This window comes from Ceratotherium simum, chromosome 38 (genome assembly GCF_057802395.1).
Source record: "Ceratotherium simum simum isolate JZ-2026a chromosome 38, ASM5780239v1, whole genome shotgun sequence".
Classification (NCBI taxonomy): domain Eukaryota; kingdom Metazoa; phylum Chordata; class Mammalia; order Perissodactyla; family Rhinocerotidae; genus Ceratotherium; species Ceratotherium simum.
This window is the reverse complement of record NC_141937.1, coordinates 20,779,582-21,023,374: the sequence shown is the minus strand read 5'-3', so window position 1 is coordinate 21,023,374 and position 243,793 is coordinate 20,779,582. Positions and strand designations below refer to the sequence as shown.

At 40.6% G+C, this 243,793-nt stretch overlaps 1 protein-coding gene and 1 pseudogene across 2 annotated transcripts; one reads left to right on the top strand and one right to left on the bottom strand.

The window, feature by feature from the left end:
- Positions 1 to 738: 738 nt before the first annotated feature.
- Positions 739 to 203,454, bottom strand: AIG1 (androgen induced 1). 2 transcript variants are annotated; one of them, XM_087425168.1, is made up of 6 exons: positions 203,410 to 203,435; positions 182,362 to 182,517; positions 152,660 to 152,761; positions 45,658 to 45,773; positions 8,640 to 8,803; positions 739 to 1,345 (listed from the first exon to the last, which is right to left on the bottom strand). In XM_087425168.1, the coding sequence occupies exons 2-6, from the start codon at positions 182,392 to 182,394 to the stop codon at positions 1,308 to 1,310; spliced, it is 453 nt and encodes a 150-aa protein (XP_087281294.1). In that variant the 5' UTR covers positions 182,395 to 182,517; positions 203,410 to 203,435; the 3' UTR covers positions 739 to 1,307. The 2 variants fall into 2 exon arrangements, with proteins under 2 accessions (XP_087281294.1, XP_087281295.1); XM_087425169.1 differs by lacking the exon at positions 739 to 1,345 and adding an exon at positions 7,463 to 7,765 and having other exon boundaries at positions 203,410 to 203,454.
- On the top strand, positions 48,259 to 49,735 carry LOC106803622 (large ribosomal subunit protein uL11 pseudogene; annotated as a pseudogene).
- Positions 203,455 to 243,793: the final 40,339 nt, after the last annotated feature.

The window sequence follows — 243,793 nt, the reverse complement described above, 5'->3', positions numbered from 1 at the left end:
TAAAAATTTGTTTTGGGGCCAGCCTGGTGGTGTAGTAGTTAAGTTCACATGTTCCACTTCGGTGGCCCAGGGTTTGCAGGTTTGGATCCAGGGTGTGGACCTACTCACCGCTCATCAAGCCCACAGAGAAGAGCTACAACTCTACAACTATGATACACAGCTACTGGGGCTTTGAGGAGAAAAAAGAAAAAGAGGAAGATTGGCAACAGATGTTAGTGCAGGGCCAATCTTCCTCAAAAAAAAAAAAAGAAGAAACAAAAAAAATTTGTTTCACATCTGTACTTGTATTGTCAAGTATTTGTGTTTCTCGCTTTCTCTTTCTTTTCAGTTAACATATCAGTAGTTTGCATATTTTAATGCTATTTGTACAGATGAGATATTGAATTTATTAATCAATTTAATTATCAATTCCATTGTTATTTTCCTGCTGCCCTACTTAATCTCTGCCTTTATTTTTATTAGTCCATTCCTTATATTTCTCTAAGATTTATTTTTATGTGTTTTCGACTACATATTCTGCATTGTGTTATTTAGAAATAATTATGATCAAAGATTTTGTAAATTAGCTTTTTAAATAAAATTATTCTTTTTGGAGTTATCAAAAAGAGACACATTTTTAAAATCAGAAAATTATAAGATCCAGGTTCAGTACATCCATTTTCAACAGCAATAGAAACAAAATAAGAAAGAAGACCTCCGTGTTGTTAGAGTTCGGAGATGTACCATGCAGGCGTTAGATTAGGGATTGCTTGGTCTTTATTAAAGTTATAATTCGCATCTAGGACAAATTTCACATTATTAAATCACGAGATCCAAATATGCTTAGGGTTTTGACTAAACGGATGTCATTATTACTAATATTGCCCTTTTGAGACAACAGTGACATTATTGCAATAGGGAACATCAATCACGTTTTCTCCAGACTTACACTGTGGCCCTGGTTCATTATTCCAGCCACCTGTAGGACCAATGCCTTGCTTGACATCTGCCTCTTTGATTTCCACATATTTCTCAAGAAACACAATAGAATTTTATTCTTCCTTGGTTAAATGGAATTTCAATTGCAAAAATTAAAATCCAATGACCAATTCTAGTTTTTAAAACACAATGAGGGCAAGTTATTTTGGAAACAACCGTATTCTATTCTTATATATATTTCTCCATAAAAGGTGTCCTCCCTCTGGGGCAGGGAGGTGGAGGCAGATTCCACTGCTCTCTCTGATGTTTCCTCTTCGGCACTGCCAAAGCCCGGGGAGAACGCTTCTTCAATGGCGGCTCAATCCAGCCCTTCTGTTTAAACTTGGATCTCATTCCAGTTTAGGCTTCTCTTTCTCTTCTTCCATACCTAGAAATACAGGCAAAGTACTTTATTTGAACCTTAGTTTAAACTGTGAGCAGGTTTGCCAAAGCTGTTTTAAAAGAACTCTCATCTCTCCACATTTCTTTCCACCACCCACCCGCACCCATCCCTTTTCTCCTAGCTCAGGAGGAAAGTCATTTATGACTTTCTCCAGAAAGCTCCTCAGTGACCTCTCTCCCCACCCTCTCCCACCAAGCAGGACACAACATCTCTGGCACACACCTAGCTCTTGTGCCTTCTGAGAGGGAGGGACGCAAGCTAGTTCTTGAGTTTTTGACTCTGCACAGAAACCCCAACCAGGCTGCTCTGTAACCAGCTTCTAGCAACAGGGGTGGTGCAGCTGATGAGTTTCAAACAGACCTCATTTAGTTTTATTTTAGTCCTGTTCTTTCCCAAGGCAAGGACTCTGGATTTTTTTTAAAGCTCAGAGAGTTTATTAGCCACAAGAACTGTTTATTTCCATACGCATGTGTACTTAAACTCAAGTTCTCCTTCTAGTCAACCCAATCCTGATAAACCTGTTTTTCTTCCTGAGAGATTCGTATGTACCTGATCGTTAAGACCTCTACCTGTTGTCTGTAGTGAACAGTTAGTGATGTTTCATTTCCTGGCAATGAAAGCATACAAGTCATCTTATGAATTAAAGTTACATCTGGCAAATACTCCCAACTTCTTCTTCTTTTTTTTTTTGCTTCTAGCTAAACATTTTTCTTCTAACACCAAATTCTCAGAGACTTTGTGCTGGACAAAAGAAGTCCAAATATCGGTTTGCAGCTTTTGTTGGTATTCTTTTATAAGGTGCAAGCTCCCCGAGGGCAGAGCCCTTAACTGTTTTGTTCTGGATTAAATTCCTAGCACCTAACACAGTGTCTGTCTCATAGTAGGAACTCAACTAATCTTTATGGAATCAATTCATAAACAATGAACATAGAGAAAGCCTCAGAAGGCTGGACTAGTGGGACAGCAATGGAACAAAATATGGAACTTCACAATATTAAAAATTATAAACCTTAATCCCAGAGAGTCTGCATGACAGGGCTGCCATTAGGAAAGACGCCCCCGTCCCCCCAGCTCCTAGTATGCGTTCCAGGCGGGCAGGGTGGTGGTGGTGGAATGTGGTAGTATGCTCTGAACAGGTGTCCCTGGACAGTCTTTAGGTTTGGTTTTCATGACTAAGGAACTGGCAGAGATCTGTAACACTTTTTCCAAAGTACTTCTCAGAAATCATATGAGGGAAAACTTCAAATTGAGGCGTAAGGAGATCTGAAGGGAGGAGGAATAGGTCGGGGGGAGAAGGCCAGGAGATGCCTTAGTTGTTGGGTCACCAAGGCACAAAAACACAACACAGATTCCGTTGAAACAGCACACATGACTTGGGTCTCAACTTTGTCTCGTGTTCCCTCTCCTGTGGAGAAGCTATCAGGAGCTAGTAACCGCTTGCTTTTCTTTTAGAAGTCTGTTGCCTCCTAAGTGTTCTCCTGCAGATGGGTTGACTTGGCAGCAGGAGTGGAATCTTCAAATGCGGGGGTGGAGAACAGGGGGTGTTCACTGACCCAGACAGGGGAAATGGCTCCCCACCTACTTGAGTTTGGCAGCTTTGAGGTAGAGGGAAAAAATTAGACAGCTGTAAATAATATTTGGAAGAACTGGAGGTACAATTTCCACACAAAAAGGGGAAAGAAACCTGTCACAAAGCTGAGGCGGGATGCACTTTTGGAACGGAGGGGAAGAGCTGATTGACCCTGAGCGAGTCGGTCATGTGTGAAGCCCCAGGCTGGGAGAAAGGCTCAACCAGGGGGCAGCACTGGGACGTTGGAGGCCTGGGTGGGCCTGTGTGGGACGCAAGCTGGATGGGCAGCTAGGGGAGGAGGAAGGGTGGAGGTTTCTGTCACACCAGCCTGGCTCTAACCTCTTCCCCTTTCTCCTCTTTTGCCTGCTTTCTGCACCCTCACCCTAACCTTTTGCCTTGGACACTTCCATTTCTGGTCGAATCAAGTGTGACTTTCATAAGACTGGTCACCTCAGTCAGACACGTCGGAATTGGAATAGATTCTTAGCTTAAGTACAGAAATATTTCAGCTGTTATAGGTTGAATTGCGTGCCCCCCAAATTTGTATGTTGAAGTCCTAACCCTCAGGACCTCAGAATGTGAGCGACAGCCAAGGGTGTGTCTGGACTACTGTTTGCTAAAGAGATTAGGCATATGACCATGGATCCAATTAACCTTCTCAGCAGAAGCCAGGAAAGACCTGTGGGGGACCCTCTTGTCTGATGGTTTGGAACCCCATGAATTGCACAGGAAGCCAGTAAGGTTTTTGAGAATTTTGTACCAGCAGAAACACTGCCAGACTGAACTGAAAGGGACAGAGACAGGATGAAATGAAGAAAGAACGACATTGAAGGTGGTTCAGGGGCTGGCTAGCTCTCAGGCTTGGGTGGAGACTGTGACCTCTTTTTTTCCCTGCGATCTTTCCCTTTTGGAAAGGGAATGCGTATTCTATGCCTGTCTCACCATTGTTTTTTGGAAGCAGATAACTTGCTGCCAGGTTTCACAGGTTCACAACTGGAGAGCTGTTTTGGTTCAGAGTGAATCATATCCCGACTCTTACCCATAGCTGATTTAGTTGATATTTAAGATGAGATTTTGGACTTAAGAGTTGATGCTAGCAAGACTTTTGAGGCTATTGGGAATGTATTCTACATGCATGAAGGACATGAATTTTGGGAGGACAGAAGGCAGAGTGTTATGGGCTGAACTGTCTCTCCTCAAAAGTCAAATGTTGAAGTCCTAACCCCTAGGACCTCAGAATAGGACTGTATTTGGAGATAGGGTCTTTACCAAGTTAAAATGAAGTCATCAGGGTGGGCCCTAATCAAATATGACTGATGTCTTTATAAAATGGGAAAATTGGGAGATAGCCTCCCAAACAGAGAGAACAGCAGGTAAACATGGAGACGGCCGTCTACAAGCCCAGGAGAGAGGCCTGGAGGCAACCCTTCCCTCATAGCCCTCAGAGGGAACCAACCCTGCCAACACCTTGACTTTGACATTCTGGCTTCCAGAACTGTGAGACAATATACTTCTATTGTTTAAGCCACCCAGTTGTGGTACTTTGTTACGGTAGCCCTGGCAAACCAATACAACATCCACAAAGCTGCCTTGAGTTACTTTTGTTTAAAAAGAGCAAATGCTTAACTATTAACTTAGCATCTTATTTAAGGGCTTTCATTCACAGTTCATATCAGGTCGGTCTATTTTGTTATTTTATAAGCTAGGTCCCCGGTTCTGAGTGAAGTTTATGAGCTCTCATGTGTCTGGGTTTCCAACGGTGACATTCTGATTGTCACTAGAAATAACACTGGGTGGAGCGTCGGTCAGAAGATAATAAAGAAGATGGCCCTGCAACTCCCTATTTTGATGGGTCACAAGATTTCTGGGCCTCAGCTGCCTCTTAGTAAAAGGAAAGGGTCAGCTGAGATGATTTCTAAATTTTTTTTTTTTTTCATTGATTTTAGATTTCTAGGTTGAGAGGTTAAATTTTTTGTCTTGTTTTTGTTGCTGTTCTTTCAACACTTTAAAGATATTTATGCGTTATTTGTGGCTTACAGTATTTCTGATGGCAAGTCTGCAGTTTTTTATTTGTTTTATTTTCCTGTATATAATGTATCTTTTTTCCCCTTAGATGCTTTTTAGATTTTTCTTTATTATTGGTTTTCAGTAATTTGATTATGATGCCCTGTGGTATGGTTTCTTTGTGCTTACACTGCTTGAGTTTTGTTGTTTCTTATATCTGGAAATCTATAGTTTTTATCAAATTTGGAAAAACTTTGGAACTTATTTATTCAAATATGTTTTCTTTCCCTTCTCTCTTCTCCTTCTGAGATTCTAGTTACATAAATTAGACTACTTGATATTTTTTCACAATATCTGTTGTTTATTTCTCATTCTTTTTGCTTTCTATGCTTGAATTTGGATGCCTTCTATTGTTGTGTTTTCAAGTTCATTGATATTTTCTCCCGCAATGTATAATCTGAAGTTCCTCCCATTCAGTGAATTTTTTATTCTAGACACTGTATTATCTAGCTCTAGAAATTCCATTTGATTCATTTTTTTCATTTTTAATGTCCCTCCTCATTATGTTTTTATTTTTCTTTAAATCTTTGAACATATTTATAATAGCAGTTTGTCTGTCCTTTCTATCATTTCTAGAGCTGTTTCTATTGATTGATATCTTTCTTCATTATGGGTCACATTTTCCTGTCCTCCCTTTTTTGCATATCTGGTTATTTTTCACTAGATGCTTGGCATTGTAGATATCACATTTTTGAATACTGAATTTTGTTGCTCTAAATTTTTTTTTTCCCCCAAAGTCCCAGTAGATAGTTGTATGTCATAGCTGCACATCCTTCTAGTTGCTGTATGTGGGACGTGGCCCCAGCATGGCCGGAGAAGCGGTGCATTGGTGCACGCCCGGAATCCGAACCCGGGTCGCCAGCAGCAGAGCGCGTGCACTTAACCGCTAAGCCATGGAGCCGGCCCTGAGATGATTTCTAATCTCCTTTTAGAAGATTCTGTAATAACACGATTTTATCTTGAAGTTGAAGTCCACACAATACAACCAAGTGGAGGATGTTGAGCCATTAAAACTCATTACGGATACAAGGAAGGGGCTCAAATGTGGTGTTCCTGCTTCTTGGGGGATTTTGTTTGGGAGTGTAGTGAATGTACTCAGGATTGTAATACTGTACTTGATTGTACTCAATTCATTCACACACACACACACACACACACACCCGGCACACACTGCTTTTAATCAGCAGTTTCAAACTCAACTACCTACAGAACCAGACAGCTAATGTGACCGAGCAAAGTGGCTAGGTAAGAACCAGGGAAAATTAGATAGCCATCCAAACGGGCAATTGATCCTCAATTCTAATCCATTGTTGCCAGAAGAGAACAGTGGGCTCAATGTTGCCAGATCTCAAAATATCTGATAAGCTAAAAACTCTGGCCTTTATGTGAAATCTCCCAGTTTTTACGTGTGGGTCAAAAAATAAAAATCCCAATATGTACGCCTGTGAGATCTGAGGGAGGCCATCAATTTGTAGCCCCTCTCATAAAGGAAAAGAAGCCCACTTGACATAAGACATCTGCTTCGGTGGAATTAACTAGATGATCCCATGTAGATAAAATTAATCTCTATATTTGAAATGAGTTCCAAAATGTTAGTCAACCTTAGCTCACGTTCCTTAAGAGAATGGCACAAATTAAACTGAACAAATCATTCAAGAAAACCCTAGTTTCACTATTCATTTCAAACTTCTTATTCAAAGCCCCTAAAAAGCAGTATTCTATTAGTCTAGATTGGACTTTTATATCTCCTGGTTTTCAAGCCATTTTCTCATAGAAGTAGTAGAAAAATGGTCAAATGATTGTCAGAATCAAGACCATCAAGGAGAAACTGGCAGTCATAAATACTTCCTGACAACATACATTGGACATATTAGCTTAAATTTAAAGATGGCCTTTCTCTCAAGAAGCTGAGAAAAGTTTACATTTTGTCCTCGAAATATTTTTGTAAGTTCACTAAATACTTTTGTAAATTAACTCATAGTGAAAGATTACTATTCCCATTGAACAGAGAGGAAAATTATGAAAAGGTTAATTTCTGGCCCCCCAAGCTGTGGCCTGAACCGAATAAAAAATTTTGATGCTTTTTGGGGCCGGCCTGGTGGTGTAGTGGTTAAGTTCGTGCACTCTGCTTTGGCAGCCCAGAGTTCGCAGGTTCGAATCCTGGGCGCAGACGTATACACTGCTTATCAAGCCATGCTGTGGCAGCCTCCCATATACAAAATAGAGGAAGATGGGCACAGATGTTAGCTCAGGGCCAATCTTCCTCAGTGGAAAAAAAAAACAAAAAAGAATTTGACACTTTTTCTAATAGATCACTTTTTGAAATCAAGCCAGCTGCTGAGAAAAGAAGACTTCAAATTCCTCTGAGCCATTTAACATTGGCTAATACCTTGACGCACACACTCATATAGGAGATCCACATGCAAAAAACAGTCCAATTCAATAACCATGCAATACTATATTTTATTTGTATAATTAGATCAAGTTTCTGGCCGGGAGTGTGGTACCAAGTTGGGTGCTCAATGTTTGTGGAACGGAGATCATTTTCTGGTGATGTCTAGAATGTTGTGATTGTATCAGAGGAGACACCCAGAGCTCTCTAAAATCCCCAGACCATCGTTCTTTTGGATAGATTTTCCCGCAGGACTCAAATCACTACATATCTATGTTGTCACTTTTTCCATTTTCCCATTTGTATGTGATCTTACATACACTTTGGACAGGTTTTGCACAGCTTGGGTAAGACTATGTGCCTTGCCAAGATGGAGGCTCTGCCATAAATAGAAACAAAAGAGAATTCAAATCGTAGGTTAGGACAGCTTTGCAGCAATGAAGTATTACCCTTTAGTACCCGTACCTCTTTGCCACTTTCAACCCTTGACTATGACAGTTACTGGTGAATCACAGTGGCTGGAGGCAATGTGCTTAGAGTTCTAGCAGAATCATGGAGAGACCTCTCTGAGGCTGCTACACCCACACAAAGGATGACGGAAAAAGTGGAGATCTGGGGCTGGCCCGGTGGCATAGTGGTTAAGTGTTCATGTGCTCTGCTTCAGCGGACTGGGGTTCACGGGTTCAGATCCCAGGCACAGACCTACACACCACTTATCAAGCCATGCTGTGCTGGCGTCCCGTATAAAGTAGAGGAAGATGGGCACAGATGTTAGCCCAGGGCTGATCTTCCTCAGCAAAAAGAGGAGGATTGGCAACAGTTGTTAGCTCAGGGTTAATCTTCCTCACACATACACACAAAAAAAGTGGAGATCTAGGTGACTTTTGATGAGATTCTTTGGTTAGCTTGAATAATTTATCTATTTAATTGGGGGATCAGTTTAGCTAAGGCAGTATTTTGTTAATCAGAGTGAACTTCCTAAATTTTTTTTCTGCTAACACTATATTTCTCCCTATAAAATTTTATAGACATGCTTCTTTTCTCTTAGATTTGGATGTTTTACTAGCTAATAAGACAAAGTGAGTAATAAACCTTTCAGGTAACTGCCAGCAGCTCTTAAATTAATATTGTGGTTATAAAAATGAAGCTCTTCATAAGCGAGCCTGTGCTACAGTGGAATTTTCCTTCGGTCTCTGCACACACTCTTTTAGACAGCAGTTCTCTTGTTTTATGCTCCCCTAAACAATACTTACTTCTCTGTGTATCCCAGATATAGCTGTTCAGAACTTCTCCCAGCAGGTACAAAAAGTTCATTAAGATGGTTGTAGACCCAAAAAAGATGATTCTGGCTCCTGGGCCGATGTGTTCCAGGAAAGGGTACACCCACATCCCAGTTACATGATGCACCCAACACACCCTGGAATGGAATTGGAGAGGAGACAAAGACGAGAATTACTCTCACATCAGATTTCAAAGCTGCTGACATTACAAATATATATCAGCATTTGTACCCCCACTCCAACCATTCTTCAGCAATGCCGGTCACGAGTTTGCTTCTGGGACTCAGGAGCTACCAGAAACTTTGTTGTTATCGTTGTTTGGTTTTTTTTTTTTACTTTTTATCCTGAAATAATTTTTGACTCAGAAGAGTTGCAACTATGGTACAGAGGGTTCCAGCATGTCCTTCACTCAGTTTCTCTGCCTGTTAGTATCTCCTATAACCATGGTACAATTACTAAAATGAAGAAATTAACATTGGTACAAGACTATCATCTGAACTGCAGAGTTAATTAGGAATTACTCAGGTTTCCCATGAATGTCCTTTATCTGGCCCAGGATCCCACATTGTATTTAGCGGTCATGTCTCCTTGACCGCTAACAGGCCAAGGTCAATACCTTCAAACAGGTATTTGAAACTGTGTTTTTCTAAATAACTGTCATACAATCTTCTCAATCTCTTTTTTGCATAGTGAAACAACATAGCATTAAACAACCAAACTATGATAAAACTTAGGTGAATATGTGCCAGGAATCTTGCCCCACTGCCTGCCAACTAGATACCAATACGTACTCCATATGCTGACAGAACCATCCAGAACCTTGCTGATACTGGGCTCCCCACAACCTGATCTTTGGATCTCATATTTTTTTCTTTTTTTTTTTTATGTTTTACATAATAATTGCTTGTAATTATTCTATTTGTGTTCTGGAGATATTGTAGGCTCAGTGGGAGTACAACATCATTAATCTCCACTGTTTTCAAAAGTTTAGGTAGACTGTTTCCTCCATTGGTTTGGTCCTGACACAACTGCTAAGAGCTATTTTCCAAAACGTTCTTGGGTTCATTACTTTATCAACTGTTGTCAATTTTGAAGACTAAGTAAAACGCAAATAACTTCACTGCATGGGGAATAAAGATTACTTTTTATACTTATGTCTTTGGGGTAATTTTCCTTATCATCCATGGCTTCACTCCTCTCTAAGCAGTTCATCTACATACGTATCATATATATATACCTCATCTGAGGCAAGAAACCTTGGGATCTTGACCACAGAGCTTGCAGTCTCAATGAGGGCAATATCACCCCCCCTCAAGGAGGTGAAAATTGGTTCTGGGAGGGTGGTGAAGAAATCTTACTCTTCTTATGTATAAGGCACAGATACATATATACACAGAACATAAACAGATAAACAGTTTATCTGTGGTATTAAACTCTCATGCGCCCTGCAATTCCACTTCTAGGTATATGTCCAAAAGAATTGAGAGCAGGGACACAAACAGATATTTGTACACCAATGTTCATAGCAGCACTATTCACAATAACCAAAAGATGGAAACAACCCAAGCGTCCATCAACAGATGAATGGATGAGCAAAATGTTGTGTGTGTGTGTGTATATATATATATATATATATATACACATATATACACACAATGGAATATTATTCAGCCATAAACAGGAATAAAATTTTGATATATGCTACAACATAAATGGACCTTGAAAAGATTATGCTAAGTGAAATAGCCAGACACAGAAGGACAAATATTGTATGTTTCCACCGATATGAGATACTAGAATTGACAAATTCATAGAGACAGAAAGTATAAAAGAGGTTATCAGGGGCTGGTGGGAGTGGGGAATAGGGAATTATTGGATTAATGGGTACAGAGTTTATGTTGGAGATAATGAAAATATTTTGGGTATAGATAGTGGTGACGGTTACATAATGCTGTGAATGTATTTAATGACACTGAATTGTACACTTAGAAATGCTAAAAATGATAAACATTATGTTATGCACATTTTACCACAATGAAACATTTTCATGGGGTAGAGATTAGGAAAAAAGTAGCTAAAAAGGTTCCTTGGTTGGGGGGAGTCAATAATGAAAGAAAGGTTGAGACAGACTGTCTTAGAAGGAAAATGCAGTCATTAGGTCCATCCAGGTCAGCTTGAATAATTGTCCAGACTAAAAGATTTTTACCAAAAGAGGAAGCCAAGCTAGTCAAGATTTTTTTTTTTTAAAGGCTGAAACCTTTATGAGAATCAGCAGAAATTAAATTGTTAGAACTACCTTATGGGATTCTGATGCATCATATTCTGTTTGTCAGTAAATTAGACACAGTTTTATCTTTCTAATCTTGTCTTAACTAATGTAAGGGGGTGTGTGCCCATCAAATGGCTTATTAACTTCCATGGGGATAATATGCTACATCCGAAAAATGTAACACCATAAAGCAGGAATTGATTTTGCAAATCAACTTATAAAATTATAATCTGACTCACCGTAAAACTGTTTCCTCAATTAGGCAAATTAGGAGCAATTCAAATTATGAATGCTAGTTTTCCTTTTTATACCTCTTCCTGGCACTGTACTTGTTTGTGGTAGAAGGAACTTTCATTTGCAGCTTTTGGTAACGTCTCGGATGCCAGGCCTCTACTCCTCAGAAGTTGTTTGCAATGTATTTTTCTTTTATATGAAAACCTCTTATACTGCTTAGTAGATATAACAACAATAACCATATCCCATCTATCCGTAGAAGACTCCTAAATTTATATGTCTAGACTTGACCTGATTTCCAGAGTTCTACACCCAGTTGCCCACTGTACATCTCCCCTTGGAAGATGCATCTCCAACCTAACATTTCCATGATGTCATTATCATCACCCCTGCATCCTAATTCCTGCACATCTCTGCCCTCTCTCCATCATCCAATAGCAGAGAAATGTCTCCCACATCTTTCAATTCTCAAATCAATGACTACTACATACTCCAGTGCTAATCTGGGGCAGAAAACGTGGAGTCATCTTTGACTCTTCCTTTTCTCACAGTTCACATCCAATCCTTCCTTTGATCCTATTGGTTCTACTTTCCAAATACACCCAAAATACCAAAATATCTACTTCTCACCATCACCACCACTACCATCCGGGTCAAACCATCATCAGTCTCACTGGAACCACGGCAATAGCTCCCTGTCTCTGCTTTTACCCTTGCTACAGTCTATTCTATAGTCTGTTCTCAATGGAGCAGCCAGATTGATCTGGAATAAATGCAAGTCAGGTGGTGCCACCACTTGGCTCAAAACTCTTGCTTCCCCTCCCAGAGAAAAAGCCAGAGTCCTAGATGTTTCCTCAAGGCCCTACCTGGCTTCGTCTCCTACTATTCTCCCCCTTGCTCCCTCCGCTCCAGCCACGCCGACTCCTTGGTATTCTTGGAGCATGTTAAGTGCTGTTTATTTTTTCCCGTGCCTGGGACATTACTCCTTCCTCCCAGCACCCCACAGTAGCCCCAGGGCTGCCTTGTGTCCTTGGGGTTTTCACTCAAATGTCACCTTCTCAATTAGGTCTCCCCAGGCCACTGTATTAAAAAATTGCACCTGCATCCTGAAACTCTCTACTCTCCATCCCTTTATTTTTCTCCTCAGCCATTTAATATACTATATTTTTACTGATCTGTTCATCGTCTTTCCAATGAGCACAGGCATTTTTATTGTTATGTTCATTGCTGTCTGGCACACAGAAGGCACTCAATAATTATTTGTTGAACCGGAAAATACCAATGCATAAAGATACATGCATCCTTGTGTTCATTGCAGCATTATTCACAATAGCCAAGACTTGGAAGCAACCTAAGTGCCCATCAAGGGACGAATGGATAAAGAAGATGTGGTATATATCCACAATGGAATACTACTCAGCCATAAGAAACGATGAAATCCAGCCATTTGTGACAACATGGATGGACATTGAGGGTATTATGCTAAGAAAAATAAGTCAGAGGGAGAAGGTCAAATACTGTATGATCTCACTCAAAAGTAGAAAATAAAAACAACAACAAACAAACACCTAGAGACAGAGATTGGATTGGTGGTTACCAGAGGGGAAGGGGGGAGGGAGGAGGGTGAAAGGGATGATTAGGCATATGTGTGTGGTGATGGATTGTAATTAGTCTTTGGGTGGTGAACATGACATAATCTATGCAGAAATAGAATTATAATGATGTACACCTGAAATTTATGCAATGTTATAAACCAATCTTACCGCAATTAAATAAATAAATAAATAAAAACTAATTATTTGTTGAATTAATAACTGAATAAAGGAAGAACAACAACAGCTATTTATTGAGCCTTTACTATATGACAGGCGCTTTGCCAATAACTTAAAAAAATCATTTAAAAAAATTTCAAAAAAACTTCCCTAAATCTCTATGCCCTTTATCAGCAAACCATTCTGTAAATAACCAGATAGTAAATATTCACAGTTTTGTAGGTCATACGGTCTCTGTCACAACTCTCAACTCTGCCATCGTAGTGTAACAGCAGCTACACACAAACAAGTGGTTGTGGTTCTGTTCCAATAAAACTTTATTAGTGGACACAGAAACTTGAATTTCCTATAATTTTCACGTTATGAAACATTCATCTTCTTTTGAGTTTCTTCAATCATTTAAAAATGTAAAAACCACTTTTAGCTTGTGATACAGAGAAACAAAAAATAAAAAACAGGTGGTGGGCTGGATTGGGTCCACTGCCTGTAGGTGGCTGTCCCCTGGCTTAAGCAATTCTTCGTATTTCACAAAGCTCCTTCATGCACATTATGTCATCCAGCCTTCTCAACAAGCCTGGATAGAGCATGTCATTCTCATTTTACTGAAGTAAAAATCTGAGCTTATAGACTATAATGAGAATATGTCAGAAGCGGCAATGGAAATGTAAAATCCTCAGGTCAGGGAAGCGGATAGCTATTCTGAGCTTGATGTTTTAATATGATACGTAATCTCCTTCACCTTATTCAACCACCCTACAAGGAGTGATGGTCCCCATTTCACAGATAAAGAAACTGAGACTGGACTAAAGAACTTGTCTCAAAAAATGGCAAAGCCAAGAAAGGAATGCACATCTGATTTCTTTCCTGCTGCACGGACTTGCTTCCCTAAGTGAGGCATCATTTGATCTTGTCTTCGAAAATAAGTGAGGGTTTTTGTTTTAAGTTTTCTTGACTTGGTAGATCAACATGCCATCTCAGATGCAGAAGCCCTGTTATGCGGAGTTTCACCTGCATCGGTGTGAATGATGTACTCACTTGTCCTAACAGGCTATGCTTTCACCATTTGCTTCCTTGATATAATCAGGGCTCAATTTTCTCACAGAAATGACTCACGGCCTTGCTCATCTATTTGTGGAGAGTTCTCAGTTCTTGGTTGACTTTCAATTTCTAGCTCATTCTAAGGCCTTCTTGTCTCAGTGCCCAAATAGCTTATGCTTAAGGCAATGATATCAATTGTAATTTTAGCCAAAAAAATTGATAACCATGGTGTGTGTGTGTGTATGTGTGCGCATGTGCATATATATATATATATATATATATATATGCATATGGTACAGTATCATAAGACTTCTGGGATTGTTTATTTTATTAAATATATCTCCAATTTCATTCACTTTATTTATTGATTTTTTGTGAGGAAGATTGGCCCTGAGCTAACATCCAATGCCGATCCTCCTCTTTTTTGCTGAGGAAGACTGGCCCTGGGCTAACATCCGTGCCCATCTTCCTCTACTTTATATGGGACGCCACCACAGCATGGCATGACAAGTGGTGCGTTGGTGTGCGCCTGGGATCTGAACCTGCAAACCCCGGGCCGCGGAAGCGGAGTGCGCGAACTTAACCGCTACACCACCAGCCGGCCCCCAATTTCATTCACTTTAACGTGCAATTACAAAAATAACATTTATTAATGCCTCCTGTCTGAGTACTGTGTTACACTCTAGGGATACAGAAGTGAATGAGGTGTGATTCTGGTCCTCATGGAGTACAGGCTAAAGAGCAACACAGATATTAAAGGAGAAATTACAAGTGTGGTCAGAATTAAGACAAGGTATGTGTAGGGGTGCCATGGGTGCACAGGGATCATTCCTTGGTTTATTTTTCTTTTTGAGGAAGATCAGCCCCGAGCTAACATTTGTTGCCAATCCTCCTCTTTTTGCTGAGGAAGATTGGCCCTGGGCTAACATCCATGCCCATCTTCCTCTACTTTATATGGGACACCACCACAGCATGGCTTGACAAGTGGTGCGTAGGTCCACACCTGGGATCTGAACCTGTGAACCCCGGGCTGCCAGAGCAGAGCACGTGAACTTAACCACTGAGCCACCAGGCCTGCCCCCCTGCTTTTTTTGAAACTTACACTTATCATTAGTCTTTCTTTTTTTTGTGTATTCAACTTTCCTTCAAACCAATTTTTTCATAGCTGATAAATATGCTCAAATGTCTTTCATTAAAGCACAACAGGGCCAGCCCTGGTGACCTGGTGGTTAAGTTTGGCACACTCCACTTTGGTGGGTTTGGTTCCTGGGTGCAGACCTACACGACTTGTCTGTCAGTGGCCATGCTGTGGCAGCAGCTCACATACAAAAATAGAGGAAGATTGGCAGTGCATGTTAGCTCAGGGAGAATCTTCCTCACCAAAAAAAAAAAAAAAAAAGTTTCCATCAACTTCACAGATACTGCTCTGTATCTCTCCTTCTCTTCAAAGGCAAACTTCTCCAAAAAGTGGTGGTCCACCCTCACTGACTCCATGTCTACACTTTGCACTCATCCCTCTACCCCCAGCAGTCTGGCTTCTTTTCTTGATGCTCCACCAAAACATAGTGGCTCTTTGACATCGACTTCACCTGGTTTTCCTTCTACCTCTCTGGCTGTGTTTCTTGGTTCCCTTTGTAAGTTCACCCTTCACTACCCAACCATTAAATGTTGAGTTTCATTAAGGCTTGGTTTTTAAACTTTCTTCTCATATTATGCATTCTCAGTTGGTGAGTTCATTTGTGTCCGTTGCGTCATGTCCATGACCTACACAGAAATATGTCACCAATTTACATTCTAGCCCAGATAGCTATCCTGTTCCCGAATAGTTTATCAAACAATCCTCAAAACATCTCATTTTACACATCTTAAAAATACCTCAAACTCAATGTGTCTACAGCCAAAGTCAGGCTCTTTTCCCTCAAATCTGGTCCTCCTCTGGTATTCCTTATCTCTACAAACCTCACTACCATTTGTCCACTTTTGCAACTCAAACCTGGAAGTTATCTTGGCTACTTCTCTCTTTTTCATCACATATATTCAATCCATTACCTTGTCTATTCGTGGTTACCCCCAATATGTCAATTTTTTCCATCTCCGTCACCAGCATTTTAATTTGCATTACAATCACCTCTGTCTGAAGTACTGTAATAGCTTCTAATTTGTCTCCACATCTACTTTTGCCTACTTCTGATTCATCCTCACAACTGCCAGAGGAATCTTTTCAAACCAGAAACCTGAACACATATCCCTTCAAACATGTCAATGGCCTCCCACTGCTTTATTGTTAAAGGCTCAACTTTTTAGAGAAGTCTAAAGTGCTCTTCATAGAGTGGTTTCTACCTGTCTCATACCCCATCTCAAACCTTGCTCCTGTTACAATGGCTTTCATGTGGTTCCTTGATTTCACACGTTCCTTCCTGCCATGCGGATTTTCACAGGCTCCTCTTTCTGCCTACGCTGTTAGTCACCCACCCTGTAGACTCATTAAGTTATATTTCTCCCTTATATCTTAGCTCAGCTATTATAACTACCAGTCATCACTTAGGAAAGCTTTCCTTGATCTACTAGATTAGGTCAGATTTTATAAAGTCTTATAGAACCATGAATCTCTTATTTTTTAAGCTCTTCTTTTATTAGTACTTAAATTTGAATGATATCTTTATTTGAATAATGTTCTTCCCCCTCTAGAGTATCTAAGTTCTGTGAGGTGAGGGACTGTGTCTATTTACTTCTCATTGTATCCTCAGCACTTACCACAACGCCTGTCACATAGTAGGAGAATGAAGAAATGAATAAAGTAGCATTTAAGCTGTGATAGGAAGGATGAGTAAGAGTTAGTTGAACAAAGATGGGAGGCAAGAACTTTCTAGCCAAACGGAATAGTATGTCCGAAGACCTGAAAACAAGGGGGAGCTCCCAGGTGCTCAAGAAGAACACATTTTTGTTGAGATCAAGGGAGAGAGAGCATGAGGGGCAGGGAGGCGCCCAGCTGTGGGTGGCTTTTTAAGCCATGGTAAGAGTTGTGGACTCTGTCATAGCGTGGACAACAGGAAGTCTTTGAAGGGTATTAAATAAATGTGAAACAGATCAGACTGACCCGGAAACCAATCGCAACAGAAATGCTGGTGGCCAGGACTGGAATGGAAGCATTGGGAAAGAAAATTCGTGGATAGATTTAAGAGATATGATATCAGTGTCTTTCAAACTGTAGGTCATAAGCAGTGATGTGCTTGAGACAGTCAGGGGGGCTGGTTGTTAGCTCTTTAGGAAGTCTGCAAGCTGGTTGGTTGGTAGCTTCAATTCAGCCACGGTGGGAGTATTTACACCAAGGGCTGTCAAATGCTGCACATCAGTCTCCCCCTCCCTCGCCTCCAGAAGAGCTGGTTGTTAAACATTTGCCAGTAACCCACTGGTTACTAACATTCTAAAAAGCAACAGCAGAAGAAAACACAATAGAAAATATCAGAAGGCCTTGCATATAATAATGATAAAAATTGTTTTGTCAAACAAAACTTCTGTTTCAGTTTTGTGTGTGTGTGCACGCTCACACGCACATGCACCCTGGCTGGATCATGATGCAAAAGATGTTTCTTTTATTTATGGTAAACTAAATTTGCAAGGCATTGATTTAGGAAATAGAATTAAGAGGGGTTGGTGATTGATTGGATTTCGGCACTGAGGGAACTGAGATGAGTTAAGGATTAATCATAGATTCCTGGCTTGATTAGCTGGGTGGAGAGCACTGCCATTTCCTGAGACAGGGAATGCTGTCAGGGAGCCGGTCTGAGGGGATGACGAGTTCAGTTTGGACATGTTGAGTTGGAGGTTTTTGTAAGATATCCAAGGGGAGATATCCCGAAGGCAGTTACATGGGTTTGGACTGTAGAGAAAGGACTTGATGTTGCAATACCGATATTGGGTTCATTGGCAAAAAGATGATGATTGAAGCTGTCAGAACAGACTGAGATCACCCAGGTGGAGTATAAGGTATTAAGGAAGTGGTCCATGAGAGCCCTGAAAAAGATCAAGACTCAAGGGGTAGCTCGAGGAAGATGAGCCTAAAAAGGAGACCAGAAAAAGTAGGCTAGTGACACGGAAGGAAGACAGAAAACTGTAGCATCTTGAAGCCAACAGACAGGTGGTTCCACGGTAGAGTAGATAACCTCTGTTAGCACAGTATCTTTGAGAATTGAGAGTAATTAGAAAACTAACTTTCCACCTACAAAGTGAAAGCCAGAAAATTTTCAGATTCAGTGGTATGTGTATCATTCAAATCTCCTTTGGATGTTGACTGGGTATAAATGATAAATAGCAAGTAAAGAAAAATTGACCTTGTTAAGCCAGTAGCTCTTTACACCACTTGGCCAAATTTCACCCTGTCACATAAATCATGAGTTGTGGTGGTCACTGAAGCCCTTGAGGAGCTGTAGCAGGGGAGACGTCATCTCTCCCTTTTCTGGCTCTGTCACCCTTATTTATCTTGGAGAGACACCCGTACTATCTATCTTACCACCGATGACCTTTCAGTTCTTAAGATTATTTTTAAGAAGATTTAAAAATTGCTTTTAGTGTTCACATTTACATAAGGAGCTAAGCTATTTGACAGCTAGACTATTAGCTCATAAGACACGTAGGACACAGACACATATGCAGTAACAACTAATAGCTAATGACATCGCGTTCTTACTGATAGGCACTGTGCTAAATATTTTACATGAGCAACTCTTTGGGGAAGGTATTATATTAGCACCATTTTACAGATCAGGACACTGAGGCCCCGAGAGGTTCGATACGGAGAAGCAGGGATATGTCTCTCAGCAGTTGAGCTCTCAGCTCATATGCCAGGCTCCTCTAATGCTCTGAAGACTAGGATATAGTGGATGGGAACAGGGCTCTGGAAAGCTTTTAATGTGCTCAGAACCAAAAAACGATCTAAGTATGAAATCTCTGTGTAAGTTTTTTCTTTTTTTCCCACTGTCTATAAAAGTAGTTCAGGCTCATTATGGAGCATGTGTGAGATATAGAAATGTTGTTAGATGTACGATAAATCAGTTTTGGCGTAGTTCTCATACGAGACTGAGTTTCTTATAAAACTCAGGGATCAGGTTTTACAACTTCCCCCGAAGGGAGGAAAACCATTGCATGAAGTAATAAACACTTCCTTCAGACAAGGCATCGATTTACCTCTTAAATAGTCACATTGTATGTGCATTTAGCCTACTGGAATGTAATGCACTGCTTGGCAGGCAATGAGCCTGCCCCAGGGTGGCTGAGATAAGAGATGTGCATCTGCTTCTCGCCCAGTGGGTCTGTGTGTGTCTCACAAGGTACGCCCAACCTGACACTTCTGAGGGACTTTTCAAGAGAATATGGGATTCTGCTGGAGTTTTCTGGAATTTGTGTACTCATTGATTTATTCAACCAATGTTTCTTGAGTCCCTACTGTGTGCCAGGTGGGATGAACATTGGTGGGGATGCAAAGGAGTGCCCTTGAGGAGGTCATGGTGTGGAGGGTCTGCCACAGTTTCCACAGAATAGGCTGTAGATCCCAGGGAATATGACGAAGAACATCTGCCTAGAAGGAAACAGGGTTCCAAAAATTCTCCTTGGTGCTGTGTATGGCAGCGCTGGAGAATTAATGCATCAATTCACAGGCAAATACCAAATGAAGGGATCCCATCCAAAGCAGTGTTGAAATATCCTCTAGCTCAGTTACAGAGATAATTTTAGAACTTACAGATATAATTATATAATTCTTCATTTACTGTGGGTTTAATAGAGTGTTCTTCAAGACAATATTTTAAGAGATAATCATAATTTTAGATTCATCAAAGTCTTTCTAATTTTCTCACGGGAGCTAGCCCGAATTTACAGAACCTGGGAGGTAGCTATACATGGGGCCAGCTTAATGGGTGTGCATCCTGTGCAGTCACATGGGGCCCTGTGCTCAGAAGGGCCTCACATTTGGTTTAATGCTCTGCTGTCACCATCTTGAAATTCTTAATAATTTTTGAACAGCGGGCCCCACATTTTTATTTCGCACTGTGCCCCACAAATTATGTAGCCAGTCCTGTCTATGAAGCTGTGTCATCTATACTTTGGATCAACTTGCAGCTCATCCACACAGAAGTTAGGTCACCCTAGATATTATTTAACTTCTTGAGCCTCAGTTTCCCCTTTGGTAAAAGGGTATAAACAACACTCCCTACCTTAGAGATACAGTTATCAGATATGTAAAGTTATTAGCACAGTCAACTTAAATTAGATAAAAACAAGCAAACAAAATGAATAAAAGAACTTTCCACTGCTTCTCCTTATGCAGAAATATATATTTTTCTGTACTTCTCGCACACAAGGATATTTTCAAGGTTACAAGTCCCTCCACCCACCTCTGGGGAAAAAGGAGAACTGTGCGTGCCTCCCAGAATGAATTCCTGTAACGAGGTAATGAGGGAATGTGTTTTCTTCCTGATTCTAAATCACAAATATCAGAGTAATTTATCCACAAAGGCAGGCCAATAATCTACTTCAGAATATTTTCCCCCAACACATATCCTGGCACTTGTCTAAACAGGTTTCAAATGATTTAAGTCCCACTTTCTACAGCCTACCTGGTCTTACAGTGACGTTTCCCAGAAGAGAATTCCATTTGAATTTCCCTTAATAAGATTCATGCCCGGTTTTGCTGAACTTGAAGCATTTGGACCTTCTCAAAGCGTAGAAGTGCCAAGCATCAAGTTGACACATTGAACGTTGTAGGGAACATGTGCTCTTTCTGGAGGGAGGTGGGGAGTGTGGTCGTGTGGTCAGCAAGGGACTGTTATGGCCCAAGCAATCATCAGAGTTGGCTGCAGGAGTGAGAAACCCAGGCGTTCAGACTGTTAGCTCCGGAAGGGGAGGAGGAACAACATCCTAAATCCCACAACAGAAGATTCTAATTTTCCATATTTTGCAGAAATGTTGTCCCGTGTCTCTCTAGCACATTTTGTGCTTCTCCCTCTAGTAGATTCTTATTTTTAGGACTATAAACAACGTTCTGGTTATCCCTGCCATGATGACATCTTCCTTGATCCTGCGAGCTCCTTGGACTACCAATTTCTCTCTCTTTCTCTCTCTCTCGTTGCCAATCTCCTTTAATAAATAGCAAAATTTCCAGACATTTCTTGAGCTCTTGCTTTGTGCCCAGTGTCAAATGACAGTGAGGCCATCTTCATCGTATTTGTCACATCTGTCCTCTGTGTGCTGCTTTGACAACTGCTAAATGTTTCTTTAATTTTTTCATTCAACAAATATGTGTCAGTGTCTAGAATATGACAGACATGTGAATACAGCAGGATGTGAATTAGATGGATCCCTCCCCTTGTGACAGGGCTCCCGTCTAACAGTAATACAGACATTAGATGACACCATAGTGTCATGGATACCCTTACTAGTGCAAAGGAGGGGTGATAGAGTCAATTGTTATTTTTTTCAAGTTGAATTGTAGAGTTCATTTTTTTTTTTTTTTTGGTGGGGAAGATTAGCCCTGAGCTAACCTCTGTCGCCAATCCTCCTCCTTTTCCTGAGGACTATTGGCCCTGAGCCAACCTCTGTGCCCATCTTCCTCTATTTTATATATGGGACGCCGCCGCAGCATGGCTTGATAAGCGGTGTGTAGGTCTGCACCCCGGATCCAAAACTGCGAATCCCAGGCCGCCAAAGTGGAGCATGCAAACCTAACCACTACACCACCGGGCTGGCCCCTAGGGTTCATTTTTAAACTTTATTTTAACTTTTATCATAATTAAACCATCAAAAGTTCTAGAAAGCTTATACTGAAAAACCCCGCCCCATCCTACTGCAACTCACAGTCTCCTTCCCATGCCCTGTCCTGCTCCCCAGAGGAAGCCACGTTCAACAATTTCAGCTATTTCTTTTTGCTTTTCTATCCATATTTCTTGAAAATAGCCATATATTCCTGTTTCTTGATTTATCAACTTTAGATATTATCTTCCTACTTCCTAATATGTTCAGCCCTCTAACAACTCCTCCCTTCTTTTTTTCCTATATTTTCATCCACCAAATAAATACATTTATATCATATTTGGGGAGGTTAAATAGTTTTCAGCATTTATTTTATTATGACTACGTAAACTTTTTTCATGACTGAGTCAAGTAGATTACTATTATTATTATTTATTCCTCATTCTTTTGGTGTTGTATCTAAAAACTCTGCCAGACTCAAATTCCTTACGTTTTCTTCTGGAAGTTTTATAGTATGGGGTTTTACATTCAGTTCTGTGATGCATTTTAAGTTAATTTTTGTGGAAGGTGTAAGATCTGTGTCTAGATTCAGTTTTTTCCTGTGAACTTCCAATGATTTCAGCACCATTTACGGAAAAGATATCCTTTCTTCATTGAATCGCTCCTCTGTCAAACATCAGTTGATTATGTGTATGTGGGTCTATTCTGGGCTCTTTAGTCTATTCCACTGATCTCTGCGTCTATGCTTTTGCCAAGATCACACTGTCTGGATTACTGTAGCTTAATGGTAAGTCTTCAAGTCGGATAGTATCAGTTCTCCAGCTCTGTTCTTCTTCAATGTTGTGTTGGTTATTCTGGATCTTTTACCTCTCAATATAAACTTTATTTATTTCCATCTAAACTTTAGAATCATTTCATCGATATCCACGAAATAACTTGATGGGATTTGGACTGCGCTTGTGTTAAATCTATAGACCAAGCTGGTAAGAAATGACATCTTAACAATATTGAGTCTTCCAATCCATGAACATAGAATATCTCTTCACTTATTTATTTCTTTTATCAGAGTTTCATAGTTTTTGCATATTGATCTTGTACATATTTTGTTAAGATTTATATCTAAGTATTTCATTTTTGGTGCTATTGTAAATGGTACTGTTTTTAATTTTAAATTCCTGTTGTTCATTTCTAGTATATAGGAAAGCAATTGATTTTTGTATATTAACCTTGTATACTGTGACTGACTAGTTCCAGAAATTTTTTGGTTAATTCTTTGGAATTGTCTACATGGACTATCATGTCATCTCTGAACAGACAGTTTTATTCTTTCCTCTCAATCTGTATGAACCTTTTACTTCCTTCTCTTGTCTTATTGCACTAGCTAGGTATTCCTGTATGATGTTGAATAAGAATTGTGAGAGGCAGGGCCGGCCTGGTGGCTTAGCGGTTAAGTGCGTGCGCTCTGCTACTGGCAGCCCGGGTTCGGATCCTGGGCGCGCACCGATGCACCACTTCTCTGGCCATGCTGAGGCTGCGTCCCACATACAGCAACTAGAAGGATGTGCAACTATGACATACAACTATCTACTGGGGCTTTGGGGGTAAAAAAGGAGGAGGATTGGCAATAGATGTTAGCTCAGAGCTGGTCTTCCTCAGCAAAAAGAGGAGGATTAGCATGGATGTTAGCTCAGGGCTGATCTTCCTCACAAAAAAAAAAAAAAAAAGAGAATTGTGAGAGGCAACATCCTTGCCTAGTTCCTGATCTTAGGGAGAAAGCATCCAGTTTTTCACTGTCAAGTATGATGTTGGCTGTAGGTTTTTAAAGAGTTCTTTATCACCCTGAGGAAGTTCTTTTGTTTTCATACTTTGATGAGGTTTTTTTTCATCAGGAATGGGTGTTGGACTTTGTCAAATTCTTTTTCTGCATCTATTAGCATGATTCTGATTTTTCCTTTTTAGCCTGTTGATATGGTGCTTCACACTAACTGATTTTTGAATGTTGACCAGCCTTGCACATCTAGGGTAAATTCTACTTGGTCTTAGTGAATAATTCTTTTTATATATTGTTGGATTGGATTTGCTAATATTTTTGAGGATTTTTGCATCTATGTTCGTGAGAGATATGTGTCTTTCTCTAGTTTTCCTTTTTTGTAATGTCTTTCTCTAGCTTTGATACTAGGGTAAAGCTGAACTCATAGAATGAGTTAGGAGATATTCCCTCTGCTTCCGTTTTTTGAAAGAGATTACGAAGAATTGGTACCATTTCTTCCTTAAATGTTTGGTAGAAGTCAGCAGGGAAACCGTCTGGGTCTGGGGTTTTCTGTTTTGAAAGGTTACTAAAAATTGATTCAATTTCTCTAATAGATATAGGTCTATTCAAATTACCTGTTTCTCCTTGTGTGAGTTTTGGTAGATTGTTTCTTTCTGGGAATTGGTCTATTTCATGTAGATTATCAAATTTGTGGGCACAGAGCTATTCATAATAGTCCTTAACTATTCTTTTAATGTGCTTGCTTAGGATCAGTAGTGAGACTGCTCTTTGACTTCTCAAGTTAGTAATTTGTGTCTTCTCTGTTCTTTTCTTGGTTACCCTGGCTAGAGCTTAATCAATTTTACTGATTTTTTTAAAATAATTAGCTTTTGGTTTTGTTGATTTCCTGTTTTCAATTTCACTGATTTCTGCTCTAATTTTTATTATTTGTTTTTCTTCTGCTTGCTTTTGGCTGAAACTGCTCTTCTTTCTCTAGTCTTCGAAAGTGGAAATTTAGATGATTGGTTTTAGATCTTTTTTTTCCTAATATATGCATTTAATGTTCTAAATTAACCTCTAATTAACCTCACTGCTTCCTCTGAATCCTACAAAAATTTTTTTTTTCTTTTTTGTGAGGAAGATTAGCCCTGAGCTAACATCCGATGCCAATCCTCCTCTTTTTGCTGAGGAAGATTGGCCCCGGGCTAACATCCGTGCCCATCTTCCTCTACTTTATATGGGACGTTGCCACAGCATGGCTCTACAAGCAGTGCGTTGGTGTGCGCACGGGATCCGAACTGGTGAACCCCGGGCCGCCACAGTGGAGCGCGTGCACTTAACCGCTTGCGCCACCAGGCCGGCCCCTGAATCCTACAAAATTTGATAAGTTGTATTTTCATTTTCTCTCAGTTCAAAATAGTTTAAATTTGTCTTGACACTTCTTCTTTGACTGTGTATTATTTATTAGTGTGCTATTTAATCTCCAAATATTTTGGGAGTTTCTAGCTATCTTTCTATTATTGATTTACAGTTTAATTCCATTGTGGACTGTGAACATACTTTGCATGTTTTCTATTCTTTCAAATTTGTTAAGGCATGTTTTATGGCCCAGAGTATGATCTATCTTGACAAATGTTCCATGTGAGCTTAAGTAGAATGTGTACTCTATTCTAGTCAAATAAAGTATTCTGTATATACGATTTAGATCAAATTGATTGATGGTGCTGTTCAGGTCAACTATATCCTTACTAGATTTTTGGCTGTTTGATCTATTTTTGGCTGTTTGATTGAAAGAGAGCTGTTGAAGTCTCCAACTATAATAGTGGATTTGTGCATGTTTTCTTACAGTTCTATAAGTTTTTGCCTCACATATTTTGATGTTCTGTTGTTAGATGCATACACATTATGTCTTCTGGGAGAATTAACTCTTTTATCATATGTAATGCTTCTCTTTATCCTTGATAATTTTGTTTGTTCTGAAGTGTGCTTTGTCTGAAATAAATATAGTACACCAGCTTTATTTTGATTCATGTTAGCATGTTATATTTTTCTCTATCCCTTTTATCCTATCTGTGTCTTTATATTTAAAGTGGATTTCTTGTAGGCAACACATATTTGAGTACTGCTATTTTATCTACTGTGACAATCTTTGTCTTTAAATTGGTGTATTTAGACCATTCACATTTAAAGTGATTATTGATACAGTTGGATTAGTAACTACCCTGTTTGTAACTGTTTTCTATTCATTGTACTTGTTTTTTGTTTCTTTTTTTCTTTCCCCTCTTTTCTGCTTTCTCTGGTTTTAATTAAGTATTTTATATGCTTCTATTTTTCTTTTCTTTCTTAGAATATCAATTATATTTCTTTTTGTAAATTTTTTCCAGTATTTCCCTAGAGTTGCAGCACACATTTACAATTAATCTAAATCCACTTTAAAATATCAATTCATAGTGCAGATACCTAATAGCAGAGTATTCTCAATTCCTCTTTTCTATCTCTTATAACTTTGTTGTCATTCATTTCACTTATCCACATACTATAATCGCCCAGTACTTTGTTACTATTGTAACTTTGAACAACACTTCACTAATAGATGAATTAAGAATAGGAAAAGTAAAATATTTTATTTCACCTTTACTCATTCCTTTTTCTATGGTCTTTTCTTTACGTAGATCCAGGTTTCTGACTTATATGATTTTCTTTCTCTCTAAAGAACATCTTTTAACACTTCTTCTAGGGCAAATCTGTGGGCAATGAATTCCTTGTTTTTGTTTGTCTGAAAAATCTTTATTTCTCCTTCACTTTTGAAGGATAATTTTGCTGGATATAGAATTCTAGGCTGATGGTTTTTTTCTTTCAACACTTTAAATATTTTTATTTATTTAAAATAAATAAATTTATTTATAAACAGTAAATCTTGCTTGCAATGGTTTTTGATGAGAAGTATGCTATAAATCTTATTCTCATTCTCCCATAAGTAAAAGGTATCCCCACTCACCCATACCAGGCCCCGGCTTCTTCCAAGATTTTGTTTTTGGTCTTCTGCAGCTTTTTTGTTTTTTTTTTAATAAATTTTATTTATTTATTTATTTTCCCCCAAAGCCCCAGTAGATAGTTGCATGCCATAGCTGCACATCCTTCCAGTTGCTGTACATGGGACGCGGCCTCAGCATGGCTGGAGAAGCAGTGCATCAGTGCGCGCCCGGGACCCGAACCCGGGCCACCAGCAGCGGAGCGCGTGCACTTAACCGCTAAGCCATGGCGCCGGCCCAGGTCTTCTGCAGCTTGAATGTGATATGTGTAGATTTTTTTGATATTTGTCCTTCTTGGTGTTCTTTGAAGTTCTTGGATCTGGATCTGTGGTTTGGTGTCTGTCATCAATTTTGGAAAATTCTTGGCCATTATTACTTCAAGTATTTCTTCTGCTCTGTTCTCCTTTCTCCTTCTGGTATTCCAATTTTGTGTATGTTACACCTTTTGAAATTGCTCCACAGTTCTTGGATATTCTGTTCCATCTTTTTCATTCTTTTTTCTCTTGCATTTCAGTTTGAGAAGTTTCTGTTGACGTGTTGTCAAGCTCACTAATTCTATCCTCCACTGTGTCCAGTCTACTGATGAGCCCATCAAAGGATTCTTCATTTCTGTTACAGTGTTTTTGATTGACAGCATCTCTTTTGGATTCTTAGAGTTTCCAACTCTTTGCTCACAATACCCCTGTTATTACATGTTGTCTACTTTTGCGAGCCCTTAACATATTAATCATAGTCATTTTAAATTCCTTGTCTGATGATTCCAAAATATGTGCCATATCTGGTTCTGATGCCTGCTCTGTCTCTTTAGACTCTATTTTTTCTTTACTATTATCATGTGTCGTAATTTTTTTGTTGAAAGTCAGCCATGATGTTTCCAGTACTAGAAACTGAGGAAAATAGAACTGTAGTGTGTTAGTCTGGCTAGGACTTGGGCTGTGTTTAAGTTTGCTACAGCCATAGGGCCAGAGGCTTCAATCTCCTTTTTGTCCTTGTTTTTCTCTCCTGTTCATCTTTCAGTTTCCCTAAGAGCTCCTTCTTAAATAGAGTCTGTGTCTTGTAGCTCTCTCAGTTGTAATCCACTATTATCCTGGAGCCCTCTTGATGTGGTGGTAGATGTGAGGACGGGGATGTGTTCTATAATCACATGGTTGAATCTTAGTCTTTTAATGGACCTGTGTCCCTGGGCTGTGAGACAGGAAAGCTAGCGGGGGCTAGAGTTAAGCAACTGCCCTTCCTCCAGGTCTATAAGGCTCTGGTTAAGTCTTTTCCCATTCTAAGAAGGCCTTTGTTGTTGAGAATGCTCTGGGTGTATTTCTAAATGGTTACTTTTTCACTCCCCTTGTCAGAAACAGAAGCGATTTTCTTAGCTTTCCACCATGGGTCTCATTCATCTTTGAGTCTCTACCCACTGGCACAGCTAACACATAGGGAGTACTGTGTATATTTGTAATACAAATAAATCAGTGAATGAAGGTAAGTCCATAAAGAAGATGGTTTAGAAAAAGAAGTAGAGAGTATTTCCACCTCAACACTGATGCCTGCATTCAACATGGAGGGCGATTTTAAATTTCTATCCATTAAACAGAGCCAAGAACATTGACTTTTGATAAGTTACTAAATGGGAAAACAATGGTGATTTGCACACTCCAGACACAATCGAAGGCCTTCCTTCTTCCAAAAGACTGGTGTGGTTCACTGTTAGGTTCTGGAAGTTGTGCAGTATTCTATCAGGCTGGCTCTTCCTCTGGCCTGGCTCTGGAGGCTCTGCTTCCCACTCATAGTCTCCATTGTATCCCCTCTACTTGATCAGTAAGTCCCTCCAGTTTCTAGTCCTGCTAACCTTAAATGTTTCCCTGCCCTGATCTCTCATTCTTGTCTGTCCATTGGGAAAGCCCCCATTCCCCCTCTCCTCCACTCCACCTGAAAGGTGAATGCATGCTTCCCAATAACTTCCAGCTGGAAACCTTCAACCTTGATTCAGTTTAACTTTCTTACATCTCAGTCCTGGGTTCTTTCCATTTCTGCCTCATTGGCCCAATTCACCTCTAATTCCATATTAATTTGTTGTCCCTCTCACCGAAGTTTTCTTTTTAAAGTATGTAAAAATATATTTAGTACATGGCAGGAATTTCACATGCCTCCATGGATGTTACATCTATGTAGGCCCTTCATAATGAAGGCTAAAACTACAGGGGAAAGCCATACAATACCATATGGAAATTCATAAAGTAGCTAAAACTGAAGCACTAAAATCCTACCAGTTCATAAATGTTTTTAGATCTCCTAGCCTGTGGGAAGGAGAAAATTAAATTAAATTAAGGGTCACAATTTTTACTCTCTCCTAACTGGCAGAAACGATGTTTTGGCAGGACTGAATATAAGAACTATATTAAGCTTTAGTAATTTCTTCTCTTGATTGGAATGACTGAGTACCAGTTGACTTCTCTGTTGATCTCTGTTAGAAGAAGATGGGCTGCATAATAAAGCTCCCATGTGCTGCTATAGGCTCAAATAATCGACTCACAACCAACGGGAAGTGACACTTACCAGAATGCATTTATATGGACAACGAAGACAATGAGCAAATCCACGTGTTCAGTTACTAGGAAAAAGGAACACATGCACAAACACCACAAAAATCCAAAGCTATTTTTATTCCTTAATGTTATCCTTATATCTTAAGAAGTTGATTTTTTTTTTCTCCCATAGTTTTGTGTTGTACTCTTATTAGCATACAATCACAACCTTGTCTTTCATAAGATTCGGCATCGATGAAACTATTCTATTTATCATTTAATTCTATTTGTCCCTAGATCAATAATACGAGACCACTGAAGGTCATTAATAAGATCAAAGGGACACTAGTTCCACGTAGTGGACAACTGCTTAAAAGAAAACTGAGTAGACAGCATGCCCTCCCCTAGTGTCGCACCCGAAGACCAGCTTTCTGACTACACTGGCATTACCAGTATTCTATTTCTTTTCATTAAGCAGTGACACAGTGAGCATTTGGATACTGTCTACGTTACAAATGGGAATAACAAAGGAAGGACTGCTACCATGGAAACCTACCTGATGGCCTTTGTGGTGAGCTCTTTGCTACTTGAATACAAGCAAACTCCACACAATCCAGGGCCGATCAACGTTAGGCATAAAGCTTCTATGCAAGAGCACTGATTATTAATCTTAATGAATGCCTTGAACGTTGCAATCTGAGGCAGCGTTATTCTTGCCGAACCTCATTATTAGATAAGCGCAGGGGAACTTGTGTTAAGACATACTTCGGTTTGCAAAGCAAGAGTCAATTTAAGGCCATCTCCCACTACTTGTCTCCTGTGAAAACAAGCTCCATAGTCAGTTTAAAGATGCATGCACTTGGAAATAAACTATTAAAAGAAAGCTAAGAAGCTGGATCATTGCCTGCTCCACTTCAATAGACCAAGCTCACTTAATTTGTATGTGTCAGATATTTATTCCTCTACACAGTGCCTTCCTCAAAATAAAATTCACTCAAAGGCTTAGAACATACAATGTTTTAAATGTAGCAGTATTTTATGTGTGTGGATATTTTAAAGAAGGATTTATTTGGTCAAGTTCAGGGAATATCCCTATTAACTCAATATGCTATTAAAAAAAACCCTGATTTTCCATAATTTAATGATTTTGGGGAGTATACATGGCCAAAATTTGAATCCAATTAACAGAAAGGGATAAAAAATTGAGTTAACAAAATTGATGGTAATGGGGGGGAGGTGGTGCATATCACTAGCTGTTTTCTTTCTTTTAAGAGTCCTTTTACCCTCTCCAATGTCAAGAAGCTATCTCTAATGCTAGATTATATGTGAAATCCTGGCTAGTATTCTATTCTTCTCTACCTGTGTCCGCCTGGGTGAATAGCCTCTTGTTGCTTTCCAGTTTTGTTCTAGAAACCTTCATTCAAGAATGGAACACCAAATGCGGGCAAAGAAAGAAAATGGGAGAATCGATAAGCTAATATTTCTGCAAGATTTATTTTCAACTTTGATGGAAAACTTGTTCAGAAATACAAATAAATATGTTTTGACAGACATTAATCACTCCAATTCTCTCTTATTTTTAAAGGTGTGAAAATTCATCTCTGAGGACTCACCACCACCATTGTGTTGGAAAGACATCCACATTACTATCCTGCCCTAGTTCTTAGCATCTTTGACCCTCATGGATTCATGGTTTTGAAAGTACATACCATTCATTCATTCATTTATTCCTTCAAAATTTACTGAGCCCCAGTTATGCACCAACCACTGTCTCAGGTATTGAGGATAACATGGAGAATTTCACTGTAGTTCCTGCCCACAAGCTTACAGCCCAGTGGTGGTGCAGCAGTGAGATTTCATGGCAGTGCTGTAAGTGCTGTGATGGGGTCATTGGGTGACGCCACGGGAGCACTGCAAAAGGGCACTTAACACCAACCCAGAGTGTCAGGGATGGTTTTCTGGAGGAAGTAACATCTGATCTGAGACTCAGAGATAGACTGCGAGTGGGGGTGAGGCCTGGAAGAAAATGGTCTCAATGGAGAGAAGAACATTGCAAATACCAGAGGTGAGAGAGACCAAGGTATGTTCATGGAACTTTAAGAAGTTTAGTAGAACTGGTGTTTGGAGTTCTGGGGAAGAGGCAGAGCTCACTGCAAAGGGTTTTGTGTGCCATAAAGTTACAGGATCGTGTAGCATTATTTTGTGGTCTCAAATTCAACCAGGCCCTCCCTGTGGTCAGAAATCCTTCTGCTTCCCTGTTAGCTCTTTCTCTCTTTAACTACATGGATATTTTATGCCTTCACATTTCCATATTTAGCCAAAAAAGTGGAAAAAACCCAAAAATGTCCATCTATTGATGAATGGATAAACGAATTGTGGTATATCCATACAATGGAATATTATTTGGCTATAAAAAAGAATGAAGTACTAATACATGCTACAACATGGAAGAACTTTGAAAACATGATAAGTGAAAGAAGCCAGACACAAAAGCCCACATGTTGTAGGATTCCATTTACATGAAATGCCCAGAATAGGAAATCCAAATAGATAGAAAGTAGATTAGTCATTGCCAGTGGATGGAGGGAGGTGCAAATGCGGAGTGACTGCTTAAAGCATACAGGGATTATTTTGGGGGCAATAAAAATGTTCTGCAATTAGATAGTAGTGATGATTGCACAACTTTGTGAATATTCTAAAAACCAGTGGATTGTACATTTTAAAAGGATGGATTCTATGGTATGCAAATTATATGTCTATAAAAAACCGACAAGTTAGAGGTGTAGATGAAACAAGTTTGGGAATATATTGATAATTGTTGAAGCTAGGTGATGGGTGATAGGGGTTTATTATATCATTCCTTTTTAAAAAAACAAAGCAAACAAACAAAAAAAGCCCCTTCCATGTCACCCACCTTCCTCCTTGCATTTAGATCATTTCACGTCACGAAGGAAGTAGAAGCCAAGAGATAACCACTCACTCAGCTTGTGGCCACCAAACCTTAACATTTGCCTACAGCCTTTCCTCATTCATTCATTTCTGTGTTTGACAAATGCTTTGATCCCAGCGTTCTGCTAGGAGGTGGGGCTACAGCAATGAACACAAGAGGCCTAGCTCCCATCCTCAGGACTTCGCCATCTGGAAGGAAGGCCAGACGTTGAAGGGGTAATTACAAATAAGCAATTGGGAAGAAGCCGCACAGACCTAAACCGGACTGGGGAATTAGGGGAGGTTTCTTGGAAGAATTGATGTTTAAGGTAAAAATCCAAGGGAGGGTGGGAGTTTGGTAGTTTAAGGGGTTGGGCTGGGAATCGAGTGATAGGTAAGGGAAGAACATGTGTGAATGTCTTGAGGCAAGAGGAGTGTGGTTTGTCTGAAGGATGGAAAGAAGTCAAGTGCGGCTGAAAGGTAGAGGGTGAGTGGGCAAGGACAGCAGATGAGGACAGGCAGGCAGGGGCAAGGTCACACAGGGCCTTTGAGGCCACTTCAGGATTTCAGCAATGAGAAGCTCTCCAGATGCTGTCACTGCTTCACTCCCAGTTCTTCTCCATCTATGTGTATGAAGCAAACGATAGTATCAAGAAGAATCTAGGAATCACTGTTGTTTCCCTCAACAGTGGCTCAGGCACGAGCACAGGTGTCTCTGCTGAGGATGATAACCATTGTGCCTAGTTGCCTGCCGTTATTCATTGTCCAAGACAACTGGATGTCATGGTAGGTATGGGGCAGAAGGAGAACCACATGGTTGAGAGCCCAGAACAAGAGAGGTATCTGCCACCAAAGAATGCTATTGATCGTGGCCCTCTTCCCACTGGGTGAGATGGGGAATCTAACAGCACACCTTCTGCAGTGATTCCCGTTGCTCCTGAGAAACACCATGTTCTCCTTAGTGAAGCTCTCCTGAACCTCAAGGCCACTTGTCACAGACCCTGTTTGACACCTTCAGTAGCCCAGTTATGCATGCTGCTATTCTGGCTGTGCTGGCCCGGTATGCCTCTGCTGAGTGCACAGACTTGGGTGATGGTGTCACCCACACAATGCCCATCTATGAGAGTTACATCTGCTCCACGTCATCTTATTTCTGGACCCAGCTAGCTGAGACTTGGAAGAATATTTCTAAAGATTGCGAGGAAAAGATGTCACAGCTTCACTACCACAGCAGAGAAGAAAGTTGTACATGATGCCAAGGAGGAGTGGTACTGCCCTCTCCTGGATGTCAAACAGGAGCTCCCACTGCTTACGTGCTCCCTGGAGAAGAGAACTGAGCTCCTGATGTCAGTTGAGGCTCTCCAGCAATGAGAGGATCTTAGATCCAGAAATTCTTTCTAGCCATCCTTCCTAGGCATGGAATCATGACACTTCATGAGAACGCTTCCAACTCAACTATAAGATGTGATGCTTATATTGGAAAGGCCCTATTTGCCAACACGACATGTGCCATATGGTCTGGTGGCATTACCAAGTATTCTGGTGTTACTGACTTTAGAACACAAACAGATGTCACAGCCCTGGAACCAACCACAAGGAAAATTAAAAGGATCACTCCTTGGCGTGCAAATACGCTGTCTGGCTACTTTCTTGACCTTCCGGCAGATGTGGATTAGCAAGTGGGGCTCCGATGAGTCTGGCCTGTCTGTTGGCCATTGCAAATACTTTTAAATGGACTGCTGGCAGATACACTGCACTTTCTGTACGAGTTTGTCCACAAGCACAAGTTTGCCCTGGCCGAGGTATACATCTTACGTTAGACTCATCTACCTGGACTATGCCTTTTTAAAAAGACACCTGTCCTTGTCTGACAGGCAGGCAAATAGCATCATTTCACATTGTAATCAATTTAATGTTTTTTTTTTTTTTGGTGAGGAAGATTGGTCCTGAGCTAACATCTGTTGTCAGTCTTCCTCTTTTTGCTTGAGGAAGGTGGTCCCTGAGCTAACATCTGTGCCAGTCTTCCTCTACTTTGTATATGGGACACTGCCACAGCATGGCTCGATGAGTGGCATGTAGGTCCTTGCCCAAGATCCAAACTCATGAACCCCGGGCTGCCAAAGTGGAGCGCAGGAACTTAACAATTATGCCACGGGGCAGGCCCCAACTATTTTTTTTATAATACACTTTCTAAAGTTCTGCACATATCTTTGCTTTAAAGTTTACTACATCCATTTGGGCATTTTGTGTGACAAAAGGAGGCTAAGAGGAAGGTGTTTATGGAAGGCACTTGGCCTGATGTGACGGCTCTTTGGCTGACTGACAATATGTTGTGAGCTGTTCACTCCTCCAGGGCCTGATCAGATCTGAACAGAGCACTAATAACAATTCCTGGATTCCTCTAGAGGCTGGCAAGAATTTATGAATGAATTATCACTTCTTTCTTACAATCTTCCAGCAGAGCTAGAAAACATAGCGAATCCAAGCTTTTGGACTCCATTTTCTTTCTTATCCAAAGTTTTTCCATCAGAATATCATGGGGCTAAATTACTCACTAGAGTTGCAAAACAAATTGTATTTGTAGCTGTAAATTTATGCATTGTCTTAATTTACGTAAGATTTTTGTACCAGCTTTTAAGGATGACTTACACGTCTTGTTTTTCTACTGTGATGTGAGAATATCACAGCCCAAGGAAACGTCATGGTATAAGGAAACATAAAAGTGCCACCAAAAAAGAAAAAAAAAAAAACCCAAACTGGAAAAAACAAACTATTGAAGGGTTTTGAGGAGGAGGATTGCATGATCAGATTTGCATTTTAAAACAAACTCTGGCCAAGAAGTGGAAAGTGGATGGGAGGTAGTATAAGAAAGCTTGCTGAGAGGGCCTGAGGGATAGGGAGTGGAGAGATCAATGGGGCCTGCCAAGGAGGTTGAGAAGGAGCCACCAGACAGAGCCTGGCATCTTGGAACATGGGCAAAACACACAAAAAACCAGTTCAGAGAAGAGCATTGTGGAGAGGTAAAATGAAAGCAGTTTTGGTGGGGAGAGTAGAGGTAGGATTTAGATTGTGATAGGAGGGGGGCAAATTGTCAGTGGCTCCAGGTGCACTCTGACGGCCCGTGATTTGCTTTCTCTTGAGTCTAGGCCATCTCCTTTCTCTGGCTGGGACACTCTTAGCCTGGACCTTCAGATGGCTAACACTTATTCACCCTCAAGGGCCAGCTTCCATCTCACTTCCTCTGGGAAGCCCATCAGGAACCTCTAAGTCTGGGTTAGGGAATGTTCCTCTGGGCTCTCAGAGCCCCCCATATTTCTGCTATTATAAATAGTCCTTATCAACTATAAGGTAATTGCTTTTTTATTTCCCTGTCTCCTTCAGTAGACTGTCAGCTCCTTGAGGGCAGAGCCAAAGCTTTATACACTGTTTACCCCCTGCACCCAGCATACTGCCTGACACATGGTAGGGACTCAATAAACACTTGTTTGAGAGAGTTGATGAACTTCACCCTGTGTTAACAAGGACCCAGAGCTTTCAGAATATAGGAGAATTAAAATGTTATGAAATAAATAATGAAGCTAGTTCCTTCTCTTACTTTGAAAATTATTAGGGAGATGGGTCTACTTAAATGTACAAAGTCAGTTTTGCATGGTTATTTTGGACCAATTTTCTCTTGCCATTTCCATTATATCTCAAGCAAAAGGTCTTTTTGGCTGCGAATTTCTTTTGACTCTTGGGGTATAAGCTCAAATCGGGTGCACAGATCTCCTCATGTGAACTGTTTACTATTTTCAATAAATTTTTATTTTGTGCCTCCTGAGAGCCCAGCACTGCTGGGTGCTGTGGAGACAAACGCCTGGGAACTCATGTTCTCCACTATTGCAGGGTGTGGAAACCATCTGCTGAAGGGGAGCCCGGGCAGCACAGGGGTCACGGTAAAGACGTTCACATAATCCCCCCATGCAGCCACCAGAAAATACATTCTGAGCCTTCAAAATGCTCTCAAACTCTCAAAGACACAGAGCAGGCTCACCTCAGGGAAATGGAGAGGCTATAATTGGGCTAACAAATGGATCTTTTCTCTACTTGAAATGTTTTTTATTGCCTGAATTGGGTCATCTCCCATATAGGATGTCACTCTGGCTAGGAGTGCAGTCTGTGAGGTTTCTCCTACAAGTCTATCAGCTTCAGCTGGCAATTTAAACGAATCCGGCAGGTGGGAGAAGAGATGATAAAGCTGAAATTCAATGTTAGAGAAACGGATGGTAGGAGTATTGTAAACACTTTATATGGTTACTATTGAACGAAATGTTAAGGTAGGTGTGTGTACATATATATATTTTAAATTTTCCCTACTTTATCTACTTGCACTTAAAACACACATACTGTCACAATTTCTCTTATTAAACAATCTATCTTGAGAATATTTTCTCTGACATTTTGATGGATGTGATGTCTAGAGAAAATGTGTTTGCATTAACCCTTAGAAAATTAGATGAGGAAGTTCCTTTTATTTTCTTTAAGATCATTTCAACTGCTGATCTTTCTCTTGCTCTAGATAGTGAGAGGAGGGGTTTTGGGGGCAGACTTTGACAAAAAATTAACCAAATAACCTTACTACAACTGTTTTCTAAGGCCCCAGGCAGAAACAAGGGGCGAGAATAGTGTACCACAGAGAGGCCAAAGCAAGTGCTGGGAATCAGAGAAGGCTTCCCCGAGAAAGGGATATTGAAGCTGAGACCTGGAGGATGAGCGGGATCTGGAATTAACAATTGTGGGAGACACGAGTAGGGGAGAGGAGGAGTTGGATGGTGGTATGGGGATGATGAAAGTTTTGAAGGGGGGAGGAACGTATTGCTCTCGACAATCAGAGAGAACGCAGCGTGCCTGGAACTGGTAAGCAAAGGGGGAAGATGAAGAGGATGAGGCTGGAGAGGTCAGCAGGGTCAGGTCAGGCAGGGCCCCCTAAGCCAGGTAAAGAAATTTTGGACTTTATCCCTAGAAGCAACAGGAATTCATTGACACTCTGAGCAAGGGAGTGGCATGACCATATGTGCTTTTAAAAGACCAACCTGAGATCCTGCGGAGGGACAGGGGTGGCAGTGGGGGAATGCCAGTGCTATGCAGTGGTTCAGGAGAGAGAGAACTGAAGCTGACACCATGGTGTGGGCAATGGAGAGGGAGCAAAGTGTAAGGATTCTAAAAGTACCTTGGAGGTATGGAAGCCAGCGATTGGTGAATGACTCTCTGTAGCAGGCCCAAGAGAGACGGGTTGAGGATGTTTCATAGATTCCCGGCATGAATGACTGGGTTTGTGGCAATGCCACGGGGATACAGGTTGGGGGTGCAGTTAGGAAAGCAGGTACGGCACGAGTTTGGTCTGCAACTGCTAAGTGTGAGAGGCCTACGAGTAGCTATCAGGAGAGAGCCCTGAGCTGGAGATCCGGGACGGAGGTCATTGTGAACATGGAGAGGACGGGTTTACCTAAGGAGAGTAGTAGTAAAAGGAAAGGACCTAGGTTAAGAAGGTACATATGAAGTTGAGTATTCTTGCCACAATAAAATTAAAAAATTAATAAATAAAAGAAGACGATGTAGGACTGAGCTCCAAAAGCGGCTGCTGAGCCAGCAGAAGATGCTGAGAGGGATCATCGTGAGCACGGGGAGGAAAATAGGGAGACTGCTACATCATCTTCAGGAGAAGAGAGGGTTTCAGGAAGGGGAAATGTTTTAGTATCAAAATTGCTGAAATGTCTATTGAGAAGCGATGATGGATGGACGAAGAGCTGGAAGAGGGCAGAGCCAGAGCACAGAGGGAAGAGTTACCTGTCAGAAGGTGTAGAAATTCTCCCCCTGTTGTCACAGGAGGCAAGGAGAGGGTGTGTACAGAAAGGATGTTTGCAGAAAGAAATTGAAAGAGTTCCTGTTTAAAGTCTTTTATAGTCTCTGTGAAATAAAAGGTCAGGCCATCCGCTGAGAGAGGACTGGGGAGAGGGAGGAGGAGGGGAGTGGGCAGAGCCGGCTGGAGAAACCCAAAGTGAAATGGCCAAGCAGCATCAAGGACACAAGCAGTATCGAACCGATGATTCCAGAAGACTACAAGGGAAAGAAGCATCGGTCTTGGTATGGATGTAGGGTAGGGATGTTGAAGAACGTGGGAAGCGTTTTAACCTCATATAAAATGATTTGGGGGGGGTGGGCATGCTTAATAGCATATGGGGAATTCTAGTTCTTCATGTACACCCAGAATGTCTGTGAACCAGCTGTTGGGGGTAGGAGAAGATGAAACTCAGAATAATAAACACTGGGAATTGAGATGAGTTATACACACATGCCTTTCTGCCTAGATGCAGATCTAAGAAACCGATTCAACCAACACCCAAGTGGACACTCTAAGGGGCTAAGTGCAAGCCACATTCTCAGTTGGCAAGCCCTCAATTGTCTAGTTTGGCTTCTCCTTGTCAGAGGATGAGAAAACAATAATTCAATCTCAACAAACTGTTCGTAAAAATAAGCAGATTAGAATAACGGGAAACCAGTGACGTTCTCAAAATTCTCAGGGGAAAAGCACAGCTTGGGAGATGACAAAGTATGAACCACAAGAAAGTTTCAGAAAACTCTTTAGCGTTCTTAAGAGGTTGCAAGGAGACGAAAACTACAAGAAGCAGGAGAAAGATCCATAGGAGCAGAGGACAGAAAGAACATAAGGGTGGTGGGGAAGAGAGAGAGCAGGAAATGGGCTTTTCTCATGGAGACTCCTCTAGGAGTTTTGTGGCCTAAGAGGAAGGAAAGATACTAATATTTCCTGAGAGCCCCTGTGTGCTCATTAATCCTCACAGCATTTCTGGTTGGTAGGCATATCTCCCATTTTAAGGGTGGTAAAATTGAGGCTAAGAGATAAGTAATTTGCTCAAAAGCCCTAAAGAAGGGAACTGAACAAGGAGCATCTGACTTCAAGAATCCAGACCTCTACCTCCCAGAGCAGGCATAGCAGGTTAATGAGTGAATAAGCATGCAGAATGGGGCTGAGGATTCTTAGCATATACACAGAACAACAACAATGGTTACTGTACTGAGTGTGAATTATGTGGCAGGCGTTTTATACCTATTTTTCTGATTTTCACAGCAATCCTACCTAAGTATCATCACCTTCTTTTTTTCAGATGGGGAAACTGAGGCCCATAGAGACTAAGCGATTTGCCCAAGTGGGTAAGTTTTCTATTGCTGCTGTAACACATTACCGTAAACTTTGTGGCTTACAACAACACAAATTTATCTTACAATTCTGTAGGTTAGGAGTCCAACACTGGTCTCACGGGGCTAAAATCAAGACGCTGGCTGGGCTGCATTCCTTTCTGGAGGCACTAGAGGAGACTCAGTTTCTTTGACTTCTCCAGCTGCTTGAGGCAGCCCACATTCCTTGACTCATGGCCCCCTTCCTCCATCTTCAAAGCCAGCAATGGGTGTTTGAGTCCTTTTCACATCACATCTCTCTGACCATTCTCCCATAGTCACCTCTCTCTCTGACCACAGCTGGGGAGGACTCTCCTCTTTTCAGAACCAGATGGTCAGACTGGGCCCACCCAGATAATGTAGACCCCTCTCCTCATCTCAAAGTCTTTAATGGAATTACATCTGCAAAGTCCTTTTTGTCATGTGAGGTAATGTATTCAGGGGTTCCAAGGATTAGGACATGGACATCTTTGGGGACCACTACTCTGCCTACCACACCAAGTTAAAAAGGTATTAAAGGGGCTGAACTTGGGGTTTAATTTATATTTGATCTAAATTAAATAGGAAATCCTGTTGACTCAATCTTCAAAATATATCCAGAATCCCACTACTTCTCATGCCGCCATTTGTACTACCTCGGTCCAAGCCACATCATCCCCCATGAGGATTACTTTTAAAGCCTCTTCGCTGATCTCCTGCTCCATCCTTGCCCCCAATCCATTCTCGACATAGTAGCTAAAGTGATCTTTTAAAAACATCTCAGATCTTGTCAATTCTCTGTTCAAAACCTTCCAATGACTCTCAATTTCATTCTGAATTAAGGACTCAGTCCTTATGATGCCCTACAAGGCCCTACATGATCCTCTTTCCACTCCTAAGAGTCTCCGTTCACTCTCCCCCTTGCTGTGCTCCAACACATTGGCCTTCTGCTTCCCTTGAACACACCAGGAATATTGCTGGAGCGTTGAGTGGGAGGGGGCTCTGCATTTTCATTCTGCCCTCCACTCTCGCACTTTGAAATAGAAGGGGAGGGTATAGCCTGATTCTGGGATGTCTCTTCCCTGTCTGGGGGTCTAAGAGGGGAAATGGGAGAAGGATGAACATCTCCTGACTTCATTGTCTATGGTTGTGCCAACAGTTGCCCTTGTTTCTCTAGTTAATAGCAAATTCCCACTGATAAATGCTGTCAGGCTGGTGTTCAGATGCTTGCTTTTGCATGGGGGACATATATGGGAGGTTTGTAGGGATCTCTGAAGGGCTTCTCCATTGCAGAGGTTCTGTAAGTGGAAGATCCAACTGGCTCCAGCTCGCTCTCTTCCACACCCCCTGGCTCCTGCCCATGGTAGTACACTTGACAGTTTCTTGCTTCTGGGAAACCCTTACCCAGGGGCTGGCCTTCTTGGGTGGGCCACCATCAAGACAGCTCAAGCCCAGTGACCTTCCTCAATGTCAAACCAGATCCACAAGAAATTTACCCATTTTGGCCACATACAATGATGAGGCCATAGGCTGCCCTACAGCTGCCCCTCCCTCCACCTTAAGATATCCTTCCAAGGCTCTTTTCCTAGCTCAGGTAGGAGACATAAGGAAGGTTCACAAATCTGCTTCCTAAATTAGATCCCTGTCTCACCCCCGTTATCTACCAGGGATTCTCTTGGAACCTCTCACACTTGGCTTTGGTGAGTGTGGAGAGGCATTTTCTTCCTCAGTGACTCTTCTAGACCCCAAACTCAAGACTGCAAAGACTCTCTCCCTCTTTCCAGCCAGGCTCAGGAGGAAGAGCGAAGAAGATGGGCGCGGCAAAGGGTGTGGATGGTTTTGGTGATGGGTAAGGGAGCAGAGTCCTTTGGCTGTCTCTTACAAGCCCCACGAAAGGTGTCTCTCTTGAGAATGTGAGGTACTTATCACCTTATTCTTTCAGCTTGGACCAGTTCTCCAATGCCAGGAAATCAGGAAAACTTTCACGTCCTATTACAGATGTAAAAGTCAACAGGGCAGACAGTTATGGTGGAATGGAAGGTTCAAGTTGAACAGAGAGAAATGTCATTTGCTGGTGGAAGAACTACTACATATTGGCTAGATTTCTTTAACTGATGAAGCAGCTTCCAGCGAAATAGGAAGATTTTAATGTGGTCTAAAATTTAATTTTCTTAGTGACGAGGGTGCAAATTTCAAGCTAAAAATTCTCTCCGAGACTTTTTGAGTACACTTCTATTTTTATTTCTGAGAATTTTTTCTCTGTCTTGGAAAATAAGGTATATTTCCAGTAGAAATTTGAGGGACTACAGAAAAGTTTCAACAAGAAAAGAAAAAACAATCTGAAATTGCATGGCTGAGGCAAGTTTGGTGGGAGATAGAATTCTGATTTGGGGCAATTTAGGTTTACATCATAAAAGAAAGATCATACTTCGTCTCGATTTTACTTTTATTTTCTGGGTTGGAAAGTTGTACGATGGACGCAGTTGGGGTAATGAGATCTGAATATGGAATTTATCAAAAACCATTAGGGCCTTGAGACAACAGAAATCCCTATTTTGCTTTAAATAAGCTTACTGAAGTAAGAAGAAATATTTATCCATAAGAAGAAAGTCCCAGGACCCAATTTCTCCCCTCCTTCACTAATGCCTCCTTGCTCCTGACTGCACCTTGCACATAATAGTTAGCATGTATTATGCATGACCCCTGAGATTGAACGTGGGCCCTGACTGAATGAGAAACCACTGTGGAGGCAGGAATGGCCAGGGGCTAGAAGACTCCTCAGGACAGAGGAGACCAACTGTCAAACCCTTGAGGATGTAAATTTCCTAGGATCTGGAGTAGTTTCCTCTTTCTGTATCCTGCAGATCGAAAAGCAGAACAGTAGGCAGCAACAGTACTGCAGGGAGATAAGGATCTGAGGAGCTGGGGGGGCCACAGCCAAGGAACAGACTGGCCACCAGGAGCCCTTCACCAGGTGGAGTGAAAATGTATTCTCCTGCGTAATGACCAACTAGAGGGTTACAGCAGTCAGCAGCCCATGATCTGAAAGCTCCCTGTTTTACCCAGCCCCCCTTTAAGATTTCCTGATGGTCCTTTAAACTTAAAAAACAAACAAACGAATAAAAGTGCTATTTTCATATCCTTTAGGGTTGTTTTGGATTTTTCAAGTGAATAGTGTACACGTTAGGGAGAATGAGTAACAGGAAGGTAAAGAACTTAAGGGCATCGTAACTCAAATTCTCAAACTCTTGATGAGAAAGCATTATGTGTTCTTGCTACTATTTGTTGAAGAGCTTCTCAGAACTGATAATAGCAAATGTAGAAACTTGTGGCTGCGTGCCGGAATTGTTTTGTGGGCCCCACATACAGTCCTCAAGACTGCCCCATGAGGCACGTTCATGCTAGCCCTGTCCCTCTTCTATATTTGAACAAGCTAGAGCCCAGGAAGTTTCAGTGGAGGAGTCAGAACTCAGTCCTAGGAAGTGGGCTTAGCTACTAGACGCTACTGCTTCAGATGTATGGCTTCAAAACAAAACCAAAACCAAACACTTGATGTGAGTTACTCTTCACACGGTAGGAGGCAATGGAGAGTGTGGTTAATTGCTCAGACTCTACAGCCACACACCCGGGCTTGCACTATAGTTCTGGCAACAGCCCAGTGGCCTTTCCTTGGGCAAGTCATATAATCTCTCTAAGCTTTAATTTCCTTATCTGTGAAATGGGCAAGATAATGCCTATCTCAAAGGGTTGTTTAGGGAACTAGATAATATTTGAAAAGCACTTGGCATAGTGATCAAAAGCATGGTATTCATTATGATTTCTGATTCTTACTGTTGCATTAGAAACCAAGGGGACCTCTGTGTTGTATCCTGCATGAGATAATATGGGTCATCCCATTTATTAGGGGAAATCTCACAAATAGGGTGCAGAGATGTGTGGGGGAGTGATGATGGAAGGGAGGTGTGCAGGAAAAGAGTTGAGTCCACCACAAATGGACACGGAGATGTTTGTGTCCCAGACCCCTGGGTAAGTGGAAAGAGAAGTGTGGTGGGGAGGTAGAAGCGGGCATGAAAGGAGTCTAGGATGACTTCAGACGCTAAGCTTGGGGAGGACTGAGATAGGGGTTGGGAGGGGGAGCCACTGAGGGTAGAAGCTCAATGGACTTGAGTCTATGAGGGAAAGGTCCAGTATCCCTCACTTTCTCAACTCTCCCTATCCAAATCTAAGAAGAGAATAGATTCAGATAGGGTGGGCGACTTGTGAGAATAGAGACACTAGAGTCAGAGCAAAGCAGACAGACAGCCTGGCCAGCCTCGGAGGTATAGATTCAGCTCAATCATCCCGAGGACTGTAAGGGAGATCCTATTTATTTTACAATTAGCACATGATAAGAGGAATGCTTTCTTCCCTTTTGGCATGATGTTCTGGAATGTCCAGTTACAACCCTGGTATGCTATCAAAAGATTTCACATCCTGAACTTTCTGCTGTTGTGTCACTGGTACGTCTGGAAGGAAGCGAGAGCCAGTACCTTTTTGATAACAGTTAAAATCCTGGGATTTATATAACGTGACATGAAGTGCGGGGCACTGTTTAGCTCTTGGCATAGCTGTGAATGCCTAGGGCAGAACACCAAAGGAAAAAGTCTACTTTGAAAGCTTTCTCAGAACATATCCGAGAGAATTTGCTGGTTAATGCAAATACATGTCCAAACAAGTCCTGGGGTGCTTAGGGAGGACGCAGAGCTGGCAGGCCTCACTTGGCACGAAGAGCCTGAGTAATGCTTCATTTTAATGAGGAAGCTTGGGGGTCCATAATGAAGACGATGTGGTATTTCCCATGTGTCTTTTTGGAATGTGGACTGATTGTACCCACAGTGGAGAAAAGGCCATCAGAAAGTACAGAGTTCCTGAAACCTCTGGGGCTCTACCAGATTCAGATAATTTAATGGCATATAAATGAATTCACAGAAATACACCCAGAGTAAAAAACTTCCCTTCCCATAGGTAAGCAAATATAAGTGCAAAGTAATGAGACTGTATTTTTTGGGGGGAAGGGGGAAGAGGGTTTGATTTTTAAACTAATGCTATAGGCAGTCCCAGATATGTTGTAAACATTGTAACATTCCTGGAATAATTGTGTAGCTTCCCTACTTGACTCTTCTGAAAGATCAGAGTCATCTGAATATCAAGTTCATATGTATAAAGCACATAAATTCATTTTTAAGATATAACTTCACCTGTGAGCCTTGATGGTTTGTTTGACTCTTTTCTATTAGAGAAAGTCAATATTTAACGTTTTAGGTGGGAAAACAAAATCTCGAAAGTGACCAGGAAAACAAACATTCTCTAGTCCACATGAACGGTCTTTGACTAGTAGATGGAGAAACAGATGGAATGAACGTTATTGCCCGTCTGTCAGGGTCTGTAGCCTGGATGTCCCTTAGAACCAGCTATAGGGTGTGACTTCCTAGAAGCAAATTCCTTTCCTGCTCATGTCTGGGGCATTACGTGCTCCTTCACGCCAAGTATGTGAAATACTGGACTGACCTTTATTTTATATTTCTGGGCTGGCTGGAGCAAAACGCTCCACAGAGACTGGGCCTCCCAAAGCGCTCTGGGATTTTGGAGGGATTAAGTACAGTTCTGGGGTGTTTGGAAGAACGTTATTCAACCCTTCAGGCTTAAAGGAGGGGATGGTGACCCAGAACTCAGGACAAGAGAGTCCCAGGAGGCGGAAAGGCTGGTGGGAGGGACCTCTTCTGTGTGTGCTAATATATCAAAGAGAACTTGGAATTATAAAGAGAAAAAGAAATTCTCCATCTTAAGATAAATAATTTTGAGATGTTAAGAACTGAAATTAATATGAAGTAAACTCATCAGACAAAAACTCTTTTATCAGATAAGTTTGGCACCTCATACTTGGGATTTATTCCTGTCCAATAGACCAAGGGGAGATTTTTCGTGATTCATTTACCACGATTTTTAAAAACAAAACCGTTAAATATATGCTATCTGTGATAGCTAATTCTGGGATAGGTTGTAAACTGACTCAGGAAAATGTACATTTTCACCTGTTTCTTATGAAGTTTAAAGTCACTTCTCCAAGAGGTCATTTCTTCTGTCCTCATTTGCATTTGCTGCAATTCCCCCACTCCCCAACAAAAGCAACAACAACAAAAAATCCCAAGCAAAAAAGCCCTTAAGCAATAAAACTGGTGTCCAAGAAAAACATTTAGTTTAAAAAAGAGTTGAAAAATGTAGCCTTGGAAGAACCACTGCTTACATGGGATTGTTCAACAAATTCCTGTTGTGTGAGGTTTGGCATATACTTTCTAAAAATATAAGCATCTGGGGAAATGAGACAAAGCCCAGGTCTTGGACCAAACGAGGCACACAGTGTGAATCTGTTAGTGATTATATCCATAATGAAATATGTGCCCAAATTTAGCAGTGCAAAATCTAATACAATATGAACACCCAGCAGGCACCGTCCTTACCATAATATATAGCCAACAGAGAAGGTACATATGGCGGCGAGTCCACTGCTCCTGCTGGGATATGCATGGTGTGATGTTCTCATCTCGATTAATATAAAGGGCAAAACCGTTGTGTGCTGAAAAAGAACAGAGACCAGGTGACACAGATTCTCATCACTGCCCCTTGATAGTTGTTTTTTCTCCTGTAGGAGAACAGATAGTGTAAATTCTTAGCAAAAGCACCATTCCAGAAAGCAGTAGATGGCTAACCAGAGGTAGAATGGACATGAAGACATGCAGTGCATCAATTGCTCCATTGGTAATTTTTTCTCTATCTTAATTTTTGAAATTTTATTTTATTTATGCCTGTTACAGGAAATTTCGATAATATAGAAAAATATATAGGAAAGAAATCGGAATATGAGAAAGGAATAAAAATAATCCCTATTAACATTTTGGTACATGTCCTTCCCCTCCCCTTGTTCATATTATTTATATATAGTTAAGATCACACTGTGCATGCAATTTTGTTTTGTAGCGTGTGAATTTTTGATATGCCATTTTAAAAATCCTTCTAGAATATCAACCCTGATCATCGCTGCTTAAAAGTCCATTTTATGGATGTACCAAAATTTATTTAACCAATTCTTGTCCTCAGACCTTAAAGTAGTAGAAGATTTTCAATTTTTCATTTATTAAAAACATCATGATGAATATCTTTTGTAGAAGTCTTTGAATGTTACATTATTTTCTTATAGTCAAAGGTTATGAAGATTTTAAGGCTATTGATCATAATGCCAAATTATGTGTGTACCAGCAGCAGGTTAGGATATAATGCCAAATTAGCTTCCAGAAAGGCTTTGCCAGTTGTATTAGCAGTGCATAGATTTAGAAATGATGTTTGAAGGTGGACACCAAAGAAACTGGGTGGCACATTCTCATTTGCTTTTTGGACCCTGTGGCCACTCTAGGTACTCAGTTCAGTGGACCAGGATGGGGATGAAATTTATCCCATCCATATTGTAAGAAGAAAGAAAAGTCAAGTACTCTCAGTATTGAAATTTGGTGGACAGATATAAAGGACAAAGAGCTTCTTAAGCAGGTCAGGATTTAGATTTACCTTCCAACATTGGAGAGTTTTCCAAGAGTAAGAAGATGGCGGAACTGAAGCCTGAACTATCTGCAAGTTTGAATTCTGCTTAGTATCTCCTTAATGGCCATGAGAGAATCTTTGTTCTGTGCTTGCTGCATTGTTTGCATATTCAAGGAAAGGGCAGGAAATTGAATGCTATGAATTTTAAACTCTAATAAATATTATAGTAAAATGGAACCAGGTAGCAGGTAGGCTTTGGCAGGAAAAGACATGTTGGGTGAACATCTTTGGAGCAAATTATTGTTTATAGTCATAGAAAAAATAGAAAGACATGATTTGGTAAGAAATATTAAGACAACAGAAATTCTTTTCCTTAAATGTTCTCTTCTAGATAACTGTTCTTGACTGCCAATACATTAGTAATTAGAGTATGGTGTTCCCAGAATGTCAGGTGAGTGATTCCACAATTGGGTAGCTTTATATTTCCTTATCCTTTGCTTTTCTATTATTGTTTTAAAACAGTATAATTAGTCAAGGGAACCACGCAGAATGTACATGTGTGCTAATACAGAGGCAGTATGTACTTTAAAGATCTAGTCTATTGGTTTTTCACTACCATCTAGTCACCTCAGATGACACTTGCCTGGAATTTGATCAGTAAATTGAGATGTCAACAATAGTTTTACAATGGTGCATTTATATAAAATTCAAATACATAGCTAGCAATAAGGCTATGTCTTATCAAATCTTACATAGAACAATCCCTGCAAATCGAACATTGACCCTGGAGATAATGCTGGCTCTGATGGCCTGTGTGGGTTTTAGAATGACAATGATATTATTTTTGACTCAATACTAAAAAATGTCTAAAGTCTACCTCTTAATTCACTGCTCCAAACTAAGTAGAAAATCATTCATTTTTCTTTAAAGTTATATAAGGTCAAATAACTAACGTGAATATTCTTAGTTATCAAGTTATCGTTATTTTATCTAGCCTATGTGCTGATTATCAGATGTCATACCTGGAAAAATTACGACGTACTTTGATGATGCCAGGCAGAAAATCTCTTTGAAAAATGAGGATCTTTCTAGATCACTTCCTCATTGGCATCACCACCACTAAAGAGGAGCTACATGTTCCGTCAGTGACATCACCACTGATAAAAGATCTTTTTGTGGTTAGCCGTGCCTGTGCAAGTTCGGCTAGTGGCAAATCTCAGAAGAAGGTTTTTCTATATCAAGGTGACAGCTTAACGCTCAGAATTTTCAAGCATTAATGAATGTATATCTCTCTCTCTAAACACTTATAATGTAAACCATTTTGCCAATAAACAGTATATATTAAAAAAAGTACATATAGTGCAAAATATTTATTGCAAATATAAATGTAGCCTTACAGGTAACTACAGTTTTATGAACTAAAACATGGTAAAATCTATGAATGATCCTGCTGAAGCTCTCAGTGACTTTTAGCAGCTCAGTTGTAACTCAAAATCTGTAGCAGCAAGAGGGAAAATTATTTCAGAACCATGGGTACAAGAAATCCAGTTCTAATCCACTCCCAGGCAACACTCTGCTTCAATGACTTAAGGACCAGGAAGGAAATACTCAACTCCAAGTAAGACCACCAGCTGTATAAGAATGGTAACCTTACATTTTGTTCACTATATCTGTAGCGCTTAGAAAAGTATCTGGTACATAGGAGGTGTTCAATAAATATTTGTTAACTTAATCTTCAAAACAACATCTTTTTTTTTTTTTTTTTTTTTTGTGAGGAGATCAGCCCTGTGCTAACATCTGCCAATCCTCCTCTTTTTTTTTTGCTGAGGAAGACTGGCCCTGGGCTAACATCCATGCCCATCTTCCTCCACTTTATATGTGACGCCACCACAGCATGGCTTGCCAAGCAGTGCGTTGGTGAGCGCCCGGGATCCGAACTGGCAAACCCCGGGCCGCCGCAGTGGAGTGCATGCACTTAACTGCTTGTGCCACCAGGCCAGCCCCCAAAACAACATCTTAAGTGGGAATTATTAACTCCATTCTGCAGATTAACAAAGACTCAGAAAATTTAATTTTCTTGCCCAAGTCTGGAGGTAGGGTTCAAGACCAGTTCTGCCTGCCTCGAGATCTCATGCTTTGTTTTCTACATTAGAAATATATCTTCAAAAGATATCAGAGTTAAATCATCTTTGAACCAATAAACTTGTGGGAATGCATGATTGAAGATCACTTATGCTATCTCTCAACAGACCAGAACTATTTTTTGGTTGAGCCTCAAAATAAACAAAAAGCTCTTCATTGTGAAAAATATATTTTGCTAAATGAGTTCTTTCCTGTGGCATATAGCATTCTGAATAATAATAAACAATAAAATCAGCTGGCATAGTCAGAACCATTCAGCGGTGCAATGATAGATAAAGACGGCTGGAGGCAGCTCTTTCGGCTTGGAGGACGCCAAGGGGCAACTTTCTTGGTCGTCCCTCATCTGGGTTCATCTGGCACCAGCCACCTCGGCCATCTCACCTAAGTTCAACCCCAACGAGATCAGTCATGTACCTGAAATGCACCGGTGCAGAAGCCAGTGCCATGTCTGCCCTGGCCCCCAAGATTGGACCCCTGGGTCTGTCTCCAAAAAAGATTGGTGATGATATCCCAAGGCAACAGGTGACTGGAAGAGTCTGAGGATTACAGTGAACCTGACCATTCAGAACAGACAGGTCCAGACTGAGTGGTCTTCTGCCTGTGCCCTACCATGAAAGCCCTTAAGGAAGCCATTCAGAGACAGAGAGAAGAAAAAACCATGAAGCACAGTGGAAATAGCATGTTTGATGAGATTGTCAACATTGCCTGACAGATGCAGCACCAATCTTTGTAGCCAGAGAGCTCTCTGGAACTGTTAAAGAGAACCTGGGGACTGCCCGGTCTGTGGGTTGCGACGTTGATGGCCGGCACCCTCATGACATCATAGGTGACATCAACAGTGGTGCAGTAGAATGCCCTACTTAAAAAGTACAAAGGAAAATATTTCAACAAAAGATCATTTGACAATAAAAAAAAAAAGAAGAAAAGCAGACTCAGGAATGATCTGTTCTATTCCTCAAACACAAAGACCTTTTAACTTACACTTTTCTCAGACAAGTGTAGATACACTTTGAATAAACAAAGAAGGAGATAAAGTCTGCTGGCCAGAGGGGGCTCTTAAGAACTGTATTAGACTGTTTTCTGCAGTACATTGTCAATAGAACAGTTGCCCAGCAGCTGAGTTACTGAGGTTGGACTAGTTCTTTAAGTGATAAGTAAAATGAGAGTTTGACAATCCATGGAGGAAACCCTTGGTCCACCCTGTAAACTCTAGCCTAGGAAGTACTGATCTAAGATGTAAGTTGTTATCCTATCCTAAGCTTAGTCTTCCATTGCTGCTAATTTTAATGAGATTGTATTTGGAAGATTGTGTCCAAAAAGAGAAGCCCAAATCCATCTTGGGCTTTTGCATCCTTTGTGTTTTTCTTAATGGGGTTTGGGGGGGGTTCCTTCTGTGGAGCACTGATTACTGCCATGAACGGACCAGCATCTCACAGCAAAGGTCCACCTGTGGAGGGGAGCCACCAGGTGGTGTTGCCTCTGCACGGAGATGCTCACATGTGAGCAGAGGGCTGGGTTTGAGGAAGGACCCATGACTTAATTATGATGTGAAGGAGATGGGATAAGACAAAGGCTTTTGGAGAAGAGGCTCCAAGGAAGAAAGCAGTGTAGTTAAGTGGAAAGAAGAGGAAACTGGCATGGGGATCTCGTTCTGATTGTGTCCACCTCGCTATAAGACTTTAGGCAGGTCCTTGCACCCTGGTGAAGTCAGCATTATTCTCTGTACAATGAGGGGGTTGGGTTAAATCAGCGCATCTCAAACTTCAGTCATGAAGAACGAATGTTTTGAGTTCTGCTATATCACATACCAGCCAGCCCTGGTGGTCTAGTGGTTAAGATTCAGCACTCTCACTGCTGTGCCCCAGGTTCGTGGCCCAGTCAAGGAACTACACCACCCCTCTGTCAGTTGTCACACTGTGGTGGCTGCATGTGGCTGTGATGCTGAAAGCTATGCCACTAGTATTTTAAACACCAGCAGGGTCACCCATGGTGGACAGGTTTCAGCAGAGCTTCCAGAGTAAAACAAACTAAGAGGAAGGACCTGGCCACCCACTTCTGAACAAATTGGCCATGAAAACCCTATGAATAGCAGCAGAGCATTGTCTGAGAGTGCCGGAAGGTGAGAGGATGGCGCAGGACTGGGCAGGGTTCCGCTCTGCTGTGCACAGGGTCACTAGGAGTCGGTATCTGCTTCACGGCACTAACAACAATTATAACAGACCGGAGCCCAGGAAAATGTTTTAATTTCTTTTAAAATCAGAAGCAAAAAGTGAACTTTTAAAGTTGAAGATTATACTCATCTTTATACTATATAGTATTGTATATATACTGTTTCATGACTGCCCTTGGGCTATATATATACGGAGGAAGGGACTCACAGATGCAAAGTGCCTGGGCCTACAAAAGTCAAGTCATCATACAGCCCTGTCATATGTTACCCAATCTTTTTCTAAAAAAATGTTTTTTACTCTATTCACATTTTTTCTAAAATAAATGTATTTAAAAGGAAACTTTATATAAACTCTCGTAAATGGAACGTCACTTGTCGTAAATGGAAGATAACCACAAAAACAAATACAAGGAACACTAGTTGATCCTAATAAATGCTTGCCTGTGAAAGGCTCTGATTCTGGCCTGCTCTGTATGTGTTCAAGAGGGATGTTAGCCAGTACTAGAGGGCATCAAACACACTAGATGAAATAGCGACTGTCCTGAACAGAATCAGAGGGACTGGGAGACAATTGAGAGGGAATTACCTTTTCACTGTGTGATTCAACATTACGTAATGGCAGGTCCCTGTGCCACATAAGTTATCCTGCATACCACGAGAGCTACGCAGCCTATGCACTGGAACAGGTAATCTATAAGCGTAGCTGTGCCCTCTCACTGCTAAATTATTTGTTTTATGAACAGACGTTCTTTTGCCAGAAAAATGGAGAGACGGATGAGTGGGACGTTTAGGTATTGATGGAGGAATTTAATGGTATTTAACAGTACTGAAGAAATGGATTTCCATTACACAAGAAGGATCTGGACTTGCTATTGGGAACAAGATTTTGATTATCTCTAGAGGCAGTCAGGAGCCTATAACCCAAAGGGACGTTTTAGAACGACCTGTGCTATGGAGTAAACAGCAGGATAAAAACTGTGCTGTGTGATGGTATGAATTCAGGCAAGTGGAAAGGATGAGTTAGGGGACCACTGGATGAGTTAGATTATTTCAGAGATCTAGAAACTATAGCTGTAATCAGAGTGTACAATATAAAAAACAATAAACAAGAGTTGAAGACTATGTTCAACTGCCATTTCCCTGGTCTTTCTACTTCTCTCCAAAATATTTTTTTAATATAAGAATACTGCTACTAGACCATATGAACACCGGATAAAAATTGTTTCTTCCTTGGAAGCAAAACCAGCTTTTGAATGTGAGGTGTGCCAGACCAGCCCTGGCCTAGTTGGGTAATAATAGAGCTGGCAGCCCCACATCCACTTATTTGCATCTGTAGGACACACGCAGGCCTCTGGGAGCGTTCTCAAAGTAACGTGTGCATCAAATCCCCAGGCGAGCTCATTAAAAATGAGACTGCTGGGCCTCGCTCCCAGGGTGCCTGGTTTACTGGGTGCAGAGTAGTGCTCATGGTGGTACCCATGGCTCCCACGGTGGCTCCCACCCATGGTGGCTCCCACGTAGGGAGACCACAGCTCTTGCCTTCATATTGTCAGGACATCTAGGTTTTCTTATATCCCTATGACAACTTTTGATCATAAATAAAAAGGCGAAGGATGGCTATGTGTGTGCATGTGTGTCACCGAGCACCCGTATTCCTGTGGGCACCCAGGCTGCAGGCAGGGCTAGAGAGGTGACCAGACTTACCTGAAGGATGGGGTGAGAGAGAGTCTCTATGATGTCCCAATAAATTTACACGGATATCACAGATGAAAATAATACGGAAAACTGCTGGAGGATCCAGAAAGTTGGACACTCCAGAGTGCGACTTGAATATTTCATTTGTTTGCTTTTCCCCCATCCATCACCCCTAGAATAAAAGGGAAAATTTGGGGGCCAGCCTGGTGGCGTAGCGGTTAAGTTCGCATTCTCCACTTCGGCATCCTGGGCTTTGCAGGTTCAGATCCCGGGCGCGCACCGATGCACCACTTATCAAGCCATGCTGTGGCAGAGTCCCATATAAAATAGAGGAAGATGGGCACGGATGTTAGCCCAGGGCCAATCTTCCTCAGCAAAAAGAGGAGGATTGGCATCAGATGTTAGCTCAGGGCTAATCTTCCTCACCAAAAAAAAAGGAGCAAATTTTATTCTGTAATAAAGCAAGGAGGAATTTCCAAATTTGAGGATAAAGCTCATTGTATTAGGAAAACGTGATCTAAAATGATGGAAAGGGTGACATCAGAAAAATGGGCGAAAATCACAAAAGGCTGAGTGATCCTAACTTTCGCAAAGCTTCTGGGTTCTCCAAATAAGGCAAATGTTTGATGAATACAGGGAAAAGCAGCGTTGGGTGGGCACATGTGCAGAGTTGGGGTGGATCTTCCCTTGGGGCAACTGTAAATTCAGTCAGTGGACCCGGGGAGATGGCAGTGGCATCCCTGGCAGCATGCAAACAAAGCTGATGCAGGCTCTAAAAGACCTAAAATTTTAACTCTGAAAACCTGACCAAATGTTTTATCCTGCCACCAGAAACTGTCATTATTAATTTTACAAAGTGGTCAGCTCAAAATTTGCTGCCCTCCCTCATTCTCTTCATAGTAGAGATGTTTTAGTGCTTTGAATGACAGGGAACTGCCCGTTTTAACCACCATAGGTTCCATTTCTCCAGAAGTCACATGGAACTTTCCCTTGTCATGGGCCTCCTCTTCTAAGGGCTGAAGTGCTGATTTTCGTGTGGGAATGCCTGTACAACACGACACAGAATCTCTCCCGAAACTGCCAGAGCCCTTCTGCTTGTGCCTTTTAGGTGCAGTGTTGTATATCTGTTCCTGCTGGCAGTCAAATCAGTCTGCGATGCCCTTACCCAGGCGTCTCCGAATCAGGTTAGAAACATGCTTGACCTGGAGTCAGAAAGATTCAGATGGAACCAATGATGACAAGTGCCAGTATGTTCCAGGCATTTCCAAACTCTTTATGGGCTCAGTACTCAATTTGGGATTCCTCCAATTCTAACATTAGCCCAACAACTCTTAGGATATGGTTTTAATAATTAGGCCAAATAAATAAAATAGTACAATGCATTAAACCAAGACACACATATCTTTGCAATTAAGAGCAAACGATGCATCACAGAAACAATTACACTGGAACAAGGGCACCACTTTACTGGGCTCTTATTTTCGCATTTAAAAAGCATTTATTTGTTTATTTTTTTTGGTGAGGAAGATTAGCCCTGAGCTAACATCCATTGCCAATCCTCCCCTTTTTCCTGAGGAAGACTGGCCCTGGGCTAACCTCCGTGCCCATCTTCCTCTATTTTATTTGTGGGACACCACCACAGCATGGCTTGATGAGCGGTGCGTAGGTCCACACTGGGATCTGAACTTACGAACCCTGGGCCACCGAAGCAGAGTGTGCAAACTTAACCACTACACCACCAGATTGGCCCCTGAAAAGCATTTTTAATATGACCTGAGGACAGTCGATATCTCCTGCTGGATCTTCCTATCGAAGGTATTCACAAGGTGCCGAGGGTCTCCGGCATCATTAGGGGGCTCCAGTGGGCCATGTATTTTCTCTCTCCTTTCAGCCCAGCAGCCCGTGGGCCACCAAAAGGAATTCTTCTTCTTGTGAATGTGATGCCAGAGATGACCCATGTTGTCCCTTTAAACATAACAGCGACTTGGAAGTGACCTCATATTCACTTCTTCCACGAACATTTCACAATTGGTATTTGCAGTTCTCACAGAGCAGCCTCTCTAATTACTGCCCTCAGACCATCTAATGATTACAGTAAGATGAGATAGATGCAGACCTGCAGGCTTGTGATGGCACAATGGCTGAGCGATCCACTCTGCTGGGGTGTGTCAAGGGAAAACATCACCTAGCAGGAGACTTGTGAACTTGGTTTTTAAGTGTGACTTGGGCTTCACAAGCAGAAGAAGGGGTAGAGGGCGAGGTTCATTCACAAGACCAAGAGGAAGAAAAAGTGTGTACAGGCACAGCCCAGACCACCGAGGGGACTGTCACCGTGGCAGGATGTGAAGGAGCATGAAGAATTAAGTTTGGACAGGGGAGGTGGGCATAAGCCAACTCATGGAGGGCTTTTATATGGACTTTGTCCTGTAAAAAGCAGAGACACCTCTCTAGGCTTAAACTCCTCCCATGGAGTTTGAGGGACATGGAGGCAGGATATTAACAGTAGAAAGAGTAAGCTGGGGGCAGGGTGGACGGTGGATTGAGAAAGGAGAGATTGATCTACTACCGTGTTGCCTTCTCCTTCCTTCCTTTCTACTGCTCTTCTCTCAAGGAAGGGGCTTGATTCTCTCCATGACCTTCCCCTGTGCCTTTCTCAGCCTCTCTCCTCTCTCCCCTACCGCTCTGCAGCCCCCTCACCTGCAGTTTTCCCCTCTATTCTTCTTTTCTCTTTTACTTTAATAAGTACCATAATACTGAAAACAACATGGAGAAAAGAACACAAAAGAAAGTTAGGGACTGGCCTGGCGGTGTAGTGGTTAAGTTCGTGAGCTCCACTTTGGTGGCCCGGGGTTCACGGGTTCAGATCCTGAGCGCAGACCTATGCACCTCTCATCAAGCCATGCTGTGGCAGACGTCCCACATATAAAGTGGAGGAAGATGGGCACGGATGTTAGCCTGGGGCCAATCGTCCTCAGCAAAAAGAGGAGGATTGGCAACAGGTGTTAGCTCAGGGTTAATCTTCCTCACAAAATCAAAAAAGAAAGCAAGCTAGCTTCTAACTTAGGCAAATATGTATTTGACAGGGAAACATGTAAATGTGACTTCTTTCATTGCTCTGTGTGTATGATGCTTCCACTATAACTAATTTATGCACATAAATACTGAATATATAAGAATAAGAAGAGCTACCATTTACTGAGCTGCTAATATATGCTCAGTTTTATACTAGACATTTAATTCTCACAGCAACTCTAGAAGAAGTTTTTTTTTTAGGACTGTTTTTTATTTTTTATTTTTATTTATTCATTTATTTATTTTGAGGAAGACTGGCCCTGAGCAAACATCTGTTGCCGATCTTCCTTCTTTTTTCCTTTTTTCTCCCCAAAGCCCCAGTAGATAGTTGTATGTCATTGTTGTACATCCTTCTAGTTGCTCTATGTGGGACATCACATCAGCATGGCTTGATGAGCGGATATGAACCGATGAACCTCGGGCCACGGAAGCGGAGCATGCGAACTTAACCACTATGCCACCAGGCCGGCCCCTCTAATGAAGGAGTTATTTTCTCCTTCATTTTATAAATGAGGAAATGCGGGAAGGGAGGGACTGACTTGTCAGGGGTCCTGGAGAACCAGCAGATGGTAAGGGCAGCCAGCATTAGACCTCAGATCTACCCGACTCCAAAACCCGTACTTTTACTGAGTGAGACATGCTGCTTCCCCTGCTCCTTTGGTGGTTCCTTCAATAAACACTCCTGCCACGTGCTGGTCACGGTTCCAGTACTTAAAATATATCTCAGAACGGAGCAGACCAAGATCCTTGCCTCTAGTGGATTACTGTTCTTGGGAATGCATTTCAATGAGGCTAATGCAAATTTGGAGTCTCTCACCTCAGAAAAGGTCAAATTCGTTAGGGTTGAAGGATTTTATGAGATCCTATAGGAAAAGTGGCTCATACAGTCCAGGCAAAAAATAACTAAAGTTGTTTTGTGAGATCTCCCACTTAAGACAAATGGCCAAATAATATTGCCTAATATTTACTGCACTCTAGGAACTGTACTAAGTACTTTACATGGATTAAAACTCATTGACATCTCACAAGGATACTTTGGGGCATATATTATCATCAATTCTATCTTACAAAAACTGAAGCACAGAGAAGTTAAGAAAGTAGCTCAAGGTCACTCAATTGGAAGGTGGTGCGTTTGCGCTTAGATTGGGCAGTTTGATTTCTGAGCCCACCTTTTTAACCATCATGCTATATTGCCTCTGGAGCACTTGGGAAGACCGGAGGATGGGGACATAGCCAGTGGGAGAACTGGTATCTCCTGGTCTTATGGCTGTACCTGAGAGAAGGAACCTGGGACCTTCTCGCATCCACCCATTGACCTTGGGATGATACCAGGGGCTGAGGGATGAATGGCCTCTACATTCAAATTTAAGGGGAAGGCTACCAGATCAGACTTTATGCTCATGTTTGGGGGTATACCCCATGGGTTTTACCTAAGGCAGGCAGAGGGGCAGGGGTGAGAATAACCCCAATCCACTGACACAGAGAGGCACTCTCCTTCTGAGATGGTATTTGTGCTTCCTTGTCTTTTCTTTGGCCTACTCTCCTTAAAAGTATTTTGAAAGCATTTTAGGGAGTGGGTTGAAGAGTGATGGAAGGAAGAGATAAGTTACAGGTAGAAGGCAAGGGAAAAGGAAATTTAATCAAGTGTTCCTAAAATTCGTAAAGATCGTGACACACTGACAAGTCTAGGGAGCAAGGATAGAAAAGTGAAACTCATTGTTAGGAGCACCCTGAAATTAAAAAAGAAAATTAAAAAACAAGAAGCTAGGATTTTAATGTTATTCACAAGCTTCTCAAAAATCATTCTGAGCTCAATAGAATCCACTCATCCATATATATCGGCTTCCTCCACTGTCTGGGAATTCCTCTAAAAACACATTTCTGACCATTTGGTTCCCTTCTCTAAAATCTTCTCACTATCTTCACAACAAAGGCCCAGTGTCTTAGCACTGCCTTCAAAGGCTCATACTATCAAATTCAACCTACTTTTCTAGATTAATCTCACACCATTCTGTACTGGCAACCATCACTGTTCCACCAAATGGCCTCCCACGTTCATGCCTTTGCTCATGCTCCTCTCCAACTGAATCTCTGATATTCGGGACCGTCTCTTTAGTATATACAGTCATGCATCGCTTAACAACGGGATGCATTCTGAGAAATGCATCGATAGGCGACTTTGTTGTTGTGTGAACATCATAGAGTATACTTAATGCAAACCTAGATGGTATAGCCTACGACATACCTAGGCTACATGGTACTAATTTTACGAGACCGCCATCGTATATGTGGTTCGTTGTTGACCGAAATGTTGTTATGTAGCACTCCACTGTACTTAAGGCAGGGTCATTTTCTGCTCATCAAAGAATCATCCCTCACGGTTCTCTGCACCTTCACAGTTAGGCGGGGCCGTTGTGACTAGTTCTGGTTAACAGCCTTTTATTAACTGAAGTGATGTGGACACTTCTAGGCCAATGCATTTCAGAGCTGGTGTGAATATATAGTATATTAATATACCACATAACGCTGTAGTTAATATGAAGGAAGGTGACCCTGATGTGTTGGAACCACTTCTTTAGGGAGAAGGAACAAACCTTACTGACCACTGTATGCTCAGCTCCTGCACAGCACGGGGACCTTAATAGGGTCTCAGTAAATGTCTGTTCAAGGACCATGATAGTATGACTTTCCCTTAAGTGAACTCTATTTTTGTATTAGTTTTATTGTTAAAAAGAAATCCAGGCAATTTAAGAGGAATAAAAAATAAGTTTCTGGATGCCATATAGAAGTAAATAAAAAAACATTTTCATCTTGAAGAGACAAAAATTATAATTTTCTATAACAGAAAGAAGGGGGCTACTTTCCCCTAATCATATTCACATGGGACTAAGTCACTGAACTAAAGCCACACATTCACAAAATATATACAGGCATTAATTTTTTTTGTGTGGGGAAGATCAGCCCTGAGCTAACATCCGTGCTAATCCTCCTCTTTTTGCTGAGGAAGACCGGCTCTGAGCTAACATCTATTGCCAATCCTCCTCCTCCTTTTTTTTTTCCCCCAAAGCCCCAGTAGATAGTTGTATGTCATAGCTGCACATCCTTCTAGTTGCTGTATGTGGGACATGGCCTCAGCATGGCCGGAGAAGCAGTGCGTCGGTGGGCGCCCGGGATCCGAACCCGGGCTGCCAGTAGCAGAGCGCGAGCACTTAACCACTAAGCCACGGTGCCGGCCCACAGGCATTAATTTTTTGAAGTGAGAAAAGGGTAACATGTTTCCATCGACTTTTACAATTTCACCATACTCCTCTATCACAGTGAATAGTATATTTCAATGATCTTGAAGAAGCTTCTTCACTGAGTCTTCAAATACAATGATTTCAAGTGATTTTAATTTATCCTTGTTTATGATAAAATAAATGTTATTCTGATTGATTGGCAAACGTCTACTAGCAGCAAGAAGAGCAATTATGTTTGACTTGAAGACATTATAAAATCTATAACCCAAACCCTTAAAGCCCGATTTGAAATGTCAAATTTGACTTATGAGAGCCAGTTATAATCCTGCTTCATGCAAAAAGCATTAGGTTAATGAAAGTACTCTTGCCAAGCGTGCACTGGCATAATTAATCAGGGATATTTCAGAAACGAGTCGTCTCCAAGAGGTTATTGATTTACTGTCACGACACATTTTTCTTATGGCTGCGATGGTGCTCTGGAGCTGAGATGCGCTGGCATGCATTTTTCAGTGACTACGCCCTGATCTCTCCTCCTGGATTCCTGCCATCCTGCGCTGACATCTGCAAACACTCACATTTGACAGCCTCATGCCTGAGCGTGGTGGCTTCCAAGTTGATTAGGATTAGTGCAGAGGGATTTTGGACTAGTCAGAGTGTAATCAAAAGCAGAGAGCCAGGAGTCTCCAGAGAGTGACATGCACCCTGCAAATGGCATGACATTTATAGAGAATGTGCATATACACAAACATGTAAATGCACATATGCACACACTCATGCACACACACATGCAAACACATCCATGCATACACACACATGCATACACCCATACATACACACATGCGAGCACACACATGCACATCCCCATGCATACACACACACAAATGCACACACACACATACCAACATACTTAAGGAATTAGGAAGATTTCAGTTTTAATCTCGAAGATTATCTCTATTATCTATTAAACTACATTCAAGCTCTTACAGAAGCACTGTTTTAAACATATAAAGCAGCTCTAACTTAGCTCTTTTTCACAATGATTCCACGACATAAGGTAATATTGTCAGAAGGAGCCTTTATAGCACCAAGTATTCAAATGTTCTCCCAAAGATGAGAGGGGAAAGTCAAGGAAGAAAGACGCAATTTAGCTAACAGCTCAAAACTTTTTCTCTGTAGCCTCTTAATTAGGCTTTGCAAACAGAAAAGGACACACTTTCTACACAAAGCAATGTTGAGGGTTAGAGAAGTGTGGGTGGGCAGACAGTAGGTACTGGGCGGAGAGTGGCCTCTAGGAAATGGATAACATCTCTGTTACTCTGAGCAAAGTACATCAAATTCAATGCCTGTTCTATATCTTTGTTCACCGTTCTTTCTCTGCACATTCTATGTCTTGCTTAGACTGCACTGATGATTGTGGGGTCAACACTGAGTCCAGACGAATGGGGACTCTAGTGACTGCATAGGCTCTGTTTGCTGTGGGGAGGTGGAGGGAAGACAGAGCCAGGAAGCCATTCACCATTAGCTGGCTACGTAACTTCGAGCCAACTGGATCCCTTCTGGACCCCAGGCTCCTCATCTATAAGAGTCTGCAGCAGTCAACAGCAGAGATCCTGTTCAAGTCTTGGGAATTTGTGTCTACATCCTTGATGATACATTTTTGTATCCAGTGTTTATATCTGCCCTTCCTTCCTCCCTCTCTGTGTACATTTTCAGTGTAACTATATCATACATACAGAAAAGTGCATAAACGATAAGTGTCCAGACCCCGTACCCAGCACCAGATCAAGAAACTGAGCATTACAAGTCCCGAAGATTATCCTCCTCATACTCCTCCTTGTCACAATGAATCTCCCCCATGGTGACCACAGCTCTGCCTTTGAACACCAGAGAGTGGTTCTGTCTGATTTTGAAATTTACATAAATGGAATCATACAGTATATACTTTTTTGTGCCTGGCTGCCTTTGCTCAACATTACATTTGTGAGATTCATCCATGTTGAGGTAAGGAGTTGTAGGTTTCCATTCTCATTGCTGTATAGTACTCCATGGTGTGAATACAATACAATTTATTCATCCACTCTACTGCTGATGACACTGTGGTTCTTTCCAGTTTGGTCAATTTAGGAAAAATGCTGCTATGAACAATCTTGTGCATTCTTCTTTTGGTGAACACACGTTTGCATTTTTCTTGGGTGCAGACTGAGGAGAGGAATTGCAGGGTATGAGACTGGGTATTTAGCTTTAGTAGATAATGTCAAAGAGTTTTCCAAAGTGATTGTACCAATTCACACTCCCATCAGCAGTGTATAGAGTTCCACATCCTTGTCAACCCTTGATGTTGTCTTCTTCATTTTAGCCGTTCTCATGCCTATCCTTTAAATTACAGTGTTACATCCCTAACTTATATCACCTGTGGGCCCAAGCTACCCAGACTGCCCCAGTGTTGCAAGTCAGGTTCCCCGTGGAGCAGAGTCTGAGATGGAAATTAGCACATGGAAGGTTTCTTAGGGGGTTTCTGAGGATCAGCACCCGTCAGTGGAAAAGATGAAACTTTGATGCAGTGGAGGGAGAAGTGTGCTTGGGGTGCAGTCTCAACGAGGGCCTTAGCTGACCCCACGAGCAGCTCTGAAGCTGGGATGGCTCTTCGTTGGGGCAAGTGGCCCAGGTCTTTACGTCTAGTGTGGACCAGGTATGGGCTGCCACAGGGCAGGGGGCTGACCTTTAGCAAGACAGCTCTCTCCAGGTGACGGTGGTTCCTGGAGAGGACTTACAGGGAAGGCCTGAAGAGGGCAGCACTCCCCGCTGCTAGGGAAGTAAGTCCTTCAGTGCCCAAAGGGGACCTGCGTGGCACATCCCAGCATCCACCGAACACGGATGGTCTTTAGTCAAGTCGTGTCTCCCCGTAGATTCCATGTCTTGGCCACACAACCGTCAGTGAAGCCAGTTCGAACCTCTGTTTGTGAAATTCATCAAGGGGATATCTACAACGACATTTCACAATTGCACTGCAGGACTCTGAATGCGCTCACATTGGCATTTATAGGGACTTAGTGTTTTTAGGAGACAAGAAACTGGTCAGTTTACGGTAAAATTCCTCACGACCGCCTAATTTGGGGGCTATAAAATCAGCTACTGTAATTTTATATGTGGTCATGCATGACTAGTAAGCCTCCTCGCCATGTAACTGGCTTTCTTACTAACAAGGGCATAGTTGGCACTTCATGCTCTTTAAAACTTGTTGTCAATTTGCAGCTACTCAACAGCTTATGCAGTTGAATAAGGCACACGCTATACCATCTAGTTTCGGACTCTGTGGATCTGAGGCTCCAGGAGCAATGCCAGTCATCCAGACAACATAAAGGTCTTCTTCCCTTGTGAGACAGTGCACTGGGGAGGAAATGCTGGAGGGAGAAATATGCTCCATATCTAGATCATCTCAATGACATTTGGTTTTATTTTTCCTTACAGCCTTATGTTTTGTTATTTACACCCATAGACCAATATTTTAAATGACTTTATTTTCCAAACTCTATATATCACATCATAATCCTCCTCATTTTAAATATAATTAATCAAAGATATATATTTTGGCTAGCTTCGGATCAGTATGAGATCAAGAGTATTACTACATGTGCTCACACGGCTCAGCCAAATCAAAGAAGCCTGACAATTTCATTAGCCTCCTCAGCCTAATCAAGGGTAGAGATGCATTTTTGGAAGCTTAAACACAGCTTGTGGACTCTTCCCCACACCTAGTCTTCTTGGCCCCTAGAAGTCAGGTCCCCATTCTGCAAATATCTTAGGTAAACAGAAAAATCCCCAGTGTATACGGTGATGAGTGGAATTTGTGTCTCTTCACCAGGAGCCTCCCTCAGTAGTGGATATTGGGCCTTCTGGGGCTGTTCATCAGCTCTTGGCTTCGGGTTGACCCCTTGCTCCAGCCAACAGATCTCCCTGACCCAATGTTCCTTTCGCCTTGATAGTTGTGAATTCAAACTTTCTGGGAGTCATTAAAGAAGGAAGCAGGATGAGGTCAGAGCTCTCTTGGAGCCTTGAGAATCTTTTCAGTTTCAAAATCGGAGAGGATGAAGGGAGAAAGGATGGGGGAAGAATGAGGAACATTACGGGTTGCATGAACTAGATATTAACAGCCAGTTCCCGGAATTACTGGGGCTAGGAATAAAGGGACCTGAGGATTATAAAATAGCTGCATGCTGTGCTATACTAGGATAGGCAGCCTATGGGTTATGAAAGTGGAACAGAGTAAAAGCATAAATTGATTTAATAAACGTTTTGAAAATTTGTGAATACGATCAATGAATAAAGGATTACTAGGAAAAACTAGGGTGCATTATCAACGTCAGGTGTCTTTATAGCTAAAAGAGACAAATAGATCTTCCCCAAGGTGGCCTCAGAGGACCCTTTCTTTCCTCTGGCCTGAAATGACCTGGGGTCTGACCAGGGGAGGCAACGTGGCTTCCAGCATTTGGGCAAAGTTGGCGGACTCCTTCACATCCTTGACCAGAAGATGTTTTACAAAGGTAGATGAGGGACAGGAAAGGGAAGGAGAGGGAGGCAGAACACTGGCCAGGCCCAGGGTCGCTTTTCCGAGTCACGTGCATATTCTTTGAGGTGGAGTTCTTTGGCTCTGCTTCAGTTGGTCCTTGATCATACTATTATTTGATCAATTCTTGACAGATCATCTCAGGTGATTTCCATTTAATACCTGCAGTGAATGGGCATAGTCTTATCCTTATTTCCTTTTAATTCATCACCTACGGAGCATTACAGATAAGCAGGATACTAAATCAGAGTCACGAAGAGAAACGTCACTGAACGATATTTGGATGCCCCTGGTGTGCTAAGGGATAGCCGTTAAGCAAATGAAATGCACTTCGGAAGAATCACTGGCTTCACAGCCATGCAGGGACGGCTGAGAAGGAACACGCACACAGGGTTTCCAGATAGTAGGTGCTTAATACATTTTTGTGGAATAAGGAAATGGGTGGAGATTCTACAGAAACACTGTAGATGCTGAAGGCAGGACTGGGTTACCTTCTGTCATTGTAAGTTCACAGGGAGGATGAGGGGGTCTTTCTGTAAGGGTCTCTCTCACAAAGCTTTCTCCTCTGAGCGAGGTATATTGTGTTCAGCTCTTGCCAAACTTAAATTGCATCCATGTTAAGGAGGAAAGAAGGCTTTAGCACATTCCTTTGGGGAATGGAAACAATTTATTTTGTTTGTTTCTAATGCAGAGGGTTAGCTCCAGAATCTTGCTGTGAGGTCTGAGAATCTGGGCTGAGGATCGTCAGGCAGCCAGAGGGAGAGGGAGAGAGGGACGAGAGGAGAGAGGGAGAGAGAGTCATTGAGACCTCATCAGGTGATTGAAACAGCAGGAACAGCCAGTTATAAAGGCAATGCATAAAATAGAGTTCCTGGATTTAGGGCAGGAATATATATTTAGCTAAATAGTATATGAACCCATATGCTTTCACGACTCTTTATTTTTTCTTAAAAACGCTCATTTTGTTTTAAAATTAAAGCCTTCCTCTGCTGCTCAGCACAATCAACTACAATATCTTTTTTGGGGGGTAGGGAGTGGGGAGGGTGGTTTTTGTTTTCTTTTTCCTCCTTGATATTCAGAAAATGCAACTGGCAGGCTTACAGTCACCTTCCTTCGGAGGAGGAAAGTGGAAGGCATAAATGCAAATGACCTGGACGATACCAAGTAACGAGCTTTTGGAAAGACTCTCAGATTTCCCAACCTGAACTGGATGATGAGAAACATAAGCACAATTTCTCATCTGCTGGTGTTCCCTGAAAGCTTATTTTATAATATCATTTATTTCTAAAGAGTGGGCTTGTCTCCTAACAAGAGTGGAGCGTTGTCCCTGTAAAGCCGCACGTGTCAGTATCCAGCCTCAAGGTTAACATGGGCGGCATAAATAACAAGCAAGACGCATCCTTCTCAGAGCTCCCAAGCCTGTAATAAGACCACTGGCGTGTTCAGTGATGTACGGTCTCTTTTCATTTTTAGCAGACAGCAGTACGCTTTGGCGCTTCGAGATATTGTTTGATTGCTTTACAGAAACCAATCAATAACACACAGGTAAAGTTTTCTGCAAGGCACATAAATCCTAGAATGAGGAGACCAGCTGTTGTGAGATTCTGGATCGGTGCCAGTTTCCAACTGGGGAGTCTCAAGGAAACGATCCTGAATCTGGGGTTTTGTTTGGATTTCAATGGAACATAATCGGGCGACATCTGGTCCCCCACCTTGTGCTGGCTTGGCCACACTTCTTCCCCCACGGCTCTGGGCACCTCCTGCAGGGCATCCTGTGAGTGCCAAGCACCAGTGTCCTGCCCGTCACTAGCTGCCAATCAGTTTTTCACAGGGGGGGCAAAAAAAGAACTTGGGGCCTTGAAGACACCTGCTGAGAACAACTCATAGATCTGATCTTAAAATGCAATTTGGGTTCCACTGCCCCACAAGGTATTGGACACGAGACAAAAGGGAATTACAAAAATAACTTTGGGGGCAGGAAAAGCTAGCAGATGGGAATGAGGACAAGCATTGACATCAGCCGCGTGGGGCACAGGTGATGGAAAGGTCAAGAGGGGATAGAATAAAGGCTAGCAATAAACAAATTTGTGGAAATGCATGCTCTCGTACTAATAAGCAGTTGCAATCAAGTGAAAAACCGTTTTCATATATCAGATTAGCAAACCTTTCTTTTAAAATAAGAATACTTGGTGCAAGAATGAGGGAAAAGTGCAGACTCATGAACACTGGACAAAGAATACATTGCATTATATTGGAAGCAAATTGACCCCATTATCAAGGGCCCTAAACCCTTTCCCAAGGACTGTAACTCAACTTCTGATACCTATGCTAAAAAAACAAAAATCAGCCTAAGTAAAACAAACAAACACAAGATAAAAACACACTCTCCCTCAGTTTAGTAAACAAAGATATTTTCCCTGACACTATTTACAATAGCAAAATAATTACAAATTATCTTAATGATCTACAATGAGGGGATGGTTTTAAAACTACACATGCACTCAACAGAATATTATGTAGCCATTAAAAGATATTAAGAAAAATACTTATATTTAGACATCAAAGAACATCAAAGGCTACTTATATTATCATATTTAGTTTTAAAAATCTTATTTGTAAAAGAGTCTATAAGGAACACATTATAATGTTAACAGTGATGTCCTTTGTCTGAAGGACCATAGTGGTCATCTCTCTTGTTTCTACATTTCTGTATTTTTTCAAATCAAGTGTCCTTTAATTTGTATGTATTACTTTATTATTAAAGATAAATTCATTAAAGATTTAAAAAGAATACAGTAAAGAAAATGTGGCATGTGTATAGGAAAATATTAGAATATAGTATTTTTAGGAAAACACAGAACTATGAAGAAACAGGGCACAGCTTATAATATAAGCTGAGAAGACGGGCAGGAAAAAGGGCAAATGAGTGAGTTGCAGACATCGGAAATAAAATAGAGTGACGAGGAGGGAGAAGCTTAAGTGAGGGAGAAGAAAGGAAGAAAATCCAGAAAAATACCAGGACATGGAAAACGAAAAGGAAAAGCTATCAAATAAAAGTTGCAGAGCTGAATATTAGATCATTTTTGCTTCGCTAGGGGCCCATTTAAACTGCTTGGTCACCATAAGTAATACTGGGGTGAGGCCACATAACTTTACAAACTGAAGAGTCAAAGACAGTCGGGCTGAGAGAAGGCGATGTACCGATCTGATTTGCCCCATACACAGTCACGGCCAAGAGTCAGCGTGTTTTAGATTTCCAGTTTTCAAGTCGGTCCACTGGGACCTAAGTGCCCTGACAAATATTCCCTGTGGTTTCCCCTGCCAACTGGCTTAGCACCCTCCTGCTTATCTCTGGTGTTAATTTTATGTATAATATTTCAGGCTAGCTAAGCAGATTTGTTTGCGGAGGAATGAAAAGGGGAGAAAATTAGAAAGGATTGCCACAACAATGCATACTGAAAACTTCTGAAAAACTGACAACAATGTTTAGGCAGAAAGTGTCAACTGCCTGACTCCCATCTGTGGTCCCCCTAACGATTTTCTATCCCTGGATTGGCCCTCCGGGAAACTCTAGTGGAAAGTATAACTGTGATACATCTTTCTAAGATCTTCCACTTGCTAGACTGTAAACCTTTTTTAAAAAATGAGTCTTCAGTTTTTAGTTCTGTTTGATGTATATTGGCTTCCTCTATCTTTTCCTAATCTGGCTAAAATCCTTCCTTCATTCTAGAAATCCTTAGGAATATCTATTTCTTAAAACCCACATACGATCAAGTAGTAAGTTAATGTAATTCTTGGCAGAACTTTCCTTCATTTGAAGGCCATGGTGTCCCAGAATTTCCTTATTATCCCTAACTCTGCTCCCCATTTTGTTTTCCAGCTTGAAAAAATGATGAGATAAAATAGGGCATTTCTTGTTTTCCAGCAGCACCAGAAACGTAAAGCAGGGCTGTGAGTATGTTAGGGTTTCTCCCACAGTAAATACCTCTTCCTACCTCTTACTTGCGGATGGAGCCTTCAATTCCCTAGAGAAAAAAGTACCCTGGAAATGATGTCACCCTGTTTTAATAACATGAAGTATTTAATATTTCCTACGCTACCTGAATTATATAAATCCATTTACCTTCCCCTACAGTTTAAATTTGCAAGTAGATTTAATATAGAGATGTTTTTGCTAAGCCACGTTATGAAAATACTTCCTCTTGCAAGTTCCTAGATGCCTCTGTTATTTATTTCACTGAAACATCCATGGCCGAGTGGCAGCCATCTCTGAAAACCTCTTAGCAGCAGGGCCTTGAATGTGTCATCCAATTCTCTTTTTAAACAGCAGGATATGTTAGATACTCTCTCTCTCTCATAACTCACACGTTTTCTGAAAGATAATCATTGAGAGAAATTGACCATAAACTAACCCTTTGCTTTTCCCAGAGTCCAAAGATTACCAGCCAATTTAAATGTAATGCACACTACAGTCAAGGAGGGAAAAGAATTTCAAGAAGTTTCTTGAATCATTGTGAGGTTGGAGTTGTTTGCTTAGCTCATTGCTCTTTAGAAGTGTCCTTCACTAGATTTCTTTTCTTCTCACAAGGCAATGCTAACTCTAGGTTAATGAATTTCCTCTAACTTTCCATTATTGTGAACTCAATCCATTGTGGGGTTATTTGGATGGTGTGTTGACTCAAGCATTAAAAAATTTTTATATGGAGGAAAGGTAAAGACTATAATTTGTACATGTTTTTTAATAGCTTTATTTTTTCCACCTATAAATTCTGACATTTAACCAAAGCTACTTTTCAGGGGGAAACTTGCCTGCTTTAGGTCAAAGCCACCAGTATTCACAAGCCACCCCAAAATCCAGCCTTGCACGGGCTAAAGATGCCAACATCAAAGAGTAACCAATCTTTTCCTCCTTCTTTCCTTCCTTCTCCTTTCTTCTCCGAACGTCAGCCATGTGAGAATTACAATAAGAGTCTTAGGTCATCTCTAGGCTGTTTGCATATGTTTGAAACTCGGGGACTCTCATTTTTAATTTTTCTTCTCTTTCCCTTCAAGGAAAGAGCTGAAACAAAAGAGAAAGGCATTCTTTTTTTGTTTATCAATTTTAATGAGGAAAGGAAGAATGGGGCCAAGTGCACGCTTCTCTGTGCCAAATACACTGATCAAGGGGCCAGCCCGGTGGCTTAGTAGTGAGGTTCACACCCTCTGCTTCAGAGGCCCGGGGATCCTGGGCGTGGACCTACACACTGTTCATCAAGCCATGCTGTAGTAGCGTCCCACATACCAAAAGTTAGCTCAGGGACAATCTTCCTCACCTTAAAAAAAAAAAATACACTGATCAATGAACTGGAAGCTTTTGCGGTGTGGGATGAGAAGCACATGGTGAAGGGAAGGGCTCTGAATTAGACATGGGTGGAATTCTAGCTTTGCACTTACTAGCTTTGTACCTTGGGGCAGAGAGTTAACTTATTTAAGCCTCAATTCACATATCTATAAAATGGGATTAAAAAGTTTACTTTTTACTAATGGTGGTGTGCAGGAGTAAATCAGACAACATACACAAAGCGTTCCTCATAGGACCCGGCACGGAGTGAGTGCTCAATAAATGTTTGTGTTATCATTGTTCACTGCTCCAGCTATAGTCTTTCCTTGATTCTCCCCTGTGGTCACAGAACTCCAAAGGTTTCTGGGTGAACTTGGAATACAGTGGCCTTAACTGGCCTATACATGGAATCTAAGATCATGGATGAATGAACGAATGAATGAATGGATGAAGTTTATTGGTTCCCAAGGAAAACAGAGGATAGAAGTAAATTCCAACCATTTAATAAACACCGAGTACAGCTGTGTATATTGAACTGAAATAGTGGGGTAGGGAGGGGTGTCTTTAAGAAGTAGAAGACCCTCACTGTCTCCATTTACCCCCTTCTCCAATACAACTTTGGCCCGCATATTTTACGGAAATGGTTCAGTCAGCCCCCAGGTCACTATGTCTGAATGTTACTGTACTGAAACTTTTAGGCAGCTCAAATGCAGTAAGTCCAAAACTAAATTCATCACCAGCCATTTGCCCCATCATTGCTCTACCAGTGTTCCTCTCCATTACCCAAACAATTGCTCAAACAAGACATTGAGAGTCATTCTCGACTTCCCTTTGGGTTTGCAGCTGGTCAAACTGGATAGGGAACACCAGGAGTGGACCGCGCCTTTTTGGGCAGTACATTCCCAACTTTGGCTATGAGCATGTTAGACATGGGGAAAGTTTATGACGTTCAGGTTCATGTGGGTCTGCAGCTTGGGTAAGAATCCTTAGCCAGGTGGTAAATGAAGCCATGGGTGCAGATAAGCACGTGTAGGAGAAAGGTATATATACTGAGACCAGAAGAAACCCTAAGAACAAGCCTTGAAGAATTCCATCTTTAATGGCTGGATGGGAGAAGATGAGCCTGCAATGCATAGTAGAGGAAGCAGCCAGAGAGATAAAAGGAAAGCCAGAAAATGTAGCATCAAGGAAGCCAAAGGAAGAAAGACACAAGGAGGGAGCAGTCAAGAGCATTTAATGCTCCCGAGAAGGCAAAATAAGGACGGAAAAATATCTGTTGGTGTTCTAGCAAATGGAGGTCAACAGAGAGCTTGGCAAAACCGGTTTCAGTAGATGATGGGGACAGGAGACAAAAGTGCAGTAGATCCTGCTAGCTCATACTATCCAATCTAAACTCTTGGGTCCAGAATTTAAGACCATTCCTCAAGTAGTTTTCAACTTAAGCTTTCATTTATAATCTCTGAAGTGTCCTTTGCCTCAGCTACGCCAGTCCCCCTACTGTTTTCTTTCTGGATTACACTTACATGTCCCTCCTTGATTCTCTCTGCCAATTGAGTCCATGAAATACCTTCATTAGCGAGCAGAGGCTGCAGGGTAAGAAGCATTTGAGAGAAGAAAAATCTCTAAACAAAGGTTTAATGAGTTTTGCAAGAGAAAGGGTGTGGGTGAGAATGGGAGATACGGCTCTCTTTAATGTTAGCAATGGTTACGAAGAAATCTTTACACTGGGATGACATGTAATTTGGCATTGCTGAGTTACAGCAAACATTAATTCTATTGATGACTTGATTCATAATTTGCTGGCTGTTGTCCACAATTTGTGAAGAGGCTGAATCAACACGAGCGCGTTTGAATTCGTTCAGCCATGTTCAATACTCTCCCAATTAATGATCGATTCAACAAGGTGGGAGACCTTTGTCTTTATTTTATTGATGAAGTAAGTGAGGGCTTACCTTCTCTGGTGTTTGTACAGATATGGTTCAGTCTAGCGGGAAATACCTGGCCTTTGTCTTTGGAGAAACCTAGATGCAAATACTGCTGAAGTCATGGATCAAATTGGAGTTTTGGGGATCTACTTGGCTTTTCTGATTCTCAGTTTCTCCATCTGTTAAATGGGGATAATAATAATGTTCTCATGGGGTTGATTATATTATATAAACCCACAGCTGGGCAGAAACAGGTATTCAATAGTTATTATAGTTTCCCTTCCCTTCCCTCCTTCTTCTTTAACTTTCAAAATCCCAATAGATAAAGCACCACCAGCTGCACATGGCTATGCTTACCCTTGAAGGCGGCAGGAAATGAGGAACAGTAAGAGGAACTCAGCCTCTCACCGAAGTGCATACTTTCGGAACTAAGTCTCCGTCTTCCTCAGACATTAGTGGGCACAAGTAAGAATTAGAACTCCCAAAGAGGTTGTCCTGGTCTATCAGACAGACTGAGCTTGAGGAGTCAAGGCAGAGTGTGCATGTGTGAGGAGAGGGCCATAACTTATATTTCAATGTCCCCGCAGTCGCTAGTACAGTGTCCAAACCTACCGGATAACCCAAGAAACAATGGATGGTGTGTTGGCCGGCTAAAGCAGCAGATTAAAATCCCCTAGCCAAAACCATCTCAACTTGGCTTGGACACAAACTGCACACGACTTGGCGCAAATGACATAAAATACCCCAATTTTATTTCTTTGCTGAGCCATTTAGAGGCAAAATGAGTGAGAACCAAACCAAACCAAAAAAACCAAACCAAATGAAAAACCAAATAAAGCTTTGTAATGATATGAGTGCTTAACTATAACATTCAATAGATACACACATGCAGAAACTCAGTATACATTTCCATTGAAAACCCCAAAGACTCACGAGCGTTGCATATGAACTAATTTGAGAGGTTTAATTTGTATTTTAAGGGTTTCCTCAATTCTTTGCAGAGATCAGTGAATGAAGATTTTTTTTTTTTGAGGAAGATTGGCCCTGAGCTAACGTCTGTTGCCAATCTTCCTCTTCTTTTTACTTTTTTCTCCCCAAAGCCCCAGTACATAGTTGTATACCCTACTTGTAGGTCCTTCTAGTTCTTCCATGTGGGATGCCACCTCAGCATGGCTTGATGAGCGGTACGTAGGTCTGTGCCCAGGATCTGAACTCGCAAACCCTGGGCAGCTGAAGCAGAACGTGCAAACTGAACCGCTATGCTACTGGGCCAGCCCCTGAAGATTTTTTTTTTAAACAAAGTTATGCTACTTGGAAATATTCAAACTCTCTCTAAAAAGTAAACAACACATCTCAAACTTCATTTTATTGTAGTATTTCAGGTGCTCTTGATGCCAGGAAGGGAACGGATGAGACCCCAGCATCTTGGAATGCTCCCTGAAAGCCATGAGGCATGGACCCTGGTCGTGGGAGCTGGCAGCTGTCTTTGATACTGACACAGTAACTACAGCAAAAATGACAGGGAGTTTTGAAATGACTCTTTCCAAAATAGCCATTCACCAGAAAGTCATAGGGTGTCTTAAAAATTTAGTTCTGTGACTCCAGCTGCATGCTTTAGGGGTAAAGGAGACCAAAGGTTGAAAATGTTTCCAAAGCCAATTATATGATTTAAGATTTCCAGTGCCCTCCCGCCATCATAGTCCTAACATGAGGAAAGGGAAGTCAGCATTGTCTTAATTTTCTCATCCACTACTGACATTTTTACAAGAGGTCGCAGTCAGAGAAAATAAATCTGTCCCAGCTAATTTTGTTCTTTTTTAAAAAAACAAACTGGGAACATAATTTTCTTTTTTTCTTCTTATATTTCAATATACAGGGAGTGCTAAGCAAAGAAATCAATAGTCTACTATGAACTGCTGATGGACTGGGGACTTCTACAGAGAGTATACTTTGGATTAGGGAAATACCACATTGATAGTATATTTTTATTTCAGCAGGACCCCTTCCCCACTCTATATCAGCTATAAGTTCCATTTTTATATACTTGGCATCCATGGAAAATTTTGTATGGATTTCCTGGTTCCAAAACTAATGAAAAATTTGAAAATCACCAGGCAAGAGAAATATCTAAACCTATCAAAATGAAATTTATTGATAGCAAATGAAAAATCCAAAGTTCAGGTTTAAGAAGTCAGTAGCACAAATATGCAATAAAAACAGTAGCACCAGAGATGAGTATGTAATAGGACCCAGATAAAGGCGTAGACCTACAGACAGGGAGAGAAAAGAGTGGGAAGGGGGTAACTTTTCATGCATCATTTATCCTCTATTTTCCATTGAAAAAACTCTAATTTCTTTAGGTCTTTACCATAGGGCCCATTTCCTAGCCACTTGTTTTCAATATTTTCCACTAACATATTATATAGGCATAAACAACCCTGCCTATATTGGAAAGCTCAACTTAATCAATTAATCAATCAACTAATTAATTTTTGCAATACTATTACTATTTCTTAAATTCGTAATTCCTTTTTAACTGCTATTCTCTTCACCTACCTCAGATATTTATTTGATCTATAAAACTATATATTTTCTTAAGCACCTAAGCCACCATTTGCAGAGGAAGACACTCTAACACTGTACTATAACGAAAAATACAACATCATTTTAGTCATTTCAGCAGAATAAAAAAACATGTTCGCCAATATTCCCTAATCTTTGGAAAGATTCATGGTGAGTAGTCAAACAGAGTATCTCAAAATCCGGATGGAGCAACCGGGTTTATAGAATCACAGAATCTTTGTGAAGGATTGCATATATCACCACACCTAGAAAAATAATTCAGGACGTGTCCTGAATAATAATAATAATAATAATTCAGCAGTGTGTCCTATCTATTAGAATTCTTTGAAATGCCCGTAAAAGGTATAAACTCTTTCTCCAGAAAAATCCACATATGCACACACACACACACATTTTCCACAAACTATTTACGACCTCCAATCCACCCATGGGCATTGTGGGTAATCCCATGTTATGGACTGAATTGTGCCCCCTCCCCCCAAATTTACATGTTGAAGCCGTAACCCTCAATGCGACTGCACTTGAAGAGAGGGCCTTTAAACAGGTAACTGAAGTTAAATGAGGTCGTAAGGGTGGGGCCCTGATCCAATAGGACTAGTATCCTTATAAAAAGAGGAAGAGATACTGGGGGCATTCTCACACAGATCAAAGGCCGTGTGAAGACACAGTGAGAAGGCAGCCATGTGCAAGCCAAGAAGAGAGGCCTCAGGAGCAACCAAACCTGCCCACGCCTTGATCTTGGACTTCCAGCCTCCAGAACTGTGAGAAACAAATTTCTGCTGTTTAAGCCACCCAGCCTGTGGTATTTTGTTATGGCAGCTCTAGCAAACTAATACACCCCATGACTGAAAGAATCATTATCATCCATGAGGGAAAGTGTGGTTTGATTGATGTTGCTTAGTGCAGACCACGGCTGTTCCATACATGAACTATTCTGTGTCATGCAGCAATTTAGGGGTTATTCCATGTCACACTGGCTGATCCTCTTCCCTGAGAGTCTCCCTAAGATCACAGAATCAGAAACTTCTAGAGTGGGAAGGATCTACTCTTAATTGCCATCACAACTTTAGTAATATTTTCGTTAGAAAACAAAACAGGGGCTGGCCCAGTGGTGTAGTGGTTAAGTTTGTGTGCTCCGCTTTGGTGGCCGAGGGATCGCAGGTTCAGATCTTGGGTGTGGACCTACACACTGCTTATCAAGCCATGCTCTGGCAGGCGTCCCACAAATAAAGTAGAGGAAGATGGGCACGGATGTTAGCCCAGGACCAATCTTCCTCAGCAAAAAAAGAGAGGATTGGCAACAGATGTTAGCTGAGGGCTAACCTTCCTCAATGAAAAAAAAAAAAAAGAAAACAAACAAAAAATATTTCATTAGAGCTAAAATTGTATGTCTCTAAGTTAGAGGCTTAAACTGGAAAAAAAAAGGGGGGGGACAACAGAATCAACCCATAACTAGTCCATAGAAAAAAGAAGGAAGGGGAAAAAAAGAAAAATTCCAAAGAGTTTCCGCTCCAGGTTGTGTTCATGATGAAACAAAGCAGACACATCACCAGGATGTCTAGGACTTAGCCTCCTGTAACTGCTCAGGTGCCTGGGGGAGATTCCCATGTAAATAACTTAAGTTGTTTTAAATTTGGACTCTTCCATGTCTAATTGCTCTGGGACGTTCACCCGGGCCAAAATTTCCACCTAAGGATGGGCCACCTTAAGATGCCACTCCTTGCTTTAGACAAGTTATAGAAGCTGCAGCACAACTGAGAATAGGCTTATTAAGTACATATCCTCTCTTCCAAGTAATACTGCAGAGTGGCTTTCCTTCAATTTTCACATTTTCTCCAGATCTCCCTGTAATGACCAAGACCTGATACTACTGCTTATTATTATTTTTGTTTATTGCTGCTTACTGCCACAGACTCATGCAAGGCAGGCACCCACCACTTTCAAAAGGTATTTTCTCCCCGCACAGAAGGGAATAAGGCTTTGAAGAGGAAACAGGGCAAGTGGGAGCTGAGTTCAAAGCACTCCCCAATGGCTCCAGGAAGCAAGAGAAGACTTCAGAAAAGGGAGAGGGCTAGTCTTTGATGAATCTGAAAATTCAAAAGAATTTCTTCTGCAGCCTACTAGGGAGATTCTTCCACATTGAGCCAGAGGGAGAGGAGGTAGCATCGTTACTAATCCGTGAGACTTCGTGTCAACAAGCCAGGCCAGGAGCTTCAGCATAGGGGATTCAGTATTGTTGCAGTGGAAGTTTTTGTTTAGTCTTAAGAATTTAAAAATGATTTGAAATGGTTTCTTGAATTACACATTCTGAAAGACTTTGAAAATGATTTATTCTGCCTGTTGAAACATTTAGATTTTCAGCAAAAAAATGTGAAGACTTCACAGAATGATTACACAGTAAATGCATCATTGATAAACATCAGCTTATAGATAAATATTTTGCTTGGGAAGAGTCTGTTCATATACATAGTGTGAGGTGGTTAATGAGTTCCTGATGGCAGAGGTATAGAACTCTTACCTTCTCTCCATGGCTACGTTGAAGATCTGTTAACTGGAGAATTTGTCCCAATTTAAAATCTGGGAAGCATATTCTCATAGACTAATAACGGAATAAATAAATCTTGGTTACAGTAGTTTGGGTAACATGATACTTGGAATCTTGTGGGTAAAACAGCCCTTACCTGGGTGGTAAGCCCAGGAATATAACTCCATTATTTCTACAAGAAGATCATATTGAATTCTTAGTTCCAACTGAGCAAGAAATACATTTTTGGAAAATGACCCACTCAAAATACTTAGAGAGTGCCTACTGTACTTGTTGAATGTGGCAGACAAATTCTAAAATGTGTCTTCAATGATCCCAGCTTCCTGGCATTTGTGCCTTCTTCAAGTATAGGCCAGCCCAGTGACTTGCTACAGAATATGGTCAAGTTGAAGGAATGTCACTTCTACAATTAGGCTAGGTAAGACTGTGACTTCCATTTTGCTAGCAGGCTACCTCCCTTGCTGGCTTTGATGAAGCAAGTAGCTACATTAGGGAGGCCCAAATGGCAAGAACTGAGGGGCGTCCTCTGGCCAACAACCCTTGAAGAACAGAATCTTGCTAACAGCCAAGTGAGCTTAGAAGGAGATCCTTCCCCACTCAGTCCTTCAGATAAGACCCCAACCTGGCTGATACTTTGATTACACTTTGTGAGAAGCCATGAAACAAAAGACTCAGCTATGCCATATTTGAACTCCTGACCTACAGAAACTGTGAGATGATAAATGTGCATTGTTTTAAACTACTAAGTTTGTGGTAATCTGTTATGGAGCAATAGAAAAAACTAATTAACCAAGTGCAGATTCATCTAACCATTCTGACCTTACCCACACGAGTTCAGACTAGCCCACCACCATTTCAACTGTGCCATTAGTGTTGTTTTGAAATAATTTTATTTACCTTATTAACTTCCCAGCACATTAGGATTTTATCATAAAATTTCTCTACTCTTGTTGAACCTCCTCAATTCTCCCCATTTTCCATCTATTCAATTATCCAATATTTGTTGGGTTCTTGTACTATGCATTAACAGAAAGATGAACCAGATGGTAAGACCACTCAAAAATCTGGCAGAAGGGATGGTATTCACATATACATCTGGTTTCCAAGGGAGAAATAAGTGACATAGAGAAGGGATAAGGTAGCTCAAAAGTTGCAAAGAGGAGAAAGTTCTGTCTGGGGGGATGGATTACGCTTTGGAGACGGCGAAGTGGAGAGTAGAGATGGAAAGAAAAAATAATGGGGTTTATTTCAGAAACAACAGTTTGCTTAGTTTAAAGAGAACAGGAGGGAGGGCAGATTGCCTTTCCTATCCAGAGTGTGTATGTAGATGGTGGCAAGAAGAACAATGAAAAGAATTGGAAAAGGCGAGGGGCAAGGATGGGATGGAAAGAAAGACCAGAAAAGGTGCAGCTTGAAAATGCAGTGCCATCTGGGGGCAGAGGAGTCATCTGGATGCACTGAACCAGAGAAGACGATTAGGAGGAAAAGGCAGAGAATTCATTCATTCATTTAATAGATCTTAAGCACCTGTAACGTGCAGCACAGAGCCACACTCGTGGAGTGTGCAGTCCAGCGACCTCAGCAGACCTAGTCATGGCACTACCCTGGACCTACTCAGGCCAAAATCCACTCTAGTTTGCAAACAAATAGCATCAGAGAGGCTGGTTCTCAAGATAAGAACTCTGGAAACTTCCATGGAACATCTAAGAAGGTATAGGTATCAGTTTCCTAAGGCTTCTGCAAAGATGACCATAAATTGGGTGGTTTAAAACAACAAAAATTTATTCTCTCACGGTCCTGGAGGCTAGAAATCTGAAAGTAAAGTGTAGGCAGGGATGCAGTCCCTCCAAAGGCTCTAGGGGAGAAGCCTTCCTTGCCTCTTCCAGCATCTACAGACTGCCAGCATTCCTTGGCTTGTGGGCACATCACTCCAGTCTCTGTCTCTGTGATCACTGCCTCCTCCTCATCTGTGTGTCTGTCTAATCTCCCTCTGCCTTTCTCATATAAGGACACACTCCTGATCCAAGATAAGCTCTTCCTTTCCGGATCCTTAACTAATCACATCTTTTTGCCATATAAGTTAATCATCACTCTTTTGCCATAATAGGTAACATTCACAGATGCTGCAGATAACACGTGGACACATTTTTCTGTTAAAATTTTTTACATTTCAGTATGAACCACTCATGGGAACTCTTTTGCCATTTATCACTTCCCTCATATTTGGCATTCTAGTTAGCCCACGCTCAAACCACAGTAATTAGCCAGAAAACACTGAAAACAGAAAAGCCATGTAGTTCTTTCAGGGACAGAGGGAAGGGGTAGAAGAATATAAAGAGCTGCTCCCTACTCCAGAGCCAGCCTCGACAGGGAAAGAAGACACAGTGCTCACATTGATGGAGAAGAGCAATCGTACCCCAGGACCCGTGCACAGGGCACGCAAGGGTGCTGATGTGGCTTGCCTTCTTCTGGACAGGCCATGGCGCTTTCTGAGAAGCCCCATGGTGCCTGCCATGCTCAGTTTCCTTTTTCTAAGGGATTTCTTACGCATGGCTTGCCATGCTGTATATCCCATGACTCTACTCTCCTGGTTGAAGCCAGTTGGACAAAGAACCAGTGCTTGATCCAAAGACAGCCTTCTCTAGGCAGGCAGCGGCCCTTACGGTGATCTGCTTGTTGCAACATACACCCAATGGTGGTGCATAGGATGGGATCATGACTGGTGACCCCAGCCTTTCTTTTAAAGGCTTTGAATGGAAGACACACAAAGAGCATCAGCAAACAGTAGGGTGGGCCGAAGCCCAAGACACAAGAGGAAGGCAGGAAGCAGAAGCCATGAGACAGGAGATGCTCTGAGTAAAGAGAAGCTATGGAACGGAGGGGTCGTCTGTAACAGCAGCAGAAACCATGAGCTGGTAATGAATAGGATGTCCAGGCTGGTATAGAGGAACAGAGATGGAGGAGCTGAGTATTGAACTTAGGAGGCCATCAGAACTGCTGCCGGGTTTCCAGAACTACTGTCAGATGGAAGGAGCCACTGTCCAGGCCTGGCCTTACCAATGACCGATGTTCGCTTCTCTGCGAGGCCCGGCCGTGAGGCTGCCCAGCTGGCTTTACGACTTCCCTTACCTCCCCATGCGTCCTCCTACGACATCCACACGCACTTCAGTACCCACGCTTGTTTCTTTCTCTCAAACTGAAAGAACCTGAAACCCAGCCTGCTATCCCATTGGTGTCAGTAAATGCTTACTAACTGACTATTCCATCCATGTGATACTGACAGTGTCTGCAGGAAATAGCTTCAAACCAATCCTTTGTCCCCACAGAAGATATACCAGTCAAAGGACATCTCCATACCTGGAAGTGGCTCTAGGATTTCCTTCAGTCCTGGTCATTAACACTCAGTGTGAAAACACCTTAAAAACTGCAATGTATTTACAAATGACAAATTACTTTGTGGTAAACTTGCCCTGATTTTTAAAATATTCATACTATATAATTACATGTATAACTTTCAATGAACACTAACAACCTCTCTTACGAACCAAAATTAAATATAAGTGGGGGTTGGTCGTTTCATTTCCCTTTAAAGAATGAACCTGCCCAAGATGCTGAAAGTGAGGATGAGATGATAGGTTGTCTAGTTTCCCATATTTTGCAAATTTAAGTTTTTAAATGATGACAATTTCAGATCCGTTACGCTCTTGACATCTGCTGTGTCTCAGAATCTCCAGGGAACTTTAAAAAATATGTATAGTGGCTTATGCCCTACCCTGAATTAACGAGGAATTCAACTCACTGACGGGAGGTGGAGGATGTGGAGGAGGAAGCAGAGCTATTTTTTGCCTAGATTCAAGTGCAGTCAACTGAACTCACACAGCGTGACTCCTGGCTGGGTGACGAGCTGGCCTGGTACATGAGCATGGCCCATCTGTGGGTGGGAGACGCCTGCCCTGTGGTTTTCATCAATGAGCCCTCTCTGTTTGCAGCAGCTACTCAGCAAAGCTCTTCTCGGGGGTGATGGTGGGGTATGGATCTCCTCCCGCTGCTCCCCCAAAAACCATCCAGGCCTCACAAGCAACTGCAATAGGGTTTTTAAAGGAACTGGAGCTTGGTATCTATAATTACATCCTAAATTTCAGGGTACTGGAGACAGCCTCTTGAGACATAAAACTATGCCTTAAAAATGCATGTAGGGGGGCCGGCCCGTGGCGTAGCGGTTAAGTGCGTGCTCCACTGCCGGCGGTCCGGGTTCGGATCCTGGGCCCGCACTGACGCACCGCTTGTCAGGCCATGCCGTGGCAGCGTCCTACATAAAGTCGAGGAGGATCGGCACGGATGTTAGCTCAGGACTGATCTTTCTCACACACACACACACACACACACACACACAAATGCATGTGGAAGCATCGCTCCTGTGCCGTTGTGATGTACTGTATGCAAACAGGTGAACCTAACACTGTTTTCATAAAGATACTTAAAGCATATGACTATCAATAGCTTCCCTTGGCTTCAAACTTACATGCATACATAATAAGTACTGGTACCACTTCCTTTTTCCCTGTAGAAATCATACAGAATTATTAGCCTCATAAATAATATTATTTTCAAGGCTCATAACAACTCCATTGACTCTTACCAGTCATAAGACACTTCCAGGAGACCACGAAGGGGCACTCTACTTTTGAGACAGCCGCTATTGCTCAGCATGGCTCAATGGGCCAGAGGGAGAACCCAGCGAGTCATGAGCAACTTCACCTCTGAAGAAGCAAGAGCCTTTGGACAGTGGTCAGCAGGGCCCTCCTGTTTTTGCAAGGAAAACCCAGAGGGATATGGAAAGATGAAGAACTCTTGAATCAGATTCACCTGGGTTCAAATCTAGATCCTACCATTCACCAGCAGTCTGATCTCGGGAGAGTCGATGAACATATGTGCAGGCAGCAAGGATAATATTTAAAGATCCCAGAGAAAGACTGTCTGGATTTGAAGCCTGGCTCTCCCACTGACCAGCTAGGAGTGCTTAGGCAAGCTTCTTAACCTCTCTGTGGGTCAGTTTCTTCATCCATAAAATGGCACTATTAGTAGTGAAGAATTAACCTCACCCAAAGAGAGGTCTGGCCATCGTCTTCTCTCGGCCCTTGGAATGTCCTGGCTAACAGGAGTATCTTTGTTTGCCTGGGGGCTTTGGCCACCAGACAGTCTAACCAGTGACTTTATGAAGGGGTCTTTGGGCCACATGGTGTCAGTTCTGCCTCCAGAAAGGACTGGAGACAAAAGGTCAGCCATATAGGCAGTACGCGATTGAACCTCAATAAAATCTCTGGACATCAAAGGCTCAAGCAAGCCTCCTTGGTTGGCCATAGTCCATGTGCATTGCCACATATGGTCACCGAGAGGAATTAATGCCATCCATAGCTCCAGGGGGAGAGGCAACTGGAAGCTCCAGTTTGCCTGGGGCTTTGGACCCTTCCGGACCCTTCCTGGACTCTGCTCTCTGTCCCTATTCCCTTGGCTGACTTTAATCTGTATGCTTTCCTTGTAATAAACCAAAACCACAAATGTAACCATGTTCACTGAGCTCTGTGAGTCCTTCTAGCATATTTTTGAACCCAGGGGTGGTTTTCAGAATCCCTGAATGTGCGATCAGTGTCAGAAGTGAGGACGGTCTTGTGTGAACACTGCTCCCTCTCATTTTGTGGTTGGCTAACTCTCGCAGTTGGCTGAACCTCTGGCATTCCCTCCTATGGCTGCTGAGAGGATTACATGGGTTTTTCCATGTAAAACACATAGAACGGTGCATGGTTTCTAAGTTGCTCTGTAAATGTTGGCTATTATTTTATGAGCTTCACACACAAACATTTATTAACCATTTTTTAAATGAATACTTAATATATGCCCATTTCTATGTTAAATGGCTCGAAGAAACTGAAAAAACCTAGATGGGTTCAATAACTTACCTAAGTTGAGTTGGTTAGTAAGCAGAAACCAGGACTCAAACTCTGATCTTTGTGACCTGGACACAGACCCGTATTTCTTGAAAGCCTCTGCTTCTAGCAGATAAGCTAGACCGTTCCATAAGACACCTCTGTTGAGGGTATTCATCAACTACATTGTTACAAGGAAGACAGATGATGTTTCCAAGGCCCCCCACCAAAGTGATCAATAAATGGGAGCAACAGCCACCAAGTTTCCAGTGTTCATCCTGGCAGGATAGAAACACTTGAATAATTCTGTAGGAAAAATCTGGATGAAGAGCCCCACTTTTGAGATTGCTTCATTGGTTGATCACAAAGAATAGCACCCTCATCTCAAACTTGTTTATTTCTTTTCAAAGCAATTATCATTCTGTATGATTGTAGCTTTGGGAGGGGCAATATTTATTCTTTATTGGATTTCGAACTGAGATATGAAATGAATAGACATTTTAGTTTCCGAATTAGAGTGTATCAAATTCCATGATAGTATCAGTAAAATGAAAGAAGCAGTAAATTTAGTGCAGAGCCCTCAGGGGAAAAAATCACATCACCATGAAACTCTACACACACACTCAAAATCTTCTCTGGAAGCTGTGTTCTCTCCTTCTTTCTCTCTCTCTCTCTTTTTTTTTTTTTTTTTTTTTTTACTACTTTTGTATATATAGATGCCATTTCAGTACACTTTGGTGCTGCACATATCAAAATGTTGTCTAGAGAAAGAACTGACAACAAATCCACCATTTCTCTCCTTAAGTGAATTGTACTAATTACACGCCCACTGTTTCACCTCTTCTCGGCAGCTACCACCTCTCCTCTTTCTCCTTCCCAGTCTTGTTCATTTCAACCCCCTTCCCTTTTCTTCAGTTTCTTACAAATTTGACTCCATTTTTCATGCTTTCAGGGGTACATTTTGTACTTAGGAAAGTGTGCTATTAATAGCAATGTTTCAAATTGGGATAATTCCTCAAATTGCATGCTGCCTGGTTGCCATGGGACCCAATTTGTCACTAGGTTCACTTGGGTTCATCTTTGGGGTGCCTACTTACTTTGAAATGTATTAAAGGGCTTTCATAAACCCTGCATAACCCCACTAGGATTTAACTGGAATGGGATGGGAAGGGGCCGATACACTTAATTGTCCCCAAATTCTCATTGCAGATAATTATTCAGTCCTCTGTTTCATTCTGTTTATACAGGTATTTGTTAAAAAAAAAAATCCAGACCAAGGATAATGACAAAAAAATAGGCACTAAAGAGGTTTAATAATACCTTTCCATCTACCTTGAATGGTTATTGTGAGCATCAAATGATATAATATGTGTGAGAGAAAGTACTTTGCCAACTGTCCTATACAAACGTAAGGGATCATTATAATATTAACTTGGGTAATGAGGACTGGCTAATGTTCAATGTTTTGATGAATAAACCCAGAAGCCTTGTTCATTAACTGGGCTTTGAGAGGTGCGACTCCCAACTAAAAGTGGTAATGGTTACTGATTCTTAATGATGCTAATTTAGTGATAACAATGTTACAGATTGTTTCTTCTTCCAAGGTTGAACTATTAGTCAGATTAATGGCTGAGCATATTTCCTTCATAGAGTACTTATTTAAATATAATGACTTCTCCGAGAATGAACCTAAATTCAAGTATTCTAGGTTGTCAAGAAAAGGCTTTAGCGGTAACACACGCTACGAGCTTGTGAACCCAACTGAATTTATATATTTTTCAAAAAAAGGAGAATTAACTTGATTACATAAAATATCATAAAAGCACCTGAGTAGACATTCAGATGCCAGGGCTCTTCTAAACTCCCCACATTTTCCCAGCTGGCACAGGTAGCATATTTTCACAATTAAATCACTTCTCCAGCTGGTACCTTTATGCCCACAGTGTCTGGTTCGTGGGACTTCAGATTAAAGTGTTCTTTCCCTTCTATCTTCCACTGCTCCAAGCTCATTGTGCATTCTTAGTAGTGACAGGATAAGAGTACACACCCCTGTGACACATTTACCACATTTCAGAAGCTATTCAGTGTGCTGTGAATTCACGGAGCCCTTGTAATGATTTCATGGTCCAGGGGGCCACAGGCCTCAGAAAATCCTTAATCTACAAGAAAAATCCTTTTCTTCAAGGAAAATCTACCTGGCAATCAAGGAGGAACAGCTCGTGACCTGAGGCTTGCCCCCACCCGAGCCCTCCCCCACTCAGACCTAGGCTGAGAAAGCCCCTTCACAGGCCATGCTATTCAGAGCCCCCATGCCTATCCCACCTTGACTGAGAAGTGAACTCTCTCCTCCTAACCTCGTTCATGTTCGTTTCCTCCAGGAAACACTCCTGCAGGAACAGACAGTTACTCTTCCTTTCGTGTTCCCACACCATTGAATGTACAATCCCATCATTTCATCTCGCCATGTTGGAAGTCACTGTTGCTAGATCTGTTTCCCTCAAGAGTCTGTGAGCTGTTTGAGGTCAGGTGCTATGTTCTATTCAAGTTTACCAGTGCTTACCAGAGGAAGTAAACAGGTTTCAACTCATATGCCAACGGTCATGGCTTGAGAGGTCCTGCCTGGAGCCTTGGAGTGAGAAAGATTTTGATGCCAAATCCTGGCTGGGCAAGGAAGAGGGCTGTGATTGATTAGCTACGTCTGTGCTGAGAGCAGGAGGGGAGAGCTGAGATATGAGTGTCACATGTGCATCCTTCTCATGGAGGTATGAGCTTGATAATGCCCGTTGTGTGGATGGAGAATGCTCTCTGGTTCAACGTGAATAGACACGTAGTCACAGATGAGCCCGGCAAGCACAGATTACAAATGCTTGCTCTGTTTTTTCTTCCTTAAACTCAACTCTCTCCAGAAAATATCCACCTACTAAATCTTCCTTTTCTCCCACACCACAGGGGATTTATTTTCCTATTCCACCTTCAGCGATAGTAAGGCAGTAGTCCAGGGCAGGATTTCTGAACCATACAGAATTATTTCTTTCCTTAAGCAAGTTACAGGAAGTCTCCTTCCTCCACTGTCCTACATGAATACTTTAACAATACCTATGTTGCCACTGTCTGTTACCCAATAAAATGTACAGGTTGATCTGGGGTGACTTAACATCAGATATCTTGAAAGATGAGGCTTCACCTGGTCAAAAGATTCCTGACATTTTGGAATCTAGGATACTTTATCTGGTTATTTTTAACTGGGAGGTCATTCAAAGAGAGATAAGACCAGAGTTCCAAGCAAGTATATAATTACGGGGAAGTACCTTGCCTAGTCCAAGAATGCCTGGGCTTCTTTTTTTTTTTTTTTGGAAACTCCTATCAGTGCTATTTTCACAATTTCACTTGGCTTTCCAAGAATATCACTCCTGATGACCCATCCTGGAATTATTTGGCTTTTATTATCTTTTCTCTTGAATTGCTTTAGATAAACTGTGAATATCCCAGATAGAATTCCAATTCTGCCCCCAATAAGGCTTTAGCATCTACACGTGCAACTGCAAATGTTCCTACACGGTCAATTGATTGTTTATCAATGACTGAAAAGAAGCTGGACCAAAGATTATTGTAAAAGGAAGAGAATGAATTTATACAAGCCCAGCGGAGTAATAAAAACACCCTCTGGTCTGGTCTCAGCGACCAGCTCTATCTGCCAACAAACCTTACGTAGATCTAGGATGGAAATAACCCGGACAGAACCCAATAGCTCTAGTGGGTCACCCATCCAGGGCATCAGATGGGTGTCAGGCTCAGTAACATTTCACCTTCCACAGACCACACGCAACCTGGTGTAAGAGAGACAGACACCCCAGGAGTTTCAGTGGGGTTTTCAAGTGGGGACATATTCTCAGCCATCGTCACGTATTCCTCTTGCAAGGTGCATGAGACATTACCACTTGTATGATATGGAAGTGTTCTGTATCCAGTTAATGGGTGGCTAGGTTTATCTTTCTTGAGTTTTCCTAGTTGCAAAAAACAAACAAATAACTAGTTTAGTTTTATCTGTAGGTGCCATAGTTCTGAGACTTCTTGGGCACAGAGTGACTTGGCCCATAGATTAAGGATTCTCCTAACCCATCCCCACATGGCATGAGATCATTAACTCTGACAGTGTGGCTGAGTAAAAATGGCCTATGATTTGGAGTCAAGATAGAACTGGATAGAAATTCTGGCTCTGCCAATCAGCAGCTGTGAGACTCTGAGCAAGTTATTATACTTCTTTGTTAACTTTTTCCTTCATTAACTTTTTAACAGTCATTAAATTTTTCATCTGAAAAATGGAGATAATACTGTCTTTCTCATAGGGTTGTGAGGATTAAACAAGGTTACATATGTAAGCTGCCATATAGTAGAGATTCAAAATAGCATAGCTGTTTCATTATTATTGTTACAGAGGTATTAGCACGTCCTTTGATGTGAGTTTGGTTAGGACATAGATGTGAAAAGGAGATGAAATAGAAAGTGCAGCTTTTGGGAGAAGGTGTAATAGTGGGGCTGCATGGGAATAAACTCTCTTTGCCTGGCTCCCTTCTTTCTGTGTGTTTTTAATGCCTGATCCCAGAAGAGTGAAGATGGTGACAGCCAAATTTGAGTTTGGACCTGAGGGAAAAGTTGTCAAGAAAGTTCGATTTGACTCAGGGATGGAGGCCGAGGGGTAAAAGGGCTCCACATCACTATTCACAGGGGCTAGGGGTTTTGCTTAGGGATTTGGACTAGTTTGGGGCTAAAATAGTGTTTATGAAGCATGCCCAGGGCCGGGCTCTTTCAGGAGCTCTCCCGACACTTAGTTAAAAGTGACTCGAACATTTTCCTTGAGCCCAACACAGGCCCAACTGTAGAGGCTGTGTTTCTTGTTTTTATTTTTTTCAGATAATTTTTCTGATGCCCTCTGATGATTGATAGGGGTTCTCCAGGTGGCCTTGCAGCATCAGGTCAATGTTTGTAGAGGAACATCTATAGAAATGTGAGTAACTTCTCCATAAACCAAGCGCAAATGGGAATGTGTATCACTTCTGCCTGAGGAGTAACTGACTCTTCAAGGAAGTCCTTTCAATCAGACACTCAGAGTGTGGTCTGTAGACCAGTGACTGGAAGTTGGTACAGATCCATGGAAAGATAAGTACAGCAATTGAGAACAAGCATCTAGAAACTTCTTTAGCAATTTTCCCATTGAATCAAATAATACAAAATTTGGGGATTGAATGCTGTTTGTTTTCTCATTTGTCTTATTTTGTAACTCATTTTTTATTGTATTTTATAAAAATTTTGGTTAATACTAGATCAGAAATTTAAAAAAAACAAAAACAAAAATGCTTCTTCATCACAGATAGTTTTGAGTGTTAGGAAAATTCTTCCAGCCATTGGTCCAGAGAGGAGGAGTCATGAGTGCTAGATGTGCTCCAATCTGTGATTCCATCATTTCATGATCCTAGGCAGAAAGGGGTGTCTGTAGTCTATGTATTTTATGTAGAAATACCAGGTTTGTTAAAGAAAAAATCTTTATGAGAGTCTCAGTTACTATCCAGTCAAGTTAAGGTCAACAGATTGCCACTCAGCATAATCTGTGGTCATTCAAATTTCTTTCAGCAGGGGTTATAGTGTCAGATGTAAATTTCAATCCTAATTCTGTCACTTACTACCTACTTGCCCTAGGAGATCCAGGTCCTCATTTAATGTCTCTAAACTAAACTTCTGTCATCTGTAAAGTGTGAAAGTAATACTTATTTCCTAGGGTTGATTTGAGGCTCAAGGAGTTAACAATTGCATTGTATTCATGATTTGCCAGGCATATGGTCATATAGAACAACACAACATATATTCATTTCATCCTCACCACAAAGCCTCTGAGGTAGTTACTATTTTTATGCTTATTTTGTAGCTGAGGAAACTGAGGCATAGACGGGTTAAGTGATTTGCCCCAAGTCGTACAACCTGGAAATGAAGAAGCTGGGATTCAAATCCAGGTTCAGTTCTACCCAGACCCTCATATGTTACACCTATCCAATTATAGGGCAACCTTCTGCCTCTACTGCTCCACCGATGACCCACTTCACAAGTTCTAGTCAGGTAAAACATCGTTAGCCAGATATGGTTAATATAATAAAGCCAGGAGACCACTTGAAAAGTTCCAGTTGCCTATGTGGCCAACACACAGGTCACCCTTGGCCAACATCTCACTTCATTTATTCAACCATCTATTTGTTCAACATCCATGTTTTGAACATTGACAGTGCATCAGGTCTTGTGCTAGGGCACGGGAAAGACAAAGATGGAATGACACACACCTCACTGGTAAGGAGGCGAAGTTAACTGGGTAAGATGGACCCATAAATATGGATGCGGAAATGGGAAGAGGAGATGAAAACAAGATCACTTGGTAACAGAGGTGGGGAATTGAACACATGGTCCTTCCTACATTCATTAGGGGCTGCCTGCACACTGTTCCAGCCAAGGGCATCTCCTCATCAGCAAGCAGTCATACATAAGCATCCACCACCTCCTTATTCTTAAGCCACAGCCACGGTCCATCCCAACAAAGAAAAAGAGCACGGATTTTTTCAAGCAGCAGATGTAAGTGTTAGTTCTTTGGCTCCTAAAGGTCTTAACATTAATTAATCCGCTGAAAAAGATTCAGAGGACTTTCACTTCTGTTATGAGATTCCCTTGGACTAGATCGCCCTTCTATGTTTCAACTCTGAATACCTCTTTTCCTCCTCCAGAGCCCAGCTCAGACGTCATTTCCACTGTACATCCTCCCCACATCCTCACCTGCCCCATTCCAAGCAGAATTGGCCAGTCCCTCTTTAGTGCCCAACAGTATTCTGTACATAACTCCAGTAAATCATTCAAAATGCTGCAGTTACAGTTGGAAATGCATAGGAAGCTAAAATGCCTACCTGTGAGTGGACTGTATTTTAGTCATCTTTGTATCATGGTGCCCAGTTCAATAAAGACTTTTGGATGACTGAGGTTCTTCTAGGCTGCCCCAGTGAATGTCTATCTGTCTTGTTAATTCCTTCTACAGTGTCTGAATTTAAGATGAAAGAGGATTTGTAACTCCATTCCAAATACGAGCCAGTCACAGAGTCCACAGGAGTCCCTTAGTTGCAATCTTATCCCCTACCTTTCCCTTCTAGCGACAATTTCCTCTGGTAACACAAAATTTTTTTAGATAACAGAAGGTTTTCTCCAGGATCTGTCTTTCCTAGAATTAACCTGTTGAGTATTCTTGCTCATTACAGTTTCTTCAAATGTTCTAGGCTTTTCTAGGGCTAAATGACTATTGCTAGAGCATCTGCTTCTGCCCAACTCTCTGTGACAGACCCTTTTAATTGCCTACTCACTTTCTTCCTTGCAAATCAAACCCAGATAGCATAGCTGGTGGAGATCCCATGACTTCAAAGAAAGCAGAAGCCCCTCCCTCAGAGCCAAAGGATTAATTATGATTGGTTTAGGGCTTGACATGTGACCCAGTTCTGGCCAATGAGATAAAAGAGGAGAAGTTAGCTGGAGGAGGGCTCCTCTTCCAGAGTGAAAACAACAACAACAACAAAGTGCCACACTAGGGGGAAAGGCTTTTTCTCCTGTGACTTCCTTTCTGCTTTGGACATCATTATGAGAAAATAATTCTGGAAACAACAGGAGCCATCTTGTAACCATGAGGCAATAATTTTGAGCATGAAAGGCCCACACACCAAGGGTGGCAGATCAGACACCTAGAAAGAAACTAGGTCCTTGGTGGCATTGCTGAGCAACTGAAAAAACACCAGACACACTGACCCTTTGACTTCTTTTTATGTGAGAAGATGAGTTCCTAATTTTCTAAGTCATTGGTCATGTTTTCTGCTACTTGAAGCCAAAAGCTTTCTGATTGATATAGTTCTTGAAGTTTTTTTTCTGCCTGTCTCATGAACTTGGACTTACCTCTTTTCTCTTAACTCTCGCCTTCCTTCAAAGTTAAGTTCAGTCAGAGTAGAAATGACTTTTCCAGAGCTGGAGGTAACCTTCCATGGTATGTAGTCAATAGATGAAGAAATCAAGGGAGAGGGAAGTTCAACGATTGGGCCAGGACATACATAATACATATTGGTGCTGGCACTCAGCTCTTCTGACTCTCAATACTGGAATTGTGGTTCCTGAGAGTCTGGATATACTGGAAAGCATAATTGTGTGCATAACACAGTCAAGGGATGGTCAAGTTTTTGACCTTATAGCCTTAGTCCCTAGCACAGTGACTGTACACTATTGATTACAAAGGTTTGTTAAATAAATAAATGTAGCCCCAACTATATCATAAGCTCCATGAGACAAGACTTCTTCATAATCGGCTCCAACATGGTGCATGGCACAGAGCAGATGCTCAATAAATACTTGTTGGGTGGATGAATGGATGGGAATTGCTAATGGATGTGTGATGCTATATTTAAGGAGTGAGGGATTAATTAGTCGAAAGCATTGAAATTCAAAGCATTAGATAATTAATATCAAGAGGGGGGCAGTACACACAAAAAGGGAAACTCTTGCACTCAGTAGCCAGGCAGTGGGGGTTAGATTCAGGTTTCATCACTAACTAGCGACACGGTCATGGGTAAGTTACTCAACCTCGCTGAGCCCCAATCTCCTTACATGCAAATCAGGGATAGGAACAGTACCTCCTTCACTGGGTTTTTTTTAGGATAAAATGGAACCATGAGAACATAAAACATGCAGCACAGTGCCTGGCATGTAGAAAAAAACTAATATTTTCACTATTATTGTTGTCTATGTTTTTGGTGAAAATAAATTTTAAGGAGGAAGGAGAAAGGAATGTGGTTTAGAACAGACAAAGCAGTGTCATTTAAGTTGATTCGATGCCAAAGTGTTTTAATGCAGGGGGTACACTTTTGGTTTGGGTAGCTTATTTTGCTTTCAGTTTGAAGAGGGAAAAATCTAAGCAGATGGCATGGTGACATAAAGGACTGAAGCCTACCGTTGCTAGAGCTTGTAAAAATGGAACCCCATGGCTGCCAGCTTGGCTGAACTTCAAACAAGTCCCCTGGAGAGTGTAACTCTCTCAAGAGGGGGCAGGAAGTTGGTGTGAAGCTCTCTAAAGTGCAAAGAACGTTATCAATACAATCAGGGCAGCTTGACTCAGCGCAGGGGCCTGGCCTGAGACCGGATGGGAAGGTGGTGGCGGAAAACCACGGTCAGACAGTGTACCTCGTGGAGGGACTCCAAGATTGAAGCCTTTGAAAACCCCTGACTCCAGAATGACGACAAATCACCAACAGATGGCGTGAGTCACGGAAGGGGAGTGGGAGCGAAGCATCTGCAAACTCACGGCAGAGGCCCTGCCCTGCTGGGCTGAGCGGGCAGACTCAGGTCCCGGCCCAGATGGCCGCGAAGGTCACCAAGAGGGACACCAGCCGTTCTCACTTTACTCCTGGGAGCTGGCACAGCCTGTAAAGCCCAGAGAGGCTTCCCAGGATCAAATAAACCAAAATATCTGGTCAGGTAGAACTTCACACTTCCTTTTGGTCTTCTTGGTTACAAGAAAATAAAAATGTATCAGGGGAGAAGGGAGTAAGACGGGGAATTGAGCAGAAACGGGCCACCATTCTCCATTCCAGGAGCTTATGTGATGATATACATCCTTACTCACACACAGGTTTAGCTTCAAATCAGAAAAATCCTGTAGATAGGGGCGTTTCCCACATATTTTCCCTGCCATTGTTTTATAAAACATAGCCACATGCAAAACCAAGTGCAAAAGTATGCAAACAAATTGCAGATTTTTTTTTCTTCTTCCAACAATACAGAAACACCTAACATGTGCTCTGCCCAAGACCTGCAATGATGAAAGAAAATACTAAATTCTATTTTTAAAAAAGTCCTGTGTGGAATAAGGTCCTCACAGCATTCCATTTGAAGAGAAAGCCTGTCTTCTGGGGGTCCGCAGCACCTCGCACAACCCCCCCACTTTGCCTTGTATGTGACCTTTCCCTAACCCACTTCTGCCACTAGAATTTCAGCCCCTCTGAGGTCAGCATCGTATATCCTTCATTTTCAAATCCCTGACATCACCTACCTAACATTTGTGGCCCTCCATTAATGACTGATGAATGAATGAATAAATGCATGCCTTGAGGGCGATGGAGTAACAATTAGTTTTGCTTTGGTTTTTTTCTTCCAGGAAGGGAAGTGCATCTGAGCTCAGCGTGGAATAATCCCTTTCCACATTCTCAGCCAATCTGACTGAAGTTCATTTCACTCTCATCTCCCAACTGGTTTTCGCTCATGTTATGTATCATAGAATATTCACCACCAGTTGTGAAAGACCACTTTCTAAACTAAAGGTCCAAGTATCTCTGTTCTACTCCATTATTAATGGTATTGGTTTAGGGTCTCAAGTCTAATTTGGATCCGTTCTTCCCTGATAAATGGATCCTAATCAAGATCTGTCTGAGGAATCCTTACCCCATTCCAAAAAGAACACTTGAAAAATCTAGGTTAAGAGAAAAAAAGACCCAGGGACGTGACAGTGGCTGGATGGATTCTTTTTTTCCCCTTCCTCCTTTATTTCTCCAGCAATTTTTTTTTTCCATATGAAGACAAAACCTCCTAGTCAGCACTCAATCAATATATTTTTCTCTTTTGAGACAAAGCTCCTGAAAGGCGTCTGAGGCTCCCAACCAGGTGAGGAAACCTCAAGGATTTTCTCTTTTCTTTGGGAAACCCCCTTAAGGATATTCATCTTATTATCACTAATCACTCTAATCTACTTTTGAAAGAAGACAATTGACAAAAGCCACAGGAGTCGACCTCATGCAGTTGCCCAGAGCATAATTACTTTTTCTTCTTTTATGAATGAGCACAATGTGCGAAGAGATCATAAAAAGAAATTCTTTACCTTTGAAAAGGCTAATTGCCTAGTGTCTTATTTTAACAGTGCGAAAAACTGTCAAAGTCCAGGTCCTCCTCTCCTCCGTATCATTGTCCACACCCTCGCCACCCTCGCCACCCTCGCCCCACAGGCTGGGCAGAGGTGTGTTTTAGGGGGGCTTTGTAGTTTTCAGAGCATCATCGCTGCCACTCAAGTACCATGGACAGATGCCAGGCAGGCACTGGAGCTGGCTTCCCGGACACATCTAATGCAAAATGCAGGTACTTTTTTTTAAAAGAAAGAAAAAAGCCTTTTCTACTGATTTACTAACTCGGTAAACTATGGACACGACAGAGAAAGAATAGCAGTTATTCACATCTGGCCCAGCAAAGTCAAAGCGGCTCCCAACTATGTAAACAGGGTTCATTTCCTCCCTCCTCTTTATTATCTCATCAAACCACCAAACATTCCCGAATTTCCTGGGCTCTAATTTGAGCAAGATAAACTAATCAACCGAAGTCATGTAATCTGAGGACTTTATTAGAAATGTAAGAAATTGTCGATTTTAAAATTCGGGTTTAAAATATAAGACTTAAGAAATAGCTGCAGTGCCAGGCAAAGCCACCTCTAGGATCCATGCCCCGAGGTGACAGTCATCAGAATCACCTCACGCTTCAGCCACTTTCTCCTCCTGCTCTAGCCACGTTCTGGGCTTCGGAGACAAGTGGGTTGGATCGTGCCTGGAGTGCTGGCAGACATGAGACTGATGGACACCTCCTTCATCAGTAAGGGTAACACCTCGCTTTGCGCTTTGCTCGTGGCCTCCAATCTTGCTGGCTGCTCCATATACATTTTAGTTTTTATTCTTTGGCTCAGGGGGACTAGCATAGGCTGAGAGCTCCCAGAGCGTGAGAAAGAGGGAGCATGGTCAGCATACTACTTCGAAAAAACACCATTTTGTTTCTATGTTCATTTGCTCTACCCTTCACACACAAAATTTATGGATATGTTGCCTTTTGGATTAGAAACAATGGAGCCACGGAGCAAGATAGTGGAAGGGCAGATGGGAACAAGAAAGGACTCTGTAAAGTAGGCAATCCTGAAAAAAAATGAATCTAGGAAGCTTGTCTTCTGCCATAAAAAGCAAAGCAAAGCAAAGCAAAGCAAAGCAGGGAATTCAATTATAAGCAGGTTATGGTGATAAAATAAGTAACCTATTTAAGATATTTGCCTTTTTAGAGAGGATGCTTAGAAAAATCAATTTTTACCTCAAAGGAAAGCTATATTATCTAGAATTCATGGGTAGGAGCATCTGGGCAAAGAAAGTATTTGGGAGGATGGTGGGATATTTTCCTTCGATGTACACCTTGCCATTCAGGATAGCTGGCCTGCACATGGGTGTTTAGTAATGGCATGATACCTGTACCAAGTGGATTGATGGGAGGCCGGGTCTATTTGACTAAGAACTCCTCACCATGAGCTGCTTAGCCCAAGCCCAACAGTGTCCACACCCCAACCTTTTCTCTCTTACAACCCGATATTCTTAGTTCCTCTTCCACCTCACCCTTAAAATTCTCATAAAGGCCTGGAAAATGATAAAAACTCATAAAACACTGAAAATTGAGAACAGCTGTCTACTAATTGCAGGCATTTATATGAGAGTTTCATTAAACGCAGAAAAACACAGATTGAGAAACACCACCAACATTCTTTGCACCTCGCCTCCCCAATCAACCCTTCACACAGTTCCCAGCATAATCTTTCAAAACCTCAAATATGATCTACATAAAATCTCTCAAAGGCATAAAAGGCTCCTGGATGCCTTTGTGATTAAATTGAGACTCCCCTAACTTGACATCTAAGGTCTGACTACATCTCCCTTTGATCTCCCATCAGTCATTCACACACAGTTTGTGCTACAGGCATATCAAAGAACTCACAGTTTACTTAGTATTCCAGACTTTTCCTCTATCATCTATGGCTGTGCTGTTAAATACAGTAGCCACTAGACACAGGTGGCTATTGGAGTATGGTTTGTTTAAACTGACGTATGCTATAAGTGTAAAATACACACCAGATTTGGAAGACAGTGCAAAATAAAGAATGCAATGTATCTCATTAATATTTGTAAAATATTGGTTATCTGTTAAATGACAATGGTTAGGATTTGTTGAATTAAATAAAATATACTGTTATAATTGATTTCACCTGCTTCTTTGTACTTTTGTTTAACCTGGTTTGCATTTGAGGCTTACATTATGTTTCTATTGGGCAGCTAGTCTACAGCTGTGGCCATGTTCCCTCAGCGAGGGGGGCCTTTTCCACTTCATCCATCAAGGTAGCTATTCCTCATCCTGTAAGAGTCGGCTTTAGCCTAACCTCTTCTGGGCAGCTTGCCTAGTTGAGTCAGGCTTCCCATCATATCTCTCTTATAAAACTGTAACTTAATACCTTGTATTGTAATCACCTCTTTAGGTCTTAGTCTCCTCTGCTAGATTGACTTCTTGAAGGTAAGAACCCTTTCCCCAATATTTCTGCAGGAGGCATTGCCATTCCATGAATGCTCACTTAATTAAATAAATGCCATTTCAAACTTGAACATAGTGGTATTCATTCATTTATTCTCTCACACATGTTTAAAGAGCACTTGCTATGCATTGTGAGAGATATAAAGAGGAAATATTATAATCCTTTATATTCGTATAATTTATTGCAATTTAGAAAGTACTATTATATCCAGTAACTTTCTTCAAAAACCTCTGCTGAGCACAGGCCATTTATTTATGTCCCTTTTTCAGATGAGGAAACTAAGGCCCAAAGAGTTTAAGTGACCTTTCCAAGGTCACGAAACACTAGAACCCAAGAATGGGAGATGTGACAGTTAATTGCGTGTTTAAGGAGCAACAGGTAGTTCTGAGTGGCTGAAATAAAGGGTGGCAAGGATCAAAGCTGGAAAAGTGCTGAGGAGTCGAACTTTCTCCTGTTGGCCAACATTTCTCAAATTTCAGCCAGTCCCTACCAAATTTATGAGCTTTGCCACATCTAAGAACAACCTGGACTATCATTTTTTGTTGTTGTCGTTAGTGCCTTCCAGTTAATTCTGACTCCTAGTGACCCTGCGTACAGCAGAACTGAACCCTGCCCAGTCTTTTTACCTTCCACCTTCTGGTGCTATATCATGGCCAATTCTTTCAGAAGTTGGTGGCCAGGTCTTTCTTCCTAGTCTGTCTTGTTCTGGAAGCTCTGCTGAAACCTGTCCACCATGGGTGACCCTGCTGGTATTTGAAATACCAGAGGCATAGCTTTCAGCATCAGAGCAACATGCAGCCACCACAGGATGACAACTGACAGTCACCACCCACACTGCAGTGGTGAGAGCAACAAATCTTAACCACTAGACCACAAGGACTATCATTTAGGGTTTTTTTTTTTGGTGAGTAAGATTAGCTCTGAGCTAACATCTGTCGCCAATCCTCCTCTTTTTGCTGAGGAAGACTGGCCCTGGGCTAACACCCGTGCCCATCTTCCTCCACTTTATATGTGGGACGCCTGCCACAGCATGGCTTGATGAGCGGTGCCTAGGTCCGTGCCCGGGATCCAAACCTGCCAACCCTAGGCCGCTGAAGTGGAGCGCACGAATTTAACTGCTACGCCACTGGGCCAGCCCCTCATTTGGTATTTTTTAAATGGATTCTATATTGACTCACTTACTTTACTTTTCATCTTAAGCAGTAATATCAATAGTTTAATATATACATATTACTATTAAAATACAATAATATGATAGCGTACTATTCTTATTAACGTACAATATATTCATAGTATATAATAGTTGATTAATATGTAATATATTGTATATTACAGTTTTACTTTAATATATGTTAAACTAATTAAACAAGGAGCCCATTAGACTGAGGTGGTTTTAGCAGCCTACATAAGCAAACCAAAACCTAAGCCTGTAAATGCCTCAAGGATAAGAAATAGAAACCTAAGGACAACTCATCACAAACAGTGAGCTAGGCTTTCCCAAATAAAGCAAGTGCTTAAGCTACAGCCGATCCAATCACTTCTTTGCTTTGCTTCCATGTCTTCTCTAGGAGAGTCTTGCCCCTAGCTCCTGTCTGTGGAGTGCTCCGAGCCATTTCCGGTTTGGCACTGTCTGATTCACATTGATTTTTGCTCAAATAAACTCTTAAAATTTTTAATATGCCTCAGTTTATCTTTGAATATAGATACAGTCATGCACCGCATAACGATGTTTCAGTCAATGGCAGGCTGCGTATATGACGATGGTCCCATAGGATTAGTACCATATAGCCTAGGTGTGTATAGGCTATACCATCTAGGTTTCTGTAAGTACACTCTACGTTTGGACAACGACAAAATCGCCTGACGCATTTCTCAGAACGTATCCATGTTGTTAAGTGACACATGATGTATTTTTTTCCCAATTCCCAACAAGCTACAACTATCTGTTTGTGATAGAACCCCAAAGAAGAGGGAAGAGAATTGACAACGGGGTTGTGGGAATGCTTTGCTGGGATTCCAACTTGCGAAATATTAGCTGTGGGATGCTTCTTTCACAGAAAGACAAACTAAGAGGCAGAGCAGGTGGAACTCAACTACACAATCAGCTGGTGTCAGTGCCAGACTTATAACTTGAGTCTTTTCAGACTAATTCCTTTTTGGAGGCAAAGGTCTTCAAATGTGAGTAGTTAAGGACAAATAGTACTTGGTTCAGATTGAGGAAACAGAGGTGCTTTTTTCACCAAGTCCAAGGGCACTCCTGGAGACAGGCCTTCCCCCTCCTGGAGGGGCAGGGCCCACATACGGCCATATTCTGCTTCCTCTGGTTGGGAGCATCACAGTTCCTCCCATTGGCCCCCAATCTGAGTTTCTACCACGGTGCTGGTCTGATCCAACACCGCCAAAAAAATCTTGGCCAGGCATCCTTCAAAGCAATGTCTCATGTGGCCACAAAAGCGACTTCTGCCTTTTCCAGGGAATAAGAATTGAACTCTTAAATTGAGAGTGAGTTGGCGTTTTGCACTTGACATCTTGAAAATGGAAAGAACACATTTTTAAAAAGCTAGCTCCATGCCCACACAAAGAGGCAGATGAAGGTTACCTCTGTTTTCCCTGTTCCCCAGACCACACCCATCACTTTGGTGACAATCATTCCCTTATTGGTTTGGAGCTTCCAACAGTCCCCTGAGTCTAGACTCCACCGAGTCTCTCTGCTTCCTGTAAGAGGAGGTTCAGATCCCCAAAACGCTGCTCAGATTCTCTTTCCTGCTCCTCACTGTTCTCTCCTTCACATTGGCCCATGGCTGTTTTATGCTTCTGCCTTACCAAGCACTCTTCTGGTCTGGGTGCCAGCACACTTGCTCCAACCCCACCATGCACTAGACATGGCAGTCCTGGTGCCTGCCACACACACAGTCCATGCCGAGGGCCACCACCTTACCCAGCCCACACGGAAGGGACAGCCCTAGGTAGCCACATTTTGCACACCCCCACCTTGGCCACAACTGATTGGATCAAGGATGAACACTTCATTCAAGAATAGTCCAATCTGTAAATAGGCCTAGTACAAAAAGACAAGATAGAGCCCACTAGATTCTGTCCTGGGGCCTAAAGTGGTTATATCAGGTCATGGGGAAAAGCAAACCACGAGAAAGCCAATGGGAAGGGGCAGAGCAGAGGTTTTCCAAAGCACACTCCAAGGAGTCGCTGGGTTGTGTGGAGGGAACACAGGGCCGGTGCAAGGATGAGTGGGAGGAGCCAAGCCCACACCACTTGATTCAGAGCAGTTCCACTTTTATCAGCTTTAAATATAAGATGTTGCTTGAAGAAAGGATTTCACTGCTTAAAAGTGTTGGAAATCATAAAGAAGAGAAAAAATAGAACCAGAGAATAGATATCCAACAGATAAAAGAGAAGGTAGTGAGCCCTGGGTGAACAGCTGAGTCACAGTAACACAGACCACCGACTGAAGGGCCATGTGTTCTGTTCTGCAGCCCCAGCTCTGCCTGGCTTGTCCTGGGGCCCCGGGGCATGTGTATCCTAAACTGCCACACCCCACCCCCAGCTCCTACCTGATGCAGTCACTTAAGGCAGCTGAGCTAGTCCTTGGTTCCTGCGTCTAAAGAATCCTGTTGAAAGAACCCCAATATATCCACGAGGGTGCTCCATATGAAAAAGATTTCACCCCCCAAGAGATCACAGCTCTTTTGGCCTAACATTGGAGGACTTGACCTCTGCGTGGTTATGGGATATTTTAGGCCCTAGAAGTTAGCCTATTTTTTGCTTTCGTTTTTTTCCATTTTACAATTTCTTAGATCAAAGAGGTTAGAAATCTCTAGGTCCCAGACTGGAGGACACTTAAAGGATGTCTCTCAGTGTTGCTTTCTCCTTCCTTCTGATGCAAGAGTCAGATGGGGGTGAAGGAAGGGTACGGGGCAGAGGCACTGGCACAGCTGTAATGGCTCCTTTCCATTAGACAGCATGCTCCATGAGGCAGGGCCATGCCTGGTGTTTCACACTGTATCCCCACTCTTAGCCCCGTGTCTAGTATACAGCAGACGCTGAAAAGCATTTATTGACAGGGTGACTAACTAATTAACTACAAATAAGAGTCTTGCAAGCCAGCACTGATGGCCTGGAGGTTAAAGTTTGGCAGCCCGGGCCTGGTTCCCAGGTGTGGAACCACCCCACTCGTCTGTTAGTAGCCATGCCGTGGCAGTGGCTCATGTTGAAGAACTAGAAGGACCTACAACTAGAATATACCACTAGGTACTGGGGCTTTGGGGTGAAAAGAAAAAGAGAGGAAGATCAGCAACAGATGTTAGCTCAGAGCGAATCTTTCTCAGCAAAAAAAAAAAAAAAAAAAGTTTTACTTTCCAGGACAACTCTCCTACCTCTGAGAAGTCTATTGTCTTTGCTTAAGGGTCTTAACTCAATGACAGAAATTCAAACAGTTAATTATCTTTCTTTAGGGCATTAAGTTATCTATGGAAACAAGATGCTTGGTGGACTGCCTTGACATCTCAGAGTTTCCTGAGAGGGAATGTGAATTAACTACCCCTCGTAATTCCATTAATTTTTTAAATGGTCACTGAAGTTAAGTAGTTTCTACATAATTTTCATAAAATTATGCAAATACTGAGGCCTAAGCATTTCAAATTCAATGAAAGTCAACTGCCTGTATTTTCATTTCTGAAAACTCACACCGAGATAAAAGTCTTGGGTAAAAATATTCGCAGCAGTTGACAGAATTACTTGAGCAATTATTTAATGCAAAGAAAATGATCTCTTGAATGAAACAGTTACAGAGAATGGGATCTAGAATTGTCATTTTAAGGTAAGATTGTAGAGGTGAGACTTTTTTCTTTTTTTTTTTTTTAATGTTTTGTTTATTGCAGTAACATTGATTTATAACATTGTAAAAATTTCAGGTGTACATCATTATACTTCTATTTCTGCATAGATTACATCATGTTCATCACCAAAATACTAATTATAACCCATCACCACACACATGTACCGAATTATCCCTTTCGCCCTCCTCCCCCTTCCCCTCTGGTAACCACCAATCCAATCTCTGTCCCTATGTGTTTGTTTATTGTTGTTGTTATCTACTACTTAATGAAGGAAATCATACGGTATTTGACCTTCGAGGTGAGACTTTTTTCACTACACCAGAGCACTTTTGTTAAGTCAAACAAGTGGATGAACATTGAAACAGGAGAAATCACAAAATTATGACTGAATTCCCTGTTACCACCATTACAAATGATCTCTTGGCAAACAAGTAGCTTTCTCTTGAAGAGATTTTGAGCAAAAAATTAAACATTTTTTTTTGGTGAAACCTATTCCTTTAACCACAGGTGCTCTCTTAAAAAATCTGAATGTCTTATAGACTATAAAACAGTTACACAAACAGATACACCAAAAGAGATAGCAGAGCCACATTACCTTAGAATATATACAAATCTGTTTCTTGAATTGGGACAGAAGCAAGGAAAAGGCAAGACAAAATTGTCTCACACATTTTGGAGTTTGGGGAGAGGAAGTCAAGGAAACTGATGTTAAGTATTTTCCAATGCCCAAGTTGTAAGCAGATGCCTGACTTTCACTATATGCATGTGTAAAATCTGCTTCTTTGACAAGCAATTTTTTAAATTATCAGATAATCTCCTTTTGGGCAAATCAGGCTAATAGCATCAATGTGAAGATTCAGGAAATGTTAGGTGTAGTTTTAGAATCTTTGCTGTCACTGACTTGATGGTTTTAATTTCCTCATTCTAAAAAGAAGCAAAATAAATGAAAATCTTTGCTATATATTTTTAGGAACTTTTGGCTAATTGGGGAGGCAATGGTAGTATGTAATTATTGGCAGGGCAAAAGTGACTTTCATTCATTTATTTATTCAACAAGCATTTACTGGGTTCCTCTTACGTATGAATTCTCTGAGACAAGGCATGAGCCAGATGCATTTGCTGCCTCCCCTCCGGTCCCCCTACTTGTGGGACATCTAAAGCATAAACCGGATAACTGCAACATAAAAGAGAGAGCATCCGGTGCTCTAGGACACGAATGCGACATCGTTAGGAGAATTACAGGGAAAGGGAGAGCTTCTCACCGGGCAGACTGGGGAAGGCTTTTGGAAGAGGCCACACTTCAGCATGAAGGACAAAGTGGATTTCACCAGTGGAGACAGGAAGGAAGGACATAACAGCCAGGAAAGAGTGCACAGAAAAGGCACAGGGGAGGTCAGAACAGGTGGGGAAATGGTTGAGTTTGCCAAGAACTTGGTATAGAGAAATGACAGTGCTTGGCATGAAGTCTGAAAAAATGGATTGGACCCCAAACAGGAAGACTTTTAAATGCCATGCTGGGGAGTTTGAACCTTATTATGGGCAATGGGAAGTTGGTGAAAGGTCTTGAGGCAGAGAATGGTTTAAGAGATGTGGTTTCAGAAGATTAATCTGGTGACGGTACATGGAATCTATTTGAGGGGAGAAATGGAAGGCCAGAAGCTCAGTCGGGAGAACATTACTATCCTCCAAGTGACAGGGACTGAGGACAGCTTCAGGGGCAGGAGGAATGACAATGAAGGGCAGGTTCAGAAAACACGGAAGGCAAACATTGTAATGGCAGGAAGGAAGGGAAAGGAAACTAGCATTTATTGAGGACATACTACACGCTACCCATAACACTAAATACACATGATGAACACACATCCTGCTTTTCTTGGCACCGTCTGAGTTTACACCTTTTATCGTTTTTTTTTTTTTGACCATATGTTAATTATTAACAGTGGCCTCTTTCACGCTCATTGTGTTCTGGTTTGGACAATACATTACACAATCATGTTTTTTAATACTTTTCCTCTTCGACTCCTCGAAACAATCCTCCAATTTACACATGAAGAAGATCTCAGGAGCTGCCTAACGGCCCGGAGCCAGCAGGTGATAGAGCCTGGATCTGAATCCAGATCTATACAATCCCAAATCCATGCACTTCCTGCTCTACCTGGTTTCCTGCCCCCAACTCACGACAGGTTGTGGAGGGCACAGGGGTGGGGGGCTCATTAAAAGAAATAGGGATGTCAGCAAGAGTCAGGTTAGGGTGAAAGATGAAGAGTTCAGGTTTGGATGTGTGGTCTGTGAGGTCTTTAAGGTGCTGGAAGGATACTGAAGCCGTTGGAGATATTGGCTGGAACTTGGGAGTGAAATCACACTCTAGTTACAGATTTGTGAGCCTTCCAAATCAACAGATGCAGGACCCTGCGACTGAATGGTGTTGCCAAGCAGGAGACTGCAGGACAAAGGTCACAGCTCAGATGCCTGCAGTGGCATCTGAGACAGGTAACACACAGGAGTGAGGGGGCCAGGCATGATGTTAGGGAGTGGCAGGAGGAGGTGTTTGTGAGGATTATCTTAATTTCTCCCAGAAACTATTTGCAATTTTAGATAGAAACAATACGGCCATTAAAATGGTAGTCTATTTCTTAATTAAAGCTGGCAACTTAAGCAATTTCCAGTAATTGAATTGAAATACAATTTATTTATTAAAAAAATAGTTTTTTGTTAGCAATAAGACTAATTAATAGAACAGAAAATTATAAATTGTAGTCATCCAATTTTGTCTGCTTTTTTTTATCCCAGGAGGGACCTCAAATGAGAGTTTTTAAAAAGTGTAATTAGTTCTTATCAAAATCATTAGCTACATGCAAGTATGTTAAAACAAATCGCAGCGCATTTTTCCTGTCCTAAACAACAGCCAACCATAACTCAGACACTATCACCATGAGAATGTAGGTGTGGGAAAAGGGAGAGTGTAGAGGAAGAGAGAGGGAAAGAGAAGGGGCGGGGTAGGAGGGCAGTGGAAAGCATTTCAGAAAGCAATATGCCCAAGTTTCAACTTTACATACCAGGTTCATTTACATTAGGAAAAAAATTTAATTTATTAATGCAAACTTAAGTTACTAGTCTTGTCATTGTTTCATACTTTCAATTCAAAGGTAATAAGCACCCATAGCCGTCATGAGCCTATATCAGTGGTTCTAAAACTTTTGCCAGCATTAGATTTACCTGGACAGCTCATTACAACACAGATTGCTGGGTCATATCCCAGGACTTTCTGATTCAGTAGGTCTAGGATGGGTTGTGAGAGTTTGTTTAACCAGTTTAATCAGTTCCCAGGCAATACGAGTGCTGCCAGTCCGGAGACCACACTTTGAGAACCTCTGGTCTATACCCCAGTGGGTATGCTCGATGGGGGCTGGCTGGCTTCTGCCTTTTTGAGAGTCTCTGTGGAGCACAAACATCCACTAAGGCTCTGTTTCTCATGGCATCCTGGAAAATGATTCAACGACATGGCTTCAAACCGAGGTCCAACTTTTTGCCTCATTGTCTGTGTTCTGAATCCAACCTAGTTTAATATTTTGGAAAATGTTACCCTTTTCTGTACCGAGCAAAGTAAATATTTTGTCAGTTGTTAAGGATGAGCTGCAGAGTAAGACCTAAAGATGTCTCCAAATTCAGCAGGAAGGCTCGGAGCTGCTTTGGAACTTTTTCCAGGTTGTGATTTGTAATGTATTTCAGAAGCCAGCAGAAATACCAACCACTCCACCTATTAAGAAAAGGCTGAATGAACCTTTTCACAGCAGATTTTTTTTTTTTTTTCCACACCAACTCTCATGACGCTTGGCAAAGAAAAGAGAAAGGAGAGACAAGAGGCTTTCTTGTCCACAGGATTTCATCTGGGTATTGTTCTCATTTAAAGGACTTAGGAGCAGAGAGTTATAGAATTGGAAGACATTTTTAACAATTGCTTTTTGACACTTGAAATAACTTAAGGCCCAAGGGAGGTAAATGTCACTTGCCTGGGGACCAGACAGTGGCAGAGCTGGAGATGGAATAAAGCTCAAAGGCTCTTGACTCCTGGGCCAGCACTTTTCTTACCACAACATACCACCTCACATGCAGTAGAATCATAAGAAACACATTAAAACAAAACAAAACGAAACTCCAATACTACCAATAGTGCATTGTATGCTGCACTTCCCCTGAAAACTCCTAAACCAACTGTTTACTGATGGCTTCGCCTACAGTGAGAGCATTGGGGGAGCAGACAGAAGGGGTGCAGAGGGTGCTTTTCTCATCTTCCTTGTTAAGCATTTCCTGAAGCATCTTCCATTACAGTGATTTGGATCTCTTTAATGCTATGTGTGGGTTGAGATGGTATAAATATAAGCCTCATTGTGGTAAAATCCATATTTGACAAAGAAATATGTAGGGGAAGATTCACAGGGACAAGGGATCTTAGATTCATCCGGTTCACACATCTCACGTGTAGATGTGGAAAATCAAAGCTCTCAGGACTTGGGGAACTTGCCTGGGTGTTCAGTCTACCAAATGGCAGAGCCAATGCCTGACCCCAGATATCTTGCCCTGTCGTCGTCGTTAGGTCCCATCAAGTCGGCTCCGACTCCTGGAGACCCTATGAATGAGTAATGTCCACAGTGTCCTGTCCTCAACAGCCGTACTGTGCTCCTGTAGACTCATGCCTATGGCTTCCTTTACTGAGTCAATCCATCCCATATTTAGTGTTCCTCTTTTCCTGCTGCCTTCTACTTTTCCCAGCATTACTGTCTCTTGTCTGTAGCATATTGCTATTTCTACTTTATCATCCTGTCTACTGTAGTAGAGTGTGTTGATTTAAGCTATAAAAATGCATGCTTCAATACGAGTCTAGATCCCAAAATACTGAATCTATTCAGTATTAAAAAAGAAATATGGTAATAATAACATTTCTTGAGTGCTAACTCTATGCCGGGCACTGTTCTAAGCACTTTACATGGATTAATGTGTCTAATCAGTCATATCATTGAGGAGGAGAGAATACCATAATATGGGAAATGGAAATTAAGGATGAAATGGAATGAGGAATGTGAAGCACTCAGCACAGGGCCTATGATGTTTTCCCAGGGCATGTTATTCTCTATTAAATGCAATAATCCAAGTAAGGGATTTAGAACAGTTTTTGGCTCACAGAGCATGTTAAATACTAGCTGTTATTATCACATACTCCTCTATTTCTTTGAGTGGAACAGACCAAAGAAATTGGATTTAGATAAAAGTTAGGAGTCATACAAGATTCAAACATAGGTGATATCCTCGTGAACCAGTTGCCACCAGAGGAGACCAGAGACCACAGTGTAGCTTGCACTAAAATGCTCTCGAAGGCCAAAACCTGAAGCCAGAGACCACAAAAGAAGAGAATTAAGCAGGTTTGTATTGGGCCTGGGTTTTGAGGAGCTCAGAGGATTTTCTAGACATCTCCTCATCAACCTTTTCACATTGAAGTTGGATGGGGAAGTGAACACAATACGAAGACCTCTTTCATATGAAGACAGTTTGCAAAGATAGAACTGATCACTCAAAGCTAGTGGTGAGGACTCAATTTCCTTAATATGAATGTGCTGACCTACGGGCAAAGGAACAGAATATCACCATTGACTGAGATGAAACAACACTTCTACTCATTAAAGCACCCACGGCAGGTCAGCTGCCTTGTAAACTGCCCACCTGGGATGCATGATGGACCGGGTACTCATGCTGGCAAAAACTAAGGAAATCCAGACAGAGTCTGCCCTGCTATTACCCACTTCCTCTCCAACCTGGCAGCTCGTTCTGTTTGTTACAGAGAATATACAGAGGGATAAATACAGAGGGATAAACTAGGATTAGTGAGTGGAAGATACATGAAGATAGATTTTGGCTCAAGATGAGAGAGAACTTTTAAAAAGTGAGAGGTACCCAACAATGAACATGCTGCTGGCTGAGGTGGTGTGTGCTCTGCAGGTGATCAAGGAGAGGACCAGAGAACACTGGTAGGCTGTACAATCATTGGCATCATAATTTTCACCATCATTGTAATCATTATATTATCAGTATTCCATCAGGTGGATATGGGCATTGATTAGAGTGGAAAATGGCTCCACCAAGGGAGGCCAAATAACAGTTAAGTGTTGCTCTTAGGTCAAACTTGAGTTTGAATCCGGGTTCTATCAGCTACTAGTTATGTAACTTGGAATTGGTAATTAAACCTCTCCAAGCCTCAGTTTCTTCATCTGTACAATAGAGATTATAATAACTACCTCTCCTGATCATTTATTCACTCACCAGATACTTATAAACCATCTGTTGTGCACCAGGCACTTTTTTAGATGCTGAGATTTGCTGATGAACAAGACAGACAAGACCTCTATTCCCCATGGGGTTTACATTTCAGTGTGTGTGAGAGATTCAGAAAATATACAAGGAAACATAAATATAATGAACTAACAAATGACTAAATGCTTATGCAAATAGTAATACATGCTGTGAATTAAATAAGACAAGATGTCCAGGATATCTTTAGTTAGGATGATCAAAGAAGACTTCTCTTAGAAGGTGATATACACGGTGGAACCTAAAATAAGAGAAGGGGCCAGCTTTGAGAAGCTCTGGTAGAGAGCAGCAAAGGCCCTGTGGCCGCACTGAGCTGGACTTGTGCGTCTGCAGTGAGTTCAGGTGAGAAGTTCAAGATGAGTTTGGTGGTGAGGATGAAAGGAGGTAACAGAGGAGGATCTTGCCATACAGTTCATGGTGCATAATGCACTCGCATTATTCACATTCAAAAAATTGTCTAACACATGGATACCCTTGTGTGGTAAGGGCACACAGAGGTATTGCTTCTCTGTGCTCTGACACCCCAAAAAATGCCAAGGCCTTGCCATGGGGACATGCCACTCTGCTAATCCAACCTACCCAATCCAATCCTAGCATGATCCATACTTTAGCCACTGGAGAGTACAGAATTTCACAGCTGGAAAGAAACGTGATCTGTAAGGATATCAACAATCACACCATGATAAGAGGTAATCTGAGGGCTCCTTGGAGTAGACTCTGAAGCTCTGAGGAATGGAAGGATAGGGGATGTTAAAAGGATGGGACTCTGGGCCTCCTGCTCTTACTTCAACTACAAGAATTCTACAAGTGCCTGTTTTGTGTTTTATTTTTCACTTGAAAACTGAGTTGTTTTGCTAAAAACAATCACATTTAAAAATAACCAATTTAGTCCAGTTTTATAGGTAAGGAGACTGAGCCTCAAAGAGGTTAAATGACCAAATCAGGGACTAGGACCTATCTCCTGACTTCTGATTTAATAATTTCCCTATATGCTTCATCACATAAAACACTGATACTGATCTTTTAGCTATAGAATTTGTTTCTGTTCAACTTTATGTCAACCAGTATGTGTTTCCTTTAATACAAATGTTTATGTGAGTTCTGATGCTCTGGAAAGCACCACTTCTATTTAACTAATTTTGAACAACAAATACGAGACCTGGTTTCAGTGTCTTGCAGTTCACAGAGCTTCCTCAATGGCTAGGAGTGAAGTTTGAGGGAACAGGATTAAGGCAGCAATTTATGAAAAGGTTATAAAAAAGCTGAGTTACTCTTTCCTACCTGAGGGAAAACGAAACCTAAAATCTGGTGAAAGAGTAAACTCTAGAATCAGAGGTCAGAAAGTGGCAGAGGTTTAGGAAGACAATGCAAGACATGGTTTGCAAAATGTAGAGAATTAATAAGGGATAATTCAGGACACCTATTGTTTAGGAATCACTACTTTAGAGAGTGGGAACAGTTTATGTTCTGTTCAGACTCAAGTTCTGGGGGAAGGGAGACACACCTGGCTACTTTAAGACACGAGAAGCAGGTTTAGAGGAAGACAGAAATCTGTAAACATCTGTGAAGACATATGTCAAACACCTGCTTCAAGGATAGGAAGCTGGGCAGAAGAGTTGGGTCAAATAGAGGCAAATTTCCTAGCTGGAAACAGTAACAATGAGGAACATCTGTGATTTTATTCTATTTTTGACTATGGAAGCAACACTGGCATGTAGGATGAGCTAATTTAAAGTGTTTCCTGGATCAGTTGATAGTACTTATGGATAAGTCATCCTCTTTTGGTCAGTCAATGCTGGCAGCTAGAGCAAGGTGATAGGAGCATTTTCACAAGATTGAAAATTTTCAGAGCTCAAGGTACTCTCAGAAGAAGGTTAACAGGTTTCTCTTCAAAGGAGAGTAAAGGTGTTCCAAAAAATCTTACAATCAGTTGGAAAAGAAAACCCCAATGAGGACAATACTAACAGTAAATATAAATATAAGTGAATGTCTTCACTCTCTCTAGAGTTCATTCAAACTGCTAAAGAAAAGTACGTGAATTCACAAATGAGAGAATGCAATTAGTAAATATACAAACAAGGAAATATTCACTCTAAAATCCCAATGAGATGCTGGACTTCCTTCTATTACATGATTGCTGACAAAGGTGCAGCAAAACTGGTGGTGATCTCATGCTTTGCAGGGGGCATTGTAAATTGCTACAGCCCTTCTAGAAGGAGAGCAATTTGGCAATACATCTTGAGCCATAAACATGGTCATATCACATGACCAGTAATCCCACTTGTGGGAATCTATCTATCTTAAATAAAAATTTGTGAAATGCTATAGTCATAAAGATGTTTGCTGGAATCGTGTTTAAAATATTACAAACTTAGACTGGGCAAGGAATCTCAATTCAAGTCAACAAACAATAATTGAATACCTACCAGGAGCTTGGAATAATAAAGCAGAGTCCTTCCCTCAATAATTCATAACCACAACTTAATGCCTGTATGCGTTTCAATATTATGCAACCAGCGGAAAAGAGGCTACGGAGACACTAAGAGGTTAAAATGTGTGTGATATATTAAATTTAAAAAGCTGTACACAAGCATTATATTTACCACAATGTTTAGGGGGGGAAAAGCAAATGAAAATGCCCAGGAGGCAATAAATCAAAATGGTAACAATGATGGAATAAGGGGACATGTTTTCTTTTTCTTCATTTTCCTGTAATGTGGTTATATTACCTTTAAAATAAAGGACAATAATAAAAGCGAGAAGAGAAACAGAGAAAAATAAAGCGGTGATTGAATAAAGATGAAGATTAATGAGGAAAGTACCAAGTATACTTAAGAATTTTTATTTATTTAAAAATTGCTTTTAGTTGTATATCTTTAGTAATTGATGAATACTAATGATTTGTTAAGTCAATAAACTATTTTATTTGAGTAGAGAAATTATGAGGATTATGAAATTATGAGAGAAATTAGTAGAGAAATTCTAAACCAGAGACTTCTTGAGCCTCACTCATGGAGGCTTTCAGAATCTCGTATAAATAAAAGTTACTCTGAAGTACGAGCTTAAGAAATTCTGCTACCTAAAAATGACAGGCTAAAGTTCACTCCAAAGGTTTGGGCTTGAAGAACAGATAAGATTCTGGTGTCCTAAACAAGATGGGGAAAGTGGGTCCCCCCTGTCAAGGAACTCCCGCAGGTAATGGAGCAGCAGTGTCTTTAACAAGAAGAAGCCACGTCCAAGGGGAGCGAGGCCACGGGGGGCAGGGATTTCCACGTATTCTGAGTCCTTCAAATTAGCTGCTCCAACTCCTTGGGCCCTGCTCTTTCCAGGAGACCTGAAGACACTGTGAGTTCAACTAACACTACGATTCAAAAACCCACAGGATCAAATTTTGTGGGTCTTCTTTTAAATAGCTCTGTTTTGAGGCCACAATAAAAGAGTCTTTTTACATGGCCATGGAAAGTTCTTGGATTTCTCTTTTTCCTTGAACCAAGCACGTGTGGATTTGAGCTCCTCATCCTATTTCTCACCTCAGGGGCCTTGAATCCCTCATTTCCTCTCTGCTCTTCTATGGCAATGCTGATCCAAAACCTTGCCCTCTCTCCATGAGCAGGTGATGCCAGGTGAGCACAGGTGCATTTAATTAACTCATTCCCCACTGGGTGCCATGAGCAGATAGAATCGCCTTCTGGCTACTAAATAGGACTTCTCTGCATTCTACCTAATGTAGGTTAGATAATCAATTCCCAGTTCTTCATATTTCCCTGAGAGTCTGTTTCTTGAAACCTACTTCCAGTATCAATTTCCATATCAACCACAGTTCTTGATTGCAGGCAACAGAAACTGACTCTGATCATCCTTAACCCAACAACAAAATAAGCAACTTCTGGAAGGCTGTCAGGGGCTCATGGAACTAAATGGAGTCTGAAGGATCAGGCTCATAAATGCCAAGAACGAGAGTTCTAGAAGCATGGCTGTGAGAACCAAGCAAGATCTCACTAACAAGCTGGTTCAAGTTCAATGTTAGAAAGAAGTTATGAAAAATGAATGAAAAGTATAAAAAGATCTTAATTAAATATGTATAGTATTGTGTAATGAAAAAATCCGCTGTTGACTTCTATTTGTGGTTTTACCACCACCTAGTTGTGCACCTGCATGAGTTATTTCACATTTCTGAGCCTTAACATCACCCTTTGTAAAATGAAGAACCAGGTTAGAGACTGTTTACACTACAGTTCCCTTCTAGCTTTCATATTCCTTGAGTCTATACCAAGAGTGAGGACCTGGTTGAGACCTCTCCTCTCCGGCCTCCATGCACCTGGGGAAGACACTGGTAGGGAAGCATAGACCACTTCTGTTAAAACCCACATGCATCCACAGAATCCTTCTCAATACAGAGCTCCAGATATCTACTACCCATCTGTAGGAGTTCACATGTAAGGGGAAATCAATTTTCCATTCCTGGTCTGTACTATATTGTTCTGTTTTCACAGGATGAGCTAAACCAGAAAGCCAGGACATCCCAGGAGCATCAGGCGAAGTCTTTGCTGAAAAGAATCTTCAAGACCAGCTCTTGCCCTGCTGATAAACACCAGTTCAGCTTGTACAATCTCCCTGGTAACAGAACACAGTCGGATATCGTTCAGTCAGCCTGAAAGTTGTGTCGTATAGTTCAAACACATTTCAGGAGTTCTCAGCGTGATATTCTTCATTCAGTCCTTACTGGCCTTGCCTTTTGTCCTCCGTTCTCCCTGTCCACACACCTGATGACTGTCCCATTTATATTCTGCTGGAATCCTCCACACTGAGCATAATGGAACTGAAGGAAACCTAGAAAAGCCCTGGGTCCCATTGAGTTGGTCTTAATAATCAAAAGAGTCTGGAAACAGAAATGTCAGAACTTTGTATAATTCAATCAGGATAAGGTAAGGGAGAAAGAGTCTACTGAAAGGAAAAATTTTAAGCAATGAAACAAGAGTCTTAACAATTTCTCTCTTCCAAATCAAAAGATTCAGCTCATCAAATGATGTATAGGTTAGGGTTAGATTTGGCTACATCTATGAGAAAAACACAACATCTCAGTGCCTTAGAGCAGGGAACAGCAAACTCCAGGACAGGGACTCAACCCAGCCTACCACCTATTTTTGTAAATTAAAATTTTATTTGGACACAGTCTCTCATCTGTTTATGTGTTGTCTATGGCTGCCTTTGTCCTCTCAGCAGAGTCGAGGAATTGTGACAGAGATTACATGGCTGACAAATCCTAAAACATTTACATTTGCTAACCACTGCCTTAGAGTGTCAGTTTAGTTCTCCCTCATGATAAGAAGTCCAGAGGCCAGCAGCACAGGAGGATTGATAATTGAGAATGGACTCCTATCTTTCTGCTTTGACATCCTATGACATTGTTTTCATCTTCAAGGGCACCTCATGGTCCAAAATGGCTTCTGAGATTCTCAGTACCATTTCTAAAATTCAGGCCAGAAGAGAGAGGAGAAGCAGAAGGGTCAAGGGGCGCCCTCCTTGATGAGTCAGCTCTCATTAAGCGGCCTTCCGGAAAGTTCCACAAAACACTTCCACCTACATTTTATTTACCAGAACTTAGCTATATCTAGCTGCCAAGGGGACTACGAAATAAAGGTTTTTTCTTTTTAAATTTCTGGTGGCCATGTGACCAGCTAAAAAGAAGAGTCTATTTTTGGAGAAAAGAAAGAGTGGATGCTGAGTTAGGCAAGTAGTAGTCTCGGCTACAAATCACTATTTAGGGAAATCATGAGTAGCAGATTCACAGGTAACCCATACCTTTTTCCATTATGGGCTGGAAATTTTTAAAGAATGAAGAATTTGGATTCTAGCATCATAAATACTACTTCTTTTTTTGCTTTTTTTTTGTGAGGAAGATCAGCTCTGAGCTAACATCCGATGCCAATCCCCCATTTTTTTGCTGAGGAAGATTGGCCTTGGGCTAACATCTGTGCCCATTTTCCTCTACCTTATATGGGACCCCGTCACAGCATGGCTTGACAAGCGGTGCGTCGGTGCACGCCCGGGATCCGAACCTGCGAACCCCAGGACGCCACAGCTGGGCCGTGCACTTAACCGCTTGCGCCACCGGGCCGGCCCCAATACTACTTCTTTTGTCTTATGTTTAATCCTTTAGTATGGATATTAGCCAATTATGTCAGTGACTGTCTTAGTCCATTCAGGCTGCTATAACAAAAATAAAACTGCCATAGGCTGGGTGGCTTAAACAACAAACATTCAACAGTTCTGGAGCCTGGGAATTCCAAGATCAAGGTGCTGGCAGATTCAGTGTCTGTTGAGGACCCAGTTCCTGGTTCATAGCCAGCCTTCTTCTCGCTGGGTTCTCATGTGGTAGAAAGAGAATGAGAGAGCTTCTCTGGGGTGGGTCCCTTTTGTAAGGGCACTAATCCCATTCTTGAGGGCTTCACTCTCATGACCTAACCACCTTCCAAGGGCCCCACCTCTAATACCATCACCTTTGGGAGTTAGCATTTCAACATATGAATTTTGAGGGGATACAAACATTTAGTCCATCTCAGCCACTGATCAATCCATTCATTCAACAAGACTTACCAGGACCTATAATGGTCCAGGCACAGCGTGAGGCAAAGGCAAAGTGTGATGACCCCTAGTCCCCACCCTCAGGGAGCCGAGTCAACAAGGGAGACAAACAAGTGCTGGGAAAATGACCTTTCGGGGAGGGACGTTTCCTGGAGACGTAGATATTTGGCACACCATGAAAGCAAATAGGAAGGTCCTAAGGCTTAAGCCAAATGCTGAAGAACTAGTGGGAAGGAATTTGCAGAGTGAAGAAGTGGCAGGAAGGGCATTCCAATATGAGGGAGTAGCATGTGCAAAGGCATGGAGGAGAAAGAGAGTGAGCTGCAGAGCCTGGCTGAGCACAGGGTGTGCCAGGGGGCACAAGAGATCAGCCAGAGAGGTGGCACGGATCACCTACAGGACAGAAGGGACCTTGGTGCCAGTGCTGGGTTTCCTCTGGACATTGATGAGTAGGCGCTGAAGGATATCACTTAGGAAAGTGATATGATCAATCTGTGTCGCCTAAAGATCACTCTGGTCATAGTGAGGACAGCCTGGGGGGTGGGGTGGGGAGGGAGGAAGACAGCAGAAGGCTTCCACTTACCCCTGTCATATATTTTGCAATTATGCTTAAGTTAAAGTATGATCTTGTATTGTTGCACAGAAGATCTATTCACCCGATAGCTAATTAGTAAAGAGATATAATGGATATAAATAACCTATATTTCATTTAACCCACACAGCCATCCGGTGAAGCCTCATCTTACACATGAGGTAACTCAGGATCAGAACGGTTAGGTGGCTTGTCTAAAATCTCGCAGCTGGTAAGAGGCAGAGTAGGGCTCGCATTAAGGTTTTCTGATCCCAAGACCAGGCTCTTTTTACTGCATGTTGAGAGCAGCAAGCATTCCAGACTCAACCCGTCACCCCTAAATCCAGTCCAGGCAGTACTATTTGCATGTCTTGGCAGTAACCTATCTTGGTGGCATTAAACGTAAGAAAACACGGAGGTATTTCCCTTTAGTTACTTTATGAGGCAAGATATCAAGAGTATTTTATTAGGCTTTGGCAAATCCTCTTCATAGGAAAAATCAACCATATATTTTATTATTCTTTTGTTCAGTGCTGTGGCAATTATTCAAACACTCAGGAAAGATCTATGTTTCTCTGTGATTCCAACTTTCTACTTGATTATAGTCCATCTTTCATAATTTATGTGGGGAGCCATAAGAATTCTCAAAATAGACTTATTTAATGTCTCAAATCAACTAAATTAAATAATTTTTAAAAAATTGTTCTTGTGGATTTTTGTCTTCTCAGAAAAAACTTTCCAGAACTTTCTCTTCCCTTGACCTCCACGTTTGAATTAGAAGCAGCCCCCTCATTTATTATGCTATCCCACACTCTGTCAAGGCACTTAAAAACCTGCATTGTGATTGTTAATTTCCTCATCTTTCTCTCCACTAGACAGCAAGAACCTTGAAGTCAGCAACAGGGTATCTACCTTTCTCTCTCCAGGCACAGTAACCGGCATTTAATAGCCCACAATAACTGTTTGTAGATTAATTAATAAAATGGAGCAACCATGTAACTAAACACACATAATTATATTTAAAATGGTGCTGTAATAGAATATTTAACACATTAAAAAAAGTCTACCTTTGCTGTAATTTTTCTGCAAAAAAATCAAAAGCTCTAGGAAAAAACTTCAGGGGTGTGGAAATCAGAGGGGCTATTTAGGGGCGCATTCTGACACTTGTTAAGACTTAGGATCACAACGCTTCTCAAGGAGTTGATCCAGAGAGGGCTGCTTCGAGGTTCCAGTTTTTCCCTCCTTCGCATCTCCCACACGAAGCAGAGGCTGTACGGAAGTCCGCCTTTCTCGGTTTAAAAGCAGAAAGTCTTTCTGCTTTCTTGAGAGGCTGTCTTGGGAGACCAGATGTTTCAAATTCACTTTGATGTCTGCTCTTTGACTTTCTCCATGCTGGTACTTCACAGTAGGGAGCCTCAAGTTTGGGTCTGAATGAGAGCTAAACTCAGGGGACCCCTTGTCCCGGGCACACGCACTCAGAGCCCTTCCACACTCACACATCCAACCTGCTCTCCTCAAGAGCGCAGCACCGGAGGGTACGTTTTCATTTTATGACTCAGTTTTAAGGCCCGAATAGGGGTAACTATAAAGTAATGAGATATTTTCACCAACAGATCGGAATTTAGTCTCTGGTCGATCCCTTGCTTAAAGCATGTCTGGCAGCCGTCTTTCAGAATTGCCTTAGACCCTGTTTATATCCACGCGCTCAACCAGTCTATCATTCTAGAACGGTTCTTTCCAACCTGGCCTTTCTTCCTTTCTTTCCCTTTGCTCTATGAAGCTCAGTCTTCTTCTTTTCTTCTGCTCTTGAGCCCCTCAAAAACCCAAACACCTTCAGAGCTCTGGGACACAAGAGGGGAGAGTCTGTGGGGCAGAGGGCAAGGGAAAACCCAAATGAAGGCTTGTGCAGAGTGATGGGGAACGGAGGGCTGACTAACTTCCTTCTTGTATGAGCTCCTGCCCGTCCTGAGGCCGCCTGCTGTGGGGGGCGGTAGGGGGAGGTGACGCAGGCTGGATTCAGGAAATGTAACTGCCGAGCTTCAAAGCCTGTGCAGCGCTGCTGAGAAGAGCAGGTGGAGAGGAGAACGGGCCAGAGGCATTAGGCAAGATCATCGGTCTTCAAGGATGGGTGGAATGTGAATTATTGGTGGGTTACCATGCTTCTCACTCCAGGACGATTTTGCTCTCCAGCGACATTCAGCAATGTTTGGAGACATTTTTGGTTGTCGCACTTGGGGAGGAGGAGGGGTTGTTACTAGTGGGAGGAGGCCAGGGATATTGCTAAACATACTACAATGTACCCCCTCCCCAAAACAAAGGACTATCTGGCTCAAATATTCAATACTACTGAGGCTAAGAAACTCTGGGCTGGACAAAGGACACTCAGAGCAGGCGTCATACTCTAAGAGAGGAAAAATGTAGAAATTGACTTATTTTTGGAATTAAAAAATCGTTCAGATCACATCTCATCAACCTCCACTTCCTCTAATGTTCGCATAGGGGGCACTGATGGAGATATTTTCACGTACAAATATTCACTTGTGCTTGGTACAGTGTGTAAATAGGAGACCTGTAATACGGCTGGCCTCTAGTGCTGTGGGAACCCGGTTAGTCCACCCTGGTATCTACTCTCTCAGCTTCTGATGCTCTGTGTCTCCTTCATAGCACTGGTCACCATAAACATTTGTGCCATTCTTACTTGTGAGATGCTTTTCCTACTGGAGGGTAAGCCTCACGAGGCCAGGGACTGAGTCTAATGGGCTTCCTGTCGATCCCAGGACCCAGCTCAGGGTCTGGTGAGGGAGGGAGTAGGCAGTGGGGCCACTAAGAGACTGGATACTGGAGCCAAACTACCTGGGCTTAAATCCTCGCTCTACTACTAACCTACTCTGTGACCTTAGGCCAATCACTTAACTTTCACAAAGACTCAGTTTCCCCATCTACAAAAACAGAGATATATGGTACCTGCCTCATAGGCAGAACTAAATAAGTTAATATATGCAGGGTGCTTACTTAATATTTGTTGATGAGGGAAGCATCCAAAAGCAAATAAAGATAGGGTTAAAAACCTGCCTGCAAACCAGCAACGAAGAAAAACACATAAAATCTCTTGGCTCTTTGTGGGAGTTTCAAAATTTAAGATTTCTCTTTTTTGAGATGTAAGAGACGTGGAAAGCCGTTGGTTAACATTTATAGGCAAAAGCACCGACAGCCTTCGCAGGATATACGTTTTTGCCATATTGATTTCACTTCACAATAAATGTTTCACCTAGCTTCTCTGCTATGTCCAGTTTTCTCACTATATTTATGGCTATAGGTTAATCTTATTTTTTATTGTCTCCTGATAAAAACTGATTTATGGCACGATGGTAAGTCAACCTAGAAAAGGAATTCGACAGTTTTCTGTGATTGAACACCACTGGTCTTCTTCCTTTATAGAAGCTGCTTGCTTTTTCTACAGTCTTACATTCTTCTGTATCATAGGGTCCTGTTGGGCACACAGAGGGTTTAAATCTTAATTGTTTTGTAATCATTATTTTCTGAAACTTCACTGGTTACTTCCTATGTATATATCTTGCAGAAGGTCTGGAGAGAAGTGTGATTTCTAATCATTCGTTCATGTACACAATTATTCACTTGACAACCAGGAAGCACTTATTGAGCACCAGTGTATTCCAAGCTCTGCTCCCAGCTCCTGGGATACAGCAGGCAAAGTCTTGTCCTCCTGGAGGGCATTCTTGAATGTGAAAGGAGACCATAAGAAAATAAAGCAGCAAACAAACAAGGTCATTTCTGACATTACATAAAGGAAATCAACAATATGATTGTGTAAGTTTTCTACGGCTGTTATAACAAATGACCACAAGCTTGGTGGCTTAAAACAACACCAATTTATTATCATATAGTTCTGGAGGTCAGAAGTCTGACAGGGGTCTCACTGGGCTAAAATCAAGGTGTCGTCAGGGCTGGAGTCCTTCTGAAGGCTCTAGGGGAGAATCCATTTTCTTGCCTTTTCCAGCATCTAGAGGGGGCCCATGCTTCTTGGCTAGTCGCCCCTTCCTCCATCTTCAGAGCCGGCAATGGCCAGTCAAGTCTTTCTTATGTCACATCTCTCTATGACATTGACTATCCTGCCTCCTTCTTCCACATTTAAAGGACCCTGTGATCACACTGGGTCACCCTGGATAATCCAGGATAGTTTCCTTACCTTAAAGCCAGCTGATTATCGGCCTCATTCCATCTACAATCTTAACTTTCCTGTCTGCCACGTAACATAATATATTCACAGGTTTGGGGGTTATAGCATGAACTCCTTTGGAGGCCATTAGCCTGCCTGCCACAATGATAGAAGTGGGGACTATAATTTTAGTATCCTGTTCAATACCTACATAGAACAGAAGTTTAATAAATTCAGTACTTAGTAAATGGATCAGGACTATCTACATTTGCTTCTTGCTCAATGATCACAGCAAGAGCTGTGTTTTCTTTATTGCAGAATTGGCGAGGGACGGGGTGGTTGCAAGAAATCTTGCAAGTTAACACAAAGTTACCCCAATGCAGGCAGAGACTCAGAGACCCCGCCATGTCAGGCTCTGGAGGAGAAGACCCCTCCGCAGCATCTCTCTCACTTCTCCTTTGGGGCTGGTCCCTGCTGTCACCGGTGCAGGATCCTGGTGGCAATCTTCCCTCTCCCCGTCCCCACAGCCCCTCCTCCTGTGGCTTCCTGAGGCCACCCCTTGATTTCTGTCGGCAGCAGCAATTTTCCTGAATTATAAAATGGAGGTGTTTTTAAGGATTCTAGGAGAACATGTTCCAGATAAGGAAACTGAATCTTAGAATAGCTGGGGGAAATATCTAAAGTGGTTTAGAAAGGCTGTTGATTGGCGCATGTGAAATTAGACAGTTTTGTGGGGTTGCTTTTATGCAGGATAAATATGGTGAGTTTAATTTTTAATTTCTGCAGTGTTGCTCGGGTTGATGATGCCCCTATTTTGCCGGATGTGTTGGAAGCACATTATTCTCCCTCCTCACTAAATTATAGCCTTCCGTTCCTCACAACGTCTCATAAGAATTAAGCCTTGACAGTCTAACAAGACCTTGCATCCCTGACCCTTCCCAGCCCTGATTATATAACACAGTTGGCTGCTTATGTATCACTTTGCTTCTTGTATTTGTATCCATTTAACTCTGGATCCACGGCTGTGTGCTCCACGCAACTGTAAGCTCTCAGCAGGGGGAGGAAGCGGCCCATGGATCTTATTTTGCTTGTATTTCTGCACGATGGCTACAAAGTTCTGTGGCCAAAAGTCGTGAATTTGATTATTTTAATAAAGAGTGTTGCTTGAAAATGCTGCAGAAAAATATTAACTTTACTTCCTAGCTAGCTTTTACTTGCACAACTGACAACTGAACATGGGCTGTGTCCATCAGAAAGATTTCGGAATTAGTTTTTCACGGAAAAGTGGTAACGCCAAGACACATTCGAACATTTGAGAAGGCCAAGCCTAGTCATATGAAGATAAAAACCTGGCAGTGCATTCTTTAGCATACTTTCTCTAGATGTCATTTTCATCTCATTTTATAACGAGTTAGATCTAATTAGAAATGACCATTCATATTGCCATTTTTATTTCACTATAGAATGGCCACTGAAATCTCTGACCTAGAAGAGGGTAAAGTAAACCTGAAATATCCTAAATTAAAGACACCACTCTACCAACTGAAATTCTGAGAGAAGAAAACCTTCTAGGCAAAATGAATATGTACCACAATGTCAGGTTTATGCTTAGCAAAATGAGCTGTGAAAAACTGGGAATTTATTTTGTTTCCTCTCTATTTTTTCTTTAAATCCACCCTAAGGATTACATATCAGTACAAACTCATTTATTTTATATTCTACTCCCATTTGGAATTGAAAACAGGGAAGAATACACCTTCTATGGCTCAGAAGGTGAGTTGCTTGAGTTTTCGTTCTGATACAGAAGCCCAAAGAACTAGTCAAACCTCGGGTCCATGGACAGGCGCATCTAGTTGATTCCACTGTCTTTATAACACAAATTGGAAGGAGTGTGTGTGTGTGTAATGGTTACAGGAAATCTAAATTGAAACTTTGCTACGTGTAGCTATAACATTCGCTTAGATAATTGCTTCTTTGTAAACACAGTTTCTTACGAGGTCTTAGCTTGCTGCTATGGAAGCAATGACATTAACAAAAATAACAGTGGTGCCACAAATCTTCAGGGATTTTTTTTTTAATGGAAAGGAAAATTCTAGAACTAAAAATATACTTTTTATTTGCAACTATGGGAATACAAACACCAGAAAAACACAAGAGGACTGTATAATTGGGACATGGGAGGTATTCTATCTAGTGGTTTTAGGAAAAGGACAGTCATGGGATGGAATCTAAGTCTTAGGTCGTTACAACTTGGGCAAAAGAGAAAAGACTGCATTCTTCACAAAAGAGGTGACATCTGGGAGGCAGTGCCAGCTCCCCCCTTGTTCCTCTATACATCCCTTGCACCACAACACTCCTACAGAGTAGGGGGTACCCACCCCAATGCCTCCTGAACTTATATTACTCATGACATCATTAACCCTGGCCCTTGACATGCAGTTTTTAAACACAGACAACCACCCACCAAAGAGATACTGTCCCTGTACCCTAATTGTTGTCAATCTTAATTAACCCTTACTTTACAGAATCGATAGAAAAATATCCAGATCTAAAAATATCAAAATATAACAGAAATACCCTTTTCTTTATCTCAACTGTAAACCTCAACACCAGTTGGACTTGAAGGCATATGACTGAGATCAGTGGCCTAGCTCATTTAAATCGGCCTCTATTAGCACCATTAGCAGAGACCTTGAAATGGTTTTCTGCATGCTTGAACTTAATGATCTTATGATTATAAGTATAAATTATTTATATCAAAATGCTGACTCATAAAGCTAGGTTACAGAAAAATTTTCTTTCCATTAAGGAGCACCATACTTTTTTTGTTTTTTTTATTTTTTGCTTCCTTGTGGATCTTAAAAGTTTTAGGGGGTTAAGAGGAGAGGTGTTACTTTTCGTACTTCAAATCCACTGTAAAGCTAAAATAGATTTACACTAAAAAAGCAAAAACTTGCCTGCGTTTCTCTTATCAGATAGATGTTTGAAAATAACAATACCTTTGGAATGGGAAAAAGAGTAGAGTTGGATCCATGCCCTCTGTTAGCAGTCAGCAGTAGCATCTTCATTTATAAATTTAAATACATTGTATCAAGAACATTTTCATCCAGTTAAATTTTACATCAGTTGATTGATTTAGAAAAATATTATTCCAGACTTTTGTAACAGGGAAAATATAACGGTTAAAGATTGAAAATTACCTTGAGAAAGAAAAAAAAAAATGGGTCGTTACTTAAAATACGTCCAGAATGACCCAATGCCAGAGTTGCATCAGCACTGCATTGAAGAACGTTGCCTGCTAGCTATTTGCAATGGCCGGTGAAGAATTCAATTTTAATTTTTTGCAGCTTGAGCCATGCCACATAAGTGGCTATGTCGGCCTTCATTGAAGTTTTAGATCTGACACTAAGACTATACAAACAGTGGAGCAAGCGGAAACCAAAAAATAAAAGAGAAGTTGTGGAACAACATAGTCAGATATCTGGGTCATTTAAAAACACAGATTCAGTAAATGAATAGGTATAGACAATGTCTAATGATTTAGAGGAATGAAATTAGATAACAATTACGCTGTATTTCCATTGGCAAGTCCATCAAAAGTTGATTCCTTAAGCACTTTTGCTCTCCATAAATTCTCATGGTCGATGCTTTTTTTTTTTTGCCCTGCAATCTGTATTTTATTAAAAACTTTAGTTTGGGGAATTCTTTACTGCTGGCTGAAAGATCTCATGCATGCCCTGGGGTGTTGTAACAGCACATTAACGCAATATTACACTAACCAATGGCACCACAGACATACACTATTTTAAAAAGAAAATAACTACAAAATCCACATGTGTGTTGTCTGGGCAAGTGAGATTCCGACTTGGCAAGATGTCACATTCCAAATTCAGCTATCCTGAAACAAATCCAATTTGTGCTCTTTACATCAACAACAGAAAACACTGATTGAGCAAAGGTAATGTATTTACGCATCCATCATTTATCACCAGAATATATAATGTGAAAAGAATGAAATATGACGCAGAGAAATATTCCTTTAAAATTAATTAGCAAGCTTCTTAAGATACTTATCAAAAGGATACATACAGGCAGATCTGCATCGATCAACCCAATAGAATAGGTCATGCACACAACAGGAGCCAAGCCACGACCACTGCAGCTTTGAATACCTGCCAGACTGTTAACCTCCTGGGGCTCTGTTTTTCATCCAGAAGGGGCTTGGAAGAGATTATCTGGATAATTTGTAGAAAGCGGATTTCACATTTTGCTACTCAAGCCTCGGTTCATGGCTGGTCTGCTCAATCCCTTAAGCGTGTACTGGGAATGAGGCCACAGATGGGCTCATTTTCCAGGGAGACCAATTTCCCCTCCCCACAGCCCTGGACTACACCGGAGTTTGGTGTGCCGCACAAGGTATGTGAAGAGCCCTGAAAATATGAGCCAAAAATCTCGCAGACAGTGACCTCAGACAAAAGTCTGTGTGAGGCATGCCTGGTGAGGCCAGTGAAGATACATTATCAGAATGAGGAAACAACCCAGAGGTAAAATATACGGAGAGTGGGTGGGCGGCATACTTTCCATTACATGAAGCTCCCCGTCCACTAGATAGCCCTGGATTACTTGAACTCTCTGAAAATGATTCCTTCTACTTTCTCTTGTTTTCCTCTCAAAATTTCTATCTCCACTCCCTAAAACTCTTTTTCTTTGCTCTTATATCCAAGGCAGACATGTCCCTCCACCATTTGAAGGATAATACATCTTCCTATGCTCTCAACCTGGACTCCCCACATTGTTCAGAATCTTGTTCCCTCAATTTCCCATAGAGACAATGTTCCCATAGTCTCTATGGGAGATTAAAGATGCCTATAAATTTTTCACTAATCCTTTCATTGAGAGACAGCATTCCTTTCCCCTTGAAGCTGACCTGGCCTTAGGGCCTTGACTGACAAATAGGATGCAGTGGAAGTGATGTTTTGGGCTAGGTCTTAAGAAGCTTTGCAGTTTTGCCCGGATCTACAGGAACACTTCTGTGGGAGCTATGAGCCACCATGTAAAAAGTTGAACTAGGTGCCCCGGTCAACAGACCCAGTTGAACACAGCCTTCTAGCCATCCCTACCAAGGCACAAGTCCATGCCAACTGTAGACCACTGAGTGACCTCTGTTGATACCATGTGGGATAGAAAAATCAGCCAGCAGAGCACTGCGTCCATTCCAGATTTACAAAATCCTGAGATATAGTACAGTGGTTGTTATTTAAAGCCACCAAGTTTTGGGGTAGTATGTTATGCAGCAATAGACACTGGAAGAGAACTCTCTCTAACTTTTAATTTTTCCTTTTTTACCAATTCCTTACCTCCTACCTATGAATCTGCTCAGTTCTTCCTAGTATTAAAATCTTCCCTCAGTCCTACCATATCATACAATAAAGCTCTGCTTCCTTCGATGGTAACCATCTTCAAAGGTCTAGTCTGTACCCACTGTTTCCATGTCCTCATTTCCCACTCTTTAAACACACAGCAATCTGGCGGTCACAATCTCCATTCTAAAATGGCAGGATTTCAAAGTTGGAAGGGACCTTAAAGGTCACATCATCCAGCCATATGTTCTTTACTGAATTCCCCAGCTAAGGTCCCTTCTTAGTAGTAGGCGTCTTGACGATGCTCTAACATCTCAAGGGACGTGGCACTTGGTGTCAGTCAAGGATGCTCATTCTATCTTTGGATATCTGAGGTTATGAGGAAGCTCTCTAGGATTCCGCACAGAATTCCGTCTCTTTAGCTTCCATCCGTTGGTCCTAGTTCTCTTGCTCCTAATTATATAGTAAGAGCCTAATCTCTCCAATTTGGAGGCACCTGGCAATTGTCCAAGTAAGACAAGGATTAGGTGGCGGCAGTAGAGATGAAGAGAACAGAACATATTTTATATTTCTTCCAGGCTAAGACATTTTAGTATCACTGACATTTGTATGCATCTTAGAATTCGCTGTGTGAAGTCACAGGGTGAAGCTCACAATCACCCCTTAACTTTCTGCAACGTAATTTAACTTAGGTCTCGAGCCACCATTCCATTTGGTTGTGGGAAACATGGAGATGGTAGGGTATAGAAAGCTACAGCAAAGCTGGTGGTTTGGAGCACAGACTGTGCAGTCCTTCTGCCTGGGCTGGATCCTGGCTGCAGTACTCCAGCTCTGTGATCTCAAGCGACTCAGCTACTAAAACTACGGCCCCTTCCAGGGAAACTCAATCATGTTCAGTTATTTCACAGTCGAGTTCAGAACTTAAACACAGTCAAAGTAGGGTTCTGCCCTTTCTTCTTGTTCCTGGGGTGGTATCTAAATTCTAAGAAGGCCCGCACGTGTCACGGCATTAGGGAGAAGCCGTCTAGTCCATTAGCCCAACCTCACTCCTGCTGGGCCTTGTTGGGGACTTCGACCTATAGTGCCTTTGCTGCTGATGTTGCTTCTGTTTCCACAGCCTCCAGCACATGGAATCTACATCAAATCTGCTGATGGTGTCCCTTCCTCAGGTCACAAAGGCCCATCTGATCCCCTCCCAGGACAGCCTCTGGGGACACAGGGAATTTTAAGATGTTTTCCATGTTGCCTGGACACCTCAACCAGTCATTTCTGCTTTTCCACACCACCATCATGCTGCTGCAAGATTTCCCTATTAGGTATGGCCTCTCCCGGAGCACTGTTTGGACTCAAACCAGGATCCCCTGTACTCTGGGATGTCCCCAAACGTTTCTGGGATTTTCATTATCTCCCATCTCTAAGGATTGCAGGGCACGGAGTACCTTCTCAGGGTCCTTCAGCATCTCAACTGAACATTCTCCTCCTGCCAGCAGCTAAAATGTTATCTCCGATGGACAGGAGGCTTCTCAGATGTAATCCCTCATTCTCTCCAGCTCTACTAACCTGCCTGGCTTTGGCACTTGGTATGCAAAGAAAACTTGAAGACATTTTTTAAGTTTATCTTTTTAAAAACTCTGTCTTGTAATTAACAAAATAAAACAAAACAGAACAAAAAAAACCCAACCCTGGCTCCAGACTATTCTTTACCAATTGCATGACCCAATCTTAGAAGTCAGTGGCCAAGAATTTGTCTCTTTGTTTTCTGCAATTAGCTTGTCCCTGAAGCTAAAAGCCTCAGGGAAATGAGGTAAAAAGGAATCACCAAGAAGGAGAAAAAAATGGTTAGAATTTTAAAAGACAGTCCTACTATAAGGCCACTAGATTGGGTAGTGCTTACTTTATTGCTGAAGACTTATTGAATTAAATTGATGGTACATCTTACATCAATGGCACAACAGGAAGGAGGGGGAAAAGTAATTCAGAGGTACTTTCTATCCAACTTGGTATAACCAAGTGGTTAGGAGGGTACAAGCTGGAGTTGGGTAACCTGAATTTAAATTCGGGCTCTGCATTAGCTGGGTGTCTTTGAGCAAATTCTAACTCCCCACGTTTCAGCTTCCTCATCTGTTAAACAGTGATAATAATAACAACTAACTCATAGGTTGTTGTGAGGATTAGATGAGTTCACTCACGTACAAGACAGCGTCTAGCACAAAGCAAACACTCAAGAGCGTGAGTTATATTTATTATGTGTTCTGTGGAGGGAGGTACAGGAGGGAGCAGAGGGAAGGACACTCTACTAGTCAGATTTACAGCTGATTTGCTCATTCCTGAGGTGGAACCAGAAGCAGGTTCTCTTTCCTCCAAGTCACTGTGCCTTTCCACGGAGAACATAGACCCATAGGCAGGGATAAAACCAACATGACTTTAATTCCATCTTCTTGAGACCTAGCGGGATAGAAGGGAAAGTGTCCCTAGTTCCTCGCCAAAGAGGAGGGTTGGGGTTACCATTTCCCACCACTCTGGTCAGAGTAAGGAGTGGTGGAGAGGTCCACAACCTGTGGATTCTAAGCCGGTTGCGAGAAGAGCAGCATCAGCATCTCTTGGATGGTTTGTGGCGTCCCCTCTACTTATGGGGCCTCCTGGGGCTGGTCCCGACTGTAACCAAGCGTGATCAGGCTCAGAGAGTTTGGCTGCTCAATATAAGATGCCCACAAAATCCTTTAAAACATGTAGCTTAAAGTCAACCACAAATTTAAATGTAAAGCTAGCACTGGTGCCTAACTCAAACGGCCGTGTTACAATGAAGCTACATCAGAAAGCTTTATTTTTATGCCTTACACACTTCAGCTACCTTAGGGAACAGTCTGGGAGTCAAAGGACATTTCATAATGAAGAGGCATTTGCTTGGGCTTCCTAGTGGAATTGTCCTGTGGACCTTTTGCAAACAAAATACTTCACTTTATGGGCTTCAGCAGCAAGGTAGATGGTGGTGGGATTTACTGAGATGGAGAAAAGGTTTGGGTTCTAAATTTCCGTTTGGATCTGTTACATATGAAATGCCTGTGAGAAATCCAAGTGGAGGTATTAGGTAGGTCCAGAACTCAAATGAGATACAAACGCGTGAGCTTCGTTGGTTTTTGTTAGGTCAGACATGGCACAGGAAGAAACCCCTCCAAGAGAGATTGTAGGAAGAAAAGAGAGCCCAACCTTGGTCCCAAGGTGCCACAGTATGTAAATGTTCAGGAGAGGAGGAGTCCGCAAAGAAAACGAGAAGCAGCTGCCAGCATAAAACCAGAGGCCAAGCAGAGAGAGTTCCAAGGAATAGGGAGTGATCAGTAGGTCAAATACTACTCAGAGAATCAAGCAACCTGAGGAGTAAAAAGCGTCCACGGAATTGGTCAACATAGAGGTCCACGTGCACCCTCCATGTTGAACTGAACACAGTTTCAGTGGACTGTACACAGTTTTAGTGGAGTGGTGAAACAGGATTCTGGTTCAAAGTGGGTTAAAGAGTGAACGGAAGTCAAGCGGTGAAGACATTCTGTGTAGACAACTATTTGGGGATGCTTAGGCTAGAGGAGAGCACAGAGATAAAGCAGGGCTAAGTCAGCTCTGTGAGGCTAAGGAAGGGCTGAGAACTCAATAAAAGGAGGGACACAGATCTTGAGACACCAGGGATTCATATTGTCTTTAATGTCAACTGAAGTCATTATGTCGTTTCATAACGATGTTGTTATAATTCCCATCCTCTACTCTAATAAAACTGTCCTTAAAAAAATCTTTTCTCTTTCTCTTCACTTGTAAACTCATCATCTGTGTATAACCTCATCAACTATCAATTGTTGCCGTTGACTATCCACACTAACCTCTCTCTGTGCTCCAACACCACATGTGGAGATGGACATCTCCTCTTGAGTCTCAGCAGTGTCTCAAAAAATAACATGTCCCTATAAAGAGTATGAATTTTCTCAGTCAAGTCCTCTTGATTCCTTTGGTTTTTTTTTAATGGGACATCCAGATACTCGCACTCAAAGCCATGTCTCCCTTTCCTGTCACCAGGAAACCATCTCATATTCTCTGGCTTGGAGCCTTTCTCTTGGTGGTCCCCTGATCAAACCACTCTCTCCACCACTGCCATCTGTCAAAAGCCTACTCTTTCTGTAAAGCTTATGATATGTGAGCCAGGAAACTTTTCCTGATCCTTCCAATTTGATGTGATTTCCTAATATTTAAGTCTTCTTGTAGACTTCTCTTAAATCAGATTTATTTGAGAGACAGTCTTATCTGCCTGATTAGCTTTTAAACTTAGTGGTCTGGGGCCTTTTCTTACTCATGTTTGCAACCTTTGCCTCAGGAGATACAGCAGGCACTCTGCAAAGTTTTGTTTAATTGGCTCAAAAGCAAATTGTTAATGAATTCTTTAGATAAAATGAGTTTTTCCAGTTGTATGCACGCAGAATAAATAATAATACACTGGAAACTTAAGAATGCACTTAACTGGAGTACAGAAATGAGCTCATATGAACATCAGGGCAGTGCCAAAAATTGCTTTGCTTTCTTGGAGCAAGTATTTATTTAACTTTTTATTATGGTACGCATATTTCAAATATGCATAAAAGTAGAAAGAATAGCATAATGAACCCCCATGAACCTATCGGCCAGTTTCAATAACTCACATTTTCCCAATCTAATTTTATATACTAATCAATCCGTTTCCATTTTTCCTGGAATGTTTTAAAGCAAACTCCAGACACCATATCATTTCACTTATATATACCTCAGTAAATATCTCTACCAGATGAGGTTTTGTTTTATAACTTAACCACATGTCAGACCTAATGAAATTAACTCTAATTACTTAACATGATTAATATCTAGGCTTTGTTCATATGTCCTCAATTTGTTGCAATCATTTTATTCAGAGACTGCTTGATTTAGTAGTTATAGCCAATTTTAAAGCAATTGAGTGCAAGGCACTAACTCTTGATTCTTTTAGCATATGTGCTGGAAGAGGTTAAGGAGAAAGGAGATATTCAATTTCTGAATTACTTAGCTTCCTTGATTCATTTCCTTCTCTTTTCTGCTACTGCTGTTTTGGGTCTTTCTCATTAGCACGTTTATCAAAGAATGGGAAAGGAAAGAAGGTGTGACAAAGGCTGCTTTTTGTCCCCTAATATCTCCTGTCCCCTTCTATATGAAGAGAAGTGCTGGCACAAGGCTAAGTATGTAAAGATGACATTTCCTAGACTTTCTTGCAGTTAGATGCCACGAGACCACGCGATTTTTTGAGCAAAAGTGATGTGTGCCATTTCTGGGCCGTGCCTTTAACAGGAAAGACATGTGCCCACTTCTCTCTTAATGGTTTAAATGCAGATGTGGCGTGGTAAGCCATCTACCACCACAACCCTAGAGGATCCAGAAGCAACCGGATGAAAGAGCCTGGGGCCCTAGTTGACCTCATAAGAACAGCAACCTCCAGACTGTCAGTTTTAAACTACTGTTATTTTGGTATCTGTTACAACAGCTGTTCTGATAGCTTAATTAAGATAGAAGGTAACACTGAACAATATCAGTATTATAGTTTTCTAAATATCTAATGAGAGTTTCTGTTCCCACCATCACAGATAATCAAATGTTCTTTGCATATGTTTGCAATTATTACTAGCTATCATTCAGCCTTGAAGCATGATGATCAACTGATGTTAGTTAACTGAGTGCATACCATGAAAAGTAGCAAAGTAGAAACTTGGCTGGATTTGGTTCCAGGCAAACTTTTATTTGAATCCTCCCTTGCTACTCCCTAGCCATGAAAAAGTTATTAAAACTATGTGACACTTCAAAAATCTGTAAAATGAGAATAACAGAGCTCCTTAGAAAATTAATTATAGAGAATAAATAAGGCTATGTATAAGAGGAGTAAACACAGTACTTGGCACATAGAAGTATCCAGAAAAGGTTAATTCAATTTCCTTTGGTTCCCTGTGCACATAAGCCACAAGGGTCTGATGATATTTTCCAATTACCTACTATCGCTGCAGCCATTCAGGTCTCCAGCTCTTGTCCAAAACAGCAAAGTTATCATTGGACACTGATTAGGGGCCCTGGAATTTACATTGCCAGTTTCTTTCTAAAGGCTGTGAAAGAAGCTATAGGAAAAACTTGTGGATGAAAAACATGGACCTTCTCCCAAGGACGATATGGCCACATAGGAGAAAGGTTGATTAGCAGTGTATTAGTTAGGGTGACACAAGCTGATACAGCACACAACCCTCACATCTCAGACGATTGGTCTCCTTTCCATAGCAACAGATGTTCCTGGTCGGCAGTGAGCCTCCGCTCCATCCAGTTATTCAAGCGTCCAGACTGGCAGAGTCACCAACTAGCCTGATAACAAGGGATGGGAGGATTACGTGGGAGGTATTTACGGGCCAGATCTGGAAGGGATTTCATAACTCCACTCACATTTCACTGTCCCATGAGTCTTATGGTCAGACCTAAGTGCAAGCGATGCTGGGAAATGTAGTCTGGTGAGTGCCTGGGAAGAAGAGAAATGAATGTGGGATCAAGAGCAATTCGCCTGAAAGAGAGTTTACTGAACTATTTTATTTAGCTTCAACTTGAGTAGTGGGAGGATACACTTAGAAAAACTTGCTCAAAATCTCTGTAAATAGCATCTCACAAAAATCCTTCTATGACACAAAGAATAAATTTAGGAAAGATAATTTTTAAAACAATTGAGCAGAAAAAAGTTTCCTGAATGCCTCAAAGTGACTTCAATAAGTAATAATAATTACTTTAAAAAAAGTTTTAATGTCAGAAAACCTGAATTATTTTAGTTAGAAAAAGACTCAAGCCTTGGATCTTTTTCCTCTAGGAAAAAATAAGCACTTTTGTTTGGGGAAGCATTTGAACTTTTAAGAGATTCTCAAGAGTCATTAACTTCATGTTGTCTTTTCCTAAACAATGATGTCCTAGTTACTGGATCCACAGCACACAGGTGGCCCAGAGACACACACACATTCGTCACAGCCAATATCAGGGTCTCTGACATACACGGTGAAACTTACTAAGAAGCTGCAGACTATTACGTTTCACTATAATGATATTTCCAGAAATAAAGAGAATTACACATTAATAAAGCAATGAAACTATGCAGGTAACCATGACGACTGTTGCAAATGCAATAACATTTTATACTCCTGAAGAGTTTTTTCTTTTCTTTTTTTTATTGTCAGAAAGATTAGAGAAATTATGAGAAAGAAGCGAGCAGCACTGATGTCTGGTCTGTACTCTTGTACCTTCAGAGATGTCCTGGGCATTCTTAGCACATAGACCAACTTTGTAGCAACCTCTGAAAATGCCCCTGCTGGGTCCTGCATGCATATTTATCTTGAGGAACAGTCACAGCCTGGAGCCCACAGCCCAGTGTCTTTAAGTGACATGGTCAGAGAACTATTTCTCCAAGTCAGGTCCAATTTCATCTATTTTCTAAAATACATTTCTCTTTTTGAATCCTCACAAAAAATAATAGCTTATCTCTAATGCCATGTCCACAAAAGGTTCTGAAGGCTCTTAAATATCCAAATCAGATTTCAGAAACTTTTAAAGAAGGACACAGAATCTAAATCATGCAGCCTTCCAATGAATCAAATCGTGTTTTTGCTTTTGTTGCTTCTGATGTGCTGACAAATGAGAATCACAAATGGGAAGGATTATTTTAAAGTTTCTCTTCCTTCCTCCCTCAAGAAATGTGCAAAAGAAGTAACTTCTTTTTGCCATTTTTCTGCATATTTTCCTACGATTTATCCTTGTTATGTATAGATTAACATTCAGATCAATATAGAAAAAAATTATTCTGGATGACAGCCCATTAAGAGGTAGAAAGAACACCGAAGGCCATTACCATGTAGCTGGGGAAATTTCTGACCCCGCTAAGGGCATGTCAGAAATAGCACCTCTTTCACCAGGAGAAAATAGAAGGTGACAAGGAGGTGAGGCTGGTAAAAGAAAAATTATCTACCCCCCAAATGCTGTTCCTCGATCTGCCCTGGTTTCTGGCTCAAACGAAAGATGAAGTGATCCTTCCCTCACTTAAAAATAAAATGCCACACTGATGAGATTTGTCAGCCTTTCAGGCAGGCTCCTCTTTTCTCTACTGTTTGTCCCCTGTAGTTATTTTGCCGCTCCTCAGCAGCCCTGCCGGTCCCTGCCCTGTGTTATCAGACTTCCATGCGGCCCAGGATGTTACCGGCCCCGCCCTCTTCCATTGCTGACCCCGCCCCCTGCCGTGGGTGACTCCACCCCCTTCCTGACTGACCCCGCCCCCTTCCCCCGGGTGACTCCACCCCCTTCCTGGGATGACCCCGCCTCCTTCCTGGCTGACCCCGCCCCCTCCGCGGCTGGCCCCGCCCTCTCCCGGAAGTGCTCTCCTCTGGGCGTCCTCTGCCATCTTTCTCCCTGAGATCTTCTCCCAGCCCTGTGATGGCTCCTTCTCAGTTTTTTCTCCTGTAGTGTGGGCATTGGCCAAAGCTCCATTCTCAGCCTCTTTCTCTTCCTCTCTAAATCCAGGCTGTCCTGTCAATTCTTCTCCCTCAACTCGAAGGAGGAAGCCTTCTAAAATGCTTGTCTGACCCCACTTTCCCCCTGTTTAAAATCTTTCAGCAACTCCCCAAAGCTGCTGGGATCAAGTTCAGTCTCCTTGGCCAGGACACAGGCCCAGGGGGACCTGTCAGGGCCACAGCACTCCTTGCACCTCTTCTGCAGTGGATTGCTTTCCACACAGTCTGTAAATGTGTGGTGGTACTTCCTGCCTCTGCATATGCTGTACCTCTGCCTGGGTCACCCTTCCTTTCCATCTCTCCAATGTGTCAAGTGAATCATCTTCATCACACAAAACTTAGCCATATTTCTTGTTTCCTAGAAGATAAAACCGGAACTAGTTTTTGGTGTGTAGGGCTCTCCCAGATGTGAGCCCATCCTTCTTTGTCTAACCATACAGCTCCAGCTATGCCCCACCTTCGACTCCACTTCTGGATACATCCAATTATTTTGAGTTCCCTAAACTCAGCGTGAATGGAAATTCTCCCCAAATCATTGCGTGTCCTCTAAACTTCCAATTTCAGCTCCGGAGAACTGGTCACTGGAGCTTTTCCCTCCTCCACCCTTTCTGGCAGCTTTAATTTTTCTCCCTTGATTGGCTGTTCTTTCTCTAAAGGAACAAAATCAGTACGCAGGAGTGTCCCAGGCACAAGAGTGTTAAGTAAATATCTGTTGAGCAAATGCCCATGAATGGGTTGATCTCTTACTATGACTCTTCTCATTCCCTGGAGGAGGCCCACCTCCTGGGGGTGGCCCAATAGCACCGCTCAATGAAGCCTCTCCTTCTTTCCATTGTAAATAGACAGAGAGGACCCTGTTTCTTTGTCTTTCTGCTTTGGAGAGCCACAGATGTGCCCTCAGGGCCTGCGGTGCTGCTCCCAGAGGCAGTAATAACTCTGAGCTAGCTGGGGGTCACCTGTCAAGAGGTAGGGGGACCAGGCACATGTCTAGATTCTCCAGGGATCCTGGGGTTACTGTGGGCTGGAGGCCCACGGGACAACAAAGGCCAGCCCAGAGAATAAAGAAGACCTTTAGGTTTCTGTTCATAAACTGTGTAATTTGAAGTTTTCCAAATAAATATGTGGATTAAAGCAATTTCTAAGTACACCCCACACACACAGTTATGATCTCCTGATGAGAGAATGTCTCATATACAAAAATAGCAATTTGCTCATGACTCCTCCATCCTCCTGGTCAATAGAGCAGGGGATGGACAGGAAGAATAATTCCCTTATAAATCACTTGTGATTCTTTCAGACCTCTTCTTCATTTTACCCATCATACCTGAAGCAATTTATTTCTTTTATGTAATCCCTTTTCTTTCCCTACTCTTTTCTTCTATCTCTTGCTGAATTGCCAGGAGAAAGGTTATTTCCTTGCTGTCCCCCTTAACCACTTGAATTCTTTAACCCTCAGTTTCTCCTTCTGTGAAATGGGAATGATAACAGAGTTGTGAGGATTAAGTCGACAGTATCTATAAAGTGCTTAGCACAGCAAGAGGAAAGAGCATGGTGCACGCCAGCTGTGATCACTGTCCTTTATATTCCATTTATGAGAGATAAACAGAAGAAAATGCACGAGAGAAATCTCTACTAAGGAAAAGGAGCGCAGTAAGTCTTACGGCGAAGTTAACATACAAAGCCAGAGCCGCAGCTCCTTGGCCCTCTTTAAAATAACCAGAACTGCCCTTCAGAATTGCTCAGTTAACAATCAATCAACGCTTATTGCTCACTCCTAAGTGCAAGGCCCTTTTCGAGGTCATGTGGAGGATGCCAAAAGAGAGCTTCGAGGAATTCCAGAAGCCACGTCTATTTCTTTTCTATTTGTATAATGTATATGCTAACTATTTTTCAGGAGCACAAGGCAGCTTGCACTAAAACACTAAGGGTAATGGAAATCAACACAAAATAAAGAATCAGACAAAAATATATGGTGGGAAAGGAGAGAAAACTGTACTGGAAGCCACAGGTGAGCTGGCTATGGCACGAAGACACCAAGTGCGGCATCAGAGGAGAAATGGAAATAGCTCGCACTAACGAAAAGGAACACGCCAGCATCAGGAGAGACAACATGGTCTCCAGTATGAAATTCTAGGAGGAGATTATTGCATGGACACTTATATAAAAAATATTGAGTAAGATAATAGGAAATATCTCCAGAGTGGTTTTGCAGAACAGGCAGTTTAGATTGGCAGAAAGTGCCAGGAATCAGACAGCCTTGATTTGCACCCAGGCTCTGCTGCAGAGCGTCCTGCCATCTTTGACACATTCGTGACTTCTCTGAATCTGACCTCCTCATCTTAGAAGTGGGGATAATGGTCCCTACCCCTCAGGGTCACTCTGAGGATTAAATGAGATAGCATAAGTGGCTGGCCCATGGCGGGGATTTAGCAAAGATTTCTGTCCCCCAACCCCCACATGCATCTTATATGAGTCATCATAATTCCTTGTAAATATGTATGGACTTTAATATTCATACAGTAATTTTTTGTAAAAATGGATGAATCTTAGATCATCTATTTGCACAATTATTTGATTGTCTCCTCAACTAGATTATAAACTCTACAAGGAGAGGGGTTCTTCCTGTTTTTCCTTCCAGCATAAGTGGTAAGGAGCACGTCACACATAGTATGTGCTCCATCAATATTCACTGCAGGAAGGAAAGGAGGCATTTTTATTGAGGACTTACTAATATAGTCTAAGTGTGTTGTTTTTTGGTGACCAGCTTGAAGCACAGTGTAGCTGCAGAGACCCTCAAGAGAGAATGGTTGCCGCTCCTTTGACTGGCACTCTCAAATATCCACATTAGATGTTTTGAGCATCCTCGGGCTCCTCAAATTAAATCTGCTTTCCCTCCAGCACCAGCATTTAAGTGAAAAGTTTTAAGTGACTCAACAACTGATCTTATTGCTTTTATGTTCTTTAGATCTACAAGTTTTCAACGGTATGGTCGACTGTTTATCACTGTAAATGCACAATCATTCAGCTTCAAAGCAGAATGAGGAGAGATTATGAGCTAGCCTGGAAAATTAATTACCACTTATATAACAAAATTTTTGTGGGAAAATATGTTCCCAGTTCCAAATGACTAGCTCATGAATGATCTTTTAAAACCCAAACCCATTTGTACTGCAGAGTTGTCTACAACATAGTGATGAGATACAATGCAAGTTTTACCTTTATAATGCCATTAAGTTAAAAAAATGTAATCTAAAGTAAAATATTTTGTGGCCTTCCTTCCTTTCTCCCTCCCTCCCTCTCCCCCCCCATTCCCTCCTTCATTCCCTTCTTCCTCCGTCCTCCCTCCCTCCCCCTTCTTCCTTTCCTCCATCCCTCCCTTCCTTTCCCTTCCCTTCCCATGTTTCCCAAACACAATTTTTAAAAAATCCCCTATATTCCAAGCCACATTGGCGGGAGAAGCTCCAAAAAAGTGTTAAGACTGTGACTCATCTCATTGTAATTCTGCTTATAGGATTTATGGAAAAGTAATGAGATCCAAGAAAATAAAATAAAACTTTAAAAATCCCACCAACAAGTAAAAATCCTTTTCGTAGGAAATAGAGTTATATAAAAGATTTATATTTTGTTTCATATAACTCAGAGGAAACCCATATCTCCCGTTAACTGCCATCTCTAATTAGTTACAGACCATTTAACTCCATAAATATTTTCGAGGATTAATGATAATTGACACGTATTATGTTTTTAATCTTCTAAGAAATGTTAATATGGATTCATTTTTTCCTGGAATCTTAGGATGCTGCCAGTATTTTATCCCAGTAGAAACTGAGGCAGAGACACCACCTTGTAACTAACCCATAGTGGTTAAGTTGGCCTGGTTATGCACATTTACCCAGGTTTGTTTCTTTGCCATACCTCCATTCAGCTCAGCTCCAGGCATCACAAAGTGACTTCCCTCTGTGTTTTTCTATTAACCACTTTCACTGAACCTCAGGGAAGCCTAGGGACCAACAAATTCAAGGGTTCTCAAACTTGGCTGTGCCTTAGACCGTGTGAGGGCCCATTAAAAAAATACAGATGGTGCATGGGTCCCCCCCGCCAGACTGAATCAATGAGAACCTCTGAGCGTGAGATCCGGGCCAGCCAGGGTTGACCAACATTAGTGTAACTTTAACGGATTGGAAAGAGGAAAGCATTATTCAGACCTGTACCAATGGAGTTGGTTTTTAAAGGAAAAGAGGAATTTTCAATGGGGATCTGTGATGGTTAATTTTATGTGTCAACTTGACTGGACGACAGGGTGCCCAGGTATTTGGTCAAACATTATTCTGGGTATGTCTGTTTCTGAATGAGATTAACATGTGATCAGTAGACTGAATAAAGTAGATTGCCCTCCCCAATGTGGGGGGGCCTCATCCAATCCATCGAAGGCCTAAACAGAATAAAAGGCTGAGTGAGGGAGAATTTGCTCTCTCTGCCTGATTATCTTCAAGCTGGCACATCCGTCTTCTCCTGTCTTTGGACTCAGACTTGGACTAGAACCTACACCATCAGCTCTCCTGGTCCTTAGGCTTTTGGACTTGGATTGAAACTATACCATCAGCTCTCCTGGGTCTCCAGTTTGTCGACTACAGATCTTGGGACTTAGCCTCTATAATCATCTGAGCCAATTCCTTATTATATACACACATCCTATTGATTCTCTTTCTCTGGAGAACTCTGACTAACACAGGATCATATTTCTTTCAACTGTGTGTTCTGGTATAAATATATACGAAGGTACACAGAAAATGTTTAAGATTCAATAGGACATGAAAACAAGACAAAGTTCCATCACAGTGGAATAAAAGCTGAGCAAGTCCCCACCTGGGGCCTTGGAAAGAAGGCCCCTGTTCAACCAGGGGGGAGCTGTGTGGGAATGCGGGATGAAGTTTCTCAAAAGAAAATGCTTTACAGTTTATTCATATGCACACAAATAATCTCACATGAGTCTGAAAAAAATAGGATGGTGAGGTTGTCACTATAGCTTAAAGGGGAAACTGTTTTCTGCCTATACTGAATACTGATAAGCTCCTAACTTCCTCCTTTCTAAAATGTTTACTGAAAGGATAAATGAAAAATATCAGAAGGAACAAGGCAGGGCTGAGTGCTGAAAACAGCAGGAAGCAAAGACATCAGCATTCTCGGGGTGTCAAAAGGTCATTGGCCTGGGCCTTCTCTTTTTATTGTCTCTTGGTTCTTGTGATCTGTGATTTACGATATCAAGCACAGGCCTTGGGGCTCCTTATGGTTGATGTTCCCTGCTGCATTTTCCTCCTCTCTTCTTTGTTTTGTTTTTGTTTTTTTTGTTTTTTTTTATCCCTTCTTTATTTAAGAAGTTGAGAAGCATTTTAGGAAATACATTAAAAATCAGTCATATTAATAGGAGAGGGCTCTAAATTAGGGATGAGGGATATTTGGGAAAATGTGTTCTCCAATTAAAAACATTTAAAAGTGGGGAAAAGAAGGTGTGGTACTATAATTTAAAGCGAATCACCCTAAATCCAGACAGATAAAGAAAATAGGGTAAGATAATGGACTCTTTCTGAGTATCCTTTGCCAGAACCTGTCAAGCAAACTTACCAAATACAGGCAATTGGGGAAGAAAATGCACAAGCAAATAATTTAGCATATGACACTTGGCAAAATCTAATGAAAAATTACCAGGCTCGACTTCAATATAAATTGCTGCATGCAAAAACTGTTAGGCAAATACATTACTGTTTTTAACATAAGTTACTGTATAAAATGTGAACAGTTTTGCAACAACTGTATTCTATAATTTAGACTTTTAGCTTAGCTGCATGGCTTACTCACGTAACTCTACAAAATGATGAGTCTGGGAGACTTGAGCTTATAAGGAAAAAATGCCTTCATTTTAGTGATTTCAGTTTAAACTTACAGAAATATCAAATGACTTATTGAAAAATCCCCAATGAAGTAAGAAGGAATGTTCTGGGAAGTTGCTGTTGACAGTATGTTGCCCTGATCCTATAGATGTATGGTTCCCAGGATTACTCAGTGTGGATTGTCAGTATTTAAAGAACAAGGACAGCCAGAGGTCTTTTACAGTCTCCTCAGAGAGCTCTAGAGGGGTTGAATGGTCGTCTTCTTTTTTTAAAAAAGAGTAGAATCTGATTTTGTATAAAAATCTGAAAGCCGGCTTAAGAAAATTAATTAAGAATGAATTAAGAGAAAATGACTTGCTCCCCAGTGTCCTTCCAACATCCCACCTTGGCTGCCCTGACCTTGGCCTGTCTCAGCCTCCCCATGGTTATGGAAGCGAGGTCACAGGAAGGGACGCTGAGGGGGCCCTTCCAAAGTTATGCCAGTGCAGGAGCCAGATCACTCACTTCCAAATAAGGTTAAAGCACAGCTTCCTTACCCAGATCCTGAAATGTCAGCCAACTTCACCAGCATGAGAAATGCAATCAAAAGGAAACATTGTGTACCAACATAAACACACCACTCTGTAAAACGGAAATCCATATAGCTGCAACTGAGGTCAACATCGATGAACATTTTTAAACAACTACAATAGATTACTATCTGGATGTGCAGATGGAGATAAAGAAATGGTCCCCTCCTGGAGCCTAAATCTGGGGAGTTGGAATCATATCAACTGGGCAGTTTACAAGTACAGAGGGGTTCTTCCTCCTACCATCCTTTCTTTACCCTCTAACCACACCTTCACCCCACTGCAGCTTACTCTTCATTTTAAACTCTCGTCTCCCCATTTACAATTGGACCCTCTGAGCATCTTCCTTTCCTTCAGCAAAAGTTTGAAAAAAAACACCTAAGAGAAACAACAGCGGGATGCCAATTTTCACCATTACCTAATTTTTCCAACCTGTTACAAAGTGCAACTAATAAAATCAAGAGAGAGTGTCATCATTCCTCATGCATGTTAAACACTCATGGTAAACCAATACCAAGTTCAGTGGCCAAGTTTTGACAATGCTGCAAATACCCTTCTGGAAATTGCTTGTGAAATGGCACGGCCTGAAGGCCCATATTTCATCAACCTGGCAAAACTCAGTTTCAAGGTCACTTCCAAGTGCTCGTCTTGTGCAGAGCAGCGTGTGTGGAGCAGCACAAGCATGGCATCAGGTCAATCCATTAGTCATTGCTGGAGTGAGCTTTCTGTGGAGAGGCAGCCTGCTTCAAAGTCAGATGGGCTTTTGAAAAGCATGCCAAGAAAACTTTAAGATTTGAAGCGTTACGGAAAAGAAGGTCACAACATCTTTTAATTGCTTACTCTCCTCGCAGAAGGTTGCTTTTCCTATTTTTATGCAAATATGACATACCTACCCAGTGTGAAAAACAGGTTAAAAATGTGGTGAGTGAGTGTGTGCATATGTCTTCAATTGAGTACGGTGCCGAGTGCCAAACTTCAACCAAGCTGATCAGACTGCAGGTCTGCGTAAAAGCCTAAAGTGGTGGAATCTAGTTGCTATAGCTGCAAATTAAACAAATAAATGAGACACCACGGAATGCAGCAAAATATCTGCGGTCTGATTAGTTCATATTTGCCATATGTGTGAATATTAGCCGTCAAATTCTGAGTTTAAGCAAAGTTCTTTTCCATAGGTGCGACTGAGGGAAAATGCTTAAAAATAAATATGGAAGATTTGAATTCTAATTCCAAGGATAAATGTCTTATGTTTTGTATAAGCTTTTAAGGAATTTCATTAACTTTTTACGTTAGGAGTATACATGAATTGGGTGTTGCTAAAAAGGCAAGGTTTCCACCAGGGCATTTTTTCTTGAAGCTTTCAACAGAGTTTGACACTAAGTTGTTACTTATATAATAAGTTAAAATCATTGGCTATAGGGAAATTTTTATCATATCTTATCTTATCCTACCTTATTTTAGAGGACTTACATTTATTAGGCCTACTATGTGGCAGCCACTGTGTCATGTACTTCCATGGCCAACCTCATGAATTCCCACAAGAAGCTAGAAGTTCCCCACTAGTGGAACTTGGTAGAGAAATTTAAAAACACTTGAACAGAGAATTCTACTCTGATTACCCTCTGAAATCACTTATACTAAATTGTTTTCACAGAATACTAAAACCAGGGAAAAGTCAAGAGGTCATTTTGTTGAGTCCCCCTTTCTAGGTGGCTCAAATGTCAGCATCTATTAGAAATGTGACATATGGAAACGGAGTGGCACTTTTTGGTAATCTGTTGTGAGAAAACAGAGCAAAAAAGACATTCTCTTCTGTGTGTGGTGCTGACAGCAGGGTAGGGCACACAAATTAATGTATTTGATAAGGGTGAAAGCACTTGCATTAAGGGGAAATATTTCCACCCATCAGGGCTAATCCTTGCACTTTGGTTGAAACATATCTTAATTAGATCATTAAATGGAGGCTCATTCTTTGATATGGTAAAACTTATCTACCATACCATATGGATATGGTAAAACAATAGGAAAAAAATCATCCTTGCTTAGATGAAAAGGAAAATAATCTAAAAGGCCAGAAATGTTTATCAGTGTGATGACATATGTTTGTGAAATATAGTGCCAATTCATGTTTAAAGGCATCTCTTTAACTGGATGTTAACAAAGCTCCATAGAGAGAGGCCCTGGGCACTGTAAGTGCCGTGCGGTTGCTCAGCTCAGCATTCTGCTCCCAGTGAGGCCACTGACTAGCCATGTGAGCTTGGACAAGTTATTATGCTGGAGACCTGGAGGCCAGCAGATGTAGTTCTGCTTTCAGATGGGGAAGACTGATCCTCAAAATTGTAAACCAGTGAGCTTGACAAGAATGCTATAAGGTTCTACAATAGCTCACTGAAGGATGAGGGCATGAAATGTAGGAAATAACGTGGTGATCATAGGTACCAGCCTAAGCTCACTTAGAAAAAATAATCTTATTTCCTTTCCAGAAAGTGTTACCAGACTGAGAGAGTAAGGAAATATGATAGAAATTCATTCACTCAATCATTTATTCATTCATCCTTTCAAAGAACATTTTCCGAAACCTACTATGTGCCAGGAACTGAGCCAGATGACAAGAATATGCAGAGGAGGCTGAGACCATGTACCTGACCCCAAAGAACATCCAATTCCAGGGAAATGTAACAACATACTGCAAATACAGCACAATGGATGCTATGGTAGAGGTACATATTGGGTAAAGAGGCTCATAAAGAAGGGGTGGTCTGTTCACCCCTTGGTCATCAACCAAGAGTTGGTCATCAACTCTCAAGGGGAGAGTTGATGCATGAGTGGACTCGGAGGATAAGTAGAGCTTTGACAGGGAAATGAGTGCTGGGTGGACACTCAGTCCTGGAATGTCCTGGAGGGCAGTTTGGAAAGATCTTGGCAGGTTTGGCTGGAGTTCTGTGTCAGCCACAGGTTAGCAGGGGGAATACTGGAGACATCCTGGAGAAGCCTCACCTTGAGAAGAGGTATAAATGGGCTCAGGGAAGTTAACCAATATTCCTAAAGGACTAAGCGGGTTCAGGACAAATTCGGTAGCTTAGATTCAGAATCAAGCGGACAGAAAAAAAACTGGGTTGAACATTTTCTAGTGGGTTGCCACAGTCTTCTCCTGGCTTCTCTTTAGCTCGCCATTTTTCTACATGACTTAGATAAAGAAGCACGCAGATAAGGTGAAGATGGGGGAGATCATCAATCCATTCTTGCTATCTCTATGATCTGGAGCCAATGTAAGGATTTGGGACAATGACTCTGTAGTCTCAGAAAAGTTTCTTTTCCCACTTTATCCAAGCATGACCAACACAACGACCCCTCAGGAACTCTGGATATGTAGAATCCAGCCCACTTAGGAAAAATTAACACCTGTCCTTCAGAGGTGAATTTTGTTCCCGTGCCACCATCCACGTGTTGCCAATTCCTGCCACTAACCTTTTTCCTCACAAGATCCCTTGTCACGGAACTCTCTCTACACTATACATATTTCATTAAGTATTTTCCTGTATCTCTATCCCTGGACACGGAAATCATTTCAGTAGCAGTTACTGCTCTTACCTTCTGCCACCACATTTGCCATCTTTACCTGAATACCTATCTTGACCTTAGGAATCAACCACCTTCTCCAAGCATGGTTACCACGTGGTTAAAATTTACTGCTCCGAAAAATCAATTATTTTGTTACTGACTTTACCCAGAGTGTGGCCTCCCAGCAGCTGCAACTCAATGGCACAAACGTAGGCAGCTCAATTCAAAAGAAAGAGTACATCATTTTGCTAAACTCCAATATATCCATTTAAAGATCCTCAAATTCTTAGTACTGTGGCTTCCCCGGAGCCCATCCTACACTCATATCGAGTTGAACAAGATGGAATTTACTAGGAATACAACTAAGGGTCCTATGTTTTGCGTATAAAAAAAACAAAAATAACAACAACTTTAAATCTTTAGCTTAACCACACACTGGTCAGGTAAGAATGATGTGGAAATTTTAGGGTAGAGGAGAATGCAACTGCCAAAAAAGTTAATGGAAGCTTGGACAACACTAATCAGTCAAGACGATGGCTAAACCACTCTGCTGTGCACTTACCAACTCACATGAAACTGTAAACAGGGATGTGGACAGGCTGAGGCCTGGTCAGAGGAGACTGAGCATGATGGCGAAGGGCCTGTTTACCATTTCCTCCATAAACATTTACTGAGTATGCACTAAATGCTGGAGACTATCGCTAGGTTTTGGAGGAAAAGATGAAAAAAAAAAGTTGCTGCCCTTTATGTTCTCATAGCCCATTAGGGGAATAAACAAGTAAATAAATAGTAACCAAACAAGGTGTTAAGAGAAATCTTAGGTGTATAAACAAAGTGTTACCAGTACAGTGGGAAGGGACCTACTCAGATGCCTAGGAGCCTCTGGACCGCTTCACTCATAGGTTGTGTCTGAGAAAGGAATGTAGCAAGGCCATCAGAACTTTGGCTCTTCTAGAAAGGTAACTGAAGCAGCAATGTGGAGAAAGGTCTGGGGAGGCAGACAGGTGAGAGATGAGCCTGTTGCTTCAGTTCAGTTGAGAGATGATGAAGCCTAAAGCAGAGATGGTAGAGATGAGGAGGCTGGGCAGGCTCGGGAGCTACTTTGGAGGTACATCTGATAGGACTTGTCAGCTAACTGTGGAGGATGTGGTAGAAAGAGGAGCTTTTAGACGCATCCTTCTGATGGATGAAATGGCAACACAAGATGAGTAACACGATTTAGAGAAGGGTTAATGTAATGATTTTGTTTCAATATGTTCATCTCAAGGCCCTTGTGTCAAATGCAGAGTGTGATGCTTCAATGGGAAGTTGGACCGGGAAGTACAGACTTAGGAACGAGCCGGGCATGGCAGAGACTGAAGTCACGGGGCAGAGTGAGATCCTCTTGGTAGAGAACATGAGGAGAACAAAGAGAACTGGGGTTTGAATCCCGCGGAATGGATAAAGGGACCGGGCAGATTTGGACTAGAGAAAAGAGCAGAAGACTCACTTCCTTGCGAGAGTCTTTTCTAAGCTGAAGACCCTATGGTCTTGGGCCGCCGTTGAAGCTCCACCACTGAAGATGCTCAAGCAGAGAGTGAAAGGGAATTTGCCAGGATATCGTTCAGGTGATTTAGGTATCACATGGTGCATGGACCAGATGATCTTTAGAATCACTTCCCAAGTCTAAGATTCTGGAATTCTGGGCCTCTCTGATAGAAAATGCAGCCTTTTTCCACTTCACTTTCTTTGGCAGTTATCACTGATGCTTGCTGAGGTTGAAGCTTCAGTCGAAAAGGAACTGGAAAGGATATAGGGATGGACTTCTGTCAAGGAGTTGGGTCTGTGGCTAATGAATGATCTGTCTGTGGCAGTGAAGAAGGAAAGCAGTTCCTAGGACAATGCCTTCCAGCCTGACACCACCCCCTCCCATCCCCCCCATCCCCCCGCCAAATATGAAGGGCTGAGGGCAAATGAATGGGAAACATATGAACGAAGGTTACTCGGAAATATCTACCGATTTAAGGATTAGGGGTAAAAGAACTTGAGTAAACCACACTTTGGGTTTTGCTGACCCCAAAATATCTGAGTATAACTTATAGACCCTTTGATGAACCCACACTACTGCTGGACCTGCTCACCTACTAAATGTAGCAAGAAAAAGGGCAGGGTGTAAGCCAAATAATATTAGCCTTGAATTCTACTCTTGCATGGAAAATTAGTTCTACAAAGGAATTTGTGATGCCAGGAAAGTGCTTTAAAAAGCCATTGTCTGACTACTGCCCTAGAGAAAAAAAATAACTAATACCCAGATAAAATAATCAGTATGTCGAAGAGTTTTTCAATAAATTTGATCCAGGCTATTATTTACCTGGCCTGTAGCTCTTAGATGTTCCAAGGACCCACAGTGTGTTCTTTGGACATCAACTCAGGCCTTCTCAGGCAGTAGTAGCCATATGTGCAAATCAATAAGACCCTCCGGGGGTGGGGGGATAGCAGGCCACCTCTGCAGGATTTTGCTGCAGTGCAGCTGTGACGGAAGAGTGAAGAAAAATATAAGTTAGGAAAGAAGTGAATGGTTGGGGGTTGCATTCTCTGTCAACTGTTATGGAGGGGAAAAGAGAAAAGAATGGGAAAAAAGAGAACAAGAGAAAACATGGACACAAAACATTGATCAAGTTGATTCGTTCATGCAACAAATATTCAGTGACTTCCATTATGCAGAGGCATTTCTAGGTGCTTGGGATAAATCAGTAACTGAAACAAAGATCCCTGCCCTTATGGACATTATATTATAGCAGAGGGAGATGAACAGTAAGCCATAAATACAACATATAAGTAAAACTATGTAGTGTGTCAAGGACGATAAGTGCCATGAGGGGGATGAAGAGCAGGGTAAGGGACTCCGGGGGCATGGGTGAGGTGCAGTGCCTAAGAGGCTGCTTAGGGTAGGACTTACTGAGAAGGTGAAATTGAGCAAAGACTTGAAGGAGGTGAATGAGTGAGCCATGCAGATCTCTGGGGGAGAGCATTCCAAGACAAGCAGGGTGCTTGGTGTGTTCAAGGAACAGTAAGGAGGCAAGCTCAATCGAACATCTATTGATTCATCAAATGGTTACCAACTACCTATAATATGCCAAGCACTATGTCGGGCACTGCAGAGAAAAAATTAATCCCCAAACTGTAAAGAGCCATGGAGGAGATATGGTATTAAAAAAAAAACGTATGGTTTGACTTTGCCATGGTGCTTCTTTATCCTAGAACATTTTAACTCCCTCTCCCACAGTCTTCCTCTTTCCCATCTCCTATTCCAACTCCTTTTCTGCAGCCATCTCTCTTTTCACCCATGACATTGCCTTCTTTCCTTTTCTCTTCTCCCCATCTTCCCCCTTCCCCATTCTAGCCTCTCTATCTCTCCTTTCTCTCTGTGGCTCTCTCTCTTTTTATTTCTATCTCTTTATCTCCAGTTGTTTCTTTATCTTTGATTTTCCATAGTTTGCAAATGATACACCTTGGTGGTGTTGTTTTGGCATTTATCCTCCTGGGTATTCTTTGAGCTTCCTGGATCCGTGGTTTGGTGGCTGAAAGTAATTTGGGAGAAATTCTCAGTCATATTTCTTCTGTTCCTTTTTCTCTCTCTTCTCCTTCTGGTAATCCCATTTATGTGTGTTTTACACCTGTAGTAGTTATCCCACAGTGCTTGGATATTCTGTTCTGTTTTTTCAGTCTTTGTTCTCTTTGCTTCTCAGTTTTTGGGGATTTTATTGATATATCCTCCAGCTCAGAGATTCTTTCCTCAGCCATGTCCAGTCTACTAATTAGCCCATCAAAAGCATTCTTCATTTCTGTTACAGTTTTTGTCTCAAGCATTTCTTTTTGGTTCTTTCTTAGGCTTTCTATCTCTCTATTTACATTGCCCATCTATTCTCACATGCTGTCTGCTTTATCCATTAGGGCCCCTTAGCATAGTAATCATAATTGTTTTAAATTCCCAGTCTGATAATTCCAACATCCCTTCCATGTCCAGTTCTGATGCTTTCTCTGTCTCTTCAAATTGTGTTTGTTGCCTTTTGGTATTGCTAGCCAGACATGATGAACTGGGTAAAAGGAATTCCTGTAAAGGGCCTTTAGCAATGTGATGAGGTGTTGGAGGAGGGGGAGCATTCTCTAGTCCTATGATTAGGACTCAGTCTTTTAATGAGCCTATGCCTCTGGACTGTGACCTTCACAAGTGTTTCTCAGTGTTTTTTCCTTGGGTGGGATAGGAAGGCTGGAGCCAGCTGGAGCTGAGTATGTCCTCCCACCTGCCACCCCTCCCCCCTTTCCCAGTGAGTTAGGCCCTGGTGATACCCTCGCAGGTTAGGCTGTGGTTAACTAGTTTCCCCTGAGGGCAGGGTGCTCTGTTCAGGGTTCCCCTGAACAGAGTGCTCTGGTGTATTTCAAAATGGTTCCTGTTTTCCTCCCCCTGCTGGAAGCACGAGGAGATTTTTCTCCAATATTTACTGTGGGAAGCTGGTGGGACTCCTGCGGGTAAATCTCATAACATTGTGGGAATCCCCCTGTGACTGAGTCACCTTGGAGCTTTTCACTCTCAGACTTGTCTGCTCTGAGCTTCCAGCAATCCGTCAATTATAGTTCAGGTTTCCCTACGTTGGTACTGGTTCCTGCAGTGGTTTCCACTCATAAGTCTGTAAGTTGTTATTCTCTGTATTTGCTTGTCTGTCTCTTCAGTCTTGGGGGCAGCTGTTTGCCTGTCTCCTCCCCTCTCTTATGGATCCAAGAAGAGTTGTTGATTTTTCAGTCTGTTCAGCTTTTTACTTGTTAGGATGGAGTTGCGACTTCCAAGCTCCTTATACGTGGAAACAGAAAACCCTCTTGGTCTCTCTCTCTCACAAAATTGTTCAAAGCCTCTCAAACATCATTTGAAAAAATACATTTTCTCCAATTTACAACATTTCTGGTGGAAATAATACATAAAAGATAAAATTGGCAATAGCTAAAATGAAATGCCTTAATATTACTGATTTAAAGAGACAGAAGAATCAAATCTTCATATCAAAATTTAGATTGGCAAAATGTAAGAGGAGAATTGGACTTCACAGAACTGATGATCACACATGAAAATTCACAATGGAAGAGCTGTGATCAGTAAAACTGGATATGAAAAAAGCTTACACACAAGAACAGTATGCAGTAATTCTGCAAGTATCTGCCTCACTGTGGATGTAACTCTCCTTCTTGTTCCTCGGTCTTTGGGGTCTTATTTGTTTTCTTTGGAAGGTCCATTGGGAGTCTTACAAAAAGGTTCCCAAGAAATTTCTGACCTCTGTTTCAGTCTTACTTCTCTAGATATCTTCTAGCTACTTTAAAATACATTGAGAAAATTGAGAAAGGTCGGTTTTTTCATATGAAAAAGAAGATAGTCTTCTTTCAACCAACAGCTTATTTTATGAAATATCCAATATCAGGCACAAACTCCTCGGGTCATGAAGTGCATAATTTGTGTATCCCAGAACTGGAAACTTTCCATAAGTTGTGTTATTTACCAAAAGAATAATGTCAAATCTGAGTTCCTGCAAAGCCAGTGATCATCCAAGTGGTACTTAATGCCTTCTCTTCTGGGAAAGACAGATGTACAAAAACTTTGGTAATTACCAAATGTGAAAATAATATTGAACAGATTAAATAGTTGTCTAAATTAAGGTTCTCTTGAAGATTAGTTACATATAACAAGAGCAACTGATAAATCAAGCATGAAGAGAGGAGGGGTTTATATTTTCTTTCTCTCCTCATAAATTATATGGGGAATGAACAACTCCTGCCGTGATTATAAGAATATCTAGGTCATGTCTGCTTAAAGATCTGTGGTAATAATAATAATATCCTAACCTTCTGCAGGGCTTGGCATTCTCAAAGCACTTTATAAACATTAATTAGGTCTTCAATAACCAGAGACACTGTCTCATTGTTGGTTTTTCCTGTTATAGCATCACTGAGAGTCTGCAATCTTTCTAGAGTTGAAATATTTATTTATTTATTGCTTTTCATGTATATTTACTCCATTGACGATGCTTTAAAATGATAATAGGCAGAAGAGAAAGGTTCAGGGATCTATTTTTGCAAGCAAGAAACAGGCCAGAATAACAATAGTGCTTCTCATTGTTGGAGTGAACACAGCCTGCCAGGGACTCCTCTGTTGGCTTACGGAATTCCTACTTACCTTACCCCATGTCAAACATGCTATTTCCATCCTTTCAAATTGCATCTGTTTTTCTCACCCTGTAACCCCACAGTGCCCAGCAGGGTGCTTTACGTTATCACAGGTTTTCAATAGATGTTTGCTAGATTGAGTTAAATCAAAGCTCCACCCCCACCATGTTTCAGTCATGCAGAACCCTACCACCACTGGCCAGGACCCTTCTCATATTTTGGAAACTCTGATTTATTTGCTGATATCACTTGTTTTTCTTTTGTCTGATTATCAGTGGACTGAGGATAGAAAGGTGGTAGAAGGATATAAATGTAAATGTGACAGTCATCCAAGCTTCAAAAGCAAATGCACAAACATCCTGTTTATCATCAACACTTAGTGAATGCCTATGTTCTTCATGTGCTATTGGAGTTGTTGGAAATACAAAGATCAATAGGGCTGCAAGGATGGAACAGTTTTTGATTTTGGACATCGAATTGATTCCATTTAAATGTGCTATATTTTATATGTTTATATTTTCAATTGTAATGCATTAAAACAGTTTTTGGGGGTGCTAGTTCCATGGAGGCTGGAGATAACCTGGTGTTTACACAGCAATGCTGTATTACTGTTGTAACTCATCCATTAACCTGTTTCCTCTTCTCTTTTGCAAATAAATTCTAAGATTGCGAAATTCTTGCTGAGAGACATAGACAAAAGAAAGGAAGAGATAGGATACTTTTCCTTTAGTTAGAATCATGTCTAACTTCTGGCAACTTGAGTGTAAATCAAAATGACAGCCCTGTGAGTTTCAGATCCTGTGAGTTTTCTCTTATGCCTGTTTTCTGACTAATTCTGTGCTGGGCAGTTTGAAGGCTGCAAATTCGAGACTGAATTGATGACGCCTTCTGAAACAGAGCCATGATAGATTTAAAACCTGCATCTTGGGGCCAGCTCAGTGGCGTAGTGGTTAAGTTCTCACACTCCACTTCAACAGCCTGGGGTGTGCAGGTTCAGATCCCAGGCACGGACCTACGCACCGCTCATCAAGCCATGCTGTGGCAGGCGTCCCATATATAAAGTAGAGGAAGATAGGCACGGATGTTAGCCCAGGGCCCGTCATCCTCGGCAAAAAGAAGAGGATTGACAACAGATGTTAGCTCAGAGCTAATCCTTACACACACAAAAAAACCTAAAAAAAAACTGCATCTCAATTCTGTGGTTCAGGGCTCTGAATCCCTAGAAGTTATGTTGAGACTCTTTAAACAACAAATGTGATTCTACACATAAGAACTGGGTTCATTCTCTCTTGGAATTCTTGTAGTTATAAGAACTTAAACAGGCAACAGCAAACAGGCCTAGAGGATCCTAAACCAGTTGCAGGCATATTTAAAAGTTACAAATTAAACTAGTAAAGTGTTAAATAAAATATGTTCTATACTCCTACATTTTCAGGTATATTTTCGTAAAATAAAATATAAAATATGTGATTGGAGGAGTAATAAAATAAAGACATAACTATTTATGAATTACAAATATAAATATAAAATGTTTAAGATAATATGAATATAAATATTCCAAAATTTAATTTTCTTGCCTCCATTTCTGCAAAATCCCTAAATATGTTTTTATAATGGAAATTTTCACAAAATTTGAGCTCTACTGATAGTAATAATTAAAACATCAATTAAAAACAAAATATAATCCGAGTATACACAATTTGAATGTTATCATCAAAATATGAACATTAAAATAAAAGTGAAAAGTTTTTAATGGCATTATTTTCATATTTTTATTTTTTTATTTTATTTTATTTTTGTGAGGAGGATCAGCCCTGAGCTAACATCCATGCCAATCCTCCTCTTTTTCTGAGGAAGACTGGCCCTGAGCTAACATCCGTGCCCATCTTCCTCCACTTTATATGGGACGCCGCCACAGCATGGCCTGACAAGCGGTGTGTTGGCGCGTGCCTGGGATCCAAACCCAGGCCGCCAGCAGTGGAGCGTGCGCACTTAACCGCTATGCCACAGGGCCGGCCCCTATTTTCATATTTTTAAAATTAAATATTCAAAATTATCTATTAAAGTTAAAAGCAAATACAAATTATAATTATTATGAAACTTTTAAATAAAATTTAAACAAAGTTGAAAATGTTTATTTAATTTTTTGATATTTCATAATTCTTATTACATATTTTTATAAAAATTATGCATGATTCCCGCATTTAATAGTCATATTTTAATTGCCAATGCATTATGCATGTTGTATGTGAAGTTCTGTATACCCAAACTTAGAGTAATGTAAATTGTTTAATATTGAAAATATTCCTCAGTTACCATACGCAACCTCTTTGTTAGTAATTCTGGAATCACAAACTAGAACACAAAGAAAAGCAAAGAAATGGTCATTCGTCTCTACTAGGACACAAAATTCATTGATAAAATAAGATAAAGCTCATATTATCTGAGAGGACTTGACACGTTAATGAATTTATCTTTTCCTTTTCCTAAATATTTGTGTCTCTCGAATCCTCTTTGCATTTCTAAGTAGTGTTTGTCTCCAAGAGTGAGAATTTTAACCCACCAAAGTAAATCAAGGGAAAATGAGGAGAGTCAAGTCAAAGTTCTCATGGCTGCATACATGCTCAATAAACCGTTCGCTCAAAACATTAAATAGCTCTAGGTTCTGCAAAGATTGTGATTTATTCCCTGGCCCAAAGGTAATATTGCACAGTTTTGGGATATAGATAATAAGGCCAAATAGTCATGGATGGGACTTCTATAGCACATGATGCAATCATTTATTCTCAGCTAAGGCCTTTCTGGTGTCAGAAACCTTCTGAGCTGCAGTTTCTTTATCTGTAAAAGCGATAATAATTTCTCGTTCATAGTACCACTGTGCGAATTAAATATATAACCACTCTAGAATGCCTGACACACAGTAGGTTCTCAAAAAATAGTAGCTATTAGTATTGACTGGCAAAGAATTACGACAACTGGCGATACTGAATTCATTCATCAATCTAATAAATATGGATTGCTCCTACAATATGCCATGTGGCTGGGCAGACTGCTCAGGAGTCGAAGGCTGCTGTTTTGAGTGACAATTTTGTGGGGGCTGTAGACTTGTGCAATAGAGATATGAAAATGCTGTGGAAGCACAAATAACAGAAGAGCTAACTTGGCTTGTGGGGTGAGGAAAGGCTTCTTAGAGATGTTACATAAGCTAGGAGGATGAGCAGGTGTTTCCTAGTAAAGAACGGGAAGTGCTTTGGGGCAGAGGATTGCAGGGACATGGGGTCATGACAGGGTTTTCACATTTGAAAAAAGCAAAAAGTTGGAGAAGGGCAGAATAACCCCATCAGGCCCCTTAGATGTTTAAACTGAACTGACAAGACCCCGCTAATTTGTTTGGAAGCAGACCAGAGCTGCCATGTTAATCTTCCAACAGTGTGGCTATAATTGGCCTCAAAGAAAATTCCAGTTCTCTGCGATGTGCTTTTTCTTTCTTTTTTTTTTTTTTGCTGAGGAAGATTGGCCCTGAGATCTGTGCCCATCTTCCTCTATTTTGTATATGGGACACCGCCACAGCATGGCTCGATGAGTGGTGCGTAGGTCCGTGCCTGGGATCCAAACCTGCAAACCCGGGGCCGCTGAAGCGGAGTGTGCAAACTTAACCAGTACACCACCAGGCAGGCCCCTTGAGATGTACCACTTTTGACGAACTGGCTTAGGAAAGGATTGATGAAAGCCCTTCAGTACAGTAATGTTTGTTTGTTAGTACACACCACTTTTCTTAAAATATACCAAAATTGGGGGCAGAATGGAAACTGTTATTCTGGACCTAAGACTCATGATTTCTAGCTCTTCGTTCCCCTATAATTTCTGTGATCGGTTGCGCTTTTCACCAGGAGCACCCAGTGACTATTCTAAAAATTGCTGTAACCAAAAAATACAGGCTTCCTAGTTAATAACAAAACAGTGCTCAATTCCAGAAGAGGAAAGGGAAGACAACGCCATTTCTCTGCAGAAAATACATCCTCAAATCTTGTCAAGTGATGTGGAAAGCATCCAAAGTATTTGATTTGAAACTTGTGAGGGTAACACCATGGCTAAAGCATCAGAGAGAATTAGACTGAGCAAAAGGAAAAGAGCTAGCAGTGCAGGCAAATACCCTCGGATGGGCAGAACCTGACAAGGCAGACAGCCACCATTAAGGACACCTCCAATGCCCGCAGCAGATCTCCCAAAGAAAATAAGTACAATAGTTACTTTCAACACAATCTCACTGACGTGAGGTGGCATAGGTACGGGGTGTTGATAGCTGTGCAGGTGACAATCAATCTTTAGGCTCCAATAGAGGACAAGCTTGTAAATGGCACAGAAATTAAATTCATCCTGGAATAAGCTAGTTGCAGTATATCTGACACCACTGACACTTCTTATACACTGTGAATTCATCTACTACATAGTTTTAATAGTGATTCAACTTCATGGGAAAACATTTTTTATTTATATTCATTCAGTATTCTTCTTTAATTATAGTCTCTCATTATAAACTTCCAACATTTCACAGCTATTTAGGTAAATTCTGTAGAAAGCCTAAATTGGAAAATAGCTCTTTAATAGATTTTTAAAAATAAAATGACATCATTCATTTGAGTCCACTCACCATTCCGTGATTCAGCCACCCTGGGATAAAATTATCAAGCAACTTCGGGTAAATCATCTCTCTGTCATAGGCATAAATGATCCAGAACACCGCTACGACGAACTGGAAGGCAAAAGAAATTCTTTATTTCAAATTCACCAACCATTCACAACGTAAAATTTGTTGGTTATCTATTGTTCAAAGAACCCAACAGAACTGTAATCTAGAATGAAAGACAAATCAGTAAACCAGCTAATAACTGGAAAGATAGTTCTAACTTCATTCCATTAGTGGTAACTGTTGGCATCCCTCCTCTTTCCTTGATCTCCCAATTGTGGTCTCTCAGGCAAAGGGATTTGTTTATGAGAGAGAGAGAAATGGTCTGTCTGTCATCTGGAACAGCTCCCTTCCAGGGCTAATTGTGTTGGTTTGATTCCTCTCAAGAGGGTTTAAAAGTTCAATAGTGGTTTTTTGGATCCCGTTCCCCACTGTACAGAGTTAGCGCACATTCAAGAAACTGTACTGTATTCTCCTTGAACCCATCATGTGGTTTAAATTAATCCTCACATTCTCAAGTTTCTATTTCACCACTAACAGCATTGAAATCACTGCTATAAAATGCCCCGAAGTCACATTTCCAGCAAATGTATTAATTTACATGGGCTTTAGCTGTACTGAGAAGTGGAGTGTATGGAGGGTAAAAGAAGATTCTTAATTCTCTTGGAATAATTTATAAGTTCATCTGGGTTCCAGAGGTTTATTTTGACCCATCAGCAACATAATCATCAACGAGAGTGGGGTACTCAATTTATTATCTTATCTTTCCTCAAACTAATGATGAGAGAAGAAGCTCAGATAAAGAAAGAAATGAACTGCCCAAGGTCTTAACCTTCACTATAGATTTAAAAGAAAAAGCAAATACTTTTGTAAATAGTCAATAAGTACAGCATGGAAAAGGGAACCATCCAGAGGGAGGGATCAAGTCTCTTCAGACTTACAGCTCAAAATAATAAATACGACAAGGATAAAATGTACCATGAGTATCAAACAGAAACAATTTTTATCTCACATCTTATAAGTCATCCATGTCCCCACATTTTATTAATAACAAATACTTCAATGCCACTTTTTGTAAAATCCCCAGTGGTTATAGCTTAAGGCTAGTAGTCAGAAGGGTTCCAAAGTTCTTTTCCAAGTGTGTCAGCTATGACATGGGTAATCTTGGCCAGAAAAGAAATTCACCCTCAAAACCTAGGATGCGATGAATATTTATTAATATTTTATAAAACATACTGAATAATAATTACAATAGGCAACTGTAGATTACACACATCATTTTAATACCAGATTGGGGTCCCCAGTTATTTACCCTGCTTTTGGGTCAACTATTTTCACTCAGTTGATAAATGCACAAGATGAAAAAAGACAAAAAACTAATATTAGCTTAATGTTAACTATTATTAAGAACTTTCCAAGAACAATGAACAATTGTTGAGTTATCCACAATTTTGGTTTATTCATTCCACTGTGACTTCAAATGTACCGAATATCAGTGTGACCTGTCCTCAGACCTGGGCCGCACACTTCACAGCCTTGCTACTCAAAGTGTGGTCCCATGGATCAACAGCCCCCATGGCACGGGTGCTGAATGCCAGGTCCCATCCTGATACGTTCTGATCTTGCCTTTTAATAAGAGCCTGAGGTCATTCATTTGGACATGAAAGCTTGAGGTATCCTGCTGTGGAAGGTCCTACTCCAGCCACCTGGAGCCTCCTCCCTCCCATGGAGTAAGGCGATACCAGGGCCAAGTGGCTTGTCTTCCCAGAGCCCGCCCCTCTCCTCTTCTAGATCACACCCTGAGAAGTCATGACCCTGCCCAAATAGACACAAGTGTGCCTCAGGGCCTGTGTGGGCCTCCTTCCCGGATCTGACCCAGGAAGGTTGACTGCACAATAAATGTGTGTAACCCTGAGAGATGGTTAAGAGGCATCTGTTTCTGCAGGGTGAGGACCAAAGTTTTCCATTTGGTCTGGTGTCCACACACAGGCATGAAGTGTTTCAATCCTGGATGGAGCCATGGAAATCTCTTTACCTTTGCAGTATAATGCAGCCTAATTAGAGAGCGACATCCCCTCCCATGCACAGGTCCCTCCCACACTCAAGGGGAAGGGATTACACAGGCCTGTGTAGCAGGGGGTGGAACCTTGGGGCCGTCTGAGAATTCTGCTGACGATATGCTTCCACTCTACTTCTCATCCAAAATTGTTTTGGCTCTTTTTAAGTACTTTGCATTTCCATTTAAATTTTAGAATCTCAGCTTGTTAATTTCTATAAAAATACCCTCCTAGAATTCTGCTTATGACTGTACTGAATCAATATATTCAATTTGGGGAGAAATAGTATCTTCACAACACTGAGTCTTCTAACCCACGAACATAATTTATGTCCCCATTTATTTAGATCCTCTAGAATTTCTCCATACTTGTAGTTTTTGGTGTACAGATCTTGCACATGTTTTGTTAAACCTATCACTAAGTATTTCACGTTTTTGTGCTATTGTAGGTAGCATTAAGTTTTTTTACATTCTTTGTTGCTAATATATAAAAATACAATTGATTTTTGTATCTTGACACTGTATCCTGTATCTTTGTTAAATTCACTTAGTAGTTTGAGAGGTTATTTAAAAAATTATTGTAGGGGCCAGCCCAGTGGCATAGTGGTTAAGTTCTGACACTCTGCTTCGGCGGCCCGGGGTTCGCAGGTTCGGATCCCAGGCGCAGACCTACACACCGCTCATCAAGCCACACTGTGGCGGCATCCCATATAAAGTAGAGGAAGATTGGCATAGATGTTAGCTCAGGGACAATCTTCCTCACAAAAAAAAAAAATTATTGTAGATTTTTATACATACACGATCTGCAAATGAAGACAGTTTTTCTTCTACCTTTACAATTTGTATGCTTTTTACTTCTTTTTCTTTTCTATTGCACTACCTAGGGCCTTCAGCACAATATTCACTAGACATGATTAAGGGTGACCAGCCTTGCCTGCTTCTCTATCTTAGGGAAAGTGTTCAGTCTTTCAACATTTAAGTTTGAGATTAGCTGCAGGTTTTTCTTAGATGCCTTTTATCAAGCTGGGGAAAATCTCTCCTGCTCTTAATTTATGAATGTAATGAATGAGTGCTGAATTTTTTCAGATGACTTTGCTACATATCTTGAGGTGATCATACACTTTTTCTCCTCTATTCTGTTCATAGGATGAATTATATCAATTGATTTTGAATCTTAAACCAACCTAATTCCTGGTCATCCTGTATTATCATCTTTATATATCGCTGGATTCAACTTGCTGACATTTTATTAAGGATTTTTTTCCATCTTTATTCATAAAGTATATCGATACATAGTTTTCTTTTCTCAAAATGTCTTTTTCCAATTTTGGTAATAGGATAATTCTAGCCTCGAAAAGTAAGTTGGGGAGCCGGCCCTATGGCATAGTGGTTAAGTTCACATGCTCCGCTTCGGCGGCCCGGGATTCGCAGGGTCGGATCCCAGGCATGGACCTATGTACCACTTATCAAGCCACGCTGTGGCAGGCGACCCACATATAAAGTAGAGGAAGATGGGCACAGATGTTAGCCCAGGGCCAATCTTCCTCAGCAAAAAGAGGAGGATTGGCAACAGATGTCAGCTCAGGGCTAATCTTCCTCACCAAAATAATAATAATAATAATAATAATAATAATAATAATAATAATAAATTGGGAAGTATTCTCTCCTCTATTTTCTGAAGGACTTTGTCCAAGATTGGTATTATTTCTTCCTTACCTATTTGATATACTTCTCCAGTGGAGCCATCTGGACTTGTAAGCTTTCTTTTGACAAGGTTTAATTGTGGATTCAATTTCCTTAATAGATATAGAGTTTTCCGGCTTTCTATTTTTTCTTGAGTTAGTTTTAGTCATTTTTGCCATTTCATCTAAGTTTTTGAATTTATAAGTTACTCTTAATATTCCACTATGGAAATTGGCAAACACTACAAATCAGGTATTTCTTCCCTGGAGAGTCGGTTGTTCGTCATTTACCAGCACACCACTGTTGAGAGCTACTTTCTGTTTACTCTGAGTGATCATTCACTGTGTCCCTACCACATGGAAAGCACTGTGGGATCAATCCTTATTCGTGCCATTTGGTCAACCCTTTGACTCCTACCATATATTGCGGGATTACACGGGTTATGAAAAGTAAAGTGACTTTCAAGAAAGTATCAGTCACCTTTCTTAGCATAACACTAGAAGGTCAAGAGGCACAGCTGAGTAATTAGCCTCCTAAATAATTCTTGAGATATAAACACAGCACAGATGGTAGCTTTTTGGCTTCCTGTACTGATATCCTCTTGACAGTATGGTCATCAGCAAACCCAAAATAAGTTTGAACTCTACTACCAGGGCACGGACATGAAACAAAAATAGGTTCTCTTGTACAGGCGACGTGATATTGAAACGTTCCACTGTCGTGAAGAAGCTCCTTGTCTTGCCAGCACCAATGGCCAGCTATTCCTCAGTGCCCACCTGCCACTTCTCAGCTGCCAGCACCAGAATACTGTACTTGAACTGGGAATGGGAGGAACGCAGTCACTTTCCAGTCCTTCAAGCTTCCCAGACAGAAGACTCGTGTTACAGCTAGTCACTGAGGCCTCATTTGAACCCCCAGAACCAACAGAAATGAACGCAAAAGAAAACCGGATTCACACTTCGTCTCTTTTTGTAAGGAGTCTCTCACACGGAGTCCAGTAGGAGCTGAAGCTAATCCGCTTTAGTCCACATCTAAGAAAAAGCTTTACTGATCCATGAGAACTTCTTTGCAGTTCAGTAAAAATGGATTCGAATGCAAAGGACATCACAGAGAAATCTGCCATGAAGGAGGCTAAAGAGAAAAGTCACTTATCTACAGAGTGGTGTACAAGGGCCATTTAGCATGATCTCAAACACCCACTGTTGAAGGAGGGAAGGAAGGAGAAAGGGAGGGAAGGAGGAAATAAATGAACACATCTTTAGAGTCTTCAGCTCCAACATGACACCATCCTACGAAACGAATCTATTAGTACTCAGACTTTACCAAACACTGATTGGAAATCATTTAAACTCTGTTTTGGGCTCTATTCCTTTGCTTCCAGATTCCTTTTCATGATTTCCTTTCCCATCAGTTCTTTCCACCGCCATATTGTTGCTGAGAGGTAATGTTTAGACGTGTTTCCAGTGTAATTTCTGTTTCTACATACACGGAGCCTGAGAAGAAGCGGTGTGTTCTGCATGTGTTCTGGCTTCGTCAGATGGCCTCCAGATAGAGAGTGAATGTCTCATTTTGACACGGCCCTTGTCTTCCCACTTTCCAAATCTAGGAGCTCCTGAGTCCCAAGTCTAGCTCAAAACCAGAATTTCCACTTAGAGAGTTTCTGAAGCACATGTGGCTGCGATGATTTTTTTCGCTGCTTTCAACTCTCATCTTTTTTGGTAGAATTTATAAATTATCCATATTTATTTACATTTAGGTGCTTAATGATCTCTACTGACTGAGCAAATAATGTGAGAATAAAAACCCAGCTCTTCCAGGGGCCCATCGGATTTCGTGCCTGCCCTTCTATCCAACCTCGGCTTCTACCGTATTCTCTCTTGCTCCCTATGCTCCAACTGACAATTTAATTGCTCCTAAAACTCATGAAGCCCTTTCCTGCCTCAGGACCATAGCATTTTCTGCTTTCTAGGCCAGGAATGCTCCTCCCCATTCTCACGTGGCTGGATTCTCTGTTCCTTCAGGTCTAGCTTAAATAGCACCTCTTCATGGAAGCCTCGCCGACTCCACTGCTCCATTATTTTGTAGGACAGACTTTGATAGAAAATAGGCTCTTTTTGTTGTTGTTCAATTGTTCCTTGCCTGGTTCTTTAATGAGAAAGTGAAGTCTCAGAGAACAGGAGCTTGTCTGTCTTGTTCATTGCTGTCTCCCCACTGCCTGGCATATAACATGTTTATTTTGTTTTTTGTTTTTTGCTGAGGAAGATTCGCCCTGAGCTAACATCTGTGCCAATCTTCCTCTATTTTGTATATGGGTCGCTGCCACAGCATGGCTGCTGATGAACGGTGTAGGTCCACGCCCAGGAACTGAACATGGGCCACTGAAGTGGAGCACGCCAAACTTAACCAGTAGGCATTGGGGCTGGCCCCGCATATGGCATGTTTATGATAAAAAGGTGCTGAATAAATGAATAAAGGTGTATTGCTTCTCCTTGTGTGTGTCGGACCCCACATCTCCCAGAGGAGCAAGTACCCTTTTATGCTTTCAATTTTCTTCCTATTGCCCTAAAATTTCTCTTTTATATTCTCTGTAATTTTTTTGTCTTCCTGTCATGAGGAAGATGATCCTTCTTTCCAAGGTTATTCTTCTAGCCCATTCCTTCTCAGACCTTCTATCAGTTAGCTGCTCCTTCACCTGTTTAAGTTTTCTATCATCCTAAAATAATCCTGCTCTGGACTTGTAGATCAAGATGGAAGACTAAAGCTCTCTTTCCTGAAATCAATCAAGAATAAGGAGAGTGAAAAACAGAAACGAAACCAATGAAAGCAGGAAACACCCATAATCCAAACATCGCTCTTTTCAAAAGGCTGCCAAGTATTAGGACAACTGAACCAGGACAGGGGAAGACTCTGATGTAAGAAACAATATCCGAAGGCTCTCTGGTCGAGTGAGCAGAACAGAGAGATCACTATGGGGGACACTCTCGAAGGGACACTAAATGATTCTTGCTGGGAACAGGAGGTCTGAGATGCATGAGAGCACTGGGGAAACGTTCTGATCCCTGCTTGGCTTCAGGTATCAGAGGTGATGATGTTAAATGTGGAAATGAGCCAGCATATCATCTCCGCAAGAAGCAGGATGTGGGTATGCTAAGGTAAATAAGAAAGGATCAGGTGGTAACCAACCTGAATGCCAGCGCCTGCTCACCTGACGAAGACCAAGCTTCCCGTGACCACAGAAAAGGCTTGTGACCAAAACAAGTCAAGGAAAGAGAAATGAGTGTAGCCCAGAAAGAAGCCATTCTCCAGGGAAGGGTGGGGTGGAAAACAGATGGAAATTCGAGCTGCCCTAGCTCAGCTCCCTAGCCTGTGTCCAGTTCTATCCTTTCACAGATAGCTGGCTCAGGAAGAACAGAGCAATATAAGGATGAGAAATCCTGAGAAAAGAAATAGCATGGAATGTATTCATAGATACCACACACACACACAAAAGAGAGAGATAAAGCAGAATACGATACTCCCCCCCCAAAAGAAAAGAAGGCAATTGAACAATACAAACCAGGAAAATTATGCCAAGAAAAGTATAATTTATGATCAAATAATTCTCCATTAAAGAAAAGAGGCCAAAGAAGAAAAATTGAGACTTAAAGAAGAGAAGATAAAGCAAGAGAAGAGGGTAAAAGTGAACGGACAGAACTTAAAAAATAAATAAAATATAAAAAATAAAACCACAGAAAACTGAAAGTCACATTATAAGCAGTGAAAGGAAAAAGTGCCCTTGGTCAAGACAGTTGAGGTCTAGCTTTCTGCAGGACTGTGGGCTAGATATGCTGAAGAACCTTCTCACTGTGGAACACTAGGTGCTGAAAATGAGAAATATACTTTCAAATGGATTGCTGAGCACACAAGAAAGAAAGGAAAATCACTGGGAGCCAAAAAAAAAAAAAGAAAACACCCATGCAGACAAAAAAAGAACAGGGGAAAAACCAGCACAGTAGCAAACACGGAAACTGGGGCTGCCCCGGAGGCAAATGCCAGTCCCAGAATGAGAGCGCCCTGAGAATTGCGGCCCTGGGGAGGGATGACTTGTGTGATGGCTCACACAAGCTGGTGGAGTGGGTACTGAACCTGAGGGGCCTGCCCACAGAGGGGTGATACCTGCAGTGAAAGGGCAGGCTAGAGAGAGCATCCTTTCTCGGGTTAAATAAATTGCTTTCTATTCCTAAGTATCAATATATATAGATAAATAAATATATATATATATATATTTTGTTGAGGAAGATGAGAGCTAACATTCATGCCAATCTTCCTCCACTTTGTATGTGGGACACTGCCACAGCATGGCTTGATGAGCAGTGTGTAGGTCTGCACCTGAGATCCGAGCCCACAAATCCCGGGCCGCGGAAGCGGGGCACGAGAACTTAACCACTACGCCACTGGGCTGGCCCCTAAGATTTTTTTAATCAAAAAGGTTTCATCTCATTGAATTTGGTTCTGCATTGAGACCGTCATTTTTCCTCCTTTATCTTTGTATTCTATCTTGTATATGAAAGCTAAGGGTGGTAATTAAGCAAAGTTTGCAAGTCAGAAAAATTTTATACTTATATCCAATAACTGTAGTGGATATTGTGCTGCTTCTCCCAGGTCCCCTCTTCAGGGCCCAAGCATCCATCCCCCAGCTGTTGGGAACATCAGTCGCTGGCACTGTCAGCTGCATCCCTCATTGGGAATTGCACTCAGCTGCAGGGAACCGCCTTGCCCAAGGTCGTGCCCCCTCCCTAGGGGCAGTCCAAATCGTGACTGATGCAAGGATACAGAGACCCAGCCCCTTTGCCTCCATTAGGGCAACTCTGAAGGGTCATCCCAGCTCTGGAGCTGTGACAACTGCAGTGTGGGTCCTCTTCTCCCTCTACCCACTGCTGTCTTCCTCAATTCCTAACAGGTCTCTCTCCCAAGAGTCCCCTCCTACTGCATGCACTCTCCATCTCAGAGCCTGTTCACAGGGCGCCCGGCCTCAGACCACGCCATTCACGTATAAGTGCAACACGGATATTTTTAAACATGAAAAAACATTTCAATAAATAAATCACCAAAAAGAAATGTATAAAAAGGGAAAATTCTTTGCAATCTCACCCTACAGAGATAGTCATTGTCAAAGGAGGGGTATATCCTTCAAGATCTTTTTCCACGCATGTAAAATGCATTCCATACATCATTTGACAAAATCAGATCATACTATACCTAGTCTTCTGCAATTTTTGAATTTAAAAATATTTTAAGGAGCTATCCCATTTTTTCTTAAGCACTTCATAGTATCCCACTATATGATTATACACCATAATTTACTTAAGCACTCACTAACGGATATGGGCATTTGTTCCAATGATTACAATTTCCAATAATGTTGCAATGGACATGTTACATGTATGTTTTTATGCACCTATATGAGGATCTCAGAGGAATAAGTTACTAGAAGTGAAGCTTTTGGATCCAAGGTCGCCAGGGCCTGTAGAGCTGACTTTCACAAAGGCTCCTCTGTCATTTCCTGCTCCCAGTGCCCACTGCCTCTACCCCACCTCCAGGCCATACTGTTCCTGTCCTGGACTACTCCAGTAGCCTCTTGGCTGGGCCCATGGGCTTAAGCTTCCCTTTAACTTTATCTATGTTTTATCTTGGCCTCAGAATTATCCTACCAAAACATTTATGAACTTCCTGTTTCTAACTTCCAAAGGCTCCCCCTTGCTTGCAGAATAAAATCAAATTCCTTTTGTGATCTGGCCCCAAATTCTCTTTCCAGTTCCTTTCTAGCTGCTTCCAGGAACCTAATCACTACACTGTGTGTAGTTTCCCAAACTCACCACACACTTCCACGTGCCCACTCCTTTGTTTTTTATAACTGCAGCTTGAAATTCGCCACAATTTATTTTTCAAAATCCAAGCTCTATCACGTGTTACTTTCACTGTGCAGATGTCCAACCCCCCCAAGCCCCAGATTTCTTGTCGGAAGTAATGACTTCTTTCCCTGACTCACCGCAGGTCTCTGCTTTAACACTAGCCCGTTTAACTCTGACTCTTGTAAGCTCTTTCACTTGCTGGCCCCTCTAAACTGGGTGAGGGCTCCTTCTACCCTCCAGGCCCCCTCACATGCTGTTCCTTTTGCCTGAGTGCCTCCCACCACCCTTCCCAGCTCATCTTACCATAGAGATGGGATCAGAAATGTCATAACCTCCAGAAAGCTTCTCCCAGACTTGAGCCCCTTCTCGTTGCACGTGCTATCATAGCACATTACGCTTTTCCTTCATAATACTGAGTGTTACCATGATTAAATAATTGTCTGTGTAATTACTAGTTTCTCTGCCCAGTGGAATATAAACTCCATGAGGGCAAGGACCAGTATAGTCCCTCTCTGTTGCATCGTCCCATCTCTCTTGGTGCTTTCTATTTTAATTTCTTAACTCTTTATTTTGAAATAATCTAAGACTCACAAGAAGTTGAAAAATAATACAGAGAGTTCCGGTGTATCCAATGATAACATCTCATATAACCATGGAACATTTTCAAAGCCAGAAAGTTGACGTTGGTACAATACTATTAACTAAGGTACAGACCTATTCAGATTTCACTAGTTTTTACCTGCACTCATTTTTTAGGGGCTGTATTGTACTGTGAAATTTTAGCACATGTATGCATTTGTGTAACCTCTACCATGATCGATCAGGATTCAGGAGAATTCCATCACCACAAAGAACTCTCTAATGCTACCCCTTTAGAGTCACACCCTTCCCCAACTTTAACCCCTAGCAACCATGGATCTGCTCTCCATCACTACATTTTGTCATTTTGAGGATATTATATAAATGAAATCTTTCCCAGTGCTTTATGAAGGCTGGCTGACATCTATTTAGTCTCAACCATGCATGGGCCAGAGTCTTCAGAAACAAGATCTTATTTAAGAATCATAACGACCTTGAGGTAGCTATGATTATTTTTCTGGTTTTATAGATGAAGAAACTTAACTTTAGAGAATTTTAATAACTTTCCCAGAGTCAAAAAGTTAGTAAGTGGCCGAGCCAGAACGTGAGGCCAGAGAGTGGGACCCCAGAGCCATTGCTTTTTTCTTTTTTTTGGTGAGGAAGATCAGCCCTGAGCTAATATCCGTTGCCAATCCTCCTTTTTTGCTGAGGAAGATTGGCCCTGGGCTAACATCCACGCCCATCTTCCTCTACTTTATATGTGAGGTGCCGCCACAGCATGGATTGATAAGGGGCATGTAGGTCTGTGCCTGGGATCCAAACTTGTGAACCCTGCGCCGCTGAAGCAGAGCATGTGAACTTAACCACTCTGCCACTGGGCTGGCCCCCCAGAGCTGTTGCTTTTAACCTCTTTAAACACTTTTTGCACAAAATAGGTACTACATACTTTTGAAGGAATTATAATTGAACAAATGAATAATTAAATGCTGTAAACGGGAAACTCAATTTTCTCTTCCTGAGTAGAGAGAAAACCCAGTTCTTCCCTACATGTCTTTCTTCACAGAGAACACTTAGCTTCTGAGACTTCTAGTCACCAAATGTGTGGAGGATGTTCCCCCACCAACCAATTCTCTGACACCAGTTGGGTGTCCTACAATTTAACTCGGTTCTGACACTATCTACCTGGAGACAGTGTCAGATCCCGCAGGTTAAGGGCTCTGTCCTACAAGACTGCTCCCCATCTTCAGATGACAATCTCAAGTCCAGATTGTAACCTGTGCTTCTGACCAACTGGCTATAGATTGGCAGTTCCAATGACTCTCTCTTTGGGTTCAATCAATTTGCTAGAGCAGCTCACAGAATTCAGGGAAACATTTACCTACGTTTGTTATAAAAGGATGTGATTAAGGATACAGATGAACATCCAGATGGAAGAGATATGTAGGGCGAGGTATGTGGGAAGGGGTACAGAGCTTCCATGCCCTCTCAGGGCATGCTACTTTCCTAGCACCTCCACGTGTTCACCAACCCGGAAGCTCCCCAAACCCCATACTACTGGGATTTTATAGAGGCTTCATCATGTAGGCATGATCGATCATTAACTCCGTTTTCAGCCCTTCCCCCTTTTCAAGAGAATTGGGGGGCAGGACTGAAAATTCCAAGCTTCTAATCATGGCTTGGTCTTTCTTGTGACTAGCCCCCATCCAGGAGTCATCCAGAAGCCCACCCAGAGTCACCTCATTAGAACAAAAGATGTTCCTAGTGCTCTTATCACTTGGGAATTTACAAGGATTTTAGGAGCCCTGTGTCAGGGCAGGGTTAAAGACAAATATTAGAACAAGAGATGCTCCTAGTGTTCTTATCACTTAGGAAATTATAAGGGTTTTAGAAGCTCTCTGCCAGGAACTGGGGGCAGAGACCAATATGTGCATTTTCTATTATCTCACAAATGCCAAAGACTATTTCATTTCTGGGTTCTCTAGAAAGGCCTGAATAGAGCAGGAACTCAGTGAATATTTGGTGAATAAATATCTTTGGTTAATCATTCCAGAAAAACCAAAAGGAAAAGGAAAATGGTCATAGGTGGAGAAAAATCATGGATGGAACATGACATCAAAGCCATAGGACAGTAGCACAGAACGGAGAACAACTCAGGAGGGTCCTTCCTGCCTTCGCTGGTAATAAGTGCATCAGTGGAATTTCAAGTGTCTCAACAAGGATTATTTGACCAGGTACATTTTCCCTCTGGCTAGTTCATATCCACGGGATAGAGAAGAGTACCGATTTAGAATATTTGCTGGTCCTAACTGATATTTGGGTCTTATTGTGCACCTTGAAACCATGTCCCATCCTTACTCAAATTTTAGTTAATAGGCTCCTATCAATTCTTATGTCATCTTTGGGGGGCAAGTCTTCCCCAGAGTACCAGCTTGTGGTACCTATGGGTCCCTAGGACCTCGGGTGCCCAGACTCTTTGCCCAGGGTCATGCCTGTGTCACCTCTGTGCCTACAGGCTGAAACTGCACCAATCATGCCCTATTTCCCCGGTTCTGGCTCTTTTCAGAGCCTCAGGCATCTCTGCCAAGCCTATTTCACCACTGACTGAAACATGGACATGATGGCTTTTATGTTTGCTGTGTTTTTGCTTTTTTCCACCAACAGGACCCAAGTTGCCTGGGACTGGCTCCCAGTGGTGGCAGTCTTCTTTGTGAAGAGCGATGTTTGAAGGTTTATTACACTGCCTGAAGGGCATCCTGGAGGTGGTGGGCCAGGTTAGTAAGATGGTGTACGTTGGGAGAGGGTAGGGTGTGGGGAATACGAGGCCCTCAGGAAGGAAACTCTGTTTATTCCACTTTCTGGTCATCCATCAAGCAACAAAAATAGGGGCAAAGAAATACTAAGGTCTCACTGATGTGATGAGCATGAATCAGGAGCAGTTGTGACTCTGGTGGAAAACTACAAAGATTACAGCCAACTGCATAGACGGAATGAAAAGGGCAATCAGGTACTCCAGCAAAACGCACATACACGTAGCTGGATTCAACAAACACAATGGAAACAGTTAATGTTCTTTAACTCCATGATGGTATAGGTTAACCCTGACATGTCTGGCCCAACCATTTCCTGAAAAGGGACTTAAAGTTAAGATAACTTCTATTATTGAGATATTGATACAAAGGAGATTCAGTAGGAGCCAAGGATGAGCCCATTCTCCAGATAAGGCTTGTGGTAGAAAGAGAATCAGAACTCAAACACCATCTGTATAGTGGGACAAATGCCCCAAATTACTCTTCCAATGAAAACAACCAAAAAAAAAAAAGCCTAATAAAATATTAAATAGGTTACCATTTATTAGTTTCTTTTTTATCCTTTCAGTTTCTTTTCACAAATACAAGGAAAAAATGTACACATCCACACATACATCTGTATGTTCACATATATGTTTTATATATATGTCCCCTTCTTAAATACATACAATATCATACTACATAATCTTGATTTTGTGTTTCGCAACATATCCAGGAAATATAAAACATCTTTAAAAATAAACCACAATGTGACAAAAAGTAGTGAAACTATAGATGTCAAAATAGAGTGAGAATGAGGGGCTGGCCTGGTGGCACAGCAGTTAAGTTCACGTGCTCCACTTCCGCGGTCCGGAGTTCACAGGTTCAGATCCTGGGCATGGACCTATGCACCACTTATCAAGCCATGCTGTGGTGCCATCTCATATATAAAGTAGAGGAAAATGGGCACGGATGTTAGCCCAGGGCCAATCTTCCTCAGCAAAAAGAGAAGGATTGGCAACAGATGTTAACTCAGGGCTAATCTTCCTCACACACACACATACACACACACACACAAAATAAGAGTGAGAACGAGAATCCCTGGAGGGCAGCAAGCACAGAGGCCAGCTTTCCTCCAGGAGCATCTGCCAAACCTTCGTGACCATGAGCTTACCTTTTGATGCTCCGTGGGATTCAGAACATAAGAGCTAAAGATTGCCCAAGGCGGGGCCTTCACATAAAACTAGTACCCAGAGGGTTACCCCTTCAGTGCAAAGGTGAATAAGAAATGACCTTCAGCACAAAAGAGGACAGTAAGGAGACGTGCCTTCTGTAACCTTACCTCTGGACCGAGAGGAAAGAGAAAGAAAATTACCCTGAAAATTCATAACCATAAGAGAGCCATCAGAACCATAAGAAAGCCATCAAGTGGGTTTGTGGCCTGACATGGGCTTTCAGGAAGACGCAGTGATCTGAAACGTGTGTTCTTTTCAAGCACAAGTGGAATTATGAAAATTGACCACCATCTAGGCCAAAAAGCAAGCTTCAAAAAAACTTCAGATTATTGGTATCTTACTGATCGTAGTCTCTAATCAAAATGCAGTTAAGTTCGAAATAAATAATAGAAAGATAAAAATTCCTACATGTTTGGAAATGTAAAATATGCTTACTTAAAAAACTTATGGATTGAACCTAAAATCATAATGGACTCTAGAAAATATTTAGAAATAAACAAGAATAAAAATGGTAGATATTATTCTTGTGGGATGTAAAATGTTAATTGAGGGAGACTTACAGGCTTCTATACTCACACTAGAAAAGAAGAAAGTATGGGCCGGCCCCGTGGCATAGCGGTTGGGTGCGCGCGCTCGGCTGCTGGCGGTCCGGGTTCGGATCCTGGGCGCGCACCGACGCACCGATTCTCGGGCCATGCTGGGGCCGCGTCCCACGTGCAGCAGCTGGAGGGATGTGCAGCTAAGACATACAACTGTCTACTGGGGCTTTGGGGGGAAAAATAAATAAATAAAATCTTTAAAAAAAAAAAGAAAAGAAGAAAGTAAAAACTAATGAATGAGGTATACATCTTCAGGGACAGCAAAGAACAGCCAAATAATTAGTGAAATAGAAAACAAACATACAAGATAGGATCAATGAAGCCAAGATAAATTCTGGCAAGGCTGATAAAGCGAAAAAGAGAGAAAACATAAATAAGCAATATCAGGAATATCAAGAAATATCAAGAAAGAAAAGGGGACATCACTACAGATATCATGAGAATAAAATTATCAAAAACGTTTATGAACAAGATTGTCATTAATTTGAAAATCTGATGAAATAAAATTTTCAATTCAGAAAACCCTACTTATGAAAACTGACTCAAGAGGACATAGAAAATCCAAATTATATCATAATTGTGAAATCAAACCAGGTTAGAAGTCTTCCCACAAAGAGTAGGACAGACACAGATCACTAGTAGTTTCTGTCAAAGACTCAAAGAGACAACTCCAATTCTTCACACAACTCTATCCAGAAGATAAAAAGAAGAGAATAAGCCCCAACAAACTTTATAAGGCTATTATAACAATGATATCATGACAGAAAAGAACAGTTACAAGAAAGGAAAATCTCTGCAAATATCATTCATAAACACATGCAAAAATCCTAAGCAAAATCTTAAAATAAATTCATCAATGTTTATAAAACATACTACATCATGACCAAGTTGGTTTTATCCCAAGGATGCAGGTTGGTTTAATATTAGAAAATCATTATGTATTTCACCACATCGACAGAATAGAGGAGAAAAATAATATGATCATCTCCATAGGTGCAGAAAAAAAAAGCCTGACAGAATTGACAATCATTCACGAAAATAATTCTTAGCAAGTCAGGAACAACAGTCCCCTGTTAGGGAATATGGCACCGCAGACCGTACTCAGATTCTCACGGCTGAGGCGATCAACATGTGTCGGCATACCTGCATTTCACTGCAGCACACTGTTTAGGAGGCTTTTTCCTGGAGAATTTCTTGCATATGTGAGCAGGAGACATGTACAAGAATGTTTAGCGCAGTTTTGCCCAGAACAGCCAAAAAATTGGAAACAAGCCCAATATCCATCAAGAGTAACACAGATAAACAAATTTCCCTGGTGAAAATTCTGAAGACAGATAACATCTCCTGAGGAATCATAATTTTTTTCCTCTTTTGTGCAAACTGCGACCCTCAAGTTCAGTAACTCAATTACCGATTCTCACCAAAAGATGAGATGCATGTACACCATCTCCAAAGTTTCCAGGTGAACTAAGTTGGAAATTGTTGGTGCGGAGGTTGTAGCAGAGGAGACCCATTTCTAACTTATGATGTAAACTCCACCTAGCAGTTTATTATTTTCCCTTTTACCAATATTCGAATCTTTCCCCTTACCTTCTCCTGACTTCTTGAACCTTAAGAATTCCTTCTGGGACTTTGGATGGCATGACCATACAAACCCTTGGAGTTTCCAGAACTTGCATCCTCTGACCTTTTGAATGAGTGTTTGCAGTGGGGCAGCATCATACTTCACCAATAGATGTTGTCAACTAACACAATATTCTCTGTGATGTGAGGCCATTTTTAGGGCAAATTGAAGGAAACTGACATTCTTTGACTGCTTGTCATCTGTTCTGATACTGTTCTAGACACTCTGTCTCTCTCATTGTCCTTCAGAAGAACCCTAGTGAGTTAGGTTTTGTTGAGCCCACTCTTCACATTAGAAAACCAAGACCTCGAGAGCTTATGAAATTGGCATTAGGAAGCAGCAGATCCAGAATTAGACTGAAGTCTATCTCCAAGGCTCAGGTGCTTTTGACTACATCTGGTCACCTATGCCTCACACAGGTGAGATCACCCCATAAGGTGGGTCATTTTAGCATTCTAATAACTAACCCTCCTTTTATGAGTTCAAAGTTTTACAGTAATCCATTTTAAATTGAATTCTACTCCAAAATAAATGGAGCAAGTCTTCTTTTACTCTCTGTCAAGTGACAATAAGTAAAATAATTAAACACATTCACAAATCTCACCCAAGACCATTTTATTATGTTAGAGAACCACTGTCAATCAATTAGCATTGATAGAAGTTTCTATTCCAAAAAACTATTTAGACCTTTTGTCATCATAAAAATCACTGAATAATCAAACTCTTGCTATCTCTGTCTTTCTTTTTTTTTTAATAAAAGGGGACTGTAGTCTAGTTATTAGATATGATTACACTAAAATGAATATCCACAGGGCAGCTAAGTACATAGGAGAGACATCCAGCTAATCACAACTTGAATTTCAAGTTACCACCTGAGAATAAAATTAAGAAAAATCTAATTTAACGTAATCTAATAAAAGTTAATTAAGTAAGTAATTAGAGCACTCTTTTGTGGAAGCATCCCATATTAGGTGGCTATGTGTCAATAACTGCTTATATTCAGTGACTTGGGTGTAGTATCAGAATGGCCTGACCAGAATACTATTGTAACAGTGGAAGTCGAAGGCTGATCAAATGAATTAGAGCCTGCCCAAGAAGGATATGCTAACAGGAGAAAAGTGGTCGCCATATTGCGTAGGCTTATGGGTACTGAAGAGCAAGAATGTGTCCCCAGCTTTGTATAGAGGACAGGGTCCCACGGCCACCCAAGGTACATTTTAGTCTACCTAGCAAGTCAATCCCTATGGTGCAAAAGGATGGATAAACCCACAGTAATCTGACTGCCTGCCACTAATTTCATCCAATACCACTCCTTGCCTTGATTTTGAGTTCACCCAAAAATCTTCTGGCTACCTTTTATCCTCTTCAAAGTTGTTCTGCCTCTAGGGAGAGCTTATGCCATAGATTTCAGTTGGTGACAATTTTTTTATCATTATAAATTACTTAATTAACTTTCTGAGTTAAACTTCATCTATAATCATTTAGTTAGCATGAGTTCATTTGCTAAGGAAAGGATTACCTCAAAACAGACTGACAAAACTGAGTGTCTGGGTCTTTGGTCCTGGGCTACAGTGACATTTGAGGACTGTCCCAGCCCACTGGGACACCCACAGAATGCCACCTCACTGCCTTTGAATTGCTATGGAGATAGGAGAGGAAAGAGGCTAACGTTTTCTGTGTTTTGTTTATTTTAGATTATATGCATCAACAAACTAGGAAAATATGTAGCCAGTTCTGTCCATGTTTTGCAATGGGAACAGAACTTTTGGAGAGGGTGGTGCATTTGTTTTTTAGTATCATATCAACAACATATCAGTGTTCCCTCTTTTTTCCTCTATGAACAATTTACCCTTTAAATTTAAAGCATGAACATCTCTAAATGAGAATACATTTGCAAATGAGAACACATGTGCGGTTTTCTTATTATACAAGTAATAAATGCTCACTATAGAAACGTGTATGGACTTTCGCTTTTATCTTTTAAATTATTCTATGATGATCTACACTGTATAAATAAAGTGAAAGGAGTCAACAAGCAAATGGCTGTCTTTGGAACCAAAATGTCTCAAAGATGCATATATGCACCCCCATCATCAGCAATCTATCTGCCTGATGGCACTTCAGGAGTCTTTTTCTTGGCATTTGGTCTACCTGAATTCCTTGTCATCTGCTTAGGCCCCCTCGAGAACTGCTGACCAATTATGGATGTTTTTTTGGTTGAAGAATGCTTCTCTTCAATTAAGAGCCAGGAGGTTACACTAAACTAATTACTTTGAGGATCAGCAGTTCAGGAAGGTGCCAAGATTGGGGAGAAACATCTGTTCGATGCTGATCTGTGAAAAGAGCAAAGAGCTCCAAAGAAAATCTACTTGGTGTGGATGATTTTTTTCCTAGAGCTTTCTTTCTTTCTCCTCCCTTACTACCCTTTTTGTTTGAGACTCTTCTAGCACATTCATCAGACATCACTGACCAGGTCCAATACGGCAGGCATTGTTCTCTAGGTAGAAGTGAGCAAAGCAAGAACCAGCTGCCAGGGCCAGTGTGGGAACAACTTTCCCATCCTAGTGTACCTGTCCTCTTGTTCACATCATAGTCTGCAGAGACGAGTGAGCTTCCTATTGCCTACTGCCTCTTGTTTTTATAAGATCACCTTCTAGAGTAAATGAAATCCCGTGAGAGCATTTAACATAGTGACTAGCGCACAGCACTCAATTGTTAACTGAATTTGCCAGACGGTCTATCGAAGATTTCTCCCCCTTTTCCTGGCTTGCCTCACTTTTCAAGATCAAATGCCTAAGAAAGTTCCTCTATAGAAGACACTGATCCAAACAGGCAAGATCATTTACAGGCGGCCTTCGCTGAACCATGCTGCAGCCCAGGAGATGGGGCCTCTTTGATGAACTGGGCCCCTTTGATTTGACTCAGACCACCTCAAATCCCTGTCAGAAATAGGTGGAGGGATAAATTATAAATTTAAAAAGAAAAGCAGATTTGACTGAAAATCCTCTCTTGATAAAACAGAACAGAATGGCTTCCAGGAATTCTTGGTAAAATATTTCACTGGGTAGGCACAGTTCGTTTGTACCCATGTGGAATGTATTGGATCATTTCTTGCCAAAAATATTCCTCTGCAATTGTACAGCTATGAACTATGCCTTCTTGGAAGCCCAGAGATGATTTACAGATGATTCTGGATACATTTAGTAACCATTTTTTAAAATGTAGCTAATTCTCCTGCTAAAACCTTATTTTCACATACTAAAAACAAGCATATTGGGTTAATATGTGATAGCTTAAATCTGTATTCAATTGTTGAAACAAGAAGACAAGGCAAGAAGATATTCTTTTCTTGCCAAAATTTGTATTTTGCAAACTGGCCTGTAAAACTGTATAAAACCATTGGCTCTACAGTGTGAAATAATATCTCAAAGGGAAACAGTAACTAAGCACCAATGAACAGTCTTTTGTTAAATAGCCTCAAGGAAAAAGATAAACAGTGACTTTTGATCCAGATTCTGCATAACTCCCTTTCTTATGTTGACGCATCCTCCTAAATTAGAAATTGTGGTCAGCTCAGACTTTACGCCTGTAGCCGAAAATGTCTATCAGGTGAATGATGAAAAGCAAAGTTAGGTTTGGTTTGTCAAAAAGTGAAGAGTACTTGCTAAAAGCAAGCACTCCATTCGTCAGAGTGTTTGGGTTCAAGCGCTGGGTGCCCCATTCACTAGTGGTAGACTTTAGGCAAGCGACCTGTACAGTGGGAACCCACCTGTAAAACTGTAACATGGAAGCATCTTCTACAAAGTAGGAATGATGGAAATTCCTACCTTTGGGGCTATGAGGATTAAATAAATAATTAGAGTAAAGCCTTTAGGGCAGTGTCTGGCCCACAGGAGCATGTAGCAGAAGTCAGCTCTCATTATTAGATGTTCCAGCCTCTTGAGTTGTTTGCGGGCTTTGCTCTTATGGGGATGGATATGTTGAGAAGTCACAGAAAGTAAAAATAGAACTGCTCGTCCACAGGCTGGAACTAAAAAGGAGGCACGATCCATCTGCAACAACATGGATGGACCTTGAGGGTATAGTGCTAAGAGAAATAAGTGAGACAGAGAAAGACATACTGTATGATTTCACTCATATGTGGAAGATAAACAAACACAGATACAGAAAACAGATTAGTGGTTACCAGTGGAAAAGGGAGTAGGGGGAGGTGAAAGGGGTAAAGGGGTACATATGTATGGTGACAGATAAAAGCTAAACTTTTGGTAGTGAACACGATGCAGTCCACACAGAACCTGATATACAATAATGTACACCTGAAATTTACACAATGTTATAAACCAATGTAACCTCAATAAGATGATGATGATGATAATGATAATAATAATAATAATAATAATAATAATAATAATAGAAAGGCACCAGCAAATGACTCTGGGTATGTAGTGTCTTCTTTAGAACTTTCAGGTAATTTGTGAGGGAAGGGGGTCCAGGCAGCATTTCTGAATTTTCAGACAAAAATGTCACTATATCAGTGAATCTAGGGGCTGTTTTCCTTTGTTGACTCAAAGCTAATTTTGGCAGCAATCCCCATTATTTTCTGGGCATGGGAGCGCTGAGGCTTCTTTCTGTTTAGTTATTTGTGCTTGTATGAAGGCAGTCATTCTCATTTCGTAGGTGATTTTCAAGGTGAAAAAGAGGGAGGGGCCCTCTTAAGATTAAGGGGTGAGGTGATAAAGATGGGTGCAGGACATTCCTCTCTGCCTAGGAAGGGTCATGCCTTCCAGCCTGGGCACACCATTTGTTTATGTTTAGGATTCTTTCTTATTTCACATCCCTCCCCAATCTCCCCGCGGTGAGCAATAAACAAAGTGGTGGAGAACTCAGAGAAGCACAGAAGCAGAGTGGGGTGGAAGGGCTCCTTCTGGTTCTCTCTGTGCCACAGCTCCCTGCATTTTCCTCAAGTTACCAAACTCCACCAGTGCAGCTCGAACTCCTAGTTGATGTTTGTTCCTATGTGTAAGGGAAGCACAGACCTAACCTATAGGATAAAGGGACATTCTGAAGAGGGATACTTCTTGAAAAGTTGCTCTTTGGAGGAGCTTAGGAGCCAGGGAGCAGGGCCAGGAGGGCTACCTGTGAGCTGTGGCTGCATGCATCCTCTCCCCTCACCATCTCCCAGCTCCTCTTCTTCCCACCTTCCCACCTGTGTCTCTGGGACATCCCCCCAAGTCAGAATTATGCCCCAACTTTTGCTCCTAAGAGTCATAAAAAGGCATGATGAATGAAAGTCCTCTCCAGGACTGGTTATTTGTGGTAAAATAAGCAAATCATTAGCATGGTAACTGCTTGGGCACAACCAAAAGTTAACAAATGTTGTGTCAGTGGAAAGTCCACCAGCTCCTTCCTTGTGGGGAACTGGTCCTTTTGATATTGGCTGATGTAACACAGCACATTTTGATCCAGCTAAAACAGGTAAGAGCTACCTCAAAATGCCCACAGGGACCGTAGTAATTTCAGGAACAGCCACACAGCAAACCACTGTTTCTTTTTCTACAAAGGAGATAGTTGGGGTAGAAAGATGAGAGAGGAAAAGTAAGAGAGGGACAGAGATAGACAGAGAGAGATAGAGAAAGAGGGAGACATGGAGAGAAGGAAGAAGAAAAATGCATAGTGTTCCTTTTTTCTTGTCTTTTCTTTTTTAATCAACAACTAATATTGCATCTTGTTTCTGGTCCCCCAAACAAGGGCATACAACAGATCCTGGTTTTGGGGGTCATATTTTTGAGAACAGGAATCATATGTCTATTTCAAAATATGCATCACATTATTAATGTTACTGAAGATCAATTCTACCTTTTCTCGATCACATATTTCAAATACATATTTTACTTATAGATATAAATATGTGAAGAAGATATCTTCATTTTCTGAGATATTTTTGTGACTTTTTTGCCCAGAGAGAATAAGAACTCTGTGAGATGATACACAAGACATGGTAATTCTCTACAATTTCTAGGGAACTATTAAAGGAAGATTTTACTCATTGAACCCAGTGGTCTACTTATCTGAGTTGGTGGTCTAAAGCAGAGCCACCTCTGAAAAATTGTGTATGGAGTTTCAGAAATTGAACACAAACCATTTAGTCAATTGTGTAACATTATCTGACTTTCTTTGAGAAGAACTTCTTCAAATGTCAGATTTAGATAGTTGCTTATGATAATACTGATGAGAATGCACAAGAGATGGTATTGGCAGAGAATGAATGGAAAAAATAATAAGCCTTCCCTGGCTAAGATATAAAATGTCCATCATTAGTCTCATCAATTTTACTGTATCTATTTTTTATGTCAACATAGATAAACAAACAATATGTTATCTAAAATCCTATTAGTTTTTATTTATTTTGTATTTAATTGTTATTCTCAAAATTTGTGACTTATACTGTTTCTTGAAACTTCTGACTTGGTTTGGGCAGCAATGTGCATAACCCATAAGGATAAGTCATAATTACTTTAAGCCCTCATGGTAACCTCATCCGCTTCTGTTCTACTTGGTTTCCCAGCCTCCCATGCAGCTGGTTCTGGCCATGTGACAGTCCTAACCAAGGAGACCTACGAGGAAGTCTGCTGGAGCTTCTGGGAAGGATGCATTTCCCTGATGAAGAGACAGGCACTTGGGAGAGCAACGTAAAGACTGTCTTCCTCTTCCTGTCTTGAACGTGGTTGTGAAGGATGTGATGTTTGGTGTTTATCAACCTTCTTCAGACTGTAGGTGGCAAGTACAAGGGCCAAAAGCTAACACTCTGGAGATAGAAAAGCATAAAATAGAAAATGCCCAAGTCTCAAATGGTAATACTGAGCAATACCATCCTGAAACTACCTGCTTCTTATTTTGTGAGATATTAAATATCTTTATTTAAGCCACAGTTGGTTGAATATTTACTCAACAAATACTGTATTATTTAGACATTGCTCCTGGTGTTTGGGCTGCCGCAGTAAATCAAACACACAACCTCCGTGGCCTTATAGGTCATGTACCAAATCAGAGGAGACATATGCTCCAGAAATAAAAGAATAACATATAACATGCCGGGTAGTGGTAATCATTATGGAGAATATAAAGCAAGGTAGAGGAAGGCTAATTTATATAGGATATTCATAGAATAACCTGAAGGGTAATCATTGGAACAGAGATTTGCATGAAGTGAAAGAGTGAGCCAGGTGGATATCTGGGGGTATTCTGTTACTTTGAGCTGAACGCATCATTAACTTACACATCCAATAAGTTTTTAGTCATTCTTCAAAACAGAGATCAGATATCATCATTTCTGGGAAGACTTCCAGGACCTCCCACTCACTAAACTCAATCCCTTCCTCTTCTGGGCCACTTCTGTACCTTAGACACATGCATTGTTATACTGATCATACCCTCTTGGAATTTACTTGTTGATAGAATCTATAAAGTCACCCTCTCCAGACTGTGAGACCCTTGAGAGACATGATCAATTCTTGGTCACCACTATCTTGGCTCTAGCACTCAGTTCTTGCTACCTAGTAAGCTCCACGTACCCACAAATAATTATTGACTCGACTAGACTTCTGACCTTTGAATTTTCCGGATATAAATGTGTGGTTTACACTGTAATGTGATTAAAAGTGGGCACCTACAGTAAAATTTTGTGAAAGCGCGATTATTTTTTTGTATTGAAGAAATGTGTCTTGCGAGCATTGAGAAAGCTGACTACTTTGAGTTAGCAGGAATGTGTACAAATTAAATAGGTCAGCTAGGCAGAAAATCTTGGGTTTCCATTTAGCAGAGAAGAAAAATAAGATGATTGAGAAGCAACCAGATTCCCTATCAGGTACATCCATCTAATCACATTATGTCCTTGGTCTTTTGAAAAGGCTATCAAAAGAATGATTTTAAGACCGCTCACCTAGGTTGGGTAATTACAGTCTTCTGAGCATTTTTCCTGGTATGGGAGGAAAAGGCTCATTTTGCTTACTGATCTTTAATGGATCCTCATCTATGAACCTTCCCTCATAGGCAAATCAACTCACACTCATTTCAGTGCATGGGGAAAGCACATGATTGACTCAACCCAAAATGAACTGGGTTTTACCATAAAAGACGACCTGGCAGATATTATATTTTTAACTTCAACAGTGAAGAGAAAGAAAAGGGGCATCTGAAGAAACTTAAAACATCAATGAAGGCTTAAAGAAAATAGAAAAAGAGTTTGATTTTTGGTAACTGTGTGAAAATTTAATAAAGAGAGGATCAGTAGATATGAAGTGTATTTTTATATTAAATCCAGAGTTTGTAGAATAAAGTAAACAATGTGCTTTTTAAACATTTCCCCTTAATATCAAAACAGAAGGAAAGGCATTTGCTTTTACTTACAATCTCAAATACAATCAAATTCCCTTCCTTTATGTGTTACATTAACAGACATTAGTATTAGTAATTAATATCAATTAATATGTTTGCTTTCCACTTAAGCCAATCTCTTACATTCAAAAACCAGAAATGAAAATAAACTTTTTTAAATTCTAGGGGTATGAATCTAAACTTCTATGCATCACAAAATTTTTCTGAAGGATGGCTTAGAGTTAGCTAGTGTGTCAATAAATGAAGACTTTGAAGAATCACTTTTTGAAGATAATTGCTAGCTACTTTTTCTTTAAGCTTGCACTTGAGATTTCAAATTTTATTTTCCATCTATTTCCTAAGGAAGCAGGTACCCTACAGTTCCCATCACAAGCAAAAACAAGTTTTAAAGCACTCTAGACTAGGTTGGTACATATAAAATCTTCACCAAGTTTTTATAAGAACATGATTACAACACCAGAAATGGTTACTTAACAAACAGCTCTGAGATTAAACTCAGATAAGAAGGCCAAATTCCAGAAAAGCTCACCCTGGCACATATTGGTTTGCTCCAGAGACCCTGGATGCCCATCCCAGGTTAGAACAGATCCAAACTTCCAGGGCCTTCTCAGACCCACTCCCTCTCTATTAAGAGAGGAGCATCCTCATCTTCACCTGGGGGATGGATAAGGTTAGTTTGCGGCAGCCTAGTGTCTGGTCTAGAGCAACACAAGTGACACCAGGGACAAAGGCGTACTGGGGCAGTAGCGAGATTTGATCACGTGTTACGCAAACTGAGCAACCGCAAATGAACAGGATGCGTAGACTTGCATGAATGGAAAATGTATGATTCTTCATTGTCATTAAAGGGGCTGCTTTGGATAGCAGTGGGAGATACATTTAGAATTTTTGAGAGGGGCAGTCTCATACCCATCATACTCATTGTTTTTGCTGTTCCTCCTCTTTTTCTTCATCATCTTTTCTTATTGGTTGAGAGCCTTAGCCTCTTCTCTTAACTTGAAGAGTATCTGCCAGCACAAAAGTCAACAAACTCACAGGAGACAAAAGACATTCTTGGTTTGACTGCTCCTAATAAACTTCAGTGCTTCCAGACCACACAATGTCATAGAATTATTTGTAAGGCTTCTTTAAAAGGGTGACAGGGTTCAGAAATAAACTGCACATGGTAAGAAGAGCCTCCCATGGGTTATTCCTGCAAAATGAGCTGCAGGGCTTCGGGAGTGGTGGTGGTTTCCGGCCATTAGCGTTACTAATCAAGGCCAGCTCTGCATTTATGGGAATCTACACCAATCATGATGATAAACCCTATGTTCACTTAAGCAACTCTGCCTGATTTCTTCAAGGTTATGCTCAAACTAAACTTTACTCCAATTATCTTTGATTGTAATGCTTCATCATTTTTACATATCCTTGAGATAGAGTCCATGAAGAGGATGCATTAGGGCCAGAGGTCACAAAATCACATTTTGTGCTTCATGCCCCCACAAAGCAATTACTGTCAACTCTCAATTAACCTCGTTATCGGAGAAAGCATTAGTGTAGAAAACACAAATCCTAGATAACCGGCCCGTGTCTTTCTTGCTGCCATAGTTGCAGCTAAGGTGAGAGAGAGATAATGGGAGTGCCAGGAAAAGCTCGGGGCTAAGAGGTCTCTTCAGGAAAATTTGAGCAGAGGTGATATATTCAGTTGCCACTCTGCCCCCTTTTTATGCCCTGCACCAGGAAGCAAAAATAGCACTGCTTTCCCAGCAAACTTCTGGCTGACAAACAAAAGACATGGGGCAGAAGAAGCCAGGAGAAAGCAGTAGGGGAGGAACACCGTGAGGTTAGCAGTCACCTGGCAGTCAGAGCCAAGAGGCCTCTGGGGACCATGTCAACCAAGCAACAGGGTGAAAGGTGTTTAATCACAAATGTTATAATTAATCACTTGCACACATGCTTACACTACGGATTTCTACAGGTATAATGACATATCCATCAGGTCCTGGGCATTAATGCCATTCCCATCCTTCCGATGGAGGGTACCCTTTAGGCTGGACACCTCCCTCCTCTTCAAGTGATTCCTAGTGGCATTGCTCCAGGAAGGGTTCAAATTTTAATCAATCAGGAAGAAAATCTTTAGTGATAAACATAAAACTACAGTGGAATTCCAGAACCTACTGAGCAGTTGGGGGCTCTGGGGGGAGACACAGAAGGGGCAGGGAAAATTCTCTGAAGTCACAGCAAAGACAAGGGCACACTGGAAAGAAAAGCTGGGAAATAACTTGGGAGAAAGAAAGGTGAAAACTCATAAAATTATGTATTTTAATGAAAAAAATGTTTTGCATTAAAATGCTTAAAAAGAGCCAAATTCATATCCTCTGTAAATATGACTTTGCAATAAAATTAATGGGGTCTGGGAAGAAGCCATTTATCAGTTTTTTTTTTTTTGCCTCAGAATGAATTTCTGTGTATTAGAATGAGAAATTAGGTAGAAATTGGGTAAATAGACACAAAAAGTCAAACGACAGGGTAAGATAGAAACAATGGGAAATGTAAGGAGATTCCCAGAGAATATTGGCCAGGATTCTTCTTAATATTAAAGAGGCAGAAAGACAGAGAAAGAGAGAGAGAAGTGTAACAGAGGGACTTCAAAAAAGTTCAGGAAAAATAGAAGACTAGTGACTATAACAGGGAAAGTGATTCATAATAACAGGGAAGATTATGAAAAATGTAAATATTGACTATAAAATATCAATGAGCAAGAAAACAATGAGTTAAAAGAAATCAGTGAAGCTGTACCTCTCTGATTCATTATTTATTCTTTAAATTCTTCTGACAAGCTCATCATTCAGGGAAGGTGCATATATATGTAAGGGAGATGTGATATTATGACTTCTGGTTAAAAAAGGCAGGGGAGGTGATATTAAGGTATTATTACTACTCTTCTCTCTTTCAAAACACAGAGAAAACAACAAAAATATGAAACATGGAGGAAAATATCAGAAGTAATCAAACAAACAAACAAAAAGGCATTTATTCTTTTTACAAACCATGAAGCATTCATGGCCTAAATTCAAGAAGGATACTGAAAATATCTGAAGTCTCGAGCAGGTGCAAAAAGTTTCCAGCCAAAGTTATGTCAAAAACGTTTAAAGGGCATACGCAATGAGCCTTTGAAGAAAGGGGCAAGATGCACAATTGAAGCCCTAGAGACACAGGTTGTCCCCACATAACGGGAGAGGCAGAGCCAAGAGAAAACAGGTTACTATTGTAGTATTCCTGTTTACTTTTGTGTTGTGTTACTTTGTATTTGTCCAGGCAAGGAAGACTTCCAGAGGCAATGACATGCCTACAGAAATTCCAAGAGAGTAAGCGGGTTAAAAAAACAAAAATTATACAGACTTAGATTTTCTAGATAATTCTCTCATGCAGAAAATATAAGCCTTTACACTTTATACCAATGGAAATTTTCTCTTAGATGACTATTCTGATATAAAGTATTTGAATTTTATATGGCAAGTCCAAAGAAGAAAATATTAAAGAATACATAAAGCATTTAACTCTGTTATGTTAAGCAACGGAATTTGAGAGATTTGCTAGATGGCTTCAATCTGAGTCCCCATGTAAGTTTTCAGAGGGTAGGATGAGGGAAGCAGCAGTAGTATGACCAGATTATAACACTTCCCTTGTGTTGCTGAAAAGAGCCAAGGGCTATTTTGTCCAAGAAAATACAACTCAGTACATAGAAAAAGCAATTCAGCGATAGTCTAGGTGCCTACTAATTGGTCTTAGAACAAGCACATAGAGGCTTCTGCCACCTATAGATCTGGCAAATATGAACAGGAGCCATTGGAAGGATTTTAAAAACAACTCTCTGACTGCCTACAATGGACCTTGGACTTGGTACATATGCTAGCCCAGGTCACTTGGGCTTCTGTTTTTCTCAGAAATCAGCTGGCAAACAAAAGGTGTGAATTTGAATTAGGTAACACACTCTTACTTGTCCTCCCAGTTGAGATTTACCAGTCTCTCATTCTTCTCTTGGCTATACAAAGGTTAAAATCTATACAATCTCACAGGGCCCCGGCCCTTTAAAGAAACATGGTTTAGGTGCAGACATGAATGATTAACAGAATTGTGAAGCAAGTTAAGTTATGGAGGAAATCTAACTGAAAACAATGAAAATCAATGAAGCCAGTACAGACCCAAACATTAAATGGCATTTACTTAAGTGATATTAGCTAATGGCACAGTTGGGTAGTGAAGAAGCATGAGCTAATGCTGACTTCTCTCTCAAGTTCAAAAACACTTGAATGGTCATAGACCCAAGGACCATACATTTCAAGTCTGGGCTCCTTAAGAAACTGTTATGGGTTGAACTGTGTCCCCTCAAAATGCGTATGCTGAAGTCCTAACTCCTAGTACCTCAGCCTGTATTTGGATGTAGGTCCTTTAAAGGGGCAATTAAGGGTAAATGAGGTCACTGAGGGGCTCTTATCTAATATGACATGTATCCTTATAAGAAGAGGAGATTAAGACATGGACACACATAGAGGGAAGAGTATGTGAAGACATGGGGAGAAGAAGGCCACTCACAAACCCAGGAGAGAGGGCCTCAGAAGAAATTGACCCTGCGGTCACCTTCATCTCAGACTTCTAGCCTCTAGAACTGTGAGAAAATAAATTTCTGTTAAGCCACTCAATCTTTGGTGTTTTGTGATGGCAGTCCTACCAAACTAATACAGAAACTTCCTATAATGAGCCCTTTTTTCTCTTAGAAGTCTGACATAAGACCCAAATTTCTTTTGTGGTTAAATACATTGTACGTCATACTCACAACCCCAACAGGAAAGGCCAATACGGCTAACATCCAGTCCCGGAGAGAGATGAGCTTCTTGAGTTGTCTCTCTTGTTCTTGGTTCCCACTTCCTCTAGTCAGAAGACTGGAAAGATCGGTGAGCACACAGATGCCAAAAAAGACAGCCTGGATAACCTGGAGGGAGACAACAGCTGGTGTTGGTAAATGAGATTTAAAGAGATCTAAACTACAGGACAGCAAATAAGCTACACCTTTGCAATAGACGCATGATAAGATCAGAAGCACATTTAAAGAGCTGGCCCTACAAATAAAAGAGTAAGATGTTTACAACTTGCAATCATAGGTGAGAAAATTCAGCTTAAAAACACTACTACCATTTTTGCTCATCTCAGGACAAATGCAAAACCTGTATGCACTCACCTCTAAATAGGCCCAACGGAAAGCAATACCAATTATCAAAATGACACGTCCATTATTTTAACACACATCTGTGGTCTATTTTATATTGACTAGAGGGTTTAACAAACGTCTAAGAAGTGCAAAGAAAAGGATAAGCGTGGTCTGAATAATAAATGAGACAATTTAGTCTGAACGTGAAGAAACCTTCCCATGATTTAATCTCTTAGAAGTTTTTCCACCAAAGGAAGTGGTAGAAAGCTTCTAGCCCTTGAGTCATAGAGAAATCAACTGAATGCAACAATCAAGACTGATACAGAGAAATTTTCTGTTGTCAGACTTAAACTAAATTACCTCCTTCTCAGCTTTCCAGTTTCTACGAAATAAAATCTTTCCAAAGTAATGTCAACTTAGATACCCACACCATTTCCCCCCAAAAAGTGACCAGTTGTACACTCCCAAATCAATTACAAATCGAATTACTTACATCAGCTATGTTTTACTTGGACTATCACAGAAGGAGAACACTGAAACACTACAGCCCAATAATTTGTGAAATCTAAGTGAGGGTAAAAGTATTGATGACCCAGAGCTGTGACTGGAGACAGGCCACATACTGGAATACAGCTTGGCAAATGATCATTCAAATTATGGAAAGGGCAGAAAATATATTCCCTGGGCTTAAAGTCATACTCATTTAGCACCAAGAATAGACTCAAGGGAATTTTTCTGGCTTCTTCTTCAAGAAATAATTTACAGATGATATATTTGTATAAGATACAATTTTACTCATTACCTGTTTAGAAAACATAACAATTTTTTTTTGTAAATTTCCATGTTGGCAGTGGAAAGAATCTGTGAAAGCTCTGTGGATGGGTTCCTCACTGAGACACAGAACAAAGGGAAGAAGGACCCTCAAAATTACCTGGTTCCATTCCTTAGCATAGCACTGGCACACTCAGATTATTTGTCATTCTGTTCAAATGCTTATCTAAGCCATTTTGAAAATTCCCAATAATGGAGATTTCATCACTGGGCTCAGTCAAATAAACAAAAACTCTGCAGCGTTTTTACATATAATACACTGGGCTCTTTGGAGCTCACCAAATCCTGCTGTTTTTAGTCAATCGTAGCCAGAGTAATGTTCTACTCTTCCTCATAACATAGCCTATCTTCTAGCTCCGATGACTTAAGGTTTATTGTTGTTCTTTCTACAACCAGAAAAAACACAGTAGGAGAGGCTAAGACTGACACAACTGAGCCTGGCACAATTGAAGTGCTGGCAAGGATCATGTTGTGATGACCAGAAATAATTTAAATGACTCAGGGAATAATTTCATACTTCGGAAAATTTTCCATAGCATATCTTATGACTTTAGATGTTAGATCTTTATGTCAACCTCCATGGGGTTTGAGAAATTGGAGTGGCCATACTGGGGATAATAATTTCCATGCCAATCTGGCCAGTGGACATATTTAAAGGTACCCTACCTGATCAATAAGCAGGGAAATGCAGATTTAGATCACAACGAGATAGTATTTCTCATCCATATAATTATTTACAATTGAATTCTGACATAACCAAGGTTATAGGAATATACAATAACCAGAAACTGTATAATGGGAACACAAATCAGGACAACCACTTTGAAGATCAATTGGCAATATCTAGTAATTTAAGGATGCATATACTCTATTACCTAGTGGCTTCACTATGAAAAGATTTTCCTACGTAAACTCTCATACATGTGTACCCGTTACATCTACATGAAAGTTAATTTCAGCATTCATTGCTTCAAAAAACTTGAAACAATCTAAACATCTTGTAATAGTTGACTAGATAAATAAATTGTGCTATCTTCATGTAATGGAATTCTAAGTATGCATCAATTTTTCATTCTCACAATAAAACATTAAACAAAAAAAAGGAAATGAAAAAAATGCCACATTTTGACACCATTGAAATAAATTTCAAAAACTGTAAAGATAAATTTAAAGGTGCATGTATATGAAGTAAAATATGAAGAAATACACGGAATTAGTAACACTGAATTCAGCTACCTCTACAAAGAGGACATGATTGGGGGAAGGGCACAAGAGTCTCAATGTGTAAATAATATTTTATTTCTTAGGTTTATTACCGGGTATATTAGAAGTTTATTGTATTATTCCCTGAAATATTTCCAAATGATTTAAAAATAAAAGGTAAAAAAAGAGTGATTTTCATAATTTCAGGATACAGTTTGACTAGTCTCTTTCAATTCCTTTTCTTCCAACTCAGGATCCCCTAGTTTTAAAGATTGGCTAATAACAGCAGGATTTAGTGAGCTCCAAATTAAGTGAATTAAGTGAATTTTAAAATTCTATGATCAAATAACTAGTACCAGATTTGCCTTCTCACCATAAACAGATAGACACTTGGACTAAACATATAAATCAACTTTTTCATATATTGGACTTTTTCCTCTGCAATCAGCCAGAGAAATCTCTTTTTTTAAAGGGCTAACCCGATGAGACTTTGGATAATCCTTCTTTTGCCATATAAAGTAATGTAATCACAGGATTGACTGTATTCACAGAATCTTCCAAAACCCAGTGGGAGGGGAATATACAAGAATTAGTGTCACTGAGGGTCATTTTAGAATTCTACCTACCACAAGCTGTAGGTTAAACAATTCTCAGAGCTCACTCAGGATGGAGGTATTCAAGTTCTAACCAATCAAACAGAGAGGTCTTGTTGACTACGACAGGAATTCAGTAGAGACCTAAGAAGTCTCATACTTAAATTGTGATGTTAAAATAGCCTTGGAATAAAGGCTACTTTAGATCCACCCCAACAATACTTCAAAAGAAGCCTCAAAAAAAATCAAGTCGATCTACAAGAAACTTAAATCCCTGCAAATACAAAACTCTACGTTATTTAAAGAAAGATAACAAAATCCAGACATTCAACAATATCCAACATCCAATCAAAAACTAGACATTCCACGAAGTAGGAAATACTTATCCAGGAGAAAACTCATTCAATAAAAACAAATATAGAAATGACAGAAACATTGGAATCAGCAGACTAGAACATTAAACAACTAAATTACATAAATTCAAGAAGTTTAATGAAAATAATGAGAGAAACAAAAGACATTGAAAAGAACCAAAGTGAATATTTAAAAATTAAGAAGACATTACCTGAAATTAAAAAGTCACTGGGTGGAAATAATAGCAGATTAGATACTGCAGAAGAAAAGATTGTAAAATTGAATACATAGCAATAGAAACTATCCAAAATAAATCAGAGAAAGAAAAAAGATTTTAAAAATTAACAGAACTTCAGTGAAATGTGAGAATATATCAAGCAGTCTAATATATGTGTACTAGAGCCTCAAAGGAGGAGGAGGTTATGTAGAAAAAATATTTGAAGAAATAATGGATAAAGTTTTTCCAAATTTCATGAAAACTATAAACCCACTTTTAAGTATAAAGATACAGATTTGCTAAAATGGATACAAACACTAATCATAAGAAAGCTGGAATAGCTATATTAATGTCAAAAAGTAGATTTCAAGACAAGGAATATTACTAAAAATAAAGAAGAACATTTTGGGTCAATTCATTAAAAAGGCATAATGATCTTAAATGTATATGTACCTAATAGCTGAACTTCAAAGCAGAGAAAGCCAAAACTGATTCAGCCAGGGGCTAAATTACTCAATAAATGTTTGTTAAATAAATGATTCACTGATTCTTCGGAAATAGATGCTTTTATGAAGATCTGAAAGGCAAGAAAAGGGAGGAACCTCAAAATGCAAAAAAAAAGGAGGGAGAAACAGAATCTCATATTCTAGAATAGAAAAACAAAAGAATTTCTACAAATATAAATGTAATAGTCTAAGCAACATTTTGCCAAATTTATAAGATCAACGGTCCATGAAGTCTCATAGTTTTCTAGAGTTGATTCATCTTCTTCTTATCCAGTGGAGCCATCCAACACAGTAGTTTCCCCTCACTATTACCTGGTGACTTCTCTGTCACTGTGTACAGACCTCTCCACTGGCTCTCTCCTGCTTGGGACCACAGTATGGCCCCCACCTCACCTGAACTGCTGTGGAAGACTTCTCCAAAGTAAGTATGTGGAGGTCAGGGAAAGGAGATACCACAAAATGTTCTTCTCCTAACTTCCAAACATCAGGAGACAGACGGAATTGTTGGGTTTTGTTAGTTAGTTAGTTAGTTTTGTTTTTTTTAACACATACTGACTAATCTTCAAAAGATAATCTCTAAAAATTACAGAACAATCCACCATTCCCTGGGGAGAAGCATGGATTGACTTTTGGTTATTTGCTCATTTCAGAAGCAGTTAGCCAATATGGTTAAACCACTTTAGATTTCTGCTACTTTATTAGAATTTGATTTGAGCTGACAGCTAACAAATCACATCAGAGACATTTTACTCTATTGCCTATATTTATCATGTTGTCATTGCAACTTAAAATCCATTAAACTAACTTGAGAATGTAGAAGTCATATGGAGATGCACAGTGAATCTTCAGTGGGATTACCTTGAAGCATTATTTGGTTCCAGCCACTCTGCAGAGCTGGCATTTCCAAACCATCAACTCAGCATGATACACATACACACCATCTGGCTCTGAGTTCTTAGCAGGCTGGTTGCTCTTATTATTTTGTATCACGTGTAGAAATGAAGTGGTCAAATGTACCATATCTCTCCAAGAAATATAAATAGGGATTTATCAGAATGAAAAAAAAAAAAATCCCAGGATATTTTGGAGTCACTTTGGCATTTGTTCCTCCAGAATGTTCTCTAATTTAATTGCTTCTGCATCTTTTCTCCACCCCCTCAACTCTCCCTGTCAGGAAATCATAGCTTATTTACTGAGTCATTTTAGGTTCAGGCTTCCTTTCCACAAATATGGAAATGTACTCAAATTCCATTCATATCTTTATCTTCTTTACACATGAGTGGTTTTCATTAAATTAATATAATATTATTTTCCTTTTTTCTCTGGAATGCACTAAACTATTACAATTCTGTTTGTACAATAGGACAAATTCATTAGACTTCTGCCATTTATTCCCAAGCATATATAATACAGTTTATCCAGAATAGATTTTATTTCATTTGATTAGATAATCAATATCCTCAATTATATGTAGTTGCACTAAAGCTATAGTCTAGATATCAGGTTATGTCATTACTTTAGTTGCTAATTTTTACATTTCTGCCTAACTGGCCAAACTCAGGCAAGAACCAAGAATGCATCAAACTAGGAAAAGCAGCACATTAAGTAAGAAATGGAATCATTTTTTATATGAATTTTAAAAGCCCCGAGTACAGCTGTAAGTGTAAGACATCCAGTGACTTGTATCTATCATGTACTGTGTTTTGATTATATTATACTTTCATAAGATTAATGTAAAGAGTACTATAATGTTTGTCTTGAAGAGTTTGCTTCAAGTTCATTTTAGACACGGAAGACAGAAGATACAAGATGGAACTCTGAGGGGTAGCAATGAAACTGAAGTGATGTGGATCATGGGAAGAAGGAAAACTGTGGAGAGAACAGATGGGAAAAAGGCAGTGAGATTTATAGGTGTCATAAGGGAAGTCCTGGAGGAGTCCTCGACATGAGGATAAGAGCATTAATTAAAGGGAGGATGATAAAGAAGAAATGAAAAATCTACCTAAAGTCTTTTGTAATTAGAGAACAAAGTATTATCTAACCTTTAATAAATGTATATGTAATCCAGGAAAAAATAGTAGAATAGACAGATATGATAGATAGCTTTAGATAGACATCTATATATCCAGATAGACATATGACACATACATATAACCTACATAGTGTGTGTGTATGTGTGTGCGTGTGTGTGTAATTTCCCCTATGCAGAAGGGTAAATAACACCTTTGGAGAAATGGTGTGAGCTTGAGATCTTCCTGCATCTCGCCTATAATCACATATCATGTGGCACTGTAGAGCATAAAAAGTAATTTTGTTTTCAGTTCATACAACTTTCAATGCAATTCTCACCAGAAACCAATCCATGGCTGTATCTGTGTTCAGTGAAGAATGAATTTGGCTGAAGGAGTTAAATAACATGTGGAAAGGATACAAGAGCCTTAAAATAGCAGCACCATAAAACACAATCTTCAAGAGATTCCCCCTCCATTCCACGGATATTTTACTTTTTACTAGTGCATAATTCCTTCCCCTTATTATCAAGATCAAGAGAGAATGCCAGAAGTACTTCAGCACCATGAGACAGTGACTCAGTCTGAAACCAGATGAGTGACTTCTGCAAGGTTTTCCTTTGCATTTGTTTCTCCTTTGCATTTGTTTCTCGTGCCTTCCTTGCCTGGGACATCTGAACACTGTGTAGCAATTCCACAGCCATGGGAGTTCATTATCAACTGCAGTATGGAGTCCATCAGTTACAGGGAGGCTGTGATCAGTTACATGCTTGAATGCTACTCTGTAGAGAGATCAGCGCGTTTACGAGTTCCATGGGCTCTCTCTGCCTCCCTCATCCCCTGAGACTATGCCCATCCGATGGTGGGTGAATTTGCCTCTACTACTGTTGGAGAGGGTTAGTCTGAACAAGACGGCTTTCTCACTCTAATGACTGTAACTCTATTTTTTCTAAATCTGTCACTGAAGTGATGTGCTTTAAGCCCAAGCTTTTTCAACGAATCTTCACCACAAACATTTTTGAGGAGATGGACTCGCGGCATCATCGAGCCCGTGGTTTTCAGAATGTGATTTAGAATCCTTGCCCGTGTACACAGACATTTACCTCAGACTGCTCTGCCTCATTCCTGAAAATCGATGAAGTAAGCCATAAGTCACTGGTAAGCAATCCATTCAGACAGAAAGAAAGAAAAACAAGCTTTCCAGTCAGAAATCGTGCACTTAGATAAGTAGCTTTGGAAAGGAAAGCTTGTCAACAAAATTTGTTACAATATCCCATAATCGCTTTCACTATAGAAGTAGCAAGGAAAGCAGTCATCTACGGAAGGCATTTGGATACGCCTCACAAAGTAACGGGTGCAATCACGCCGTGTTCCATCAACAGCCCAGTAAGAGTACAGTGGGGACCTTTCCAGAGACTCCATCCTAATCTGCAAATAATGACAGAAAATTCCCCTTGGGCACTCTCCCTGCGCTTCACTGACCCTTTCAGCTACTCAAAACTTTTATGGGCTTAAAGGCTTTTTAAACTATTAACATTAGCATGAATCCTTTCTGAACACTGAATTAAACACACCATTGATTTATTTAACAAATATTTATTGATTAACTACTATGTACAAAGCGCTTAGTAAACTACTAATGTAGAAATGCAGACTATTAAATGATTGCACGCTGTGCTGCAAATGTGCATGTCTAACCTCTAACTTAGCAGAATCTGCATTCGCTAATACGTGGTACATAGATTTAAGCACAATAACAATGATGAACGATTACTGAATGAAAAATGTCATATCTTTCTTTAATAACACAAATCTGTTCTGTAGTGCATTAAATTTTCTAACATTGTAAAATGTATCTTTTCCCACTAAATTTTTACTCTTGGTTACAATTTACTTCAGCAGAAAATGATTTAAGTGTGAAACATGATCATTAAGGAGCTAGATAAATTTGAAAACTTAAATAAAAAAAGACCTTTACCTGAATTAAGATCAAATCAGAAGTTAAGTGATTAAATGATAAAGAATCAGATAATCATACATGACCCATGCACAGTCTGTTTATAATAAACTAAATTATATGTATTAAAAGTATATACACATGCCGGTGAAACTCTGTTAATAAAGCCAATTAGAAAGATGTGGTCCTTGTCCCTAGAAGCTTCTATTTTAAATATTTTTAAATCTATTGATTTTGGTCTATCTAACATCGGGACTACATAAAGGCTATGTCTGTCCTATTGTAGATAGATACTTGGCAGGAACTGAATGATTAAGATAGTTGAAGGCAGTTCTTGTTTCTAGATGCTGACTTCTGCCTTCAGAAACAGGATCTCCCAGATAAAAGCTTCTGGATGGGGTTTGAGGAGTCTCACTCCTCATCAGACAATATTTGCTATTTTTTTTTTTTGTGAGGAAGATGGGCCCTGAGCTAACATCTGCCAATCCTCCTCTTTTTTTTTGCTGAGGAAGACTGGCCCTGGGCTAACATCCACGCCCATCTTCCTCTACTTTATATGGGACACCGCCACAGCATGGCTTGCCAAGTGGTGCATCGGTGCATGCCCAGGATCTGAACCGGCAAACCCCGGGCTGCCGCAGCGGAGCGGGCGCACTTAGCCACTTGCACCACCAGGGCCGGCCCCAATATTTGCTATTTTTAACTCAAAATGGCCATTGGTCTACCATATTAATTTATTTACTACATCATTTTGGAGTTTACTGGTACAGAGCCTGAAAGGATATAAGATGAACCACTCTTTTCATTTCTATTTTCCACTAGTTCACCTATGACTCCACAATATTTTACCTCTAGATTAAGAGTATTTATAAAATCCTAGGGCCCTTATAGCTTGAGAAAGTATAAAGTTAGTGTTGGAAGAATCCTACCACCATCCAACTTAAGTGACGATGTAAATCTCAGACAAAATTAAAGGTCCTTAATTTTGTAATTTCATTTTGTAATTTCATCAATGACATGGAAAAGTCTGATAACACCAAGTGTGGAAGATAATGTGGAATGAGGCTAGTGGGCGTATATTTTGGTTCAATTGCTTTGGAAAACAACAGCATTATCTAGTAAAGCTGAGAATGCATATACAAACCTATGAACCGTCTTATGTAGGTTTCCTAGGACCTAAAGTATATTAACTTGGAATGAGATTGGAGTTGTAAGTATATGGTTCTGTCTTTTAGGCTAGTATGAAATTAAAAAAAGAAAAACAGAAAGAAGCAGTACTATTATTTATTACAGCAGGAAACCAAGAAATACTTCCAGTTCTCAATCACTTAGGTAACAAAGTAAATACAGCCATTACTTTTCCTAACAAAGTTATTACCTTAAGTTTCTTAACAAACAAGCTTTTCTTATGGATGAGAGTAATTTAATGGACATAATTTTGAGTCATAACTGAAGTGTAATGTATAATTTTCTTATACTTTAAAGACTTGGTGACATTTGGAACACTGGAATTGTAAGTTTATGTTCGGTTTTAGAATTGACTTCCTTGATTTCTTTTTAAATAGGGGAAGTTTAATATAAAGAATGATTAAGCTATCATAGAACAGTAATTATAAGATGTAATGAGAACTCTAAAGGGTACCCTGGGGCTCAGGGAAAGTACCGAGGGAAAGGCAAACTTGGAAGAGGCTCCCTCCCCAAAGATATAAAAGTCAGCAGAGTTGAGGAGAAAAAAACGTCTGTGAGGAATGCCTCTCATGTGCTAATTACGTTATCATAAATTCTGGGGCAAAAAACATTAAAAGAAATTGGAGTCAAAATACAAAGAAATATAGGTTCTGAAAAAATCAGAAACATTTTAGAAATCCATCAATTAAGGATATCAACATAAAATATACATTTGTAAATCACTGACTAGTAACTGAGTGCCTTGCATCAACAGAAATATGAACAATGGCATTTTTCCTCTCAGTTACATTAAAATAATGCATCTTTTGATCCTGCCACCTTTCTGTTCTCATAAACATACAAAGTATGTGCTTAAATGCTAATAAATAGGGAAGACCATCAATAGCCAAAAGTGTGCACAGACAGAACAATAAAAAAATTTTGATGGATGAATCTACCCCGTAAAGGGATAAAGCTAGTCTCATCACTGTTGTTGGGGATGGGATAAAGAAGGAAAATCCAAAATCCTCTGGAGAAGTTTTGACAGGTATTAATAAAAATATACGTTTCTTCTTCTAAAAGCAGTATTCATCTGGAAATTTCTCCTGAGAGAAACTAATTCAATATCCACACATCAAGAACTCAAAGTTTAAAAGTGTAAATTCTGAGCTCTAAGAAATCAGAACATAAAATATTTTGTTTATAAATTTCTAAGTGCTTCCAGTAAGAGTTTTCTTGAGAAGTGTGTTTTTAAAATCACAATCATTAACAATAACATTATTTGAAATAATTACCACAAGGTTTTACCAGTAGAACATCAAATGCTTACTTCTGGTTTACGGGAGTTAAGACTTCTACCATGAGGCTTCTACAGCTTGCCAGTGAGAAAACCCTGGCTGCTGACTACATTGGAATTATTCCTAACAAGTGGTTTTAATAGCATCTCTAGCTACTAATGGCATTTTTACGGCAATTCTGCCTGTAGGTAAAAAAGGAAGAAAGGAAGACAGAGGTGGAGGGAGGGAGAGAGGGAAATAAAGGGCAAGAAAGATAAGTTAAATGATCTTTGGGAGAAAAGCCTATGTAATGTTTTCTTAGTCCATTTGGGCTGCTATAACAGAAATACCATTGACTGGGGGGCTTATAAACTCCAGAAATTTGTTTCTCACAGTGCTGGAGGCTGAGAAGTCCAAGATCAAGGTACTGGTAGATTTGGTGTCTGGTGAGAGCCTTGATCCTAGATGGGCATCTTCTCACTGTATCCTCACAAGGCAAAAGTGTCAAGGGATCTCTCTGGAGCCTCTTTTAAAAGGGCACTAATCTCATTCATGAGGGCTCCACTCTCATGACCTAATCACCCCCAAAGCCCCACCTCCAAGTACCATCACCTTGGGGGTTAGAATTCAACATATGAATTTGAGGGGGGACAGAAACATTCAGTCTGTAGCAAATGTAAAGTTGTAATATGCTCAGACCCTCTGAAAAATATATAGTATATACTTCATTCTTAATATTACATGGGATGTTCAAGTTAGTGTCAATAACTCTCCTGATCAGAATGCAGCAGCTGAAGGTTGATGTTTCAAACTGGTAAATGCTGGAAGAAATCCTAGTTGAGAATATGGCGTGGAAATAAGAGCTAAGCTATCCATCTTTTCTATTGTAACTGACTTTGGATGCTAGAGCTGAATTGAAAATATTATCTAAAAGTGTTCATCAAATTATATCAAATTTACAGATTGTCCATGAGGAAGCTTATATATAGTATATATAACATCTCCCTCAGCCATTGAAAAAAAAAAAATCCAGGACAAAATGTGTAGGGGGATATACAAAGCCCATCCTTTCTTTTTTTTTGTGAGGAGATCAGCCCTGTGCTAACATCTGCCAATCCTCCTCTTTTTGTTGAGGAAGACTGGCCCTGGGCTAACATCTGTGCCCATCTTCCTCCACTTTATTTATTTATTTTTTCCCCCCAAAGCCCCAGTAGATAGATGTGTGTCATAGCTGCACATCCTTCTAGTTGCTGTATGTGGGACGCAGCCTCAGCATGGCCGGAGAAGCGGTGCGTCGGTGTGCGCCCGGGATCTGAACCCGGGCCGCCAGCAGCAGAGCGCGCGCACTTAACGGCTAAGCCACGGTGCCGGCCCCCCGTCCTTTCTTTTATGACTTCAAAATATCCCTAATGAAATCTCTCCAAATGTAAAATCAGAAAAATCTTTGTTTGTTTTTTTTGAGGAAGATTAGCCCTGAGCTAATACCTGTTGCCAATCCTCCTCTTTTTCTGCTGAGGAAGACTGGCCCTGGGCTAACATCCGTGCCCATCTTCCTCTACTTTATATGTGGACGCCACCAAAGCATGGCTTGATAAGTGTGCGCAGGTCCAGGCCTGGGATCCGAACCTGTGAACCCCAGGCTGCCGAAGCGAAGGGCATGAACTTAACTGCTACACCCCAGTCCGGCCCTCAAATCTTTATTTTTAGAGACATTCTTTTCCTTTGTTATGCTGGGATTGTGCTAAGCACACCAATCAGCGCGCTGCATGGGTTTACAGAAAGGACAGATGCCTCTGTCCAGGACTCTTCATCTTGGTAGAAGCCCCAAACACTGGAGGAGGAAGAGAAGCCACTTAGGGAACTAAGTCCCAAGTGTTCATGAGCTACTGCAAACACATCACTGTTCTTCTCTTTATCTGCAGTGAGGGCTCCACAGTTGTGTCAAGCCCACCTTGCCTTTTGGAGAACTGGGAGCATCGGAGCTTCAACTCCAGTGCCTCCTAGTCGCATCTATTACGATCAGCACAAGCTGCCTGTGCATTTCTGGACTAGTGTTTGTCATCCATGACTCAGGAGTCGGTGTTACTCCACTAACCCAAGTCTTACCCCATAGATGGATATCTCTTGAGAGGGCAGCATACTATGAAAATTATTACACAATTTTGAATTGCGTAGCCTTTAAAAATCTCTAATTTAAAGACATATGTTGCAAAGCTTGTGATGTGCTTGATACTTAAATTCAACACATGTGGGAAAACATCTAGGATCCTCTGCTAGCCAGAGTGCTCCTAGACATGATCTTAGAAATTTGTTAGTGATAAAGGGAAAGTACTATGAAATTATTTGGCGGGGACACTCTCCAGTATAGGAGTGGCTTTGGCAACAATTTTTATTTAGGGCCCTCAAGTCCCTCTTTATTATAAAATTCTAAATAGGATCTTATGATTCAGCTACTTATTAACACTATCATTCATAAGACAATATAAATGATAAGTCTTGGGGTTATACTACTAAATTAATTTCTTCTTTTATTCATCTTTATTTTATTGTAGTAAGAACACTTAACATGAGATCTACCCCCTTCAGAGATTTGTAAGGTACCACCATATTGTTAACTATAAGAACAATGTTGTAAAACAGATCTCAAGAATTCATTCATCTTGCATAACTGAAACTTTATACCCACTGACAAGCAACTCTTCATTTCTCCCTGTTCCCAGCCCCTAGCAACCACCGTTCTCCTCTCTGCTTCTATGAGTTTATTTTAGATCCCTCATATAAGTAGAATCATGCAAGTATTTGTCCTTCTCTGACTGGCTTATTTCACTTAGCATAATGTCCTCAAATGACTAAACTAATTTCAGTAGATTGAACAAATATAGTAGTCATGTGAAAACCTCTCTACACATACGTGATGACAAAAGCATGCTTACACAAACCGTTTTCTGGAAGGTGTCTTTAATGTAGAAAAACTGGCCCGTCTTAAGTCCAATCAACAGGTATGTCTTACCTTCCCGGTGACAGCATCTTGTAAATAATGTACACATCCATTTTAGTAATATTTTGTGGACCAAATCTTTGTGGATCAAATTTTGTGGACCAAAATTCCTTTTGTGTTTTTCTCAATCAGTGAGTTTTTAAATAGCCAATTTCAAGGCTGAGGTCACTATTTCCTCTTGAACGTTATTGTGAAACACTCTGCACAGGGCTGCATGTAACCAGCTCCAGTGGTGACCAAACCATCATTGTGCCCGAATCAACCCCGACAAGAAAGTTCTTTAAATCTTTCAGGTCATGAGGACATCATTTAGTAAAAAGATATGTTTTTGGCAGTGACCATAGTGGACAGGGTGAAGTACACCCCAATCAAATTATGCACTCAAAACCATGACATACTGCATTTTTCCAAAAGTGCATAATAGTTATATAATGATCATCTATGTGGCAGTTTATGACCTAAAATGTGATTTCCTGTAGTTTGTTTTGCAAGTTGGCCTTTTCCTCTTTCCCACTGCACACTCCTCCTCTGTCTCTTTGCTGGTTCCTTTTTAACTTCTCAATCTCTAAACCCTGGCAGACCCCAGAGCTCAGACATTGGCCCTCTTCTCTTTTCCAGCTGCAATCCTTGGAGATCTGATCCAGTCTCCAATCCAGTCTCCTGATTTTGAATCTCATCTCCACGATAATGACTCCCACTATCTATCTGACACCTGTATTTCAATGTCAAATAGCCATCTCCAACTTGACAGGTCCAAAATTGAACTCCTTGAACTCCCCAACAAATATGCTCCCCCCACAGTCATCCTCATCTCCATTAGTGGCAACTCTGACTTTATAGTAACACATCCCCCAAACCCAGCTAATGCAATTCATTAGCAAATCCCATTGTCTCTCTCTTTAAAAATCATCTCCAGAATCTGACACTTGGCACCACTTCTACCGCTATCTCCCTGGTCCGTGTCACTACCAACTCTCACATGGATTGTTGGAAGATCCTTCCATCTGAAGACCTGCTCTTCTCCACTCTATTCTATATAGCAGCCAGAAGGAGGCTGTTACGAGTCAGATCATGTGACTCTGCTCAAACTCCTTCAAAGGCTTCCGATCTCAGATACAGTAAAAGCCCAAGTCCTTCACACCATCTCCCACAGGTCCTTCCCTGTCTCCTGCCATTCCCCCCTCACTCACTCTGCTCTGGCCCACTGGTCTCCCAGGTAGGGCCTCTACACCAGCTGTTTCCTTGAATCGCCTCCTCTCTTCCTTCATTCAAACATTAGACTGTAGTCAGTTCGTCCTTGCAACTCGCTGTGAAAACGCAATCCCTCCTCCCTGACAGTGCTCCCTCTACTGCCATCTTCCAGGAGAGCAGCTGTCATACCCTCCTCTCCCCAACTAGTGTCTGAGCTCTGTGAGGGCAGGGATTTACTGTGTACCTTACTCACTGCTCAATCCCTGGCCCTCTATAAACACTTGCTGGATAAATGAATGAAGAGCTGAATTTCAACTCTGCACTTTCTTGCTTTGAACACAGAGGCCTGCCTTGCTCAAAGTCATTCAACAAGTATGCTTTGAAGCCTAAATGTGAACCCAAGTCTTTTGACTGAAAGCCCTTACTCTTTCTAGCAAGGCATGTGTCTTGACATGAGTACAGCCATGTTTGGCTGCTCCATTGACCTACAGCCACCAGCACAAAAAGAAATATGAAAGCTGCTTTCTGCGTGGTGGGAACTGGCCTTTTCCCGGGAACCGGCCTTTCTCCCACGGAGAGAGTTGCAAGTTGTAACATTTCAAGGCTCTTGGAGCGTCGTAGCCCGGAATGGACTGGCCATCTGTGCCGGGCTGAGACGATAACCAAAGAGAACAATACACGTACACAACTACCGGGTTGGGGCGTTAGCCAGGGGGCTCAGTGCACGTACGCCACTGATAACCATTTTGTGCATGGAAACACTAAATGCTTGCTCTGCAAACTCTGTAATTGCTTACTCTGAAAATTACTGATGGTATAAAAACTGCTGGAAACTGAGACCCGGTGAGAGTTCCACCTGTGGAAGGGACACCTTGCCCAGGACGTGTGATCCTTGCCCAGCCGCGTCGATTGACAGGACTCTCCCGGCAGTGGGGCGTGGATGTTGTGAGTAACTGATTTGATGTGAAGTAATTGATTTGATGTGTAGTAAGTGATTTGATGTGTTCTCTTTTCGGTCAACCTGGTGTTTCTCTTTCCGGTTGATTTGTGTCATTTCTCTTCAGCCGATGTGGGTGTTTTCCCTTTCCAGTCGGGCTGATGTTTTTTCCCTCTTAATATTTGACCTATTTGGATCAGTTTGCAGACTGTCGCCTTTACTATCCTCTATATAATAAAATATACCTTCAGTCCATTTGTTTGGAGTGGAAGGTGTCTTTTACGTCTCCGATCGAATCCCCGAACCTGACATAACAGCATGCCAATTAACTTGCCCTCCACATTCTTACCATCTTAGGGGCTGGGCCTGGTTTTATCATTACTCACTTTCAACACAAATACTAGTCTCAAGGGAAGAACAAGAAATGTTCACTAAATATAAAGAGAAGAAGAAATTCACCCAGAAAAGATGGTAACCACTTCCTGTCTAGATTATGAACCCATCAAGGACAAAGACTACATTTTATTCATTCCTGTATCACCAATTCTTGGTTCAGTGTGTGGAACCAAGCAGCAGCTAACTGTACGTTCCATCGAGGAATAGAATTACATCAAGTTAACCCTAACCAGGAAACCATCAAAAATGTTGACAGTGCAGCTGAAAAATGTCATGGAATTCTGCCCCCTGCTCATTCACGGAGCAGCCAGGACACCTGATGAGAACTCCAGTACTTTACGAATCTATGACACAATAAACTGAGGGAGGATGAAAGCCAAAGTTATACTCTTGGTCAGTAACACTGTGGTCAACTACAGATGATTACTATGTGCCAAGACCTCTGCTTAGTGCTTTTCATGTGGTCTTATTTAGCTGCCATCACAGTCCTTTAAGATAGGTATTGATTATATCACCATTTTGCAAATTGTGCGTCTATAACTATGAGAGGTAGAGCAACTTCCTCAAGCTTGCGTATACTCTATTCTTTTTATCAGTCGGTATAGAAATCAGGCCTCTTAATTTCAAAGCAATGCCTTTACTTCATGACACAAAAGCTTCTTTTAAATACGACAAATAACATACATCATGATATATTTGTCTTGCCTCCTATGGTATAAATAAATGCAAATATTCTGGCTCTGAAACTTACAACCTTCTATTACATTTCTCCACATTCTTTTACCTTTACTAATTCTCATTTAAGCACTGTAATAGAAATGGGTACTTCCAAATGGATACAACCTTTCAGGGGTGTCATTTGGACATACGAATCAAAATTCTTTAAAATTCTTTTAGAAATGCATCTAACTTGGTCACAAAAATTTATGGACAAGAATGTTTATTTCACTGGAGTTTATGTTGCTAACAATCTGGAAATTGTTAAACTGACCAAAATGATACATTTAAATCTTGAGGGAATTGTGGAATGTTATATATCCACGAAACATCATGTCTTTGAATAATAGTTAACAACTTGAGAAAATGCTTATAATATATAATCAAGTGTAAAAAAACAAATAACAAAAGTAACCATAGGTGATTATAGTTAATAATACTGTATTGTGTATTTGAAAGTCACTAAGAGAGTAGATCTCAAAAGTTCTCATCACACACACACAAAGTAACCATTAACCACAACAGCAACAGCTCATTTTATCCGAATGCTGAGAGCATGCCAGGCTCTGTGTGGGGCACTTTCCTAATGCATCTCATCTAATCCTCCCAACAACCCCGGAGCCAGGGACTCCAATAATCTTGATTTTACAGATGAAGAAACACAGGCATAGAAAAGCATATTACAGATAGTATGATCCCAAATTTATGCAAAACATTTATACAAAGAGATAATGATCTAAAAATAAACCTTTTAGCCAGGCTACTTTAAACAACTGATGATCGTGATAATATGATGGTATATAGTATGCCATGAACTATGTGTTAGTGATTAAGTGCCAGTAAGCTGACATCCACTGAAAATCTTATCGTAGTTTAACTGACTTTTTCAAGTGGAAAAATACTCTCTTACCACCTGAACATTTTATTTAAAGTATAACTCACTATGTCTAATTGTTCATAAAACAAAAACAGTGCTGTCCTCATATTTGCTCATATTCTCTTTTTCTCCCTGTCACCACGCCCACCTTTGTGCATTTTCTTTCCTGCATATTTTAAAGTGGAATCAGAGAAGTTTTTCCATTCATATTTCTCAGAGCTTGTTGAAAACTTGTAATGAAAACAGCCAGGCTAAAGCACAAACTAATTGTGTCAAATGTTCTTACAGTATTTCCCCTTAGGAATTATCCAGCATTGTTTTAAACTAGTCATGCTGTTTTTCAGGAGGAAAAAAGACCCAAGCATTAAATTTACTATCCCTATAAGATTTTTGAAAACAGATATGTGTTTTCACAGCTCAGCTTGAAGATACAATTTTCTACTCACTTTCCTGCTATTCAGGGCCATTCATGGCTGGAGCAGTTACCCACGTATTGGGTTAGCTGTTAGGTTTGGGATTTTGTTTGTCCTTAGATTAGGTTAAGAAAATGTTTCCACTGCTTCTCTATCCTAACAAAACTGACAGAATCAAAATGTCATTCTAGTATTTCTCACGGTGTAAGGAACACACCTACTAAAGCAGCTTTGGGGAAAAAAATCTAAAAAACTATTTTAAATTGTGGCTACCTGTAGCCTGGGCTAGTTTCTAGAAGCGAATTGTACATGTTAATATCCGTGGAAACATACAGGCAAAGCCGGTTCTCCGACATGTCTCTTTCTATGCTCTGATATTTATTTATGTGCTCACCATTCCAAACCACCAGCATTTTTTCACAAGCAGAAGACTAGTTCACGTGTCTTTGTTTTGCAAATGCTCTTGTTCAACCTGGCATGCGTTTCTAATTCTAGTCCACCTAGCCCACTATTATCATCCTTCCAGTCCCAGCTCTACTCGACCCTTGACAAAGCTCATCTGAAGCGTCCATAGATGACTTGGTGCCAAGATTTTGTATCACATCCTCTATCTTTGCATTTATGTCACTGTATTTAGGTGTTTGTGTCTGCCTGTCTGCCCTAAAAGACTATGAGCTTCTTGAGGAGGAGCATAACATTCTATTCTTCTTTATACTGTCAGGTACAGTTTACCTGCTTGAGTACTCAGTTGTCCTTAGGAAAGTGCTTTTTACACTCTGAACTTCAGTTTCCTCTTCTGTAAAATGATCATAAGAATAGTTACCACATAGATTTACTGTGAAGATTAAACGAGATCTTGCATGTGGAAGCACCGGGAACCCCGGCTCTGAGCTAATGCTAACTTGAATCTGAATCATTCCATTGTTCCCTGCAACACCCATCACAATAGTAAATCAGCACTGAGCAAAATGCCTCATACCTCGGTCCTCAATGAACGATTATCAAATGAATAAATATAAGGGATATAGACCAAAGTGTGTAGACCCGTGGTTCTTTGAGTTACACGCACTTTAAGGACATGATGAAAACTACAACCTTTCTCCCCCTGTACACACATATTCAACTTTGTGCAGAATTTTAGGGACTCTCCAAATCTCCTGAAGGTCAGTCACGGTCCCTCAAGTGTAGAGGCACCCGTGTGAGTTCCTACTGTAGACAATCCTGTATAAAGAATAGATACCTTGGTCCAGATGAATTTGGCTTCCTTCTCTGACTGCTACAAACTGCACAAGGCTCTGGTCATTACCCTCCAGGTCCGGTAGGATACCTATGGAATAGCTCCCAGCCACAGAGTGTCTTCTCCAGGGATGTGGAATGAGGGAAACCAAAATGTCAAGATCCCGCTTTGCTGGGTTGTTTTCTGGGATTTAACATTATATCCGAGAAAGAACTAGATTGAACCTTTCAAGGCTTCAGGTTCCTCTCATTCACCACAAAGGCAAACATTTCCAGACAAAGTCAGGGTGGACTTTTGTCTCAATCAGGGTTAGGATTTTTGCCAGAGAGCTCCCGGGCACACAAAATAAGATGCTCATTCTTTCAAGTCTCAACTAAGCTTAATGCATATATCTCTCCAACCAAAAAACAGCTTAATGCACATACCTCTCCAACCAAGCCAAGTAATGCTTATTCGCATGTTCAAGGATCATTTATAAATATTTTAGCTGCCATACAGTTCTCTGCCTCTGGAGATCTGAGGGAACAACCTCTGGAGAGCAACTGGTAAAGCTGGCTACAGGGTTGCCAGGAATTTTCCTGGAGATGATCTTTACTCGGAGGATTATATCTCCACACATCATTTCTCTAGAGATCCCTTGTGTACACTTAAACAGAATTCTTGCAGACCCAGAATGAGGTGTTCCTTCTTCCATGTTTTAAAAATACCTATAATGTGGTACTCATCAAATTGCCCAGTAATTATCTGTTGATGTTTGTTTCACCTTCTACTTTGGGAGCCCCATGGGCAGAGATGATGCCTTATTCATCTTTGCATCCCTAGAACTTAGAACAGTGCCAGTTATAAAAGCAATGACAGAGGGAGGATATGAAACACAATATGAAAGACATGTTCATACAAATACAAATATGAAAGACATGTTCCTTGTCTTCAAGAAGTTCAACTGGGGTGATCAGAATAAATAAACACTGACAATACAATACAGTCTAATCTAGACTGACGCGGAAGGATGAGGAAAGGTCTCCCCTAGAGTGTGTCATATCTGGGTTGAGTTCTGGAGAATGAGTAAGAGGCGGCCCTCAGAAGGAGGGTGATGGACAGAGAGGGCGGCCTGCCTGTTCTGGACAGAAGCAGCAGCACTTCTGAAGGGAAGGCAAAGTGATGGAAGAAACTAAAGTAATTCTGGAGAACAGGCATGTCAGGTGGAAAAGGGGTAATGTCAAGAGACGAGGCTGGAGAAGCAGAGAGGGGCATGAGTATGACTAGGCTTAGAAAAGCACGTTAAGGAGGCGGAGTCAAGATGGCGGCGTAGGCAGACTTGGAACTCACCTCCTCCCGTGGACACAGCCAATTTACAGCTACTCGTGGAAAAATTACCCCTGAGACAGAACTGAAAACTGGATGAGAGGAACTCCTGCAACAACGGACAATCCTCACTGAGGTGGAAGAGGCAGAGACTCCCTTCTGGAGAGGAAAAACGCCGCCTTCACAAGCCGCCAGCTTCACGGCCGCCGGGAGCAGCGCACAGGTACGCAGCCTCCCTGGAGGCGCGGGGCCCTGAGCCGGGGAGCGCCCCCGCGGTGGGCATTTTGTGGACCCAGCACAATCGAGACCAGCAGCATAATATCTGACTGTGCCTGCTACTAAAACATTGGGGAGCACCCCCAGAAAACCCGGTTCACAAAGAAACTAAAACTGGCTCTTAAAGGGCCCGCGCACAAACTCACCCGCTCCAGAAAGCACCCTAAAATCACCAGAAAGAAAGGTGCACAGTGCTTTGGTGACAAGAGACTCACCTAATAGGCCCTGAGTGCATCTCGGTGAGGGGTGAGACCTCTCCAGGGACTGGGACATTGGCGGCGGCCATTGTTGTGGCCTGGTGTGAGCGTGCTGACACAGACGCCATTGGAGTTCTCCCTGAGACCTGCTAGCCCAGGGTCTGCTCCACCCGCTAGAGCACCGATTTAATCCAGCTCAGCCAGGGCAGGCAGCCCACCCTAGAGACTGGCCCCACCCAACAACAAGCCCTCAGGCAACGTGTGGGCCTGCATAGATTGGTGACTGGATTCTCTGCAGCCTGGCAACTGAGCCGACTTGAGTGGGGCAGGGTGTGCACAAGGAGCGGGTGGAGAGTGTGGGGTGGTGGCGGAGTGTGTGGGGCTCCCGCCGTGGAGAGACTGGGTCCGCTTCGGGAGGTCGGGGCGCTCACACGGGGCAGGACTGTGTTGACTGTGTGTGTGGACCTGTGGGCGGCAGGGCTTGTCAGCTGCAGGGCTTGTCAGCTGCAGAAGACTTGTGCTTCTCAAAGACCCACATAGGAGGTTTGCCACACCTTCCAAAGCCTGAAACAATTGGGTGCTCCTGTGCCTGAGGCCAGCCCCACCCAGCTGCAATCCTCAGAGGGCTGACAAGAGACATAATAGGCTAGAGGCTTACTGCAATTGTAAGGCCCTGAGCCTAACAACCTGCCACGCTGGGGGCCTACTCAGTTAAAAGAAATACTGCAACACAAATGTGGTATTAGAACTTACAGACAACTGTGCTGGGGTGCCCCACACCTGATAAAGAGACTGAAGGGCCCACAACAACTACAAGCAGCTGAGCATTACAACAGCTGGCCAGGAGCATAACTCAGCCTCCCTGGGCACCTATAGGGAGAGCTAACAGGCCACAATAGAAGGACACACGTAGCCCACATAGGGGCCACCCAAGGAACATTGAGAACTGAGGGAAGCACACTGGACGCCTCCCAAGGCATCACTAACATAAGGTCACCTATCCAAGAGCAGGAGACGTAGCTGACCTACCTAATACATAGACACAAGCACAGGGAAAGAGGCAAAATGAGGAGGCAAAAGAATACATTCCAAGTAAGGGAACAGGACAAAACCCCAGAAAAGGAACTAAGTGAAACAGAAATGAGCAACCTACCTGACAGAGAGTTCAAACTAAGAGTGTTAAGGATGCTCACTGATCTGGGGAGAAGAATAGATGAACTCAGTGAGAATGTCAACAAAGAAATGGAAGATATAAAAAAGAACCAATCAGAAATGAAGAATACAATACTGGAAATGAAAAATTCATTAGAGGGACTCAAAAGCAGAGTAGAGGATACAGAAGAACGGATCTGTGAGCTGGAAGAAAGACTAGAAGAAATTACCCAAGGTGAACAGGTAAAAGAGAAAAGAATTAAAAAGAGTGAGGACAGTCTAAGGGACCGCTGGGACAACATCAAGCGCACTAACATCCGTGTTATAGGTGTCCCGGAAGGAGAAGAGCGAGACAAGGGGGCAGAGAATCTATTTCAAGAAATAATAGATGAAAACTTCCCTAACCTAAGGAAGGAAACAGACATCCAGGTACAGGAAGCACTGAGAGCCCCAAACAAGATAAACCCAAAGAGGCCCACACCAAGACACATCATAATCAAAATGTCCAGAATTAAAGATAAAGAGAGAATCCTAAAAGCTGCAAGAGAATGTCAAGTTACATACAAAGGAAACCCCATAAGGCTATCAGCTGACTTCTCAGCAGAAACCTTACAGGCTAGAAGAGAATGGCACGATATATTTAAAGTGCTAAAAGGAAAAAACTTACAGCCAAGAATACTCTACCCAGCAAGGTTATCATTCAAAATGGAAGGAGAGATCAAAATTTTCCCAGATAAGCAAAAATTAAAGGAGTTTGTCACCAAGAAACCAGTGCTACAAGAAATGTTAAAGGGACTGATTTAAGGGGAAAAGAGAAGACCACTAATAGGAAAAATTATCTATTTCCATGATTAGAACGTAATGGATACAAATGCACAAAAAAGAGGTTAGATATGATATTAAAAACATAAAAGGAGGGAGGAGGGGAGTTAAAGAGTACAGCTTTCAGACAGAGGTCAAACTAAAGTGACCATCAATTCTGTATAGAAGAAGTAAGGAACAGAGAAGGAATACTAAAACACTGAGAAAAAAAAAAAAGTTAAAAAATGGCAGTAAGTACATACTTATCAATAGCTACTTTAAACGTCAATGGACTAAATGCTCCCATTAAAAGGCATAGGGTGGCTGACTGGATAAAAAAACAAGACCCATATATATGCTGCATACAAGAGACACACTTCAGACCTAAGGACACTCACAAACTGAAAGTGAAGGGATGGAAAAAGATACTCCATGCAAATGGCAATGAAAAGAAAGCTGGGGTAGCAGTACTCATATCAGACAAAATAGACTTTAAAACAAAAACTGTAAAAAGAGACAAAGAAGGGCATTACATAATGATCAAGGGAACAATCCAACAAGAGGATGTAACACTTGTAAATATCTACGCACCCAATGTAGGTGCACCTAAATATATAAAGCAATTATTAACAGACATAAAAACGGAAATAGACAGTAACACAATAATAGTAGGGGACTTTAACACTCCACTTACACCAACGGATAGATCATCCAAACAGAAGATCAATAAGGAAACATTGGCCTTAAATAACACACTAGAACAGATGGACCTAGTAGATATATACAGAGAATTCCATCCAAAAACCGAAGAATACACGTTCTTTTCAAATGCACATGGAACATTCTCCAGGATTGATCACATATTAGGCCACAAAACAAGTCTCCATAAATTTAAGAAGATTGAAATAATACCAAGCATCTTTTCTGACCACAACGGTATGAAACTAGAAATCAACTATAGGAAGAAAATCAGAAAGGCCACAAATACGTGGAGATTAAACAAAATGCTACTGAACAACAACTGGGTTAACGAAGAAATCAAAGAAGAAATCAAAAAATACCTGGAGACAAATGAAAATGAAAATACGACATGCCAGAATTTATGGGATACAGCAAAAGCGGTTCTAAGAGGGAAGTTTATAGCGATACAGGCCTATCTCAACAAACAAGAAAAATCTCAAATAAACAATCTAACAATGCACCTAAAGGAACTGGAAAAAGAAGAACAAACAAAGCCCAAAATCAGTAGAAGAAGGTAAATAACAAAAATCAGAGCAGAAATAAATGAAATAGAGACCAAAAAAACAATAGAAAAAATTAATAAAACCAAAAGCTGGTTCTTTGAAAAGATCAACAAAATTGACAAACCTTTAGCTAGACTCACCAAGAAAAAAAGAGAGAAGGCACAAATAAGTAAAATCAGAAATGAAAGAGGAGAGGTTACAACAGACACCTCAGAAATACAAAAGATTATAAAAGAATACTATGAAAAGCTATATGCCAACCAATTTGACAATCTGGAAGAAATGGATAAATTCTTAGAATCATACAACCTTCCAAAACTGGATCAAGAAGAAGTAGAGAATTTGAATAGACCAATCACCAGTGAGGAGATTGAAACAGTAATCAAAAACCTCCCCAAAAATAAAAGTCCAGGACCAGACGGCTTCCCTGGTGAATTCTACCAAACATTCAAAGAAGACTTAATACCTATCCTTCTCAAACTCTTCCAAAAAATTGAGGAGGGGGGGAAGCTCCCTAACTCATTCTACGAAGCCAACATTACCCTGATACCAAAACCAGACAAGGACAACACAAAAAAAGAAAATTACAGGCCAATATCACTGATGAACATCGATGCGAAAATCCTCAACAAAATACTAGCAAATCGCATACAACAATACGTTAAAAAGATTATACACCATGATCAAGTGGGATTTATTCCAGGGATGCAGGGATGGTTTAACATTCGCAAATCAATTAACGTAATACACCACATTAATAAAATGAAGAACAAAAATCACATGATCATCTCAATAGATGCAGAGAGCATTTGACAAGATACAGCATCCATTTATGATAAAAACTCTGAATAAAATGGGTATAGAAGGAAAGTACCTCAACATAATAAAGACCATATATGAGAAACCAACAGCTAATATCATCCTCAATGGTGAAAAACTGAAAGCTATCCCTCTAAGAACAGGAACCAGACAAGGATGCCCACTGTCACCACTCCTATTTAACATAGTACTGGAAGTCCTAGCCAGAGCAATCAGGCAAGAGAAAGAAATAAAAGGGATCCAAATTGGAAAGGAAGAAGTGAAACTGTCACTATTTGCAGATGACATGATTTTATATATAGAAAACCCTAAAGAATCCACCAGAAAACTTTTAGAAGTAATAAACGAATATGGTAAAGTTGCAGGATACAAAATCAACATACAAAAATCAGTTGCATTTCTGTACACTAACAACGAACTAGCAGAAAGAGAAATTAAGAATACCATCCCATTTACAATTGCAACCAAAAGAATAAAATACCTAGGAATAAACTTAACCAAAGAGGTGAAAGATCTTACACCGAAAACTATAAAACATTTCTGAAAGAAATTGAAGAAGACACAAAGAAATGGAAAGATATTCCGTGCTCTTGGATTGGAAGAATTAACATAGTTAAGATGTCCATACTTCCTAAAGCCATCTATAGATTCAATGCAATCCCTATCAAAGTTCCAACAACATTTTTCACAGAAATAGAACAAAGAATCCTAAAATTTATATGGAACAACAAAAGACCCCGAATAGCTAAAGGAATCCTGAGAAAAAAGAACAAAGCTGGAGGTATCACACTCCCTGATTTCAAAATATACTACAAAGCTATAGTAACCAAAACAGCATGGTACTGGCACAAAAACAGACACACAGATCAATGGAATAGAATCGAAAGCCCAGAAATAAACCCACACGTCTATGGACAGCTAATCTTTGACAAAAGAGCCAAGAACATACAATGGGGAAAAGAAAGTCTCTTCAACAAATGGTGTTGGGAAAACTGGATAGCCACATGGAAAAATGAAAGTAGACCCTTACCTTACACCATACACAAAAATTAACTCCAAATGGATTAAAGACTTGAATGTAAGACCTGAAACTATGAAACTTCTAGAAGAAAACATAGGCAGTACGCTCTTCGACATCAGTCTTAGCAACATCTTTTCAAACACTACATCTGACCGGGCAAGAGAAACAATAGAAAAAATAAACAAATGGGACTACATCAAACTAAAAAGCTTCTGCACAGCAAAGGAAACCATCAACAAAACGAAAAGACAACCTAACAATTGGGAGAAGATATTTGCAAACCATACATCTGATAAGGGCTTAATCTCCAAAATATATAAAGAACTCATGCATCTCAACAACAACAAAACTAACAACCCAATTAAAAAATGGGCAAAAGACCTGAACAGACATTTCTCCAAAGAAGATATACAGATGGCCAACAGACACATGAAAAGATGTTCAAAATCACTAACTATCAGGGAAATGCAAATCAAAACTACAATGAGATATCACCTCACGCCCCTCAGAATGGCTATAATTAACAAGACAGGAAACAACATGTGTTGGAGAGGATGTGGAGAGAAGGGAACTCTCATACACTGCTGGTGGGAGTGCAAACTGGTCCAGCCACTATGGAAAACAGTATGGAGATTCCTCAAAAAATCAAGGATAGAACTACCATATGATCCAGCTATTCCACTGCTGGGTATTTATCCAAAGAACTTGAAAACACCAATTTGCAAAGGTACATGCACCCCTGTGTTCATTGCAGCGTTATTCACAATAGCCAAGACTTGGAAGCAACCTAAGTGCCCATCAAGGGATGAATGGATAAAGAAGCTGTGGTATATATACACAATGGAATACTACTCAGCCATAAGAAACGATGAAATCCAGCCATTTGTGACAACATGGATGGACATTGAGGGTATAATGCAAAGTGAAATAAGTCAGAGGGAGAAGGTCAAATACCGTATGATTTCCTTCATTAAGTAGTAGATAATAACAACAATAAACAAACACATAGGGACAGAGATTGGATTGGTGGTTAGCAGAGGGGAAGGGGGGAGGGAGGAGGGTGAAAGGGATAATTCGGCACATGTGTGTGGTGAAGGGTTGTAATTAGTATTTTGGTGGTGAACATGATGTAATCTATGCAGAAATAGAAGTACAATGATGTACACCTGAAATTTTTACAATGTTATAAACCAATGTTACTGCAATAAACAAAAAATTAAAAAAAAAAAAAATTTGATACAAAAAAAAAAAAAAAAAGAAAAGCACGTTAAGGAGTTTGGTCTTTATGCTAAAGGAAAAAATAGAACCATTGTAGAGTTTTAAACACAGGAGTTGCACATTTTGGAAAGATCATGCTGAAAGCAAATAATGGATTGGAGCGTGACAATATTGAAGGCAGAGGGGCCAGTGAGGAGGCTGTTTAAGAAGGCCAGGTGTGAGCATATGTGGGAACAGAACAAAGGCAGTGAATATAGAGAAGAGGACTGAGACTGGAGCGATATTAAAGAGGAAGACTAGCCAGGATGCTGTCACCAGATATGGGAGGAGAAAGGAGATAGAAGAGTCAATAATGACTTCCAGGTTTCAAGCCTACTGGAAAGGGTGCCATTCACCAAGATGCAGAGCATGTTAAAAAGTTTTCTTGGGCTGGCCCGGTGGCGTAGTGGTTAAGTTCACTCACTCTGCTTTGGCGGCCTGGGGTTCACGGGTTCTGATCTCAGGTGCAGACCTACACACTACTCAAGCTATGCTGTGGCGGCATCTCACATACAAAATAGAGGAAGATTGGCACAAATGTTAGCTCAGGGACAATCTTCCTTGCCAAAAAAAAAAAAAAGTTTTCTTTTTTGATATATTAAGTTTAAGGTGTCATTGGGGCATTTAAATGGAGAAGTCCAACAAGTAGTTAGACATATGTGTTTGTAAAGCAGGATATTTCAAAAGTAGCTTTCAAATACATCAGAAGACTGATTTATCATGAAGCCACAGGAGTGAACGAGTTCCACCACAATGAGAAAATAATGAGTCTGAGGCTGGCCATATGCAATATCAACATTTACGGAATGTTACGGAATGAGCAGAGCCTGAAAGACCACCTGAGAAAGAGTGTCAGAAGCAGGAGGAAGACCAGGAGAATAAATGTCAAGGAAGAATCGTTCCTTGGAGAAGCACTATTTCAATAACCTCAGATGTTGAAAAGCATTTGGAGAAGTGCAGATGTTTTCACTGGATCTGACAGTGAGGAGGTTTTTGTGTCTTGATGACAAGAGTGGTTTCAGTGGACGTTGGGAGTCAGGAGCCAGTGTGAGAGGAAATTGGAGCTGAGACACTGACGTCAGTGAGTAAGAACTATTCCTTCCCAGAGCATGACCAGGAAGGGAAAAAAAATCGAGTAGTAATTAGATGGAATACCAAGAGACTTCAACTCTGAAACAGTATGCTCTCACTGACTCACGTGCGATTTCTTAAATTTTGGAGATTTTTTTTTATTTAATGGAAAATATGCTGGATGATAAATCCAACAAATTTATCCCTTATTCAGTCACCTGGATAATATTTTGATCATTAATTTGAAAACTTTTAATCTCTACTGATTGGTGAAGGTAAGTCAAAGATTTAGGAAGGTAGGTCCAGGATATAATCTATTTGTTTAGAAAGGGCATTTGTTTCACATCAATGAATGTGCTTCAGATACTTACAATACGCATTGGTTTCTTCATTCAACTATGCAATTACCCAAGGCGGTAAGTCAGTCTGCTCCTCAATATACTCTGTCCTTCTTCCCACACACATCTGCTGCTTTTAAGGATATTCTAGAGATTCCATCTGGACAAGACATGCTGCATCTCACCTACCTCAAACCAACAACCAAAAAAACCCCACACTTCCCCCTCAAGGCGCAAGGACACTTCCTCTCTTCAGTTTCAAAATAGAGTTTCTCTGTCATATTTTGTTTAGGGGTGTGAGTCCAAAGGAAGGTTTTTGCTTCTATACAAACTAAAGCAGCTCTCTGCTAAAAAGAGGGCACATAACTAGCAATAAACCCACACATAAACGGTCACCTGATTTATAGAGGAGCTGCCCCTGCCATTCTTTGGGCAAAAGAACAGATGTCCATATAAGAAAACAATGATCCTCGACTCCTACCTCACACCACACACAAAAATCACTACCAGATGGATCATAAACGTGAATGGTAAAATGACAAAGGTTCCAGAATATAGCATAGGAGAACATCTTCACCATCTTGGATTATGTAAATATTTCTTAAAAGGACAAAAGAAAGCACATACAGTAATGGAACAGATTAATAAATTGGGCTTCATTGAAAGTAAGAACATAAATTGATCAAAAGATATCACAGAGCCAGCCCTGGTGGTCTGGTGGTTAAGATTTGGCACTCTCACCACCGCGGCCTGGGTTCGTTTCCCAGTCGTGGAACCACACCACGCGTCTGTCAGTTGTCATACTGTGGTGGCAGCTCACATAGAGAACTAAAACTAACAACTAGGATACACAACCATGAACTGAAGCTTTAGAAAAGGAAGAAAAGGGGCCAGCCTGGTGGTGTAGTGGTTAAGCTCACACACTCTGCTTCGGAGGCCTGGGGTTCACAGGTTTGGATCCCGGGCGTGGACCTACACACTGTTCATCAAGCCATGCTGTGCTGGCGTCCCACGTACAAAAAATAGAGGAAGATTGGTACAGGTTAGCTCATGGACAATCCTCCTCACCAAAAAAAAAAAAAAAAAAGACATCATAAAGAGTAAAGATAAGCTATCATAAAAGATATACTTGTAATATATATCTAACAAAGAATTCATGTTTTTTTAAAAAGCATCCTACAAATCAGAAAGTAAAAGAGAGACCACCCAATTTTGAAAAATGGCAAAAGACATTAACAGGCACTTCATAAAAGAGCCTACCCAAATGGCCAACAAGCAAATAAAAAATTTTAACATTATTAGTGACCAGAGAAATACAAATACAAACCACAATGGAGTATTACTACATATCCCCCAGAATAGCTAAATAAAAGTCATAAAATAAATCAGAAAAAACACTGACTCTATAAAGCACTGGTGAGGATACAGAATAACTGGAACTCTTAAACACTGTTGGTGGGAATGTAAATTTTTAAAACCACTCTGGAAAACTGTCTGGCAATATCTTCTAAGCTGAACAAATGTGTATCCTGTATGCAGCCATTCTACTCCTAAGCAGACATGCACATACATGTGCACCAAACACACACACAAGCACGTCTATAGATACATTCTGGTTTTTTTTTTTTTAATGAATATTGGCCCTGAGCTAACACCTGTTGCCAATCCTCCTCTTTTTGCTAAGGAAGGTTGGCCCTGGGCTAACATCTGTGCCCATCTTCCTCTACTTTATATGAGACGCCGCCTCAGCATGGCTTGATAAGCGGTGCGTAGGTTCGGGCCCGGGATCCGAACCTACGAACCCCAGGCTGCCAAAGCAGAGTGTGTGAACTTAACTGCTATACCACTGGGCCAGCCCCAGATGCATTATTCTTAATAGCTTAAAACTGTAAATAACCCCAAAATGCATCAGCCATAGGATGGAACGTAAATTTTAAAATACACAAAATGGAATTCTACAAAGCAATGGAATAGAACAAATCATTGCCACATGCAATCACATGGATGAACCTCCCAGATACAACACTGAGCAAAAGAAGCTAGAGAAAAAAGCAGTACGAGTTGCATGATTCCATTTCTATGGAAATCAAGAACCAGCAGCAGTAGTCTACAGTGACAGAGGTCTTAAGGGTTGTTATCTTTGAGGAGGTAAGTCCATGGAGGGGACTCAAGGTGGCTTCTGGGGTGCTGGTGGTTTTTTGTGTGTGTGAGGAAGATTAGCCCTGAGCTAACATCTGTTGCCAATCTTCCTCTTTTTGCTGAGGAAGATTAGCCCTGGGCTAACATCCGTGCTCACCTTCCTCTACTTTATATGTGGGACACCACCACAGCATGGCTTGATAAGTGGTGCGTAGGTCTGCACCTGGGATCCAAACCTGTGAACCCCGGGCCGCCGAAGTGGAGCATGTGAACTTAACCACTACGCCACCAGGCCGGCCCCAGGGTGCTGGTGTTTGATATCTTGATTTAGGTGGTGGTTTACAGATGTGTCCCCTTTGTAAAAGATTTTTGAGCTACTCATGTAAGATTTGTGTACTTCTCAGTAAGTCTGTTACGTTTAGGTAATAAATAAATTAAGTAATTAATGAGTGAGTGAATGAATACAGAAATTTATAAATAAATGGGGCATAGTAAAATGGAGTCAAATGTGTGGAATCATGGTATTCCACACTAACGCACCTTTAGTCCAGGGGTTTAAAAGGCATTTCTAACGGTAAATGTCTTAGAAAATTCAATATCTATGTGTATACCACATATATAAGTCTGTTTGAAACTGGCAAAAGCGAGTGTTAATATCCTCACATACAGTTAAAAGTTTAATTTTATATACCAGAGCCAGATTCTGGGCTCCGTCCAGCTGAAGTTGTTAAGGAGAATTCTCTGAGCTGCAAACTGCCCTTCTGTTTTTAATTCCTAGAAACCGAGGTTAGATTAGGGACAAGGAAAACCAAGGAGTTCTATTTCGCTTGCTACATCATCGAATAGACACCACAGACATTTGACTATCCCAGTCAGAAGATGCTTCCTTCCAAGTCTTTTCGTTAGGTTTTAGGTTTCACAAGATACTGTCTTCAACTGAGTGAATTTCTCTTAAATGCCATGTAGCAAGTGGGAAATCTTACAGAAAATTTTATCTCACCATTTTTAGTACAGTGAATCTGGAATGTTCTTAAAACAGATTTGAGTCTAGTGCCTCTAATTCACACTGTTACGGCAATCTTACACAGTACACACGGAGAGAAAAGCCAGCAGAGAGTCACCTCTGACCACATAGGATATGACCTTCCCTTTTCTCTGAAAATCCTTTTTACTGAACTGCAACTTGAGACATGTAATTCAGCATAAAAGCTTTTGTGCAGCCATTTTGACAAGTCTAAACGTTCAAGCAAAACATATAACTCCACTTAAAACAACCATAATTCAAGCAAATGAGTTTTCAGAGGGAAGTTTATGTAAAATCATGCTGTCCATCATATATTTAACTGAACCAGGAATTTAATGGAAGTGTTTATCTTTGTTTCCCTCTTTTAGAAGAAACATAACCAGACAAACACAAAGAACCCCAGGAACTGAAACACACAAAAGATACGAAGTTGAAAACGTTTCCAAGTTATCATGGTATAAGGATATTTCAGTTGATCTCCAAGCTTTCACAAGAGACTCCTAAGTCAGGGGTTCAGAGGACTCTTACAGAAAGATATCCCGTCCACCTCTGACCCAGAATTCTTCCCCTCTTCCCTGTGTCCCCCTATGTCATCTTGTCCCCTTTGGAGCCTCCAGTAAGGCTCCTTCCCCTCTGCTTCTCAACTACTTGGTACAAAGGCTAAAACTCAAGTAAATAGATGCCGAGATTTCCACATATGACCAGTTGGCATATTTTCATTGCGTGCATCTGGGGGAAAAGTTTTCCAGTTTACTTGTAAGGACCTACATTTTCACTTATAGTTCAAAAATATCTCAGTTCACTCAGACATCACTATAATCTTGTATAGCTAGTTTCCACAGTCTAGATGATAGAATCTGCATCTACGGTAATGTTTTGGATAAGCTATCACTTTGCTCTAAGTAAATTGTCCACTTAATGTTCTTTATTTACTCAAGACACATCTCTATAATGAGTAGGCATCTTTATATTAAAATCAATCCTTGATTTTATTTGTCCATCAGTAAAAAAAATTGCTTTTTTACCCTCAAGAAAATCCTAACCCAACGTTTGATACAACCTATACAAATTTTATCGTAAATGAAGGTTTTCCTAGAACAGTGGTATAAAAATTTCACTTATCTGTAGATACTATGAAAATTGTAATGTTTAACTTTTAAATACAGAAATATCTGAATGAAGGGCAGTGGTAGGATCTGGGGAGAAGAAGGGGTAATCAAGGGAGGCCACCCTGAACCTAATCCAGGGTCCAAATTACTAAATTGAACTAAGTTTGAGAATTGGGAGGATAGAATATACGCTTTGCTAATAGAGAGATATCCAAATGTTATTGGTAGAAACCAACATATTTACTTATTTATTCAATAAACATTTTGGGGGCTCTCTAAGTGTGCTGGACACTGTTCTATGTGACGAGGATTTGGAAATGACCAGGACATGGTCCCTGACCTCAATGAATGCAGAGTGAATTGGAGGAGACAGATAAGAAACACAAACAATACACATATTTGTTTTCTAGTACCACAAACTAAATGGCTTAAACAACAGAAATGTATAGTCAGTCTCACAGTTCTGGAGGCTAGAAGTCCAAGATCAAGGTGTCAGCAGATTGGTTCCTTCTGAGGGCTGTGAGGAAAATCTCTACCATGCCTCTCCCCCAGCTTCTGGTAGTTTCCTGGCAATCTCTGGCATTGCTTGGCTTGCAGAAGCATCACCCCAACCTCTGTCTTCATCTTCACCTGGTGTTCCGCCTGTGTGTGTCTGTGCCATACTTTCCATTTTTATAAGGACACCAGTCAGGTTGGATTAGGGCCCACCCTATGCCATTATGATCTCATCTTAACTAATTATATCTGCAATGACCCTATTTCTAAATCAGGTTACACTCTGAGGTACTGCGGGTTAGGATTTTGACATAAAAATTGGGGGGGGGGACACACAATTCAATTCAAAACCATACAGAAAGAAAGGCATTCAACCTCCCTCTAATCATCCACAGACTTTCCTTAATGGCCTCCATTCCTACCACCTATTTCCAAGTCAGTCCCCTGTCCCTACCATCTGCCCCAGTGGGAGGCTGGCTGCCTGCAGAGCTAAAATCTCAATGAATGGGAGCTACTGCAACTGAGTGTGCACAATAGCTGTGTGAGGGTCCTTGCCTTCTACTTAACTTCCAAAGCAAGGCCATATGTCAGAACCCAGAATACTGAAGTTCCAAAAAAATAAATCGGAGAACTCAGTAATACATTCCCTGACAGAAAATGATCCATTTCACTTGTGTTGCCAATTCAAGGATAGAATTGTGCTTGTGGACACATTTTTTCTGGAGCTGTGGGGAAAATATTGATATCGTTTGGTACTTTTTTCTCAGTAAAACCTACACTTCATAGTGTTTATAGTCAACTTGAGGAAGCATTCCAGCTATCACACTCCAAGGGAAATATTTTAGACTCAAGGATGTAAATAATAGGAAAATGACAATACACAACAGATCTCCGAGCTTCCAGAATTTTTGTCTCTGCAGGTCTATGCTCTGTTTGCTCACCCTCATGGCTCCATCAGCAGCCTCAATGTGAAGATCATTCACGCCTCCCTTCTGAGTGCCACTCAGGGCTCTGGCTCTTTCCCTAATATGCTGTTCAGTACCTCCCACTCTTAGCACTGTCTTGAGTTTTCTCTTCGGTCGGTCAAATGCCTTTGGTTTAGCTGGTTTCCTTGGTTGGCAGACTTCACTAACCACTTACCTTACCCTAGCTTGACCACACCCTCAGTATTCTGCTCTGTTCTCCTTGGTCTGTACCATGCTGCTCTTCTTTTAAACACATTTTTGTGAAAATGTAGAAATGTGGCAATGAGCTGAGAACACACTCAGAATTCTGTCTTAGCTGAGCTAAATTGCTAATAGGCCATTGTCCACCCCAGACAGACATCCCCAATTCCGGGCTTTAGTTCTAGGCCCACTAGCTATAGCTCTGGGATACACTCAGGATATTCTATGGCTTCCATGGTTTCTCTGATCCAGCACTGAAAAACAAAAACAAAAACAGAAGAGCTCACACCTGGGGAGGCTAAGAGGTCTTTAGTGAATCATACGTCATACACTCAAGGTCTTTAGAATTACAAAGTGCCCAGTTGAGACAAAGGACCGCTATCTTTTTCCACAGATGGCATCTTCAGGCTGGAAAGAGGTGCCCTCATGAGGAAAAGAATCCCTCCACTAAAATGAGGTCAGAAGGAAGCTCCACCCTCAATTAAAAGAGAGGCCAGAGTCCTTCATTTACTACTGTGAAGGGATTAGAGGAATATAAGGCAAAGGCCTTTATAGAATAGGGCTGGAAGCCCTGTAACTTGGCAATGGTTCTATTTTTTATTTTAGTACCTTGTCTGTTTCCATGGAAGAATTAGCTGTAAAACTTGAAATAAAAAAGTTCAAGGAAGGCACAAGAAAGGCAATGAGGAGGATTCTCAGAAACCAGCATGGATCAACTCTCACCTCCACATTTGTATATCAAATGGCTTCTGAGAAACACTGCTGTGGTTGACTAAAATAAAAACAGAAATCTCTTACCACCATCCCCACCACTACCACCACCATCAGCAGCAACAACCATCAGAAACACTGTCAGTTCCCTCCATTTTGTTCAGAAAATGAAGGCAAAATACTTTGATGAGGAAAACACTTTTCACTCAGTTACTCATAAGAATTCTGGCTAGTACCCAAACCTCTTCCTGGGCCCTGGTAATTCTCCTTTACTGAACAATTTTGGGTTAGAACTTCGCAGGAAGAAGGAAGTTTAGTAACTCATTTTGGAAAACTTTGATATTTATCACATCTACCTGTCAATGCTATAAATGAAACCGCATGAGCTAAAACAGTGTACTTCTGAACACAGCCATATCCTTCACCAGGCAAAGGCAGAACAGGTATATGCACTCTACCACGCAGTGTGGTTCCTTATGTGGATGGTCTTAATTCAGCTAATCAATGTTACCTTAGAATCCAGCAGTGACTGCTCGGAGCAGAGTTCTCAATCATTCATAAGATCCTGTACATGTCTATTTCACTACACTTTCACATTGCTTTATAAGTGTTTGGGTCTGATGCCCCCATTAGACTGCAACATTTCTGAAGGCAGGAGCTGTGTATTACTTGTCATTGTATTACCATAACCTAGCAGAGTGGCACATAGTAAGTATTTAGAAAGTGTTTGCTGAGTAAACAAGTCAACTAATAAAAAATGGCTCCTTTTTCATTTTCTTTGCGTTGATTTTAAATGTATAATTCGGTGACACTTTCTGAAAGAACAGATTCACTGGTAATGGCCTAAGACATATATGTATGCTAGATATTTGTGCTAATGTGTACACAAATCTTCAGGACTCTGGGATAACATAAAAATTAAATTAAGTGGCAATCCAATGTATGGAGTTTTATTTGTTTCTTTGTTTTAGTTTGCTTTTGACTTTGATGAAAAAATAAACGACTGTTTTGATATGTCTACATCTGTCTCTGCTCATAACTAACCTTTGTATTTTATTAAGTCAGATATCTGCTAACTAGAACAAAAAGTAAAGGTGCACGATGGTGATGAAAAATAATGTCAACCCCACTATTATTTTATCTAGGACACTTGTACATGCCAGATTCAGAATGTTAGCATTAATGCAATGATAAACAATTAGTATAATCTCTCATTGCGTATATTCTGTCTATGGTCTTTAAAATATATCCAGGGGCCGGTCAGGTGGCGTAGTGGTTAAGTTCGCGTGTTCCACTTTGGTGGCCCGGGGTTCGCCGGTTCGGATCCTGGGCGCGGACCTACTGAGGCAGTGTCCCATATAGAAGAACTACAACTCTACAACTATGATATACAACTATGTACTGGGGCTTTGGGGAGAAAAAAGAAAAAGAGGAAAATTGGCAACAGATGTTAGCACAGGGCCAATCTTCCTAGAAAAAAAAAAATCCAGAGTCCTGAAATAATATTTCCATTTAAAGTCTCCTGGACGTTTTAGGTCATTCTTCTGACTGAAAACGTTTGCTAAGACATTAATTCAGGATCGCAGTAGATGTTTCTATCGTGGTCATGTGTCTGACATGTCATTCTGGACTCTGTCTCCCCGATTTTCAGGGCCCCATCGCTACGGCTGTCCTCCAACAGTCTCCAGCCCCTGCAGACCTCTACCTGTTGCAAGCTTCTTTCTAGAAGGAATACATGCCCTTAAACACGGTCTTCCTCTCCCCAACCCTTCCAAATAGCTCCTCTTTCCTCTAACCAATAATTCCCCAGAAATTAGGCTAAGATAGTAGAAGGCAAACAATGCAATTACCTAATTAGAGTAATTTGCACAATGTTGTGAATAATTGATATGTACCACTCTTGCAGGCTACTTGCACTTTAATTGATGGAATGTTCTCTCCAGGATTTTTTTGATCATTGGGTTCAGTGGTTTCCCAGATGCCTCTATATGTGCCATCTCACTATCATATTTTCTCACCTTATTCCCTTAAAATAGGAACTTCAAGAATGAAAGCCAGCAATCCATCTCATTTTTGTGAACTTAGCTGTGCCTGCTACTTAAAGCAGTTTAACATCAGTATAAGTAAAAAGAATTATAAGAAAAATAAAAGGTTTTCAGATATGCATCCAAAGATGATACAAAATAAAATTCAAACTTTTTTTACAACAGTGAGCTTAAATTAATTATTTAAGGCAATAAACTTTAAGTATGACCATATTATTCTATTCTCCATTAACATCTTATAAAATCTTTATGGAGGGTATGTATACATCACTTGCCTTTTAAAACAAAGGGAATAAAGACAGATCAGAATTTTGAGGGAGCACTTTTAAAACTAGGAAGATTTAACTAGCACATTTTCATAATATTGATTCTTATTATTTCCTAAAGTAGATGAATACTTTTTTATTTGTAGATTAAAGAATGTCAGTTCCTTCTTCTTCTGCTTTCCTTATAAAAATAATTGATAGCCTTTTCTATCCATATCACATTGAGACAAAAGCCAAAAGAATATTTTTAACGAAAACAAAACTCCAACCATCTCTGAGACCAAAGTAAACAAGCTGGGTCAATGAGTAGAACACAGTTTTCTAAGAGCAAAGGGAAGCCCTCTTCATGCACATCTTATGGTTCAGAAGATCCACTTAGCAGTTGACATTGGAAGAAGAGAAAGTACTAGCACAAACAGTGGCAAAAACTAACCTAGCATAGTCAGTGGGTGACATCAGGGCCCATGGCGTATATCCCATGGGTGTTGAAAGTTTCAATAATGCTGATTGAAGCCATATAAAGGGCAAACACATTTTTAAATCAGTATGACACCACTGGCAAACAAAGAAAATCATACTTGAATGGAATTCAATGCTGGCTGAATTTTACTAAAAAGCTGGCCACAAGTCTGCCATTACACACATGTTTCAGTTCGGCACTGGGCCTCTCCAACAACAACGCAGGTGAAATTCCACAAAAATCCGCTCCTAATAAATCATCCTGTCAGTTAGACAGTAACATTTACATATCACCCTTCCAATTCCTAATTGGCTAATCAGTTGCAAGACCAAATTACACAATACTGATGGCAATAAAAAACACAGGCATGTAAACAATATTTTTTGTACTCATTGTACTGTCAAGTTTAACCTACTTAAACATGCTATATCTATTTGGATAAAGAAACCCTCCATAATGACACCATTTTTATGAAGCAAAACTAATCAATAATACTAACCAACACAATATATTGTTTAGGAGTACATACTATTTTTTTAAAAAGGGAATGGTACCACAAAATTCAAGATGGCAGCTACATCTAGGCAGGAGGCAGAAATATAGGATGGGAAAGGACCATGATATGGAAAACAACAGTAGTAATAAAATGAACTTTTAATTATGCTTAATAATTTATGCACGCATCTATTATATTATTTAATGTTTATCATTTTTTCCGTGATTGACTTTTAAGAGGTCTCTGTCTTGCTTAGAATATGGAGTATCCTATGTCATAGAGCATAGCAAGCTTGGATTACTTAGAGAGAGTATCTATATTTATTGTTAGAATTAGAAATCTCTTTGAAAGCTCTTTGATCTTTGCAATATTCTGGCTGAAAAGCTTATGAAGTTTTCTGCAGTAGCAGCAGCATATAAAAAAAGCTAATGATATGTTTTTAGTTCTTTGATATTTATCACTTTTTTAAAAATTAAGACTTTAGTGTTTTAAGAGCAGTTTTTGGTTCACAGAAAAATTAAAGGGATGGTACAGAGATTTCCCATATACTCCCTGCCCCTTCTCCACAGTCTCCCCCATTATCAACATCCTGCACCAAAGTAGTACATTTGTTACAACTGATGAACCTACATTGACAAGTCATAATCACCCAAAGTCCATAGTTTACCTTAGGGTTCACTCTTGGTGATGTATATTCGATGGGTTTGGATGAATGTATAACAACATGTATCCATCATTATGGTATCATACAGAGTATTTTCACTGCCCTAGAAATCCTCTATGCTTTGCCTATTCATCCCCCCGACGACCCCCCAACCCCTGGCAACCACTAATTTTTTTATTGTATCCTTAGTTTTGCCTTTTCCAGATTGTCCTATAGTTGGAATCACACATTATGTAGCCTTTTCAGATTGACTTCTTTCACTTAGTAACATGCATTTCAGGTTCCTCCGTGTGTTTTCATGACTCGATAGTTCATTTTGTTTTAGTGCTGAACAATATTCCACTGCCTGGGTGTACCACAGTTTATTTATTCATTCACCTACCGAAGGACATCTTGGTTGCTTCCAAGTTTTGGCAATTATGAATAAAGCTGCTATAAACATCTGTGTGCAGGTTCTTTTGTGGATATAAGTTTTCAACTACTTTGGGTAAATACCAAGAAACACAACTTCTAGATCATATAGTAAGGGTACATTTAGTTTTGTAAGAAACAGCCAAACTCTCTCTCAAATTAGCTGTACATTTTCCAGCAATGAATGAGAGTTCCTGTTGCTCCATATCCCTGCCAGGGTTTGGTGTTGTCATTGTTCCAGATTTTGGCCATTCTAATAGGTGTGTAATGGTATCTCATGGTTGTTTTGATTTTCATTTCCTTGATAACATATGAAGTGGAGCATCTTTTCACATGCTTATTTGCCATCTGTATATCTTCTTTGGTGAGGTATCTGTTAAGATCTCTGGCATATTTCTTAAATTGGGTTCTTTGTTTTCTTACAGTTGAGGTTTAAGAGTTCTTTGGATAGTGGTCCTTTATCAGACAAGTCTTTTGCAAATATTTTCTCCCAGTCTGTGGCTTGTCTTCTCCTTCTCTTGTCTTTTGCAGAGCAGAAGTTTTTAATTTTAATCAAGTCTAGCTTGTCACTTATTTCTTTCATGGATCATGCCTTTGGTGTTGTATCTAAAAAGTTATCACCATACCCAAAACCCATCTAGGTTTTCTCCTATGTTATCGTCTAGTACTTTTATAATATGGCATTTTACATTTAATTCTGTGATCCATTTTGTGTTATTGTTGTGAAGGGTGTAAGATCTGTGCCTAGGTTCATTTTCTGCATGTAGATGTCCAGTTGTTCCAGCAAAAATTATATTTTTTCCATTGTATTGCCTTTGATTCCTTGTCAAAGATCAGTTGTCTGTATTTATTTAGGTCTATTTCTGGGCTCTCTAATCTCAGAATAGAGATCTATTTATCTATTAATATATCCATTGATCTATTTATTTTTTCACCACTACCACACTGCCTTGATTACTATACCTTTATAGTAAGTCTTGAAGTCAGGTAGTGTCAGCCCTCTAACTTTGCCCTTCTCCTTCAATCTTGGATTGGTTATTCTGGGTCTTTTGCCTCTCCATATAAATTTTAGAATCAGTGTGTTGATGTCCACAAAATAACTTACTGGCATTTTGACTGGGGTTGCATTGAATCTCTATAAATTAAGTTGGAAAAAACTGACATGTTGACAATATTGAGTCTTCCTATCCATGAACATAGACTATCTCTCCATTTATTTAGTTCTTCTTTGGTTTTGTTCATCAGAGTTTTATAGTTTTCCTTATATTGATCCTGTACATAATACATTAGATTTATACATAAGTATTTCATTTCATTTCATTCCTAATGTAAATGGTATTGTGTTTTTAATTGCAAATTCCATTTGTTCATTGTTGGTATATAGGAAAGTGAGTGTATCCTGAAACCTTCCTACAATCACTTATTAGCTTTAGGAGATGTTTTTTTGGTCAATTCTTTCAGATTTTCTACATAATATTTACCACTTTTTAGTGAAAAACAAATGTGGCCATCTTTTGTGGAATCAAAAAATAAGGTATGGTTACTCCCCTAAATGCTAGGTAAAAACTGATTTTTTTAAAAATCAAAAACTCTTTGCTAAAATTTCCTCAAGACCTAAAATTGGTTAAAAGTTTTTTTTGTTTGTTTGTTTGTTTTTTGCATTACTTGCTCTGTCCGATATGAAGGTTATTCTCAGATTTTTGGTAATTTCTCAAAAGGATATTAGTTGATCATTTTCATCACGTAATTAATATAGTAGCTGCCCAGTTAGGTTGAAAATTTCACGAGCTAGGTACAATTGCCAAATTGTTTACATTTTTAAGTCCATTTTGAATAAATGAGATGCCCCTTGGGGAAAATACATAGAAGATGCAAATAAAAATTCAATTAACCCATAAGAACAATGCACCTCGGATTTGTACAAAACCACAGTCCTGGATGATGGTGGTATTTACTGAGATAGAGAACAATGAAGTAAAAGCAGATTTGGGAGGTGAAACCAAGAATTGTTTTTGAACAAAAATTTAAAATGCATATTAATCCTCTAAGCAGAGACCTAAAGCATGCAGTTGTATATAGGAAAATGGAGCTTAGGACAGATTGGGACTCAAGACATAGATCTGGAGGATTATCATCAGATAGAATGTATTTAAAGCCACAATAATAGGTGAGATCCCCAACGAAGGAATGTAGACTACACAGGGAAGAGGATCCAGGGCTGATTTCTGGGGCATTTGACGCTGAGAGGTTAAGAAGAGGAAGAGAAACCAGCAAGGCAGACTAAGAAGAAACAGCCAGAAAAGTAGGAGAATGTATTTTAGCAGAAGCCAAGTTTTAAGAAAGTGTTTTAGAAAAAAGAAAGTGACCGACTGGATCAAATGTTCCTGAGAGTTTATGTTAAATGAAGACTCAGAATTGGCATTATATTTGTCAATGTGCTGGCCACCGCTGACCTTGATTAGAGGTCTTCCAGCAGAGCGGAGTGGGTTTAAGAGAGAATGGGAGAAGAGGAAGTGGAAACGGGGAGTGCAGAGAGTTCTTTCAAGGAGCTTTGCTAAAAACAGAACAAGAGAAATAAGGTGGCACGAAAAGATTCAAGACCAAGATCAATTTTATTCTGTTCTATTTACGTTGAGAGATGACACAGATACCAATCTACATGTTTGTAGATTGATGGAAATAAAGCAGTCAAAATGGAAAACCGTACAATACAGGAGGGAGAGGAGATAATGTCAGTCTTGGAACGCTCAAGTAGACGAGAGGTTGTGGAGTCCAGCGTACACGTGGAAAAGTGTAGAGGTCCAAACAGTTCATCCACTGTAACAGCAGGGAACAGGGAGTACAGTTTCAGATGAAGGTAGATTGGCAGATCTGATGGTGGGAGAATGTAGAAGTTTCTTCTGATAGCTTTTGTTTTCTTATTGAAACAAACAGGAAGTTCATTACACTCTTTCGCCAATATGGAGATTGTTCTCTGAGCGACAGAGTGATCTGAGTGAGAGGATCAGGGGAGAGATGCCCAAGATTTGAGGATAGAGGAAAATAGGTGAAAGAGGCATTGTAAGAATAGGAGATTCACATGACTAGGGACATGTGGTACATTGTTGGACAGCAGTGAGGACCCACTTGATACCTGTGATCATGAATAACAAGCAGACCAAATAGCATGCTTCTGTGATTTTCTGTAATCATACTCAGCTGCTCAGATGCAGGCATGAGTAGGCAGGTAGTTGGGTTTAATTAGAATTACAGATTTTCTAGGTAAATAAGATTGAAGGCAAAAAGGGATATGGTAGTTGATGGTTTGCAACGATGTGCTTATAATGTTGGACCACAGAATCTGTGCTAAAAAAAAAAAGAAGGAAATGAGAGGGACGTAAGGACTGGGAAAGGTGCTACAGCAGAATATCTCTGAGAAATTCTCCCACTACAAAAAAACAGAGCAAGCCCCATTTCAGGAAAAAGCAAAGGAGGTTACATCTGACAGGCATTCTCCTAGAAAAAAATCTCATTTTTCCTTCATAATTTAGATCTTCTGACACAGTGCTGCTCCCTTTCTATTTGTGCCTAAAGTCACTAATGGCAATTTTTAAAATATCAAATTAGGTCACATCATAATGGCTTTTTGTGGCAAACAGAAATTGGCTCGAATATGTTTATTACAGTCAAGTTATGAGTTTAACTTGTGTTAACATATGGAAAAATTAAAAATATGAGAAGAAAAAATTCATTTTAAATTATAATGCCAGGTTGCCCTTCAGTAAAAATGTCAAGTAGGAATAAAGCAATTGCAATTGTATTCCTAACATATCTATATCATACTCTTATTAACTTCCAACTTAGATAGAGATCTCTAAACAGAGATAGAGATGTAGACAGAGATAGAGATCTCTAGATAGAGACAGACATAGAGATACAGATCTATAGATAGCGATCTATGGCTAGATTGAAAGATATTCTTTTCTTCTTTTTGAAATTATTTTTCCTTAGAGTAGTCATTAAGAAAACTGCATATCAATTATTATCATATAGTATTTATTGACCCTCCATACCAGCATAGCACTGTGGTAGTAAACACATAAGTGAAATTTTAGCCCAAGGGAATTCACATTGTGAAGTATCAAGATTAAGTCTTATTTACACTGACAATAACACAAGGTTCTTTTTTTTTTTTTAACTCTACGCTATTTGAAATCAGAATTTAAGATCAAAGATGGGAGCAGTCTGATTGGGTGGTCTTTAAAATATCTTAGTCATTCTCATTCTAGATAGGCCTAAATAATACTAGAATTTACCTTTGAAACTGACCAACAATAAAAGCACACTAATAGTTCAGAAAAGATAATTTAGCCAATTTAGGCATATCAATTTATATTCATTCATGTAAACCACAATGAAAGCAGCAAAAACCAACCCTATTCAAATGAGTACTTTCAAGTTCTAATTACAAATAATTCTTATGTACTCATTAAAGTCGTATCTCCGCTAGGAAATATTTGGCCAGATAGTTCTGTGTAACTTTAAGCAGGAAAACAGCATTAAAAATACATATAATGCAAACCTCACTAACTCAGCTAGATTTCCAACCAGTACTCTGCCTTACCGACATTTTAGTTTTTAATTGTACCACTATTCCTTGTAACCTGAAAAAAACCTAATAGATTCCTTAGACTTAACTCTATAATCCATCAGTTTCAGAGACAACACAAGTTTTATACTATCTCTATTTCATGCTTGAATTCTACATTTTAATTCCTCTCTGATTCTTCAGTAAAAAGGCAGTAATAAATAGAATAAAAAAAAACAAGAAGAGGTAAATAGTGGTGGGATTTTCTGAAACCTTACGTAACTGATATATATGTCAATTACCTGAACTCAAAAAGATAACTTGGCTGGGTATAAAATTTTAGATCACATCATTTTTCTCCTCAAAATTCTGTAGGTATTGCTCTGTTACTTTGGTTTGGAGTCTAAATGATAGATACTAAACTTAGATGACTCAGAGTACTGTCATTTTTGCTCCTTAGCAGGTAATTTGTTGGAGTGCTCTATTTATGTTTTGTTTCATTCTTCATGCATGGAGGCTTACATGATGGTTAATAATTATTTCAAATCACAAACTTTGCCAGGATGACTCCAGGTGTGTATCATTTCTTATTTATTTTGCCTAAGAGACAAGGAACCTTTTCAATCCATATACAATCATGTGTCACTTAACGACGGGGATACATTCTGAGAAATGCATCCTTAGGCAATTTTGTCATTATGTGAACATCATAGAGTGTACTTACACAAACCTAGCTGGTATGACCTACTACACTCCTAGGCTATATGGTGCTAATCTTATGGGACCACCATCATATATGTGGTCCGTTGACCAAAATGTCGTTATGCTGCGCATGACTGTACTCGGGCGCTTTTCTCCCTCCCAGCAGTGGGAATTTTTTTCAATTTTGTTTTGATTATTATTTCTGTTCTTACTACTGTGGTTTATGTTTCAGAAACAATCAATAATTGTTATCAAATCTCCATTCTCTTTACCTCAAGGCTTCACTTTCATTATTTTAATTTCTTTTTCCTTTCCTTTTGAATTCTGGGAGGATTTCTTTACCTTGTTCTCTGCCATACTGATCTGATTTTCCACAGTATCAGTTTTATTTTTTACTGGCCCCATTGTCGATTTTAATTTTGCGGCTGCATTTTTTAGAGTCTTACAATTACCCTTATCTCACCCACCCCCCTTTTCATCGCATCCTGTTACCCTTCTGTTTCTCTACTCTCCACTTAATGACTTTATACTCTATTTCTTGGATGCCAGGTTCTTTCTCATTCTGTTGAGGATTTTGAACAGTTTTCTAAAATTTTTTGGTTTCCAACTGTACATAATTTTCATTAGTGTGCTCTTCTGGCGGCTTTTCAGGATAATATTTCATTGCCTTTGTTATGCAATAATTTTCAAGGGTTGCATAAAGTTGTTTTTTTTATTTTTTTCTATTTCCTCAGCCTGGAACAAGAAAAGATTTGTCTAAGACTGGTATTTTTCAACAGAGAGGATATGTAGATTGATCTGGGGGTGACTCTTTTGCTTCAGTGCTCTTTTAGTCCCAGAGCTGTGGCTGAATAATAGTTTAAATGTATAGTTCTCGCACAATTTTAGTAGTATTCTGTAAATTTCCGTGTAATGAGCCTGTGCTCTACTGAGAAGGCATTTTCCCCCACCCACGGGTTAATTCTCTGTCACTCTGAAGTAATGGAGTACATGAAAACGAAACTGTAAATCCCAGAGTACACTCCTGCTGAAGTTCTCTTCTGATTAGCAGGAACCTACAGCACCTTCTTTGTGTACGTTACATCTCCCAGGATGCAATGCACTTGTGTTAGTCCTTTTCCTACTTCCTTCCTGCTCTGTGGTTTTCTGGGTTTTACAGACCCGAATCAGGCAACACTTTGGCTGCCTGCCAGGTGTATCCTCCTGAAATAAAAAAGAAGTCTTTCCAGATACCTTATCCCTGAATCAGAAACAGGAAAGGAGCGTCAGAGCCATCTTTTCAGATTTTAGACCATCGGATATGGGGGGGGCTATCAATTACATATTTGAAAACAATTTCACTAGCCCGGGCTTTCATGGATCTATCCTCTCAGATTCTGGAATGAGGTTGGCTATAAATTCCAAATTTTTGACATTATTGTGAATTTTCATCCTTTCCATTTATATATATATATAAATGGAAATATACATATATATATTTCTACCATCCCCAAGTTTCAGATAAAGAAACTAAGGCACAGAGCAGATACGAGGCTTGTCCAAGGAAAGAGTCAGACGCAGGACTAGGCTGAAAACCCAGGAGATTTTATGCCAGAGCCTGTACACTTAATCACTGAACTCTCTATCCTTTCTGAACATTATACTTAATTAAGCAATTAGTTTTATCGTAAAATGACCACAGTCTTTTCAAATCATGGTTCTTGTCCCTGGTCGCAGGTATATATGTAACAGTTAGAATAATAATAGATAACATTTATTAAGTACTTGATACATGCTAGGCATTGGGTTATGCGGTTAACATACATTATCTCATCTAATCCTCACAACTGTGTGAGATATGTACTATTTTTATTCCCATTTAAAAAATGAAAAACAACAACAACATTAGGCCTTAGAGAAGGTAATAAATTTGTCCGGAGTCAAATAATTGGTAGATGGAAAGGCTGAGATTCAAATTCAATCTGACTCCTGAACCCAAGTGCTCACCTCTTATGCTATAAAGCCTCTATTTAATAAGTATATAAATGTTGTATATAATTCTCCAATAAATTGACAGTATATTATGCTAAAAAGTCACGTTAAGAATTATCATTTTATATATTCAACTATAAATAAATACTTTGTGAAATAGAAATATTCCTTCATCATACGCAAGTGGTTTCAAATTAGCCAGAGACGTCTGAACGTATTTGTGGTAGGGGATTTAAATTCAATAATTTTTCCATCTTCACTTTGGTAGATCTTCGTGCACTGCGTGAAGAGGCTTTTTGACCCTCTGACTTCCTGTAGGGTTTAACCAGTAAGGAGCATTGGGAGGAAATCAGACAGAGGAAGGAAAGGAAACCTGGGGTGTTTGTTTTGCTCCCTCAGTCCCTGAAGGGTCCCTACGTGCTGGATGAGCACCAAGGTCGCTGCTCAGGTAGCAGTGGTAACCTGCTCCTGTTACTAGCCCAGCCCACAAGTTTTGTATTGTATTTTGAGAGTTCTTCACCCCCTGTCCACCCTTATAAATCATTCCTTCACCAAACTCACTCAAATCACCCAATTCAAGTGTGCCATCTCTCTTCTCTGCCAGGACCTGGGCTGACACAGAAATGATTTATTCTGAGATAGAACATATGCCTTGCTATTTTAGAAGACAATATTTTCCCATGCTATATGCATTCTTAATGTTCATATGTCTTTTTTAAAAATAGCAAAGATGTGCTAAGTGTAATTACAAAGAAAAAGACATGTAATGTTATAGCAAACACACTTTCCTCAGACTCCTAATGTTGACTTTTCAAATTGGATCTAATAAATGACTCAGCTAAAGTACAATTTTAATGCAAGATGAACGGAATGCACAAGTAAACCCATGATTACTGTGCATAGAAAAGTATTCTTGCTCACTTCAGCCATGTCAATTCTATCCTAATTAGGATGCTCTAGGCACTTAAAGATTTATGCTTGGCTCAAGGAGTTATGAGCCCAAACTAAGTGTGCCTAATATCACTGGGTTTTATAAGCACAGGATCAAAGACAGTTAGTCACTTACATTTATGAGATATGTGATGAAATATTTGCAGGGCATCTCCTGGACAGGAAATTTTGAAGTCGAAGAACCTTGAGTGATCATTGGAATTATTTTTCTATTCACAGTGTTAGCAGGGATACAGAGAAATAAGTACTCTAAATATTGGAGGAAGTGTAAATTGATTGATTTAAAGTTAAGATACTCTCTTAAAGACTTAGTACAGTAATTCCATCTCTAAGAATTTATCCTAAGAAAATAATCACAGATGTGTGTGGAGATTTACCTATTCATATGTTCACTAACACAATCAACATAAACACCCACATGAAGGAATATCTAGTCTTTAAAAATGACATTACGGAAGAATGTATAGTAGCATGGAAAAATGTTTACAAAATATTATAGATGGAAAGAAAACAGGTATTAAAATTACGTGTAAGCTACTCCCGGTGCCAGCCAAGTTGGAGAAAGCTGTCTACAGACCATCATTCCCACTGATTACAACAAAAACTCTGAACAGAATACAAAAGGCAACTACCCGGGGACCTGGAAAAGTACGCTTAGCAAGTGGATCGGGAACTAAAGTGAAAACTTGAATAAGGATCCATAAAGAGTGAGGTTCATGCATTTTAATTTTCCTTTTCTCCCTAGATTTGACCTGAGGATGAACTGAATCCTGGAATTGTGCAGCAATCACTGACAACAAAAACTCCAGGAGAAACACCTTCTTTCCAGACAGAGGACTGGGAAAAAGACAGCTACGTGCTGGAGATTGTGAGGCAGATCCTTTTTTCCTTTTTATTTCTCTCCCAGCCTTGCTCTGAGGCCAGCCCCAGTTACAGAGTTGCACTGGCAATAGCACAAGTATCTAAAACTCCAAGGAAAACCCATCTCTCTAGCCGGGAGGAACAGGGAAAAAGGAGGCCCTGTTGTATGAAGAGTGTGGAGGGAGTATGAGTTTTTTTCTTCTTGTTGCCTCATTGTGAAGGTAGCCCCAATTGTGTAGGACTGCACGACAGCATGGGAGGCTACAATTCTGAGAGGACTCCATCTTTCTAGCCAGAGGAACCAAGAAAAGGAGCATTTGAGAGTTGGAGAGCATGGGAGAAACCATGGAGACCTGGAAAAGGGCAACTCCTAATTCTGTGTATGAACTAACAGAAGTCCTGGACCTCCACAGAACAAACCCAGAGAAGCATAGCAGAGGTGGCAAGACCTGAGCTACCACATGAACCATTGCCCAGACTAACCACTGAGTGATGTAAGCTCCAGTAAGATCCAAAAGGCATGGCAAGATCTTGAACAATTAAGCTGACGTTAGAACTACCATGGGAGAAAATACAAGGTTTGAACCTAACCTGGTTGATTGCCTCCTAAGCAATCAAACAGACAAACAAGTCAACGTTCTCCAAAGGACTTTAACCAGACTCAGAAGGCACAATCCAAAATAACTTGACATACAAAGAGCCAGGAAAATTGGACCAATATTCAAAGAAACAGACAATCAACAAATGCCAACTCCAAGATGGACCAGATGTTGGAATGATCAGGCAAGGCCTTCAAGACAGCTCTTGAACATTCCTCCATAAGGTAAAGGTGAACGTTGTGTAAGTGAATGAAAGATAGAAGCTCTTAGTTGAGAAAGAGAAGCTGTAAAGGAAGCACATGGAAATTTTAGAACTGAAACAGACAAATTCTGAAATTTCAAAACTTACTGGATGTGCTCAATAGCAGAATGTAGAGGAAAGAGTCAGTCGATTTGGAGACAGATCACTACAAATTATAAAACCTAAAGAACGTAGAGAAAAAAAGATTGAAAAAAATAGCCAAGTCCTCATCAACCGATGGGACGATAATCAAAAGATCTGACATTCACACCAATGGCGTCCCAGAAGAAGCATTAACTGAGAAAGAGATGTGGAGAAAGAATATTTGAAGAAATAGTGGCTGAAAACTTCCCAAATTGAGTGACAGACATAAGATTGCAGATTCAAGAAGTTCAAGAAATCCCCACCAGGATAGACTCATAAAACCATGCCCAGACACATCATAATCAGACTGCTGAAAATTAAACATAAAGAAAAACATCTTAAAGACAGCCAGAGGAAAACAACACATCAAGGGAGCAATGGTTTGAATTACCGCAGATTTCTCATCAGAAATCATAGATGCCAGAGGACAATGGTGCAAGGTCTTTCAACCAATAAAAGAAAAGAACTGCATAGGCTATTTACTCTCATTGTTCTTAGTGCCACTGAGTTGATTCTGACTCCTAGCAAAACCCTGTGGATAGCAGAGCAGAAGCCTGCCCCGTCCTTTTGCACCATCCTCTCACCTTCCGGTGCTCTATCAGACAATGCTCTGCTGCTATTCACAGGGTTTTCATGGCCAATTCTTTTGAAGGGGGTGGCCAGGTCTTTCTTCCTCGTCTGTCTAGTCTGGAAGCTCCACTGAAACCTGTCCACCAGGGGTGACCCTGCTGGTGTTTGAAATCCCAGTGGCACAGCTTTCAGCGTCACACAGCTGCTGCAGTGTGACAACTGACAGACGGGTGGTGTGATTCCCTGACAGAGACACGGACCTGGACCTCTGCCATGAGAATGCCAAATCTTAACCACTAGACCACCAGGGCTGGCTATTTTACTAAGTTCTTTAAAATATTTGACTGCTGAAAGCAAAAATTATAACACTGTCTGTGGAGTTTTCAAGTAATGTAGAGGTAATAAATATGACAACTATCACATAAAGAGGGCAGACTTGTATGTTTTACTCGAAGTGATAAACTATTCACTCTAGACTGTGTAAAGTTAGGTGTGTATATGGTAATTCCTAGAGCAACTAGAATAATAATACAAAGAAATATATCCAAATAGCCAACAGTTAAATTAAAATTAAATACTAAAAAAAAATTCAAATAATCCAGAAGAAAGCAGGAGACAGGGAACAAGGAAACCAAAAAAAGTAACAAAAAGAAAACAAATAATAAATGGCAGACATAAATCCAACCACATCAATAATTAAGTTAAATGCACATGATATCTACTAAAGGATAGAGATTATCAAATTAAATTAAAAAAATAAGACTCAACTATATGTTGTCTATAAGAAACCCACTCTAAATATATCAATATAGGTAAGATAAAAGTAAAAAGATGGAAAAAGGTATACCATTTAAACACTAATCAAAAGAAAGCTGGGGGCTGGCCCAGTGGTGTAGTAGTTAAGTTCACACGCTCCACTTTGGCAGCCCGGAGTTCATGGGTTTTGATCCCAGGTGCAGACAAACGTACCACTTACCAAGCCACACTATGGCAGGCATCCCATATGTAAGGTAGAGGAAGATGGGCAGAAACGTGCAATTGTACTTAGAGACTTCAATGTTCCTCTCTCAGTTAATGAGACAGCAAGTAGACAGAAAATCAGCAAGGACATAGAAGATCTGACCAACACCATTCACCAACTTTATGTAATTGACATTTAAGGAACAATCCACCCAATGATAGAACAATACATTTTTTTCAAGTGCACATGGAATATTCAACATGATAGTCCATATTCTGGGCCATAAAATCAAACTTAACAACTTTAAAAGAATTGAAGTCATGTGAAGAATGATCTCTGATTATAATGGAATGAAACTAGAAGGAAATAACAGAAAGATATCTGAGATATATTCAAAAATGTGTAAATTACACAATACATGTCTAAATAACCCACTGTGAAATAGAAAGACTCTTGTGGGGGCAAGGGGTATATGGGAAATCTCTGTGCCTTTCCCTCAATTTTGCTGTGAACTTAAAATTGCTCTAAAAAAAAAGTCTTAATAAATTGTTTTAAAAGTAGGAAAATTCAAAGAGAATAAAAAAATACTTTGAAGTGAATGACAATGGAAATAAAATGTATTAAAACTTGTGAGATGCAACTAAAGCAGTACTTAACAATTAAATGCCTATATAGGGAAGAAGAAAGGGCTCAAATCAATAAATGAACAGCCTAAGCTTCCACATTAAGAAACTAGTAAAAGAAGAACAAACTACACCCAAAACAAACAGAAGGAGAAAAATAATAGAGGTTAAAAACAGAAATTAATGAAATTTAAAACAGAAAATAACAGGAAAAAACAATGAAACCAAAAGCTAATCTTTGGGCCGGCCCCGCGGCTTAGCGGTTAAGTGCGCTTGCTCCGCTGTTGGCGGCCTGGGTTCGGATCCCGGGCGCGCACTGACGCACCGCTTCTCTGGCCATGCTGAGGCTGCGTCCCACATACAGCAACTAGAAGGATGTGCAGCTATGACATACAACAATCTACTGGGGCTTTGGGGGGGAAAAAATAAATAAATAAATAAAATCTTAAAAAAAAAAAACAAAAGCTAATCTTTGAAAAAAATCAATAAAATTGAGAAATGATTAGCCAGACTGATGAAGAAAAAAGAGATAAGATACAAATTACCTATATCAGGAAAGAAATGTGGTTATCACTACAGGCCCTACAGACGGTAAAGAAAGGTAAGAAGAGAATGCTGAACTTAGATGAAATGGGCCAATTCCATGAAAGACATAAACTACCAAATCTCAGTGAAAAAGAAATAGATACCTTGAATAGTCTTGCATCTTGAAATCAAGCAAACTGAATTTGTGGTTGTCACTTTCCAACAAAGAAAATTCCAGGCCCAGTATTTTTTGCTGGTAAATTCTATCAAAAATTTCAGGAAGAAGTAATACCAATTCCACTCAAGCTCTTCCGGAACACTGAGGAGGACCAAGGCTAGCATCACACTAATATCAAAGTCAGACAAAGAAGAAGAAAAAAATCTACAGACAGGGGCCTGTCTCATGGCCTAGTGGTTAAGTTTGGTACGCTCTGCTTCGGCGGCCTGGGTTCTGCTCCTGGGCGTGGACCTACACCACTCATCAGCAGCCATGCTGTGATGGTGACCCACAAACAAAATAGAGGAAGACTGCCCTGTTAGCTCAGGGCAAATCTTCCTTAAGCAAAAAGAGAAAGATTGGCAACAGATGTTAGCTCAGGGTGAATCTTCCTCAGCCAAAAAAAAACAACTACAGACAAATACTCCTCATAAACAGAGAAGCAAAATCAACAAAATATTGGCAAATCAAATCCAGCAACATATAAAAAGGACAATATATCACAACCAAGTGCATTCACCGTGGGAATATAAGACACATTCAATATTCAAAAGTCAATGTAATTCACCATATTAACAGGAAAAAAAATAAAAGCCACATGAACAAATCAATAGATGCAATTAAACTATACGACAAAATTCAACATCCATTTATGATATTTTTTTAAAAGCATCTCAGCAAACTAGGAATAGAAGGAACTGTGCTCAAACTGATAAACAACATGAGCAAAAAAATCTATAGCTAACATCCTACTTAATTGCAAAGCCTATTTTCCTCCTAAAAAAGAAATAAGGTGAGGATATACACTTTCAGCATTTCTACTCAATATCGTACTAGAAGTCTTAGCCAATGCAATAAAACATGAAAAAGAAATAAAAGCCATGAAGACTGGAAAGGAAGAAAGCTATCTCTACTAACAGATGACGTGATTGTTTACATAGAAAAAAAGAGAATCCCATGGAATCTATAGCAAAGCTCTTAGAATGAATAAGTGAGTTTAGCAAACACAGGATATAAGGTCAATATGCAAAAATCAAATGAATCTCTATATACTAGCAATAAACAACCAGAAAGTAAAATTTAACAAAACCAGACCATATGTTTCTCTGCAAGGATATACAGACAGCAAGCAAGCACATGAAAAGATGTTCAACATTATTAGCCATTTGAGAAATGTAGATTACAACCACAATGAGGTATCACTACACACCAATCAAAATGGCTGAAATTAAAAATACTAACAATGTCAAATAACTGGCAAGAATGAGGAGAAACTGTATCACTCACACATTGCTGGTGGAAATGTAAAACGATTCAGCCACTCTGGAAAACACTTTGGCAGTTTCTTTTAAAACTAAAGTTGCAAATACCATACGACCCAGCAATTGCCCTCTTGGATATTTATGCCAGAGAAATGAAAACTTATGTTCACACAAAAACCTATGCATGAATGTGTATAGTAGCTTTATTAACAATTGCCCAACATTGGAAACAATCCAGAGGTCCTTAAGTGAGTGTCTGCTTAAACAAATTGTGGAGCATCCATATCATGAAATACCACTCAGCAATAAAAAGGAACAAACCATTGACACACGTAACAACTTGGATGACTCTCCGAGGAATTATTCTGAGTGAAAAGACCCAATCCCCCAATAGTCACATATATGATTCCATTTATATAATATTATTGCAATGACAAAATCATAGAAATAGAGAACAAATTAATGTTGCCAGGGATCAGGGATAAGATGAAAGGAGAAAGTAGGGGTGGCAATAAGAAGGCTACATGAGGTATCCTTGTGGCAGAGTAACTGTTCTGTATCTTGACTGTTTCAATATCATTATTCTGGTATTACACTACAGTTGTGCAAGATGTTACCATTGGGGGAAACTGAGTAAAGCCTACCCAGGTCTCTCTCTATTATTTCTTCCAACTGATATGAATCTACAATTATCTCAATAAAAATGTCAATTAAATATAAAAGATTTAATAAAACGCTCATTTTTAAAAGTACCATTTATAATAGCACTAATAAAAATAAAACACAAGTACAAATCTAACAAAATATGTACAGGAGCCATACACTGAAAACTATAAAACACTGATGAAAGAAATCAAAGATCTATGTAAATGGAGAGACATATCATGTTCATGGATTGGGAGAGTAAATATTGTTAAGACGTCAATTTTCCTCAAGTTGTTCTATAGATTCAACGAAATCCCACTCAAAAATCCCAGTAGGATTATTTATAGATATTGACAAAAGTATTATAAAATTTAAAGAGGCAAAGTAATTAGAATAGCCTAAACAAATTTTGAAAAAGAACAAAGTTGGAAGACTCACACTACCTGCTTTCAAGACTTATGGTAAAGCTGGGATAATCAACACAGTGTGGTACTTGTGAACAGACAGACACATCAGTGGAAGAGAATACAGTTCAGAAATAGACCCTCAATGTAGTCAACTGATTTTTGACAAAAGTGCGAAGGAAATTCAATGGCAAAGGATAGTCTTTTCAAGAAACGGTACTGGGACAACTGTACATCCATATGCTAAAAAAAAAAAAAAAAAAAAAAAGACTCAACTCTACACTAACCTCACACCTTATCCAAAAAACTAACTTGAAACGGATCACAGGCCTAAATGTAAAACCTAAAACTACAAAACTTCTAGAAGGAAGTAGAGAAGAAACTCTTTGTGACCTCGGGTTAGGTAAAAAGTTCTCAGAGAAACATCAAAAGCATGTTCCATAAAATAAAAAAATTAATTAATTGGATGTCATCAAAATGATAAACTTTTGCTCTACAAAAGACACTACTAATAAAATTCAAAGATACACCACGAACAGGAAGAAAATGTCTGTACATCACATATTTGGTAAAGAACTTTTATTTGATATACACACCAACTTTCAAAGCTTAACAATAAGAAAAGCTATTTTTTTTAAATGGGCAAAAGATACGAACACTTTGCAAAGAAGATATTTGTACAGTAACAACGCACAGGAAAAGATATTTGACATCATTAGTCATGAGGGAAATGCAAATTAAAACCACAATGAGATACCACTACACTCCTATTAGAATAGCTAAAATAGAAGAAAAATTGACACCACCACACACTGACGAGGACGCAGAGCGGCTGGAACCCTGGTACATTGCCGATGGCAATGCAACAGGGCACCTCCACTCTGGGAAACAGTTTGGCGGTTTCTTACCAAGTTAAACAGTTACTTGCCATATAACCAAGCAATCCATCTCCTAGGTACAAACTCAATAAAAACAAAAACACATGATCATACAAAAACTTGTATGCAAATGTTTATAGCAGCTTTTTTCATAATCACCCAAACTAGAAAAAACTCAAATGCCCTTCAACTTATGATTGGATCAACAAAGTGGTACATTAATGCCTTGGAATACAACTCAGCAATTAAATGGAACAACTACCAGTACACACAGAAACATGGAGGCATCTGAAATGCATTATGCTAAGTGAAAAGAGCCAGACCCAGAGGCTACATACTCTACGCCTCATATATTTTTCTAGAAAAGGCAAAACTATAGGGATAGAGAACAGATCTGTGGTTGTTGAGATGCAGAGGAGGGTTTGACTATAAAAGGGCAGCACGAAAAAACATTTTTAGGTGATTGTGGTGGTGGCCACATGGTTCTATGCATCTGTCAAAACTCATAGAACTGTACACCAAAAAGAGTAAATTATGGTGTATGTTAACTAAAAAATAAATTTATACAAACCATATGTATATATGGAAACTTTGTTTTAAATAAAAGTATATATATGGCTCAAAAGGCAAATATCAAAATACTAACGTTGGTGTCTATGAGTGATAAATATTTTTCTCTGTAATTTAAAACTAATTTTTATATAGAATATGATTTTTCTGAAATCTGACTATATATGTACACACACATATATACATATACACATATATATCTGAAGTCTGACTCTCTCTCTGTGTTTCTATGTGTGTATAAAGTTATGAAATGAATACAATCTTCAAGCACTAAAATGCTAAGATGCACAGAAAATTAGACATAATCAAGATGGAATATATTTTCTTTCCTATGGTTTCCTATATTGTACGAATTTTCTATAATTCTATGTATTGCTTTTGAAATTAAATTACCACAGCCTGACAGGTCTAAATATAAGTCAGTATGAAGAGGGTAGGCCATTGCCTAACTGACTTTTTAGAATTCCATGCTCCTAAAGCATTGTAATGAACACATCCCGAATTCTCAAGATTCAAAATGACAGTGTTCTTGCCATTTTGCAAATTCAAGCAATTTCTCTGGTTGTGCTTGATTAGCCTGTGTTGATCAGGCCTATGGAAGCCACATGCTGTATCTTGCTCCCCTCCACAGTGGGTCTGATCAAGGGGTCTCTCACATTCAAAGAGAACTCTGTGCTCACAGGGCAGGACTAACCTGCAGGTGAGAAATGGGCCCTGTAACTGTCTAGCCACAGGCTTCTAGACACAAAAGAAAGCTCTGTTGTTATGGAATCCTAAGCAGAAAGATTTTTCCCAGCATGCTTTGTATCACAGGCACGTCTGATTCAAGACGGAAAATTGTACTATCGTTCACGGTTCCACAGAAACACATGACATTTCAGGAGAACACAGAGAAACAAATGAAAACCCTCAAGAGCAGCTACCAATTTTGCTAAATGTTATACCAGACGCGGGGGACGATGGGGATGGGAAAAGAAGTGACCTCAACGAGTGGTCAGATGACTTTCTGTAATTTAAAAAACAGTTGCAACTAAGAAAGAGAATGGGCGATTATATCACCAGCTATTTCCCCCACGCTGAAAAACCCAGGCCCCTGTTTTATGTCTGATCCAAAAGAAACACTTTCAAAGAAGGTGAAGAAGATTCTACGCAACGTATTATACTCGCAATTCTTCCCCTAGGTTAGGAAACAGCATTATATAATCCCTAAAGTTTATGTGCACATGTCAGGGTCAAGTCTGATTCTACCGAAAAAAAATGTGCAGTTTCACCCTCTTTGTATAATATCCAAAAAAAAAATAAAACACCCACCTAACTTTGTTCACTGAGTACTCAATGAATTACTGGCCTTCGCATGGCACTCTGTGGTTTTGACTGGCAAGCTAAGTATCATAGTTACATAATAATATACAGAATCTCTTCTCAAGATATTTCATTTCCTATTTAAAATCAAGCCATGAACTAGAGTCAAGATTATTTTATAAGTCTATACGTAAATATAAGACCAAATGCATTATTTAGGATACTTATGCAGTTTGTTTTGCCTTTTTCACACTTTTTTAAATGTCAAAAATTCTTAACATGTCTAAAAGCAAAAATGTATCCTCCAGGTATACTTGACTATTTCCTGCTCTTTGAACACCCCAAGCTTTTCCACATCTGAGCCCTTATTTATCTTGCTCCCTCTGTGATTTTCTTAAATTCTTTTGCAATACGGATTTAGATAACAAAAATAAATACTTAGATTATATTACTTTAAACCTCTACAAAAATGCCTTCACCCAGTCAAAATATAGGACCATACCTTTGGCTGTCATAAAAATAAGATATAAGAAACATCAAGTGTAAGCATATTTCTATACCATATTCTGCTAAAAAAACAATCAAAAGCATTACTTACTACGCTACTCGATGTCCTTTATATGACAATCTGAGTGATAAATAACGTTGAAAAGTCAGTGCTTGGAAAGAACTGTATGTTTCCTGATAAATTGTTATGGTTCCTTTATTCCAACACTACAGACAATGCAATCAAACGTGTATTCTTTTTCGCCTTGGCTGCCCTGAAGAGTAGCTAAATTTGTTTCTCAATTGCAATAAATAATCTATCCCTGGTGCCTAATGCATATTTTTCTCTTCCTTTTATTTTAAAGTTGTAATTTTTTACAACACGTTTTTAATTATGTCACAGTAAGAGTCACCTTAAATATGTTTTGAAATATGTTTAAATATGTGTTAAAGGCAGAATTAATATATCAAAGCTGTGTCCTATAAGCCATTCCATGTTAACTTACAAAACAAAAGCAGTGTGTCCCAGAGTTGCATTTATCAAACCAGAATGTGCAAAGAAATCACCTAGAGGTCTTATTAAAGTGTAGATTCCGATTCAGAAGGTCTGGGATGGAGCCTGAGCTTCCACATTTCTAGCAGGCTCCCAGATAAGGTCCATCCTGCTGGTCCTCAGACCACACTTTGAGGAGGCAGGCCCTAAGCAATCTTCTGCCCACGCGTGAATGACAAGTCAGTACAGGAGGAATAAAGAGTAAAATGGAGACTTTCGAGATGATAACTCTCAAAACGGTGAGTACCACAAACTAGAGCAAATGAGATAGCCAGATGTTTGTTTCAATCTTTGCAAATCAAAATATTCCAAATCCAGCATCAAAATTAATTTTTAATAATGAATGTCCAGTTCACGTTTTCCAAAGAAGTTGATTCTGACTCATGTATCAATCAGACAGTCTACCATATACATCTGAATAAAGTTCTAGTTGTATGTTTCAAAAATCCCTATTATTTTGAATGTTTGAGAAGGAAATAGGACAAGAAAAGAATACTCACTGAAAATTTGGAAAGGGAAAGTTTCCATTTATTCAAATGTCTACTAAACACCCATCATACTCCAGCCTTACACTGAGGCCTCAAACTAGAGTTGCCTTTTTCTTTTAATTTATTCATGCTCATTTTATTCTGATTCCCCATTTTTATTATCTTTGGGGGCAAGTATCCTTTAATGAGTGAATAAGTGAATGAATCTGCATCATTTGAAGAAGATTCATCAGCTGTGATACTGGTTAAGGAAACACTTGGACATCAGGTAGTTTAAATTTTCTTTCTTTCCAGGTTATTTCCAGTTAAGAGTATTCCTTCTCTCGGCATGACATGTCGCATAATGATAATTTCTAAAATACTTCCCAGTAAAGCGAAGACCTAGTTTTCCCAATGTTGGTCAATTTTTATAGACTCTCATATTGTCCATTGTTATATGTATGTCTTCTCTGCATAGCTTCATGGATTCAGTAGGCAAAAACCTGTATTTTGGTGAAAGCTAAAATTAACCAGTTATCTAATATACATAAAGAACTAGCTGAATCACTACATAAGCACAACAACATTTAAGTTTTTCTTCTGGGTCAGAGGATTGAGAGCCAAGTATACTAGTTTTCTATTGCTGCTGTAACAAATTACCATAAATTTAGTGGCTTAAACTACAAGCATTTATTATTTTACAATTCCGGAGGTCAGAAGTCCAGAATGGTTCTCACTGGGCTAAAATCAAGGTGTCAGCAGGTCTGTGTTCCTTCTGGAGGCTCTAGGGGAGAATTTATTTCTTTGCCCTTTCCAGCTGCTAGACACCTCCCACATTCCTTGGATCTTGGCCCATTCTTCCATCTTCAAAGCCAGCAGTGTTACATCTCTCTGTGATTTTCTTCCACAGTCACATCTTCTTCCATCTGACCCTTCTCTTCTGCCTCCCTCCATTTTCAAGAACCCTTGTGATTACACTGGGTCCACCATGGATAATCTGGGATAATCTCCCTATTTTAAAGTCAGCTGACTAGCAACCTTAATTCCCCTTTGCTATGTAACTTAACATATTCACAGTTTCTGGGGATTAGGATGGAGACATCTTTGGGGGCTCATTATTCTGCCTACCATGCCAAGACAGTGGTCCATTTCCATTTAATAACTTGAATTTTCCTAAAGCACTTTAGTTATCTTGAAGCTCTTGGGGAATAACAATATACGATTACTGACAGCAATAGCTTGCATTTCAGTTTTTAACCGTGAGCTCTGATTCTATCAAGATGACTCGCATACTCAAAGAAAGATACGGATATAGCTGGAATGGCCACTGCCACATAACCATCTGCTCCCAGATACATGTAGCCTGAGCTTCCCGATTTACGTTCCAGTAAACTGAGGCCATGGAACATAGAATCAGACTGTGGCCACGAGGATAAATGTCCTGACATTGCAATCCAAGTTGGTTAGAAAAAGGGCCTTCTCGTTAAAGTTTAGAGAAGGTAAATCATCTTCCAAAATTGCTCTAGTGAGCTTAGAATCATTAAAATTGTCCAGGGCACTAAATAAGAAAGTTTATTCAGTTTTTTTTAAACACACAAAAAATGAAAGTGAAATGGGTAAATTCTAGTAGCCAAATCTTTTCCTGCCATTACTAAAGATTGACAGGTTGGTTGTTTTAACAGCTGTCCAATATTTAAGCTCTGAAGACTTTAAATCTCTAATAATAAAGAGAGTAACACTTCGCATGAGTGTTTTTATGACTATATTCTAGACACTGTGTTTACGACTATATTCTAGACATTCTCACAGGAACTCTTGATTAAAGATAATTATTATATTTCAATCAGAGGCCCCAGAGAGTAAAAAGTTTGAATGACTGGCTGAAGGCTCCATACAGACTGAATCGAAATATGAAACAAAGTAAAAGTTTCAAATTTGAATTTATGGCCTGCCTGAATTCTGATAGACAAAAGCATATTTGCCGTGATTAGTGTAATTTAAAATAGGCAAGTCCAATCATCAAATGCTATATAAATATAAACTGCATGACAGTTTTAAGTAGAGCCAAGTTGGCTCTGCTACAGTTTCATGTCACGCAAAGGTTAGGAGAGGGAATGGTTTCTTGTGAGTCATTTTTCTTAAATAAGGAAGATCAGCCCTGAGCTAACACCCATTGCCAATCCTCCTCTTTTTGCTGAGTAAGATTGGCCCTGG

What these genes read in the sequence shown, in the direction of transcription:
- AIG1 (XM_087425168.1), bottom strand. Translation starts at nt 182,394, where the DNA reads ATGTTAGCCGTATTGGCCTTTCCTGTTGGGGTT. An exon ending in TGGCCTTTCCTGTTGGGGTT is followed by an intron (nt 152,762 to 182,361) that starts GTGAGTATGACG and finishes TTTGCCTTCCAG; the next exon opens with TTCGTCGTAGCGGTGTTCTG. An exon ending in TATCTGGGATACACAGAGAA is followed by an intron (nt 1,346 to 8,639) that starts GTAAGTATTGTT and finishes CTGTATTTCTAG; the next exon opens with GTATGGAAGAAGAGAAAGAG.